The sequence below is a fragment of the Podarcis tiliguerta genome (assembly GCF_965153285.1).
Source record: "Podarcis tiliguerta genome assembly, chromosome: 5".
Lineage (NCBI taxonomy): Eukaryota > Metazoa > Chordata > Lepidosauria > Squamata > Lacertidae > Podarcis > Podarcis tiliguerta.
The window spans coordinates 20,715,533-20,963,719 of NC_139538.1; the positions used below are offsets into that span (position 1 = coordinate 20,715,533).

General features: G+C 42.4%; 3 protein-coding genes and 2 long non-coding RNA genes across 21 annotated transcripts; 1 reads left to right on the forward strand and 4 right to left on the reverse strand.

Annotated features, from left to right (window-relative positions):
- Window positions 1–87,320: 87,320 nt before the first annotated feature.
- Window positions 87,321–89,434, reverse strand: LOC310678739. The gene is made up of 2 exons (XR_014511918.1): window positions 88,175–89,434; window positions 87,321–88,035 (listed from the first exon to the last, which is right to left on the reverse strand). It is a non-coding gene; the product is annotated as an uncharacterized lncRNA (long non-coding RNA).
- Window positions 89,435–91,545: 2,111 nt separating this feature from the next.
- Window positions 91,546–106,639, reverse strand: LOC310678684 (lysosomal amino acid transporter 1 homolog). Of its 14 annotated transcripts, none has more exons than XM_083443010.1 (12): window positions 106,251–106,638; window positions 105,906–105,992; window positions 104,105–104,218; window positions 103,862–103,916; window positions 102,215–102,300; window positions 101,594–101,732; window positions 98,494–98,623; window positions 97,200–97,290; window positions 95,837–95,961; window positions 95,055–95,150; window positions 93,965–94,150; window positions 91,546–91,896 (listed from the first exon to the last, which is right to left on the reverse strand). In XM_083443010.1, the coding sequence occupies exons 5-12, from the start codon at window positions 102,279–102,281 to the stop codon at window positions 91,798–91,800; spliced, it is 933 nt and encodes a 310-aa protein (XP_083299136.1). In that variant the 5' UTR covers window positions 102,282–102,300; window positions 103,862–103,916; window positions 104,105–104,218; window positions 105,906–105,992; window positions 106,251–106,638; the 3' UTR covers window positions 91,546–91,797. The 14 variants fall into 14 exon arrangements, 13 of the variants coding, with proteins under 13 accessions (XP_083299136.1, XP_083299131.1, XP_083299141.1 ...); XM_083443005.1 differs by having other exon boundaries at window positions 104,097–104,218; XM_083443015.1 differs by having other exon boundaries at window positions 101,594–101,933; window positions 106,251–106,636.
- A 2,757-nt stretch (window positions 106,640–109,396) lies between these two features.
- VEPH1 (ventricular zone expressed PH domain containing 1) lies at window positions 109,397–233,625 on the forward strand. 4 transcript variants are annotated; one of them, XR_014511861.1, is made up of 15 exons: window positions 109,397–110,813; window positions 113,168–113,318; window positions 114,389–114,465; window positions 126,281–126,361; window positions 139,045–139,295; window positions 141,047–141,262; window positions 144,742–144,916; window positions 164,870–165,036; window positions 170,140–170,349; window positions 189,492–189,712; window positions 200,067–200,276; window positions 203,227–203,621; window positions 216,489–216,641; window positions 220,675–220,809; window positions 233,508–233,625. XR_014511861.1 is itself a non-coding variant. In XM_083442756.1 (15 exons), the coding sequence occupies exons 5-15, from the start codon at window positions 139,158–139,160 to the stop codon at window positions 222,117–222,119; spliced, it is 2,049 nt and encodes a 682-aa protein (XP_083298882.1). In that variant the 5' UTR covers window positions 109,397–110,813; window positions 113,168–113,318; window positions 114,389–114,465; window positions 126,281–126,361; window positions 139,045–139,157; the 3' UTR covers window positions 222,120–222,318. The 4 variants fall into 4 exon arrangements, 2 of the variants coding, with proteins under 2 accessions (XP_083298882.1, XP_083298883.1); XM_083442756.1 differs by lacking the exon at window positions 233,508–233,625 and adding an exon at window positions 222,078–222,318 and having other exon boundaries at window positions 216,489–216,628; XR_014511862.1 differs by lacking the exons at window positions 109,397–110,813; window positions 113,168–113,318; window positions 114,389–114,465 and adding exons at window positions 124,642–124,979; window positions 128,314–128,440.
- On the reverse strand, window positions 124,128–133,171 carry LOC310678748. The gene is made up of 3 exons (XR_014511930.1): window positions 133,143–133,171; window positions 132,780–133,008; window positions 124,128–124,421 (listed from the first exon to the last, which is right to left on the reverse strand). It is a non-coding gene; the product is annotated as an uncharacterized lncRNA (long non-coding RNA).
- PTX3 (pentraxin 3) lies at window positions 149,372–156,336 on the reverse strand. The gene is made up of 3 exons (XM_083442865.1): window positions 156,027–156,336; window positions 155,044–155,586; window positions 149,372–151,107 (listed from the first exon to the last, which is right to left on the reverse strand). The coding sequence occupies exons 1-3, from the start codon at window positions 156,157–156,159 to the stop codon at window positions 150,488–150,490; spliced, it is 1,296 nt and encodes a 431-aa protein (XP_083298991.1). The 5' UTR covers window positions 156,160–156,336; the 3' UTR covers window positions 149,372–150,487.
- Window positions 233,626–248,187: the final 14,562 nt, after the last annotated feature.

Here is a 248,187-nt window from a genome sequence, read left to right on the forward strand (position 1 = left end):
TCAGGTTGGATAATTAAAGTGGGTTTTAGTGCAAACCTGTCCCTGCCCCCAACTCAGACTGTTTGCAATAAGGAAAGTGACATGAAAATGGGCCAAAATAGACCGTAACATGGTCATCACAGACCTGGATGGAAACCCAAAGGCTACTTTGTCCCACCTCCTGCTGATACAGTAGACCCACTGCTGGAGCATACTTGAGAGTTTGCCCATCCGGCCTCTACTTAACCTCCCATGGAGGAGAGGCCACCATCAGCAATAGAGATGGATTTGGAGGCAGAATATCATTAAAAAGCTTGAGAAACTGCCTGCTAAGCCACTGAAGGTGAAATAGAGGTTGCCATTCCGGGCGAGCTGCCTATTGAGTATTCAGCCTGATTACTTGACACAAAGTTTGCGGGAAGGTTAGACAATGTGGCTATTTATCGAGCATTCATTCTGATTTGTTAGTGGGCAGGTTGTAAAGCATCGTGCCTGTTATGCCACCTAATAATAATAATAATAATAATAATAATAATAATAATTGATTATTTCTACCCTACCCATCTGGCTGGGTTTCCCCAGCTACGCTTGAGCTCCTGGGAGTAACGGTAGAATATAAATATAGTAATAACAACATGAATAGTTTTCTTCAACCTTGGGTCCAAAGGTATTGTTAGATTACAACTCCCATCATCCATAGACAGCTTTGCCAATGACAGTGCCGGCTCACCCACGAGGTGGATTGAGACAGCTGCCTCAGGTGGTGGAATCCCATGGGGCAGTACCCCTGCAGATGCTCTGCTTGGTGCTATCTCTGCTGCTGCTGGAGAAGCGAGGAGAATTGGTGGGGCGGCAGCAGGGAGCTGCAACTTCCCGTTTTGCCTCAGGTAGTGAAATGGGATGGGCTGCCCCTGGCCTGGCCAGTGGTCAGGGATGCTGGAAATTGACGTTCAATGGGATATGGGGACCCAAGGTTGAAAAATACTGTTCTGGATGATGGTCTCATTTTTATCTCAGCCTTCCTCTCAGAAGCTCAGGGCAGCAAAGCTTGAAACCAGAATGGAGCAGTAGTCTGCATGGCTCCAGCATGTTTCCTTCCTGGATACCAAAGAGGCTCAAATGAAAAGAAGTTGCTAAATTTTAACAGCCTATTAATGCAAAACGACCATTTATGTCCCAGCTGCATCCTTGAAAAACTGTCCCTTAAAGTTTGAAAGCTGTACAAAGTCCTTATACCTGTGCTGTCTGTTTCCTGAAACGAATGCCTTTAAAATGCTGCCATTTTTTATTTCTAAACCTTTCCTTGCTGTATGTTGTGCTGTACAGCAAGGAAAGGCAATAAACACTGCTAGCGGTGTTAGAACATAATTACTAATTTCCTAGTGGAAATTTGTGAGCGAGGACCAAGTATTTATTATGTCTCCTGAACAGATTTAAGAACTTGGAAATACTCAAGCACTAAATTCAGGAAGGGGAACAGAACAGGACATAATTCACTTTTTTTTTTTAAAAAAAAGGGAGAACTTGGCAGCCAGAGTTTTATTCACATTTTTTAAAATACTAGTCATTTTATTACAGAAATAAAATACCATGTTTATTCAAGGTCATGTAGAACAACAGCCTGTTGTTAATAAGCTATGCATTTCTCCTAATGAAAAATATGGAAAACATTATTTAGTCACATTGAATGTTAGGATTCAAGAGCAGGAGAAGAGCCCTGCTGGATCAAATCACAGACCCATGTTTGACTCAGGACTCCAGTACCACAAAGGACCATCTCTTCCCCATATGAACCTACCTGAGCCTGATGATCAAAACCAGAGGCCCTTCTTCATGTGCCTCTTTTGAGGGAGCTGCAGAAGGTGGCAATGAGAGAAGACATCATTTTAGTCATGCCTCCCCAACTGTGGAAAATGCCACCCCCCACCCCAGGAAATGTGCCTGGTGCAAACATTGCCAGCCTTTATGGACCAAAGACATTTCTGTTTACTAGGAACAGGTGAATCTGCCAATTTCAGATTCTCTCACTTTCTCACTTTTTCCAGACTACAGTTCTGCAGATTTTCACATTCCTTTGCGGTATTTTTTTTTTTAAGCCCTTGTGAAATTTCAACAGCTTTTTAGTGGCAATTGCTCCCTATGTACATGTTTTTAGATGCAATATTATACAGCTTTGCAAAGCATATTTCCCCTGTTATTTATATTTCCCTTAATATAGCGCCTTTTTGTATGTTATTTTCACTTATGCACTATTTTATTTATTTATTTCACAATAATTATACACCATTCGGTTGTAACAAAACCTCAAAGCAGTTTGCACACATCTTTATGCACATCTGTGACACACTTTACCTTAGCATATGCATTTTGCACTTGGACAGCAAAATTCAGAGACGTGCGCATCGCAAAGGACAGCTGCGTTTCAGAAAGAGTGAATTAGATAGATTTATGTTTAAATGCGCACTGAATCTAATTCCCCCCCTCCCTACTGTTTATTCAGGTCTCTGGATCTTAATTTAGATAGCAATGTGGAAAGATCTATGGCCTGTTTTTATGTCCATCAGTTAGAGGGGTGGGATTTGTCCTTTTAATTCTTCTTGATGAGCTTTAGCATTTCTCTGGTTTGTTTCCTGTTTATCCTACAGTATTTTGGAATTTGAATGGTTGATTAGTTGGGTTTCTAAATATGCTGCAAGTCACTCTTAGAGATGTTTTGTAAAAAAAAGCGAAGACCAATTATAATAAAAATCTAGTCTGTCATCCTGTTTCCCACCCGGCCAACCAGATGTTTCTGTTATTCCCCAGAAACTGGTGTTTAGAGGCATGTCTCTCATCCTAGAGGCAGTATTTAGCCATCACAACTAGTAGATAACTTTATCCTCTTTGAGTTTATCTAATGCCCTTTGAAAATTACCCCTTTGCAATTCCTCTTCACATGTTATTGCACAAAGGAGCAATATGGATACCAAGGGGTCGAGCGTTTAGGCCTGCCTCTGTGGTCTTGTGGCTTTCCTTAGCCTGTTATATGTTAGGAAAAATCCTGAAGCAGGAAGCTTTTTCTGTTTGTGGAGGTTTCCATCTCACCCCTGCAGGATTAGAGTTCCAAATCCCATTGGAAGCCTAGATGGACAGCACTTCAAATCGTGTGTAATAGTGGGAGGAGGACCTTAGATATTAGGATGGAGTTGCTGCAAGTTTGCCCCTGGTTTTTTTGCACATAAAATGTAGTATTAGATTTTGAATTTCTGCATGTGCAACCACATGGGCAGGCAAACAAAAAGGAATATTCACATTGGCCTACAACATCTCAGAGAGCCATTTGGCGCTTGCTCCTCAATAATAGGATTACCACTAGGGTGTAAAACATGGGCACTTGTCCAAGTCCAATTTGTTCCAATAGGTTTTGTGCCAGAGTCTTTCCTTAAAAAAATTGTACTAAGTGTATAGTTGATAATTCATCTCTCCTTAGATTTAGGAGGTAATTTAAGGTATTCCTATTTGAACTAGTTAATAGCAAACTGACACTGGTGTTGTTAAATTTAGATATAAAGTGTGATGATCTGATGCTTAACTAATTAAGGCAATGCCTTGAGTTAAATATTTTTTAGAAAGGCTAGTGGAAATGGATTTAGACAACAAATCCAACCTACGTCCCTTACAAAGCCAGATTCATAAAGTTTATTTCCTGTAACTAGGTAATAATCATATTATTAGGGCTGTAATCCTATACCCACTTTTGTAAACTTTATCGAGGTCAATGGGGGTTTCTTCTGAATAGGCATGTATAGGATTGTCCACAGAAAGCTCACTCTTTTTTCGAAGACTTATAAACCACTTTTCAAAACAATCTTCTTACAAAGTGGTTTACAACCCCTAAAAAAGATCAGTGCTATTTTCCTAGAAAAAGAGGTGCTGGAGCTCACCAGAATCACTTCCATTGTTCTTTAATCATGGCAGCTGACCACAAATGCTTCCATTGCTCTCTAATAATGGCAATGGCACCCACCTGAGAAGTGTCAGAACTGAGTTCTGGAGAGTTCCGTCCGATAAAAAGCCCCGCAGATAACAATCAATAAAACACGACAAGCTATTAATCAGAACACAGTAATATAAATAAGGGGATGCAGGGCCCTTCCAGAGCAAGGCATTATGGGTGGAGTTTCAGTAGAGTTTTGCATGAATCTACTATAAGAATATTTAGCTGACGCACGCTGCCATTTCAGATTGGACTTGTCTTTCCATTCACCTGGACACCTTCCTCCTTACAATTCCTGTGAAGTTCCCTAGTGGAGAGGAGATAAACATTTCAAGCACACATATTTATTAGTGCCCAGTGGATTGCAGACACACAAATTGTTTGTATAGCTGCATTAGCATGCTGTCTAATTCAGACCAGTCCGTGCAACGTTTGTGAAGGCTGTAATTAGAAGAGCATTGCTAAGTGCTGGCTAGAAAACAAAATAATCCTGGAATATATTGTTCTTGCCAAGGAAGAAAAGGCGGGAGGGTTATCTCAAGTGCTTTCTAAGACTGGGATATCATTTATTTTCCGTATTATTTCACATTCTGATGGGAGAGAGCCTGCTAACAGTTGAATATTATTGTTTGCAAATTAATGCTGTAAGGCTCTTTTTCAAAAAAAGTCAAAGCTGCACTACTTTGATTTCTTCTGAGGAAACTTTTTCCTAATGGTTTGCTACAGTGGTTAATCTTTTTCTTGGCCAATACCAAGTTTAAATCCAGTCCAAATGCCACTTCTCAGTCACAGCTGTAAAGGATTAAAAATGATTATACAGGCATTTGTCATCTTGCCTGATACATAAGTTCATGTCAACGTTATCTTCGGAACTGACATCCAGTTTCATCTTTGAGGTGAGAGAATAAACTGTTGACTAAATGGATTAGCTATAATGCAATTAGTGCCCTATTCACAAATGATTCTTTGAGTGCAAGGACTAAAACACAGGGGTAAGATGTGCATAGAAAAGGGGAAGAAAATGGAGGGAGTGGGGGTGGATGTACTATTCAGTATTTTGCATCCATTCTCTGCGGCACATAGGGAAACAGACTCAGCAAAGAAAGCTTTAATTCGGTAAGGTCGCAATAATGCCATGCAGTGCAAAAATAATTTCATCCAGCAGCTTCAAAGACTTCCGTTCAATACACAAGGGGCACAATCCACTAAGCACCTTTGGGGAAGGGGCTGTAGCTCAGCGGTAGAGACCCTGCCCTGCATGCAGAAAGCCCCAGGTTTGATCCCCAGGTTTGATCCCAGGCATCTCCTGGTTAGGGCTGGGAGAAAATGCTGACTGAAAAGCCCTGAGACCTGATGCCAAACAGTGTAGGTATATTGTCCACCCACCCAGCACCTTATATGGCCATAGCAGAGGCCGGCAAATATATTTGGTAAATATATGGTCATGTTAGGGGGTATACTTATTGGGGGTGCTGGGTGGGTGGACAATATACCTACATTAATCTTAATTGGACCATAAAGAAGGCTGATTGCTGATGCGGCAAGAGGAAAATGGTGGAAAGTCCTGAGTTCAAATCTACCTCAGCTCACAATGGACTCACTGTCTAGTCAAGCCACTGCCTCTCAGCCAAAGTCCACAGTCTCTGTGATTTGATGTCATCAATACTGGCCTGCTCTATAACTCCTAACCCTCCACAGCAGACTTGGGGATAGTGGAGTGGGTGCAAAGCCCCATTATGCAAGTGTAAGTCATTTCACTTGTGCAGTTACTTAGCTGAATGCTTAGTTCTGGCATTTGTGGTTTGCATCTGTTCCTTATGAGTAGATGTTGTTTTATTAATGAGCAAATAATTTGGAATAGCCTGCAAAAAGAGCAATCTTTCTCCATCTTCATGAAATTAAAGCAAAGCTTTAATGTCACAACAGTCCCAATATTAGGTGAATTCTTCCTTGTTCATTGGATTTCTGCTGAATTGGGAACTGGGAAACATGTTTTCTAAAGTGCAAAAAGATGATTTGTAAAATGAAGCAAACCTAAGAAGGAAAAGGAAAAAGACTGTACGGACAGGGATATTATTTTGCAAAGACAATGTAAACTCAGATTCATGAATGTCATCGCTGTGGTAAAAACTGGCACTCACAAAAGCCTTGTCCTTGGCAGGTTTGTAATAGAAAGGGAATACTTGCTGTCTGACTGAGCTACAGTATCTATTTAACTACCTCGCTGGTCTTGGCTCCCTGGAGAATCCAAGGGGAGAAATCTCCAAGAATTATTTTCCAAGTACTTAATTGTTCCAGCTTTACTAAGTCTTTCTTATCTCCTGACTCCTGACTGTGGAGAGGGGGAGAAGGAAAGTACTGTGAGAACTGAAAGAGGCAGACATAGCGCTCATGGTTAATTTTTAAGGTGAGACTAAACAGTTCCCTGCATTTACTTTCCTCTCCACCTTGCCAGATAACCACACAACTGACCAGCTTAGGTGCTATTGCTTCTCCTTTTATATAAGCAGATGCAAAAATGAGGACTAGAACGGAATACAATTTTTAGATTTGGGGAGTGCAGCCTAAAGCACATCATTTTGCATTTATATTAACTGAGGTGGTCAAAGGGGGGAGGGGGGGAAAGAAAAAACAACAACTGAGGTGATCAAAGCTTGCCATATTTCCATATCCCATACGGTTCTACTTTCTGCACCTGGTGCTACACCTCACCTCCTTTCAAGAGAGAATGTGTTGAAAATAATGGATGCAATGCTAAACTATGGTGGTTAAATATGGCATTAAACTATGGCTGAGTAGTTTCTGTAGCAGACTACTATTTTAAAGGCGCATTTGATCAGTTACTACAAATGACCTGATGACATCATTGCAATGCCACAGTGAGATTTGCCATCACTTTAAATTTGATATCTGAAAGTGGAGAGATAAACATGTCCTTTCTTTGAATCCAATGGGAGCAAAATCATTCCCATATGGAATCATTTGGAGAGAGGGGGAGATGAGGCTTTTGCTTGGTGGGAGATCTGTGATTATATGACAGTGATCCATGTCAATGAGGACCAAATGGGTGGTTTATGCTTAGGAAATGCTGTTTGTGTTTCTGATACGTATTTACTATAAGTAAATATTAAGTAATTCAATTCAGCTGACACGCTTATTAAGAACCGAAACCTTCTCGTTTTTCTCATGTTCCCCTATTAGCTTCCACAAGATGCATCAACATGGCGAGGCAGAATCAATGGTTCTGAAGATGTACATAGAGACAAGCCAACTCCATCTAGGTTTGTTATCAAGGATGCATTTTAGCAGAGGACCACCACAGCATCCTTTCCCAACCTGGTGCCCCCTCCAGATGTTTCAGACTACAAATCCTTTCTCACAAGCATTTAAACTGGACTCCCCCCCCCCCCCGATCACAGCAGCCACCAGGCAAAGGCAGCACAGTAAACACCCATTTCCGAGTCAGCCAAACTTCATGAAACAACACTTTGCAGTGAATAGCACTTTCAGGGATAAAAGTAGGCAGGAGGGAGTGACTTACAGAAGACAACCAGTGCTGGGCCTGAACTCGGATTGCGAGCATGTTTTGGACCAAGGCCCCTTAGCTCCTTTTTTCATCTAAAGTAAAAGTAGCAAGGTTCTGCAAGGCTTTTTTAAATATGTGACTAATGTAACATGTAACATTTGTTTTCTGCTGCTTCGCTTTTCCATACTTAGAGGAGCATAAAATTTAGAAAAAATAATGTGTGAGTGTATTGAGGGGAGGAGGTATTGTTGTGTGGTGAGTTCAGTGTTTTTAAATGCTATTGTTCAACCTATTCATTTCCTTCACAGCCAATGGAACTTGATAGTTCTATTTCTTTCATGGGTTTCAAATTGTAATATTTTACACTGTAAAAGTTTTATGTGGGATTGTCGTATTTAGCTTTCCCGTGTTTATTTCTTTTCTCCACACCAATGCACGTCAAAGCTTATGTCACGTAACTTGTAACAGCTGACTGGGATGGCAATCTATTCTTGAAGATACAAATATTCTAACAAAATGTTGATTGTCACAAACATTTCGAGCCAATCTGGGGAATCTGGTCAAAAAGCAGGAGACAAACCACACAAAGCAAATCAGTAAATTCTTTGAGCATGGATGACCCAACTTCCATGGCAAGAAAAACTGAATCCTGCAGGCTGCATTAACTATGCAAAATGAATAGATTTGTATAATTTGAATAATGTATTCTGCTTACTGTTTTGCATAAATTATTCTGCCAGGAAAAAGGTTCAGGAATTTTGCAGGGTACCAAAATTTTGTTCTCTGACCACTGACCACTGGCCTTGCCCACACACTGGCTGCCAAGCACATCTCCACAACCATCATAGCTGCGAAGCTTTGAAAGCTCTGATTTTTAGGAAGTGGAATTATACGGTAAATAATAAATACCACATTTCCTGGTGCTCACCCAGTCCTGCACTAGAGTCTTAATTAGGGTTTACGTGTGTTGTTGTAAATTCAATTAACCAGCCGTCCTAAATGTTTACTGAGATTAATGGCCTTGAACTTCCTGTTCCACAAATAGTCGGATAATGAATCCCACCAACAGCTGTGCCCTCTTTTAGTTTCCTCCTATCACCTCATCATTTTCATCTGCGCAGAGGAATTCCTGCATTTCCATGTGAGCTCTCTTCCTTGGCAGTCCCTTCCTGCTTCTGCTTAAGTCAAGGTAAAATGCAAGTCCTTCAGAAATGGACTCACTTCAGTAGTGTGCAGCCTTGGCTAATTTGACAGAGCTTCTGCATAAAACTTTGACTACTGTGGGACGGGCTTGCAAAACACCCGGGTGGCAACTTCCCACACTTTACCAATAAAGAGGAGCATCACAAAAAAGGAGGATGAAAACAGGAACAGATTTGCATAACATGTGCATGCCCTCATTTATTTATATAGGTGCATTTTAAAAAATGTTATAATTAAATAGAAATGCAATGCATCTCACCATAGTGAGGAAGACCATGACCAGGTATGCCTGCTCAATCTGCAGTTCAAATTCTAACTGTTCATAGGCGATTTCAAGTCCCCTGCTGCTCTCCCTTGTTATGGTCCTTAATCTTAATGCTGGATGTAGACAGCTGTCGAACAGAGGATGCCTTCAAATAGGTGTCTGTTCTCTGACACTGGTCAATGAACACCAATGATTGCTGAATTATAAAGCAGAAAGGCTCAAGGAAGCGAATGTAGAACCCATTGTGGTGGTCAAGATTGACTAATTTACAGTGCGATCCAAACCCAAGATCCACCAGGATGAAAGAGTTCAGATTTGGCAGATTTTGGTCTTTCCCAGCTGAGCTGGGCCTCAGTCCAGGCTATGTCAAAGTTTAATCCCCATGACCTGGTTGAGCTGGAAATATGCTGGCATAAGACCCTCACCCTGGTTCAGCCAGTGGAACTTACAGTATCTTAAATTCCCCCAAAGGGGTGTTGTGGGAGCAAGACAGAGCAAGAAGAAGTTTACAGGTATTCCAAATATCTGTCAACTTGGTCATGTGACCTAGCAACCAGGTCCTTTTGAAAGGAGTTTGGGTAGGGGTAACTTATGGTGGTGTAAATTGCTCCAGCTTTCTATAGTTAGGACTGCTCTGTAAGCTTTTGTTTGTTTGTTTAAGGCATTCATAAGCCACTCAATTACAGTGGTACCTCGGGTTAAGTACTTAATTCGTTCCGGAGGTCCGTTCTTAACCTGAAACTGTTCTTAACCTGAAGCACCACTTTAGCTAATGGGGCCTCCTGCTGCCGCCACGCCGCCAGAGCACGATTTCTGTTCTCATCCTGAAGCAAAGTTCTTAACCTGAAGCACTATTTCTGGGTTAGCAGAGTCTGTAACCTGAAGCATATGTAACCTGAAGCGTATGTAACCCGAGGTACCACTGTATTCACATTTCTAAGCAAGGCTCCTCTCTGCACATCTACCTCCATTCACAAATCTGGAACATACAAAAATGGTTCAGAGGCAAGGAGAGTGCTCAGATATGCAGAGATTTTGGAACTAAATTAATAATGAAAGGCTTCCCAGGGGAGAGAGACCAACATTTTGTGGAAGAATAATTTTGAGTTAGCTGTAGTTTGAAGCACTACTTCACATCAAATAGGGCAGCTGGAGTGTGAGCGTGTGAAACAGAGAAGACCAGATTCAGTGTATGGAACTGCAGAGCTAGATGGCTGAAACTCACTGAGCTAAGAGGAATTTGAGGACACAGTAGCTTTTAAAGCTGCTCTTTTCTTTGAAACATAGAAGGTCGTATGCATCCCATCATTACACAACTGTAGGCATTAACAGGAGCAACAGCGGAACGCAGAGAAGCTTTAAAAGAGCTTTTGAGGAAATTACCCCGACACAACCTGTGGTGAACTTCATTTATGCTTTTAAATACAGGCCAGCATTTTCTCTGCTTTATCTTCCTAATGTTCACTACGGCGTGCTCCCTATCTGCTTCTTCCAGCTTTGAAACAGAAGTAGCGGCCTTTCCCCCTGCCCTGGATCAACCAATGTCTCCGTTTGACAGAACAGTAGGGGGCAAAGATTGTAGACTGCTGTAGTTCAGGCCTTTTGAAAGACCTGATCCCCGAACATAGGCTGCTATTTTATTTTTACTTTTTAAAAATGAGATGCAGAAGTGGTGAAACAAGGTTTCAGCTACTGTGATACAAAAAGGAAAGAGGGGGGAGAAGCGTTTCAGTTGATTTCAAGAAGACCTGTTTTGCTTGCATGCTTGGAGACTGCTAAATGAGAAATTACTCTACTGGGTGTTGATAATAATAATAATAATAATAATAATAATAATAATAATAATTTATTATTTGTACCCCGCCCATCTGGCTGGGTTTCCCCAGCCACTCTGGGCGGCTTCCATAGAAACCAAAAATACACTAAAATATCACAGATTAAAAACTTCCCTGAACAGGGCTGCCTTAAGATGTCTTCTGAATGTCAGGTAGTTATTTATCGCTTTGACATCTGATGGGAGGGCGTTCCACAGGGCGGGCGCCACTACCGAGAAGGCCCTCTGCCTGGTTCCCTGTAGCTTTGCTTCTCGCAGTGAGGGAGCTGCCAGAAGGCCCTTGGCGCTGGACCTCATCGTCCGGGCAGAACAATGGGGGTGGAGACGCTCCTTCAGGTATACTGGAATATAGTAGAGATAGTAGAGAAAAGGAGCAAGAGGGGGGGGGAAGTTCTTTCTTTCTTTCTTTCTTTCTTTCTTTCTTTCTTTCTTTCTTTCTTTCTTTCTCTCTCCCCTGGTTGGATGCAACTGGATTTCTTTCTCTCCTTTTCCAACCTAACCCACCACAATATTTCAATTGACAGCCACCATCGTATAATTTTGCCATACTGTTTTCTCCACCTGCTAAAAACATTTTTCTTTGGGAGAACCTACCCAGGCACATGTCATTTTATTATGAACATTTGTGTTGTTGTTGTTTTAAAAAAATGTTTGTTTCTATCTATATTTCGATAATTTTATTACGATAGCCCCTTCGGTGGAATTTAGGGAGGGCTCAGTTGAAAGAGAAAAATGTCGGGTGGCTGTCTTGGAATCAAACTGGTAACTTTATAAGATTGGCACATATTAAACAGTAATCCACAAGGGCACGTATACAACCTGAAGCCATGATAACAAGTGTTCTAGACGTGGAAAACGGAATAGAGAATGAATCTTGGAGTAATCTGTGAGGCAAGTTTCCCTATAAAGCCATCTCAGCCAGCATCAAGGAAACCATGCTGAAGACAATGCAGAAATGCTGCTTACCTCCAGTTAAATTTTCAAATACACTTCACTTATGTGCTGGTGAGGTTGTGGGGAGAGAGGCATCTATAGGCACATGTGGTGATCATGCCGAAAGGTGGCAAATTTTTGGGAACAAGTGTTTTAATGAACTAAGTAAAATTACTTATCATGAAGTTTCCAGAGCTTGTGTTACCAAATATGTATTTAAATGTGATCAGGACTTGGTGGATGTCTCTTAGTGGCAGCACATATGCCTATAGTCACATTTTGGGAGGACTTAAAAGGTGTGAATTTGATCACTTGGTACTATAGAGTGTTGTGTTTTGTCTTTATGAGAAAATTGGCTCACAAATTAAGACTGCCAAGAAGAATATAGCACAAATATACATTTGCGGGAGAATGGTGGAGCTTTATTTCATTTAGGAATTCCACAGAAAACCAAAGACCAGTTCCAAAGGTTTGTGCTAACTTGCAGAACACTTAATAAGAACATGTTTTACAGACGTATATGTTATATGTTGTGGTGTATGTATGGGAACAGAGGTTTTCATAACGTATTTTGGGGGGTCTCCATGGAAATTATTTTTTTCTGGGGGTACGCAGGGATACACATACCCCTAAACATTTTGTGAATCTTTGTACTTTGTCCATTTACTGTATTTATTTCCCCCAATTTGAACTATAAAATTGTGATTTTCTTGAGTCAAAAATTAGAGTACCCCTAAGCACTTTCTTTTTAGAAAAAAGCACTCGTGTGTGTGTGTGTGTGTGTGTGTGTGTATACACACACACTGGTCCTTCCTGGCTATCACTCATGCCAAAGACCACCTCTTATCTGCGACTTTTAGGGTATTTTCAAGACCTATATTTCTGTTGTAAGATTATAGCCTGCTTTATCCCTTTCACTTTTAGAAATGCAAGGCAAATAAATATTCCTTCACTTTCAGACATCTGCTAGAGACTCAGTATGCCTCTACAACACAATACTTAAAAAAGTTTTTCATCCTGTCTGCTGATATGCTCTCACTAACACTTCTTCAGCTAGATGATAGTTTTGAAATTATTTCTGAAAAAAAGGATTAAATATTAAATTAAGTTTGGGGTCATTGCGCCATGCAGCACACTTACTTTCTAGCCACTCTGACCAGTATTTGGCTGTTGGACAAAACATCAACAGAGGGATGAAACCTCAGTGATGTATTGTTAACATAAAGCCAGCCAGCTGGACTAGCTACAGCAAACTTTTAATTTACTAGTTATACAATTCCACAGCTGTATTTTCATGGAAAGAATTGCTGTCTGGTTGAACGAGTGTGAAGGAGAGGATGTTAACAGGTTGGCTTGAGAGCTCAGGAGGCCCCCAAATATTTTTTTATAAATGGATGTGATATGGGAGGGGATGGCATTTCATTTAGAGAAGAGAAAGTAATCTTGGGATTTGAAACAACAATATTCAGAATATGAGGGGAGGGAGATACAGGATTTGTGGTAAAAGTGCCAGACCAAAAAGCAAGCTACCTCTCAGCAAAGTTCAAGTGCCATGTTTTGAGGTGAGGCTAGCGTTTTTAATCTTTTGGATGCTTTTGAATGAAAGTATTCTATGTCTTGAGTGAGAGATATTCTGACCAAAAGGAAGTGACTGGAGGAGAAAGAGGAGGTGGAGGTGGAAAACAGAGACATCATCTGCACTATGTATTTAAAGCAGTATCATACAGTGGTTTCATAGTTTGTTAAGGGTGCTGAGAGTTATTAGGAGATCAGTATTCCCCTCACAGGTCTACATTTCCAAGAGTTCCCTGGGAAAAGGGACTGACTCTTAAACCACTCTGGGAATTGTAGCTCTGTGAGGGGAATAGGCCTCTCCTAACAACTCTCAGCTAGGAAAAATGGAGGGCGCAAGGAGAAGGGGACAACAGAGGACGAGATGGTTGGACAGTGTTCTCGAAGCTACCAGCATGAGTTTGACCAAACTGCGGGAGGCAGTGGAAGACAGGAGTGCCTGGTGTGCTCTCGTCCATGGGGTCGTGAAGAGTCGGACATGACTAAACGACTAAACAACAACTCTCAGCACCCTGAACAAATCAAATCACTCTTCCCAGCATCCTTTGGGGAAGCCATGACTGTTTAAAATAACGATGCCACAAAAGACCTACGCTGCAAACAGTAAAGGGATGAGAAGCTGCCTGGAGATGGTGACTGAAGATTATCTGACCATAAGAATCCAAAGCCTTTAATAGGACTAAGTCAAATGTTGCAAAGTAACATGTGTTTTTGATTCCTCTGGAGCACTTTTTCAGTCTGGGCACCCATCAGAACAAGCAAAAATCTGGGCACGAAGGAAACTCCTGAAAAAAGAGTTCTGGAGAACCCAAACACTTCCTAGGAATGGAGGAGAGTCCCACCCCCCATTCTGCATTTCTAAGCTAACTGAGCTAAATCACACCTCCTCAACTAATACAACCATTGGAGCTTAATTATCCTCCACATTTTGCACCTCTCCACACACTTATCAGTTCAATCCCCCTCCAAAATAAGAGAACTCACTATACCAAAATATGTTAAAATTCATATTTTAAGATTACACATTGCACTCGGTTTGTACATACCACTAAGCCAAACCATTGCTTTATGTGAATGAGCCAATGTGTGGGTTCTTGGAGTGGTTGTGTCAGTCCTCCTTCAGTCCTGCTGCTGCTAACTGGGCTAACCTATGGTCTGGCTCAGCTTTACATCCAAACCCAAGTCTGAAGGTTGTCTGCTCCTCCTCCTACCATGACCGATAAACCAAGAATGCATCTTGGTCACAGTTTGGGGTGTGTGTGGAGAAGGACAAACCATGAGCCAGGTGCAAACTAGATCATAGAAAGGCATGCCTTAAGACAAAATATGGATTTTTGTGCAGAATTTTTTTGGGGAGGGGATTACAGTTTATTGGGATGAAATGAATTTATGAATGAACACATACATAATTGACACAGACCAGAAATAGGCTGATCCATTACTCCAGAAAATTTGGTCATTATTGTATGACATTTTGCTTGGTCCTAATAAAGCTATTTTCTTACTGTGCTTAAATGACTAGCTATAAATTTTGATAATAAGAGGACTCTATAGAAGCTTAAATATACAGAATTCATGGATGCAATCATACAAATTATTCAGGTTTTTTTCCCTATCACAACCAACTACTCAGAGTCTTTTATGCAAAATTCAACTCCTGCTCTAATGGAACAACTACTGCTTCTAATTAATATTTATTTAGCACTAACTCGTGAAACCTAAGTAATTTGGACAGGATGTAGTTGAAGAGAGGGGCAGGATTTGATAAAGGAGAAGCAGGAATGAAGAGAGGGAGGTTGTGGTATCTTACATTGTGAAAAATAAATGAGCTTGGCTTTCTTGGAAGTCACGGTAGAAGAAATAGGTTTTAAAAAGAGAAAGGTGGGAAACAAGAATGGGTGAATTTTGGGTTTTCTCAGTTTCTCCTCTTTTCCAGCCTTAAGGCCATGCTTCCATGTTTGCGTTAAAAAAACAACCCTTCACGATAATTTCTCAGCATTTTAGAAATAATATTTTGGTTTTGCTTCGTGTCATTTCCTCAAAACGATAAAACTGCAGATGACCACCAATTGATAGAAAATACAAACCTAAAATGCTTTATTTCCAAAAGGATAGAACGGAAACAGTGTGTGTGCGCGTGCAAAAGAAAGCAAAGAGTGTGTTTCTCGTTCCTGTCAAGAGTGAGAAGGCTCCTGAGGGAATAAGACAGGGCAAACCGTAAAGTTTGGAAAACAAACAGTAGCAGAGCATGGGTAAATCAAATGTATTGCAATAAAATAACTGGTAAAATAAACATGGATTTAAAGGAAACTAAAGCACACTGAAAATGATACTCAGTAGCACTTGTAAACAAAAATTTGACAGTTATTTTGGTATAAGTGAGGTTCCTACTCAAGTTCTGAGGAGGTAAAAGGAACTGTGTGCCAGTAGAAGCACATTGGTTCCTACAACAGCACATTGATGTGCAGGCAGGCTTTTTCTTCCCTTACCCCTCAGGCCTTCAGAACCATGTTCCCTGTTGCCACATCTTATCTTATGCAGGTGACAACACCAGGTTATGGTGAGGTCTCACTTGCTCTAGGTAGGGCAATTTTTTGTCCACATGTTGTTGTTTATAAACCTAAGAGATGAGCTAGGAGCTAATGGACTAATGTGTCTTAGTGTTACCAATGCATACCCTTTGAGAATTATGGAGGGAGGATATTTCTGCACATGCTCTGTGGAGAGCTAAAGTGTGGCGCGACCACCATTTTGGGCAGGGAGTCTATAGTTAGAAAGAAAGATGATTTGATCCTCACTGCATTTAGGAGCAGGTGGTAAGGCAAGAGGGATGCCTGGCTACCTCCTTTCTGTAATGCCACGAACTCCTACCACAAAGGTACCCAACGTGGTGCCCTCCAGATGCTTTTGGACTACAATTCCCATCATTCCTGGCCATTCACCAACTTAGATGGGGCAGATGGAAGCTGTAGTCTAGCAGTATGTGGAGGGCACCTTGTTGGCTGCCCCTGCCCTCAGAGAAGATCAGTATTGAGATTTATGTTACCAGTTTGAAAAGAGTTGTGGAGTTCCTCAAAGTTCTAAGTTTCTTGTCTGGCTATGTAATTTTAATTTATTTTTTTAAAGGGCCTGGAAGTTTCCATTTCCTTTATGGAGCTGTTGGCAGCCATTTTGAGAAGACAGCTTTGGAACTGCTGCCACAGAGAACTTTTGGAACCGACAGCGAGTCCAGCAAAAGAGATTCTGTGGCAACAGTCTGAGGCAGAAAACTTTATGAAGACTATAATCTAATATTTTATTTATTTATGATGACATTTCTGTAGAATCCATATATACACGTATGATCAAGACAGGATATTGCTTGATATATGAGCGTTACGTTTTGTTTGCCATTGCGCCAGTCCTTTGCTCTAGGTTCCTCAAGAGACCTTGAGTAAAGAAACTTGACTGAAAATACATAAAGACAGAGTAGAATTTTCAAAAGGTTACATCGGCGTACTAATACTTGGTCCTACACAGGGCAGCATCTTTTTGCTAGTTCTACTGTGGCTTTTCCATTATACTGTAAACATTGAAACCAGACCATTGTGTTAATTTGTGTCAGTTCCCTCCATGCATGCATCCATATTAATTTGGCTCCACTGACAAACGTCTGTGCTGCATTAAAGTTTAAATGCTATATACTGAAGCAAAACTGTCCCATTTGTGCATAATACTAATTGCTATAACAATTATGGCTTTGAGTTGGTTTTATCTTTGTTGAGCTTATGGATTGCTTATTTGCAAGCTTGTATTCCCTAAAGATCAGCCTAGAGAAGGAAAGCTTTTATCGGAAGATATTTTCGGTAATGCCAACAATTACAACTGAAATAACTTTTTTTTAAAAAGTAAAGATTTATTTCCTAAGTTTCTCCTGCTCTTGGGCGGAGAGAGGAATTATATATATATAGCTAACATCAGGGATGTGTATTATGTGTAATGAAAATATTCAACACATTTGAAACACTCTACTATTTATATAAGCCAGTAGGAAATAATACATTTGGTGTCATTCAGAAAACTCAAATTTCACAGTAAAGATGGAAGTGGGTCTGCAGAAGCTCAGTGCCTCTACTTGTATGACTGCATCTCCCTTAGCCAAGCTATGAAATGATTGTGATAATATTTACCTTCCCTGCAAGAGTGTTGTGTGGATTAAATTTAAGTGAGGTCAAAAATCCCACTTCAAAACATTGGAGGAAAGGAGTTTCTAAATACCAAATGTTGTAGTAAATTAATTCAATTTCCCTACACCTGCTTCCCTGTCTGGACAAGTGGTGATTTTTTTTTTTAAAAAGGAGAATTAAAATCCAGATGTGCAAAGAGGAGCAATGTATGAAAACTGAAGTAATAAGTATTGGTATGATGCTTTTGGAACGCATCCTGCACAAGTGTTATTTAAAAAGAAACGGGCTGCAGTGTAGCCTTGCACCGTTCCCATTCACTTTAATGGAGCTATTGTGCTCCATATATCATATATTTTCTCTCTCCCCTGTTCCAGTGACAGGGGGAGAAGGTGTTTGAGATGTAGGGCATACGTTGTTTCTGGCTATACATCACGCATTCACGGCCTGCTTCCTGGCTTCCCACAGGCACGGTTTGGCCTCTGTGAGAACAGGATGCCGGACTAGACGGGCCTTTGGTCTGATCCACCAGGGCTCTTCTTATGTACTTCATGAAATTACCGAAACCTTATGCAAATCCTTTCTTGACCTTGGGCAGATATGGATACACTGAGGCAAAAAGAGTCACAAATGTCATAGCTGCCACAGAGGCAAGATTCATGTCCTTATTGTGGGATTCCCATAGACATCTGGTTGGCCACTGTGTGGGCTAGATAGGCCTCTTTGTGGTTTTCTTACGTTTTGAAGAAATAAATGCTGGAAAGGAAGAAAAAACCTCTTGCCCTTTCTTATTGTATGTCCTACTGCATTCCTACCTCATATAGATTTGTTATGGTTTGGAAAGGACATTATCTGTAAATTTTTCAGTGGCTTCAGGGGTTAGATTATGTTGTCTTATCACTGCCGTCTACTTTGTTTAACTCCTTTTTTAAACTCCTTTGTTTAACTCCTTTTTCGTCATCTCTAAGATGCTACTGGACTGTGTGTGTGTGTGTGTGTGTGTGTGTGTGTATTCCTTTTTAATGATGACGGTGTCCTATACGGACATTGAGAAATCTCACGGGCCCAAATTTTTAATTTCATCTTTCAGTGTTTGTTGAATGTAAGCCTATGTTACATATGAAGCTGCATGACATTGGGCCAAACAATTTGTGCATGTGGTTGAGTATCGTTTCCCTGGACATTGATTGAACCTTTGATAGTGAGCATGAAAGAACACATTTTACCAATGTATGGGCCCTCTGCAATAGATGTTAAACGTTCACTACCTGAAATAAGTGAGAAGACATAACATACAGAATCTGCTTCGTGGACGACAGAGCATCCTGGGAAATTCATGTTGAGCATTCTGAAGTCTAGTTTTCTAAGGACAAGCAAATGATATACATCGCTTTATGACATTTTATATCTAATTCCTATAAACTCTGTGATTATAGAAGGAAGAAGTGACAGTTAAGTAGGAGGTGGGTGGGATTTATTTTCATATTATATACTTTACAGCACATTTTGTTCATAATAAATCCCACTAAACTGACCAGGAAAGAGTCTTGCGGATGATGAAGTGCCAATGGAGCTAGATGAAACAGATTATGTAGACTGAGTACTTTTTGAAACTATTGCTCATCCTTTGAATCAAGCCCAGAACATTTAATGAGGTCAAGAGAAACCCGCTGGTTAGGGATGCTGCTGCCAGTACTTCCTCATTCTTTCCTGTCTCTGACATCCATTAGCACCTCATAAATATAGGGAATGTATGAAAGGAGGATATGGGGCAATGGGATGCAGTCCTATTGCAGCAAAGCTGCAAATAAGTTGGCTTCTGCATCCCAAATCACCTTTGCCTGGAGGTACATTACTGCAGAGACCTCTCTTAATGGTTGCAGCCCAGTTACCCCTGAATTGATAATTTACTCTTGAGGGTTTAGATTGCATTCAAGGGTACAAGGCCCAAGAACTCCTGTTGATCAAATCGACCAAGAATACTTATACAGATTACCGTTGGGTGGCAAAAAAGTTAAAGGGAAGAGTGCAGCAATACAGTCTTTGGTAGATTTTCCTCACCTTGTTTGCATATTGCCATTATATTTCAGGCATGGTTGTGGTTATTGTTCTGGAAATAAAACTGGAGGGATTTCAGGGCCTATCGAACCTGTGTGTAGACAACATATTCCGGAATCAATGTAGACAAGTTATTGTCGTTGTCCCCCCCATGTAGCCACACACAATGTAGATCTACCACATATATTTTGCTCCTGAAAAGCGTTTCTTGATAAACTGGTTTAATTCCAAAAATAAAGACTTATTGTAGATTGCTTCTGCATTACCACTCAGTGGGTACTCATTTGAAAACAGATGTAAGTGGCAAGTATATCCACGATGGCGAGTATATCCACACTTGCCTAATTATGTCAGAATCGCTAGTTCCTTCTTCATTCACCTGAGGCATAGGCAGAGAGGAAAAGACATGGATAACAGAATCATTGCGAGGATATTCAATACGTATCAGGTAAGCACGCCCACCCTTGCAGACAGCAGGATCTACAGTGGTACCTCGGGTTACATATGCTTCAGGTTACAGACTCTGCTCACCCAGAAATAGTACCTTGGGTTAAGAACTTTGCTTCAGGATGAGAACAGAAATCGTGTTCCGGCGGTGTGGCAGCAGCAGGAGGCCCCATTAGCTAAAGTGGTGCTTCAGGTTAAGAACAGTTTCAGGTTAAGAACGGACCTCCGGAACGAATTAAGTACGTAACCAGAGGTACCACTGTATCACAAATCTAGAATGAAAGCAGTATGTAAAGAATAGACAAGAATGATTCTGGATTCGGGGTAAACCCCTACATTTTGTGCTACAAGTGGGCTGGTGTGTACCTAGCTGCAGTCAAATAAAGTTTAGTGGATCTAAAACATATGACAAATACTTTACACATTCTTCACTTTCCTCAGCGTTCAGGAATTCAGTATAGCGCTATGGCAATCATTCCATTAGTGCAAGCATTTCAGCTTACCAGACAGAACAATTCCCCCTCCTCCTGCTGTGTGCTGTTTTGAGGGTTTTTCCAACCCCACTAGTGTAAGCTTCCACTAGTGGGATTTGTTGAATCTGGCCCAAGGCATTTCATCCAATTTAGTTTTTGCACTTCAAAACTTCCTCCCTTCTGTACGTCCCCTAAATATGTTCCAGTGATTTTCCCAGATCTCTGGAACAGAACGGGGAGGGCATGGGGTACACATGGGGGAGGAGAGAGAAGGAAGTTTCATCGCACAAGTTTAAATCCTTGCATTGATGGGACATGTTAGCTGGATAGTAAAGGTAAAGGGACCCCTGACCATTAGGTCCAGTTGCGGACAACTCTGAGGTTGTGGTGCTCATCTCACTTTATTGGCAGAGGGAGCCGGCGTACAGCTTCCGGGTCATGTGGCCAGCATGACTAAGCCACTTCTGGCAAACCAGAGCAGCGCATGGAAATGCTGTTTACCTTCCCGCTGGAGCCATACCTATTTATCTACTTGCACTTTGACGTGCTTTCAAACTGCTAGGTTGGCAGGAGCAGGGGCCAAGCAATGGGAGCTCACCCCGTCACATGAATTCGAATTGCCGATCTTCTGATTGGCAAGTCCTAGGCTCTGTGGTTTAACCCACAGCGCCACCCGCGTTCCATATTACAAGGTATTTCTTATTCTTACAGTCTTGTGATGACTTACTTGGACATGTCACCAAACCATTGTAGATCTAAAATCACAGATGGAACTTTTATATTACCTTATGTTGCCCCAAATGACAACACTTTTCAACTAAGCCAGTTCTCATTCAGCTACCAGACATCAGTTACTGAGAAATTTATATGTGTGTGTGAACCAGCACTTCTTACAAGAACACACATTGTTGTGAGTTGGGGCTTAAACATAGAAACATGGCTTACTGAAGTGTGGATTAGTGTTACTTTATCATGGCCTACTAATAAGCTGAAATTAAATATATATCTAGCAATGTAGGGATCTTCCCAACACTTATGCAATACTGAGCTGAATGAAAGTGATAATGCTCTTTTAATGCAAATATAATAGAATATTCTGTTCTCCCCGTAGGTAAAGGAAGACAATGTTTGATATTTTCACAGCAGATAGAATTAAAGTAATCTTATTTATTTTCAGACAGGAGGGCCTTCCCCGCCCTGCAAAAAATGTATGAAGAGATAAAATTAAATGGTAATAAAGACTGTCATCCCTTAAGTACATTTTTATCAGACTCTTTGCTCGTTCTTTTTTTTACCGGTTTCTTGACACAACAGTGTTAAACTAAACACTTGCCAGATTATGATAATGCCCTGCATTTTTGTAGCTCTGCTATCTGATTTGAAAAGCTTCTTTCTGCCTTAATGCACTTGAAGTTGGTGCTTTTATAAAAACAGAATACAGTCTGGGGTTAATAAGCCTTCTTTGAACCGTTTAACGGTATCTTCACAGCACCCTATTGTTGAATATAAAAATATATTCACAGCACTGAAGGCTGATTTAATTAATTTGTCTAATTAACAAAAGGGAAATTAACGTTATTTCTTGGCTGTTCCATTGTTTAGCGTTAGCAGAAGCAAATGTCAGCTGCATTACATATGAGCTATGACTGCTGCTTCTCCAGAACATAAGGTTATCTCAGTGTTGTTTTAGTGGTACATGAAATTTGATGTCTCTGACAATTCCAGGCCAGCAGCCCATGTGATTCTATAATTACTTTTGCCACTTTCCTTTGGTGTAGTCATTCATTATGAAGCCGCGCTTATCTTGTCATACCTCCATGTCATTAGCAATGCTCTAATGCATTAGTGACCAAACGCAGGTTTCACGAGCAGTGATTAGAGCCACCATGCTGCCAGCCAAGTGAGTGATGCTTGAAATATCAGAATTGTTCTGCTAATTTCCATCAAAATAATAACAGCAAGATGTCAGCATAGAGAACTGATCTTGTTCAAGGAACGTGTCTGCAGACGGTATTGATATTGACATTGCAACGTCCCGCTTCTAGTACAGCTGAAATGAACAAATAGCCCATTGCTTTTTCTCTTCTACATATAACCTCACACCTTTATCTAAAAATAGTCTTACACAGCTGTGGATGCTATCTAATATAGAAGCTAAGATGACAATATAATTTCTTATAGTTTCCTTAGGTCAAGTGGGTTTTTAACTGAAAGTTACATGCCTCAGTGGAAAAATAAAACTATTTTCTTCATTCACACACCTGCTAGGTTGGTATTGTTATGTTGTCCAGGCACTGGTTTGAGGGCAACTGATGGAACAGCATTGTTGAATCTGAACAGGTGTAGGTTTAATGAGTGCTTGTATGTGAGAGATCACTCTGAGCAGTGATCTCTGGGTGGAAAACCACAGGGATCCCCATCTTACCAGCTGTCTAAAGGAACAATGGGATGCAACAAACAAACATTGTCGGCTGTTCCCCCAATCCAGTAATTGTTTATGGATTTGGGAGCTCTGATGTGTCACTGGAGATTATGAAGATGATGACACTGATAGTGGAACCTGTTAAGTGTACATGGTGTTATACATCCTTTCAATTAAAAAGAAGACAGGAGGAAATAGTTCCCCTGTTCATTTCAGTGGGGGGAACCTGATTCACAAATGCAAATCATCACCACCATTATCAAATTAAGGACTCCTATATTCATAATATTCTAATGTCATTTGTTGAAAGGAATCTAGGCTGCAACCCTACATATACACTTACCCGAGAGTAAGTCCCACTAAACGCACTGGGGCATTTATCTGAGCAGAAGTGTATAGACTGCACAGTTAGCAATGTAAGAGAAACTCTCTTAATATCCAGAGTCTTGATACATCATTGCATGTATTATTATTATTATTATTATTATTATTATTATTATTATTATTTAGAAGACATCTGAAGGCAGCCCTGTTTAGGGAAGCTTTTAATGTTTAATAGACTATTGCACCACATGTTCTAACTCAGGGGTAGGCAACCTAAGGCCCGGGGGCAAGATGCGGCCCAATCGCCTTCTCAATCCGGCCCATAGCTGTCAACTTTTCCCTTTTCTTGCGTGGAATCCTATTCGGAATAAAGGAATTTCCCAGACCACGGACGGTCTGGGAATCAGCATCCTTTTATTTAAAATGCATCTCTGGGTTATTTGTGGGGCATAGGAATTCATTCATTTCCCCCCCCCATATAGTCCGGCCCCCCACATGGTCTGAGGGACAGTGGACCAGCCCATGGCTGAAAAAGGTTGCTGACCCCTGTTCTAACCTCTCCCTGTACAAGAGTTGCTCTAACCCCTTGGTCATTTTGGTTGCGCTTTTCTGTATCTCCACCTCCCCAGTATGCACAAGAACTTCACACAGGATTTCAACGTGATTTCGTTTATTTATTTAAAGCATTTCCACCCCAGAGGGGCTTTCAAAGTGGCTTGGATAGGAGCATTAAAAAACTAGTCACCTGCTAGTGTATATATAATCCAAGAGATGACACAAAAGGAAAAAGCAATGAAGAGGGAAGAGGAAAACAAGAAAACATGCACATGTAAAATGCTAGACTAGGTGGGCCTTTGGTCTGATCTAATCAGACTCTTACATTTTCTGCTGGAAGCCACCTTAGCTGAAATGAGGCATTCAATCCAGAACTCCACATTTGTCCATTGCTCTCACTTTCACCTCTGAAACATCATCCAGCTTTGTACAGTTTCTGATGCAAGGCCTGAGAAGAGGCTTTCCCCCCACTCCTGTGTTCAGACCAGCATTACGGAAAGTAGAAAAGCCCTCAGCAGTCCTGCTTTCCTAATGTGCAACGTCAGCCTCCCATACAGAAGGAATAATTTAGGAATGGATTAACTTAACAGAAGATACACAAAGTTGCATAATTAAACAAACACAGAGTGCATAATTTATGCACCTAAATAAATGCTGCTGAATTGCATTCTTTTGTCCTTAATGCATTTCCCCTTATTGTTATAATAGAAATTCAGTTGATGTAGTACAATATGTGGATAATATAATTACATTGATACCTTTTATGGGGATGTGTTTTCATTTGTAAGCAATACATGAAAAACAGAGCAGAATCCACCTTCCATTATCTATATTTTATCTATACTCACAAATACCTGCACTTCCTTCCAAGAATCATATTTCCTGCTCCTCTACAGCTATCTCACCCTCTTCAGTCTCTATTTTCTTGCGGAAGGAAAAAGTTTGGGGTGAGATTATCCCACAGCTGTATTCTGTAGAGAGCCTATCACAGGGGTGGGGAACCTGTGGCCCTCCAGATGTTGTACTGCAACTCCCATCATCCCCAGTCAGCATGGCCAGTGATCAGGAATGATGGGAGTTGTGGTCCAAAGGCATCTAGGGGGCCAATTGCTCCTCATCCCTTGTTCCCTTCTCTCTGTCTCTTTCTACAGGCTGAACTGTTCAGCCTAGCCATTTTTGTCACTTGTAGGTGTTGAGGTGGAACTAGCTTTGGGGCTTATTCAAGTTTGTACGACTTGGTTTTCCTCCCCTTCACTTCCCTGGTCAGGTTGTGAGACTAAGCGTATTAGAAGACGCAGCAAAGAGTCCGACAGTCTCCCTACTAGTAAACAAATGCCATCTTGCTATCAGGCTCACATGAATGCTTACTCTGCATCCTATTTGTGTTTGTTTAAGGGGAAAACACTTCCGACAACAGCCCTTGTCCATAAACTACAGAACTGTTATGGATCGTGGCTCAAGTTGTGTGAATGCGGCTTCAAAAACTAGCAGTGGGAGCCCAGTCTTCACTGAAGGCAGTAAGCCAGCCGAGGAGGTCAGGACACACTATGTTTTATATGTTGTGAACTGCCCTGAGATCTTTGGATGAAAGGTGGTATATGAAGTAAATAAACAATATCAAGCTTCAGTGGCTCTGCAATAAGCATCAGCCTGGCAGCACTCATCAATGGGAGCAGAACAACCCAGTGGCCGAAATGCTATGGCAAGATCTGTTGGGATGAGCAGTTTAGGATGTCCCTCCCATCAGATGTCAAAGAGATAAACAACTACCTGACATTTAGAAGACATCTGGAGGCAGCCCTGTTCAGGGAAGTTTTTAATGTGTGATATTTTAATGTATCTTTGTTGGAAGCCGCCCAGAGTGGCTGGGGAAACCCAGCCAGATGGGTGGGGTACAAATAATAAATTATTATTATATTATTATTATGGGATGCACTGTTGTCTTTGTCCATGGAGTTTTCTTGGCAGGGGTACTGGAGTGGCTTGCCGGTTCCTGCTCCAGGTGGACCACGTTTGGTCCAAACTCTCCACTATGACCTGTTCATCTTGGGTGCCCTGCTCGGCATAGTTCATAGCTTCTCTGAGTTCTTCAAGCCCCTTCGCCACGGCAAGGCAGTGATCCATGAAGGGGTAACATGCCATGACACAACCTTGATGGCAGAAAGTGAGGAGGAATTAAAAAACCTTTTATTGAGGGTGAAAGAGGAGAGCACAAAATATGGTCTGAAGCTCAACATCAAAAAAACGAAGATCATGGCCACTGGTCCCATCACCTCCTGGCAAATAGAAGGGGAGGAAATGGAGGCAGTGAGAGATTTTACTTTCTTGGGCTCCATGATCACTGCAGATGGTGACAGCAGCCACAAAATTAAGAGACGCCTGCTTCTTGGGAGGAAAGCAATGGCAAACCTAGATAGCATTTTAAAAAGTAGAGACATTACCTTGCCAACAAAGGTCTGTATAGTAAAAGCTATGGTTTTCCCAGTAGTGATGTATGGAAGTGAGAGCTGGACCATAAAGAAGGCTGATCGCCGAAGAATTGACGCTTTTGAATTATGGTGCTGGAGGAGACTCTTGAGAGTCCCATGGACTGCAAGAAGATCAAACGCATCCATTCTTAAGGAAATCAGCCCTGAGTGCTCATTGGAAGGACATATCGTGAAGCTGAGGCTCCAATACTTTGGCCACCTCATGAGAAGAGAAGACTCACTGGAAAAGACCCTGATGTTGGGAAAGATGGAGGGCACAAGGAGAAGAGGACGACAGAGGACGAGATGGTTAGACAGTGTTCTCGAAGCTACAAACATGAATCTGACCAAACTGCGGGTGGCAGTGGAAGACAGAAGTGCCTGGCGTGCTCTGGTCCATGGGGTCACGAAGAGTCGGACACGACTGAACGACTAAACAACAACAACATGGGATGCACTGGTGGAGCCAGGCAGTTCTCGTCTCAGCCAGTGTTAAGTGTTAAGTTTCCAACCCTGGCTCATATGAAGATATGCCAGCGTTACTTGTTCACCCTGGCTCAGCCAGGCTCAGTTGGCTGAGCCAAGGCCTGCAAACATCCTCCCAAAGGGGTGCTCTGGGGGCATGGCGGAGGCAGGACCAGTAAGGTGTACTCATGCTAGATCCTAAATCTGTTCAGCTCTGTCCCATGATCTGGCAAAGAGGATCGTGTAAGTCAAACTCTATTTTAAAGGCTTGTTCTCTCTTTGGCAGGCTTGGGCAGACACAGCCAGCAGTAGCCTTGCTCCTGAATGGGGTTTGGCTCTGGCATAGTTGTACTGTTGTTGTTGTTGTGCTGTCTTAGCTTACACTAGCTTGCTTTGTGACAGCTTCTTGTGCGTAGAGTTGCTCCCTCTATGTACTGAAGTTCTTACCCTGGCCAAAAGGAGTATCGTGTATGTAGTTATCACTCAGGTCCATGTCAGTTACTTTAGGTGGGAAACCCTGGGTTGTTGTTGCTACAACGTTGACAGCCGGCTGCCTATAAAAGCAGGCCGGCTGAGCTGTTTGCTGTTCAGTTCTGTTCCAGCTTACAAATAAAGAGCTGCTTTGGAGAAATTGCTGCGTCGTCTGCTATGTCTACCCACTCTCTAACAGTTATGCGGGCTTAGCTTATACTAGCTTGCTTTGTGACAACTTCTTGTGCGTAGAGTTGCTCCCTCTATGTAGTGATGAGGAACACTGACAGTTTTTTAAAAAATGGCAGCCCCCAACAGTCTAGGAAACAAGGTACAGTAAACTATAACTCTTCCACTTCCCACAATCCAACACTTCACATGACCCACTCCTTAGCTGAGCCATCCTTCACTTGTGAAACTTCCTTTTTGGCTCTGTGCGGCAATTGGTACATTTCCAGGTACTAGCAAGAATGTAAATATGGTATGAATCAACTTTTTCCACATTTTCTTTTGCAGCCCTTTTATGAAGAACAGATTTTCCACAGAGGAAATTAAAAAGTACATAAAACTGAGAAACTGTGGTGTTGTTGAGAACTGCATCAACTTTCAGTGTCAATAACTGGCGGTTTGCACTGTAGTCAAATGGTCTTGCTCTTCAGCGCAAGCTTCTCTCTTTTCTTCTTCATTTAGCTTCAGTTTTATTTGAGAAGCAATTATCGTGGATCCCTGAAATAACTTTTCCCCAAAGAGATGTGTATCATTATGATGAAAATCTTTTATGTCGGTTCTTTAAATTGCGCTTCCTCGTAAAAACGGCTAAACATTGATTTAATAAATACACTTGATTTGTGTATATTGTTTAAATCAAAAAAAGGCACAGCAAAACTTTGGTTTCCTGTATGGACACTGTAAAGTTGTGGAAGGGGTTTTTTGTTTCTGTTAAATCTGCAGTCAGAAGGATCTTTTCATTTTAACATGACTCCCCCCCCCCCCCGCCTCCCCAACAACAACAACCAAAAGGAATACTTGCAATAGCATTTGGTTCATATTTCTTTCTTGGATGGCATTCTTTTGAGTGATTTCTAAAATAATCTTCTCTCTCAGTGCATCTGTAAACATCTGAAAAGATGATATTTGATTAAGGGCAATTGCTATGGACAGCTTGTGTGTGTGGGGGGGGAACCTACCCCACCCCCAAACTTCAGGCAAAATGGTTGTTGGATTGCTATCCAAATGTAAACCACATGGAGGCCAGATGTTGTAAATATGCATTCAGACAAACATCCATTGATAGTTTGGAATAGTAGATGCAGTTCCTCCAGTTAACGGCACTTTTCTACATGACATGCCCTTCTGATGTGCCTTTGTGTTTGCAATGCTGAAGCTAAGTATTTGTACATGTTACAGTTCCTTTCTTTTCTGCCCGGACACACCAGCAGCAGAACCTTTTTATCGTCAGCGTCTCAAGTGAATTTCTTAACAGCAGATGAGTAGGAATCCATCGACGTAGCATGTGTTTCGTTCTCTTTATTTCTCCCCCAGGACAGGCGGTTTCAGGTCAGCCCCCATTTCTAAGCCTGAAGCCATCCAGGGTGGGGATATATTATTCGCCTTGTTCTGAAGGGCAGCTTTTTCCTGCTGACGGTGGTGATCACATAAATACCTCCAGGCCAGTGTATCTGAGTCATCGGTGACTGACCTCACTGACAACCTGAAACCACAAAATGCAGCTTATGAAGCTCTTGCTAAAGCAGCCTCGCCAGATGGAAGCACAACAGCGTCAATAAACAAAAATGAGCACAGTCGTTCAGGCCCAAGCTTAAAATTTCCACAAGAGCATGAAACTAATTCCAAAGAATAATGGTGGCATAAACCTCCTTGAGGAATGTTCACAATGCTATTACCTGAAGCACTTTTCAATAAAACCCCGGGTACTTAATAGAGTTTGCTCTTCAGCGCTCTTTCATCTTTTAATCTGTAATAATAATGGCAAGGAACAATGAAGGATTTAAGAAGCAAATACGTTTTTGCACTATTTCATTGGCAGGCGAAGGCCACAGGGACTTTACGAGCTCTTTTCTTGCATGTTCTAAAATGTTAGAACTCCACAGGAACAAGGATCCCCACCCTAGATTCTTCTGAAACCTGTGTTAATTTAATTCCTGAAATGCCAAGCAGTTGGCTATCACCATTCAAAACAATGGTCAGAGAGCTATGTGCATGTATATTTACGGAATTTACTTTCGGTCCAGGGAACTGGTTGAAACATCGTTAAGAGAACATTATGTTTCACTGGAGACTGGATCTGGGCAAAAAATTATCTACCACTTGTTTGTACTGAGACCTCTAAGCTGTTTACAAGATCTATTGAAATGGTCAATAAAAATAGCTAAAAATAGTTTAAAAGGCTCTTACCTTCATTAGTACAAACGCCAGTTCAGCTGGAGGTGGGAGGCCTTTTAAGAATCGTAAAGGAGAAGGTCATTTTTAGGGTAGCTGTTTAGTGAAGACTTTCCCAACCTGGTTCCCTACAGATGGTACAGCTCCAGTCAGTCCCCATCAGCAGAGGTGGAATGGGCTGGAGTTGATTGGAGTTGTAATCCAAAATATTTGGAGGATCCACAAGCAGGATCTGGGTGCCACAAAGCTCTCCGCACTTGAGTCTCCCCAGAAACCGGGATTCAGAGGCACACTACCCAATATTAAGGAAGCAGTGGGCTTCAAAACACACTGCCACGCTGCTGTCAGGCAGCAGCAAGGCATGTCCAGCGTGAGGAATTCACTATTTATTGTCAAATGCACACTTACAAGTTAGGAAAATGCATGTCTGTGAGTCCCACGTCTCTCATGTGCTCCTATGAGAGAGGGCCAGTGTGGTGTAGTGGTTAAGAGTGGTAGACCCGTAATCTGGTGAACCGGGTTCGCTTCCCCACTCCTCCACATGCAGCTGCTGGGTGACCTTGGGCTAGTCACACATCTCTGAAGTCTCTCAGCCCCACTCACCTCACAGAGTGTTTATTGTGGGGGAGGAAGGGAAAGGAGAATGTTAGCTGCTTTGAAACTCCTTCGGGTAGTGATAAAGCGGGATATCAAATCCAAACTCTTCTTCTTCTTCTTCAGCATGACGGGAGATTGGAGTGATGAATCCCGGGTGATGCTGCGTTGCGGGGGAGGCACTGGCCTCAGCGTTCTCACCCAACAAGCCCTAGTTCACACACACACAGAGACCTTTACTGCCTGTTTTCCTGCTCCTAATCCCCACTTGAATTTGCATCTCCCCTCCAATGAAGACCCTCTGTGTGTGTTTGTGTGAGTTAACTCTGCCTCCTGAACCCCATTGGTGGAGGGGCAATGCTCTTGTGTCAGCATGGAAAGGGTTAAGCTCCTCCTTTTGTATTGCCCAACCTGTTACCTTCTTAACAACAGAAAAAGTCAATTGGAGTGTCCAAAAGCAATGATAGTTTTGGAAGCTTTCTTTCCCCGCCCCCCAATAATTATAATTATTTTTTTCCAAATATCTTAAGCACAATACAACTTAACAATATTATTCTCCTTTAAATCTATATCTTATCCGAATTAACTTCCCTCCACCCCTCTTCTGGCTTCTCCACATTGCTCTTAAGCATGTTTACTGTATATAAATTCTATAAATGTCTATAATTCCTTAATAAATTTTTGTATTATACTTTAAACATACAGTCCTTATTATATTACAGCATTACATCTTATGGTCTAACCAAATGTTTATAATAAACATTATGAGTTTTATTTCAGTCCTGTGAGTGTCTTTATTTATGTACAGTTTTCTCTAAGTACAGTGGTACCTCAGGTTAAGAACTTAATTCGTTCCGGAGGTCCGTTCTTAACCTGAAACTGTTCTTAACCTGAAGTACCACTTTAGCTAATGGGGCCTCCTGTTGCTGCCGCGCGATTTCTGTTCTCATCCTGAAGCAAAGTTCTTAACCCGAGGTACTATTTCTGGGTTAGCAGAGTCTGTAACCTGAAGCGTATGTAACCTGAAGCGTATGTAACCCGAGGTACCACCGTATACCATAAATTTGGACCATTCTTTTTGGAATTTCTCATCGTCCTGCTGTCGGATTCTTCCAGTTAGCCTTGCTATTTCTGCATACTCCAATACTTTCTGTTGCCATTCTTCAGTTGTTGGAATATCCTGTTGTTTCCATCTCTGTGCGAGCAGTAATCTTCCTGCTGTTGTGGCATACAGGAAGAATAGTTTTGGAAGCTTTCTCACTATTTTTTAAATGTTTTATTCATACTCAGTAAAAAGGTATTATGAAACCTTTGCTTCTGGTTTTTGTTTTTTGTAAGCACTCACTACACAGAGTTCCTTTTAACACCGTTACACATTTTAATGTATATTTTGACTCTAAGTAAGCTTCTTCTTTTTTTGTATACCACAGTCTTAGTAGCATGGCACTCTGCTATAAACTCCTTGCAAATGAGATGAGTTACGTGACAGTTAACATGTAAGCCTCATTATTGCATCATGCAATGCAAATTGCTAAACACGTTTTAAAAAAAAATTCTGCTGAGCCATATTTTAATGTCACTGTCTCATTAAATATTTGTTTCTTTGGCTCAATGAGCAGCAGAATCATAAAGTGCAGCGATAGCCAAGCTCTTAAGTGTTTCTGATGCCTAATGTACACCCTGATGTTGAAAAATAAAACCACAGACATTTAGAACTAATTATATGCAAGCTACGATAACAGATTTATGTTACAAGCATTGAACTATGATCCTGAGCTGTAATAACACGCTTAAGGGAGAAGGGGGGGGGGGGGGAATCTTAACAAGACAGATAGCTCAAGACTGTAAGAGAGAAAACAAGCTTTTGTTTTGAAATGGTCGTGGCTGTTTAGTTATTTATAAATAGCCTGAACTAGAAGAAAGGGCCGAGAATTAAAGATTGATTGGAGCCTCCTATGAAAACCTCTGCCTTCATTTAAATCTTCTCGCTGAGCTAAATCTTCAAAGGGAAAGCAAGATAGCGCTTTAAAAACAAGCAAATATATGTTGCCAGCATTGCTACATTGCTCCCCCCCTTTCTTTATTACTGCTTATAATGATGCAATTGGTTTAAAAGCGAGTTTGTGCCTTCATGGCAGCATTCACCGGCCCCATTCACCTCCATAAAGTTTGGACTACAACTCCCATCAGCCCCAGCAAGGTGCTGGTGGAAGCTGATTTATGGATACTTCCATACACCCTGGCTGTGAGGCTGACTGTGCTGGAGGCAGGGTAGGGGGTCTACTATGAAGCGAATGAAGCATAAACTTCAGGGCCCCTCATCCGAGAGGGGGGCTCAGAAGTGATTTAAGCTAACCTAGAATGGCATAAGAATTTTGAGTCTAGAACACCCCATCTGATTAATTTTTTGTTGCGCATAGCTCAACAATCCCAAAGCTTGAGAGTCGGTAACACAGATGTTATAAAGGTGGACTGTCGTGGTAACTATGAGATAGTCCAATGCAGCAATTTTAATCAAAATATGAGATGTAGTAGTTATTTAAAATAGATAGATAGATAGATAGATAGATAGATAGATAGATAGATAGATGATAGATAGATATAGATAGATAGATAGATGATAGATAGAGAGAGATCTGTTGTGGAACAACCCCACTGAAGAAAATAACAGTGGTTACTCAGACCTCGTTGCTGGCTGAGAAAGGGCCCCCATATAACAGTTCAAGCTTCAGGGCCCCCAAAATATAGCTCCACCACTGTTTGGAGGTCTAAGAAGCAATATAGCATGCAGTGTTTAGTGTGTGTCTAAATCCAGCATTCTTTACTGTGTCAGAAAACATTTGTCCTACCCCAAAGGAACTTGGGCTGCCCTAGACACTGGCCAGCTAAGGCTCCTTTGGCACATTCAGCCAAAGGTTGCAGGATTATGGACAGACAAATCTCTCTCTTTCCATTTTGTGTCTTTTTAAAACCCATAATTGCATTCTTTTGAGTTGACATTAACCTGCAATTAAAAAATAACACACTAACTGTTATGTACTGAAGTTCTCACCCTGGGCCAGCAGGGGGATACTGTAGATAGTTTTCACTCAGGTCCACATATGCAAATAAGGGATTGAAAGTGACGTTCAGTGATTGGATAGTTACAGAAAGTGGTTACTGTTGCGTTCTAGTGGAGCTCTATATAAGCAGACTGGCTGAACCCTTCAGTTCAGTTCAGTTCTGGCCTGTGAATAAACAAGAGCTGTTTGAAGAATCGTTGTGTCGTCTGATATGTTCACCCACAACATAACACTAACCACTACACCACATGAGCTCAGATGTGTTAGTGGACATGGCTACTGATTATAAGTGCATTGAGTGAGTGTTCTATGAAATAGAGTTTGATGTTTTCTGTATTGTATTCTTTATAGGTTTTGATGTTTTCTATGATGCATTCAATTTTTATTGTTTCACGTATTATTTTTTGCTTTTTCTTCGTAAACCACTTTGTGATCTTTTCTGATGAAAAGTGGTGTATAAATACTTAAAATAAATACACAAAATAAGTAGCAGCAGCAATAGCAATAGCACCAAAGAGAATTTCACAATTTGTAAGGCCCTCCTACATCCACACTACGAAGCTACAGGAAAGGGGGTGGGAGGAAAGGTTCTGCATTGAGTATTCAGAAAGCCTTTTGCTCTCAGTTAAGTAAATTAAACTAACTGATTAATCATTCTTTGGGAACAATCCAGTTAATGAATGCTAAGCTTAATAATTATTTCTGAACACAGTTATAACAGGCAGGATAATAAACAAAATGTGATTCTGTCTCCTTATTAATCTAACATGTAATTTACTAAGCACTTCCGCTGAAGCGTCATTGAAATGAGGAATTGGTTTTCGTATTGGTGGAAATCCCCTAAATTATTATTGTGCTTTCAGGAAGATGGACTTTGCAGATGGAGGGAAGTAGCTGGAATGATGAAGCTCACAGCATGGGAGTGTGACAGGGCAATAAGGGAGGATAAAGTTGAAAATGGGGGCCGAAGGAGATGGTACATGAAAAGCAGGATTGCATTTAACATATATGGGTTTTGAGGGTTAAATAGGAGCTGTAGGGGTGGAGGACTGATCTGGGTCCTGTTCATGGGTGCAAAGAGAGGGGCTTTAACTCTTTCCCCTCCCACTGGTTTCATCCTGAAAATTGCATTGAAGTTGTTGTTCGATTCAGGAGGAGACACTGGTATTGAGGCTGGTGCAGAATGGGTTTAGACAGCTGCTGAGTGGGATTTTTTGGGGGGGAGGGGGGAATCACCCTGAATTTGGAGTTCCTTTTTTCTCACTTACTTTGCTCTGAATTTGATGGTGGGATAGAGCTAAATCTGGCTGGTTGGTTTATTTGGTATTAAGTGCAGGCAGGTTTAGACAAGGGCCAGCACCCTGAGGTATGCTGGGTTGAAGGCACTGTACACACACACACACACACCCTGTTGTCAATTGAAAATAATAATAATAATAATAATAATAATAATAATAATAATAATGTTGTTTAGTCGTGTCCGACTCTTCGTGACCCCATGGAGCAGAGCACGCCAGGCACTCCTGTCTTCCACTGCCTTCTGCAGTTTGGTCAAACTCATGTTCGTAGCTTCGAGGACACTGTCCAACCATCTCGTCCTCTGTCGTCCCCTTCTCCTTGTGCCCAGCCACTCTGGGCAGCTTCCAATTGAATATTAAAAACAATACAGCATTAAAAACTTCCCTAAACAGGGTCGCCTTCAGTTGTCTTTTAAAAGTAAAATAGTTGTTTATTGCCTTGACATCTGCTGGGAGGGCGTTCCACAGGGCAGGCGCCACTACCGAGAAGGCCCTATGCCTGGTTCCCTGTAACCTCACTTCTCGCAGCGGGAGAACTGCCAGAAGGCCCTTGGCGCTGGACCTCAGTGTCTGGGCTGGATGATGGGGGTGGAGACGCTCCTTCAGGTATACAGGACCAAGGCCGTTTAGGGCTTTAAAGGTCAGCACCAACACTTTGAATTCTGCTTGGAAATGCACTAGGAGCCAATGAAGATCTTTCAGGACTGGTGTTATATGGTCTCGGCGGCCGCTCCCAGTCACCAGTCTAGCTACTTGGTGTGGTGCTCTTGGGAACTGGCGCATGCCACTTGCTGAACAGCAAGCGTAGCTGGCACCCGCCAGGTCATGCACCTATAACTTCCCTTTGTGGAAAGATGGTTTCACCATCCATCATCGTAGCTTCTGTAAGGAAGTTTCTCTGGGGCAGTTTTCCCCTCTACAAGAGGCACGGGATTTTCTGCCTGCTAGTCTAGGTTATGTCTGCTCACACTTTGCTTTGACAGAGATTTCCCGTGTTATACGTCAACAGACACAACCTTTAACCGTATCCATGTGTCGAATCTTCATTCCCAGTGTAGGACAAAGACATCCAACCCAGAGTCGGGGTCCCTCTTGTGTAAAATCACATGAGCTAAGAGGTAAGTTAGTTTTCCACCCGCCAATAAATACATTTTAGGCACCAACTTTTGCATGGGCTTCCTTTGGGTTCTCGTAGTGCAATACTGTAATTAGAAGAGGAAAAGGAGCCCCTTTGCCCAAAAGGCTTATAATTCACGTTAGACTCGCTAGTAACATTCACATAAATATTTCAGAGTACTTGTAATTCAGGGTCTTAAGCCTCTTTTACTTCTGTAAGGACAAACATGGGGCCATGAGTGGCTCCGGTGACATTACAATCCAACCCCTTTGTTGGAGAATATTAGCCGGAGCCCTGCTTAATTCATCCCGCTGTTTTCTTATCATCTCTGAATATATATTTAAAATAATTTTAAATTATTGATTAAAGGACAAAAAAGTCATACAGGGCCAGTAGCATAAGCAGGATTAAAGTGTCTTTAGCCACACTTGGGAATAAAATGTGGCAACCTCCTTTCTTTACTTCAAAAGGGGTGGGGGTGGACAGGGGATGGTTGATAAACTTCAAATATTTCAAACCTAATCCCATCGTTCTTTTTTTCATTTTTCTGAACAGACAGTGGGGAAACCACGTAACAGTCACATGCCTTATTTATGACCAGTTCCCCCCCAAAGTTGTACAATTAAAAGCCTTGTCAAAGTTTATAATTAGAACACAAAACCGTGGGATAAAGATACATGGAGCTGCTTGAGCTCATTCTTTGTAAATCTGAATTCTGGCTTAAGCATTTTCTCATATTCAAGAGTTGTGGTAGTTTAAATTCATTTACCCTCCTCCCCGGCTTTTTGCCTCCACAGCTTCTGCTGGGCACCAGCTAGAACCCAGACCATAATTATAATGCAAAACAGCATCTCTCAGTCTCATTAATGCATTGCAGACCTTAAGTTCCTTGAAGTTCTGAGGATTTTAAAATATTGATATTCATTAATAGAACGGCTTCCTGCGACATAAAGGCATATTATGGACTTGAACATGCTGGAAACAACTAAAAAAAAAAAAAATGCCATGTCAGAAGTGTTTACTGTTGTGAAAAATTGTACCATGTTAATATATGCCTGTTTCTTAAATTCTGTTAGCAGTTGTAAGGCAGTCAGATACCACCCATGGGATTGTGTGCCCTCATGAAACACAATTACAATGAGAATATCTCATTATCTCATTGGCTTTAGCTTACTGTTCTGTTACCATGGTTTCAAATACACAGAGGAGTCTGAAACTAAGAGTGCTGCTAACAAAGAACATATCCTTGTACAATGACATCAGATCATGTTAGACAGAATAGACTTAATTAAATACCCCCTGATGTAGGCCGAAAATATAGAAGTTGTGTATACTTTTCTTTAAAAGAGATGTGAATGTTATTAAATGCAGCTGGGAAACAAAAATATATAACCAACAACCTCCCCCCGCAAAAAATGTCCTGTAGTTGTTTAAAAATAAATTGTATAACAACCACTAAGCCACACTGATTAAGCGAATGCAGGGGGACGGGGGAGGGGAGGAGGCAATGGGATCAAATAAAATTAATGATATGCCTTCCCCTGATTAATGTCACACATTATGTATGAAATTTGGGACATATTTCTCCTGGTATTTAGCCACTGGGATTCAAAATGGGAGGTCAACCCCATGACAGATTCGCTGTGGTCCTGCCTCACACATCAAGACATGACTGGATATTGAAGATGTCCCCTACGAAAGAAGATGGTGTCCTTTTGTCTTTAAATATATCCATTAAGAAGAAGGAGTGTTTCTTCTCAGTGTTCAAGCTCCGGCTTAATATCTTATTGAAAACCAATTGAAATGAAAACAGTTCATGTAACAATGTGCTGGAATTTGGACCAGAACATGGGTAAAGAAAGGAAAACTGTGATAGTGGATGTATTTCATGCCTTTCTTGTTTTCAAGTGCACCCAGTTAACATGTAGGGTTAAGCATAGTGGCTGGGGCAACCCAGTCAGATGGGCGGCATATAAATAACAAGAAGAAGAAGAAGAAGAAGAAGAAGAAGAAGTCATCTAGTAGAAGAACATAGGAAGATGCCTAAATCCAAGCTGCACCATTGGTCCATCAAAATCGGTATAGTCTACACTGACTGGGGCTCTCCAATCATTTAATTTATACCAAGGAAATCTGTTTTAACTCACTTGCAGAAATGCTAATTTAAGGGGAGGGGATTTCTGGAGGCAAGGGAATGCATCCAGTCTTCATTGCACAGGTGGTTGCTAAGGCTTTGAATGACAATTTTAGGTTATATTTTAGCGATTAAGATTTAACTTACATATTTTTAACTGCTGCTATATCTGTATTGTCCCTGTTATACCCAACTGCAAATTCAAATGTATCACTCTGGTGTCTTATGACTTCCGTGATATTGTATGTGAGCTGGAACTGGTCTGTGACTGAAATTAATAAATTCACAGGTGGTTGGTGCCCATGGGACCTGGGAGGGAGGCCAACCTGGGAGGTGGGGCCAAAGCCCAGGACTGGTGGAGCCAAGCCAGGGCCAAGGGCGAACAAGCCAACATTGTCCCCCCTGTCTACTCTCCGCTGAGTTCTACAACAGTAAGATGGAGGGGAAATAAGCTGACAGGCAGTAACTGTTAAGATTCCCGCTCTGTGATTGCAGTCATAGGATTGTTGTTTATCACATGATGGTGTATGTTTTCATTCCACAGAGTGGAAAGTGACGGAGACAGGATGTTTTGTGTTACTGTGTTCCGTGAAGTGGCACTATTGTCCTTTGCTCTCTCTTTTTGCTGTCTGATACTAGAGAGAGAGGGAGCCATGTTGCAGTTCTCCATGTGTGTTTATATGTAAATAAAGTAGATTAGCCAAAATGCTGAGTTGCTGAGGTCTGTTACACAAGCTGTGAAGACTCTGCGGATCCCTAAGTGTGCCGGTGTCTGTTGGCATCGGTCGCTGTGATGTTCGGGCTGAAGAAAGCTTTTGAAGCTCCCGAACAAACGGCCAAGAGGGAGCGAACATGCCAGTCGGGCATGTGTCTCTGCCAGGGTCCTACTCGAGTGTAGGATGAGCTCCTGACAGTAACCCCCCCTCAAAGAGTGGTTACAAGCAAGAAGGCAGGCAGGTGAGGGCTAGCCGAGGGTGGTGGGGCAGTGCCCCACTTGCCCTAATGGTGGAGCCTCTACTGCTCCAGGGGGGCATAGACTGGACAAGTGGGATTGTCGAGATATCCACAATATCCACAATAGCAAGAGGACAGAGTTCTCCAGCATTCAGAATCTCTGGCATATCATAGCACACTAAAGAATGCATAATTCAGCCAAAGTTCTCGTGTGTTTTTGTTTCATTAAAAATTCCACAAATCATTTATTTACCCTGGAGGATATCAGGTGACATAATGTGACAATAATGACATCCCTTGTGGTGTTAATTGATTTTGTCCTGGTAGAGAGGGTAATTTGGCGTCCACCGCGGTTTCCAGATCATGGACTTACTGATTGTCTGCCTAGGTAGTATTACTGTTAATGAAGAGAAAACAGACTTTCCTCTTTAAAAGACAGTATGCTAATTATGACAGACAATAGCGAGCTAGAGGTCATTTATTATTTTTAAAGAGAGAGTTAATTATAAACGACTGGCACAGAAGTGCAAAATGACTGTAAATTAGTAAGTGCGATTCCAAGCTCATAAAAACCCAGTGTCACTTTTTATTAAAAAGAGAGCATTCATGAAATATTCTATCCACCTTAACATTTAAAAGTGTGAATAATTAACAACCTGAAGTTAACAATTGCCGGCTTGTAAAAGCTCTGATTAAAAGCAATGTTTATCATCCACCAAATGAACACAGCTCATTAGGTCAACATTTCCTAATTAATAGTCTTCTATTAAGGGGATAACATATTTTTAGTATCATGGGTTTTAAACATGTCGTTGTTGGTTGTTTATTAAACTTAATCTGCACAATAATTAAAAAATTGTCCCTAAGCTCAAATGGGTTTCCTAGCCTTGGAAAGCAATGAGAAAGGGAATGTGCGTCATTCTAGTTAATTTAGACTCATTAAAAAAGACATAAAAGTTGAGGGTTTTTGTTTTTTTAACACTCCTCCCCCCTACAGCACTGAAGTGTCAGTGAGGCAAGGCTTCAAATTGGTGACATAACAGTATTGATAAATAGGGTTTGGGATGAATGCAAACCTCTACCTCTCATGTGCAGAGGGAAAACTTCAAAAATAAAACTTCCAATATCATACTTTTATATAATCATCATCATCATTATCATCATCATCAATAAATAAATTTGTACCCTGCCCTCCCCGGTCAGAGCCAGGCTCAGGGCGGCTAACATCATAAACTAATACAGTATACAAAGAACATAAAAACAGGCAATCAATTAATTAAAATACACCTTAAAATTAGTTCAGAGCTAATTAAAATCTGGACAGATGGCAGTCCACAGGTAAATTGAGAGTGGTTAATATTCTCCAGGGCCAACTGTTACCACTGGTCTTATAAAGGACCTGTGGGCGGTCTCCTTAATGCTTGTTCTTATACAGAAAGAAAAGAATCAGACTGAACCCTGACCAAAGGCCTGACGGAATAGTTCTGTCTTGCAGGCCCTGTGGAAAGATGTCAAATCGTGCAGGGCCCTGGTCTCTTGTGAGAGAGTGTTCCACCAGGCCAGGGCCACGGCCAAAAAGGCCCTGGCTCTGGTCGAGGCCAGTCTAATCTCCCTGGGGCCTGGAATCTTCAGGGTGTTATTATTTACAGACCTTAAGGTCCTCTGTGGGGCATACCAGGAGAGGCGGTCCCATAGGTACGAGGGTCCTAGGCCATATATATGAATCTATCATGCAGCCACACTTGGAATACTGTGTACCGTTTTGGTCATTACACCTCAGAAAGCATTTAGAGTTGGAAAAGGTTCAGAAGAAGACATTCAAAATTAACAAGGGGTTGGAGCAACTCTCCTGTGAGGAAAAGTTACTGTTGGTGAAGAACATGATAAGTTGCTATTGGCAGTGGCATAGCGTGGGTTGTCGGCGCCTAGGGCCGTGTGGAAGAAGGATAGGAAGGAGGGAAATGGATGGAATACGCATGCACGTTCAACTGCCTAATGGTGTCTATGTCACCCAGGAGATCGCAGCTGTAGAGATAAGAAGTATCATTCTGTTCTCTGGAGAAGTTACTTCTTGGTTCTCATGGAGAAGATGTTTTCAACAGAGCACAGCGAAGGAAGCTGGCAGCTGTATTGAGGCAGCACCGGGTGTTGAAATTTTGCATCCCTAACCATTTGGGGTGACTGCCCCTGTGTCCACCCCCCACACTATGCCACTGGCTATGGTTGCCTTCTGGAGAGAAGTTGCAATTTTGACAAATATTGATGATTAGGCAACCTGAAAATCAGTTACATGTGAAACATTGTTGTTGTTTAGTCGTGTCCGACTCTTCGTGACCCCATGGACCAAGAGCACGCCAGGAACTCCTGTCTTTCACTGCCTCCCACAGTTTGGTCAAACTCATGTTAGTAGCTACATGTTGGACGCCTTCCAACCTGAGGGGCTCATCTTCCAGCGTCATAACTTCTATATGCCAGTTGTTTTTGTCCATTGAGTTTTCTTGACAGGGATACTGGAGTGGCTTGCCGGTTCCTGCTCCAGCTGGATCAAAACTCTCCACTATGACCTGTCCATCTTGGGTGGTCCTGCTCGGCATAGCTCATAGCTTCTCTGAGTTATTCAAGCCCCTTCGCCACGACAAGGCAGTGATCCACGAAGGAGTGAAACATAGGGGACATATCAAATGCTTTTTTAGGTAAAGGTAAAGGTACCCCTGAAGGGACGCGGGTGGCGCTGTGGGTTAAAGCCTCAGTGCCTAGGGCTTGCCGATCGAAAGGTCAGCGGTTCGAATCCCCGCGGCAGGGTGCGCTCCCGCTGTTCGGTCCCAGCGCCTGCCAACCTAGCAGTTCGAAAGCACCCCTGGGTGCAAGTAGATAAATAGGGACCGCTTACTAGCGGGAAGGTAAACGGCGTTTCCGTGTGTGGCTCTGGCTCGCCAGAGCAGCGATGTCACGCTGGCCACGTGACCCAGAAGTGTCTTCGGACAGCGCTGGCCCTTGGCCTCTTTGAGTGAGATGGGCGCACAACCCTAGAGTCTGGCAAGACTGGCCCGTACGGGCAGGGGTACCTTTACCTTTAAAGGTACCCCTGACCATTAGGTCCAGTCGTGGATGACTCTGGGGTTGCGTGCTCATCTCGCTCTATAGGCCAAGGGAGCTGGCGTTTGTCCACAGACAGTTTCCGAGTCATGTGGCCAGCATGACTAAGCCACTTCTGGTGAACCAGAGCAGCACACGGAAACACTGTTTACCTTCCCACCGGAGCAGTACCTATTTATCTACTTGCACTTTGACGTGCTTTCGAACTGCTGGGTGGGCAGGAGCTGGGACCGAGCAACGGGAGCTCACCCCGTTGTGGGGATTCAAACCACCGACCTTCTGATCGGCAAGCCCAAGAGGCTCAGTGGTTTACACCACAGCGCCACCCGCGTCCCAAATGCTTATTTAATCATGGACAAATGGTTCGTTCTCACAGCCATCTCCACTGACAACTTGGCTGCTGTGTTGTGCACCAGCTGCGGCTTCCAAGTGGTTTCCAAAAGCAGCATCACATGCTACAGCGTGTTGTGATAGCCTAATCTGGAGGACACCGGAGCACGGAGTACGGTGGCCAAGTCATCTGTGCCCAAATTGGGTTGGAGCTGCTGAACTGGCCAAAGCTGAAAATAGGAAGTGATAGCCACCGAAACTACCTGAGCCTCTCGTGACAATGTTGGATCTAGGAGCCCCAAGCCATATACCCACTCTGTTCCAGAGGAGTGCAATCCCTATAGAGTAAGCCACCTCTCTACCTCTTGAACCTGGGAGCTTGGAACGCTCTGTTAAATCAGTGAGTCTTACTTCTAAATATGTATTCCTCGTATCAAAAGTTAAGCCCATCAAAGGTAAGCATTTTCAAATGTTTTCTGTGTTTTCCAAGGTTTAATTTTATTTTAATTTTTTAAAAAGTATGGTTTTGCTTTTGTGTTGTTTGTCCACCTGGGCTCTTTGGGGAAAGAAGGCCAGGATAGAAATTTAATTCTTCAATCAATCAATCAATCAATCATCAATCAATATTTACATAAAATTCATTTTGCTTGCTAGAACATAGCTTCCCTCTTGTTTTAAAGAAGGAACGCTGAGGCTGGTTTTGCCGCGGCCTGTGGAGGCGTGGCTTGGCTTTAATGATATGCATGAATAATTTATCAGTGGAGTTTGTAAGGGATCATTTGCAATTTTAGGTGCACCATTTCCTTTTGAAGCTCCAGAATAACCCCCATTAATGTTAATGGGGACCGTGCTCACATTAAAAGGAGATGATACCCCTTAGGTGTTTAACATCTGACTTATTGAGGCCTTAAACTGCATTGCTGAATGTCATTTCTTTCATTTACCAAGATGGCTTTTTGTTATGCTGCCATTACATGAGTGAAAAAGCGAAAAAGAGAATATGGAAGAGAAGCAAATACCCAGTAAAGTAGCAGAAAAACTTGACTTAAATCTAGTCTTGGACTAAGAGGAAAACAGGTCAATTCCAAAGGGCTACAGCTGAGTACTAGAGAGCACATGCTATGCATCCAAATGGTTTCAATTTCTAGTGTCTGTAGGTAGGGCTGGGAAGGACCTCCTGGTGAGCTGCTGCCAGTCAGTGCCAACATTACTGAGCTAGATGGACCAATGGACTGACTTGCTGTAAGGCAGCTTCCTATATTCCAAATACCATAAGTAAAATGGGTCAGAGAGCCAGTTAGGCTCATGCAAGAGGCATCTGCCCAGTTTAGTTCTGATCTTTTGAAAACTTGCTTTCCTTCAAAAAGCTCATCCTTGCCACAGCTTCAGTTTCAAAAACAGTTTTCCACATGGCGTTTGGGGTTGGGGCCACGGCATAGAAAAACACACACACACACACACCCCAAAGCACCATACAGGGGAAAGTTACTATCAAAGCAATCATGTGAGCAAACACATCTCAGAGATGTGATTTAACATGTCTATAGGAAATAATATGATAGAACAAAGCTCTTTAAAAAGCTAAAAACATATACTCTGCACACAAAAACTACTCTCCCTGCAATTCAATGCATCATAGGTTGCAAAAACACCAAGCCACTTGGTACACACAATATAAGTTTTCTCTCTCTCTCTCTCTCTCTCTCTCTCTCACACACACACACACACAAACACACCTGTGGGAGATGTATGCAACCAAACATAGGTAAAGGTAAAGGGGCCCCTGACTATTAGGTCCAGTCATGACCGACTCTGGGATTGCGGCACTCATCTCGCTTTATTGGCTGAGGGAGCCGGCATACAGCTTCTGGGTCATGTGGCCAGCATGACTAAGCCACTTCTGAAGAACCAGAGCAGTGCACGGAAACGCTGTTTACCTTCCCGCTGGAGCGGTTCCTATTTATCTACTTGCACTTTGACGTGCTTTTGAACTGCTAGGTTGGCAGGAGCAGGGACCAAGCAACGGGAGCTCACTGCATCGCGGGGATTCAAACCGCCGACCTTCTGATTGGCAAGTCCTAGGCTCTGTGGTTTAACCCACAGCGCCACCCGCGTCCCAACATAACTGTGCATAATTGGCAGTGAGAAAGGGGTTAAGGATCACAGAGTTCTAAATTGCTAGAGAAGACTCAGATTAGACATGATCCCTCACCTCCAGGGGCTGGGGGGGGGGAGGGAAGAAATAAGAGTTGTTACCTGTTCCTTTCTCTCTCCTCATTGAACCATGTAACTGAACAGACATCTAACACTGGGGGTCGGGACACAGACCTTGTGTTTGAGACTAACTTCTGCATTTTGTAACCCAACATACCTTACCTGTGTTGTTTCTGATGTGGCATTGAATGATGCATGAGTTAGACCACTTATTCCTGTAAGTAAAGCATTTAAACTTACTTAAGGTTGTGGTCTATTGGGAGAGCACAATTGTAAGCGCTTAATACTGGGGCGTTTAAGGGTCTATCAACCTATATTTCCCGTGCTTTGTAAACACTGCGTATATTTCTGTTTTAAACTCTGCTGAGGTTTGTTTTTGTTTTTTGCTAGAGAGTGAGGCAGCCATTGTTCTTTTGCATTTCCCCACATATATGGGACTTCAGGATTAACTGGTATTCCCAGTTATTTCCCTACAACACCAACCCTTATAATGGGCTAGTGGTTGGAGAGAGAGAGAGAGAAAAGAGAGAATGAACACTGGTAATTCTTTTGGTGTTTCCTGCAAAAAGGAAATTATTTGTACTGAAAATGTTAGCAATTGCTTGACACCATCTGTTCTCTCATTTACAGAAGCTCGAGGAACAAGTAATTACAGCTAGTCTATTTGGGCCTCTCTTGAACTATCCAGTAATCACAAGGACCCGACAGTTTCCCCTCAACTAGTGCAACTTGGCAGCAGGGAGAGTCTCTGACTTTGTGAATTAGGATCTTCTGCAAACAAGAACAGGGACAATTCTGAAGAAATCTATAGGATGTTAAGCAAGAGCTTGATTAATTATGACACACATCAAATATTTCAAAAGGTACAAAGTCAAGACGATGTTGGGCTTTTGATGTAGACCTCACACAGATAAACGAGGATCAGTGCTGTTTTCAAAATCCTGAAGTTTGAAGCGCTCAGTGTCTGCCTTTCTCTGCTGAGCATAAGTTAGAGATGAATGGCTCTTTCTAAATGACACAATTTATAGTTTCATGAAATCTGTCTGCTGAAAAGCTATATTGTTTCATATAATCCCTATGCAGATTACAATTCAGTGTGCAATCACTGCATGCAAGGGGGGGGGGGTCAGAATCGCACCAGCTAACACCCCACCACCACCTCTATGCATTGATTGAATCTTCTGCAAAAAAATATCTTTTAATAAATTGGGCTTAAAGTTATCTGGAGCTGAGATGAGATTGCATTGTACTCATGGGGGCAAAGGCTCTGGCACTTATTGGTTGAACTAGAATAATGATGCAGAATGTTTGGTTGCTGAGGGATTAAAGAGTTTTGCAGTCCAATTTCTGTGAGGAAGGAGAAAGTTGTCAGTTTGGCTGGGCTGAAAACCTCACCCAGGAGCAGTTGGAGGACTGAAGGAGCTCCTAGGATACAAGGGAGCCTAAAGCAATAAAGATTATGGAAAGCTAAATTGGCATTAAACCAATATAAGCTGGTAATGTAAAATCAACCAGGCAGTGACTGTCTTAGAAATACACTGCATTTCCATCATAGACCACCTTATTGTTTGAGTGAATCCTCCCTCCACCAAGCCAATGGAATAGCCAAAGCATTTGAAAAGTTCCCCACTATTATTTAATGAATTATGTGGCTCTTTTTCTTATTAAATGCAAACCATAACCTATTACCTTGACTTATTCATGTATACCACAGAGAGCAATATGTGCAATGTGGCCAAGATAACCGTTTTGGGGTGGACTGACCGAGGCACATTCAATCTCCGAATCCTTAAAATCACTGCATTGCCTTAATGATAATGTTTGGAAGTGACAGAGGTGGCTGGGTGCCGAAGATATCCTGCAACGGAGCCGGGTAATTTTCTGCAGCACATCTGAGCATTAGGCATTCATCTCTGTAACTTTCTATGCTAGTCTCTACGTCCCTGGAAAAAGTGAAATGTATTCCTCCCGTGTTAATCATGCAAGAGGCAGAGTGGTCGGAATGCGCTGCACAATGAATTATGCATTTCAGCCCACCCGGGAGTCGATATTTACCATATCACACCGAAATCCATTATGTAGAACAAACATTCTATTTATACAACAAGCTGCAAAACTATTCAACTGACCAGCTGCAGGTTGGAAGACAAGGTAACGGTACATCCCAGCTTCTGCAAACGAGTGTTAGCTTGTGCCATAGTTTTCTCCGCGCATCTCATGCTTTGGTGTGGCTATTGCTAACAACAAAGGGCTGAGTTCTAATTACAGATGCAGGAACCCTGTTTTCTTGGGAAAGTGTGCCTAGGTGAAAGCAGCTGCCACCAGACCACATGGAAGAGCTTTCCTTTGCAGCATTAAAATAAATTGCCAGGACTTCATTAATGATTCTAGTACCAAAGTCCTTCTTCAATAATATTGATCACAATTACCATTGTTCTCATCAACACAGTGGAAACAAGATGGCTATTATATAGGGTATATTATTATTATTATTATTATTATTATTATTATTATTATTGGCACTTCTAGCAGACTAGCAACAGCAGGATGGTGGCTAACAGTGATTTTTAAACTGCCCATGATCTTTCACCACCAAAGCATCAACAGCATAATGTCTATTTGTTAATATACGCCTTCAAACTGACTAACAATGTGATTAGATTTAAACAAATTGCATATTGTCCAAACTTTAATATACCTGCATTTTTCAGACACTAATTAAATTTTAAGGTTCATCCTTCCCGATGCTGCCAAGGGCGTCAAAGTGAGGGGACAGGATTTGCTTTGTGTTCCTCTGTCCATTTCCAGCCTTTAATTTTTAATTTGCTGTTCATTTTCCCTTCCATTCAAAATAACGAGAGGGAGAGGTTTAGATTCACTGAGAAGCATGTCTAAATTTGGGGACCAGGAGAGCTTTGAACCAAGAAAATACTCCCTTTTGGACCCTACCAGTTTTGGATCTCTGACATCAGTTGGTCCAGGGCATCATCATCGGAGAGGAAGGCTCCAACATTAGGTTTCTCTCTCTCTTATGTCAGAGTTGTCTCTGAGGTCAGAGGTGTCATGTATGCATTATGAACCAAATATCTGTCCCATGGCCTTTTTAAGAAAAACAGCTATGACCCAGAAGGCCAGCTGGAAGACTTCCTCTAAGCCCTTACTTTTTGTTGTAGGCTTGGACTGGTTTCTTGTCCGCACACTTAGGCGGAAACATCCAGGCCATAGATGACACGCTTAGATAGACAGACAGATAGATCTAAAGCACACTCTGCAGGGCAACGGCAACAAAAATTCTCTAATGGCACCTTGGGGCTAATTTTATGAAGTGTGAAATCAATCAACATGGGGTAAATTGGCAACCGGGTGATGGACAAGTGGATAACACTGATTTAATAAATATGATCTCTGCCCTCTATACAAATGCCTATTAATGCTGATTTGGCTCTGTTCGCTTAAAGCAGGTGCATTCATGATGAAGACTGACAGCCGGGGCAAAATGGATGGAAACATTTGGAAAACAAATGCTGCTCTTGGCATCCTCACAAAACGTTAATTGGTTAACAAGCTGCAGCTAATGCAGTGATGATGGTGGGGATTTCTTTCCCGGCACTGATATGTTTTGCTCATGTACGTCTCGGCAGCAGTAGCAAGTTGAGGGGCTCATTTGCCTATGAGAGCAAATGCGGGTTTTCTTCTTTGAAGCAAGTTAATATTCTACATGATAATGAGCAGTCAGAGATGTATTCCATCCATGGGACATTTCACCACTCTAGTCTGTTACTTGGACCATAATTTAAGTTTTCACTTAGAATAATACTCCTTCTAGTGGGTGTTTTTTTACAAAAGCTCCAGAGAGACCTTTAAGTGAAATATCCTAATTTATATTCCTATTAAGGGAAAGTCTTCAATCTTCAAAAATTCAATAGCTTAGGGGAATATGTTTGAGATGTAATTTTTGTGGGTTTTTTTATTTTAAGAAAAGCACAGCTAAATGACAATTCCCACCTTGATTTTCAAACAGCTCTTGCTGCAAAGTAGATAACACCAACAGTGTGAATCAGTCCTAGACCTCGGAAGGCTTACACACCCATCGCACAACATCGTAGACTTGACTCACCAAAAAATCCCCATTGTAGCTCTACAGTGCCAGTGGTGGATACAGAGACTTTATACAGTAGGCACATGACAATGACAATGCAAAGTGATCTTGAATTTATTATCATATCCAAGCTGATGTTGAATGTGACTGCTATTTTAGGAAACTAATCCTGCAAGGTTTTCATTCCCACCGCTTCCGTGATTCTCATGAACACCTTTTGGGAGTAACAGGTTCCTATGTTAGCCGTCTTAGTCTGCTGTCACAAACCCAGTAAAAGGTCATGAAGACACTTTAAAGGCAAACACATGGTGGACTAGAGTGAGCTAGTCATCAGCTTATTAGCAATGATGGGGAAAAAGCCATTTACACTTCTTCAAGCTGGAGTGATGGGGTGGGTGGGTTTTCAAAATGCCACCTCACGCTGCCTAATAGTAAGAAGAGGTTGGGGACAGAACAAGGACTTCCACAGGGCTGGTTTTGCTGTCAGGTGTTAGGCTTGGCTGTTGGGGAACTCACAAAACACATAGACCAGTTTGGTTTTTACTGTATTATATGTCAAAAATTTTAAATAAAAGAATCCAAAATGCCTGTAGTGTGGTAAAAGATGCACACAATCGCATATGTTAGTGAAAATAACATACAAGCATAGGGAAAATACAAATATTAAAATATTAGGGAAAACATGTTTTGCAAAAATGTATTAGGCAGAATGGCATAGAAGCATGTGTATATTAGGAAAAAAATCACGCCATTATACTGATGAATCTGCATGAGGAGTTTTATTTATTTATTTAAATACATACATAGATAGATACATACATACATACTTTTTGGGGACCCCGCCCATCTGACTGGGCTGCTCTAACCATTGGACTTCCAACAGAAACAAACAAACAAATAAATTTGGAAGTGCAGAGAGCTGAACTTATGACTAGAAGAATGAGAAACTGAGTGAAACTGATCAATGTGGCCATCGCTAACTGGGAGTGACCAGAGATTATGGGAGGCCATGATGGTCTGGTTCCTTTGACAGCTGCCCAGGCCACCTATGCGCAGAGGGAGGCCATAGTGCAAATGAGCTTCTTGGAAAGGTGGCATCCCTGGAGAAAAAGCTGACTAGTGAAACCAGTCTGCCTCTTCTGTTTCCCCCATTTCCCACTGGTCATTAATTCTGTGGCAAGGAAAAGCAGAGAAGCTCTCATCTTTTCTCCATGTTATTTTTAGAATGACAAAAGAAAGCCGTATTGGAGAATCAAGACATCTACAGTACACCGTTTTGGTGAAAAGTATACCCAATATAATATAAATGTTAATGTGCTGTGCGCAGTGCATATTTGTGAAGGACCACCCTTCCTCCTTGCTTTAGAATTTCTTCCAATGAGATGGTAACTTATCTAAATTTAATCAGTATTGCTAACAGCATGGCACCCCATTAAACTTGTTTATAAACAGAGTAAAATATATATCAGAAGCTCATTAAAATGAAATTTTTAATAGTGCCTTCCTTTTATTTCATTTTTTTACTCTATTCCAGGGTTGTCTGAGGCTTCCTGAGGGAGATCATACGTGCATTCCATCGAGTGTGTCATCTGTAAAAAATTATAAATGTTCTCCCTCTTAATCTTTTGTTTGCAAAGCTCTGTGTGTGATTTGTCTTTTTCCTAATGATTACTAAGTGCTCAATACTTGCTTATTCAGGATGCTTATGTCAAACTAATTAGGTTTAAGTGAGAGGAAACCAGCTGATTAGAATGTTATTCTTTGCACTTGAACCAAGAAATGCTGTGTATATATACATAACAACATTTTTAAACACCCCGACCCCCTCAAAAAGCACTCTGCCTTGCTGGGAAGTCGGAGGTACCACAAACTCAGCAGGCAGAACAAACTGTGAAATGTATTTCTTTTATGCAGGATTTCAACTGACTATGTAAGGTCAGAACCTTTAAATCCACCAGGCCTTCTTATATAAGGCTTACCTCACCACACCTCCCTGATATCTTCAGAAGTGTGGAGCTCTTAGAAATAAGAAGTTGAAATAAGAATCTGAACTTAGTCTGTGTTCATTAGATGGCAGTCTGAGCAAGATCCAACTGCTAGGCCCCATTGCCATGCTTCAGAAGGTTAAGGTGGGAGGTGTCTGGGATGAAATTGGAGGAAAAGAAGAGCAGCGGCAAGAAATGCTGCCTGCATGATCCTGGTTCCAACTGGACACCACGCCTTTTCTGTTCAGGGTGATTTTATTTTAGTCTCCACCCCCATTGTTCTACTCGGACACTGAGGTCCAGTGCCGAGGGCCTTCTGGCGGTTCTCTCACTGCGAGAAGCCAAGTTACAGGGAGCCAGGCAGAGGGCCTTCTTGGTAGTGGCGCCCGCCGTGTGGAACACCCTCCCATCAGATGTCAAATAGAACAACAAGTACCAGACTTTTAGAAGACATCTGAAGGCAGCCCTGTTTAGGGAAGCTTTTGATGTTTGATGGACTACTGTATTTTAATGTTTTGTTGGAAGCCACCCAGAGTGGCTGGGGAGGCCCGGTCAAATGGGTGGGGTATAAGTAATAAATTATTATTATTAGTAGTAGTAGTAGTAGTAGTAGTAGTAGTAGTACTCTTTTCTCAGATGTTATGAGAGCTTCCTTGGGCTATAAAGTATAATGTAAGTATTCTAGAGAAACAAACAAAATTCATCAAAAACAGGGGCAGCCCAAGGCATTTTGGTCCCGGAGGCAAAACGCCCTGCTGCTGCTCCTATGAAGCCCCACCACACTGCCTGGCTGGAGAGGGGGGGAAATATCTTTTCCAGATCCTCTGCAGACTTTGGTCTTTCAAATTTCAGTGGCATCCTGTGTGAGACCAAAATTCAGCACCCCTCCTGCCTCTCGCCTTCTGTTCTGCTCAGTTCACTATGTCATATTTGCAGTCCCAGAACGCCCTAGACTCCAAACACTTGGGCACCAGACACAAAGCCATTTCCGAGCCTGTGGAGGAGGTGGGGTTGCGGGCATCACACCCACCCCACGTGCGCGGGGGCTGCCTCCAGCCCCCGTGAGATTGAGGGAATCCCGGCTGCGTCGTAAACCCAGCCAGCCAATCGGGTGGCTGGGGAGTAGGGGGGTGGCCTGCCCTATTTAGGGCTGGCGCGGCCTGGCTCGCCCTCTTTTCGCCAAGAAGGCCCTTAGATAGCTAAATCCCAGAACGCCCTAGACTCCAAAAATTTGGGCACCAGACACAACACATTACATGCAAAAGAAGCATGGAAAAAAATGTTACTCTTTGCCGCCCTCTGTTCACTCACTCACTCAAGACCTAGATTGCGCAGGTGGCTCATGGGCTGCATGAATATTGACTTGATATAAAATTCAAGTAAATGTCAGGTCAGCAAAAAACCACTTTGGTTACAAATTAGCAGCGAACCTGAATACAGACGCTTGCAACGCCTTGAACTATGGGCGCTGCTGAACTTCTCCACTGCTCCTCTGCTATGTCAAAAGCTGAAAAGAACTCCGGGTTTGGGGAGGCAGGTCTGATCCATAGTTGTGCTTTGCAATTCTAGTCTCTAACTCCTTAAAATGTCAGGGATAATTAGAGGAGAGAGAAAGCTTTTCGCTGCCATCAGTTTGACCACTGCATACTTCTGTTTAAATTTGGGCATTGCGTAGTGAAACAGAGACACAGATCAATTAAAGGTCATATCTCTTTTTCTAACATATCATGAACCTGGAGGCGTGTCCGATCTAAAGGATTGTATGCACTAGCAAGTTAGCGTACAATAATGTTTATTTAATACTTTACTTCAAGTGGGCTTTCTGCAGCCTACAAAGTAGTAGGATTCAGGTACGGAAATGGAGGCGCTGACATTAACCACAGGAATGGCCCAACGGAGGGAAGGGAAACCAGGAATTTACTGCTGAGCTTGCTGGCCAAAATCAGGCCACAGAACCAACAAAATGAATTATTTCTGCCTACAAGATGTAATTGATTTATAGACTTTTCTGTCATGAGATGTGGTGGTGGCCGGTCTCTTAGATGTCTTTAGAAGGGGAATAAACAAAATTCATAATTTATTTCATGGAATAATAGAGTAATAGAATTGTAGAGTTGGAAGCGACCCTGTGCAATGCAAGTTTCAACAATTTATATATACTGCTTTGCACCTAGTTATTAACTTATCTACAATAAGGTTACAAAAATGATACCGCAGGGATAAAAACAGTAAAAAGTAGCATTAAAATCAGAAAAATGCACTTAAAATGTCTGCCGAAATAAAATGGTCTTCACCAAGCATTTGAAATTCAACGAGCGTTGGGCCTCTCTGATCTCAGCTGTGAGGGAATTCCACAGAATTGGGCCCACAGTACTGAACACATAGCTTTTGGTGGGTATGAGCTATTTGTCTACGCAATCGGGAACCATGAACAGTGACATCCCCAAAGACCTCATTTATTGAGCAGGGATGTAAGGAATCAGGTGGCACTTAAGATCAGTAGTGTAGCATGGGGCGGTTGCTCTGGGGGCAAATTTGTCAGGGGTGCAAAATTTCAACACCCAATGCTGACTCAATACACCTGTGTGCGTCCATCGCTGGACTCCATGGAAAACAGCTTCTCTTTGCAAACCAGGAAGTAACATCTCCAGACAATTACAGTTGTGATCTCCTGGGTGACGTACACAGGTGACATTCAACTGTTAGGGCAGTTGAATGTGCATGCATACTCTGTCCATTTCCCCCCCTCCCACCCCCACCCTCCGTGTCGCCCCGGGTGCTAGTAATCTATGCTACGTCACTGCTTAAGATATTTATGTATGGCGTTTCTAGACCACAAATACACAAATTAAAAAAATAACAGTTAACACAGCATAGTAGTAGAAAAAGAAGATAAAATCAGCATAGCAAACCCACAGCAGCACTGAAAACCTTTACCAATTTTAACTTTTGTTTTGATTCTTTTTATTGAAATTATGCATTGTCCTTTTTATGAAAGCCGCCTTGGGAGGGTTTTTCCTGAAAAGGCAAGCTAGAAATATTGCACACACACTCTTTGTTTTTTCCCTGGTTCATTTCCCTCATAAGCCACATCAAAACCATGGATTAAAACCAGCAGCCCTAAGGGTTTTAAAAAGCGCTTTCTCCAACTGCTTCAGAAACCTGTATGATTTTGGTGATCCTTATTATCTGCCTTTGGACAGTAATTAGTTTGACTAGTAAATACTGGACTTGGTTTTCCCAGGTAATTATAACTTCAGAAAAAAGCTAACTGTGGAGGTTAATGCTATTTGAGTAACTGTGGGGTAAAAAAGACTAGAGGCTGTTTTATGCTTTGTAATTCTCTGCTAAGAGTGTCTGTGAAGTTCTCTCCTCTTCTGACAAAGATTTTTTGCTTTGTCTTATTCCATTGTGTGCCATTGATTCTTGCTATCATATATGCTACGTACAAGTGAAATTGTGGACTTCATATTGGCCTTTTGTTGCCTGAAGCTGATGTTCCTTAAAAAAAAGAAAAGAATAAACCAACCAACACTTCTTACTATATATCTGAGATGCTTGACCATTTATTCTACTGCCCAAATAGCTGAATTTGTTTGGCAGTGCTTTTACTCCGAACAAGACTAAGTCTGCTTATTTGGCATGCATGTGGTAGATAATACCTGCAACTGCATTTTCTCTAGCGCTATGTAATTTTACTCTATGCAAAACCCATTATCCCTTTTCTTTCAACTGGACACAGAGTGCATTACAGCTGGGAGGGAGGAATTCACTTCTGTGTTTCCTCGAGTCTGGCAAAGCGTGTCTTAAAACTTGTGAGTTCAGTTCCTTTATCTCTTTAGGCAATAAAGAAAAGCCAGGCTAGACAACAAGTGTAGAAATCTGAGGAACCAAGCAAGGGGGAAATTCAAACTGTTAGCATCATTGAAGGCAGCTGTGCTGCTTAAACACAAAGCAACTTGGAGGAGGAAATTGCGGCACTGAAGCCTCTGAAAAGAGCATTTGGAGTGATAGGAAAGTGAAGATGAAGTACCGTATTTTTCGCTCTATAAGACGCACCAGACCACAAGACGCACCTAGTTTTTGGAGGAGGAAAACAAGAAAAAAAATATTCTGAATCTCAGAAGCCGGAACAGCAAGAGGGATCGCTGCACAGTGAAAGCAGCAATCCCTCTCGCTGTTCTGGCTTCTGGGATAGCTGCGCAGCCTGCTTTTGCTCCATAAGACGCACACACATTTCCCCTTACTTTTTAGGAGGGAAAAAGTGAGTCTTATAGAGCAAAAAATACGGTATTATGCTGGAGACATGGAGCAGACAGCAGGTCCCACAGAGTCGTATGAAATGCCTTAAGAAAACAAATAATATATTTCATGCAAAAATTGCAACATTACATATACAATGCATATTCAGTGGCTGCTTCCGAACTCTTGGACTCCCATCCTCTGGATACTAGCTAAAGTTGGTACCCAAGCATCTTCCAAAAACACTGCGGAACCTTATTGTTTGCGTTATTTTTTGACAAGGATTAATCCCGGCAGAGACTGGGTAACATAATCATTTTTATTTATGTTGTTATTTGGTGTCTTTAAAATGCATTGGGTTCAACCTAGAATAGCCATAACAATGTCCAATTGATAGTATCTTTTGGGAGATTGCTCTAGTTACTGCCCATTTAGAGAGCATAAAATTTGGTCAGGCATAAAATCTATGTCAACAGTCCCATAGAAAGTGAAGTGCTGCCTTGAATTAGGCGTAAAATAATGTGACAAATCTACCTCTCTCCTAGGGTATATACTCACGATCATAGAATTGCAGAGATGGAAGGGAATCCATGGATCATCTAGTCCAACCCCCTGCAATGCAGGAATATCAGCTAAAGCATCCATGGCAGATGACCATCCAACCTCTGCTTAAAAACTTCCAGTGAAGAAGAGTCCACAACCTCCTTAGGTCTCCCCCAACCTGGTACCTTCCCAATATTTTGGACTACAATTCCCATCATCCCTGACCATTGTCCATGCTGCCTGGAACTGATGGGAACTATAGTCCACCAGGAAAGGCTACTCAAGATCATATAACACCACTAAAGTATCCTTTTAAACTAATGACCAGGACAGGAAAAGCACCCCACACCCAAGATGTTATTACCATTATGTTTGAAATCTCAGTATTTTACCTTTTAATCTCTCTCTCTCTCTCTCTCTCTCTCTGTGTGTGTGTGTGTGTGTGTGTGTGTGTGTTTATGTAAATCCTCTGAAATGCACACAGTTACTTAATGGTGCACTGAGATGCAGACTTGATATTGTTCAAGAGCTTGTTGGAAGAAATTTGGTGAAGAGGATTAATGGTTTTCCAGCTCAGTGTCAGTAGAAGGCTTTATTGCCCCTTGAGCCACAGCTGGAATTTTCAGATAAAGCCAGCACTGGTTTGACTCCGATTCCCATTGAAATCAACTAGATTTCCCCCTTTCCTTTAGAATGGAAAATGAAAAATATAGAGGATACTATGTGAAGCTTAATAAAACTCTGGGCTCAGTATGTGCATATGTGACCATGTAGATATATAACAATTAGGAAATAGGAAATTTTTCAACTCTACCAAAGGACTTCCAGGTTTGAAGAGACAAGAATTGCTAGCACAGCACAAATATATACAGTGGTACCTCGGGTTAAGAACTTAATTCGGTCTGGAGGTCTGTTCTTAACCTGAAACGGTTCTTAACCTGAAGCACTACTTTAGCTAATGGGGCCTCCTGCTGCAGCACGATTTCTGTTCTCATCCTGAAGCAAAGTTCTTAACCTGAGGTACTATTTCTGGGTTAGCGGAGTCTGTAACCTGAAGCGTATGTAACTCTAGGTACCACTGTATATATATTGTGCCTGAAATCTCCACCTACAACCAGAACAAGCAAAGATGACAGTACAGCACAGTCAAGAACAAGCTGCGATACTCTGTGTGATGGACAGCAGAGCCAGACTGGAGTCTGGTGATGCAGTCCCTCTGAAACTCCACCAGAATGCTGGAGCCTCTTGGTTATGGGCAACAGAGTCAACAAGCAAGGGGAAGAACAGCACTTTTGTCGGGCGGAGAATAAAAGGAGCAGTTTCAGAGGGAGGGGATTAGATAGGGTTAGGTTTTGGAGATAGGGCTAGATTTGAAGCGTAGGACTGGATTTGACTGAGGGAGAATTGGTTCTGAGTAAAGTTAAGCATACACATTGAGGAGACTATCCAAAGCGAGATGACAAAGCCTGACAGCTTGGCTAGGGAGACTGGGTTGAGGGTCTGGGGAAGGTATTGTCTGGGCACAGGAGGAATGGTGGAGACCAGCTCCCCATCCTGACCCTTTCATGGAGGAGGAAGAGGAAGACAGTATAGATTTGCAACAGGGGTTTGAGGGAGGTAGCAGCTCAAAGGCAGATGAGGGGGGAAGCTGGGAAATCATGAGACAGCCGGAACAACACCCGGCTGACATGTTGCCATTAGAAAGTATTTCAGACCCTCCGTCTCCCAGAACCCGGCGAGCCTTAAAAGTAGGAGGGCAAAGAGCTCAAAGACAGAGGCCATGTAGCAGCACCTGTAGAAGAGACGAATGAGGAAGTCGGAGAGACGGGATGTGTGTGGAGATTCACTCGGGACAACGCCATTATCCAAGAAGCTGGGTTCTATAGCCTCTCTCTGTAAAGACTGAAATAAAAAAGGACGGTAAGAAACTTTTCCTTGTCTTTAAACTTTCCTGAGCAACCAGCTGGGAGCTGCTGACAACATCCTGACAGATATACAGACAGGAGTGTTCTGGAAGGGCTGTGACGGAATTGCGAATATAGGCTACCTGGGCCTCAGTATAGCCAGGAGGGGAGAGTTCTTCTAGGTATAGAAGACTCCCAAACAAGTAACAAGGGGTGAGTCTGTTATACCATTTAGAAGACCTCAGGTGTGGGATTGCTAAGAGAGTGGGTAACTGAGGAGAAGTGCCCCTCGCTCATGAATCAAAGTATTCAGCTGTGAAGGAAGCCGTATGGTGTTGAAAGTTATTTGATAGTAACATCTAAGTGACAGAAACGGAGTTGAGCATTCTACCATCTATTCTAGAAACCTGAATATTCTAGAAGCCTGACACTCTAAATCATTAAGTTTTCCCTCACACAAGTCCCCCACTAGATAATCTGTGGTAAATTGTAGAAATTTGTGTAATTGGTGTACCGCGAGATGGGTGCACTATATTTAATTGGGGGCAGTTAGCGGGACTGGATCCGCCCCATTATTAGTTGGTGGTATTAAGTGGTGGGTCTGCTACTTTCTACTTCAATATCCCTTCCCCAAAGCGCTGTGTTTGAACAGCTCTTGTGAAACCATTCTGTGTGATTAGAAGCTAGGCCTGTCAGTCACAAAAGAGCTCCCTCCCCTTCATATTTATCTTTTGTGGAAAACTTGGGAACAAATGTTTCAAATGTCTGCAGTTTTTGCAAATCGTTCCAAATCGCTTTGGTCCGGCATGCTTCAGAGAAACTCCTACTTCAGCTGAGGCAATTCTCACATCTCTCCAGAGTTGCCTGCTTTTGGGGGGGATTCGTTCAAATTCAGACCCCTGCTTGTCAGCACACTTACCTTCCTCATGCAAATAGCATGTGAAGAAGCCTATAGCCTAAGGTGAGTTCTTCTTAGTCGAAAAGGCAAGCTACATTATTTAGTCCGGTGTTCTTTCAGAGGGTTGGCTCCTGGTTCATCAGATCTTTTGCGACGGGGTGGTGTTCTGAAGGGTAAAGGAAGCAGAAATCCCCCATGGTTCCTGTTCCCTCCACACCTCTGTCCCACCTGGAAGGGAGATATCACAACACCTGTGTCTGGGCGAGAAGCAGTTTCCAGATAAAAGGGTTTTTTAAACACCAGATGCTAAAATTCAACTCCAGGTAATTGGAGGAAAAGTAAGCATCACACGTGAACAGAATGTTTTACTCTTCTTACAACTTAATAGCAGTCTAGCACCATGAAGATGCTATACAAAATGAACAGTGAGTACATTCCAAGTCACTGCCCTGGCAGCTAAACCAAGCAATACTGGTTTATTGCAAGTTAAAATACAGAAGGGGAAGGGCTGTTTGGATATTATTTTTTTTGATACAACTCATGTTCAATATTTCTCTTTCATTGTATTAACAAAAAGGGATTTGTTTGTGATCTTTTGGCAAAAGATTGCATTGAACTTCTCAGTAGTTAAAATTTGCATGTACCTTTTTCTCCCTTTATGGTTGTCATTCTATTATTTTTAAAAGGCCATATTTAGAATGACAGGTCTTCAAAGCAGGAAGAGAAAGGGGGAAAAAAGTTGGTGTTTGGATCTATTCAATATTCGGTGACATTACTTACCTAATGCATACAAATCTAATTCATTTTTTTTGACTGATCCCATAATTACAAAATTTGTTTAAAGCTGTTATATTATCTCCTTATTTGACACAATATGGCATAATTTTGTTATAGTATTGAAAACCAAATAAGACAACTGCAGCTGGTAGCGTTTCAAAGAGATATTCCCTTTAAGATGAAATCAATCCCGTTTCAAGTTTATTCCCCTGCTTTATGATAGAGGCTCTAGGGGTGTATTTTGCTGAAAAATGTCTTTTTGATTTTTGAGAAATTCTTTAGATTAATATGCAGCTGTCATTGCAAGGCAAATCTAGATTTGCTTTTATGTGCTTCCTCTTTCCCCAGGCTGCAACTGGTGTCTACCTCTCTTGGAGAAGCAGTCCATTCATTTGCGACTGGGGCTCTTTCGAACAGGTCAGCAGCAAAGGATTCATCAACTCATATTCATTTGAAACGTGTCGCACAAGCCCATATTTACATTGACTGGATCCGCTGCTTTTGCTTACAAGGTTCAATATTAGTCCTTTAGTAGCTCATTTTCAATGCAACGTTATGCCTGGGCGGAAAGAGGGGGGAAATGCAAAGGGTGGTTTATCCTTTTATCCTTTTTTTTTTATTATTTCAGCATACCTTTTGAAAATGCATTTAACTTGCAGAACATATACGATAAACTTTCTAAGGGGATATGGTTGAGTAAATAAGGGCTGGCGGCTGTATGTGATGCTTACATTTTTATGCTTAACTACATTTCCTATAGTACCAAACCAGTTTATATATATATTTATATTGCTGTGTGCAACTCACTTCACCCAGCAGTGAAAACTTCCAAAGGCAGAGCGACCCGGGTTTGGTTTCCTTTAGAGAACACTCAAGACAGTTTTTATTGCATTAAAAAAATATGGACTCTGTTTACAGATACTAGCGGTGCCGCAAGGTCGTTTTAGACTCCTGATTTCATAGTCTTACTGGCTCCCCTCTTTAAATGGTAACCTGTGTAACTTCACTTACTTGAAAATGTGCCAATCCAGCCCTGCCATGTTTGGGAAAACTCCTGCTCATTTTGCTGAGTGGGACCCTGGAAAACTGCCCCAAAGTCACAGAATCACAGAATTGTAGAGGAATCATCATGAAAGGAATCATCTCGTCCAACCCGCTTCAGTGCAGGAATCTAGTCCAACCCAACATGGGGCTCGAACCCGCAACTAATGAGATTAAGAGTTTTATGCTCTACCAACAAAGCTGTCCCTGTGTTGGCAGCCCCAAACCCTACCCAATATTCTGCAAAAGCTGCTGTATCTGCCCTTACTCTCCCTATGTCTCTCACACGCTTTTAAGCATTCAGGTAGGTAGCCATGTTGGTCTGGCGCAGTCGAAATAAATAAATAAAATTAAAAAATGGTCCAGTAGCACCTTAGAGACCAACTAAATTTGTTCTGGGTATAAGCTTTCGTGTATCTGAGGAAGTTTGCATGCACACAAAAGCTTATACCCAGAACAAACTTAGTTGGTCTCTTAGGTGCTACTGGACATTTTATTTATTTATTTCGACACTTTTAAGCAGTCTCTCCCCACTTAGCTACAGAAGGGGTCGCTATGGATGCCCCTACTAATTGGCAGAATGAGCCATTCGCCTTAGGTTGCAGATACTTGGGCAAAGGACAGCAGCAGCCTCCTGGGTCTCTTCTGAGCTCCCCTGCCATTCCCCTCTGTTGCCTGTCTTGGGACCCGTAATCTGTCCTGCTGTTTCAGGTACAGGAGATGATGTCGTCCTGTCATCAATGTTGAACCTTCCAATCACATCAGGTTCTGTAGGTGGAATGAGGCACCATCTTGTCCTTTGCCTTAGATGGCAAAATGTCTTGGGCAGGCCCTGGGTGTCACCTTCTCTAAGTTCTGACGCGTATCTCATTCAAAACATGCAGATGAGATTCCCATCCGTTACCAGACACTGAGAAAATTGTAACCAACTTTGGCGATCACATAGGGTCCCCAGATGTTTCACCATCTATTGATCCCTGTGCCACCACTTTATTTCTTGCTGCCACCACCCAGGTCCTACCTGGTACAATACTGAGTCTAGTCAGGGTTAAATTGGAACATAAACTTTTGTTTATTTATTGCAGTTTAACAAGCGTGTGGTTTCATAAACGGTATCGGTCAATTACAATCACGGAGTGCCTATCCAGACCTATAATTTCCGCTACCTGCTCTCACTCATTAAACCACCTCTCAGATATTTACTTGTCTTCCTAGCCCCTAACTGTTCCTGACTCAGCTTATTTCGCAACACTAACTGAACTTACCCACAAACTCTATCCCAATACACTCCCACTCCAACCAACCACCCAACTCCCAACGAACTCCTCCCTTTGCCCCTCCCAGAGCTGGTTTTATAGTCCCTCTGACTCCACCCCCTGGGTCCTGATTGGGTAACCTTTTTAACTATTTCACCACCAGCACTCTCATATGTTAACGTCACGCCAACTATTCTGGGCTATTAGCAAGCAATCTCCCTAACAAAGGCCAACCACTTGCTGCAATGACGCCTATTTTTCTAGGAGGTCCAGGATACGTCTGATTCTACGAGGAGCCAGTTCTCTTTAAAAATAAAAATAAAAATGAGCATTCCAACTGAAAACATAAAAACTCAAATTCAATTTAAAAGCACTGAAGGAGGGGAGGCAGCTGCACAGATGGATACAGTTCCCAATGCATTCTGAGGAAATTCTTTATCAAGGGGGAAATGTTACGCTTCTTGACAAAAACTGCTTGGGACATTTCCCCTCTCTGTTGCAGCACACCTAACAGGAAACATGTGCAGCGGTTGTCCATGAGGAAGCTTGATTCCATATGCAGATCTTCTGAGTTGGATTGGGGTGAGGCTGTGTAAACTCCAACTGTGCATTCATAAGCTGCTGTTCTATGAGCTGCTATGGAATGTTTTAAGAAGCATAGACATTCTAAACGTATCTTTCGATACCTCAACACCTTTCTGTCATTGAACATGGTGTGATGAGAACAACAACAGAGTGCTCCTCTGAGGGTGAAGTCAAACCACTGTGCTAGCAGCGCCAAAGTGACCTACTCAAGGCGAAAACCTGGGCAGTGTGTAGGGAGCTCCTGGGCTGCCCAAATGACAAGTCCCACCTCTCGGCCTTGCTGATGTAGACGAGAGCAATACACTTGGCACCAGCGGGGCTGCAGGAGCTGCCAAAGGAAGGCGTACAAGGCACCATCCAACCGTCTTAGGGACTCCACTCTAGATTTGTGTAGGGTTTACCCATTAGACTTTTCTTCTCCCAAAGATATTCCGCAAAGCAGTAGAGGTTTAGGATCAGAGTCTTCATTCTAGATGGGACACCTTCCCAGGTTGATGAGACCCGTCTGCCCCTCACATCCCTCTTCAGCATATACAGAAAGTGCCTTCTTGATCATTGGACCCACTATTGATCCCATCCACTCAATCCACCGGAGCCTGTCTTTGTATGTGGGGGAAGTCTCTAATTCTCCAAGGGTTTGAGACCCATTGGTTACCCTCACCTGGTTTAGCCGGCCAGTCGAAGCTGTTTCCAGGGTGTGGCTGCTGTCACATGCTGACAGCTTCTGTGAGCCACAGGTGAGAGCTGGGTTCAGGATGGGGACCAAAGGTGGACAAACTACTCCAGAAGGAACATGACATGTCCCCTCACTAGAGGTACTACCCCTCCTCCAATGCCCCATACACCCCAGAATATTAGTAGACATAATAATATGCCATAAGTTTTCACAGACCAGAGTCCACTTCATCAGATGCATCGTGCATCTGTTGAAATGGATTATGGTTCCCAAATATTCTTGCCATTCTAAATTGGTTAGTTTTCAGGGTGCCTCATGACTAGTTGCTGCATCAGACTAGCATGACTACCCCACTGGAAATTGTTAGAAACCATTAATAAATACTGATTTCATTCATTCAGTGCATAGTCTGCCTCATTCAAACATCATGTGGCTGACCACATGTGAAAAGGTTGTATATATTATGCACCAATTACAAGATAAAAGTTTACAGATGTTAAAATTCCATACCATGTCATCTTATCACTAGCCAGGAAATCAATACCAAAAACAGTCTTACATTGCTTCTGAAAGAACCTCAACACTGGGCTTTGACATTATGAAGTATATAGTAAAACTCTTATTTGCTAATCTGGTACATCAGTTTTTCACAAAGCCTAGTCTACTATTTATAGCCAAGAAAGCTTTTGGAATGCTTCTAGATCCCAACATTGTTTCGCCAGAAATGTTTTTGTGTTGGCTGAATGATTGTATCGATTCTTCTGTCTTATAGCAGTATCCATCCAAATGATTTTAGTGGATCCAAAATGTCCACAGAGTCAAAAACCAGAGGATATATATGTGTAAACACAGAGCTCTTGGTGGCTCTTGGAATGTTTCATGCAAAAACAGTTTAACCAAACTTGACTCATTCACAGTGGCATACTGAGATTGTCCCCATCCTTCTGCCCTCAGAATAAATAGAAAGAACGAGGCCAGGCCAAGCCAGGGCCAAGTTTCCAATGACCAAGTTTGTGGAGATTTGCAAAGGCAAAAGTGTCCTATACATGTCTCCTCAGGAAAAAAACCACACGTCCCACTGAGTGGGACTTACTTCCAGGTAGCTTCCATTGCAATCTTACCATATCATTTTTTAAAAGAAAACAAAGCTTTCAGATAAATAAATTTACTGTGCAATAGAAGTTACACAATTAAATCGGGGGGGGGGGGGGTATAATAACATATTAAATAAAAAGTGTAGAATGTTAACACACTTTTGCAGTTAGATAATGAAAAATGAGAATGCTGTGAGTTGCTTCATGAATTATCCAAATAGGAGCCTGAAGGCATGGTGGATACAAGCCACAATAACTAAGCCTGTTGTCTCTGTGACCTGTGGATCATTTTCAGGAGAGCTTGAAGCTTAAAGAACATCACCCCCAGAATACTGGACTGGATCCCCATCACTGTATCACCTACCAACTGTATACAACGCGGCTGTCTCCATATGTATTGGCCATTGCATCTGAATTCACCCTGAATTCCGGAGGGTGATGCTCAGGCTGGACAAATTTGAGTTGTCCAAGTTTTTGCATCAGTCGATGATAAGGATGCTTCCTTCTTGCATTCACCAAAAACAAATATTCATGCACAACAGGAGCTTCACGGCTTGCGCAAGCTGCCTTATTTACTTTAATGATAGGAGCTCCTGAAACAATATTTATGAATATTTGCCTTTTTGATGATCCTATCATTTATGGTTTCTTCAGTTTGTGTACTTTTCTAGCTGCTTTGTGAGGATACTATCCTGAAAATCAGCATGCAAGTCTACTAAATAAAATAAATAAGTGAACAATTGTGCTGAGAAATCTTGACAAAAAAAGAGGTGTTTGTTGGTGCTGCCAAAAACATTCACTGAAATGAGTTAGTAGTTTTGGCTCAGCCTGGATAATAATAATAATGTAAAAATCACATTGTGTAATTAATTTAGCACAGACCGAACACATTACCAAAGTTACACAGCTCACATGACAATTGATAAATGTTACCCTTGGCACCGGTTCAGTATTTCTTTTTTGATAACGCTGCGCACGGAAGTTGGCCACTAACACATGGTTTGCATGAAGTCGAAGTCACATGCAAGTTGTACTTTCAATGCTGTACATTACTCCAGATTATATATTTGTCATGTTAGTTATTAAGCCAAGATGGATTACGGTGCCTTGCTTCTAACAAGCCGTTGCAAGACATTCCCCTGCACTCTATAGACCATGTTCTTGCAAGCTCAACTACATTGCTTTCCAATACTTCCTAATCACGCTATACAATATACGATGTAAAATGATTCCCATTTATATCATACAATAGATAGCAGTGTCGTTTAATTAATTTAAACTAAAGAGGAATGATCAGCATTCACTCACAAACCTTTCCTTTGGGATGGTACATGCGGGGAAAACCCCCCTCATTTTATACCGCAGGCGGAGAAAAGCAAGGCTTAGGAAGATAATTTTTGCCTGGGAGGAACAGAGACTGCTACCGTCTAAGTTGTTAGTATGGCGCTGTGCTTACTGATTTGAGGGAGGAGTCCTCAATATTTTTATACTAAGAATAGCCTCCCTTATTTTGCCCTTCCTGCTTCAACATGACATTGAGTGGCAAAGCCAGACGAGACCATATAAGACTGGTCCTATGGAGCCTGCCTTTGTTGCTGGTACACTGATGAGCCCATTCAAGATATTTACATGAACATGCAGATCTCTAAATGACTTGGGGCCCCGATATCTGAAGGAATACCTGCCTCTTTATTGGGGATGGGGAAAGAAATTCATTTAAGTTTTCATTTAAAGGCGAACCAACTTAATTCTTGCTTTACCAAACTATCCATGAACTGAAGCACAGCCAGCCTTTGAAATTCGCAGTTCTCTGAATTTTGCAGTTCTTCAGCCAGCTAACATGTACAAAAATGCATATGCTAAGATAAAATGCATATATTAGTGAAAATATTAAAACTGAGTTATGTTAGAAGAAATTGCTTTGCAAAAACATGTACATTAGGCAAAATTGCATGTGAATGTGTGTATATTAGGATAAATTAACTGGCGAATTTTCATGAGGACCTTTTTTTTTAACATTGCGGCAATGTGGATAATTGCACTTATGAGTGGAAAAAGGAGAAACTGAAAGAAACCAAAATGGATAGATTCACCCATCCCTACTCTCTATCACACATTAAGATCAGTGGAAGTGGTCCTTCTCATTGTTCTGCCATCCAGTGGCTCTCAAAGACTTGTTTGTTTAGTCGTTTAGTCGTGTCCGACACTTCGTGACCCCATGGACCAGAGCACGCCAGGCACTCCTGTCTTCCACTGCCTCCCGCAGTTTGGTCAAACTCATGCTGGTAGCTTCAAGAACACTGTCCAACCATCTCGTCCTCTGCCGTCCCCTTCTCCTTGTGCCCTCCATCTTTCCCAACATCAGGGTCTTTTCCAGGGAGTCTTCTCTTCTCATGAGGTGGCCAAAGTACTGGAGCCTCACCTTCAGGATCTGTCCTTCCAGTGAGCACTCAGGGCTGATTTCCTTAAGAATGGATAGGTTTGATCTTCTTGCAGTCCATGGGACTCTCAAGAGTCTCCTCCAGCACCATAATTCAAAAGCATCCATTCTTCGGCGCTCAGCCTTCTTTATGGTCCAGCTCTCACTTCCATACATCACTACTGGGAAAACCATAGCTTTAACTATACAGACCTTTGCTGGCAAGGTGATGTCTCTGCTTTTTACGATGCTGTCTCAAAGACTACGTTACAAATATAACTAAGGGTAATTCCTCCAATTGCTCATCATCTTCATCTTCAACTGAATATCATGCTATCTCTGATGAATGAGTGGCTTAATGAATGATGAAAACAAACTAGGTTACCCTACCTAATAAAGACTATTGGATAGTCCCTGGTTATGGTCTCAAGGTGCATGACAAAATTTAGCAATGTTTGGTTGTGGTCATTATTTGGATGGATGACTGCCTCAAAACCACATGTATGCTGCCTTGGGTTCCATGATGAAAGAAAGGCAGGGTAGAAATGTAAGAAAACAAGAGTGGCCAATGCATTCAAATGCAGTCTTCATAGATTAAATAATAAATAGCATAAGGAGGGAATTTAGGGAGACTAGGGCAACACTTCTCTTGCGCCTGTGTTTCAGACATATCAACATTCCTGAAGGAGGTGGAGGACTCATCAGTATTTCACAGGTTACCCCACCATCTGTAGTGAGGCTGTTCACAATCCATCATAACGTATTTTTACATTATTGTAATGCCCTACCAAAGGATGCTCACCTAGCCCTGATTATGCTATCCTTTAAGCACCATGTGGATACCCATTTTATTTTTGTCAAGGCCTTTTAGCTGCTGTGCTTAAAAAAAATCTTCCTAGCTTGTTTGTTAATGCTCTGCTGCTTTAATATCAATGATGGGCTGTTTTAAATTGATTGTTGTGTTGGCCACTCTGAGAACCCTTCAGGGCTGAAGAGCAGGGCACAGATTTGTAAACAAACAAACCAGCAAATATAAAATGCAACCATGACTAATTCCATTAAATACACGGGTGTTAAGGGACGGAGTTTCTCTTGAAGATTAGGCCTTTGAAGCATGTTGTGAAAGTACCTCCCACACTTTCCAGTCTGAAACTTAAAATGGTGCCCTTTGTTCATTTAATGGAAGGAATACATTCTATGTAAATGCCCAATATTTTCCCCCCAAAGGTCATATGCTTTCCCCATGAAACTGCATTCTCTGATAAATCTGCCTAATTTTATGGCTGAAGAACTATTGCAGAGATAATGCTTTAATTACAAACACTGTGTGTGTTTGTTTTTTTAAAACCCACCTCTGAAAAAAAGGTTCATTAGAAATGTTTATGGCACACTAAGCAACATAACACCAATCGCCTGGAGTAGGGTTGTATTTTAGCATTCTTGTCCCAGCAGATTCCATTTTTATATTATGGAAATTTCTGCAGACCTTAGGCCATGAGTATTGAACAATTTTCACCTTTTGTGGCTTCTCATTGACCTACAGTACAATATAGGGGGTTTTGAACATAAAAGAATAATTGACAACCCTTATATTACTCCGAGAGATTGCTTACCCATGTGGTAGGGGGAAAAACTTTTAAACTTACAGTTAATTAGGAGTATGTTATTGATGACAAACCTTTAGCGCATTAGAGAGAGGGCGGCAGACAGAAAGGGAGAGATTAAATTACTTTCTTTGTCAATTGTTATTTAGATCATTTCTCAACAATCGGTTCTTTGGTTTCTTATTCGTACCAAGGTTTCATTACAATGTTTATGCTCACCACAAATGTTATTGTTATAGTCAGGCCAATTATTTCTAAAGGCAATCTTACATGATAAAAGATGGGACAGCTCTGATCGAGTCATAGAGTAAACCCATTGCAACCAATGGGTAGAATCTGACGTCACGCTAAGATGGTCGTTCTGTCAGGGCAAGCTTTTCTTGCAGATATTCCCTCTCCTCCCAACCTCACCATGGTCTAGGACTTCTTCCAACCCTCTCCAGGAGATCTGGGGAGGACACGGGGATCATGTGGAGGAGCAAAAGGGAGAAAGTCTTGTTGGGTTACTTAGGGTTCATTACACTGGCTTCTGCTAGCACAACTTAGCTGAATCCAGCCCATTGCACTTAAGTTGGCCATGACTTAAGTCTGTTGATTACAGTGGGTCCATTGACTTAGTGCAGTATTTCTCCTGAGAAGGATATGCAATAATTCTGAGCTCCTTCACTCACTCATTCATTTCATGCAGATTGAAACCCAGGTCTGCAAGGACGGTAGCTTTTGCTCACTACTCTTCATTATATCAGATCTATCACATTAGCGGTGACTAACATTCCCTCCACCCCACAGCAGCTATTTTGAAGCAACCATGCAGTGGGATCCCCATAGCGAAGGATTGTCTGAAATGATCCATGATTCCGATAAATGATTAATGGTACAATACATTGCCATTGCATTCATTCTATGGAAGTGGAGCCTGACAAGGTAATTGTGGGTTCCTAAAAGAAGTGGGAATCTCTGAAGATCTTGTTCAACAATAGTCATCCCGCTCTAGGACCAGCACACACTGGCTACAGTCCCTCAAAGTACTTAATTTTGTCCACCATGTAAGGAGCATATGAACTCTTTTCATTGGAGACCCTTTCATATAAATATTGAAGAAGTCGTTGCACCGTGGGCAGGAAAAAACCAGTGTTTATGAGTGCTGTGAAATGAAAGGAACAGAGGTAACCAACCAGTGCGTCCAACTCTGGCACACTGCCATCAGGAATCAAATGTCATAAGTTGTGGCAGTGTGTTGCGAATGAGCCTCAAGTCAATTCCCAGCTATTCAGGAATGTCCTAAGCAGCTGCCAAAATGAACAATACAATGATATTTCTTAAGAACTTGGACCCAGTTTCTAGGACGTTCTTTCTCTTTCCTTGGAGACCTTCCTTTGGAACCAGAGTTGCTAGATGAAGTGGCTTTTCCTTGTAATGACTCTGAACACAATTGCAGTAGTGTAGGAATCGACGGAATGAGAATTGTTAACCCAACAGGCAATGAATTAACCAATCAAAGTGTGCCAGATAGCTCAGTTAGTAGAGCATGTTGGGTGTAAGATTCCTGCATTGCAGGGGGTTGGACTAAATGACCCTCATGGTCCCTTCCAAATCTACAGTTCTATGATTTTATGAAGTCGATAGTGAAGTCATTCTGATTTTTACCAGTTCATTGTAAGGGCTGTATCCAATATTCTTCATACTCAAAATAGACCCTTTGAAATTAGTGGACATGGATAACTTGGGTCCATTAGATTCAGTGGGTCTAACTCTCTTATTTCCTGTTGATGAAAATATACTCTTGAGTAAACATAGTCCAGGTACATGGGTGGCGCTGTGGGTTAAACCACTGAGCCTAGGACTTGCTGATCAGAAGATCGGTGGTTCGAATCCCCGCAACAGGGTGAGCTCCCGTTGTTTGGTCCCTGCTCCTGCCCACCTAGCCGTTTGAAAGCACGTCAAAGTGCAAGTAGATAAATAGGTACCGCTCTGGTGGGAAGGTAAACGCCGTTTCTGTGCACTGCTCTGGTTCGCCAGAAGTGGCTTAGTCATGCTGGCCACATGACCCGGAAGTTGTATGCCGGCTCCCTCGGCCAATAAAGCGAGATGAGTGCCGCAACCCCAGAGTCGGCCACAACTGGACCTAATGGTCAGGGGTCCCATTACCTTTACCTTTAAACATAGTCCAGTCAATATAACCACACATTTTCTTTTTACGTTAGTGTGTGTTGGAGATAGAGGAAATCCATGAGTCAAAAAGTTACCTCACACCCTTGAGTAAATAGCTTTTGAGTACTGCATTCAGTCAGCTAACAGTGTTTGTGATAAACATACCGGCTGGCATCTTATAACTGAAATTAAATTCCTTCATTGTGCTTTGTAGTCTGCTTTTATTCTCCCACCAAAATTTATAGTTTCTTCTCTATACTGTAAGTGCTATATTTGGAATACATTAGTGAGCTATTTCCGTCAGTCCAGGTTGTATGGTCTATCACATGGAAACGTTTGTTTTTCTTCCTTGGGAAGGATAATGCATATTGAAGGCCCCGGTTAGCCTCCTCCTCAGTAAATTAACTATGGAAAAATCTTTCAATGCACCCTTTCATTTATTTGTTGTATTTAAATTGAACCACACCACTTTCATTTGGTATAATAAAAGATCGTCATCAGTATTAACTGGGTTCGATATAAGTGGTTTGCCTCTCAAATGTATTATAGTTCATTTCATATTTAGTGATGTAGTAATAGCTTAAATTGTACATTGAGGTCAAGCGCTGGTATTGATCCTTTAAAATATAAATATTTCTATTAATTAGACATGGGCTTGGGCAACTTACCTGACCTTATCAGTTATTCTGATGTACTATTAGAAAACAAAACAGAAATAGCAAAACAACGAAAATTGGATATAACAGGAAAATAGGGTTGACCTTTACTAAATAAATTAGCAGTACATTAGCTTCTAGAATTAGCAGTGAATGAAAACTTTTAAGAATAAGGTAAAGAAAAACAAGAAAAAGAAGAGTGATAAACAATACAAAAGGAGAATTGTACTTTGCCCAGGATATAGCAGAATATTTTCAATTTTCAATTGTGATCCTGTCAAGGTTTCTTTTGAAATTCTAGTGAAGCTTAAAGGGTTCATTGGTAAGAGAAGCCATCATTAGCCCTCTGAGTGGAAGGTGCCAGTGCCCAGGGTGAGGGCAGGAGGGTTGGACCTCAAGTTCAACAGGAGGCCTCAGATTTAGACACTTGTGTTTTTTATTATTATTATTATTGGCATTTTGAAAGTTTTGCAACTTGGTTTTTAGATCAAATTATGGCATGCCCTCTCAGAGCTTAGAGCTACAAATTTAGGCAAATAATTAACGCCAGGAGGGCAGAGTTGGGTGGGCACACTTGGTATCAGGTGTGGGATGAGCTGGCAGATTAACTGTTTCCAGGCACAGTTATGACCAACACAACCCTATGTAGCTTGGATCCAGGCTATTTGAAGGACTGTATCTTCTCTATATGAGCCTGCCCATGTTTTGAGCTCTTCTGGGGAGGCTTTTCTCTCAGTCCCACCACCTTGACAGACACATGTGATGAGGACATGACAGAGGGCCTTCTTGGTGGCTGCTCCCACTTGTGGCACTCCCTTCCATCTGGGGTAGACTGGCTTCCTCTCTGCTTTTCTTTCGCCAGCAGGCAAATACTTCCTTGTTCCAATAGGACTTTGGCCACTAAATGGCTGTTGTGGCATTGGATGTAGGTCAAGTAATTAAACTTATTGGGTAATATCCCAGTAAGTCATTGGTTTCAAAGGGTTTACTCTGAGTAGGATTAATAATAATAATAATAATAATAATAATAATGATAATATAATTAATAATTTTTATTTATACCCCGCCCTCCCCAGCCAAGGCCGGGCTCAGAGCGGCTTACAAGCAATAATAAAAACAAGTTGAATGATTACAACTTAAAAACAAAATTAAAATACAACATTAAAATATTGAAACATTAAAATATTAAAATGTAGCCTCATCGCAGGAGGAGAAGGAAAGGAAAAAAGAAAGAGAGGGAGGGAATCAAATTGGCTCCAAGCCAAAGGCCAGGCAGAACAACTCTGTCTTACAGGCCCTGCAGAAAGAAATCAGATCCAGCAGGGCCCTGGTCTCATGAGGCAGAGCGTTCCACCAGGCCGGAGCCAGTGTTGAAAAGGCCCTGGCTCTGGTTGAGGCTAATCTAACTTCCTTAGGGCCCGGGACCACTAAGGTGTTGCTATTTATGGACCTTGAGGCTCTCCGTGGGGCATACCAGGAGAGGCGGTCCCGTAGGTACGAGGGTCCTAAGCTGTGAAGGGCTTTAAAGGTCAAAAGCAGCACCTTAAATCTGACCCTGTACTCTACTGGGAGCCAGTGCAGTTTGAAAAGCACTGGGTGAATATGCTCCCATGGCAGAGACCCCGTGAGGAGCCTCACTGCAGCATTCTGCACCCTCTGGAGTTTCTGGGACAGCTTCAAGGGCAGCCCCGCATAATCAAGCCTGGAGATGACCGTCGCATGGATCATCAGATATCAACTGTTATGTGCAGAGACGTACCCAGGAGGGTGGCCTTCTCAGTCATGGGTGCCTAACACAATCACTGCCTTCCCCAGAGTAGCTCACCTGCTGCCAACGCTTACAACTTTTCATTACCAGAAAATGACTTTTTAAAACTTGGGCAACCGTTCCAGCATGTTTTATACCTGATCTAAGTTGCGTTTGGATGGGTTATGCTAGATTTCAATGATTTTACTGGCAATATGGCCGCCGCTCTGAAGCTGCGCATCATTCTTTGTGAGTTGTTTTAGATAGGAAATTGTGCCTTCAATAACGCTTAGTGAAGGGGGGTTTCTAAATTTACCAGACCCAACAAAGTTCCTTTGTTGCACATTCCAGATTTATAAAATCTGCAGTCCTGAGGACTGAGGAGAGTGTGGAAGAGAAGGGGGAAGACGCTGTGCCAAAATGAAAAGGTCATATCGAAAATAATAGTGCCACTTAATCCAGGGTCATAAAAAACCTAGAAAGATGCTGTTGTCCTTCTGCAGTTAAAAGGATTAAATGCAATGAAGAGGTAGCTTGGCTACAGCCACTTGCCCACAGCACTAGATTATCTCTTTGTAGCATTTACACAACGCCGCCGCACTTGCCAATTGCCATGTGCTGTATTGATTGTGTAGCACTACCTGTGTTTGAGCTCTGTAAGAATGCAGCAGCCCAAATATAAATTCCATATGATATTCCTCCTGCCAGGGGATTTTTACCTTCGGGTTTGAAGGTGACAGGCCAAATCATGCTTTTTCTTGGAAACTCTCTTTTTTCCAGGCTTACTGGATCTTCTCTTCCTCAGACACCAGAAATCAAACTGTTCCACAAACCACCCAGGGTCACGTCTTACACCCTTCAATAGCGCAGAGCAAGAATAGAGGTCCTGTAATAAACCACAGAGGTATTAATTACCACAGCTTTATCAGAAGGAGCTATTAGTCCTTTGGTCTGGAACTCAAATACAGTGTTGTGTTATTTTAAGTTGCCATGCCATTCGCCCTCTGGGCTTATTCCCATGGCCAGGCCATTTGGCTCCTCATCTCCACACACAATGCTGTTTTGTTTGCTCAATGCAGGTGAGGGAAAGTTGTTGCCTCAGAGCCAATTGCAATTCAAAAACTGACCTCCTTGCATCTCAGCACGCTTCAACCCACCAAACTTAATCTGCATCTTCAGACCATTTCATTGTACTCGTTTTCCTTTTCTTTGGCCAAATTAAATGAGGTGAAATTGTCTTCCTTTTGAAAAAGGGAGGGAGGGGACGTTAAACAAGAACTTCCTGAGAAAGGCAGGCAGGCTTTTCATTCATTCATTTTTTAAAGTAAGGTTAATTTGATTAAGGGACACAAGTGGCACTGTGGGTTAAACCACAGAGCCTAGGACTTGCCAATCAGAAGGTCGGCGGTTCGAATCCCTGCGACGGGGTGAGCTCCTGTTGCTCGGTCCCTGCTCCTGCCAACCTAGCAGTTTGAAAGCATGAAGTGCAAGTAGATAAATAGGTATGGCTCCAGCGGGAAAGTAAACGGCATTTCCATGTGCTGCTCTGGTTTGCCAGAAGTGGCTTAGTCATGCTGGCCACATGACCCGGAAGCTGTACACCGGCTCCCTCGGCCAATAAAGCGAGATGAGCGCCGCAACTTCAGAGTCAGTCATGACTGGACCTAATGGTCAGGGGTCCCTTTACCTTTACTAATTTTATTTCCAGTGGGTACCTTTTTTCTGAGCCTTGGTAGACTGAGAAACTACATCAAGCAGTGAGGTATTCAGGGAACACGTCAGGGAGAAGGAGCAGGTCTTGCTCACTGGCCACACCTCCATGCTAACACACTTGCTGGCTACATACCCAAAGACCCTGGGTTGTTTGTTTCCAAAGGAGCACTGAGTGTGTGTCCCATCAGCACAAGGATTTCCAGTTGCACAATGCATTTCCGCCCCCACAGACCCCTAAATCTGTTGTAAGGGTTCCGCCAACCCTCTGGGGAGAGCGCAGAGGAAGGAGAGGCAGGAAAGTCCCATTGAGTAGGGAGAAATCCTGCCTCTGACAGCACAGATTGGTTGGATGCCCTGTGTACAGCATTATTGTGAAAGGGGCCTTCTATGCTCAGGCTCAAATTGCTGTGATGTATGTGAGTAGAGCTCCTCCATGCCATTGGGAATCTCAGCTAAGCAATGTTCCGGATTGGATAGCAAAGCTGAAGAGATGGGAGGAGGATTTCACATGAATGTTGAATGCGTGGCTAAAGGGGCATGGCCAACCAGAACAGCAGCAGCAGCAGTAGCAGAAACAACAACAACAACAATAATATTTTATTTACACCCTGCCCATCTGGCTGGGTTTCCCCAGCCACTCTGGGCGGCTCCCAACAGAATATTAAAAACACGATAAAACATCAAACATTAAAAACTTCCCTGAACAGGGTTGCCTTCAGATGTCTTCTAAAAGTCAGATACCGGTAGTTGTTTATTATCAAGGGCATGACAATTAGACACAATCCCACTAATCCCTCACACACTTACTGAATGTGGGTGGTGGTGGTTCTGTGCATATTTGTTTGTTTCATATCTGATTTTGGTTTTCTGATTTCTTGTTTTAACTTTTTAATACATTATTTATTGTATGGTTCTATGTACAGTTGTCTTGAACCACTGATATTTCCCTTATGAATGAGACTTTCCTATTCTCCTCAAAATAAGGGGAGGTTCTGTGGCTGGTTTTCTGCTTTTGTTTTGGGGCTCACTCCATGGAACAGGTAGCAGGTTTAGGACACATTTGACAACTGTGTACACACAGCCAAAAGAACCAAAAAGTTATCAGTGGTTGGAGGGTAGCAGCCATCAAGCAGAAACATATTCAGCCTAGCAGCGCAGAACAGGAGTGCTTGAAATTTCCAGTCCAGAAATGCACACGTACTGAGCCCTCTTCTCGTGGAGAGAAGCCCTGCCGTGGGGCCTAGCCCCAGCTTTTTCAAAGGCTTGAAGCAGCAGATAATCAATGTGAAAGTCCAAATTGCAACATCTTAAGCCATCATTTTTCCATGTAATGCCTCAGAAAAGTAAGGTAGGGTGGGAGGGAGGGAAGAGGAGGGAAGGGGGAAGAGAATGTTAAATGACAGAGAACCAGTTCAGCTCTCAAAGAATAAGTGTAGCCCCAAGTGAAAAACCTGACATAAATGCAACAAGATGGCAAAATAAACAAAGCCTGCTATTCTGAAGTTTCAGCGGTTATTCATCATTGTCAAGAGTTTCTTTACAGTATAACCATTACAGCAGTTCAGAAAACTGGCAGGTCATCTCAGATATTATTTCTATATCTTAAGGATATCCTTTTCAGGGATGTGGGTGGGGGAGAGAACCCAACAATCTAAGACCTGCACAAGGGGGGGGGGAGTATAGTATTCAACTATATCGTTTCTTTTACAGATGACTTTTAAAGATCAAAACACCTCTAATTATGGCAAGTGGGAAGAAGTAAAAGAAAAATACTGCGGTGCACATTGCTCCATCCTCTGGCTGCGAGGTCCCTGTCAGATATTTAACGTCTATATGAAGCCTTTGAGTGCAATCATTAGGGCTAAGTGTTTAATATCGTAGTCCCCATTTTATGGGACTCCAGTTGAGGTTAGGCAGGCTCCCTCCCTGTTGAACTTCCAGCACCTACTAAATACTGTGGTTTGGTTTTATAGTTTGAACTGATTTTTATTTTTTGTATTGCATCTTTCTGAGCTGCTTAGCTACCAGTTATTTAAATTAAAGACAAAGTCATGTTGCTCAGTGTCAGGAGCAGGTTTTTCCTGTACTTGAGTAAACTAATAGTAATAGTAATAATATATTGTTATTACTAATTGGGTTACAACATTTAACATCCCACACTGTGAAATACTGTTCCAGCAGTGATTTGGCAGCCACCGTCACTTTTGATTGTCAGATGCCTCTCAAAGACCTTTTTATGTAGTTAGTCCTATGCAACCACTGGGCATAGCCAGGGACCAGGGGGGAACTGACCCCCACATCAGGTAAATAAATAAAAATACTTGACTAAACGTAGAAACTGTAGAAAGATATTGACAGATTTTTCTGAGCACTTAGGTTCAAAAGAAAGTAATTTAAAACATTTCATTCCAAATCTGCTAGAGTCAGATGTTGATGACGGGTGGGTGTCCTGCCCACCCACCAGCATAAATCCTTTCTAAGTCCATGCATGCAACTGTTTAGTTTCCCTGCCCCCATCAGCCAGTCAAGTTAATGATCATTTTGTACTGGTTTTATGGTGTTTTTATCTTTCATGTTGTATTGTATGAGCTGGTGATGCAGAAATACTTTTTATAAATAAATAAATCAACAAAAGAAAAAATGCAATATTAAAATCAGTTAAAACGATGCTAGAATCAGTGAGATACCTAGTTAAAAATACACAATAAACTAGACCAAAAGAAAAATGAAGCAACAACAAAAAGGGCAATTTAGCAGAATATTTCAAGAGAGTAAGCAGGAACCACTCAACCTCAGATTGCCCCAAAAAGCTTTCTACTGAGAAACCACCCTAACTTTAGGAGTATCTGTAAATTTGGACTCATAGATACCTACTGTAAAATGTGGCTTAGCAATAGATCTAATAAACAAACTATAGTTTCATGATGTGATATTATATCTCATTCTGGATTTTATCAGCAGTGACTTAGTGTATCCTTGCATTGAAAGAACTTAGAAAGATAATGGAGGTATATTTGATTACTCTCACCTATGTACTAATACTGATAATAGGAACTTCCCTTATTATTTTGAGTTACTGATCCAGTGTTATTTCCCTTGTTGCAGAAATACTTCTAGCTGAGATCAATCATCTTGTTACTGGTGTACATTCCACAGATAGCTGCTTATAACGTACTATGTGAAAACTGGTAACAATTTCCAGTAGATTACCGACGCGATCATTTACACGACCAAGCTCTTATATTAAACAATGTACCTTGGACAAATTGGGTGCGCAACCCTAATGTAACCCTAATGCTGATTGAAACTATGATACTCCTCAATCTCCTTTGTGTAACAGTGTAGTATTAGTTGGGCTTGAACAGTTTGACACATCACTATAGAATAGTAAACATGGTCCTGTATCTAGCAATGCCTACCTTTCTAACTAAGTAACGACAGGAAAGGTAGCAATCTGGAAAGCTATGGGACTAGCTCTGTGTGTTCAGAATAGCTTTGGATGTGTAGGACTCTATAGGTCATAACCAGGCCAATCTGTTTCCGGGCACGATTTGAAGTACTGGTTATGACCTATAAAGTCCCACATGGCTTAGGTCCAAGCTATCTGAAACACCTTATTCCCTTGTACAAATCTGTCCAGGTTTTAAGATCTTTGGGGCCGTCACCTATACCCTCCAACATTTCTCCGATGAAAATAGGGACATCCCATTCCATAATAATAATGTTACTATTTATACCCCACCCCTCTGACTGGGTAGGCCCAGCCACTCTGGGAGGCTTCCAACATTATATTCGGGGGGGGGGGGGGACTGGTTACAAAAATATACACATTAGCCAAAACTGCATTTAAAAAATGTGTTTCTTCGGAGAAATTTGCACTAAAATGCTGATGAATTTTAATAAGGATTTTAAAAAATACCGCAGATTGCTGCAGTAATGTGGAAAACTGAATTTAAGATTGAAAAAAATGAGAAACTGAGAGAACTCAAACCGACAGATTCATGCACTGAAGAGCTAAGTATTCAAGAGTCCTCGTGCCCTTTCCTTTCCTTTATTTTAATTTTATACAATTGTTTATACAATGCTATATCATTTAAAAAAAAAATCAAAGCAATTTAGAATAATATCCATATAGAATAAAAACACATAAAAACCAAAATCAGGGACTATCAAATAACTATAATGGAAATATGTATTCTTAATTGCCTGCATAAGGCTGTAGTCGCACAGAAGCTATTTCTATTTCCCTTACTGTTAACTTGCATGTTATATTTGAGCAAGTTTAGTGCTTATTTCTGTGTTATTTGCAAGCAGATTGTTTTCCAGAAGCAAATAACATGGAAAGGAGCACTGAATTTGCAGTATATTCCATTATATTTCCAAAAATGGTTTTTACATCGTGTGAACGCTCCAATAGGCATCATGTGGAAATTAACAGTTAGGGAAACATCGAGAATGTGAAATAAACTGCCGTTTGAATGCAGTCTAAGCATGGTAGAATAGAAAAGCATTCTGCAGGCATTTAAAGGCTGAAACAGAAGGTGCCTCCTTCTACAATGAAGCAAAATCAGCTGAGAGAGAGAAGTCTGGAATTTCCTAAATGAAGCAATACTTCAAAGATCTAAGCTTTTAATGAAATAATGCTTGTGTGAGGGAAACCATAAACAGATATGGTTGTGGGGCTCTGATCCTGCAGTCAGTGACCATTGTTGACTCATTACCCACCACACAAATTAAAATTTAAAAAGATGAATCATGTGTCATAATATTTATACTCCTTCAGTTACTACACTCTAGTAATTAAACACATAAGGTGATCACATGTTATGGGCTGATCTGTGTGTCCACTTTGGTTCAAATGACTTATTCAACACCGTGCAGGAAAAACTAAATCACATTTCACCTAATGGTGTGAAAAGTTAATTATCAGTGTCAATTAGACACTCAAGTCACTGAGTAATTACACTGTAATTGACAAGGGTTAATTACTTCTATTGTAAATTAAACGATGTGTGTCTTTCTGAGGAACACTGTACAGGGAGTGCCTGAACTATTTGGTATGATCGATTTTGATTTTGTTGACTTTTTTCCACAGATTTTGAACTTTCAGTCTGTATCGGTTGACTGTGGCCAATCAGGTAGTCTGTTAAATGTGAACTGAGAGTTTCTACTCTACACACCTCAAGTAAGAAATGAAGAAACTGTTAAATCAGGCCCCCTTTTTTTGTTTGGTTGGGTATCTTATCATTATTTCAAAGGATGCAGATAATGAAACAGTGAGCCTTATTCAGTTGCTAACAGGAAAATGGCAACCTTTGTTGAGAATCTCCAGAAGATTGGCCTTCTTACCACTGTTGTCACATTGGGCATCTCACCTCTACAACCAATCAAAGATGTGGAGCAGTTTAATGGTGCCACAGAAGAATGTAAAATGAGTTTATTGGATCAAGCCTACCATCCTGTTCCCACAGTGGCTGACCGGATGCCCGTTGGAAGCCTGCAAGATGAACATAAGCACAACATGAGTCTGCCCATCTGTGATTCTCAGCAACTAGTATTCAGAGGCATAATGTCTCTGACAGTGGCTAGTAGACATTGGCAGCCTTGTCTTATGTGAATCTGTCTAATCCCCTTCATTATTCTGAAGATTCATTCATTTGTGTGCTTTTCTAAGTGGAAACAGTCCCTCCCCACCAGCGTGCTCACAAAGTTGACTGAGTGGCTTAAGGGACAAGGCCAGGCTCAACAAAGTGAAAACGACATTTTAAACATCAAGTCTATTTAAAAAAACAAAACAACAGCAAAAATGAAACACCCCATAACCGTACCACAAATAAGTAAGTGGTTCAAAAAGACATCCAAAGAATGGAGCGTTTTACAGGCCATCCCCTCCTCAATGCCCGTTTTTAAAGAGGTGCTGCAGAGTGGAGTGGACTGGGTGATGGTTTCTCTGGAGCTGTGCCCAGAAGGTAGAGGGATCTTCACAGGCACACCCTGGAATGCTGCTCCTCTCCATCAGAAGCATTGCAGCCAGATGCAGGCATGGGCAGGGATGGAGAGAGGCCTCTTGGTGGAGGTCATGTCAAGGGTAATGTCTATTTCCACCCTGGCTTGTTTATTGCATCCTGGGTGGTGGTGGTGGTGGTAGGACTTGTTACGATTATGTGATCAGCTGTGCACACAGCTAGTAGCGAATCCTCAAGGAGTGAATAATATCAGTCAATCGTTTTATATTAAGATGTGGCCAGCTGGAAAAAATATACCACAGGTAGGCATCAACTTCCCAATGTGTGTGGCACGGCACAGCTGACCTGGCCCAAGGGGAGGTAGAAAAATGTACCAAGGCAGGGAACAGAAAGAATAGTCTTCAAGGCATATGGGGTCCCTCTTGTTAATGCAGCTGGAGATTGATAGGCAGAATAGCTCCCCTCCCCTTTTCCAAACAGCTTTAAGCTCTTTATGGCCTGATATTTCATTTCAGAATCACAAGTGCTCCATCTAGTGGTTAATGGTTTTCTTTTGCAAACATCAGTCGGTCTTTGTATCTTAATAAAATGTTACGGCTTATGAACTTTCTGCAATTATAATTATTGAAATTGCAGGTTTGTGGGTTGTTGTTGTTTTTAAAAAAGAGTCAGTCTCAATTTGTGTGTGTGTGTGTACATATATATATATGCGCACTGAGGAGGAGGAATGCAGTTTAGCAGTTCCATGTTGGTGCTGCCACCAAAATTAAGACACCAAACTTCCTATCATGCTTGTTTCATTTGGCCAACAGAAGTTGTGTTTTATCCCAAGTATTGTCTAGCAGGTTTTAATGCAGCACCATCAATCCAAACAAGTAAGATGATGCCCAACTGGTGGTAATCTGAGAAGTCAGCTTGGAGTGTTTGTGTGTGTGTCAGTGAGACACTTCTGGAAACTAGGAGCTGGATCCCAAGCGTGCAGGAAAAACACTTCTGTTTGCACAGTTGCTTGCTGGTCTGTGTGCAGACTCATAGCTAGTTTGTCCATCTATTCCTCCCCTAAAACATATGGCTCAGGACCACAGTACCTCAAGGACCGCCTCTCCCCATAAGAACTGACCTGGGCCCTGAGATCATAATCTGAGGCCCTTCTTCATGTGCCTCCTCCACAAGAGGTCCAGAGCATAGCAACACAAGGATGGGCCTTCTCTGTGGTGGCCCCCTGTTGGTGAAATGCTCTCTCCAGAGAGGTTTGGCTGCCTCCTTCATTACATATCTTCAGGCACCAGACAAAAATGTTTTTCTGTAACCAGGCCTTTGGCTGATTAAACATTTTAGGTATTTTTAAATGTTTTTGTGAAAGGGAGGTTTATTGGTTTGTTATCGTTTTGTTTATATTTTTATATTGTGAACCACCCGGTGATGTTTGGGGGAAGGGTGGTATATAAATTTAATTAACAATAATATTAATAGATTCTGGCTTCAAGCTTGCCTCTCCCTTTGCCCTTCCTCATCTTGTTCCAAATGATCTCTTGCTGACAGTGATTCCCCAGCAGGGGACAAACCCTGACCTGGAAATTACTCTCTGATCATCTGATGCCTCTTGGATACCACCCTCTGTCAGCATCCTAGCCAATCAAATTTGTAAATCAGAATCACACATACTGTCATTATCAGTTCTCTGTAGACAGTTCTGTGGACAGACGGGATAATTTGCGGGATCTGCACTAACAAGGGTTTGGGATAGTCCTGGTTTATAGGTTGCAAAGGAATAATAAAGAGTATTCGATCCCTAGTCCTCTTGTCCAGAGGCATGTAAAGAGGAATTTACAAGCCTAGGACTGCATAGCCTCAATGTCAGTAACTCTAACCCCAGCAGACTCAAAATGATGACAGGCATCTAAGAAATAACTACCCAGGGAAATGGTGAGAAGCCAGAGACAGTCTAACCACAAAGTAGAGAGCTGAAAACTGTATGTATTGCAAACTTGGAAGTCAGATTCTGTGCTGATGCTCAAACAACACATCAGATGATTTCTGCAGAAGCAGTCAAACATATGGACAAAGATAGCGAAACTACGAGAGGCGTTTTCAGAACTTTATTTGCTTTCTAGGTGGGGAAGGGAACACACAAACAGAACATATGCAAACACTTCCATTCGAGAAGATCAACTGCAGGAAGAGAGGTAAACTTTCCGCAGAATGGGCAACCTGTTTGAAAAGGCAATTCAAAGTTGGATGCAAGAACTTTTCTGCAAACATATTCGAAATGACATCTGGTGGAAAGAGGAGCTTGAAAATCACAATGCTCAACTACATATGAGAAATCAACGTGCCGTGCACAAAACCAGCAATCTGCCCGCTGCAAGTGTCCTAATAGTGCTTGAAGTAGCTCTGGGATGGAACCGAAGTACCGTATTTTTCACTCTATAACACGCACCCGACCATAACACGCACATAGTTTTTAGAGGAGGAAAATCCGTAGGCATGCCAACCGTAGGCATTCCCTCCATAACACGCACAGACATTTCCCCTTACTTTCTAGGAGGAAAAAAGTGAGTGTTATGGTGCAAAAAATACGGTAATTTCTCCACTGGTATTAGTTGCCTGGGGAAATCTGTATATCGGCTAATCTTGCCCTTTTTCAGTGTAGTTCAGGCATAGGCAAGCTCTGGCCCTCCAGATGTTTGGGACTACAGTTCCCATCATCCCTGACCACTGGCCCTAGCTAGGGATGATGGGAATTCTAGTCTCAAACATCTGGAGGGCCGGAGTTTGCCTGTGCCTGGTGTAGTTCAAGGAAGCTTAGGCATAGTTTGACTGTCCACAGTGATAGGGTAAGGGCTGTCAATAAGTGGCAGAACACAAAGCATGAGGAAGGTCCCAGGTTCAGTTGCTGGCATCTACAGGTGAGGCTCAGAAAAATGTCTATTTGAAACCCGACGAACCCCTAACCAGGCAAAGGAGATAATACCAAACTAGATGGACCAACCATCTAGTAAGGCGTCTTATTTTCTATCTTAGGCACACCATGAAGATTTGCTCCTTTTCCCTTATGGGGTACCCAAGAGCCCGTATAGAGTCCTTAAGTAGGTTCCCTACTGGAAGGAGAAAATAACAGAGGCCAACCAGAGTATATTGAGAAGCAAAGCAGCTAGTAAGCCTGATCTTTATTAAACTGTTGCAACAGGGCCCTCACTCACCACACGCAGGAGGGAGGAGGAACCCAGAACAATGGTGTACAAGCCCTTATAGACTTTTGAAACTGCCCACCCTGTAGCTCAAGACCACCCCAAAAAACATCATACATACATCACAGAAGGAGGTGGTCTCCAACAGAAATCCTGCTTGTCATGATACCTGGTAATGGTCACTGATTGCTTTACCTGGGCAGCCATTCCGTTTGAGATGCTAAATACTTAGTTCCTGAATCCAGGCTCACCCTATTCATGCACAAATATGCCCTTAAGACAGGATTTGTGAGTAAAGAGACAATGGGGAAGCTTCCTCACTGCAGAGGAATATTTGAGGTCACTGAGAGACTGAAAGAGTCAAAATGGCTTCAGGGTTGCTCTCCCATACTATTTCAGACATGTGGTTTATATACTTATGTATGTGTTTACCTTGTACATTTATGAACATTTAATTTATATATATATAAGACCTTAGAATTCCTATAACACAACTAAGGTCCTTTTAACTGTATGGACACAGTGGTCAAGAGAACATCCTATATGGGCTATATGAGACTCATTTTCAATTGCTGGTTATTATTGGGTTTGCCTTTGATAGGAGGATGCATCTAGAATCATAGAGATGGGAGGTAGAGCCATCTAGTCTAGCTCTGAGCTTGATGACAGAGCTAGAGCAGATTCTGGTCCAGCCTCTGTCTGAAGACCCTCAACGAAGGAAAGGACACCAGCCCCCCAAAACATTTGTCAAACTGAACTTCCTGTTAAGAAGTTTCTTCTACTGTTTGGCTACTGTCTTGTACGTAAATGGCTCCGACACCCCCAGAAGACAAACAGATAGAAGTGTAGTAAATTTACTGACTAAGCTATGTTGCATTAAATACGTATTATCTGTTACACCACCTGATTCCTGAAGTGGTGTCAGAAAATATATTTCACCAGTTTGCTTCAAGCCTATTGATTACTGTTCAACTTTATTTTCTTAGTTTTGGTGTCATTTTTACTTAGCTTGGGGTTTCTTTCTCCTTCATAGTGTTATCCCAGCCAATCAGCAGTGTATATACAGTGGTACCTCAGGTTACATACGCTTCAGGTTACATACGCTTCAGGTTACAGACTCCGCTAACCCAGAAATATTACCTCGGGTTAAGAACTTTGCTTCAGGATGAGAACAGAAATCGTGCAGCGGCGGCGCAGCGGCAGCAGGAGGCCCCATTAGCTAAAGTGGTTCTTCAGGTTAAGAACAGTTTCAGGTTAAGAACGGACCTCCGGAACAAATTAAGTACTTAACCTGAGGTACCACTGTATATATATGATGACATCACGGTGCTATGTAGCCATTCAGATTTGGCTATGTGATGTCACTAACGACAAGTGAAGTTAATTGAGCAAGAAAGCAGATTGTCCATATGGAGGATCCAGAGACTTAGATGACTTGTTGTCGTCATTCTGTACAACGTTTTCATCTTTTAATGCAGCCCTTAAAATATTACTTAAAAAGTGGGGTGCTGTTTCATGCTGCTGAGAACATTTATGAAAAGTGAATCCTTCTCGCACTGTCCCTATTTAACTTTCCCACTGATGGTGCCCCAGATGTCTCATCATAGCATCTAGCTGGATTCAGATTAGAGGGCCATCAAACAGCACTCACTGTTGCTGAGATTTGCAGCGTCTCTTTCCATTCCCTGGACGCTAGAACTAGGATCATGTCAGAATATGGGCTAAACAGAAGGAAATTTGTTTGATGCCTTGCCTGTGGACTGCTGCAAGACTGCTTACAAATTTAGTAGACACTAAGAAATTGGTAAGCAACGTTAGAAAACGTCTACGTAGGGACCAGAGAGACTGTCTGACGAGTTCCTGTGAAAATAAATGATCTTGCAGTTATCATAAGCTCCTTATTAACAAAGTCCCGGGAGTACAAAAGAAGAGAAAAAAACACATGGCCTGTTACATTGGTAAGCCTGCTAAGTGAATAAGCAGCAAAAATTCTCACTGAACAGGCTGCTTACACTGATTTAGTTCAATTAGGTTCAGCAGGATTACACCAGTGCAAGGTGTTTGGGAATATCCCTGGGGGTGCACATCTTTACTGAACCAACTTGAAAGGTTCAGGTTAGACACAGCAATTTTGAAAGCATCCCTGAAAAGTTCATCTGCCAAAACTTCAACAAGCCTGCCTCAGTAGCGTACTGAGGTCTTTTCAATATGTCAGAGGCGAGATTTGCCGATAACCCAGAAAACCTACATTTTCCCGCTACTTTAAATGGAGATCTTGCCTTTTGTAAATCTAATGGAATGTGGAGGACCTTAAAATATTGATTTACTGACAGTTGTTGAAAAGAGCAAGCAAGAGATGAAAATCTGTTGTTTAGTTCCACTACTGGTTGCATTTTTTAAAATAAAAATGTTATTTCAGAAATTATGGGGGTGGGGGCCGAAAATGAAAGAAGAATCTTAAAACATCTGATTGTATGTGTATTTTCCTTTTGATATAACACCAGAGAGGGACAAACTATATGTTGTTTCCTCATGTTTCTAGCTGGAGGCATTGGCAAAGAGTTAATAGGCACTCCTCCCAAGGTCAGTCAAACACATTTTGCTACCTGCGATGGAACAGGAAATGGTGCCCACCTTCAAGCCCAGGTGCCTACTGAAATTAGCTTTTCCATCTGGCTGCCTCAACTGTTTTCCATCCAAGCAGGTCACTATAAGAACTGATGCATGAGCTTGCTTTCTTCCTCCGCCCTCCCCATCCTCCCCCCCCCCCGCTTGTGTCATGTCTTTTATAGTGGGGTAGGAGAGCTGAAAATAATGCCAATATACTTCACACCTGGCAACCCATGCACCCCTTTGGTTTCAGATAGTACATGGATAAGGTAAAGGGTCCAGTCGTGGCTGATTCTGGGGTTGCGGCGCTCATCTCGCTTTATTGGCCGAGGGAGCCGGCGTACAGCTTCCGGGTCATGTGGCCAGCATGACTAAGCCGATTCTGGCGAACCAGAGCAGCACACGGAAACGCCATTTACCTTCCTGCCAGAGCGGTACCTATTTATCTACTTGCACTTTGACGTGCTTTCGAACTGCTAGGTTGGCAGGAGCAGGGACCAAGCAACGGGAGCTCACCCCGTCGCGGGGATTTGAACCGCCGACCTTCGGATCGGCAAGTCCTAGGCTCTGTGGTTTAACCCACAGCACCACCCGCGTCCCAGTACATGGGTAGACAAGCCTGAAAAGCCCGGGACACAAATGTATGTACAGTGGTACCTCAGGTTAAGAACTTCATTCCTTCTGACGGTCTGTTCTTAACCTGAAACTGTTCTTAACCTGAGGTACCACTTTAGATAATGGGGCCTCCTGCTGCAGCCACGCTGCCGCACAATTTCTGTTGTCTCCCTAAAGTAAAGTTCTTATCCCGAGGGATTATTTCTGGGTTAGCGGAGTCTGTAACCTGAAGCGTATGTAACCTGAAGCGTCTGTAACCTGAGGTACCACTGTACCGTATTTTTTCCGTCTATAAGATGCCCCCATGTATAACACGCCCCCTATTTTTGGGGACTCCGATTTAAGAAAATGGGGGGTGATGGCCCCCATGTCTAAGATGCCCCCAAATTTTAGACATTATTTTTTAGGGAAAAACCCTAGTCTTATAGATGGGAAAATATGGTATATTTTGCTCTAGGCGGCTGCAAAATCGAGTTTACACTTCCAGAGTTAACACTAAATGTAGTAATGTAGTTAACACTACATTACTTCTGGTAAATGAGCCACCATAGCCGCTAGAGGGCCATGAAAATTTGTGTCCCAGGCTTTTTAGACTCGTCTACCCATGTACTATCTGAAACCAAAGGGTAAGGTAAAGGTAAAGGTAAAAGGTAAAGGACCCCTGGATGGTTAAGTCCAGTCAAAGGTGACTATGGGGTTGCGGTGTTCATCTCACTTTCAGGCCGAGGGAGCCGGTGTTTGTCCACAGACAGCTTTCCGGGTCATGTGGGCAGCATGACTAAATCGCTTCTGGCGCAACGGAACACCGTGACGGAATCCAGAGCGCACAGAAACACTGTTTACCTTCCCGCCACAGCAGTACCTATTTATCTACTTGCACTGGCATGCTTTCAAACTGCTAGGTTGGCAGGAGCTGGGACAGAGCAACAGAGGCTCACTCCATTGCGGGGATTTGAACCGCCAACCTTCCAATCGGCAAGCCCAAGAGGCGCAGTGGTTTACACCACAGCACCACCCGCGTCCCTTGAAACCAAAGGGTCTCATGCGTTGCCAGATGCGATTCCCCGCCCCCGGCCGCTCTCCTGCTGCACTGTCAGATTGTAAGCTTGGAGGCAAGGATCGTCTTACCACTGATCTTTGTAAGCCACTCAGGATGCTCCCCCCCCAACCAAAAGAGCAGGATAAAAAATAAAAAAACTGCAACAAACAAACAAATAACAATTGTGTCAATATTTTATTGCTGTTAGGTACCTGAACAGTGGGGTACAAAAAAACAATAATAGATAAAAACAGCAGCAGCTATCTTTAGTAGTAAACAGTAAAAAACCTGTTCAAGTCAGGGTGGTTGATGGTCCATGACCTGTTGGCGGGTTAGCATCCTTTAATGTTTGACAGGCAGGTCATACAGCTCACCTGTGTTAGTTTTCGGAGCAGAGGCCCAACAGCCTGAGCAATATCAACACAGCTGATTCATGTGGACCCAAGTATGCTAAGATCAGGGATCTGAAACATAAGATCCCTATGCATTCTTGGATCAAAATATGTGGGGTTCTTAATTTGCTGGAACCATGCTTGAAGATAGCATCTCTGGAGCAAGAATTTGTGCTCAAAATTATTATTCATGAACAATCTGCATCACCGTGAACGCTCCATGCAGATAGCTACAGTTACCTTTTCTTGTTCAACAGAAACTCAGCGTTACACTAAATGTCAAAAGAATTGGTTGGAAATACTCATGAACCAGAATTCATAGGCTTCGCACAACAGTCTTTTTTTTCTTTCTTTCCTAGTAATGAGGTCTCTTGCTTTAGAGTCAGTTTCAGATAATGGAATCTGATCCGTTCTAGGAATTTTGCCTGAAACCAGAGACTTAAAAATATCCCGGTGCCCGGCTGCCAGATTTCATGACAGTTATTATGCTTTTAGAAATCTACAAAAGAAAAATGAAATCCACAGGGAACACAAGTTTACTTTGACATTTGTCAACATTTGGTGGACCAGGAAAATTAACACAAGACCTAGCAATGTGATATGCCAAGTCATTATGGTACATCAGATGTAATAGTTACCAATTATCATAGCATCCCAGGTTCACCATGATACTGCAAGGAGCTGCCACGGGCTGCAGTGTAAATCCTGCATTATAAGGAAATTAAAAGCTAAATTAAAAGATGTCACCCCAAACCCTTGTTATCTGACTACATTGTTCCGCTCCCGCACCTCGTAGGCTCATTTCCAGATAAGAATAGTAATGAAATCCTATTATTAGGGCTTGTCTTTGTCATGCTCTAGTTCAGGGATCTCCCACGATGTTGTTGGGACTCCAGTTACCATCAGTCCCAGGCAGCATGGCCAATGGTGAGGAATGAAGGGAGGGGTATCTGCAGCATGGGATCATACGAAAAACCTGATACCAATAGTTTTTCTAAGATTCCTTCTTTCCACTCTCACCATGTTGCTCATAATGTGATAAAACTATATTGTGTCTCTCATACACACACACACACACACACACACACACACACACTCAAAACTGAGCCTCCACAATCCCTTTAGCTTTTCTTTATAAGGAAAGTACAGTCGTATCTTGGAAGTCAAACAGAATCTGTTCTGAAAGTCAGTTCAACTTCTAAAACATTTGGAAACCAAAGTGTGGCTTCTGATTGGTTGCAGGAAGCTCCTCCAGGCAATCAGAAGCTGTGGAAGCCCTATTGGACGTTCAGGTTCCAAAGAACGTTAGCAAACCGGAACACTCACTTCCAAGTTTGTGGCATTCTGAGTACCAAGGCGTTTGGGGTCTAAGGTACGCCTATATCCTAAAACCTCCAGCTTCTTCTCTTTGTCCTCTTCTGCATCTCCTTCTGCTCTGTGGAATGTGTCTTGAAATGGGGCAACTAAATCTGGACACTTCACACAACGGAAGTATGGAACTGAGACAATAGGAAGGTACCATCGTTCAATATACCCTAAGTCTGAAAGGATTTCTACAATACACTGAACATGGTTCTTAGTTGAATTGCCTGAGGCAAGTGGTCAGATCACAATCCATGTGGTTCTGTGAATAAATGCCCTAGAAGATCTGGTTCAAAAATTTAACCCACTACCTTAATTGGGTAGCCCAGATCAACCGAAACCAGGGCTTTTTTTTCAGCCGGAACTTGTGGAAACTCAGTACTAGCACCTCTCATTTGGGCACCATTGGCATTGTAAGAGATTAAGTGAGGTTTTCATGGTGAGTTCCGGCACCTCTTTTTCTAGAAAAATAGCAACGACCGAAACAACATCTGTCTCCAAGTTAGACTGTACTGTACTCCCCCACCCTAGAAAATCAGATACAGTGGTGCCCCGCAAGACGAATGCCTCGCAAGACGGAAAACCCGCTAGACGAAAGGGTTTTCCGTTTTGGAGGTGCTTCGCAAAACGAATTTGCTATGGTCTTGCTTCGCAAGACGAAAATGTCTTGCGAGTTCCTGCGATTTTTTTTCGCTCCCCACCCCCTTTTTCTAAGGCACTAAGCTGCTAATAGCCTTTTAGCAGCTAATCCGCTAATCCCTTAAGCCTTTAATAGCCGCGAATAGCCGCTAAACCGCTAATAGCGCTAATCCGCTAATGGGGTTGCTTCGCAAGACGAAAAAACCGCTAGACGAAGAGACTCGCGGAACGGATTCTTTTCGTCTTGCGAGGCACCACTGTAGTTTATTTACAGTTCTAGCTAGAAAATCCATATAAACTTTGGTGTTCCCGCCCCCCATACAGTGGAACAATTAACAAACATTGCACATAGTAAAATATGTATACAATAAACACGTGGACCTGATCCACAGATGCAGCACCCATGGAAAATGCAGCCCACTGGTGCTGTACCTGAAGTACAAGTGGAGAGGGATGTATATTTTAATAAATACTCTCTTTTGACTTAAAAACTGGACAGGGAAAGGAATATTCCAAGTTTTAAAATCCCATGAACCATGTGAGATGAAAAGATGTGCTCTGATGTCTTAGACTCACTTGGTTGCTACATGGGAATCATGGGATTCACAGGCAATAACTTTCTTGGTTGTTTGCAGGAAGAGTTGTTTCCTTTTTTGGCCTGTTTTTGGTGGGGTCGGGCTGTAGTTATTTTGTATATATGGAGAGGGGGATCTGAACATCCCAATTTTTTAATTTTATGAACTTTTGTTTGTCTGTTTCTTCATGTTCATATTTTTAATCAGGGCTAGGCATCAGATTGTGCCAGTTCTGCTGTACTGTGTCCTTAAGGTGGCCCATATTACAGTTTGAGAACCTTAGTATCCCAAATGGTAATGCTGGTGGACAACAAAAGAGGTTTAGATATGCTCTCAAGGCAAATCTTAAAAAATGCAGTATAAACACTGACAACTCGGAATCACTGGCCTGCGAGCGCTCCAATGCGAGAACAGCCTTAACCAAAGACATCATGGACTTTGAAGAAGCACAAACTCAGGACGAAAGGGAGAAGCGAGCAAAGAAGGTATGTTTGGCAAATCCTCACTGTGATCAACTCCCACCCAGAAACCTACGTTCCCACTGTGGAAGGATGTGCAGATCCAGAATTGGCCTCCACAGTCACTTACGGACACACTGTTAAGAACACATTCATGGAAGACAATCTTACTCAGCTATGAGTGATTGCTGAAGAAGGAGAAGGAGAAAGAGAAGGAGGAGAAGAAGGAGAGGTACAGTGGTACCTTGGGTTACATACGCTTCAGGTTACATACGCTTGAGGTTACAGACTCCGCTAACCCAGAAATAGTACCTTGGGTTAAGAACTTTGCTTCAGGATGAGAACAGGAATCGCGTGGCGGCAGTGGGAGGCCCCATTAGCTAAAGTGGTGCTTCAGGTTAAGAACAGTTTCAGGTTAAGAACGGACCTCTGGAACGAATTAAGTACGTAACCAGAGGTACCACTGTAATATGTTTTAGACTGAGAATGACTGGTACTCCATCAAGTTCTACACTGTGGGACCAAGAGCAAACCAGAGAAATTGTCATGGGCACACACCACAAACTATTCTATTTGCTGCAACAAAATGCTTCTTTCAGGTCAAATTTCAACAGGGAGCTTTGGGGAACCTGCGGTCTCCAAGGCACATTTGCATGTGCACTTGTGATGCCACATTGATAACTCTCGAACTACCACTTCTCCCAAAATTCTCAGAGTCGTAAGCATCTTAAATAATACAGGCTTTGTACTTGCTTTTCCAAGGAACAACTCAAGCATCTCTGTTGCTTTTAACACTCTCACTGTTTCTAGTTCCCTAAACAAGAACTGACGGCCTCGACAGCACAATGGACAACCACAATGACTAAAGCCAGGATATCACTAGAATCACACTGTCACATAGAAAAGAAATTCAGCTCTAGACTGTAGGAATGAACCAAGTAGTTAAAAAGTAAATGAAATATTTGCAACTATGGATTTAATATTGGGGGGGAAATAACTTTATTCCTGGGATGGACAATCCCCTTAAGAGTTAGCTCTTCTTGAAGTCCAGTAACTGAAGCTCAAACAATATCCTGGAACTTTAGCTTTGGTTTCCCCCCTCCTTTGTGATATGGTATCTGTCCAAGCCTAAGCACCTGGTAGTATGTTGAGTCTTTAATGAGCACCACCCCTTGCTTAAGAAAAGCCTCCCATACTTCAGAATGAAACGCTGCAAAAATATGGAGGTTAGGAATCTTCATTTATGAGCAGAGGTTCAACTTCCAAGGCCACCAAGCTGGGTCTTCTCTCCTTCCGCTTGCGATACAAAATAAACTGTGCGGTTATCTGGGTCTTGAAGTCAGGGAAATTATTAGTCACTTGAGACAGAAAGACAATTTATACAGCGATCGCTTTCGAGTTACGAGCAACAAAAGTGAATGTTTAAATTAAGCAGCCAGAAGGACATTAGAAGCGCCCTGAAAGGCCCATCTAGTCTAACATTCTGCTCCCACAGTAGACAACCAGATACAGAGTGGAAACCCACAAGCAAGACATGAGCACAGAAGAACTCTCCTGCTTATAAACCCCAGCAATCAACTGGTATTCGGAGGCAAACTGCCTCCGTTACTGGACAAAATATGGCCATGAGAATGGTAGCCACCAATATCCTTAATTTCCATGAATCTGACTAGCCCCCCTTTAAAGTCATCCTACTAACAGATGACCACAATTGGATATCATCCATCGTTAAGATTCAATTCAGACTTCACACAGGACACACAACAGAATAATCTGCGCAAATATTTGTGGCCAGGGAATTGTGTGCCATTTTGCTCATGGAGAACTTTGTGGCTAGTGATTTTCAAGTCCTTTTAAGTTCAGTGCCGTAAGACAACGTTAGAAAACGGGCAAGAAACACACCGCCATGGTCACGGAGGTCAGAAGCAGATTTTTGAGAGAAAAATCCTCCCAGTGTTATGTTTCCAGCTAAAGCCAAATAGACCCGGACATGGTTTTCACCGTTGGGGGAATAAAATGCTTTTTGTTCAAACTATGGCTAGAAGCCATACATTCCAGAAGGCTGCCAATAGGCAAAATGACCACAGCAGCAGGCAACACTATTTTTGTACTACAGTGGGAATTATGGACTGCTTCAAGCCTGTTAACTAGGATTCATTTCAATTAAAGTAAGAATTAAAAGAGAGGGGCCTATGGGACCTCAGTTCTTGCGCATTGTCACGATTTGTCTTGGTTCTCCCAGTGCTGTGCATATTCACAGAACGATGCACTAAGTGCATCACAGGGCACATGCAGCTTTTTCTACACCAATACTGAGTGGGATCCACCCCCTTTGGCACTTCTATTATTCTCTTGACAGGGCACACTTAAAGACAATATTGGCTGATCTGGCACAGCCATGTTATCAAGTCTGCTTTGACTTATCAAAAATGAAAACCTAGCCTCCCAACCATCTTTGGTTAATTAACCTTTTGGTAATTATGCTAGCAGTTTATTGTTAACCAGGGGATAGGAGAAGGGATGTGGGTGGTGCTGTGGTCTAAACCACAGAGCCTAGGGCTTGCCGATCGGAAGGTTGGCAGTTCGAATCCCCACGATGTAACCACAAAACTTTATGGTAGGTGTGCTACATGCTATATAAAATTGTATGTATTTTACAGCCGAATCCTATGCAATGGGACTTGGTGTGTATAAAGGGTAGCAGACGTAGGGCTCAATTGTATGCATGCTTACTCAGAAGTAAATCTCAACTGTGTTCAGTAGAGCTTATCTCCCAGGGAAGTGTGTACATAAAATTGCAGACTTAAACATTCTTCTTCCTTCTGACAGTTTTTCAAAGCCACACTTTCAAGTATAATCATACAATATATGGACAGATGGATGTGATAGACCTTTTTGAATCCCATATAACAACAAATACAGGCTGAACGCATTCAAAGAACGCATTCAACCGAGCAAACTGAACAAATGTGTGTGCTATAATATAACAGCTAAATAAATAAAAATATTAAAAAATTGTCCAGTAGCATCTTAGAGACCAACTAAGTTTGTTCTGGGTATAAGCTTTCGTGTGCATGCACACTTCTTCAGATACACGAAAGCTTATACCCAGAACAAACTTAGATGGTCTCTAAGGTGCTACTGGACAATTTTTAAATTCTTTTTATTTATTTTGACTGCATCAGACCAACACAGCTACCTACCTGAAGCTAAACTTGGTAAACTTGTGCCAACTGGGCAAGGATTTGATGGCAGGTACCCTACTGAATACTGTTTCCTTACTACAGCCCCGAAGGCCTTTTCACCTAAAAGCTATTACTTCATCATATGCCTGCAAAATGCTATTTACCAGGAGGCTGCAGTGATACTAGTCATTTTCATCCGAAAAGGATACAAAAATATCCAAAAACAAAACCCCAAAGCTCCCAATAAGCCAGGGGAGATGATGCCAGAAATAAAGATTTATAAGATGCTGTGTTGTAGGCATCTTTAAGACAATGCTTAGCCCATAGGTACAGTTTCCCATCATGGCTAAAGCAAAAAGCAGATAAGAGGTGCCTTCTGTGGATCTTCTTTGGAACTAAAAAATAAATGTAAAAGCAGTGTTATAGCAAAAGCACACATACTTTTTTCTTTTTCTTTACATGCATGACCAGAAATAAATTAGGAATCCTGTGATAACCATCTTGGCCTCCACATGTCTTTCTCATTGGCAACCTTTTAAGAGAAAGAAAGAAAGGAACACAGGAATAACTTTCTACTATTGGTTCATCTAGCTCAATACTGTCTATAGTGACTGGGATCAGCTCTCCGGGATTCCACAAAGGGATTCCCCCCAGCCCTACCAGGAGATGTCAGGAATTGAATCTAGAACCTTGGCATGCAAAACAGGCTTTCTACTACTAAATACTTTCCCAAATTTACAGGCCACTATAGATACAGCGGGTGGCGCTGTGGGTTAAACCACAGAGCCTAGAGCTTGCTGATCAGAAGGTTGGCGGTTCGAATCCCCGCGATGGGGTGAGCTCCCATTGCTCGGTCCCTGCTCCTGCCAACCTAGCAGTTCGAAAGCACATCAGAGTGCAAGTAGATAAATAGGTACCGCTCCAGCGGGAAGGTAAACGGCGTTTCCGTGTGCTGCTCTGGTTCGCCAGAAGCGGCTTAGTCATGCTGGCCACATGACCCAGAAGCTGTACGCTGGCTCCCTCGGCCAATAAAGCGAGATGAGCGCCGCAACTCCAGAGTCAGTCACGACTGGACCTAATGGTCAGGGGTCCCTTTACCTTTATAGACACAGCATCATAAACCTAATAGGCAACCTATTAAATCTTTGCCACCTTTAGTGGAATTATAGGAATTTATTCAAATTAGCCTCAAATGCTGAATGATCCAGTGCTCCCAATCTCTGCAGCTGACCCCAACTTGATCAATAAATGTTGCATGTGGCGTGCACTGTCTTTAGAAATAAGTAATAAAATACTTACATTTTTATACAGCTGGGGAATTCTAGATCCCAAATAAAAGAGACACGATATGTAGCCACACACAAATCCTGACATCTCAATCATGCCATGAGACTTCTGAAGATAACAAAACGCACACAGAGAGAGCGAAAAATAATAATTTCAAGACTGACAGAAGTTTAACACAAAAGGCAGCATTGCCTCCTAACCTATGCACAGCAGTCAATGCAATTAATTAAGAAATCATTTAAATAAATGGGGAAAAGTGGTATTAAACTGAGTCTGCTAGTTAGTATTGGGGTTTTAACTACTTGGAAATTTTATACCACACTACCATCAGTGTAGAGAAATCAGTGTAGGGAACTTGGAAATAGTTATACCACACTACCATCAGTGAAGGACGTGGGTGCGCTGTGGGTTAAACCACAGAGGCTAGGACTTGCCAGTCATAAGGTCGGCGGTTTGAATCCCCACGATGGGGTGAGCTCGGTCCCTGCTCCTGCCAACCTAGCAGTTTGAAAGCACATCAAGTGCAAGTAGATAAATAGGTACCACTCCGGCGGGAAGGTAAACGGCGTTTCCGTGCACTGCTCTGGTTCGCCAGAAGCAGCTTAGTCCTGCTGGCCACATGACCCGGAAGCTGTATGCCGGCTCCCTCGGCCAATAAAGCGAGATGAACGCTGCAACCCCAGAGTCGGTCACGATTGGACCTAATGGTCAGGGGTTCCTTTACCTTTACCTTACCATCAGTATCAAGAACAGCACAAACAAAGTAATAAAATAGAAATATTAAAAAGTTGTACCTCACTTGTTCCTGAAAGAGTATTCTGGACTTGGTTCCGCAGCAGTAACGGACCAGGTAAAATCAAACAGAGTATGATGCACATCAAGACCCAGATGACACAGCAGTTTTTCAAGTTTATGCCACCTTGAAAAGCAAATGAAAATCAGGGCCAACTAAGTACTTCATTATTGCTTTTAAAGAAATCTAACATTTGTTTGTGATATACAGAGACATAATATGTGATACCAATAGTTTCAGGCCAGCATCTGAACTGGTGGCAATAGCATGGTTTTGTTTTTTTTTAAAAAAAAAACCCTCTTCCTTTCAAATGCCAGCCCCTCCCTCAAAACTGCCTCCCAAGCTTGGGGCCCTCTGGAGTGGATCCCATAAAGCACAAAGGTTTGTCTACGAAAAGCAGCTCAGCGTTATTAGCAAATTCTACAAGTAACTTGTTCTGCTGCACAGGAATGTCTAAGGGTAACTTTATCATGGAACACAGATGAATGCAGGACAGTGCAATCCTATGTCATTCTGCTCTGAAGTAAGCCTTACTGAGTTCAATGGTATTTTACTCAGTGGGGGGGGGGGGGGTTTAGGATTGTAGCCTAAACCTGGGCATATTTTCTGGATTGATTTAGCAACCTGTTTACTATCCAATCATTATCCAGGATATCTATTTAAAATAAATGAGTCCCAAGCAGTGTGAGAAACTGACATATGAAAGCTAAATGGCACCTTAAACGTAGGTTATGGGAGCGACAACAGAATGTCCAGGCATGCTTTTTTATAACAAGACTACAAAGCTGAAAATGAATGAACTGCAGCTAAAATATTATGTTCATTTTTCACATGGTTTAGTCCTCATCTGAAGACTGCAAAAAATAAAGCCGTGCTTCCCCTGCCTGCCCCTCTAATATTCTTAAGAAGATCTCTTCTCCAGGCTTCCCCACAGAGTGGCTGGAAGCGAGGAGGCAGAAAAACGTTCCCCTTTCCTTCCACTGTGCAGTTTTAATCTGAAATCTTAGGCGCAGGACTGCACCCAGAGCTCAGAAACTGTTCACGCTAATGAAATTTCCTGTCACAAAACGCGCCTAGAACAATGGGAGTTTTGAATGCTGGTCCCAAGTTCTTCTTCCCTTGTTTGGTGCCAAGAGGAGAATGTGTGTGACTATCATAATTCAGGAATGCAACCTTTTCTAGAAGTAGGTGCATCCCAACTGCAAGAACATTTAGTGTTTAAGGCATCTCGAGTCTAAGCCATCTAGTGCAAGCATGCTATTTAAAAACACACCCAGGGTTAAAGCAGTTTCTAAGTGTTAAGAATTTGTTTTTAAAAGCAGCAGCAAATTACATCCAGCTGCAGTCTCCAATTACAGACTCACATTTTGTCGCCTTCTGATTTTTTAGCTTATAATAGGCAAACTGGGATATCATAATAATGTCCATGTTAACATAAAAGATGGCAGTGATTATCTGAAAAAGATGAAAAGAACAATGCATAATTTAGTGCAAAACATCCAAAGTAGGCAAAATAGCATCTTTACTTATATCCCATTTTTATCTTTTATGCAAATCAAGGTAACAGGCAATAAAAAAGAATTCCAAACTTCTGTTGTTTGTGGTCCTTTTCCACCTCTTTGGGGGGGGGGGGGATTAAGGCCAAAGGAAGGCTATGAAATGTGGAGCAAGGATTGACTATGTCACTATGTCCACATTGCTCCTTTCCTTCTGCGTATTCAGAAATCTATGGCAGACCTGGTGCCAACTTCCCAGCCTGTTGCAGCCAACCAGCCCCACTACACCATGTGGCCCAATCTCTTAATGGAGAGAGTGTGAGGTGAAGGGAGAGCAAAAACCTCTTATGCTGAAGAAGAGCGGAGGTGAGAAAAGTGGCAGGAAGCGAGGAACAAGGATAGGAGGCCAGGAGGTTGGAGAGTACTCTGTGGGTTGTAGAGAGAAAGGGAGGGTTGCTACAGAGATGAACTTCAAAGAGATCTGTGTGTGAGAAGTGAGACAAAGACAGAGATAAGAATATAAGAGGAGGCCTGCTGAACCAGGCCAAAGGCCCAGCAAACCCAGCATTTTGTTCTCTCATTGGCAACCGGATGGGAGTGAAGAGAGAAATAGAAGAGGGTACACAATGAGGCGTAAAGAGAAGAGGAAGGAAAGGTTAACAAAGGGGTTCATATATATCTGTGGTGGTGCAGGGAGAGAGGGAAGAGAGAGCGTGCTATGGAGTTCAAAGAGAGGGAGCATTAATAGAGCACTGGCTTAAAAGAAACACTGAGTGAAACAATTTTTTGGGGGGGTCTTTTTCATGGTTAATGACTCCTGTTGAGTTGGTAAAATTAAAAAAAACAACAGGCAAAATTGGCCTCAGGTCTCTACTAAGCCAGATACAGTCATACCTCAGGTTGAATGTGGTTCAGTTTGAGCGCTTTCGGGTTGCGCTCTGTGGCAACCCGGAAGTAATGGAGCGCGTTACTTCCAGGTTTCGCCACTCACGCATGCGCAGACGCTCAAAATGACGTCACACGCATGCGAGGAAGCAGCAAAACATGACACACGCAGATGCGCCGTTGCATCTTACGTTCCATTCAGGATGTGAACAGGGCTCCGGAATGGATCCTGTTCGCATCCCGTGGTACCACTGTATTTAAAACTTGGACTACTTACCTGTATTGGAAGTTGATTTGTCAAGTAGCACCCAATAAAACTGGTGAGGTCTCCAGCAATCCAGCATAGCAGAAAGCCCAATGAAAGTGCTTGATCCACTTTTCCATTCCGATAGGCAACATACAGTTGACTGGGAGAGAAAAAAAATAATCCAAAGGATGCGCTGCATTTTACACAAATAAAATCTAAAAATAAGTGCAAACTGCAGAAGATGTGAAGTGGGCAGCCCCCAAGGAAGCTCAAACCAAACATGTTCAAAACAGTTATAAGTGTTTATCATATTATGTTCTAATACTGCTCTGATTATTTCTGTGCTGCTGATCATTGTGAGTTCACTAGCTCAAGAAGTGTGGGGTTGGAAATTTTAATTAATAATACATAAAATGAATAGCACAGTAATAGTTCTTACACTTTGCTAATCAGCCCTAATGAAAAATACACAAACGTATTATACATACTAACAGCACAGAAATAAAGACAAGAAGGAGCTATGAGCAACAGCTTTTATAATGCTTCAGTTGTCACGCTCAGTAATCCTGAAAAAGTGCACATTCACACTTAAAAATGGCTAGGGTCACACAAAGCTTTCATAACAGACTTGAGAGCTTTATTCAAGTCTTTGAATTGTTAAACTGTTCATGGAGCTCATTACCAAAAGTGACCCATAAAAAAAAAATCCCATTCTACAAAAAGTGACATTTTTAATGACGACGCCCCTTTTGAGTAAAACCCAAGGGGCTCAAAGGCTTTGCAACACAGGTTTTATTCGGCACAAATTTCCAGACAGTTGGTTCAATAAGTTACAGGCTTCCCCAAGATAACAGACTTCAAAATGAATCCCACTTAACTTCAGCCATTTCCTCCCTGCTGGGAGAATTCCATGCTCTGTTCCTGCTATTGCCAACCTACATACTTGAAATGAATGCACAGAGACTAACCAGCAATTGAAAGAGAAGCAATAAGTGGTACAATGGGGGCAATCCAGGAAAAGAATCAATGGGAATTTTGCCATTGATCTCAAATGGGATATGGATTGCTTTGAACAATTTCAACGCTCTGTAGGTTAGAGAGAACATTGGCAGAAAGTAGAAGGAAGAATAGAGGAGCTGCAGTGCTAAGTATCTGCTCAGAAGTAAGGTCCAGTGATATCAATGGGCAAAACACATTCTTCTTCCCCTCTCTTTCTTGGTATGTGATAATGGCTGTATCCATTTTCACAATATTTCGCTGAGCAAAGTGCTTTACAAACCTCCCATTTTCCCTCCCAATAAACCTGTGGTGGTGGTCTCTGGTATTCCTGTTGTACACGTGAGGAATTGAGAAAGCGAATTCATCACTGAATAAAATCTTTTTTGAACCTAGTCTTCCAAACCCAAGACTCTATGCTTTATGCCCAAACTCCCATCAGTCCTGGCCAGCGTGGCGACTGTTCAGGGAGGACAGGAGTTGCAGTCCCAAACACCTGGAGGGCGTTTCCTACCCCTGGGTTACATCATGATACCAGGGGGAAAGTTGGTTGCTCTTTTCCAAGAGAAGACTATCACAGTAGGTGACTTAAAGCTCTTTTGTGACCTCTTCAGGTTCAACCAGCTAGATTGTTATACTTTGTTACTGCAAGTGATGTATGTACTGGGGAAACAAACTGCAGCACTACATTGTACAGTGGTGCCTCGCAAGACGAAAAGAATCCGTTCCGGGAGTCTTTTCGTCTTGCGGTTTTTTCGTCTTGCGAAGCAAGCCCATTGACGGAGTAGCGCTATTAGCGCTATTGACATTTTAAGGGCTAAAAACGGCTTTTTAAGGGGTGGGAGATTAGCGGTTTTGCTGCTAAAATGCTTTTAGCAGCTTAGCGCTTCAGGAAAAGGGGTTTTGGAGCAAAATAAAAATTCAAAATGTTTCGTCATTTTTCGTCTTGCGAAGCAAGCCCATAGGGAAATTCGTCTTGCGAAGCGCCTCTGCAGACGGAAAACCCTTTCGTCTTGCGGGTTTTCCATCTTGCGAGGCATTCGTCTTGCGGGGCACCACTGTATTTAAGTTCCTGCTGGAATCACAGGTGATGCAGAATTGCATACAGGTGCAGGCTGATGGAAAGGGGGAAGCAGCACTTCTTCCTCTGCACTCAATGGTTGCCAGAGAGGATGAAAGTTATACTCCAACAGCATCTTGAGGGCACCTGGTTCCAGAATACTATGTTACACACTCCTAGCTCTACTCTTTAGCCCCACCACATGTGGGTCAGTCTCCTTGCAGCCAGGGTGGGGAAAGCAACACAGGTGTGGCAGCTTGTCCTCTGAACCAAACAACAGAATGGACAGAATACTGCCTCGGCCCAGTATACCTGAAGGAGCGTCTCCACCTCCCATTGTTCAGCCCGGACACTGAAGTCCAGCTCCGAGGGCCTTCTGGCAAGTTCCCTCACTGTGAGATTACAGGGAACCAGGCAGAGGGCCTTCTCGCTAGTGGCACCCGCCCTGTGGAACGCCCTCCCATCAGATGCCAAGGAAATAAACAACTATCTGACTTTTAGAAGACATCTGAAGGCAGCCCTTTTTAGGGAAGTTTTTAATGTTTTATGTCTTTATTATTATTATTATTATTATTATTATTATTATTATTCTGTTGGGGTCCACCCAGAGGGGCTGGGGAAACCCAGCCAGATGGGTGGGGTATAAATAACAAATTGTTGTTGTTGTTCCTATTATTATTAGTTAATAATAATAATAATAATAATAATAATAATAATAATAATGTACTCTGCCCTCTCCATTTAAGTGTGTGAAATGCACACGTTTTAATGATGCAGAGATCAAAGGAGAAGGGGGTGACGTGTTCTTATTTGCTCCAAATAGCAAAGATTAGCGTAAGTCACCACAACAGTAGAGTGTAGCAAGCTAATTTGTCAACCATCAAATATTGCTTTAAACAGGAGAAACATGCTGCTCTGGCATATCCTATTTATTCGATGCAGATAGGGACAGAAATGCATCAAAGAATGAACCTAAAAAAAAGAGAGAGAGAGAGAGAGGCAGCTTCTGAGAAGAGCTTCAGGCAAGATTACTCATGTATGAATCTGAGAAGTACTTAAAGATTTTAAACTCACGGTAGTGCAGCAAACAGAAAGCAGACAATGGAGATCAGGCCTATGACAACACTCCAATACTCCCACGCATTCCCGACACACTCTTCCAGGAGATGCCAAATCCAGGGTGTTCCATTTAGGCACAATCTCCTCTCCGCGACTGGGGAGATATTAAAAGCATGTGGAGGCTGCTGAAGAGCCATCTATTCAAGTTGAGGGATATTATTTCAGAAGTTGGCTCAGTTCTGAACCCCATGCAAATCCATTTACCAGTTCTGAATATTCTCTCTTCCCCTTCAAAGCTCCCACATCCAGATGGATGATTGGGTACAACAATTTGTTTCCAACCTCACAGGAGGGCCTGCCAAATTCAAAGAAAATAAAATACATCCAGCATTCATACATCAATTTAAAAGACAAATCCAGCTAATTATTCTATTTGGACACATATGAAAGGCAAACTCCAAAGCAAGAAAGAAAATTTAAAATATAGATGTTAACCCACTCAGCATTTGAGTATTCTTATGCCAGTTGAAATGGGCCACTTTTCTATACTGGATCTCAGGGCGCAGTTTCTTAAGTGCCATTACTTTTCTATCATAAGACAGTCGGAGAACTGTAAAAACAGTAATATAGTTGTACCTGCTAAAGTGTCCACGACAGCAAAATTGTAATTTAACATTTCTCCACCTTTGAAAGCATTATACATTCATATATGGGATGTATTACTATAAATAAACAAACAACTGCATTAGAGTAACAGAAGGAAAAACAAGTGTTGAACTGTTTATAATGGTTTTCCTTAATATAATTTGCTACATTGCATATTGCGTAAATTCCATTTTATGTCATTACTTAACACTAATGACATGGGGGTGCATTGGGAGCTTCATATTTGCCTGGGTGCAGCAGTTTACTGATTGTATTTTTCATTTCCTTCCTTGCCCCCAAGACTTTTCATAAGCTAATAACAGAGGGATCAATCCATCTGGAAATTCTCCAGTACAAGCCCTGTTGAAGTAAACAGCAGCTACAATACTCTTGCATGGCTCATGGTCCAGTTGACTTGATACTGTTACCCTAGTTTTAAACGTTAAAATGGGAAGGCAATATTTGATGCAGTCAATGTGACTTGGATGGGGTTTGTAAACTTGTTTTGGAATGTTTCAGTTTCTTCTCATTTACAGCCTTCTTGTATATGTCTTCATGCTGTCTAAATAACGCTTTGATTAATTGTTTTTATTATTAAAACAATTAATCCTAAAGCAAAGAAAAAAAGAAAAAGAAAAATGGTAGAACATTTGTGATGTGAATATGTACTACAGAACAAAAGAAATTAAAACTAAGCACCATATTCTTATATTGTTTGTTAAGTAATACGGAATAACTGGCAGTGACTGATCCCATGCTTGCAACCACAGATATGGATACAAATCCCTCATCTGTGACCCAACTTTTTGCCAGACTAACTGTTAAGTACTGTATAGAGTGGTTCAAGGGCTTTAACGAGTAGAATTTATGCAGTTATCTGCATCCTATGTGACTAATTTGTACTGCAAATTAAAGCTAGGATTTTCATCTAAATCTCTAGAGTTCAAAAATTTATTTAATAAAATATGAAGGTGCTTTGGAAGGTAACAACAGTATGTCATGTTCCTGGTACTCTCTAAAATTCACGAAATACTATGGAGAAAAAATATTATTACAAAACTTTGGATACATTTGAGTCTTGTCTCTTAAGTGTAATAATTAGCACAAATAGAACCGTATTACTGGGTGGGAAAACAAAGGGGGGCTGCTGGTACAAGGCTGATTTGCAGCACAGTGTGTTTAGCAGAAGAGAAGGATATAGCATGGGACTACATCATTCTCTTGAGATTTTACAGCGTTAGCTAAGAATTACACACACCAATAGGCTAATCTCCAGTCCATGTCCTCCATGAGTTGATTGCGAAGTCTTGTGCAACAAACCCCCTTTCCCCATAAACCAGACTTTTTGCAATATGGAAAGTGATGGGGGGGGGAATGTACTGGAAATTGTGGGACAATGCTTGCTTTGACACAAAGTCATCTGCAAACAAATCAGAATGAATGCTTAATGAACAGGGCATATGGGAAAAGTGGAAGTTAGAAACCCTTACCGAGCTGCTACAAATTACCCATTTGATCTACCCTGACCTACCCAAGGTGCAGCAACCCCATTTTTAAATCTAAAGGTAACATAAAGTATCGTCCCATTTTACGTAAACAAAGATAGCTACATATTTCCTTGCTACTTGACTTTATTACCTTCGTTCCTTTGAAAGTTTCCACTCTGCCACACATTAAAGGCATTGGCAACAACCTATTAAGGAAAAAAAAAAAGCGCCACCAGACTGTATTATTTCCCTGGCTCTTTTCAAATTTGAAATGGAGACAAAGGAAAATCAAACTGTAAAAAAAATCCAAGATAACAACCATAAAACTAAAAGACTAATACACTGGGAAAAAAATCAATGCAATGCATTATTAAAGTAGAACTCACTTCATTACCTCGGGGCTTGCATGTCCCTGGGAGGCCTCTGTGGTAGCTCTAACAACACAACGTGGTACATGTTGGAGTATCAAACTAGCAGTTAATATTGTTGGGAATTAGCATCATGTGACCTGGAAGTGGGGGGGGGGGGAGAGAGCACATTCTGGTTTGTCAGGTGAATACCTTGATTACTTACTGAAAGTATAGCTAAATATCTACAGTCATCTTGGGTAACTTGCTTTTCATGTTTAACCTGACACATCAGGACGTTAACCAGCACCAGTTATTATAGGAAGCAAGCAGTTCAAAAGGAATCATACAGGTAAGCTGACAATCCTCAGGAGGCTGAAGGTCTGGCCTTTGGCCCCTTGCTGCACAACATCTCCTCTGGTGCATGTTATTCTGTTGTCTTTTGCTAGTTAACATTTATGCAACGCCAGCCATTGTCAAGCAGTATGCTTAGTATCAACTAAAAGCTTTCATAGAAAACCTGTCAGCTGGTCAAGACACTTAGATGCTTTTTGCCAAATCCTGCACTTCACCTACACAGGGTCAGCTTCAAGGGCTTATCAAGGAGGGTGGAAATTCAAGACTTCTCCCTTTAGCTTCAATGCTGTATCACTTTACCTGGCAGGAAACCACATTTAACAGAAAGGTGCTTCTGAACAAGCTTAGGATTCTGCTGTTAAGAACAATGTGCAGCTACACCAAAAACAGGCCAGAACTACCAAAATGCAAGGGGAGATAAGCATAGACAGGATCACTTATTGTATAGGAAGCATTCCTGCAGTGACATGGATGGTAAGTAAACACATAAAAAGGTAAAGGTACCCCTGCCCGTACGGGCCAGTCTTGACAGACTCTAGGGTTGTGCGCCCATCTCACTCAAGAGGCCGGGGGCCAGTGCTGTCCGGAGACACTTCCGGGTCACGTGGCCAGCGTGACATCGCTGCTCTGGCAAGCCAGAGCCGCACACGGAAACGCTGTTTACCTTCCCACTAGTAAGCGGTCCCTATTTATCTACTTGCACCCGGAGGTGCTTTCGAACTGCTAGGTTGGCAGGCGCTGGGACCGAACGACGGGAGCACACCCTGCCGTGGGGATTCGAACCGCTGACCTTTCGATAGGCAAGCCCTGGGCGCTGAGGCTTTTACCCACAGCGCCACCCACATAAACACATAGATAGCTCTTAAAACTTTGATGACACTGAGCGATAAGGATCATTCCACCACTTTTAAACTACTGTATTATTATTTTTTTACTGTGAATATAGTCCCCACCCCGTGCCTGAAATGGAACATTGGCAACAGGATTGTTGCTTTATTATTATTATTATTATTATTATTATTATTATTATTTACTTTTCAAAAGATGCTGGAAAGGGTACATCCAGTTTAAGAGAGGGATGAATGCATAGACTGGCATTTAGATGTCAATGGTGTTGTGTGGATGCTGCAATAAATAAATAAGAATGTATGAGTGTACCTATCCCACAATAAACACAAGGCACCCAGAGGTGCTGGGATTAAGAAATTATTGCCTTTGCTGGGTTTCCATTTTTCATCTATTCACTGGCCTACCAGAAAAAAGTTAACGTCAACCTTTTTGGATGAACAGTGAGTGGATTTTTTTTGGGGGGGGGATGCGCCTGCTTTCCCTTCTCCAAAGCTCCACGCATTCATTTGATCTTCTGAACAAGCACCCAGGAGGTCAGAAACAGGGGCAGCAGGTGTGAAGCCAACCCTCCCTTCTACACATATCCCCCACGGTAGGGCTGTGTGTGAACAGGAAGAGGAGTGGCTGCGGGAGACTCTTTACCTTTCGATCTGGTCCCGGGAAGATGCTAAACCCTTAACCCCAGCTGATTTGCGGGCGTTCACACGTTACATTCCACGAGGGCGCAGCCTGTGCGGAGACAAGATGTTGGAAAAAAAAATTTGTAAGTCAGTCAGTCAGTCAGTCAATCAATCAATCAATCCAAGCCGATGGAAGTTTCTGACAGTTGGCCCTAGACGCAACGGAGATTTCACCACAATGCCGTTTATTTTACACCCAGGAAGAGAACCGGGCTCCAGCTTTTGTGGAGAAAAATATATTTTAGAAACTCCATTAAGGATGAAACCCCTACCCCAACCCACCCCCCAGTATAGGAGAGGCACCCACCCCCGCGAGCCGAGAGAGAGAGAGAGATGGTCCCGGGCCGGGAAAGGCTTCGTCGCAATGGCCGAATCCGTTGCCTTTGAGCCGGGCTGAGACCGAGCGCGGCGAGGAGGGCCGGCAGCCCAGGCAGGCCTCTTCCTTCCTCTCCCTGCTGTCCAAGCCCGGAGCTGCGGGAGAGAAGCCGGAGATGGCGCCGGCTGGCCTGCAGCTCCCTCTGCTGACAGTTGGCCGCCTTCCCTGAGGGAAACCTCCGAGCAGGAGGAGGAGGAGAGGAAAGGCCGCGGGGGCTCCGAGGGAGGAGGCGGCCTAGGGCCCAGCTCGGGTCGGTCGTCGTGAGGGGCTTCCTTTGGAGTCCACAGGATTGCAAAGAACGGCTGTTGCTGTTGTTGTTGATGATGATGATGATAATAATAATAATAATAAGTTTATTATTATTCTAAATTATTATTATGAATTATTATATTATATTGTTATTGTTGTTGTTGTTTTGTTGTTTTTTTAAATTATTATTATCATTATTATTTCTCAGGAAAAATCTGAGGTGTGGAAATCTGGATGCTTGCCGCAACCTTGTCCAGTTGCTTCAATTCGCACCTGGACCCATTAGGATTTCTATTATGGTTCCACAATGGAAAATGCTTTCTGGTTCCACAACTGGTGTTAGCCACCCTGAGCCCGGCTCTGGCCGGGGAGGGCGGGGTATAAATAAAATTTATTATTATTATTATTATTAATGGCGCATGCTTTCTTTTCACACACACACCCTTCCACGCCTGCCAAAATTTCCCTCCCCTGTGCAATCACAAAAAATGGAAAGAGTTCATCTAATTTTGCACCATCTGGTCACACTTGGAGGGCGCAATTGTTTTGAACGTGGGTTACACTAAAATACCGGCCTGAGCGTGCTAGCCTACAAGCAGGGATCATCTCCACAAAGTCATCTCCCCTGAGTGGAGGGAAGTTACACAAGGCTAGGAAATGAAGTAAGGCTAGTGGTTCTCCCTTTACCACCTAAATCATCTTTAAGGGAACCCCCCCCCCATATTTTACATATTTACCATAGCTGTTTTGTATCTCTTCTACGTTGATCCTAATATATTTTGAATGCAATGTTTCAACACACACAGTTGTATTTGTGATCCATGTTTCCCACTAGGCACTCATAGAAAAGAAATCAAACAAGCATCTGCCAGCACAAAATTGGCACTGAATGCCAGATTACTCTTCTTGCAGAACGTGATACAGGAGTACCATGTTTTCAATAGTAAAGGAGGATTGGGGGGGGGGGGGAAATCTACAAAAACTTTCCATCCACGTTCATTGCAGGTATCCTGATTTCATTCCTGTTTATTTAGAACTGCATGTCTGAAAATTCAGTCGGACTTACTTCACTCGGACTTACCATGTGTTTAGGACTGAAACCTTGTAGATCTTGAGTTGTTGCTTACTTTCCTGCTGCTTATTTCACCAGCTATATAGCCGCACTGAAAAGAAGATTGCCTTGTAGCCCTGCAAACTAATATCTGAAAAGTTGATCTGAAAAAGCCACTTGGCAGGTTTAGCCATAAAGCCACATATCACTTACCGGCTAGCTTGAGAAAAAGATACTTTCTGTGGATTGGCCTCAGAGGAGTTCTCCTAACTATTTTTGATGACACTAGTTCTAGTAGTAACCTGAGTGAGTGAGGAAACCAATGTTCTCTGAGGTTAGCATAGGCTTTTCTGTTTCACCATGCATTGAGTTTTATAGTTCCTCAAACACTATATAACAGTCTGTATCACAATCCAAAATATTCATTAGCATCTTCTTCTAAAAATGGCTTTGATTGAACATCCAGTTGTCTATATATTTGTCTATACAGTTGTCTATCCAGTTGAGAGCCAGTGTGGTGTAGTGGTTAAGAGCGATAGACTCGTAATCTGGTGAACCGGGTTCGCGTCTCCGCTCCTCCACATGCAGCTGCTGGGTGACCTTGGGCTAGTCACACTTCTTTGAAGTCTCTCAGCCCCACTCACCTCACAGAGTGTTTGTTGTGGGGGAGGAAGGGAAAGGAGAATGTTAGCCGCTTTGAGACTCCTTCGGGTAGTGATAAAGCGGGATATCAAATCCAAACTCGTCTTCTTCTTCTTCTACATCTGCAAGCATTACACATCTTTTAAAATTAACATCAACATGTTAAATACATGTGCAAAGCTGCCTTCAGTTCTTATTAAAGAAATTCAATGCAACAGTACTACTATATATTACTTATTATGAATGAAGCAAGGCACCAGCTAATAAATAGCTTTACACTTACATACCACTGCCCTCTGCTGGACATCTGCTTTGTCAATACAATACACGTGATAAATTACATTTGCCATACACCGCTAATTGCCTCACCTGCAGTTTTCTCACTAATCTGTGTTCACTATGAGTTATTATAAAAGCCAGAGCAATGTTGGAGTAGCTCCAAATTTTTATTTTTAAAAAAGCTGCTGTGCCATAACAGTGACAAGTTTAAGATGCAATGGCTCCAGAATAGCCTTGTCAAAACTAAAAGACCCTCATGAAGAAGGGGATGCATGCAATAAGTACATACCCATATCCTGCAGTTCCAAGAGTCGCGATTTGGACCTTGCTTAATCTTGCACCTCTTACTGAAAACCTCTACCACTATCCCAAATCTGAAATGATGCCCAATTTTAAACTTTAAAATGTTGAAAGTTGTGAATGACTGACAGCAGATAGAGAATTTTGTCATTTTGATCTACTGTTGACAATTGTTTCATTGAAACAATTGGAATTGTACTCTGTAATAGGTTGCTGGTTCAGATAGACCTGGTTTCCTAAAGCTTTTATACAGCACAGTCAGAAATAAATCCCACTGAGTTCAATTATACTAATCCCCAGGTAAGTGTATACACTTAACTAGCTGAGCAAGATGACACTGTCTCCTTAGTTCATTCAGAATGCTCAATGTCTGTTTCCCCAAAGCCTGGTTTCTGAAACCACGTATCATAGTATATGATTTGATGTGAGTCACCCTACAAGTACTATAGAATTCATGGCTGAACGGAGCGGTGATTGGGGGGTAGGGGGCATGCCTGTTTGGGAATGGTAAATACACTGAAATAATGTATTAATAATGAAATAATGTACAGTATTAATTAAATGGTTTGCCAGGTGGGTGGATTTTCTGAAGAGTATGTTTCTGAATCAGGTCCTTAACCAGCTGCAAAGTTTCAGAAGACATTACTAAGAAGAAGCTTTCATGAGCTGAAACTTACTTCGTGGGCCACTTAATTTTCAGTTTTAAAACCAGTGAGCTGGCCACAGTTGTATTACAAGTAAGAATCACATGTGGACTATATAAAATGGATTGGGGGAAGGTGGTGACTGCCCCTAAATGGTATCTTGCAGTGCAAGTGTATGTATGCCTACTGAGAAGTAAGTTACATTGAATTTGGTGGCACTTACCCTTAGGTAAGTGGGTGGAGGATTACAGCTTTAGGGGAGACATCACCTTGCCAACAAAGGTCCATATAGTTAAAGCTATGGTTTTCCCAGTAGTGATGTATGGAAGTGAGAGCTGGACCATAAAGAAGGCTGATTTGATGCTTTTGAATTATGGTGCTGGAGGAGACTCTTGAGAGTCCCATGGACTGCAAGGAGATCAAACCTATCCATTCTGAAGGAAATCAGCCCTGAGTGCTCACTGGAAGGACAGATCCTGAAGCTGAGGCTCCAATACTTTGGCCACCTCATGAGAAGAGAAGACTCCCTGGAAAAGACCCTGATGTTGGGAAAGATGGAGGGCACAAGGAGAAGGGGACGACAGAGGACGAGATGGTTGGACAGTGTTCTTGAAGCTACCAGCATGAGTTTGACCAAACTGCGGGAAGCAGTGGAAGACAGAAGTGCCTGGTGTGCTCTGGTCCATGGGGTCACGAAGAGTCTGACACGACTAAACGACTAAACAACAACAACAAGTTAGTCTGGACATGAAGAGGCAGCTCCCCTGGGCAAGAGGTATGGAGGGGAGAGAGGGGATCAGGAATGGGTAACACCTTCCTCAGGGGTAACTGAGGTGGTGAGGTAGTTACCCCACACTGCCTGTTGTTGTTGTTAGCTTAAAGCGGCAATCTCTGAATCCCCTTATACCATTGGTTACTTCCACATTATGTCACAGCAAGTCCAGAAATCATGTATGTGCTGTATGAAAACTGCAAAAAACAACAACTCTGTTTTATAGAGAGAGGAGAATTACAAGAACTCTGTTGTCTGTCCTATTCTGCTGGAATGCAAAACACAACTGAAATTGGAAAAGCTCATTAGCAACCACTGTAAGGCAATGGATACTAATCTTACCTCTGAAAACTGCTTGGCAATTTAACACTCCAGCCTGAAATCCATTGTGTGGAAGGACATTCTATCAAAACCAATAACATTATTTCTACTTACTACATCAATATAATCCTCAACTTTGCCTTCCTACCTACTGTGGAGCTCTAGCAGTGATTAAATGTTGAACCACCTCAGTCTCTAGAAGAAGCAGCCAAACATTTGGGATCCAAAGTATAAAGGTGCTAAGGAAAATACAAAGTGTCTACTGGAATAATTTATTCAGCTGTCTCTAATTGTTGGGGTGCTTCTGTCCTATGAACAAACAGATGGCTTTTATCTATGTATCCAGCCAAACTCTTTTACTAATGCTAAGTCCCCTCATAAATAAAAATAAATTAGCATTTCAGATTTTATTAGGATGCTACGAGTTAAGAATCCTTTTGTAACATCTTTGAAATCAGGAGTTGCTATTGCTCCCAGTAAACCCAAAGTAAAAAGTTGCTTAAATTATCTTCCTTACTGCAGTAGTTCCCACAGTTTGTTTAGGGGATCCACCCATACAGTTTTGCTTCTCTTCTCTCTCCCCCCCCCCCCATGTTTAATAATAGAAGGGTTGTCTGATCTAAAGATAAGAAAGCATAAGAGGAGAGAGCAGGGGTCCTAGCATTGCCCATCACTAATGATCACCTGGACAGCAGACTGAGCAAGCCTGCGTTTACACCATACATTTAAAGCACACACACCAAAGAATATTGGGAACTGTACAGTACTTTGTTAAGGGTGCTGGGAACTGTAGCACTGGTGGGAGTAAACTACAGATCCCATGATTTTGTGATGAATCAGAACAGAAGCTGACTACCAGGCAGACACAGTTGATCAAATTCAAATATGGTAGCACGATAGTTAACCAAGGCGCTTCACATAGTGTCCATGATACTAAGGAATTCTGTAAGCTTATGGTCTGAAAGATTAGCATGGCATTTTTGAAATGAATTATCAAAAGCTTGGGGGACGTGTTTTGTTCTGGTTTAATTACTGCCCAGTCAATTGCTTACTGTTGTCTTTGGCAGTGAAGCAGATTTGCTTGGCACTGTTAAATTTCCTGATTACTTGTTCAAACCTCATCTGTGTTGTCTGGAAAGCACATGCCCTACTATTTGCCACTCACACAATTACTCAAGAAGCTAGAGTTGTGAATGAAATAGTTTTTTTCATAACTGAAAATTGTTGGGGTTCCCCCCCCCCCCCATTCATTCACTGGAAATCTGGATACTAACAAAATTTTTAAAGTACATGAGCTACTGGAAATGGCTTCCAGTTTTCTTGTGCCTCTGCAGTTGGTAAATTTATAGAGTAAATGGATATAGTAAATGGATTTTAAACTGCAGGGAAGGATGGGGAAAGGAAAGGGAATCAGAAAAGGCCCTGAATTGCTAGTGGGCATAGAGAGAGGAGGCACTGTCAATGGCGTCACGAGGCAGATGGAAAACATGAGCAGTCCTCTAAACAACATCTGCATGATGGACCCAAAGCCATCCTTAAGGACCTGACCCAGGTCCAGAAGTGAGCTCAACAAAGTTATTCAAAAATAGAGGCCAACCTAGGTTTTTACCAGGCCCATTAGACCCAGACAGCCTTTAATTACAATGAGCTTTTAGGGAAACTGCATAGAAGCATCCATGGAATGGGTGCAGAGTAATGTGGAACGACAGCTCCAAATTCAGAAACTCATCAACTGGCCAAGGTTCATCCTGAGCTCCAAATAAACCAGTGTTCTACATGGCAGCTATTTTCATTCATTCTATTTGAATGAAGTCATGTTATTTTTTGTAATGTGAGTTACATTTAATAAATACGAAAAGTGGGATACAACATTATGGAGATGATTTGGTTCACCTGCCATGCAATAGCCAAATGAATAATACATAATTCTGAAATTATGAGCTTCTTGCAACTTTGATGTATTTTTTAAACAGACAAAATGTGAATACTGTTGCAATTCTTTGTATGCTGATAGCTAAACTGATAGTTCCCCCAAGCCAGTTCCTCAAGCCCCTAGTACATGGGTGGTGTCATTTGGGCCACATGAGCAACACTGCTCACAGCCTGAACATCAGAAACAAAGGGCATGGTGTGTGCATACAGAGATATGGAGAGAAGGGTGAACGATGCTGTTACAAATTGACACCAGAAGTAATGCAATAAATAATTGTGGGTACACCCATACCATGCATTTAAAGCACATGCCTCCCCCTGCCGCCATGAATCCTGGGAATTGTAGTTTGCTGAGGGTTCTTCAAACTGTCAGTTGTAGTTTGCTGAGGGTTCTTCAAACAATTCCCTGGATGTTTGAGTGGAAGCCATATGCATTAAATGTATGGCATGGATGTAACCAGTCACATATAACCAGCATGCTTGAGAGTGATTAATGAATGAAGGGGTCAATGCCATAGAGTAAGCTGTCTTGTCAGGTTTAGCCCATGTCATTTCCCCTTGCATTGGGAGAAAATAGGCTACCAAGCCTTTTGTTGTATTCGGTCTACATGTGAATTCAGTGCTTGAGGAGGTCTTTAACAAGTCTCTTTTGTTTCAGAAAATAATGGCATATGGAACTTACATTTTTGTATACCAATAGTTTAGGAACTTTTCCCACTTTGAAACCAAGTGGCAATGTTTTAATGCCTGTGCAACTTTTTTTGGCTGCTGTATGAAAGAGCTCATGAACCGAACCTTTGAAGAATTTTGTAAGTAAACCATTTTATAACTTAGCAAGCATGTGGTCTAACTGTGTGCTAGGGAAGTGAGATATTTAAGAGTTCATTGGAAAGGGCACACTGTCAGGTTTTACAGCCTATATGTCTATATTTTTCTATGCTGCATGTTTTGCTATGTTAAGTCTTTATACTGGGGTTCTCTCACCAAAGAGTACTTGCCCAAAACTTGGGTCTTGGCTTCCAAGGATTTCCAACACATTTTGCTACACATATTCTTATGAAAATAAGATTCAGAAAAAAGGGTAAAAGATCCAACCAATCGAGTTGGCAAAGGAAGCTGAATGGTATATACTTACCTATAAAGGGCAATAATAGTTTGTGTCATATATAAAAAAATGTAGTGACACAAACGTGTTTTAATGAATACTTAACAGCTAAAATGTTGTCTGCTGACATGATTGGAAAAGGGGCACATAACATATTATAGTTACCATCATCTCAGCTATTCTGTAGTTCTAAGTTTTTTTTATTATTGTGGGCCCTAAGTAGTTGTGTCAAAATCTAAACCTCTCCAGGGTATCAGTGGTCAACTGTTGTAATACAACAGGCAGAAGTTACTGCACTGGTCTATTGGGTAAGCAAGGCTAAGGGCCAAACTCCCAGCATCTACAGCAAACTTGGTCAATCCTTGCTGGTGGTGGTATTCCATATTACTAAACCCCTCTGTGCCTGAAGCTGGTTTCAAGACCTGTGCATGTACTGCCCCAGGTAGCCCACCAAGACAAGTCTAACTTCAGACCATGAAGCTCCCAATTCAGTCTGCTTCCACCCAAGCTGAGCACTTTATGCAAGACACCAGAGTAGACAATGGAAGGTCTAGGTCTTGAACCAACATATTCAACCAATAAAGTTTTTTTTCTTCTTAACATTAGGGCCCAGCTTTCTCTTGTATTTTTTAAAAAATATATTCTCAAAATCATCCTATTTTTAATTGAGGCTATTTTTTAATGCACCGTAATTCTTTTCTTATCAAGTGACTCTAAAAAGAGCACTGCCAAATCAAACCAACAGTCCATTTCATCCAATACCCTTTCCTACAGATGCTAACCAGATGTCACCAAGAAGCCCACAAGCAGAGCTTGGAAGGCAACAATATAAGGACCGGGGGGAAGAAAAGGTATTTGTGGCTACTGGTTGACCTGGATTTTGGAACATCGTTCCAGTGGTGGAGCTTCATGCTCTGGTACCGGGGGGGGGGGGGGAGGCACAGTGGTGTAGCGTGGGTTGTCAGCACCCGGGGCAAGGCAAGTAATTTGCGCCCCCTAGAGTGAGTGAGCCAGGTAGGGGCAGAGAGCTGCGAGTGCGAGCACCCCCCCCCCAGATGTTGCGCCCGGTGCGCCCGGCCCCCCCTGCACCCCCACGCTACGCCACTGGGGGGGCGGAGAGCAGGCGGGGGCGGGCGCACGTCCTGGGGCCGTGGCGGGTTGGGGGTCAGCCACAATGGCACCCCACCGGGAATGCGCTGCCGGGGGTGGTGCGTTCCCCCCGCACTCCTCTTCCTCCGCCAGTGCATCATTCCTGTGATGTAGCGAACTAATTGTATCCATGATATTTGCCAGGGGAAGCCCTGAACACGATGAGAGGGTGATTGCGTGTCCTATAGTGACTTCCAGGGCACTGCACCATGTTTTTGATCTACAATAAAGGTTTGTGATGAGTTTGCACATTTCAAAAGTAAGATTAAACTTGGCTAGAGTACCATTTATCTTTTAAAGTGTTAATCTGATTTATCCCCATTTTGCGATCTCTCTCCCTAATGTACTTGACAGCAAAATTCAATCGTTTTTACTACTGAGCTGGGCTGAAAGGCCAGTGCTCAATTTTCTGCTTCTCAATTTTTATGCAATGTGTATGCTTGGGCACTTGATAAATTCAAACCTTGGGGACAGCGCTACCAAGTTATATTGTGAACGCAAAGGACTATCTGTTGACTTATATAATAGAGATTATTGGTTTAAATTTTTTAACCTTATGAGAAAAAAAATTGATCCTCCACAATATATTGTAGAAGTTTAGTGAGTCTTTTTTCTGTTCAGGTGCTTACTAGAAGTTGTGTATCATTTTAAAATAATGGTCTCTTTCTTGGGAGATAATATTGAACTAACTTGGGTTTTTTTATTGAATAGCAGAGTAATGAGACACAGGATAAAGATAGCATGGGAGGACTGTAATAACCAGTATGGCCAGGATCCAGAGATCTTCTGCCATTTCCAGTAGCCAGTCATTTGCTGCTTGTTCCACTGCCTCACTAATTTTAAGTAAAAGCTCAGGGTTTCCCCACCTTACTACCTGATCATGTGATTAAGAGACTTGTAAAATATTTTCATATTTGATTAATTTTGATAGGGACTGGAGAGCTGGAACTTTGTGAATGCAACCTAGATTTCTGATCCAGCATATCTAAAATGTCTCAGTTAACAACATCAAAAATCAGCAAGTGGTGGCAATTCATGATCAGTGTACTAAAACAGTAAGCCTGGAGTAAGGTATTCTCATGCTAATCTGGTTTTCCAGTGGTCGGGGTGCAGGTAGAACTGGAGTGAGGAAAGATGTAAAAACTCCATAAAAGGCCACTCAGTGAAGTCACAATGCTTTTAGCTAAACGTTTGGTGAATCATAAATCATAGGTATCATAGTTCATAGCCTTGTGATCTGACTTTGATTTTTGCCATGGCAGCAACATAAAGAAACCTTCTTGAGATTCCTACTGCCTAAAACAATGATTACAACTAAGATGTATTTTTATGGACTTTTAATCCTCCCGTCATGTTTAATGCACATGTTCTCCACATTTGAACTATTTCATTATTAGAAATTACAGATATTCTTGAATTTAGGAGGCTTGCAAAAATCATTGCATCCTTAACACTATTATTTTAGTTGTTGGTCCTCAAGATCTACATTGTTACATGGGGGTTCTTCCAAGGCAAATTTCAACAGTCAATCTGAAAAGGTCCAGCACTGAAAAAATAAATCAAAATTAAATTCTGAAATGGTATCACATCCTTAATTTTACAAATCAGCTCTGTTATTACAAGTGGATCAGGACAATTCCTCTGACTTCTGAGTCCCACGTGGTGGGCCACGATCTTTATATACAAGACTACAGACAGATGAAGAAAAGTATTGTTTGCCCATGTTCCAATCCCATATCCCCTTTTTCGTAATAATATGTAAGAAGCTGCCACATATCAGATCTATGTCTCAGTCTATTTGCTCATCTAGCCCAGTGTTGTCTAACAGGCAAATGCTTTCTAGAATCTTTCCCATAACTTATAATGCCTGGGACCTCTTGCATGCAGAATCGGTGTTCTATGCTGAGCCTCTCTCCCAAATAGTTTGGAGACCTTTTTTTGGCATTCAAAGTGCAGTATCTGAATAAGAAATAATCAGGCATACAGCAGAAGTACCTTCCTCTTAAAGTTGAATTAAACTGTACTGCTTACCTTAGTCATACTTGGGACGTATTTGTTCAAGGCAGGTGGTCTTCAGTGCAACTCCTGAAGCTTTTAAAATATATTAAGAAAAGTATGCAACATTTTGCCAGCTGAACTGGTCAGGTACTCCAGTAGTGGAGTACGTATCTCAAATGGCACGTCCCACCATGCCTCATACTTCAGTGAGTTCAAAGCATCACCTAGGAGCTCAGCAGCTCAGTAATGCTCTTCAATTAGCACAGAGTGCTCCAGAGTTCATCAAGTATGCAACTCAATTAGCAAAGCTCCCTGGATTGGTAACAATAGTGACATGAAATGCAGTTCTCCAGGCCAATAAAATATGCAGCTCAATTAGCAATCCATGCAGGTTGAAAATTAAAATATGTAACTTGATCTTCCAACTAGAAGATGGATGACTAGTTAAATTTTCAGCATATCCATTAACAACAGTTGTCGTGTTTGTATGATGGGGATGAGAAATACCGACCGTGATACTTGCTCAGTTTTACCATTCCTTTGCTGATCTGTGTGCCCCTGGCTTACTGAGAATTGATCTACACTTTGCATGGAATCAGGTGGTAGAATTCTGGATAGTACCACTTCAAATTGCAGGTGGGGAATTATATTTTAAAAGTATAGCTTTGAATTGTGCTTTTCTGTTTTATTTATGGTTATTGTACATAGGTGTGTTACAGTCCATTTCGAACCTCTTTGTGCAAAGGCAGCGGCTAACATAATCAACCAATATATACCATGGATTTTTTTTTTTAACTTGTCAGAGATTATTCATGTTAATTTACTATGAGCAGGGAACATAGGAAGCTGCCTTATACGGACCATTGGTCTATTTAGCTCACTGTTGATTGGCAGTAGCTCTCCAGAGTTTCAGACAGAAGCCTTTCTCAGTCCTACTTGCAAATGTCAGGGTTTGAACCTGGGACCTTCTGCATGGAAAAGAGATGCTCCACCATAGGCATGCACAAAACATTTCATTAGGGTGTGCATCCAGGGGATTTTTATTTTTTATTTTGCAAACATTTATTGAATGTTCATGCTCAATACTAAATGACACTATTTTCAATTCATCAAACAAACTAAATAAATTAAAACTTTTAAAACTAACAACTAAACTAAGAAACTTAAAAAACGAGATACAAAATACCATTTGTTGCTGCAGTGATAATCATAGAATCATAGAGTTGGAAGAGACCACAAGGGCCATCGAGTCCAACCCCCTGCCAAGCAGGAAACACCATCAGAGCACTCCTGACATATGGTTGTCAAGCCTCTGTTTAAAGACCTCCAAAGAAGGAGACTCCACCACACTCCCTGGCAGCAAATTCCAATGTCGAACAGCTCTTACTGTCCGGAAGTTCTTCCTAATGTTTAGGTGGAATCTTCTTTCTTGTAGTTTGGATCCATTGCTCCATGTCCGCTTCTCTGGAGCAGCAGAAAACAACCTTTCTCCCTCCTCTATGTGACATCCTTTTATATATTTGAACATGGCTATCATATCACCCCTCAACCTCCTCTTCTCCAGGCTAAACATGCCCAGCTCCCTTAGCCGTTCCTCAGAAGGCATCGTTTCCAGGCCTTTGACCATTTTGGTTGCCCTCCTCTGGACACGTTCCAGTTTGTCAGTGTCCTTCTTGAACTGTGGTGCCCAGAACTGGACACAGTACTCCAGGTGAGGTCTGACAGAGCAGAATACAGTGGCACTATTACTTCCCTTGATCTAGATGCTATACTCCTATTGATGCAGCCCAGAATTGCATTGGCTTTTTTAGCTGCCGTGTCACACTGTTGGCTCATGTCAAGTTTGTGGTCAACCAAGACTCCTAGATCCTTTTCACATGTACTGCTCTCAAGCCAGGGGTCACCCATCTTGTATTTGTGCCTCTCATTTTTTTTTGCCCAAGTGCAATACTTTACATTTCTCCCTGTTAAAATTCATCTTGTTTGTTTTGGCCCAGTTCTCTAATCTGTCAAGGTCGTTTTGAAGTGTGATCCTGTCCTCTGGGGTGTTAGCCACCCCTCCCAGTTTGGTGTCATCTGCAAATTTGATCAGGATGCCCTTGAGTCCATCATCCAAGTCGTTGATAAAGATGTTGAATAAGACCGGGCCCAAGACAGAACCCTGTGGCACCCCACTAGTCACTCTTCTCCAGGATGAAGAGGAACCATTGATGAGCACCCTTTGGGTTCGGTCAGTCAGCCAGTTACAAATCCACTGAGTGGTAGCGTAGTCAAGACTGCATTTTACCAGCTTCTTTACAAGAATATCATGGGGCACCTTGTCTAATCAGGCATATGCAAAGAAATAGTCAATTTTCATGATCTTTATCTTTAACCAGAAAATGAGCTGACCGAGATTGACCAAAGCAGATGAAGGTTTCTTCATCTTCCTGTCCTAGAGAGTCTCCACAATAGGTGGTGAGCTTGGTGGGTGGTGGAAGAAGAAGGGAGAGACAGGGTCATGAGACAGAAACAGATGTAGGCAGAAGAAAAAGACTGGAATGGATTTGCAGTGTCTGTCTGTGTCTGCCTTTAGAAGTAGTGGTGGGGTGATTGGCACTGGAGGAGTCCCTCCTCCTCCATTGCTGCTGCCATTGGAGCCAGTCACCCTACTTCCAGATACAGAAACAGGCAGGCACTGCAGATCCATTCGGGATCCATCCCAGTGTTTTTATTCTGCCAGTATCTCTGTCTGCTTGCTTTCTTCCCTACTCACTGCAGCTGAGCAAGCCAGGTGTCTAAAAGTAGCTGTCAACCGTCCCTTATTTGGTGGGAAACTCCCTTATCCCAGCGCTGTTTCCCGTCACTTACTGATGATGTCCCTTAAATTTCCCGGGTTTCAAAGGAAGCAGCTGCTCTCCCCCCCTCCCTGCCGACCAGGGAGGAGGGAGGCTTCAACTGTGTTGCTTGGCTGCGTTGCTCACCCAATAAGGAGTTTAAGAATGACTGGGGGGGTGGAGCTTGCATGCCTTGTGCTGATCAAATTGGCCTCGTTGCCTGGGGACTCGCCTCTGCTCAGCACTTCCCAGCAGAGAGGTGATGGTGGTTTTCCTTGCTGCATCCTCTTTGCTGGGTTGCTGCGCTGTGGGAACCACCGCTTGAGGCTTCGTTTGGCTGCTGGCTGGGCTTTCTGCCTTTGGCTCAGAGGGGCTCAGAAGTTGAACATACCTGTGCTTGGAATCGGATGGATACGTCATCAACGGCCCACTCATCCTTGCTGGGAAAAGGTCTGTCTGGAGCGGGGGCACATGGTGGGGGAAAAGGAAAGGAGCTGGTTCTGTACAATGGTGGGCGGCGATCTCGTGGGAGGTGGGGCTTTTGGATTTGTTTTGGAGACTTCTTCGATTGACTGTTAAGGGGGAAAGGAAAGGAGCTGGTTGACTAAAATACCTTATTTTGGCTGCTCGTACCTTATTTTCAAATCTGTAAGCTATATGTCTAATGCATACTCACCCCTTTCCACGATCCCCAAACAGACCTGTTCAGAGAGCAAACCTGGCACATCTGGTGCACATACCTGTATGCTCCACCACATCACCTGCAGTCTGAAATGGTGCAGTTTGGATTCACACCACAACTATACATAATGTGGACAACAGTAAATTTTGAATTAAAAAAATGACTCAGTTGAGGAATGGAGGAATGTGGTTGTACAAGAAGGCTTGGAACTTCATCTTGGAACTTCAAAACTTACTATTAGAAATCATCCCTCTGACTCTCACAATTTCAGAACATTGTTTAGTCCCCTGTATCTTGCTGAATTGACATTCTGTATGATTTAGAGACTTGCCCTTTAGAATTCAGGGTCCGGGAATATCTTGACGTATGGAAGCCCATGTCAGCAGTGCCGTTTTTGCCGTTTCCCCATAAAAATAGCTCAAAAACAATATGTTTCAGTGTTTTTGGTAAATTTCCTACTTTGTTAATGGGCTACATCTCAAATAAAAATCAACTTGAGGTAACCCTTTTAAGATTTGGCTAGGCTATAATCAGTGCTTTTTTCTGGGAGGACGCAGGTGTACGCATACCCCTAAACATTTTGTGAACTTAAGTTTGGTGAGCCGGCACCAGCGCAGCACACGGAAATGCCGTTTACCTTCCCGCTATAAAGCGGTACCTATTTATCTACTTGCACTTAGGGGTGCTTTCGAACTGCTAGGTGGGCAGGAGCTGGGACCGAAAGACGGGAGCTCACTCCGCTGCGGGGATTCGAACCACTGACCATGCGATCGGCAAGCCCTAGGCGCTGAGGTTTTACCCACAGCGCCACCCGCGTCCCATATTTCTTTGTTTGGTTTGGCCCTAATGCAAAGAGACCCAGTCCTGGTCTTGCTGTGTGTTATCTTATAATCTTGTATCTGATGGCATGCATCAATGTATGGTATTTTTTTTCTTTCTTTCAAGATTATATGTTTCCAGTATGATTTCCTACTTATATGAAATCAACATAGCTGATTTTTAAAATTAAAATATTCAATTGATAGACCATAATGGTTAATTATTTACAAGCAAGTTTCAGTTTAAAATGATATTGTAACTGTCAGCATTATCATTATTAAAATTAAAATGCATTCTTTGAGAAGTAGTTAACATACCTCATTTAGGTTAAGAGTCATGAATACTAAAACGTTTTTCTCCCTATCAGTACATAATTACATCTAGGTAAAATAGTTTCTCTATTTCAGCCCTAGGACAGTAAATGCAACACTGCAACTCTCTATAGAACAAATAGAGTTGCAAGTGTTTGATAATTTTCCTTGCTCTTTTCTGCACCTTTTCCAATTTTGTGGTATCCTTTCTGAGATTATCAATTATTTTAATTATTTGCCTTAGCCATAAGCAACTGCAAATCCACCATAAAACAAATATGCGGGTGTTTTATTTCTAATATTCCAAAACCACATTAGCTAATACTCCTAGCATAACTAATTTATGAGTCCTATCCAACCAGGTTATAAAGAAAAACTTTCTCAATATCACCGTCTCAGCAGCATTTGGAGTGAATTTAAAATTGCATTCATGTACACAGATTGTTCCCCTTTTCTTGCTAGCTAGTCAGGCAAAGGATGCAGCAGACCAAGTAATTATCATAATTTGCTTGCTAGCAAGCATTCTCATTCCTGAACAGGGGAACAAAAGAGACACTGTGCAAAAATGGGGCCAAGAGGCTGTTTCTATATTTAGCATAAATGGATAAGGTAGCGTCCAGCCAAGTTAAGCATTTTTAAGTCCTGTTGATGTCAAGTGGATTGTTGAGCATATGCTTATATATCTGATTGGTTCATGCTGTAAACTTCAGTCTAAGAGCCAAACTCAACATGACACAACATTGTGTGAATGCAGCTAACACACACACACACACACACACACACACACACACACACTTCTTCTTTGGTGATCACTCATAGCCAAGTAAGATTTTCTTCCATGGACACGTTTTAACAGTGAGTCTGTAAGTGACTATGGAGACCAATTCTGGATCCACACATCCTTCCACAGTGGGGACATAGGTTTCCGGGCAGGAGTTGATCACAGTGAGGGTTTGCCAAGCGTGCCTTCCTCTTAGCGTGTTTCTCCCTTTTGTCCTGAGTTCGAGAGTCTTCAAAGCCCATGACACCTTGGTAGAGGCTGTTCTCCAATTGGAGTGCTCACAGGCCAGTGTTTCCCAGTTGTTGGTGTTTATACTACATTTTTTAAGATTTGCCTTGAGAGAGTCTTTGAACCTCCTTTGTTGACCACCAGCGTTACACTTACCATTTTTAAGTTCGGAATAGAGTAGTTGCTTTGGAAGACGATAATCAGGCATTCGCACAACATGACCAGTCCAGTGAAGCTGATGTTGAAGACTCATTGCTTCACTCTTTCATGCAAAGGGGAAGCACCCTTGGCACTGCAAGGGGTGGGGAGGAAAAGGTTTATAATCCCTCCCACTTCACCTTGCAGAGAATGAAAATGGCCTCTACCAACAATGCTGCTATTTGAATTCAGAGGGAAAGGTTTTTCCCCTGGCGCTTCTTTCATATCCAGAACCAAAACATCCTTGAAACAAAGGAAATCTCTCATACCTGCACACCTTGATTGTATCCACCTGCTGTTGGTATTGTGTTTGATGGCTACAGGCTACTTACGACATTGATTAATATTATTTTATTGCATTTATACCCACTTTTTCCTCCAAGGAGCTCAAGGTGGCACACATGCTTTCCTCCTGCCCTCTTCCTTTAATCTCCACACCAACCCTGTGAGATGGACTAGGCTATGGGACAATGACTGGCTCAAGCATCATGGACAAGCAGGGACTTGAACCCTGATCTCCCAGGTCCTAGTCTGACACAGTAACCACACTGGCTAGGAATCACCTAGTAGGAAACCACCTGGTAGGAATCAGAAAGTGAAACGGACAGGACCTGTGTTAATGAGCAGACATGGCAGGGGAAATCAGGAGACTCAAATGAGGGCTCAGCTCCAGGATTTGTGCGCCAGGGAACCCCTTCTGATCTCATGTGTGAATTTTCACATAGTGCCTTTGAGTTTCTTGGGTGTCTCGGGCAAAATGAGAACAGGGCCACTGGATCTTTTGCCAAATGAAAAAAAAACTGACTCTGCCTTATAATACGTTGACCATGAAGATAAAAGACTCTCCGGAAGGGTGATGTGACGCACTATTTAATAGGGATCCGCCATTATGGGACAGACCGAGTTGCAAAGCTAAATAGTCATGGGGAAGGCGAGCCCTTAATTTGCTATCATATTTGTACTTCAAGTCCGATTTGGCAAATCTCCCCTGAAAGACTAATGTTTGATGCAACCTGTCTGAGAAAATTAATGAGCAAACGCCTAGATTTTATTTCTTCGGAACTGAGAAAAGATGGCGTCTGCCACCAGAGAAGGACTTTTGGATTGATTCAACATAAACACCAGCGTGTGAGGACATATTGCAAACAACAGACTTATCAGCTGCAAAAAAAAAAAAAAAAAAAAAAGGAGAGTCATACAAACTTCACACAGAAGCATATTACTGCTCACTTCAACTCACCTGTGGAAACAACTCAGAGGCCATGAAGGAAGGAAGGATAACAACAGGAAGACTTAAAGAAGGAACTATTGGAAACTCAAGGCAGTAGAAACATCAGATGATTGGAACCCCACTGAGCTTGAAGCATGGGAAGCCCCAACAAAATTTATAATTTGGCAGAATATTTGGACTATATGAGATGTATTTGTATAATTTGGAATATGCAATGTGATCTGATTGGATTGTTAAAATGGAAAACTTAATAAAAATTATTATTAAAAATATATATATATATAATATGTCAACCATTGTCCGCACTTGGAGATGCCATTGACTGAACCTGGGACCTGCTTGTAAGAGAAATGCTGTACTGCTTCAGCTATTGCCCTTCCCATAAATGCATCTGACAGTTGCTCAAGCTGGCTGCCCTCAGAAGCCAGTCCCATTAGGGCTATATAGGTCATGCCAACACAGTCTGTCAGATCCAGGGATCCAGCATTTGCATAAATCCATATAACACTTTAAGTTTTAAATTGGGGGTTTGGTGCAATGCCAGGTACTGTTTTTGAAAGGCTCTCCACAATCCTTCTTTAGCCTCTTGTATTCCTAAAAAGAGAGAGAAAGAGAGAGAGAGAAAGTTCAGTCTCCTAACTTTTCTTTCCCTGATAAGAGGCCCTACGACTTCTATTAACTTCTAAAAAATGCTCTTTGCTACGTTGAGCAGTTTATTCATTAACTGAATAGAGAAGCACTCATCTCCTCTTTCAGGGAGAAAAACAAAACAAAGAACCCCAACCCTGTACTATTAGAACCGTAATGATTCAAAGGCGCAAATCTACTCCTGTTGCCTTTTCCACTCCGGCCACTTAAGTTTTGTAACCAATTAATCTGGTTTTGGAGTGGCGGAGTTTGGGGAGAGAAACAGAGGGAAGATATTTGTTTGCTTGATTCCACATGACAACTCCAGGGTAACTGAATAGACGGTACGGTTGGTTTGACAGGGCAGAACATTCAGCCAGAAGCTTCACATACCAGAGGCAGGGGGTTGGCAGGGGCACTCTGACAGTTGTAATGGATTTTATCAGAATTTCTCCAAAGGCTTGACTGTTTTCTCTTCAATTATTAATGCTTTGCAGAGGGGTTGCTTGCCCCTCTTTCTGCGAGGTAATGAATAACTATTAACTTAAACCAATATGCATTCCGATTAGTTTTTTCACTGATGAATAATGAATTGTTTGCAGGGATGGGAGGGGGGGGGACAGAGCCTCAGATTTCTGCAAGTCAAAACACCAAAGCTGATTTCTGAGGGAGCATAAAACGCAACCTTAGAAGTTGTGGCGGATTGGGAAACGACACGGCTATTGCTACAGATGTTTGTGTGCGAACTCGCATTGACGTTGCTCTTTAATATGTGGGCTGGCTATGGCGTGAATTGGGTTCAGATGCTACTGGAAGAGGAGGCAGGCTCTGTTTAGACCGCAATGTTTCACTGCGTACATATTTAGATGGATTCTTTTCACCTTTCTTAATTTCACTTCAGTTCTCCAGGACAATGCATTTTCTCTCTTGCTGCCTTCGTTTACAAAATGCTGTATTGTGGCAGCCTTAATTTGGGGGCAAGTTCAGTTTAGGAGAACAAAAATATCATTGTTTCATTGCAGAGTTTCTTTAATAGATGTCTAGTTGCCAGTCACTGAGGCAGACCCCAAGAGCATTGAGGAAACGCTATGTAGTTGCACTCACAATGGATTCTGAGGGTCCCAGTCAACTGATTGTGATATTTTGAACTGAGCTTTTTCTGAGTTTAGGCTTCTCTGGGATGCTTTATTCTGTCTGTCTCCAGTTTAAACCAAGTTTTGCTATAAGTTTGTAATGTGTCTAGAACTGTTTTGGATCACCTAAGTACTAATACTTATTAATACTAATACTTCATAAATATTATGAAAATAAATAATAACTAACAACAACATGTTATGCATGCTTACTCAGAGGTAAGTTTCACTGTGTTCAAAGGGGCTTACTCCCAGATTGTATGTGGAATTGTATTTTGGTTTCTCATTTTTCCAATTTTAAGTTCATTTCTCCATATTTTGATATCAGTTTCCAATTTTTTTAAAATTCTTATGAAATGTAAGCAGAGTTATAGTGCACATTTTCCCCAAGATATGCATTTTTGTATGGATTTTTGCCCAATATAATGTTTTTTGCATATGAATTTCCCCCAACATAATGCATTTTTGTATATTATTTTTCACTAATATATTATTTTTATGCACACTTTACCCTAGTATATGTCTCTTGGTACATATTACTTGGCTGGAGAACCACACTGCAAAATTTGGAGAAGTGTGATTTTCAAAGGATGGCTATATTTCGGTTTACAAATTTGTTTAGGAATGTATGAATTAGGTTGGTTCACCTTTAAATGTGAATTGAATTGAATTTCTCCCCATCCACACTTCCAGGTCAGTGAATACAAGACTGCATACTAACAGCGCAATACAGCATGAATTAAGCCCCTTAAATTCAGTGGGGCTTACTCCCAGGTAAGTGTTTCTAGGGTTATATCCTTATTTACTTATGTTTTATCAACCCTGCACCTCTTAACCTTCAACTCTTTATAGAAACATTAATTTGGGATTGAATATTCAATGCAGATGTATTGCAAAGTACTAGAGAGTATTGCAGAAGTATTGCAAAGTACACTGTGCTATTCCTTCATCTTCTGCAAATGTATTGTATTCATCTTCTGCAAATGTATTGCTCAGTTGTCACTAAACAGCTCAGAAGGATACATGAGGGTCTCAAATACTGTAGCAAATGTTAGCTACATTTGTTTCAGCATTTCAGGCAATAGTCTTCAAAGAACTGTTGTCCTGTAATAACCTGATTGTGGGCATTTATGTTGGTCTACTAAATTCGGAAGGACATATTGCCTGTACCTGATCCCAGGTGTTGGCCATGTTTCTAATCTAATGGTTAAAAGGGGGCAGGGTTTGCTTCTGATTCTGGCTGAAGAATCACCTCACAAATAAAAATATACAGTGGTACCTCGCAAGACGAATGCCTCGCAAGACGAAAAACTTGCAAGACGAAAGAGTTTTTTGTTTTTTGAGTTGCTTCACAAGACGAATTTCCCTATGGGCTTGCTTCGCAAGACAAAAACGTCTTGCGCCTTTTTCTTAAAACTGTCAATGCATTCCTATGGGAAACCGTCAATGCATTTCCTATGGGAAACCGTGCTTCACAAGACGAAAAATTCACAAGACGAAAAACTCGCAGAACGAATTAATTTCGTCTTGCGAGGCACCACTGTATAATATATTCACAGCCTTTAAAATGTAGGTTTACAGTGGTACCTCACGTTACATACGCTTCAGGTTACATACGCTTCAGGTTACACACTCCACTAAGCCAGAAATAGTGCTTCAAGTTAAGAACTTTGCTTCAGGATAAGAACAGAAATCGGGCTCCGGCGGCGCGACGGCAGCAGGAGGCCCCATTAGCTAAAATGGTGTTTCAGGTTAAGAACAGTTTCAGGTTAAGAACGGACCTCTGGAATGAATTAAGAACTTAACCTGAGGTACCACTGTATTTTAATTTAACAAAGTGGAGTGGATTTTATGACCTCCTTTTGTCAAGGAAGGAAGACTACATCCTCATGCTAAGTATTATACAGACTAAAGGCAATCCTAAAGCGATATCCACCAGGTTAGGGTCTAGCAGGTCTCCAGCTGAGCATATCTACTTCTTAGCCTGGCTTAGCTGGGACACAGCTGGCTGAACCAAGCCTGGTGGTTCTTAAGCTGATATAAGTACTGAAAAGCAGGCATTCTGGGGGTGTTGTAGAGTGGGACAGGAGGAAGTTTTAGGCTGGATCCTAAGTTTCTCCAGCATTGTCACATGATGTGGCATAAATTAATCCAGCAAAAAGGGGGCTGTAACAAACTATTTTGGGTGGCGCTGTGGGTTAAACCACAGAGCCTAGGACTTCCCGATCAGAAGGTCAGCGGTTCGAATCCCCGCAACAGGGTGAGCTCCCGTTGTTTGGTCCCAGCTGCTGTCAACCTAGCAGTTTGAAAGCACGTCAAAGTGCAAGTAGATAAATAGGTACCGCTCCAGCGGGAAGGTAAACAGCGTTTCCGTGCGCTGCTCTGGTTCGCCAGAAGCGGCTTAGTCATGCTGGCCACATGACCCGGAAGCTGTACGCCGACTCCCTCAGCCAATAAAGCGAGATGAGCGCCGCAACCCCAGAGTTGGTCATGACTGGATCTAATGGTCAGGGGTCCCTTTACCTTAACAAACCATTTTACAGCTTCTGCTGGGATTTTGGCCAGCTCAGCTAGTAGTAGCCCTGTCCCTGAACAGAGTTTGGATCAAGCATACTTTGTGTCATCTTAATGTAAACCATCATAATTTATGCTGGCTTCCATATTTAGGATTGCTCCCTAAGCATCTACATCTGTTTGATTTGTTTTTTCTTTCTATAATTGATTAGGGTTCAAAAACTGGAATGTAGAACTGGAGGCTTTCGCTGGGCTAGGTCAGTCCTTCTATTCCTCTGAAGTCAAACTATCTACCTATGAGGTATCACCAGAAATTGATGCTGGGTAATTTGGATACAGGTAGGCCTACAGAGAGCCAGTGTGGTGTAGTGGTTAAGAGCAGTAGTCACGTAATCTGGGGAACCGGGTTCGCGTCTCTGCTCCTCCACATGCAGCTGCTGGGTGACCTTGGGCCAGTCACACTTCTATGAAGTCTCTCAGCCCCACTCACCTCACAGAGTGTTTGTTGTGGGGTATGAAGGGAAAGGAGAATGTTAGCCGCTTTGAGACTCCTTAAAAGGGAGTGAAAGGCGGGATATCAAATCCAAACTCTTCTTCTTCTTCTTCTACCAACCAGGAAATATGTTAGTGGCCCAACCAGTAAAACTGTATTTTATCATGTCAACCATACTGGTGTCTGTCGAGGAGGTAAAGTCTATATTTTTCTACACTGTGCCTCAGACCTGTTGAGTTCCAGCTGTTCTGCCCATCCCTGATGCTGGACACCAGTATTTTGAAAAATCTTTTTTTAAAAAATCTTATTTATTGTATTTAAATATTTTTACATCAGTATTCTGCCCAGATTGACCTTCAGGGCACCTTTTAATCATCAAAAAGTTTAAAACATCATTAAAAACAAACATAAGATTAAAAAAAACACAGTCACTAATTTTTTTAATCCCCTAAAATTAAAGCTATCAAAAGATTTCACAGGAGAGGAATAAAACCCCAGACTAGCAGAGATCTGGTGAAGCAAAGGTGTGTGTGTGGTTTTGTTTTTGTTTTTTTAAAATTCATTTTTAAAAAACCATGAAGAAAGGGGTCCATCTGGCTGCCTCGGAGTTGTGGGCACAACAAACGACAAGATCCTGTCTTGCACTCCAGCAGCCAGATGAGCCTCTGAACATAACAGGATGCGAAGCAAGGCATTCTGAATGACTGCAATGTTTGGACAGGTTCATATGAGAGAAGGCAGCCTTTCAAGCTGGCCACACCAGAAGTATGATAAAATGTACGCTGAGATTTAAAGAAACTCTTGCATATTTCCAACTTTTCTTTTCCTACCAGCGCTGCAGCAGAATGGGTCTAGAATATAATATAATAAGTCAGATTTCTGGTCCATCTAGCCCAGCCTTTCTTAACCTTGGGTCCCCAGATTTGTTGGACTACAACTCCCATCATCCCTAGCTAGCAGGAGGAGTGGTCAGGGATGATGGGATTTGTAGTCCAACAACTTCTGGGTACCCAAGGTTGAGAAAGGCTGATTTAGCTCAGCTTCTACTGGCAGCAGCTCTCTGGAGTTTCAGATGGGACATTCCTGGTTGCTCTACCTGGAGATGCCAGGGACTGAACCTGGAGCCTCAGGCTTGCAAAACACATACTCTACCACTGTAGATCTTTGGGTCTTGCCCATCTACAGGAACATAAGCTCTAACAGCAATAAAAGACATGTATATACCCCCACATTAGACTCTACTATAAGAAAACCATCTTTATAATAACTTTCCCTCTGTAATAAATCTCCCCCTTTCAATGTGGTAAGGAATCTTTTAAGTTAGCAATGTGAATTCCATGGAAATTTGTAGCTGAAAATGACAGCATGTGTATAGAGAACCATATAGATGAACACTAATTCTTGGGACAGCTTCATTCACTATAAGCAGTATAAAGAGCTGAATTTACAAGTGCAAAGTATAAAACATATGCAGAACAACTTGCACTGAATCACTTCCCTGAATACTTTGGTTGCAGCTGGCATCTTTGTTTGCTTACGTGAGTTTACATGCCGTCTATGGCCTGGTTAGTCAAAATGAAGGGCAGGAGCCCATTGTGACAGAAGGAAACCGAGAGACATGTCAGAAACAATGGCTGTTTTGTAGGAAGTGTCTCAATGTATGTGTCTGATCCCATGGGAACTGCAGTAGACCATACATGCTTTGTGGAAGTAAGATGCTCTCTTTCAAGATATTGTTAATCCTTTCCTTTCACTGGAAACATATTTGTGAATGTTGTTGAAAAGTTGCCTGGGAGATTCTATGAATTCTACAATAAATATAAAACAACTTATGTTGCTCTGGAAGGATGCAAAGGATGGCAAACATGTTATGGCCAAAGATAGTCAAGAGGAAAAAAATTATTATTACTATTATATAGTTATTTATTTATGCCCCACCTTTTCTCCTGACAGGACTTTAATATTATCCAGAATGAGAAAATGAACACTTGGTACTCAAAAGTTACAATTTGCCACATGTCTGATGAAGGTTTTGGATTGAAACCAGTCTAGTTTCATTGATTTTAAACTGGTTTTAAGCATAAACCTTGCTAGCCAGAATGCCTGCATCATTTCATTAAAATCAATGCAAACATGGCGTTTAAGTTGAACCAAGTCAGGTCTGGGTTGCGTTTCATATTTAAGGTTGGGTTAGAGAATTTGTGATTAATAAATTGTGTAGAATGTAGATTCACACATCTGTTTTCAGCATCAGAGCAAACAGGCCATCAGGTGAGACATTATTGTGTTGGGTTTCATCCCACTGTCTGGAAGCTACTTTCCCCACAGTCAGTTTAGGTAGCCCCGCCATCCTTGGGCAAAACATTCCCTGCAAACATATTGATGACATGTTACTTTTAAAGGCATGGACATAATCTATCAGAATGTAAAAGCTAGTTTTAAATGTGTGTTGTTGAAACCTCCGCACAGTTTGCCTCAGCTCATATACCAGCTGTGATCTAAGCTGGAAGGAGAGAGCCTGGGCCACAATTAGCCCATGCTCCGGTAACCTCCTGTTTAGACTAATGTAATGTGTGGTGGGTGGATGGGGCTGCCTTTAAAAGTGGTCTGGAACAGTTAGCTCACACTAATAGGGCAAGGTTATTAAGTGGTACTGGTCCCTTTGACCATTTATGTCTGTCCTTGTCAGCTGCCCTTGCTCCCCATTCATTTGTGGGCCTAATTTAAAGTACCAAAAAGTATCCAAAATACCCTCTTCTCCCATATGTAAGTACCTGCACAATAAGATCTTTTTTGCAGAAGGTTGAGAAGCAAGACATAAAATGAAAGAAAATTTAGTTAGTTGTCCAATTGGACAAACAGGCCAAACCCTACGCCAAAGGATAAATGGACATAAATCTGACATCAGGAATCACAAGACAGAGAAAGCAGTAGGAGAACACTTCCGTCTCCCAGGACATTCTATACAAGATCTCAAAGTAGCAAAAGAATTTCAGAAATAGACTGGAAAGAGAAGTTGCTGAATTGCAACTTATTACCAAACTTAAAACCATGGAGAGACCTGGTCTGAATAGAGACACTGGATTCTTATCTCATTATACACGATAAAGCTATTTTTAGCTATCTCACCCCTTGCTTTTTCCTGTAAGACCAATTGCAGTCCTTAACAGTCATCAATAGGTTTACCACACCTATCAGCCAATCACCCATTCCCACCACCCTTCTGAATAATACCCCTCCCCACCCTCTCACTATATACAAGGGTCTGGTGACTTCTGTTTCAGTGTATCTGAGGAAGTGTGCATGCACACGAAAGCTCACACCAATGACAAACTTAGCTGGTCTCTAAGATGCTACTGGAAGGAATTTTTTTATTTTGTTTCAACTACGGCAGACCAACATGGCTACCTACCTGTAAATAAAATGAAAGGTTGAAGGAAGTGAATGTTTGCTGCTTAACGTGAAGAAAACTAAGGAGAGCAGGGAGGGAACTTCTACAAATATGTAGAAGTTGCCTTCAAAACATGTAACAATTATTCTCTTGTTCGGTTAGCATGAGGAAGAAGGTTTTATTTTTCTGGAAGAAAATATTAGGAGGAAAAAACAAAGCTTGAGGGAAAAACCTTTGACTGAAACATGTTACACCTAAAAGGGCAAGTCTCATTTATAACTTCCTTAAATGACTGCTTGAGCCAAATGCATTTTTCTTAGAATTGTTCCTGTTTCCTTAAAGCGAAGGGGCAAAAAATGTAAGCCGGCAAGTTTGCTTTGTGCTATAAATCACTTAATCTAGTTCTATTCAGGCTCTAGTGATAAGAGGTAAATGATACAAGGCTTATATAGGCCCCAGAGGCAGGCGCTACACCTTATATTGTGTCATATATACCTAATAAACACATTGCAAAATACATCTGGGATGAATTCTCCCCCCCCCCAAAAAAACCCTCCTTCAGGGAAGAACTAGAGCTTAGCAGTAGAGCACATGCAAAGGTCCCAGATTCATTCCTGGGCATCTCTAGTTGAAAAGATGAAGAAAGGCCGCTGCCCAAGACTCAATAAAACCATTGTCTGGATGGATCAATGGTTGACTAAGACAGCTTTCCATGTTTTTAAAGAAACACTATCTTGTGGTACGGGCTGCGCCTCACTGTAATATGATAATCAAAAGCTGTGGATTCCACTCACCAGCCTCCTATTGGGCTGGGAACTCTGTGACCCTCCAGATGTTGTTGGATTATAATTCCCATCATCCCTGAACATTGACCATGCTGGCCGGGGTTGGTGGGAGTGAAGCAACATCTGGAGAGCCGCTGGTTCCCTATCCTCCGACAAAATAACAGTGGGTCAAGATGAGAAACACCAATTTTGGCAGCGGTTGCTGACGCTTCATTTCACTTCCATCTTGTGTTTATTCCTGGAATGTATAAAGAAACGAGAGGCTGAAATGAATTCGGGAATTGTAATACTGGGGCTGTATAACACATTATGATTTTTCCAAAAAAGTGTGCTCCCTGTTGTTGATATTGTCGCCTGAGGTGGTTGCCGCACCTTGAGTCATGGGTAGGCCAGCTTTGTTATATTGGCTTCAGAAGAGCTCTGTTGCTATGGCTACTGCAGTCCTGAGAACTGAGGGCACTGATAATACTCTTGTTAAAATCTGCACAGAACTACAGTTCCCAAGATTCCCTGGTTTCGAGGAAATGACAAACCAATTGAACTCTCTCTGTGTGTAGAGGCTTCATGAGTTGCATTGCTATGACATGTTCATGTTCAAGAGCACAAATATGTTGGGGTTGGGGGTATTACATATCATGAACTGACCCAAGAGGGATGCAGGCAGCTCCTTCAGGCCCTTTTTGTATTCATGAGCTGTTTTATTCTTTGGAGAAGTGATGGCTTCTCCACAGAAGTTTCATTCATTTGCTCTCTTTCAAAGAACAAAAAATATTGCAAGCCCACTGGGGTCTCTTCCCAGGAGAGGATAGTTTTCCACCAACAGAGAGCTCTCTTTTATCCACTGGAAACAACAGGCACTCAAGTCGAACAGGCTTTTTCGGCTTTTGTCCCAATAATAGAGGCTTTCATTCACAGTTAAGGCTGCTCTGCTTTTAGGTCCTTTCTGGTCACCTGACGAAGCCCTTGGTAACTTTTTAAGGCTGCTTTAGGCTGCATTCCTCAAATTCTTTATTCGTGGCCCTGTAATTAACAGCTTCAGGTTCACTGCGTTAACAGTAGATTCCATAACTTTCCACTTGTTGTGCCCTTGGATGCCGGACTGTTGCAACAAACAGGCAAAGCTGCACATCAACTCTGATTCTCAAAATACGCAACTTTGCTGCTGCAAAAAAAAGAGAGAGAGAGAAACCAAAAAGCCCTACCTGTGGATGCTGTTCTGGAGTCATGTTCAGGTAAAGCATTGTATATGCTTCCTTTGTAAAAGGGTTCCTTTCTAAAGTAAAATCAGAAATGCTGAAAAGGCACCTCTATTTTGAACCTGTTTTCTCATACCACAGTACTTTTGTTGATTTCAAGTGTTCTATCATTTAGGCTACTGAATCAGACAGAGAACCTGACTTGTCAGTGCAGTTTTGATTTACCCCCTGCCTCGTGTTTTATTGCTAGGCTGTGTTTGTTAATTACCAAGATGTATACTCATTTATGGATAACTCTGTAATATTAGTTTTTAAAAGGGCAAGAGAAAAGGATGACAGGTGTCCATTTCATGGCAGGAAAAATAATACACGAACTGGATGTTTTTATAGAGGCATTTCCTGCCACTATACTTTATTGTGTTCTACACAATTTTTTTTTTAATTGTATTGACATGAATGGTATTAAATCAGTGTCATTGGGACTAATGGAAGGAGGTGGTTCAGTACAAACTACTTTACTCTTCCAGCTTTGCAGTTAAAGGTCAAACTGACATTTTAGGTGAGATACGATTTGAATGTTTTTCGCAGGAAGAGTCAGGAAAAGACACTGTGCACCTTTTGAGCTTAGAGCCGCTGTGACTACATTTTGTACCAGGACTGAAAGGTACTGACAGTGAAATGTGTGCTGGAGGTGACCTCTTCCTACTGCATGCCTAGCGGAATTATATAAATGGGAAGCTGGCTTCCATTCCATAATGTGGCCTATCATATATATATATATATATATATATATATATATATATATATATATATCAGTATATACACAAGACTGGATTGCAATGGACAGGGAAGTGAGTGTGCAAAGCAAGGTAGCATTTTAAAAGTTTAGCTTATACTTCCATGTGCAGTGTTGCCAAGAACTGAAAAGGGGCTGCTTTTCTTTAGCAGGGTAAAGAGAAGTATCATAGTGAAGTAAGAAGTTGGATTGCATTTAGGATATTCACACAGCCCTGTAGTAAGAGTATCACTCAGAAAGAATAACAATCACAAGGGTGAACAGGCAAACTTGCTTTTTTGCTTTGGGTGTCAATTAGCCCATGAGATTAGTGACATGAGATTTTTATTTTATTTTATTAGGTCCACCAGTTCATTAGTGGGCACATGCCAAATTCAAAAATTAGAGAGTGCTATTGCTTGTGCCTTGAAGTGGTTATCTCTCTACTCTATTAAGGCAGACAGCCGCAGACTTTTGCAAATTGTAAGCAGGATTGTAAGCCTGACTTTATACCACTGGCACTGTTGGGTGTGTGTCCAGTGTACAATGTGCTAACACGAGTTCTGAGATGTGCTGAATTCATGTTTATATTTATCATTACAGTATATCGCACCAATCCTCCAAGGAGCTCAAGGTGGCACCTGTGGTTCTCTCCTTGTTTATTATGTTCACAACAACCCTGGGAGGTAAATTGGTCTGAGATACTGTGAGTGGCCTAAGAGCATCCAGTGAGTTTCATGGCTCAGTAGGGTTTTGAACCCTTCTCTCCCACATTCTAATCCAACAATCTAACCACTGCGCTACACTGGCTCTTCTTCATACATCACAGCTGAGAGCTCAGGAGCGGCCCTGAACTCAATCTGGAAGTTTGTGGGGCGGCTGTCAGATCACTTTCGTGCTGTGCTCATATGGTAAAGGTGTTTGTGTGAACCGATGCTCCCATCAGGCTACTGTACTTTAGGCTACTGTAACTCCCATGGCAGTCGTGTGCAAACCTTGCCATGATGTATAAACCAGCTATTTGTTTAGAGCAAAACTCTGCTGAAAAGAGTTGCATTTGCCTCTAATTCTAATTATACACTGAAGAGATCCAGTTGCAGGAAGCCTGATGGCACACCATCTGTTATTATTTCAGGTATGAAGCCAGAAAAGCAAAAACCAATAGGTTCTTTTATATATATTATATAGGTGGGTTTTTTGCTGAATGCAAAATATTGAGGCTTCTTTTTTTTCTAAGTCCTGTTTTATTTTTTAAAAATATCCTCATGATGACAGATTGCTAGCAGTTGACAAGTTGACTGAACCCAGATCCTGCAGGTTTATGTGGCTACCCTTGACATTTGTTTTCTTAAAAAAATGTGCTATACATATTGCACAGACCTGGCCAAGTGAGTTTTTACAGGAGGTTGTTGTTTGCACCATGGCCTGTACAACTGCTATAATTGCACAGCCATCAGTGACGTACGCGCGCGCGTGTGTGTGTGACCCTACTACTTGGCTGTTGCTGGCAAGTAAGGTAAAAGGTAAAGGGACCCCTGACCATTAGGTCCAGTCGTGACCGACTCTGGGGTTGCGGCGCTCATCTCGCTTTATTGGCTGAGGGAGCCGGCGTACAGCTTCTGGGTCACGTGGCCAGCATGACTAAGCTGCTTCTGGCGAACCAGAGCAGTGCACGGAAACGCCGTTTACCTTCCCGCCAGAGCAGTACCTATTCATCTACATGCACTTTGAGGTGCTTTCAAACTGCTGGGTTGGCAGGAGCAGGGACCGAGCAACAGGAGCTCACCCCGTCGTGGGGATTCGAACCGTGACCTTCTGATTGGCAAGTCCTAGGCTCTGTGATTTAACCCACAGCGCCACCCACGAACTTGGCAAGTAAGGTGCCTCTGCCCTAATGAAATGGCATGACTTAGCTGCAAAAGACAAGGGTTAGATTGGGGTTGCAAGATGCAGACTCTGCATCCAAAGAGTAGCTAGGAGGGTCCATTGTGGGCTCCTGCTGTGTGCATCTGCAGAGAAAGTCTGGATAAATAGCTCCAACAACATATTCTATCATGGCAGAGGAGTAACATGGGGGTGCTGGCAGGGGCACATTCCTCCCGACGCCCTGCCATGTCGTGAGCTGTTGCGCTTATCACGGCGCCCTGCAGCCTGAGAGGCATGTGAGAAGGATGCAACTGGGCAGGGCACAAAACAGTTCTGTGCTCACAGGGTGCCATGAGCTGTTGCGTCCTTCTCACCTGCCCCCCATCTGGTAGAGGAGGACGCAACAGGCTTGAGGAGGACACAACAGGAATGTGCCCTGCCATCCCTGCTCTGTTTTTGCAAAGTGATGCTGGGCTTGCAGGGTGCCGTGAATGCGCCTCTCAAAGTAGGGCAGCATCTTCTGAGTCGGGCGGCTGTTCTCTCCACCGTGCAGCCGGATGCAGCTTGGCCCTGCTTAGTTCCTACAGGCGCATGCATGCCTCTTGTGCCCGCAGGGAATGCTCCACCACTGTACTATGGAACAAACTAGAGGGAGGACAAATAAATGCCAAGAGAGGAGAGTGCTTTCACCAATGAAAGAAAAGTGCTCCATTCTGCTCTGTTCTATCAAAATACATGGGGACGTTAGCTCAAAAGCCTTGCAGTAAGATGCTAACACATGGCTCCAGCCCAAAATAATGGGAATTCCAAATTTTATTTTCCATTGAAATGTATGAAGAGATAATACGACCTCATAAGGAATCAAAAGCCTGGCCTTTCTGACTTGTATTGGCCTTCCGTAGTCTTTCGCAGCCCTTCTGCCAGGGTTCCATTTAACTTGAGGTGCTGGAGAGTGAACTGCGACCTCAGTGCAAAACATCTGCTGGGCCATTGAGCAGTCGCCCCTTCCTCTGGTGCTTGTGCGTGTGGGTTCCATTGTACAACAGAACTCATGCATGAACCCATTGAATAGGGGGGTATCAATTTAAAGCATAAGGAGTCTATAGTTGATTTGTCCCTCACCTTTCTAACAGATATGCATTGCACAAAGTGGCTCCCATCAGTTAAAACCGCAAAACAAAAATATTACAACAGTGCAAAAATCACAACATAACAGTCACAAATTAAGAATATGTGGATAGCAGCGAATTTGACAAGGGCAGCGACAGCAGATGAAATGCACTTTCTCACGAAAACCAACTCAGCCTGACGAACTAAAGGTCTACTTGTGATCACTTTGCATAGCATAGAATATGGTTCCCCCCTCTGCTCCCCCAAGTATAAGTTTTCATTTTAAGTATCGTAAGTTTCCATCCCTTCTTACTGGAGGCAGGGTGGGAGGGAGCTTAATAATGCCTAGAAAATATTTGCTGCAAATGTTTCTGAGAAGCACATGTGGTTTTGCCTTTTAGGGTCAAAGGAGTATTCCTGTTGTCTTCCCATTCACTAGTATATTTCCTCACCATTGGCATCTTCTTTGTTCTTTAATGCTCTATATATTTTCTCTAATGCTTCCATCATCAGCATATAATTCCTGTTGAAATCAATATAGTTTGGGGCAGATCTTCCTATTCCATTATTTATCTTCGCCAAAACACATCTACCAATTTCATAACCTGGTTAGATGGGTGGGGAATATTTATTTATTTTATATCCTGCCTTTCTCCCAGTGCAGGACCCAAGGCAGCTCATTACATGAATAAAAAACAGATTCTGCTTTAAGGAAAAAAAAGGCCAATAAATTGTTTTTATTTATTTAAATGTATTTAATTGTTTTTAATAAGTTACCATATATAGTTGAGTACATTTCACTTCTGCACTGAAATGCTTAAAAATTTAATATAGTACTGTGTTAAATATTAAATACTGTAAAAAGGTAAAGGGACCCCCGACCATTAGGTCCAGTCGCAGACGACTCTGGGGTTGCGGTGCTCATCTCGCTTTACTGGCCGAGGGAGCTGGCATACAGCTTCCGGGTCATGTGGCCAGCATGACTAAGCCGCTTCTGGCGAACCAGAGAAGCTCACGGAAACACCGTTTACCTTCCTGCTGGAGCGGTACCTATTTATCTACTTGCACTTTGATGTGCTTTCGAACTGCTAGGTTGGCAGGAGCTGGGACTGAGCAACGGGAGCTCACCCTGGGATTCTAACCGCCGACCTTCTGATTGGCAAGCCCTAGGCTCTGTGGTTTAACCCGCGTCCCTATTAAATACTGTATAACTGTATTAAAAATTAATATAGTACTCGTGTCTTTGTGGTTATGTCCATGATTATTTCTTTTTTAAAAAAATTTTTAGAGAGCCAAGCATTCTTGTTAATCTATTTCTTCTTCTCAGATTATAGCAGAAGAGGTCCAAAAATATGTGAAAAAGAATCCTATGTATGGGAGAGGGGCGTGTTCTTGATGATGGATTATTGACTGAAGCACGTTCTGGCTGAACAATCAACTATGCACCATCTCTTCGGACTCGTTTTGGGACAAAAGGATCTTTCCCGTGCAGGCGACCTCTTCTCCTTAGACGATTCTGAAATAGAAGGATGTCTCTCAGAAGCTCTCGAGCAAATAAAAACTATTAGTTCATGTCCAGTAAGTAATGCATTTAATGCCCCTTCTTTGAGTGTGAGATGGAATGTATAATAATGGGTCAGAGAACGTGAGCATCTCAAAAGAGCTGAAGAATGTGAGGGTACAATCACACACAGAGAGTGAATGCAGAATTTCACCCTCAGTTTACCATAGGTAAAATGGGAACGAGCTTTACATGATTATTGTGAGAATAAATTTCCAGTCATCCACTGCCTGAAATGGGAGAAGGGGGTGGGGAGCAAGATACAGTGGTACCCCGCAAGACGAATGCCTCAGAAGACGAAAAACTCGCTAGACGAAAGGGTTTTTCGTTTTCTGAGGTGCTTCGCAAGACGGATTTTCCTAAGGGCTTGCTTCGCTAGACGAAACAGCCCTGCCTCTCATGTCATGGCGACGGTCACTGCACGCACGCACGCTCGCTTCCCCGCTCCTCCGGCTCCCTCCCACCTTCCGGCTGACGGCTCCTCCGGCTCCCTCCCACCTTCTGGCTGACAGTTAGTTCCTCGCGCCACTGCCCACCCCCCTCGCGGCTCCCCTCAGAGAGCCATTGCCGCCAGCAGCCAGCATTGCAGCCAGAGTCGCGCTCCTGAGCCCCGCCGCCCTCCAGCAGCCGCGTCGCACGGTGGCCACAAGGCGCGGGTGAGTCTGAGGTACCGCCTGCAGCAGCTGTCCTGCTTCTCCCCGCCCCTCCCCGCTGTTGTTAGTGTTTAAATGCAGTGGTGTTTCGCAAGACGAAAAAACTCGCACAACGAAAAAACTCACGGAACGAATTAATTTCGTCTTGCGAGGCACCACTGTAGTTTTTATAGTAGGGTGAGGGTTTCAAAATGGGCCAACCTCAATTATGTCCACCTGAAAGAAGTCCATTTTTAGCAAGGTGGGGAAGGGGGAAATAGGTTTTGTTTTGTTTTCATTTTGCACATGCTCCCCACATTGCACCAACTCTTAGTTTTTAACATTTGAAAACCATTTCATAAAAAGATTTTCCTAAAAAAAAATCAAAAGTCTAAAAGTTAATTCCCACTAGAGGGCATCAGTGATACATATTTTTCGTAGTACACACACTTTCATATGATTTCCAAATTCAGGTAATTCAGTTAAGATGAATGAAGCCTTAGAAAATTACAGATATCATCATTATTCTCCAAAATTCCCCCAAAGAAAAATCACGGAGATGGACAGAAAGGAATGAATAAAAGGAGTAGGATAGAGAACCTTTTCCTTTCAAAGGATGGAATAAGAATTTGAGCCTTTTCCGCTGGGGGGCGGGGGGGGGAGAGAGAAAGAAAGATTGGGAAGGAACCTGAGAGGGGCTGATAATAAGTGCACATCAACACCAGCACATGAGGTCATCCCTTCAAATTGATTGGCAGCAGGATCAGAGGAAAGTAGTACCATCCACAGTGTGTCACCAATTTATAGCGCTCGTCTACACTTCTGCATGTCCAGTACTGAGAAAGCAAGGGTCCAAGCAGTTTCCCATTTGTCCCATGCTTTCTAGGTTTGGGTCGGTGTGGTTTTGCTTTTGCCACACTGCTTTCCCTCAGAAAACACACACTTTAGAGCTGGATCGGAGTAAGTGTCAATCAGGAGAAAACTTGCTTGTAGAGCAGGGACATAAATAAAATTGAAAGTTCTGTCTAAAGCTATAGATTGGTATGGTGTATGGGAGAGATTTAACCTCCTTGGTTCATTCTGATGACACTTGAGTAGCGTACCTAAGCCTCACAAACTGTTTTGCCCTCAATCAGGACTACCAAACGAATGACAACGACCAGGCAGTTGTGGAGATCTGTATCACACGAATCACAACCGCCATCAGGGAAACAGAATCCATAGAGAAACATGGGAAAGCCCTTGTTGCACTCTGGGAATCTTGCTTAGAGCACAATCTGAAACCTTCGGGGAAAGATGAAGATACACCACATGCAAAGATTGCTTCTGATATTATGAGCTGCATTTTGCAGGTGAGAGTGTTATAGCAAAGCACATTGTCCTTGGCAATGATCAATGCTTTTTTCACAAACAACCAGCTTTTGGTTGACTGGAATACTGCCCTAGACTTGATTCGGAACCTCCCCATACTCACAGGCTTTCTCAGGTACCGTATTGCTCTGAAAATAAGCTGCACACAAATATAAGCCGCACCTTTAAAATTGGAGGGAGTAAAGGGAAAAAAAGACAATACCCCCCTTCCCCTTTCTTCACGGCGGCTTTGGTGAGGCTTGGGAGCAGCGGGTGGGCTGCACGCCATTGTCCCATGCTTCCAGGCTGCTTCCTGGGGGACGGAGACGTGCTGCTTTGCTGGCAGTCTTCCCTCTTCATTTTGACATCTGGGGGAGGCTTGGGAGTTGTGGGCGGGTGCTGCGCTGTTGTCCTGCTCCCCTCCTGTTTCAGCAGCAATATCATAAGGTTGCGATTGCGAATATAAGCTACACTTTAACTTTTCCAGATCGGAAAGTGTGGCTTATATTCGGCCCAATACGGCAACTCTTCCTCTCTCACACAGCCCAGCTCACCTTTTGGGTTATCTTCAGGCATTCAGGGACGAGGGTGGCGCTGTGGTTTAAACCACAGAGCCTAGGACTTGCCGATCGGAAGGTTGGCGGTTCAAATCCCCGCGACAGGGTGAGCTCCTGTTGTTAGTCCCAGCTCCTGCCAACCTAGCAGTTCGAAAGCACATCAAAGTGCAAGTAGATAAATAGGTACCGCTCTGGCAGGAAGGTAAACAGCGTTTCCATGTGCTGCTCTGGTTCGCCAGAAGCGGCTTAGTCATGCTGGCCACATGACCCGGAAGCTGTCTTTGGACAAACACCGGCTCCCTCAGCCTATGGAGTGATATGAGTGCGCAACCCCAGAGTCGTCCACGACTGGACCTAACAGTCAGGGGTACCTTTACCTTTACCTTTTACCAGGCATTCAGTGGTGAATGTGTCTCATCACATTGCCTTATCAGTGCATATATATCCTGTATTTTGCTGTGAATTGTTTGGTGCATTGTTTTTAAAACCAGCTTCACACCAGCTGAAGTCCTTAAGCCATTCCTAAGCCATCTCCAGCCAAAATGCGTACAACTTCACAAAGGGTAAAGACATCCCTGTATGTCAATGCCTCCCTGTGCGTACCCAAACTGAAGTGTATCAGATACTAATTACTATGTTGATGTGAACAGCTGGCGCGGGGGGGGGGGGGGGGCAGCGCTGTGAAACACACCTGAAAAAACCAACAAGTTTGCTGTGCTCTAACTTGGTCATGTGAATACACCCTTGTTTTCAGTCTTAATTCTTAATCCTGCCATTACTGACTGCAAACTTTCAACAGCACTAAAATGTTTCTTGCTATCTAACCTTGGCTCCCATTCAGGACTAACCTCAAAGATTTGTCTTGCTTTAAAAATCATATTAATCTGTTTTGACTCTTGGTTGTTTTCATCCAAAAGGTCGAGAACATGATATTGGAGAGGGAGAGAAAGGGCTCCTAGACCTGGTTTCCCATCAGTGCGGTGGCAAATTAAAACTCTCTGTATGCCCAGTTCTCTCTGTTTCAGCTTCAGAATTCTAGGACCAGGTCCAAATAAACATTTTATGCAATGGAAGTTGAAAAAATTATGCTGGATCCAAGTCAGGTGTTGATTTCCAGAAATATAACTCTTTAATAAACAGAACAAGCTCCCATTGTTTCCACTTCGCTTGTTATTGTAACGCTGTCAAAACAAAGGGCCTTGTTGCCTGGAATATATTAATTGCCTTAAAATCAGTTGTACTTGTAATCAAGACGCAAACAAGGGGCATGTGATCAAAAGCCTCCCACTGAATTTGATGCTCCTTAGGCTGCAATCTCCTAAGTAAGTTATTCCCATTACAGTATTTTTATACAAAGAAGTACATCTGAGAGAGACAAAGAGAGAAATGCTATCAGTTGCCGTTTAGACCAGAAAGTCCAGAGATTGTACAAGTTGCCTGAGAAATCCAAGCTATTGGGAAAGGGATTGCAAAGTGCAATTGCCTCTTTGTGTTGGTGCAAAAACAAAACAAACCGTAGCTCATTGTAGAGCACATACGTGGCCTGCAGAAGTTCCCAGGTGTAATCGTAGCACAGTGATTACACAAGGTGTAATTGTAGCACCTTGGGCCTAGAGACCAAATGCAGCCCATCAGTCCTCTCTGTCTGTGTTATGTACTGAAGTTCTCACCCTGGGCCAGCAGGGGGATACTGTAGATAGTTCAGGTCCACATATGCAAATAAGGGATCGAGAGTGACGTTTAGTGATTGGATAGTTACAGAAAATGGTTACTGTTGCGTTCTAGTGGAGCTCTATATAAGCAGGCTGGCTGAACTCTTCAGTTCAGTTCTGTTCTGGCCTGTGAATAAACAAGAGCTGTTTGAAGAATCACTGTGTCGTCTGATATGTTCACCCACTACTTAACAGTCTGGCCCTCAGGATTCTTCCCAGGCCACATTCCTCACTTCTTCCCATCACCCTTGAGTGCTTTTGCCTGGCTGCAACATGCTCAATAATGCCACTTCTTTGCTTGGATGGAGGGCAGAGAGGGGTGAGTGAGTGTGTGCAGGAACTAGGCTTAGTAACATTCACTTTTGTGGCTTCACTTTTGCACCTGGCCCCTTGCACCCCTGACATGTGGCCTTTGGAACATTGGCTCACCACCCCTAGCATCTCAAATTAAAAGGATCAATTGGCCAGTGACTGGGGGAAAACCCCACCTGAGATCTTGGAGAGCCACTGCCAGTCTGTGGACAATACTAGTCTATCTGGGCAAATAGTATGACATGGTATAATGCAGCTTTCCACATCGCTAGGATCCAGCTCTCAAGTTATGTGCATCTGTGCATGGTCCGCATTGATGGTCCCACATCGTCTGAAACATTGTAAGGAATCTCAGGGCACATCTTTTAGGCCATAGTGGACAGTGGGGTGGATGGTAGTGCTCACCTGGCCCCCAGTTGCTCCCCTTGCTGCTGCATACTGATGCGAGTAGAAAAAAGTCAGCAGTGAGGTTGGCTCAGTGCAAACCAACGGAGCCAGTCCAGCACTCCTGCTGGTCTGTTTGCATTGCACCAGCCTCACTGCCACCTTGACCTTCTATGTTCTACTATGCAGCAGTGACACTTGCAAGCGGAGGTTGGATGAGTCCCACCCCCCCCCCCGCTCCCCCTGCTGCTGCTCTCAGGTCAAAACATTGCAGCTTTGCCTTGAAAAACCATTCCTTCAGTTTTTACATAGACGGACCATTGCTGCTTTTCTACAATAGCGTGTAAAAACTTGTGATAATTTTCACAGCTAATATTAAAAGGAGAGTCCAAGAGAATCCCAAGATGGTGCTAAAAGGAACATGGTCCATGGTCTTAGCTGATGGACCCAAGCAGATTCTGGTTCAATGACTTGTAATGAATGTTGCTTTTTTGGTGCTTCTGTTTTCCTCAACAGAATTATAACCGTCCTCCCATCATGGCATTGGCTGTCCCCGTCGCAGTCAAGTTTCTGCAGAGGGGTAACAAAGAACTGTGCAGGAACATGTCGAGTTATCTCTCCCTTGCTGCAATTAGCAAAGCAGACCTGCTGGCCGAGCACACAGAAACCATTGTAAAAAGTGTCCTGCAAGGTAAGAAATAACAGAATTGCTCTATTCTGATTTGCCTATTTGGTCCTGTAAGGTTTTCTATACACGTGCTGTGTTTTTTAAAAAATAGATAAATAAAATCTAAAGTTTTACAGTCAGGATAGTTTCAGACACAGCAATCTGAATGCGTGCCTTAGATTTCGTGTTCATGCGCTCATGTTCAGGGGACTCTATGTGATTATGGGGCCATGTTCTTGGCCCTACTGCCCCCAAAATGTGCAGATTCCTGGCTCAGTCCTTGATGCAGATTGAGTTCGGACTTCAGGAGTGGGTTAGACAGTGTATGTGAGATTGGAGCAAAAACAAACTCTCACTTCCCTGTCAATGTGTGGGCCCCTTCAGGGTGAGTAATGTAACATAATGGGTAATGGTGTGTGTGTGTGTGTGCATGGGCATAGCCAGGATCTTTCTAAGGGGGGCAGGCCTTTCATGGGGGGGGGGAGAAGCTCAGTTTGCTTTGCATTTTTATTGATTTTGGGGGGCAGCTGCCCTCCTGCCCCCCCGGCTATGCCTGTGTGTGTGTGTGTGTGCGCGCGCGCAGCCTTCCACTACATAGTGTCTTCCAGATGTGTTGGACTACAACTAATAAATCCCTGGGCATAATGGACAATGGTCAGGGAAGGCTGCGTTATGGAATCAGAGAATTAAAGAGTTGGAAGGAACTCCAGATGTTATCTTGTCTGGCCCCCTCCATGCCTGCAAATCATCCCTTCCACTCAAAACAGATAGCGACTTTCTACATAGTTCAGAATCTCACACCAGGGAGTGTCTGCAAGAGGATTCAAGCAGGCATTCCAGAGGTTCTTGATTGGTTTCTATAGCTGCAAAGCACCCATAAAGGCATTGACGGAATTGGTGAAACCTGACAACAATAGCAAACATTTTCTTTTCTTTTTTTAATTTGGGCATAATTCTGCTGAGTAGAATTACCACCTCTTTTTAAAAAATGAACACAATCCTACCCCCTTACCAAGGAGTAAGTCCCATTGAATACGTCTTTATGAGTAGACACTGGTAAGATTGCAGTGGGTGGGAAGTGGGATACTCCTCCATGATATGCACACACACATCCCACCAGCACTTGTTTTCTGGGGGCACTTAAGGGTATGCAATACCAGCACCTTGCCCGCCCCGCCCCCAATGTTTAAAGGTGACAACTTCATGGTGAGTCCTGGCATCTTTCTTTCTATTAAAAAAAAAAGAAGCACTGCACCCCACCACATCAGGCATGCTGGGTCAACCCCAGGAAATCGTTCCACTGTATACACCTGGAATTCACCACTCAAACAATTTTGGAGTCAGAGTGAAACTAGTCTTAGGGTAAACGCATCAAAATGCAGCATTTTCAGAAGAAACCAATGGATTGTGCATAATTGTGGATAACGTCAAGTGTACTTGAGTTCAAAGAACAGAGGTGGCAATGCGCTGAAGCCAGAGTAAACTGCCCTGAGACCTCCGGGTATAGGGCGGTATATAAATTCAATTATTATTATTATTAATAATAATAATAATAATAATAATGGGTATTGTGTACATACCCTGAGTGTGTGTGTAAAAACTAGGCTGCTGTTTACTCCTGTGTCTACCACTTTCATGCCATTCCTTGCTTGCTATGGGTCATTTTTTAATAAATTACGTGCAACAATGACTCTATCATTAACTTAAATATAGTTAAGAGTTCTTCGTAGTATTTAACTTATATCCCATATATTTTCTTTCTTCTTTTCATTTCCATCATTCGACCAGTAGGTGTTGCTCTGGATATCTAAGATGAAATTGCAAGGAATGTTTAGTTTTGTAGAGATGCTGTAGGAACTAAGAAATAAGCAGGCTGCCTTCTGTTGTTATTATTATTTGTAAGAAAGCGGGAGAATTTGAAAAATATATATACATGAATGAGCAGACACTCTAATCCATAGACAGCCTATGTGCATGCAAAAATGTGCTTCTGTGCACATGTTCCTAACTTGTCTGCATTTTTGTGTATGCAGTTGGATGCTAGGTGCAAGATTCCAGCTGTGGGGTGTGTGTGCATAGAGCTGCTATATCTATGATAGTGTTGGCCAGCTGTTTGGGACCTGGACAGTTGAGACTGGGTTCAGATTCCCCTACTTTGGCTATCTCTCCCAGTCATACTTTGAAATCACAGAATCACAGAATTGTAGAGTTGGAAGGGACCATGAGGGTCATCTAGTTGAAGCCCCTGCAATGCAGGAATTCTTTTGCCCAACATGGGATTTGAACCCACAACCCTGGGATTAAGAGTCTCATGCTCTACTGACTGACCTATCCCAGAATTGAATTTAGGACCTTCTATATGCAAAGCCTGTTGTCTTTGTCCATGGAGTTTTCTTGGCAAGGATACTGGAGTGGCTTGCCGGTTCCTGCTCCAGGTGGATCACGTTTGGTCAAAACTCTCCACTATGACCTGTTCATCTTGGGTGGCCCTGCACGGCATAGTTCATAGCTTCCCATGGACTGTAAGAAGATCAAACCTATCCATTCTTAAGGAAATCAGCCCTGAGTGCTCACTGGAAGGACAGATCCTGAAGCTGAGGCTCCAATACTTTGGCCACCTCATGAGAAGAGAAGACTCCCTGGAAAAGACCCTAATGCTGGGAAAGATTGAGGGCACAAGGAGAAGGGGACAACAGAGGATGAGATGGTTGGATAGTGTTCTCGAAGCTACCAGCATGAGTTTGATCAAACTGCGGGAGGCAGTGGAAGACAGGAGTGCCTGCCGTGCTCTGGTCCATGGGGTCACGAAGAGTCGGACACGACTAAACAACTAAACAAAATATGCAAAGCAGATGCTCAACCACTAAGCTAAAATCTTTCCTTTAAAAGTACCCAAGAGCTTTTCAGTTTCTTTAGTGCAATTAACTGGGATTAAAACTTCATGTTTTACTAGCACAGCTGTTTAAAGGACTGGACTTTAAGGGGCTTGGTATAAGTACATCTGTGGTTCCCTTGTTGCCCTTGAGCTGATGTAATCAGCAATTGCAGCATTCTGCACTAACTGCAGCTTCTGGCTCAAGCGCAAGGGAAGCCCCACGTAGAGCGCATTGCAGTGATCCAGTCGTGAAGTAACCAACGTGTTAACTACTGTGGCCAGGCTTTCCCTTGCACTGGCAGCTGTTGACACAAAGGTGGTATTAAGCTATCTATAATCTGCTATACCACCACAATTTCTCCTTCTGATGGTGCAGAAGTTTAAAGTGATTCTGGCCGGCTAGCTCACTGGAGTCCATTAACATGCTCCCTTTTAGGATAATTCCCTATCATGGTACAATCAGAGACCTCACCCCTGCTGTCTTCTGTTCCTTCTTTCCCCATCTTGGTGCCCTCTGGATGTTTTGTAGAACATCTCCTATCAGCCCCAGCCAGCATGGCCAGGGATAATGGGATCAGTAGTCCAATACTTCTGGAGAGCATGAGGTTGGAGAAGGCTGTTCTAGTTCCCATACAGTAGCTTTTGAAGTTCTCATAGAGCAGGTTTTGCTGGAATGACCAAAGATCTAGTACAGGCCTTGATTTCATCTGGCTTAGTTTAGCTCAGTTTTATTTGGACAGCGGCCATTGAGTATTACTCACTTCTCAGGCCCCTGAATATGAACTCTTATGTGAGATTATTCTGTTTGCAGAGAAGTATACAGTCGTACCTTGGTTCTCAAAGTTAATCAGTTCCGGAAGTCCGTTCCAAAACCAAAGTGTTCCAAAACCAAGGCACGCTGTCCCATAGAAAGTAATGCAAAATGGATTAATCCATTCCAGACTTTTAAAAACAACCCCTAAAACAGCAATTTAACATGAATTTTACTATCTAAGAGACCATTGATCCATAAAATGAAAGCAATAATCAATGTACTAAACTATAAAATAAATAAGACAGTATTGTAGATGATAAAAACAAAAATCTTACCTGCACTGATGATCATTGTTTGGATGGGGAGGGGGCTTTTATCCATTTCCACAGTCACACAGTCAATCAATCAGTCAATCAGTCAATCAATCAATCAATCAATCAGTAGCTGAACTGGGTTCTACACAGTCACAAAAACAAATTAACCGAAAAAGCCTCAAAAACAAAATAGCAAAATAAAGACCAAAAACAAAAGTGCCAAACTTAATCCATTCTGGAAGTCCATTTGACTTCTGAAATGTTTGAAAACTGAGGCACAGCTTCTGATTGGTACAGGCGCCCCGGAAACAATAGCTGACAGCTGCATTGGACATTCAGCTTCTGAAAAACGTTCGAAAACCAGAACTCTTACTTCCAGGTTTTCAGCGTTTGGGAACCAAGGCGTTTGAGAACCAAGGCACCACTGTACATAGATTGTGTAGACAAGAAAGACAAGAGGAAAGAGACATGCCATTCCAAAGCTGTGCTTGCTTTGGCAATTCAGACCTCTTGAATAAAACTATGAGAAATACCAGTCTGATAAAGCATTTTTATTTACAGTACAATTTTATAAAAAATAATTTCAATAATGTTAGTACAAAATCAATTTACAATATAGTACAGCTGTATCCATTCCAAACAAGAAAATTACAATTATCTGAATGCTAGGTTGGTTTCCAGTATAAATAATATCTTGGACACGGCACTAGCTTTATTAAGGTGTACATATCAGTTGCAACAAAAAACAAAACAAAACAACAAACGTTACTTCAATACTCTTATATGGTACATCTGTAAAATTCACATTGCTAATATAAAATCTACAAATGGGGGATATCCAGAAGACAGCATATTAGCTCTGCAGAAAAAGAGCTCCAGCCATTTGTTTGCATATATTTACTTAAGGAAAGTTATTGAGCCAAAATCTGTCCTTGGATTATCATGAATGACACCTATTTGCTATGAGTGAGAACAGCTTCTGCATAAAGGACTGTTATTCCAATATAATTATTGAATAGGTTTGCAAACTACTTTTGATTATGTTTTAACTTTTGCTTGCTGAAACAACATTTCATCCACACCTCACTTTATTGCTGCATGCTTACAGTACTAACTCGTCATGAGATATATTTAAGAGCACATAGTATGGCTGCCATATGGAGGCCATTTTAAATTGTTCCTCGTGGCAGCTGTTTCTGTGCCCCAGAGAATGAGGTTCCTTGTGGTGAGAAGGCCTCCCACTGACTTAGTAACTACTTGTTCTAGCAGCAGATAATGTCTGCTATCTTCTAACCATCTCTCAGTGCTACTCATCCACTTACCCTCCCTCTGGCACAACTTTTTTCCTTCTTGGACTCAGAACAACAGAGGAGAGTGGGAAAATATTAGAGTGATGTAGTTGTAGTTGCTACAGTCACTTGGAGGCTTTTTGCCATGCTGAGCCTTATCCAAGGGTTCCCGTGTGGACTAGGCTGAAGTGGCACCTCATGAATTAAGCATTCCCACCCCCACCCCCATATCACTGCTTGTCTATTGAGTTATAAAGCAACTTCCCTGTGGAAGCTCTTTTGTATGACCAGTTCCTTAAACATTCAGGCTTCCTAGATTTTCTGCATTTGATGTCTTTACATGGACTTTTGAAGGGCATCTGTTCAGGGCCCAAAAACATACTGAGCTCCTCCATGAGGCAGAAGCTCTGTAACCCCCCACCCAACTAAGTTGCCACGAATGTTACAAGCCTCTTCTCCAGCTTGTCTTGTTATCTCTTTGCCGCTGAGGACTCTGTTCCAAATATTAAAGCCAGTTATTTTCCCAGAGAAAGCTAAAGATTCATCGAGACTGCCTCCATCACAGCAGCGATTCTTTTCTTGGCCAATCTTCAAAACCCCACCATCTGGAATGATGTGGTTCTCAGCAATTTCTGTGGAGGCAGCCACCACCTTCCCGTTTACCCACAGTGAAATACTTCCATTAACTGTGCTCCAAATGCCACAAAGGTGAATCCACCGTCCAGAAGAGACGACATGTTGGGCGATGACCTTGTTGTTGTCATTGCTTACAGCAAGAACAGCTGAATCATTGCTCAGATACAACTGAATTTCATGGGGATTTATCTTTGTTCCATAGGAGAATACAATAGTTTTGTCTAGAATTTCCGTCACTTTAACCCATGTGCAGACAGTGAAGGAGTAGAGCACCATTGTGGAAGTTGGGTGAACACTCACATATATCTTTTTGGAGCGCATTGGGAATAAAAGGGCCATCTCACAACCTGCAAAAATAACGGAATGATGTTATCATCAACCAGTTAAGTTACAACCAAAGTAATTATAAGAGTGCCATTCCTTAGGGAACCAAAATGGCACCATCCATACATCTCCATATCTACGACCTTGAATGACCTGGAATGCAACCCCAATGCAAACTGGGGGTTGCTTGTATGAAGTTTTTTTTAAAAAAGGACATATATTCCACCACTGAATTTGGGGGATTTTAAAAATGGATTTTCACCAAAATTCCAGTTTGAAAGTTTTAGTTTTCCAAAACTAAGGTTCTTCTGAAAGCCCACAATAGAAGGAAGCAAGATTTTAGGACAGTCAGTGGAAGATGGAAAAGATTTATTGCAGTTGTGGATTGTGTTCTTGACATTTTGATCAGTGCATCTTTTTTTAAACGAGTGTCCATAAAACCTTTATAGGATCAGCACATCATTAGATGCTTTGTTTAGGGCACTTTTATTGTATGTTATTTCCTGTTTGGGATTACTTGCATTACACCAAATAAACAGTAGTATTACACAGAAAGAGTGTAATACCTCAAAAACCATGTAGAAATGGCACCTTGCAAACATCACCTTGCAATGTTGAAAGTAGTCCTCAAGAACTGCATGTTATTTGATGGGATAGAAGTGACCAAAGAACAAATTCAAAACAAAATGAGGGCTATTCTGGCCCCAACTATTCAAGCACTGATGGCCAAACTTGGCCCTCCAGCTGTTTTTGGACTACAACTCCCATCATCCCTAGCTAACAGGACCAGTGGCCAGGAATGATGGGAATTGTAGTCCCCAAAAGCTGGAGGGCCAAGTTTGGCCATCAGTGTATTATGGGACTGGTGGTGGTCAATCATAGAAGTGCTCTAATAAAGAGATCACAGGATTTTTTTGGAGGGGACATATTATTGTATGAGCAATGAACTATGTATGAGCAATGGACATTTGTATGTCAAGTTCCTAGAGCTAAAATGCATCTTGAAATCACAGCTGTAATAACTGGGGCAGTCACGTGCTTTTGGCTTTGAGTGTGTTAACAACCTTTTGACCACTGAGAAGTGGGGCATTAGGACATGATTCTGTGGGGACTCTTCTTCACAGAGAACAGAGCTGTGTGAAGAGACATGGCTTTTTAATTAGCAGGATTTCTGGCTTTATTATCAAGGGGTAGCCAAAATTAAAACCAGCTTCATAAGACACCAGCAACAGTGTGATCAGAAAAACCCCTTAAGAGTCAACCTGGCAGGAATCCACGATACACAAGAAATCAAAACCAGTTGTTGAAAACTCTTTTAGAAAAGATTTCCAGAGGGATCTGTGGGGTATTTCAAAAATACACTCTTCTTGTTCTTAATCATATTACGACTTTCCTTCCTCCTCCTATCAAAACATATGGAACGAAATTCTGTCTGTAGTCAGTCTGTTGTGAATTAAGAGCAGGTCCTGTGAATTCGGCTGAGTTATTCTGGACTTCACACTGACTTCATCAGTTGGGCAAAAATGCAGAAAGGAATCCAGCCAAAGTTAAGAGTTTTTATGTCCCGTTAATTTCTATGGGCTTGAAGCCAGGACTGCACATTGCAGCTGACATGCGGCTGCTGTAGAAAACAGAAATCCCGAATCTCCCCCTCCTCCTCCTTTCTCCTCTATAATGTCTAATAATGTGAAACATGTGTGACATCATTGCATTGTGAGTTCCCCCACCTCTCAAGCAGCAGCCAATGAAGTGGAGTGGGAGGAACTTTGCAAGGTGATGTTGCGTCATATATTTTGCATTACCAAATGTTACAAAGGAGAAGGGAAGGGGGAGATACAGGATCGCCCTTAAAAAAGCAGGCACACATCAGCCACGCCATTTAGTTCCGGCGTAACTTTCCCATTGAAGTCCACAAGCGTTAAATGTTCTTACCTTTGGTTGGATCATACCTGTATGATTGTTACTCTTAAGTATAGTGAAAATGAGTGGTTTCACCTTTATTTCACAGCTGCAAAGGTTTGCAAAAGAAATGTTAGTCCGATGCCCCCATCTTTAAGCAACTCAGAATGTTGATCCAGGGAAAAGTGAGCTGTTAATATCCATTTGTTAGCTCACCTGTTAAAATAATCAAAGGGCCAGTAAGAATTTCTTAGAGGTCCTTGGGAATTGCTCTGTTCAAAGCAGAAACTGGTGCATGCAAAAATGCATTTTAACCACTATATTTTAATTTGGCCTTATATTTTGAAAGTCAGTGTGCACCAGTCTGTGCTACAGGGTACTTTCCCTGCACCCCACCCCTCCACCAAAATGCGCTCTCTCTCTCTCTCTCTCTCTCTCTCTCTCATAAATTAAAAAACAAACAAACACTTTTTCCTTATAGTCTTTTGTTTCTTGAATTTAAGAAGTTGACTGTAGTTCTTGCAAACTTTCTCTTGAATGTGCAGGAGTCCATTCTCAGACTGCTGCTTTCTATCAATGAGTATAAAAGGAATATCTGTGCAGTGAGATTTTACCTATTTCGACTAATGAATGCACAACCACATGGTATGGGTTTATTCAGCCATCTGTTTGCTTTTCGGTCCCACTGTAGTCAAATAAAACAAAAGAAACTTTTATGTTTCAGTTTCACAGGCAACTGATGCTTTGGAGGCCAGTGATTGGCACTGCCAACCAAAATCTGCAGTTGGCATCATTTACCCCACAGAGCTGCAGGCACCCTTGAACTGTGGTAAATGCTGGTTTTGTGTGGCTAGTTCTAAATGCAGGAGCCATCCTCTCTATATTAACTTAGTATTATAAGTTTCTTGATTTTTCCTTTAGTGGAATATTTCCTTGATTACTTCAGGAATTGATATTCATCTAGGTATTGCCTTAAAAATCCTCGTTGGGTTGTAAATAGGAGCAGAGAAGGATAAGTTCAAAAACTATTTCATGAAAATGGTTATTCTATTCATCGTAACATGAGTCACGACATGCATAATGGTGACTTCTGCCGGAGCACTTGAATGGTGCTGGTATTTCAAAGAAAAGTTGCAGGGGAATTTTTGTGATGGATCGCTATGCAGTTGGGCTGCACAGGGTGAAAGCTATTCTGCCTTCCCGAACCCCTATGGAGAATCTGTTTATGCCCTGAAGCATGAGAATTGATGAATAGTGTGTTGACATAATCAGTGAGCTCACAGGGTCAAGTTTTGTTCATAAATAGCCTCTGAGGAATGCTGCGAAGGAGGCAGCAGGTAGGTTGCTGGGAAGAGGAAGGAAAAGAAGGGACCGAAATGGAATAGAATAAGAGGGTTTTTTTGTGGATTATTGTTCTTATTCTTGCAAACACGAGGGGAAGTCTGTAGCTGGAAGCCAGGAGTCAAGAAGACATTAAGGCCTTGGAAATGTGAAAGCTGTAGACCAGTACAGTGGTACCTCGGGTTAAGTACTTAATTCGTTCCGGAGGTCCGTTCTTAACCTGAAACTGTTCTTAACCTGAAGCACCACTTTAGTTAATGGGGCCTCCTGCTGCTGCCGTGCTGACGGAGATCGATTTCTGTTCTTATCCTGAAGCAAAGTTCTTAACCTGAAGCACTATTTCTGGGTTAGAGGAGTGTGTAACTTGAAGCGTATGTAACCCAAGGTACCACTGTCAGGAGTCTTTCTGTTGGTCAAATATAGGAAACGATGTTGCCTTTGGCACCATCCAGTATTATGCTAGCTATAGTCTCCTTGTTAGGTATCCTGTAAATGGGTTTTATGCTGTGTGTTCATGTTCTTTGGCTGCCATATTGTACAATCTGGGCATCTGCTAAACACAGTCTGCTCCCACACAATATGCCTTCATCTCAGGCTTCACAACAATGCTTCCCCTTGTATAATCAAAGCATGGATTGGCGCTATTTAACAAGAGTTGCTTAAACACAGTTGTTTGGGAACGGATGTGAAACTTATTAACTAACAATAGTTTAACTTACCAAATGGCAACAAGCGCTGTGTGGTCCTTTTCTGGGCTTCTTTCAGTTCAGCTTTGGTTTCCTGCAGTTCTTGCCATAGTGAATTCAGGATGGAACCGCCCCCACTTGCCATGTCTCTGGATTGGTCTCTCTGCAGAAAGCCCCTCTGCTGCGCATCCACCTCGGCTCCCCTCTGCCAAGTGTGCTCAATGTGACCCAGCCTGCTGGACATGTTTTGGCTCAGCTGCAGAATCTCTTTGAGGATCTTCCCTTCCGCAGATACATGAGGCACCCCGGGAAAGTCCTCCGTTTGCCTGCTGCTTTTTGCCAGCATCTGGCCCATTTGGCTCACGATTTGGGAGGCAGCTTTCTCTGTGGAAGTGGTGCACGTGCCAGCCAAGGTCTGCACTAACTGGAGCATCTCCCCTCTCACCGCTTCCAGCTCCACCTTAAGGATTTCATCGAGGGAGTGGAGCAGCATATTCTCTTTCATCTGGGAGTTCTCAAGCATGATGAAGAGTTTGTCCCATTCTGTGTGTTCTCGCTGGCAGTCGCACGAAATACCTAGAGCAGAATAAACACAGCGGCTGTTAAATCTATGTTTCTGTGCTGTGGGTTATTTTTTCCCTTGAGCAAAGTTGTCTTTGAAATAAGTCTTTTGGAGCACACTGTTTTGGGTGTGCTTCAAAACGTCCCACTGCTTTCTTCCCCCAGAAGACAAGGGTATGACTTGTTCAAATAGTGCTGGTGGTGTTATGTGGCCAACCTTAGCATTGTAAAAGGGAACTAGAGAAAAGAACACAGGCGTCTGCCTTCTTTTACCTATAAAGGTCTTGTAATCACCATGCTTCTTCTTCTTCTTCTTTTTTTTTTTTGTTAGCTGGCTACAGCTTTTACAACAGTGAAAGCATAAGAAACATGAACTCTGAATGTTCTTTCCTTCGATGGCTACAGAAACAGCTAGCTTGCAAGACTGAGACGAAATAGGCAAAAGAACTACTTACTTTCTTCCGTTGCAGGAATTACACTTTCAACTTCATTGTCAAAATTGAAGAAAAAAAGGTCATCGTACTCATCCTGGGTCTGACTAGATGAGGGAGACCAGAGAGCAAAAAACAGGATCACAAAGGAAAGCATTTCTTTCAGTTAGGATTCCCCAGCTGTTTCCTTGAAAGTCTCAGCGTGCTCCTGAATGAAAAAGTCTCTAATAAGAAACCGAGCAGAGATGATTCTAAGAGAGGGAGTTGCAGAAAGCCCTTAAATAATACTCTGAGAGTGCCTGAACCTGAATGAATGAGTAATGCTAGTGCTAGTGCTGTAATCGGAGTGCTTCTGGTTATTATTAATTTTTTTTTTTTTTGGATGGGAGTTGTGGGGAGGAGAAGGGGGGTGGGAGGTTGCACAATCCTGAACCTTAAAAGTTTGAAATGTGGCTGGATTACCTAGCAGTGTAAAGGGAGAAATCATGGGGAAAACTCCTATTATGAATTGCAAGGCTCCTTGGAGACTAGTTTTTCTTGAAAAAATATTCTGAAGCATGAAAAGCCAAGAAAACAATTAAATTGTGAATTTGCTGAAATGAAGAGAGACTGGAATTTCAAGCTATGGTTCGAAAACATTTTAGAGGACATTCCAAGTTACAATCCTTTTAAAAAAGAAGATTTTGCATAACTTTGAAGTTTCTCAAATTGAAGTGTACTGGGTTGTTGTTTTTTTTAATGCAGTAATTTAAATAGATCTTAATAATAATAATAATCAGTGATACATTGGGTTGGACTAAGACCCCTTTTTCTATATGAAATTGCAGCTGCTCACTTGTATAGAAGATAATAATAATAATAATAATAATAATAATACTTACACCCCACCTAACTGACTGGGTTTTCCCAGCAATGATCACCAGTTGAACATATTCTACATCCCCCTAAGAATGGCAATCAACTGTCCATCATAGGATCATGAAATCATAGAATTCTAGAGTTGGAAAGGATCCTGACGACCATCTCATCCAACCCCCTGCAATGCAAGAATATGCTGCTATTCTATACAGGGATCAAATCTTCAACCTTGGTGTTATCAGCCCATGTTCTAACCAACTGAGCTATCTAGGCTCCCAAATCATGGATAAATTGGGAACTAGGATGGGCTGCTGCTAACAAAGTGCCAGGCGCTGGATTTATTCCTCTCCTCACCACCCTTGCCAGCAGCATTCATTTCTGCATGCTGATCTTCCTTGAGAAGACTTGCTCAAGGAAGCCTTGACATCTACCCACAGAGATGCCTTGCTGGATCTAGACAGTAGTCTGCAGGTGGCTTTAGATTATAACCCTGATTTTGCTGACACTCAGAACAACCCTGCAAGATGGATCACAGGGCTTCCTAGTTTGCAGACGGAATGCTTAGGCTCTAAGATGTCCCTTGTTCAACCCTCAATCTATGTACCTGGTTAAGCTGGAATTTGGGGAACAGAAATTCAAAATGTATGATCAAAGTGAACATTCAATCCACTATACTAGAACTATTCAAGGAGGGGTGCCTTCTCTAGAGACTGAAACTGTCTGTGACAGCTTCCAATTTATAATTAGTCACCTGTATGATATATTAGTCTACTGAACTTTAAAAGAACCCATGTCCATTCTGTGAGAATCAGGATATCCCTGCTAGAAAGCAGTGGCAGACTTTGGGGCTCTCAAATTTCATAAGCGCCCTGCACGGCACTATAATTTGGCACCCCTGCAACCTCTTGAGCTCCATTCTAGAGCGTTGTTTTAGCTGCCCCTGCAGTGTGACACCCAGTGTGACCGGTTGCACTACCCTAAAGCCACTTCTGCAAAAAGGTGCACAGTCTCAGATGTGGGCGTACTTATGGAAAGACTTAAGTGGGAATTAATGACCCATTGTCCTTAATGACTCATACCACTGAGGCTGGAGAACTAGATGTGAGAGGAGTTGTGTGGTTTACGCACATGCAAAATACAGACCCAAGCTGCCACCCGCCCTCTCTCAGTAATGTTCAATAAAATAAAATATGCAAAACGATACTACTGTGCTGAAGATTTTCCTGCCCCTGCAGGCGCAACCACCAATGAAGAAGAGGCGAGGGGGGGAGCTTGCAGTATAGTGATGACAAGTTACGAGTTTAGTAGACATTACTGGAAGGCAGAGAGAGGATCAGAAGATACGAGGCTGCTGTTTTTGAGTCGTTGCATGGCTTCTAGCCTGCGTAGCTTTGGCTCAGCGTACATTATTACAGGCCCATGTAAATACAGCCATTCCCCAACTATGCAGAGCTGTGCCATTTAACTAACATACGAATTGGCCTCCAGATCTGCCAGTCAGGGTTTTCAAATGTGGAAATGTTCATTGATTTCCTGCTACTTTGTTCTTTATGAATATGTTCTTTATGGCATAAAGAATATGTTCTTTATGGCTGTGGTTTCGGTGTATCTGTAAGCTGCGTTTGTGGAATAGGGGAATACAATTTAAGTAGCATATTGATCAGTTGGATCATGTGCAGAGGAGAGCAACCCAGATGACCAAGGGTCTGGAAACCGAGCCTTATGAAGAACGGTTGAGGGAGTTGGGTATGTTTAGCCTGGAGGAGAGGGGACTGAGAGCAGATATAATAGCTATCTCCAAGTGTCTAAAGGGCTGTCACATGGAAGATGGAGCAAGCTGGTTTTCTCCTACTCCAGAGTCTAGGACCTGAACCAATGGCTTCAAGTTACAATAAATGAGATTCCGACTAAACATCAGGAAGATCTTCCTGACAGCAAGAGCTGTTCGACAGTGGAACAGACTGCCACGAGAGGTGGTGGACTTTCCTTCATTGGAGGTTTTTAAGCAGAGGTTGGATGGCCGTCAGTCATGGATGATCTAGTTGAGATTCCTGCATTGCAGGGGGTTGGACTGGATGACCCTCAGTTTCCCTTCCCACTCTACAACTCTGTAATCATCATCACAGGATAGATGCTTCCTACTGAGTGGGAATGTTTTGTTCTCTAGTAAAAATACATGGGTTATAACCGTTAGCTCTACTCGGAACAGACCCATTGAAATGAATGGACTTAAGTTAGTGATGTCCAGTATTTTCAGTGGGCTTGCACCGATTAAAAACAACACTGGATATGAATCCATGAGTGAAATATATATGCTCCTTGTTTCACTTTTGAATTGTGCAAAGAGAAGAGGAACATAATGCAAAGTTCTGAGAGAGATAGAAATCTAAAGTGAGAAGCTGCCTCAAAGTACTCTCGTTCACCTGTTAGAAGAGCCATAGGATTAAAGGGTAGCTTGTTGTTGTTGTTTAGTTGTTTAGTCGTGTCTAACTCTTCGTGACCCCATGGACCAGAGCACGCCAGGCACTCCTGTCTTCCACTGCCTCCCGCAGTTTGGTCAAACTCATGCTGGTAGCTTCGAGAAGGGTAACTAGGGGCTCTCAATCGCAGGAAAGAGCCTCCACGTTTACAGCATGGTCTCCCTTCAGACCTTCGCTCAACACATGGAGATCGGAGAGCGGGATGCAGAACTGGGCAGTCGTGTGCAGTGTTGGGCGTGGAGCCATCAGCACAACTCTTTAATTATCTGGCGTCCCTTCACATGGATAACATATGAAACAGGCTCCAAAAGACCTAGCAGTTCCCTGTAGGTATCTAGCCATTTCTGTTACAAAACTGAGTTCTTTCCAACTGTGGCCTCATGTTTTCATAATTCATGAACATGATATGGGCGACTGCTTTGCCAGAACCTTTATCAATGTCGATCATCTATGCTGTGACTGATAAACATCTTGCCAGAATACACAGTAGTGGTAGTATGTCGGGTCAACAACAGGGCATGATTTGGTCATCTGAAAGTACTTTGTACATAGCAGCATCAAGAGAAAGCTTCCAAAAGATGGGCTAGGGGAGCAAGAGAGGCTTCCTTTTAATGTTCATAATTCATGCCAAACAGTTCCCCCCCTGGAAGAATCCATTGGCCAACTTTTCCCTCACACCTTTTAATTCACAAGGACTCAACTGCATTCCAAGGTTTACATCTGAAGGCACCTCTGGATTTAAGAATGAACATCTGCTCACATCCTTTTTCAAAAAAGAAGAAGTCAATTTGGAAATCCCAGGTTCATGCTCCCTTCTTTTCTATTAGTAGTAAGTATGAAATATATCATTAGCTCCAAATCACTATGGAGGCTTAACAAACATGGGTGAGTAATGATGATGTCAGGCTTTTTATCCCAGAGAGGCCCTCTGGAATTATTCTAGTATTGTGAAGAAAAATTAGATACCTAATTTGGATAGTTAAAACAGGAGTGGACTGGTTCATGGAGGCCTGATAAGTTAAGGCATAGGGCTCTTTCATTAAAACACAAAACCCAGTAGGAGTGTTGGTTCTCACTGGGAGCTTACTTAATGGGAGGCATCCTTCATCTGGTCCAGTCACTGCGTTGGCAATAGTGACTGACTTGCTGTGAAGCGGAAAAAAGTTGTGCGATAGCCATCAGGCCTATGAGGAAATCCTTCCTGATCTGCTGCTGACTCAGACATTCCTAGACTTAAAAGACTGATGATGCTGTTCGTTTCCCCATGGGGGCATGGATCCAAAGTGGAAGAGGACAAGGGTGAGAAGTTACTCGTCATGCAGTGCAAGTTTCTTCAGAATGATGCAGTGTGCACAATTTTGTTTGTAACAGATGATTGATGTAGGGTGTACGCGAAATATCTAAAGCAGGCATTTGAATCATAGTTAGGAACATAAGAAAAAGCCCGGTTGAAACACACCAAAGTCTGGTCCAGCATCCTGTTTCTAATGGTGGCCACCAGCTAGAGTTTTCCAGGAATCTAGCAAGCAAAGCATGAAGGCAATCTCCTTCCTCCACTATTTGGCACCTGACAACTGGCATTCATGGCTATCTTGGCTGTGAGTTCTGGGAGATCTGCTCCCTGCTTTTCTGGCCTTTTCCTTCTTGGCCATGGAGGGTGTGGCCCTGATTGACTCCAACTACACAAGCCAAGGCTGTTGAAGAGGCCAGATATCATCTTTGTTTTCTCTTAGTGGAGACCCAGGTCATCAAACCTGAGCTTCCACAGCTCAGAGGTAATACCACCATGAACTGGTATTGGCAGGATTGGCAGCAACAGCAGCAAATATGTTCTACACTTATGACAGTGTATTATTCTCTTGCTAACTATGTTGTTTTAAATGTGCATTTCATATTTGATTTCCTTTAGTAACATGTTCTTTTTAAATGTTTAAGATAATTTGGTTAACTTTGCTGCATTAAATATGCATTCCATAGTTGACCTTTGTAATGTTTAGTTTTGAAATCTTTAAGGTAGTACTTTGTTGTTGTTGTTGTTTAGTCGTTCAGTCGTGTCCGACTCTTCGTGACCCCATGGACCAGAGCACGCCAGGCACTTCTGTCTTCCACTACCACCCGCAGTTTGGTCAGATTCATGTTTGTAGCTTCGAGAACACTGTCTAACCATCTCGTCCTCTGTCGTCCTCTTCTCCTTGTGCCCTCCATCTTTCCCAACATCAGGGTCTTTTCCAGTGAGTCTTCTCTTCTCATGAGGTGGCCAAAGTATTGGAGCCTCAGCTTCACGATCTGTCCTTCCAGTGAGCACTCAGGGCTGATTTCCTTAAGAATGGATGCGTTTGATCTTCTTGCAGTCCATGGGACTCTCAAGAGTCTCCTCCAGCACCATAATTCAAAAGCGTCAATTCTTCGGCGATCAGCCTTTTTTATGGTCCAGCTCTCACTTCCATACATCACTACTGGGAAAACCATAGCTTTTACTATACGGACCTTTGTTGGCAAGAGGTAATACTTTAGTTTCCTGTTAATTGTGTTGGTTTGAATGTATACTTTATATTTTACTTTCTTCATTAATGTTTTACTCTGGATTGTTTTATTTGATGCTTTAATGTAGGTTGTTAACCGCTTTGAGATTTTTCTTTTTTAAAAAATAAATCAGTAAATGAATGAAAACAACAATGACAACAACAACTGCCTCTGAATGTGGAGGTACTACTTAGATACCCTTCTCAATGTGTTATATTTAATTCTAATCATCTGGTGAATGAGCTGTGTTAGGTTCTTAGGAACAGATACCATCTTGAAGAAACACATTCTTGAGTTGCTGGTCACCATTGACCCCAAAATGAACATAGGGTGTAATTCACCATTATGCTATTATGATTGGTCTGTCAGTGCAAGCATTTCTGGTTGTCAGATGAAATGATCTTCTGCCTCCTCCAAGAGCTTCATGACCCCCAAGAGCTAATATGGGAGAGAAGCTGGGGGGGGCATTGTGCTAGTGGGACTTGATATGCTGGCTCCTGCTGGTGCAACTGTTTCAGGGATGCCCAAACATTTTTCAAAGAGAACCAGATTTGATGAAGTGAACATGTGTGAGTTGTTGAGCTTCTTTTAGGATTGAAGTTGTTCAGCTTTTTTTTTTATTTTTCACCCCGAAACAGACTTTGGACATGCCTGGTTTAGTTGAATCTGTCCCGTGGAATCCATGTCCCTTTGCTAATAGGGCTAGAAAAAGTGGGGAGGGGGGGCGGTACTCTGCTAATGCACCCCATCAGTGCAGGATTTCTGCTTGTGCAAATAGACTTTTTCCCTTCTCTTCCCCCTGCACGTCTCCTTGCCCTCCCAAAATCTGCTCCAGAGGGTTGAGGGAGCCCCTAGAATAGATTTAAGAGAGGGAGAAGAGAGGGGAAATATTTTGTTATGCAAGCAGAAATCCCTGCATTAGCACCACATTGGTTGCCTTAGCACTACATTGAATTCTACCCTATGATTCTAAACTTATGCCAGCAACGTATGTCGCTGTGTTTCATGCACAAAAAGCTGCTTAAGATAAGAACAAGACACATGATGAGGGACAAATCTGCCACTTGTAACTGCCTGCTGGGGTGCTGCTGTTATTTAAACTTATTTTTAGGAAGGCGCTGCAGCTTGCCATTACCAGTGGCAGGCTTGAAGAACACATCATTCCCCATTGAGATATTGTGGTTTAGTATCTGTTTAATGAGAAATTGAAGTGTCTGCCATGGGTCCCAGGCACAGAGCCTCATGGTGCAATTCTTTGCATGCTTACTCAGAAGTCCCGTTGAGTTTGGTGAGGCTTACACCCAAATAAGTGGGTATAGGATTGCAGCCTCAGTGAAGCAGGGGTTTCATTCAAAACCCAAAGCAGGCTTCTTGACCTGTTCCCCGTGTGTCCCAGGCCATATTCCAGAAAAACAGCTGATGGAGAAGACATGCTACCAGCATTTGACATTAACATCTAAGCAATGCAAAACATTGAAAAGGCACTTTAGGCATCTCTTGCAATAGCACCTTAGTTGAAAAGGTTTTCAACTAATAGCATTAGGACTGAGGCAGGCACAAACATTTCATTGAAGGAGGGATAGTCAGGATCTGATTCCATGTCAGTTCTTTAGATGTTTCCAAAAAAACATTTGAAGATTTTCCATTTAAATTATGTACATTTTACATGTGTTCTTTCCCTGAAATACAAAGTTACGTATTCTTCTCACTGCATTTCCCCCTCAAATACACATTTCTCCCTTAAAACACACATTTGGGTGTGTTGTTTTTTTGAACCAAAACTGCTTTACAAACTTTGGAAAAGTGTTCAGTCCAACCGATAGCTTCAATACGCATGTAAATTTGGGAGCAGTGAATTAGGTCAGTTTGTTTTAAAATGCAAACCAAATAAATTTCTCCTTCATCCATAAAGCTAACTCTGATTTGGTCCTGCCTTACAGTATAGACTTTTAGGACAGTTGCGATTTAATTGTTGGAGATGTCGAACTATACATATGGCATTCCAGATGTTGGTAATTACAGGGTGAAGGAATGTCCTAACAGCTGATGTTTCTACTAAACAGTCTGAAACTCTGCTATCATGCAACTGATGAGTGACCTGGTTGTCTTCCACATTAAGAGAGTGAGCAAATTTAAATGAAAGAAAGCATAGGAGATCGGCATACACATTTTTTTTGCTGGAAAGTGAATCCATAGGGGCTTTCAGTATGTTTAGAAGATTTAGAGAGTGAAACCATGTAATATAGTGATAGGCAGATGTTTCCCATATGCTGTCAGCATGGAACTTCAATCACTCCAGGCCCAGCTTGTACAATGTTTCATGTTATAGATTTCTCTGTGAAGCCTGGCTTCAAATTAAATTGTGCACGCACATCTTCAAACACACTCTTCAAAACTGTGTGTGAGAATATATTTTTTTCTGTCCTGGTTGTTCTCTTTCATTTTCCATGCTTGAGCAACTCACTAGTCCCCAGAAATTGCATCCTAACTGGTTGTATTTCAGTTTACCTTTTTGCTAATTTTATACTTTTAAAAACCATATATTGTTTCCAGACCTCCTTTTAATTTGGTTTTCTTAAAAAAAAAAAAAGAATCCAACAAATGGGGAGGGGGTAGCTAAAATGCATTGGCTTGTCTTACTTTTCATGCTTGTTTAGCAGTAACCTTTGCAGTGGTTTAGTGCTCAATTAAATATCGATACATTTTTTTGAAAATCTAAGCAGCTTGCTTTATGCACAAGGCCATGTTGCCTCGCTTAGCCGCATTCCACATTAGATAATGTTTTGATTTCTTGATGCAATATGTATTTTCCTTTTGTTGTGCCATATGTTTCGACACAAACACCAGTTTTCACAAATCTCCTCCCCAGAAATCATGGGTAATAAAATGCCAATTCCATTATTACTTTATCTCTTCGCTTTGAGAGATGTTATGAAGGGAGAGACTTGCTGGCAAGATAGACCATGCTGGCTCTCTCTTATTCTTCCATTCTCGTTTTCTCGACAGGGAACGCAATGTTGCTACGCGTATTACCCTGCTTGTATGAAAAGCAATCGCAGCCAATCAACAGCCACCTGAAGGATCTGGTATCGCTGATGTCTCATCTGGAGCAGCCTGAACAGCAGCACCTTTTACGGCTTTTGCTTATAGTTGCAAAGAAAAAACAACCAGAGGTAACACTTATTAATTCATATTTTTCCACCTTAGTGCAGGTGGCTGTTCATTCAAGGGAGTCTGTAATTTAAATACCTTTTCAGCACAATCAAGTTTCCCATGTTATTAGGACCTCCTCCAGAGAAGCAGGCACAAATATTGTGTTTGCCCGTCCAATGTATTTCCTTGCAAGTAGTGCCCCTTGAACCCTAAACTTTCATTTAGACCTTGCTGAGTTCACAAAGCATGTTCTCCAATAAATGAGAGCACGTGTTGCGGTGTGGGCCACTGGGCCAGTCCTCTTGTTGCCAGGCTGGTTAATAGTTATTGCCTGGCATTTGTGATTGGATAACCGGGTTGCTGGGGCAAATTGTATGTTGCAAATTGGGTGGGTGGGACCATAGTCTTTAAATATTGGTGCACTCTGGTTTCTCTTTCTCTTTGCAGAGTGCATCGGATCACCCGCCCACCCGCCCTCTTTTCCGGTTGACCTTGCTTTGCCTGTCATGGGGTCATCTGCCTTGGCGCAGGGGCCTAGTAGGAATTTTGCCATTTGGTGATTGGCTGTGCCATTTGGTTTTTGCCTACTACTCAGCAATTCGTCACAACTTGTAAGGTTGCGGTTAGGCATTGGTTATAATATGCTGGTGGTGGAGGGGTCTGAACAGGCGGTGCCTGCCCCTCCTATTGCGCTGAAGGGAATTCCGTTAAAGGAATCCTGGGGCTTGCCATGATTTCATCCAATCCCTGTCATGGGACCAGGGCCGCCCAATCCCTGTCATGGGAATCCTTGTCATAGGACCGGGCCGGCAAGGTTTCGGGGAGCTGCTGGGGAGAGCGGCGTGGGTCCGACGCTTAGCTCAGATGACCCCCCCAGTTTGACTTTCTCTTCTACTGGCTACCGATCGGACCTCGGGATGTCAGTTCTGTCCCAGGTGGGGGGACAGATAGTCATAACCAATGTCTAAACAACCACTCACTGATTTTGTATTTTAATAAAGTTGTGGCCAAAATAGTGCCCAAAAACCAAAACTAAATTACGTGTTATGTGTGAAGTTATTTGAGGGGTGGCCTGGGGACCCACACGCGCAAACAGTTTAGAGATTAGGCACAAAGAGGGGGAAGCAGGAAAATGCATTCTCTCTGGTGGAATTGCAGCCTGCTGCACACACCGTGTGACTATGCCCTCACACTGCGAGTGCTGGAATTTGCACACTGGCGTAAACCCTCCCTCTCTCCAGGACTTCACTCTGGTGTGGTAAATATTAGGTGATGCTGCATTTACTCAGCCTGTTTGCTGCTTGTACTTAACTGTCCAGCTGTAACACTTATTTTGCGCACCTGAGACTATGCACACAAATGTAAACAGATGGCCTTAGAAAGGAGTTCGTGAACTTACAGCCCTGCAGATGTTGCTGGACTACCGTTCCAGCCATCCCTGACCATTGAGCATGCTGGCTGGGGCTGATGGGAGTCGGGGTCCCACAACATCTGGAGCACCACAGGTTTCCCAGCCCTGACTTAAAGGTAAAGGTACCCCTGCCCGTACGGGCCAGTCTTGATAGACTCTAGGGTTGTGCGCCCATCTCACTCAAGAGGCCGGGGGCCAGCGCTGTCCGGAGACACTTCCGGGTCACGTGGCCAGCGTGACATTGCTGCTCTGGCGAGCCAGAGTCGCACACGGAAACGCCATTTACCTTCCCACTAGTAAGTGGTCCCTATTTATCTACTTGCCCCCGGAGGTGCTTTCGAACTGCTAGGTTGGCGGGCGCTGGGACCAAACAACGGGAGCGCACCCCGCCGCGGGAATTCGAACCGCCGACCTTTTGAGCGGCAAGCCCTAGGCACTGAGGCTTTAACCCACAGCGCCACCCGCGTCCCAGCCCTGACTTAGAAGGGTATAAATCATGGGTAGGCAAACTAAGGCCCAGGGGTCGGATCCGGACCAATCGCCTTCTAAATCTGGCCCGTGGACAGTCTGGGAATCAGCATGTTTTTACATGAGTAGAATGTGTGCTTTTATTTAAAATTCATATTTCCCCCTACACACCAAATATAATCCGGCCCCCCACAAGGTCTGAGGGACAGTTGACCGGCCCCCTGCTGGAAAAGTTTGCTAACCCCTGGTATAAATGGATCCTTGCCCTGGTGGCAGAGTTGGCCATAAAGCCATTTCTTGCTTTGAAGCTGCATAAGCCCTTGAAAAATTGAAGCAGTAAAAGCTCTTTTTTGCTTTATTAATCTGAGTGTGTATATATATAACATATTTATTTATGCAGAAGTTTAACTAAATTTAGATGCATTTGCATAACCTCAAACAACCACATATATTTACATATGTTTACGACAATACTAATTGCATCTTTATAATGACCATCTGCAGCATCCTGCACTGAGTCGGAGGTAGACTGTATAATTCTACAAAAATAAAGGCTTTCCATTCATTTAGTTCTTGCAAGGTGATGAATTGCAGCAAGAATGAATTTGCAGAAGAGAGTTGGGTAAAAGTTCAATGAATTCTACCAAATAAACTGTCACAGGTTTCCAAAATGTTATTGGCCTGATGAGTGATGTTGTCACAATCAGTGTTAATGGAGAATTGAGCCAATTAGGTCCTTCAGTGGATCAGAAGAGATTTAATGGGATGTGCGTAAAAGTATCAGAATGATCGAGATTGCCTTTGTTGCCTTCCAATTTGAGGAGAAAAGGGGCATAAGGGAGTAAGCATGCCTGTCATAATCAAGCCATCTTCTGATTAAAGCTTCTTAATATTTTAAGAATTCCTTACTCATTTATTGTAGGTCAATCTGCAAAGATAAAGGTGTTTTTAAAAGGCTTCAGTAGTTTTTAGAACCAGATTACAGTGAAAATTTGCCCGAATTTGAAGAAGCAAAAAACACACACAACAGAAACATTGAATGTTTCAGATATGGTTCACAAGGATGTTTATGAGATGTAGGCATTATAACAAACTTCAAGGATACCTAGTTTGTAGAGTATAAATTTCAGCAGTCTTTGTAAAAATAAAAAAAAACTTGCAACAGCCAGGAATTTAATATCCACCTTTCAGTACGTACAAGCAGACCTTCTCAAAATATATAGTTGCAGAGGAAATATAACTCCTCCTATAAAAGAGACTTTCCAGCCTGATGAGGCCCATTTTAGCCTTTGTTTGGATCTAGGTCATGTGACACCTTTTCAACATAATCTCCATTCTCTTGTTAATGTCTCTTTGCGACACTACGGGGACTCTTTGGGATCTGCTCTGTAAAAATGTCATCTGACATTTCAAAAAAACAAAACAAAAATCCACATCAAGCAATTTAAAATTTGAAGCAGCTGTATGGTATAGCATATAAGGAGCTGGACTTGGACAAGGGAGGTCTAGATTCATTCAGAAGCTAATTGGAACTTTAGGCACCTTACCATATTTTAGCCTAGCCTACTTCTCAGGGCTGTTGTGAGGATGGAATCAAACAGATACCACTATCTTTCAGGATCTAGCAACAAAGGTCTTTTAAGAAAAAAGGAAGATGTTCAGACCTTTGATTTTGCAGAACTCTTACATAAAAAACCATGTTAATACATACAAGAATTGTGGGATGTGAAATACAAGAGCAGTCAAGTACAACATTCCTAGAGTGAACATGTTTATACATGGGGAGGAATGTTTGTCCAGCCAGCAGGTAAACTTCCTGTTTCCTTCTGGGCTGGGGCAGACTTCCTCTGCATGAGACTAGAGGTGGGCGTGGCCTCACCTGTGCAGGTAACGACAAAAGCACAGGGCAGGGCAGCCATCTCTCTCTCTTTGACTACATGCATCGAAGAAGCAACATCTGCTTAGCCAAAGATGCTCTCGTGGCTTCCCAAGACACGACAGAGGGACTGTCTTCTTATGAGATAGTTTCCAGGTATATGTTACCTTTCTAAGCTAAGTCTGCCTTCTGGCTTCTGATTGTGAACAGAATCTGAGTAAACTCTTTTTATACTTTTATAGAAGACTGTGTCGTATCTTATCTTTTATGAGGGAATAAGGGGAAAATACCAGAACAGTTATTATAGAGGCTTTAGCGAGCCTGAGCAAACGCATCCGCTGTGAATTTAAAAAGGGGGATGTTACTCTGCTAAATTGTGAACTTGTTAACACAAGTTGGAAAGGCTATAATCAAACAATATATCCTCTCCTGCATCCCTGAACATTCCCACAAGAATAGTTCCATCAAGGCATTCCAATTTTCCATACTTTGATTACATTTCTTGGGCCATCAGATGCTGCCCTTTTATTGCAAGTATAGCCTGGTTTGCACTATCGTTCTTGGCTTCAAATAATACGGTTTATTAAGACAGGAGCAAGTACTGGGCACTCTCCTCCTTCCTCCATTATACGTCTTTTCCTGATTGGTTAATGAGCAGTCCAGAGCAATACATAACAGAGAGCTCTATCTTATTCCAAGCCAGGTTCTTTGTGTTGATCCCAGAGTGCAACAGGAGGAAGGGAGAAGGCAGGGCAGCTTGACTGGTGCTGATGCTTTTCCCAGATTCATATGCCATGATTTATGGAGCCTCAAATGATTGTCCAAGCCAGGCAATTGTGTCCTGTTTTGATAGTTGTTACAGTGGTATGATGCTTATTTCTCATATTGCCAAGGTTCTTAGTCCTTGCCGTTGTGAATCTGTGTCCTTTCATTGCGGCATATGGACTGACACTGATTTAAGCCAGCACAGAGTCTGGCTCCTTAATTTCATTCTTTGCTCTAGGCATCAGACCTAGGTTTTTAAGGATTCCTTGGGGACCATGGGATTTTCTGTTATTCCTTCATTTACTGTGTCATCGGATAATTCCAACTTCTTTTAAATCAATAAAACTTCATACTAGTCTAAGGGGAGAAACTTGAGAATTTTCTATGTTTTTCTTCTTCTTCTTTTAAACACACCAAAGGATTTCCTTAATTATGAAATGCTACATCTATGAATGTATAACCTCAGGCAGCAGCCTACTCCATATGCCTTGTGCTGAGCTGAACTTGCAATGACTTCTTGGATAATTCTCTATAAAGAGAATAATACGCAGAAGGTTTTTGCAAAATTAACATTTCTATTTCCTTCTGCCTCTTTCTTTTTAGGTGCTCAAAGAATGTATCCCTACTCTCACTGGTCACCTAAGAGATCCCCATCATAATGACCTCATCCTAAATATACTGATAGAAATATCGGACTATGAACCAGAAGTATTGACCAACTTGCTTCCAATACTGAAGGAGATTGGGGAGAGTTTCCCAAGTCTGATTGGACAAACTGCAAAGATCTATGGAGCGGTTGGACATGTTGATGAGGTATGGAAACCGTTATGTGCCAGGAATAAATTTTCATAAGCTTATTACCTATAGTGTTACTGGCCAGCAGTCAAAACTTAAGGGTAAATCTATCGCCAGCTACCAGGAGAATATGGGAACTGAGAGCAAAGGCAAACTGAGTAGTGTCTACTTTGAACATATTTTAAGGAATAGTCCTCTGGCCTTCTTAATGATGGGCTGGGGGGTAGTTTGATGCGATCTACTTAATAAAGCCTCTCTGGAGGAACGCAGTGGACCAAAAACCTCAGTGGAATACATTTTCATGAGTTTCTCCTGAGACAGAATTCTGGGGTCATGGGCTGTTTCTGTTCAGTAACTATTTTGGGGTGGAATTCAGTCACATACCAGCGAATTCAGGTTGCACAGTGAAAGTTGATTGGAAGCCATAGCTGTCAACTTTCAGATTTGAAAATTAGGGATCAGCAGCCTCGAAAATAATGGATCAGCAGCCTCACCTGTCCCAGGGACAGTCTATGCGATACCTAACAATCCGGGATAGCAGTGGGAAATGGCGCTGGAATAAGGGAATTTCCCACAAAAAAAAGGGAAGGTTGACAGCTATGCTGGAGGTGTGGCTCTCTCCACTGCCTGAAAAAGAGCTACTTCTCAGCAACATCGGAGGCTCCCTGTATTCTTCTGCCCCCCCCTTCCAATGGCAGCCCCCTGACAGTATGTTTCCATTCCACATCAGTATATGAGAAGTTCACTGTTGTTGTGGATAAGAAATCATATTATGGGAGTCCCCCCCCCCCCCTTACAGTCTGTATCAGAGCAGATTACATTAGTTTACCTTCTGCCCTCTGACAGCAAAATGCTGTGTTGCACATTCATGTGTTGTTCTCTTGAGCATTCTAATCAAGGCACTTCAGGAAGCAGTTCTGACCCAGAGCCGACCTGCACCAAGGGAAGTGTAGAATGCTTATTGCCATACCGTGCTTTTCCTTCCACGGGTCATGTCTGAGCCACAAACAATGTTTTATGTAACACACTCAGGGGATCTATATGGTGAATGTGTGCATCTATCCTCTAACCACATGTCATGTCTGACTGTATAAAAATACCTTCCGTTCCTACAGTTTAGCTGTTAGACCATTTAATCTGCTCCAGCACTACTCTGTCTTCCACTTAAGACAGCTGACTGTTGCAAGCATCCCTCTCTGGATATTCAAAATAAAATCCCTCTGTTGATACTGTATAGTGTTTGATAGCTGATGGCACTTTTCCAGTGGACTTGTGTGACAGATAACAACTCTAAGCCCACTTGTATTTTTGGGTTATATCCTGCCTATCTGTGTAGGGACTATAGGAAACAATTGTGCAGGTGCAAGCGCAAATTGGGTCTCGCAAAAGACATCTACATGTTGGGATACTGCCAGGGAGACAGAGTCCATCATGACCCCACGTCGTCTCCGTTGCGATCCATCGACCTCCCGTAGACACCCAGTATCATTCAATTAGCGACACGAGCTTCCAGAAATAGCTTGCCACATTCCAGAGCTGGTGCACGCTCTTATCAGCAGAATTCACACAGCGAAAGATGCACGCAGGAGAGCATTATTTACAAGTTTATTCAGCGTTGGTCAGAACAAAGAAAACATGACTGCCTGCGTTGATGTCTCAGGCACACAGAGAGAAACGAAAGCAATAGACAAAACATAAACTTCCTGTGAATAGGAAATACGCAGACTCTGTGACTCACAGAGCCTGCTCCCTTTTAAGGTGGAACGGAAATATCCTAACACTACAGTGGTACCTCGGGTTAAGTACTTAATTCGTTTTGGAGGTCCGTTCTTAACCTGAAACTGTTCTTCACCTGAAGCACCACTTTAGCTAATGGGGCCTCCTGCTGCCGCCTCACTGCCGGAGCACGATTTCTGTCTCATCCTGAAGCAAAGTTCTTAACCCGAGGTACTATTTCTAGGTTAGCGGAGTCTGTAACCTGAAGCGTATGTAACCTGAAGCGTAGGTAACCCGAGGTACCACTGTCTTGGCTCAGGTTCTGCAGGCTTCTGACCAGGCTCAGCATGAGCCAGAAACACGGCCCAACCTCTCATGCAGTGCTAGTTCAGTCCCAGACTCAGAAGAATCCACAAAGGTGTATTTCTGGTATATCAATTAATATAAAAGGCTGCTGAATATCAATATTATTGGGCTTGGGGGGGGGGACTTCCAGTACAAGTAACTGCTGTTTAAATGCTTAAGGAACTAGTACTATTCACATACAGCAAAATAAGACATGTGGGTAGTCTAGCCAGGAAAAGTACAAATGTGGTATAGTATATTAATTTCTGAATAAACTGTTATCAATGCATTGTATGTTAGAAGTACACTCTAAGCCTGAGCCCTTGAGAAGGGAAAGAATGAACTGCATATTAAATACTTTGTAGTATTTATACCACAAACCTTCATTGTACTTAAGAAGGAAGAACTGTCCTTTGGTGAATTGTGCAGGGTCTTGTGGGTAACTGGAAGTTTTAAACAAATAACATTCTGGTATTAATTTTCTGAAATTACGAAGGCTTTCTCATGACATGTGGTCTTATTTGCTCTGAAGATGTTACACCTATCTCATAGACGTTATGATACACCATGCTTTTAATGAGATTTTTTTGAATGATTCCTGTGGCTAGATATATTACAGTGCAGTCCTAACAATGTCCACTCAGGAGTAAGTCCAGTCGAATTCAGTGGGACGTACTCCCAGGTAAGTGTGGCTCCAATTGCAGCCTCAGTGCACAGTGTGCCTCACAGCAGTTAAAGAGTCTGTTGAGCTGAAAGCTTCATACTGTGGCATTACAATAGCCTTGGATAAACGACTGATTTGTAGCTCTGTGACTACGCTTGATTATAGCCAGAAAATGACTGGAATGTAGTAAAGATAAACATTTTAAGAAACATAAAAACAGTGCCTACATTACAGCAACCAGAATAGTTTATTCTGTGTTCTGAACTTTCCAGATCTTCTTAGCATTAGTTTCACTGATTTCTTACCTATCCACCCGGCCCCAAATCACTAGAAATGATGGCAACTCACACAAGAAACTGGCTTTGTCTGTAACATCATGAAACAAACCTTTCCCCAATTTTTGCTGATGTCCCTTGCCAGCTACCATAAATTAATAGGTCTGAGCTCTTCCCCCACCCCCGCAACACAACAGTTTTTCTTGTTTTATGGATGAAACTAAAGGCAGTGTTTTCTTTTAGCTCTGAGATTGTACTTACACCCAAAACCACTGGAATAAACAATCTACCCATGAGATCTGTGTGCCTGGTGCGTACATCTGTGTGTACCAGAACCCAATGAGTGAATTTTGAGAACCACAGGACATATTAAGTATTTTGGTAGGAAGTTATACAGTACATTCAAATTTCTAGAAATAAATGAAAATCCAATCATTTCCTCTAGTAGTAAAGCAGGTGTGGCCCTGTGCCAGGCAGGAAAAAGGGTTGTAAATTAAATAATAGCCCTGCGCATGACTACTGCCCTTTAAGTTGCACAAAATGTAGAGAGAAGTTGCACATCATATGAGGGAGGGAAGGAAGGAAAATTGAGGAGTGGAAACTAACTTGCTTGAGCCCCTAATAGTGATGAATATCTTTCAACACAAAGCCACACACACACACACACACACACACTTCAGGGTGCTATAAGCATTTAAGTGCTCTGGCCCCTTTGATGCTCAAAAAGTCATTGGAGGGGAGATTAATTAGTTGTAGAGGGAAAGCATGTCTTCCCATCCTAATTACCGTAATAGTTCTAAAACACTGCTTAAATTCTAAGCTGGTACCTTGTGTTACGGACGGGATCCGTTCCAGAGGCCCATCCATAACATGAAATGCCCACAACTCGAAGCGCTGCATATGCATCATCATCATCATCATCATCATCATCATCATCATAATTTATTATTTGTACCCCGCCCATCTGGCTGGGTTTCCCCAGCCACTCTGGGCGGCTTCCAACAAAGATGAAAAATACACTAAAATGTCACATATTAAAAACTTCCCTGAACAGGGCTGCCTTCAGATGTCTTCTGAATGTCAGGTAGTTGTTTATCGCTTTGACATCTGATGGGAGGGCGTTCCACAGGGCGGGCGCCACTACCAAGAAGGCCCTCTGCCTGGTTCCCTGTAACTTGGCCTCTTGCAGTGAGGGAACCGCCAGAAGGCCCTCGGAGCTGGACCTCAGTGTCCGGGCAGAATGATGGAGGTGCACAGCATGATTTGGTCTTTTGCACATGCGCTATTTAGCGCTTCTGCGTGTGCGTGAGCGGCGAAACCTGGAAGTAACCCATTCCAGTACTTCCAGGTTGCCGTGGGACGTAACGCAAAAAGACACAACATAAAGAGGATGCAACACGCGGTATGACTGTATGAGCAGAGCCCCTAACAGCTGCCACGGAGGGATTGAAATGGGCCTGGGAGATGTCCAACATCAGGTATATCCAGCTATTGTGCTAGTCTGTTGACCACCAGCTTTCCCTGAACCTCAACAGTGAGACTACAGATTTCCCAGTTGGTTACCCCCTACCTCCCATGATGATTACCTGGGCCCATAACTTATACATTGGTAAGGCAAACCACAATCTACGGAAGACTGCATGTTGCAAGGCTCAGGACAGATTTTTAAAGAAAAATCTTCATGCAGCACATAGCTATGGAACTCGCTTCCCACAGGAGGCAGAGATGGCTGCCAACTTTGATGGCTTTAAAAGAAGATTAGACAAATTCCTGGAGGAGAAGGCTATCAACAGCTACAAACCATGATGTGTGCAGTTTTTTCATGGTACCGGAACTCACCATGAATGCCTTTCTTGTTCTCTTGCAATGGCAATGGCTGAGAGGTGCTGGAACTGAGTTCTGGGTAAAAAAAAGCCCTGGTAATAATAATAATATAGCATGAAACAAACGTGCAGCTTCATGAAAAATTTGTAAGGTTTATTATTTTTTATGAAGCACCTCAACCTTCAAGAGGCACTGCTTTTAAGAATGGTAGTGGAGAGCCCAGAATTTATTTTTTAAATATTTCCTATGAAATTAACTGCAAAAAGATTGTGACTAGAATTCCCTACTTCTTTCTCCGCTGACTCTTCTCTTCTTGTTTTATGATCTGATACCTTTGAAACATGACCTTTTATTATTATTATTGCGATTTTGACCTAGAAGTATTGTGGGACAATATTGTTTCTCTTTATACCTATCTTGCTTCACCCCATAATATTTCCTGGGTATCCTGTAGAATGGACTGTGATACTTTGTTCTGCAGATTGTCATGGGGTGGCTTGCTGACAGCACCTTCAAGTAATAAATCTTACTTTATGAGAATGTAGCCATTGGCAAGACTAGAAGACAGATTGTAAGCTCCCTGATAAATGACCTGCCTTCAGACTTGAAGGCCCACTTCTGATGGCTGAACCAAGGGAGACCCTCGAGTAATTCAGTGTCACTTTATCAAGTTATTGCGCGTTGTATTAAGCATTGTCTCTGGTACAGCAAGAGATAACCAGTGTAATAGGAGCACATAAAAAATAAGAAACTTAATGAAGAAAATGTGTCCTTGTGACACAGCTTTTGATGGAGGCGTCTTTCTATGAGTTTGCCATTTAAACTGCGAGGCCACGATCCAACACATAGTTAAGTGTGCCTAGGGACATGGAAATCAATGGGCTTAAGCGTCCTTAGCTCCATGTTTGATTGTGCCTGGAGACTTTCACAATTCACTTCCCTCAAGGGCTGGAATGTGATTCTATTTTCCTAGTTTAGTCTCTACTCCAGTTTAATTGGGGGAATGCTAGGAATGTGGTTTTTTCTGTATCGCTGAAAACCTACAGGGCCCCTGGTCTTATAACAATGGCCATTTCTCATCTAATCTTGTTTAAAGAAAAAGAAAATTTATCCTATAATGTGTTGGGTGTGTGTGGCTGATTTCCTTCCCTTCCCTCCCCCAGCACGTGAACTGTTTTAGAAGCTCCAACAATTCCATGTCTTCAGTATTTCTAAAAATGTTGCTTGGAACCAATTGCAGATTTCCAAGTGAACCCGAAGTCCTATTTTAGTGTGCCAATTGAGTGTTAACTTTATATCTGCTTTCCTGTTTCCTTGAATAGCCTGTGTGGTCTTCTCTTAAAGCATTTACTTGAGATAGCTATGTATCCTGTTTACATATCCCATTTAAATTTCCTTTATAAACTACTGTAATTTATCATTTGTTTTTAACTTTTGCCCTGGCTAATTAATATTCTAATTGGTATTCTTAAGGAGAGGGTATCAGTACAGCCCATCGCAGTTTTCTCAGTAAAGAGGATATAGATTCCCCTGGCATGATATGAGACAAAAAGGGTGAGTTTGGAAGTCTATTACACTTCGTCTCAGACATATTGGGAGGATATATAGGGCTAAGTGACTCTCTCTCTCTCTCTTTGTACACTTCAAAGGCTGTGTGGAATGTGGTCAGAAACAGCTTGGATGACCTGGGCACTAGGCATACACAGCCTCACAACTTTAAGTATTTGCTCTGGGGACTGTGCTTGCTTTGTCTGCAGCACATTGCTTCCCAAATTCATTTTCACTGTTTTTGAACTACTTAACAGAAGTTGATGTTGTCTGCATACCTTAAGCTCCTGAAAAACTGGAAATGTGATAGCTATCAATATATGTTTACATGTTTTTTTTCTATGTTACGACATTAGTTGCCTTTTTCTTGTTCTACAAAGAATGTACAGTGGTACCTTGGTTCTCAAACTTAATCTGTTCTGGAAGTCCGTTCCAAAGCCAAAGCGTTCCAAAACCAAGGCGTGCTTTCCCATAGAAAGTAATGCAAAACGGATTAATCTGTTCCAGGTTTTTAAAAACAACTCCTAAATCAGCAATTTAACATGAATTTTACTATCTAACGAGACCATTGATCCATAAAATGAAAGCAATTATCAACGTACTGTACTATAAAAAAAATAAGACAGTATTGTAGATGATAAAAATGAAAATTTATTTTTTCCCTTCCCTGCACTGATGATAGTCATTGTTTGGATGGGGGGCTTTTATCCACTTCCGTGGTCATACAATCAATCAATGAGTAGCAGAACTGGGTTAAACACAGTCACAAATATTAATCAAAAAAGCTTCAAAAACAAAAACGCAAAATAAATAGCAAAAATAAAAGCACCAAACTTAATCAGTTCCAGAAGTCTGTTTGACTTCCAAAATGTTCGAAAACCAAGGCGCAGCTTCTGATTGGTGAAGAACCCGGAAACAATAGCCGACAGCAGCATCAGACGTTTGGCTTCCAAATATCATTCAATAACCGGAGTTTGAGAACCAAAGCGTTTGAGAACCAAGCTATATATCTACCCTCTAGAGCCGGAATAGAGAATCTATGACTCTCCTTATGTTGTTGGACTACAACTTGTACCTGTAGAATGAAGGTTTGGTGGTGCCATTGCAGTGCTTAGTTCACTAACGGATTGAAAGTCTGTATGGGTTTGAGCTTAGAAAAAAAAATTCTTAAAAAGAACTAGTTAAAGGATTCATCCACACGTGCATTTTGCACCATGCTTTTTAGGCACAGGTCTGTACTTTCCCGGTCCATGCCCAAGCATGGTTCCCTCTGCCCCTGTTGTTTCCCTAGGAAAACCTGCTCTTTTACTCTGAGTTGAAACTAATGACAATTCTGGTTTTCAGTTCAAGCTCATCATTGGGGGGGGGGGACCCTTCAGATTTCAGAAAGTTGCAAGCTGCTGTGCTGAAGTCTAGGGTCCTAAATGAAATCAGAGACCACACCCATAATTGTATTTCTACAACTGAAAAGACTTACCCTGTTTAATTTGTGTCGTCAGCCATGGAGCTGTTCAGACACAAGGAAGAAGAAGAAGAAGAAGAAGAAGAAGAAGAAGAAGAAGAAGAAGAAGAAGAAGAAGAGTTTGGATTTGATATCCCGCCTTTCACTCCCTTTAAGGAGTCTCAAAGCGGCTAACATTCTCCTTTTCCCTTCCTCCCCCACAACAAACACTCTGTGAGGTGAGTGGGGCTGAGAGACTTCAGAGAAGCATGACTAGCCCAAGGTCACCCAGCAGCTGCATGTAGAGGAGCGGAGACGCGAACCCGGTTCCCCAGATTACAAGACTACCGCTCTCAACCATTACACCACACTGGCTCCATTACACCACAAGGCATCTTTTACTTGTTCCTGTACCAATACTTTCCACTGCAAGCTGCTCCAGTCAGAAGAGAGTGAATTTCTTTAGCAGGGAAGATACAGGAAATGCCTCACATTCCTTCCTTCTGATTGCTTTGCAACAGTGATTAAGTGACTATGTGACATTAGCACCAGCAGTGTCTCCATATATGCTAATAAGCCTTGGATTGTTACCTCCATGTTCAGCTTTATCATTTTTTATATAACTTTTTGGTTATAACTGCTTTATAACTTTCTGGGTGAAAGCTAAGGGGAGAAGGATGGTGGGTAGGGAATGTACAGGAAGATGAACTATTATTTTTCTAACCCCCCCCCCCCCAATTTACCTTTATTTCACCCAGAAATTAGGGAAACTATTTTCAGGTGTAGTTCAGAGATTTTTGAACTTCATTCAGTTTCACTCAGCTGAGCTACTTTTCTCCCAGACACCAGTTTAAGCTACACATGTCACTTCCAAAAGCCCCATTGTGAAAGATACTTAAAACATATACCCAGTGTCTCACCAGTCATATACTCCAGCATAAAATGACCTGGTGGTGATGTGAAATGTCTCTCATGATTTGTAATGGAGTTTTGCACTGTCACCACAAACAGTAGCTTAGATCCAGAGAAGTACAAGCACAGCAACACTTGCTCAATATGGTCCCATCCATACCTATAGCTCTTTGTGCTCCCTGAGAAACTATTCCTGGGCTTGGGGTACTGTCTGGAACAGCATAGAATGTGATGCTGGGTTGCAGTTGAAGCAGAAAATTGGAGCCACCTTGGCTAATAATTCTCTTAATTCATGCCAAGGACATTCTGGATTGAAACCAATATATTGAGAGAGCGGCTCTTCATAAGACAGTATTAATATGCTGCCCTTGAAAATCAAAACAATATTTATGAGCCATCTAATAAAATTATTCCTTCGCTAACAATATACACTATTCTTTATTCCGCAATGGCTTCTGTTCATTGCAGGAAGTAGATGCAATAAGATGTAGGGTAATTTTTTAAATGCATTTGTTCCCACGTCTGATGAATAGTTAGTGGTTTTGTCTCATTGCTCAAAGTAAGTTCTGTGTACAGAGTACAGAATCTGTGTCCCAAGACATTGAGCTGCTTACGTCATGCAGGATACTATTTCTAATCCAGTAAATACAGTACTTTGTTTGGTTACTGTCCCGTCATGATTATTTCCCAGTCTTGAGTCCTAGCCAAGGACTGAGTCTGGCTCCATCTACATCTTAGGCAGGCCCTTTAACTGGGTATGTCTGACAGTCCATGGGCTGATTGTCAGCATCCCTGGGCCATTCCCCTCTGTTTGCTTCCCTCCTGAGTAAGGAGAGAGAGTTGGGAGAGTTTGGAACAAAATCTTCAGCACCTTAATAAGTTGTTTGTTGTTTTCTCTGGTGCTGCAGCCTCTTCTGATTGTAGGAAAGTGCTCATAAGTGGAGGGAAAGGCAGAGAACCTGTATCCTCCCTTGGGAGATAAGGTAAGAGGACAGGACACTGGAATACCAAACTGAAAGGTGTACCTGGGAGGAGGAAAACACACCATGTGGTTCAGTCCCACTCTACTTCCAACAGCGTATATGCACAGTCATTATATCCACAAAGCCAGTTAACATGGAAAAGTTGTGGGCAGGAACAGTGAGTGCATTTCAGCTTGCTCTCCTAGAGTTGATGCTGCGTGCAATTTGAATGGCAGAAAAAGACTTGTGTGTCCTATAAGGCGATCTGAAATGTAAGCTGCAGATGTCATTCAGTGGAAAGACTCCCATTTTATCCCTTTGGAGTTGCTGAGCTCTACATTGCCTGTGCCTAGACCTTATACCTGCGGTGGGCAAAATGATATTTCCTCCTAATGTATCTGCTTAAATGTTTAGTCGCTGACATTGCATTCTGTTACCATGCTGAATTCTCTTAAGTAGTTTTGACATGCAGACTTAGTAAGGTGTTTGGTTACAGCCTGGCTGTGACATTAGGAGTAAGGCTTACTTGAAGGGATGGCACAGATGGGGCATTTTCATCACTAGGTCCAGTTTCAGTGACATCCGGAAGACCTTTCACGAGATATTTAAAAATATTTATGGAACTGACAAGGGGAAAAACAGCAATGGGGAGCTTGCCAGCACAAGTTCCGTATCTATCATCCTCACACTTTGAAAAATAAAAAGGTGTAAGTAATATCACTTTATAACTGGATCCTAATGACTAACTGGTTAATATTTGAGTTATGAATGCTTAACTGTGGCAAAGATAGTTGGTCCTTGCCTTTGTCTTGCACCTTTATTTGTTGAAATTTGCTGATTTTGAAGTTTTGAATTGTCTGGGCCAGTAGTTAACTATTCTGATTGGGCTGCTTTTAAACTATAAGGAGGGTGCTTCTTTCAGCTTTGACTCATTACTATGTAATCTGAAATTTGCATGAGATGTATTGAGTATTGACATTCCATCACTTCCAAAGCCTTATCCAAAAATTCTAGTGGTCATGGTCAAATACACACATCTTTCATGTTGTGCTTACATGAATTAGTGAGGTCTGCATTCCTTTTAAATCATAACTGTTTTATGAAAAAAACACCTTCATTCTTGAAAGCAAAAATTGGATTCATCAGAAACAAATCATGTCTACTCTCACAATTCTTTAACTCTTTCGTGCCTCACCATCTACATAAATTGCATTCTCAGAATTAATGTCACATTTGGTTTGTTCTTAAGAGGTGCCCTCATTCAGTTGACAGAGACTGGAGACACAACTTATGACCCATCTCTGCAAAGGACTTACCTCTCAAAGTGAATGTAATGTAATGTGAATGGAATGTAATAATGGAGGGATACAATCTATTTCAGAGAAACAGACCAGACAGGAAAGGAGGAGGAGTGGCATTATATGTCAGGGATGTGTATACCTGTGAAGAGATCCAAGATTTAGAACCTCAAAGCCAAAGTGAGAGCATTTGGGTCAAAATTAAGGGAGAGAAGAATAACAGTGACCTCATTGTGGGAGTTTACTATAGATCCCCAAGCCAAACAGAGGACATAGATGATGCCTTCCTGGAACAGATGGCCAAGCATGCAAAAGGAAGGGAGATAGTAGTAATGGGGGACTTCAATTACCCGGATATTTGTTGGATGTCAAACTCAGCCAAGAGCATAAGGTCAAACAGATTCCTCACTGGCCTTGCAGACAACTTCATTGTCCAGAAAGTGGGAGAAGCAACAAGAGGAACAGCCATTTTAGATCTGGTCCTAACCAATGCTGATGACCTGGTTAGTGAGGTAGAAGTGGAAGGATCATTAGGCGCGAGTGATCATGCTCTTCTGAAGTTTACTATACAGCGGAAAGGAGCAGCCAAGCATACTAGGACTCAATTTCTTGACTTTAAGAAAGCCGACTTCAAAAAACTTAGGGAAGTGCTGGGTGAGATCCCATGGACAGTAATACTAAAAGGAAAGGGAGTTCATGATGGCTGGGAGTTTGTTAAGAGGGAGATAGTAAAAGCACAACTTCAGGCAATACCAATGAGACGGAAGCATGGAAGGTGCCTAAAGAAGCCAGGGTGGCTATCTAAAGAACTTCTAACTGAGTTAAGATTAAAAAAGGATGTGTACAAAAAATGGAAAAGGGGGGAAACCACCAAAGAGGAATTCAGACAAATAGCCAGCACATGTAGACACAAAGTCAGAAAAGCTAAGGCACAGAATGAACTCAGGCTTGCTAGAGAGGTTAAAAGCAACAAAAAAGGCTTTTATGGGTATGTTCGTAGCAAAAGGAAGAACAAAGAAACAGTGGGGTCACTCAGAGGAGAAGATGGAGAAATGCAAACAGGGGACACAGAAAGGGCTGAACTCCTCAATGCAGTCTTCTCCGATAAAGAAAACAATGCCCGACCTGAAGAATTTGGAGCAAATGATTCAGCAGAGAAAACACAGCCCAGAATAACTAAGGAGATAGTACAAGAATACTTGGCTAGTTTAGATGTATTCAAGTCTCCAGGGCCAGATGAACTGCATCCAAGAGTATTAAAAGAACTGGCAGATGTGATCTCAGAACCACTGGCAGTCATCTTTGAGAATTCCTGGAGAACAGGCGAAGTCCCAGCAGACTGGAGGAGGGCAAATGTTGTCCCTATTTTCAAAAAGGGGAAAAGAGAGGACCCAAATAATTACCGCCCAGTCAGTCTGACATCAATACCAGGGAAGATTCTGGAGCAGATCATTAAGCAAACAGTCTGTGAGCACCTAGAAAGGAATGCTGTGATCACCAATAGTCAGCATGGATTTCTGAAAAATAAGTCATGTCAGACTAACCTGATCTCGTTTTATGACAGAATTACAAGCCTGGTAGATGAAGGGAACGCAGTGGATGTAGCCTACCTTGATTTCAGCAAGGCATTTGACAAGGTGCCCCATGATATTCTTGTAAAGAAGCTGGTAAAATGCGGTCTTGACTATGCTACCACTCAGTGGATTTGTAACTGGCTGACTGACCGAACCCAAAGGGTGCTCATCAATGGTTCCTCTTCATCCTGGAGAAGAGTGACTAGTGGGGTGCCACAGGGTTCTGTCTTGGGCCCGGTCTTATTCAACATCTTTATCAACGACTTGGAGGATGGACTCAAGGGCATCCTGATCAAATTTGCAGATGACACCAAACTGGGAGGGGTGGCTAACACCACAGAGGACAGGATCACACTTCAAAACGACCTTGACAGATTAGAGAACTGGGCCAAAACAAACAAGATGAACTTTAACAGGGAGAAATGTAAAGTATTGCACTTGGGCAAAAAAAAATGAGAGGCACAAATACAAGATGGGTGACACCTGGCTTGAGAGCAGTACATGTGAAAAGGATCTAGGAGTCTTGGTTGACCACAAACTTGACATGAGCCAACAGTGTGACGCGGTAGCTAAAAAAGCCAATGCAATTCTGGGCTGCATCAACAGGAGTATAGCATCTAGATCAAGGGAAGTAATAGTGCCACTGTATTCTGCTCTGGTCAGACCTCACCTGGAGTACTGTGTCCAGTTCTGGGCACCACAGTTCAAGAAGGACACTGACAAACTGGAACGTGTCCAGAGGAGGGCAACCAAAATGGTCAAAGGCCTGGAAATGATGCCTTATGAGGAACGGCTAAGGGAGCTGGGCATGTTTAGCCTGGAGAAGAGGAGGTTAAGGGGTGATATGATAGCCATGTTCAAATATATGAAGGGATGTCACATGGAGGAGGGAGAAAGGTTGTTTTCTGCTGCTCCAGAGAAGCGGACACGGAGCAATGGATCCAAACTACAAGAAAGAAGATTCCACCTAAACATTAGGAAGAACTTCCTGACAGTAAGAGCTGTTCGACAGTGGAATTTGCTGCCAAGGAGTGTGGTGGAGTCTCCTTCTTTGGAGGTCTTTAAGCAGAGGCTTGACAACCATATGTCAGGAGTGCTCTGATGGTGTTTCCTGCTTGGCAGGGGGTTGGACTCGATGGCCCTTGTGGTCTCTTCCAACTCTATGATTCTATGATTCTATGATTCTATGAATCCTACTCTGGTTTGGGGGAGGTAATATGGGAAAGGGGGTGGCCCTCATTCTTAGCCCATCTCCCAAAGATACAAGACAAATGAGTTGGGGTCTACTGCAAGAAGCCTTACCTGGGAAATGGTAAGCTCAAGGGGAAGAGGCTGGTCATATATCAGTTTTGGCAACCTCCAAACAACTCTGATGTAGTGGCTGACCGAGGCACAGCAGGGGGAGGATGCTAAAGCACAATTTGTTGTTTCTTGTTTACAATTGCAAAATGATATAATGCATACTGCAGTGTGACTGCGAGTGGCACATGTAAGTGCATCTGGCCCCTTTACTTAAAGCAAATAATTTACATTGGACAAAACTGGAATGGGAACATATGCTTTAAGCAATAAATCCACTGCTCAGAATTAGGAAACAACTGCAGAATGAAATTCTTCTACCAGTTTTCACACATGGGTTAGGGAAATGTATTGATCTTAAAAATGATGTACAATTTGTTCCTCTCTTTATCCTCTGCAGTTTCAAATCTTGGATTTCATAGGCAATTCTTCCTCCCAGATTAAAAAAAAGATGGTGCTGGTATTTCTTTTCCCCCTACCCTTTAAATTTTTATATAGCTTTTAATGACTTAAGATTAGATAGAGATATTTTTTAATGAAATAAATCCAAACCACTTTTTATCTTTTCAAAAATCCACTAAATTTGTGGTTTTTTGTTGTTGTTTATTATTCATTTGAAAATGGACTGGAAATTAATCAAACAGAAACACAGCTGGCACTATAAAAGCTGAAGTTGTTCTGCAAAACAAATAATTAGCATACCCATTAAAAATAATAAGCATGATTATTTAGTTATAAGCATTGCATGAGAACAAAAGGGCAAAAGACGTCACTTTTTTATTGCAGTGTCCAGTTGAGAAATACAAGCAATAAAATAGTTTCTACCCACATAGACACCCCACTGACCTTTTCCTTATCTTTGCGTTCAGTCCAGTGATTCATCTTGCTTGGAGAGTCTGTGTCTGAAATCCTTCCCCCAAATTGTCTGCGTTTTTTCTTAAAATTACTACAATTTTGTTCATACATCACCCTGCCTGTTACAAGTAATGATTTAAGGCAGGTTTAAGGCAAGTAGCATTGGTTTGCTGCTGCTTCCTTGCTTATAGGAAGAAGATAACTGTAACATGATAATGATGGTGATTTCAAAGTGTCCCCACTGCATTCAGACCAAAAACATTGATTCTTCCCCATGGTTGAGCTCTGCTGAAAAAAGCGCCCCCCCCCAATTCTGCGCAGAAGATGGCTGTGCACAGTACTGATTGGCTAGTCCCTGGGACGTCACTGAGAACCTCTCCCCAAATAAGTGCTCACCTGGGGCTCTGGGTGGGTGGCATTTGCTGCATGGCATGGCTGCACTGGGTCCATGGAAGCCGCCATCTTCCGGCATGGCCAGAGGAGGGAATGGACACCTGGCTCCACCTACCTCTGGCCACAAATGGCCTTTCAGGTATGGACGGACAGTGCCCACAAGGCCAATCAGGACGGGGCTCGGGGGCTGCACCCAACCTGCTCCTGGCCTATTTAAGGGGGTGGCCAGGTGCAAGCCGCCCTCTTGGCTCCTTGCTGCTGGATTTCTTCTGATTTCTTCTTGCAGAAGAGTACAGCCTTGAGGTAAGGCCTCTTTGCCTGTCTGTTAAAGTAAAAGTAAAGGGACCCCTGACCCTTAGGTCCAGTCGTGGCCGACTCTGGGGTTGCGGTGCTCATCTCGCTTTATTGGCTGAGGGAGCCGGTGTACAGCTTCCGGGTCATGTGGCCAGCATGACTAAGCCGCTTCTGGCGAACCAGAGCAGTGCACGGAAACGCCGTTTACCTTCCCGCCAGAGCGGTACCTGTTTATCTACTTGCACTCTGACGTACTTTCGAACTGCTAGGTTGGCAGAATCAGGGACCGAGCAATGGGAGCTCACCCCGTCACGGGGATTTGAACCGCCGACCTTCTGATCGGCAAGTCCTAGGCTCTGTGGTTTAAAGCACACTGCCACCCGCGTCCCTTCGGACCAAAGCAACAGTCTGGTGAACAGTGGGTTGAAACAAGTCATTTAAAACATACTTGGCTGTCTCCCACCCACCCCTTTACCTGTAGCTATGATGTGCATTATGCAATAAGATGCCCCCTCCCCCTTCACAAATTCACTGCCCCATTTTGCTGTCACAACCCCTGCTGGCCCTAGCTCCCATTGTCTATGCATTGGGTTGGAGGGTCTGAAGCATGAAGTTTCCGCTAAACACATGGACCCCTCCATTTGGAGCCCTGCACCATCAGGAGAGAATGTTCTTGTGCTCCTACTAGAGGGTTTCCCACAGGTATCTGGGGGGCCACTATGAGTACAGGATGCTGGACTAGATGGACCATTGGCCTGACCCAGCAGGGATCTTCCTACCGTATATACTTGAGTATAAGCCGACTTTTTCAGCACACTTTTTATGCTGAAACAGCCCCCCTCGGCTTATACTCAAGTGAGACGGGTGGCGGCGGCGGAGGGTTGAGTGGCCCGAAAGGAGCTCTTTCTTGCTGCTGGTCCTGTCGCCGCCGCCGCCACCACTAGGTTTGTGGTGTGGTGAACCGGCTTATTAAAATAGGTAAAGGGACCCGAACCGCCTTATACTCGAGTCAATAAGTTTTCCCAGTTTTTTTGTGCTAAAATTAGGTGCCTCGGCTTATATTCGGGTCAGCTTATATATGGTGTGTTCTTCCAAGTTAGTCATGACTCGCTGTTGAATTTGGTTGATCTTGTAGGAACCTCTAGCCACTGTCGGAGGAAGACGGGGGCAGGGGGAGCGCAGTGACCCCGGCACCACGATCCCAGTGGGGGTGCTATCATGTCTGCCCCCCCCCCGTGCTGGGCAGCACGCCCCTGTGGGTGCGCGCCACGCCCCCACCTGCATGAAGCTCCGCCACTGCCTCTAGCAAAGATCTTACAATGCAATGTCTGTTGAATAAATTCTCCAAAGTTGAATTCAACCCTTTATCATGCCCAATAGCGGCGATAACTTTACCAAGATAAATCTAGAGTCACTCCACATTTGTCTTCTGCTGTTTCCTTATATTTTTTCATGCAGCAAAATAAAATAGCTTAAGCGGTTGCAACACTTTATATGAACATCATTCCCCTGTCAACAAATGTAATTGTATACCATAAAAATAGAAAATCTGCTTCCCATAAGGAACATAAGCCTACCCACTCAAAAACCAAACCGACAATAACAATGGTAACTAAAATGCAAGCGTTATTTTTACAAGAGACTTCTGATCTTGGTCTTGCTAAAGATTATTGCTTTTAAGTCGATGAGAATTTTTTTATAGACTTTTTGTGTGCATGTGTGTGCATATTAATTCCATATCCTATAATGGTACAGTTCATTATTCCTTGACAATTCCTTCTAGATGCATAGCAGAATTTCAGCACTTCTGGATTTCTGCCAGCTAGATCAAAGTAGGAAACGGCTGGATGATGCTTCCTGGCCCTCTTGAGTTTACTGCAGATATTATCTGGGAAACAGAACTGTTCTTTAAATATTACTTAAGGTCTTGTTTATGTCTTGATCTCTCTGACCCTAAAGAAAAAGTGAAGAGATGGGTAGTATAACATCATGACTTTCCAAATATATCAGCTACCTTTTAAATGCAAACTTTCTATTTGTTGAGCCCACTTCTTGAGATCTATATTCTATGTTCTCTCTGCTGTTTCTGAGTTGTACTCATACTTCAATATGCCTACTTCCTAATGAGATTCATTTTCAGGGTTCTGATCTGAAAGACTGTTGGGGTTGTCAAACTTTTTATAGTAGCTTCTTCTGGCCATAGTTCATTTATTCTCCACATGTGTTATTGTTTTTATCAAAAAGCTGGCTGCCCCAACTGTCTATGAGTTCAAAACACTGGAGTTGACTCCCATTAGGAAGTAGGTGGGCCGTTTTTCACACCTTCATGAAACCCCCTGGAACAAATCACTATCTATATATCAGCAGCTGTTCCTGTATTTCCTGATTGGGAAAACAGCCGCTGCATGACAAAATTGACAGTTCCCCATGTTTCCATTTGAGTAAAAGAAAATATGCTAGGAGATCCACCTACAGATCTCCTGTGTAACATGTAGCTTGGCCCTGTGTCTGCTTCTTGCTAGGTTTTCATGGCTGATACTGGAGAGGAAATCTAAGCCACAATCCTATGTATACTGTTTGGGAGTAAGGCCCATTCTGGGAATGACATCTGAGTAAACGGCGTTTCCGTGCGCTGCTCTGGTTCACCAGAAGCAGCTTAGTCATGCTGGCCAATACCCTTTACCTTTAAACAAGCATAGCAGACCCTCCAAGTGTCCCTATTTTCCAGGGACGTCCCTGATTTAGAGAAGCCATCCCGGTTTCTGATTTGACCCTGGAATGTCCCTCTTTTCCTTAGGATGGATCTACAGTGGTACCTCGGGTTAAGTACTTAATTCGTTCCGGAGGTCCGTACTTAACCTGAAACTGTTCTTAACCTGAAGCACCACTTTAGCTAATGGGGGCTCTTGTTGCCGCTGTGCCGCTGGAGCACGATTTCTGTTCTCATCCTAAAGCAAAGTTCTTAACCTGAAGCACTATTTCTGGGTTAGCGGAGTCTGTAACCTGAAGCGTATGTAACCTGAAGCATATGTAACCTGAGGTACCACTGTATTTTCATTGGAGAAATGTTGGAGGGTATGGCGTTAATCAATCTCCAAGGCAATCCTGTATAGGGAAGGGTTTTTTAATTGTTTAAAGTTTTATTGTTTTTATATATGTTGGAAGCTACCCACAGTGGCTGGGGCAACCCAGTAGGATGTGTGGAGTATAATTAGTAAAATTATCATTATGGAATGGGACGTCCCCATTTTCATCGGAGAAATGTTTGAGGGTATGGCATAGACTGCCCATCTTTTCTTCTACAGATGTTGCACTTGTGGCAGTTCCTACTGATCCAGATCGGCCTGTTCACCCATTGGAATCGTATCCCTTTCTTCTTGGCCTCTTCCAATTTTACTAAGCTAGAAGAGCACTACAACCTCATTCCCTAATTAGGATTTATAGTTGCCAAGCACTTTCCTCATTTATTTACCCTGTGTACAATATACAAGACACTAGAGCATTTGAAAGGGGTCAGTGCTCCCCCTTCTATCTTTATACACATTTTGCTTGAGTTATTTAAACAAAGACTTTCATTAAGTCTGTGTAACATGTTTATCCCAGCTGTACTTGAGATTTTTATTTTTCACGCAAATGCTCAAGTGGTTTGAATTCCTCCCCCACAAGTGTTCTGTGGATTTTATTTTTCTGGTAAAGTAGTCGCAAGATTTGAAACTAGCAGCGTTCACTTTATAAAACCATCTTTTTCTCCATTGAATAGGAAAGAGCCAGGATCTGCCTGATCTACTTGGTTAATCAGCTGGCCAACATGGAGCATTCATTTCACCATATTCTTCTGTTGGAGATCAAGCACATCACAGACACCTTCTCCAATATCCTGGGTATCCAGAGCAGAGACATTTATCGTATGAGCAACAGTTTCACAGCCATAGCAAAACTTCTCATCCAACAGCTGGAAAACGACGCCACCGCTGAGAGCAGGTAAGCCCAGTTCTTTTGTTCGTTTATATAGATAGGTGACATAGCACATTAATGAATATGTGTGGCATCTTAGATGTGCTATTGTCACATTTAGTATATCAGTTGAAAAGGATTTAACCATCAGATGCCTTTCTTTTTAAAAAGATTTTATTTATAATTTTTCAGGGGAAAAATACAATTAATCAAACATTTTCCAATAAACATTCAATTAAAAAAATGACTTCCCTTCTCCCCTTCCGTGGTTTTGTCATGGTTATCTTTTACTGCTGCGTATTATAGTTAATCAACACCTTCTTTTCTCAACTTTATTCTCAAGTTAACTTTTACTGCTGAACTTACGCCACACCTGCTAACCTACTAACATGTTTAAAGTATATATATTTTTTAATAATCTACAGACATTTTCCAATCCTCCTTGAAGGCTGTCTCATTTTGTTCTCTAATTTACTAGTCAAACTTGCTGATTCTACATATTCCATCAATTTCAACTGCCACTCCCCTTTCATGGGTACTCCCTCCTCCCGTGGTTTTGGGGCATATAATATTCTCGCTGCTGCAGTCACATACACAAACAAATTCTTTTGACTCTTTGGTGCATCTGGTCCAATTATCCCTAGAAGAAAAGATTCTGGTATTTTGGGGAGAGCCCTCTTAAATATTTTTTTTTATCTCATTATGTATCATCTCCTAATATCCCTTAGCTACTCTACAAGTCCACTACATATGATAAAATGTACCTGAGACACATTTCTTAAAGGATGGTGTTTTCTTATCAGCTGTGGTCTGATGACTGATCATGTAGATCAGTTATTGGAGGATTTTATAATTGTTGAAGTTTCAGGAGGAGGCTCTTTAAATCCTGGAGACCCTAAATATGTGCTGCCAGCTCATATGTGAGTTCTGTAGGACAGCATAAATATTTGAAAACAGCTTGTCATGCCATAGTGTGCAGGTGTAAGACTTCCTGAAACCACACTGTCCCTCACTGTATACATTTCCATTGAGCATTGAATACATGAAAGAGATTCCAATGGCCAGTGAAGAGCTTATCTTGCAAGCGGTAGAAGAGATGCAAATAAATCTCATATCAGCCAGCTTATTAAGGTACCTGAGAAGGGAAAGGGGGGGAAAGTCTGTTTTCTGGGAAGTATTTGAAAATGTGACTCCATTATTTAGCAGTATGGTTAATTACTTTGAGGGACTTTGGCTCACATACTACAGAAAGAACGGATAATTTTTAAAAATAGCAAGGATATACCACAGGCATTTTCCCATTCAGCCGCTCTCACACAAATACTCCAAACTTCTTTGTCAACTGTAGAGTTCACAAAGCAATTTGGGTGCTTAGCAGAGGAAGCTATGGAAAACTACAGAACAACTCTGGCGTGCACTGAAATGTTTACCTCATACACCTTTAGATTATACCCAAAGTTAATAGTAATATACCTATATAGTGTTCCAAGTATTTCATCTAACTTATCTCTTTAATCCTTAGAGTAGCCCTCTTTAAATTATTGCCATATCAGTAACCAAAGGATGAGAAAACGGAAACTTGAATAATGCCACCTAGCAAATTTATGGCAGAGCCATTCTCTTAGCCACTATGCTATACCAGCTTTTTGGTGCTACATGTAAGAAATTTGCCCATTTCATGCTTCGAAGGGAATGAAACATTTCATGCTTCGAAGGGAATACAGCTAGTACCCAAATAGTCAGATTCTCTTTCTTGCTTCACACATCGTTCATTGTTTCTTTGTGTCAACCGCTTTGAGGGTTTTGGTTTTTGGGTTTGTTTTGGTTTTTTACAGTCAAGTGATGTGTACATTTTATGAAATAAGATAAATAAATAAATAACTGGCAACTATAAATTCATAGTTTGAGATTGCAGGAGATGTTTAAGGAAACAGATAAAATAGTATTGGTTGGTTGGATCCAGTTCTTCATGAATGGAGTAGCCCTAGCACAATGGGACTTTCCCTTCCCATGTACCCCTAAACACTGCTTGAGGAGGGGCCCCCACCCCTCTGGAGCAGATTATAAGGGGGCTGCAGGGGAGAGGATAAAATGAGGAAGTGCAAGTGAAAATCTGATGTGTTGGACACAACCCTATAACTGTATTGATATAGCTACACGCTACCCTTTTTAAAATAGCAGATGTTTTTCAAGTCTGCTTTCTTAATAAACCCAATAAACATTAGCTAAGGCTGAATATTGGATTATAAAAGTTTTAGAAAAGCCTATTGTAACTGCTACAAGCATAACAATGAGCACCAGTCTTCCTGTCTCACATCTAATACCTTAAAATCCCAGCAAACATCTCATTTCACTTTCCACTGGGGTATATTTTCATTAATGTGATATACCCAGCTGTTTTTCAAATAGCTGTCTATTAGCTCTACGCCACTCAGCTTCATAAACACTTTGCTGTACTTGCTTCCCAAAGCAAGTTTTAAATGTTTTCATATGCTCAGCTCTTTAAATGGTTACATTTTATTGAACTTCTAATAAGTCCTGTTCCTTCCACTCGATGCAAATAGCCATTTTAAGTGCAAGCATACAAAAAACACACAACCCATGTTAAATACAATTTTCAAAGCCTTCCTTAAAAATGTTAGTGTGTCCAAATGAAAAAGAAAACAGCACAAACTATGGGCACAAACCTGTGAGAATTAAACTCTATTGATTCCAATGGGAGTGCCCTTAACTTCAGCAAAATCATTGGATTTCAAGTGTGCTCAACTTTGACTGGCATGTGCCTAATATTTTAAAAGCATTCACTCTTACAATAAAATAGCACAAAACCTGTAAGGATAGAGATATGTAATTATTTTATTTCATCTATCCCTAGTGTGCTCATCAATGAGTGAGTGTCGTATTAAGTAAAGCAAGACCAACTCCTCTGTGCAAACACAGTTCGCCTCAAACCTGGTGTGATAATATACCATATTTTTTGCTCTATAAGACACACCAGACCACAAGACACACCTAGTTTTTGGAGGAGGAAAACAAGAAAAAAAATATTCTGAATCCCAGAAGCCAGAACAGCAAGAGGGATCGCTGCGCAGTGAAAGCAGCAATCCCTCTTGCTGTTCTGGCTTCTGGGATAGCTGCATTCGCTCCATAAGACACACACGCATTTCCCCTTACTTTTTAGTGAATTTAGTGAGACGGCCGTGTGTGTGTGTGTGTGTGTGTGTGTAATGACCAGAGTTGCAAGGCAATGCAATCCATGAATTTCCCAGTCTCCCTCAGCTTCCCATGGAAGATAACTTACAGGTCTCACTAAATTCAATAAGAATGTGTGCCAATCATCTTCATTAAAACATGCCAGGACTTTATTAATCTGCCCTGAAGAACTGCAATAGGACAAGTGGTATTTGTATATTTAATTTTTTTTGCATTATATTGTTACTAACTCACAGGACCACCACTGTTTAGGATTCCAGCCAGTTAGACAGACAGCCTGCTAGGCTTTCCTCCAGGTTAGTATAAGCTGTTACATAAAGAGCACCTTGTTGGCTTATATTGGGGGAAGAACTTACATTTCTACCTGAACATTGCAGATTCTCTCCCTGGCCTTCTTCCCACCCCACCCCAAATCTTCAGGGAAAAGTGTGAACCTGGTTTTGGGAGTTTGGGACAAGTATTGTTTTACACCAGCGTTGTTCTGTTTTTTCTCAGAGCTATGATTTATTATTTCAGAGGTAAGAACAGGATTTGGTCTTCAAGGGCAAGGATCCAAAACAGGATCTGTTAGGGACCTCTAAAACAATCTCCTCTTGTTGAGGGTAAATCTCTCGTCTTATGAAACTGGTTTGCTCACAGGATTGATGACAGGACATGACAAATCCTTTTACTTCAAGGCAGCTGTCTTGTGTGCTGTCAAAAGCTGAAGCAACAGAAAGTTATACGTAAAATGAGTTGGTGTTTCCTGCTGGAGTTGTGTTTGCAACATGCACAAAGCCAGTTCAGCGCCAATAGGTCTCAGCTCTTTAACAAGAAGGTTGATTCCATTTGTTACTATTTCCCGCCTGTTACTTCACTTTTTACAAATATTCAGCTTAACACTCCTTGGCTTCAATCCGTCGTCTGTCATCTGATAGGTGTAGTTTATGCTTGTGCTTCAGATACGTCCCTCCAGTTGAAGTCACTGGTATGTGAACTGGAATAATGGCTGTCTCCCAGGTTGTCATTTTAAACCATTAGAGATGGTGTAAGGTAGTTTGAAGTAGAACGTGGGATGAAGAAACTCAGTGCTGCAGAGTTGGACTGGGTGCACACAGAAGAAGAAGAAGAAGAAGAAGAAGAAGAAGAAGAAGAAGAAGAAGAAGAAGAAGAAGAGTTTGGATTTGATATCCCGCCTTTCACTCCCCTTCAGGAGTCTCAAAGCGGCTAACATTCTCCTTTCCCTTCCTCCCCCACAACAAACACTCTGTGAGGTGAGTGGGGCTGAGAGACTTCAAAGAAGTGTGACTGGCCCAAGGTCACCCAGCAGCTGCATGTGGAGGAGCAGAGACGCGAACCCGGTTCCCTAGATTACATGACTACCGCTCTTAACCACTACACCACACTGGCTCTCTGCTGTTCTTTCCTGAAAGAAATGGTGGTGATAGGAAAATGGCAACACTTAGGTCAGTACTGCCTTCGAGTTGATATGGCTCTTTAGAAATCTGCTGCTCATCTCTACCTCTAGTTTTCTCTAGATTTATAAATTTTCACTGTACCATTCTATACAGAAACCTGTGTGTAAATCCTAATGACCAGGAGTCAGCAAGGTTTATCTTGCCTGGCTGGATCAGTCCCTTGGAGATCCATCCGCGGGCTGGATTGCGGGCACGCATGAGTGTGCGTGCCTGCGATTTTCGCCATCTGCATGTGCACAGATGCAATTTTCAGCATGTGTGCAGATGTGATTTTGGACGCCGCAGAATTGAGTTCCTGCACTGTGCTGTGCCAGTTTAGCCCAGCGCGGGAGTGGGCAGCTTGGTTCTGGGGTGGCTCATGGGCCGGTCAAATGACCTCCACGGGCCGCTTCTGGCCCATGGGCCTTAGGTTGCCGACCCCTGCTGATGACTGTACACATGCTCAAAAGTTGACACTTGTCATGCTTACTCAGTATGCACCATATAGTGAAAGGGACACAGGTGGCGCTGTGGTCTAAACCACTGAGCCTTTTGGGCTTGCCGATCAGAAGGTTGACGGTTCGAATCCCTGCAGCTGAGTGAGCTCCCGTTGCTCTGTCCCATCTCCTGCCAACCTAGCAGTTCAAAAGAATGCCAGTTCAAGTAGATAAATAGGTACCGCTGCAGCAGGAAGGTACGGTAAATGGTGTTTCCATGAGCTCTGGTCTCTGTCACGGTGTTCCATTGCACCAGAAGTTTAGTCATGCTGGCCACATGACCCGGAAAGCTGTCTGTGGACAAACACTGGCTCCCTTGGCCTGAAAGTGAGATGAGTGCCACAAACCCATAGTTCCCTTTGATTGGAGTCCTTTACCTTTTTACCTATATAGTGAAGCTCACAGATCCGCAACGGTTGTACAGCCTGAACCCATTTCTTACATGGAAAAGCATTCCACCTCATAATTATTCAGTGTTTGAAGTAGCCCTGACTCTGAGGTCAGATGCAAATATCAAAGCTGATTTTGAATTAACAATGTAATTTGAAAATTTGTGTGTCGACAATAATTCATTCCTTCAGGAAACTTGCAGTTATTGTACTTATAGGGAAGTGACTTTTCATGCAGTACTTGTTGGCCTGAATCCTTTGACATGGGGAATTTTGCATATATCTGATGTAATTAAAACCATGTGTTAATGAAAACCATGCAGTATTAGAATGCTCCGGCCCCCTGCTGATCCCAAAGATTCAGGTCATTCAAATGTGAATGAAGAATTTTAATACATAGTGATTTCATCTTAGAAATCAACCATGGTCAACTTAACAACAAACAGAAAATGCAGATCTACCGAAACCTCCCAACCACAATTCTTGAGAATAACAAGGCATGAAATTTTCATTGTATCCTTTTTTTTGTTTTGTTTATTTTTCTTAATAGCCGGATGAACTGAATTCCTTTTCATTGTAAGCGAGGCTTGATCTGCCATATCTGATTTGGCTCTTGCAGCCCTTACACCTTTTATTTTCACTGCCATTCGTCCATTTTAAGACAGCACTTTGCCAAGATAAGCAATGTTGAAAGTGCATGATGATATTGATGTGGTCTTTGGAAATGATCCAGTGTAGGCTATTTTTTCCCTAGGGCCATGCATCTTGATTATGACCATTTGCTCTTAGGAAGGTTCATATCAGGGCTCACCAAGCAACTTTTCACCATTGCTCAAAGCTTTTTCAGAACCACTAAAATCACTGTAAGTAGAGATCCTCCTATAGAATTTATTTTAGTGCAAGTCCTTTAGGTAGAGCAGAATGCTAATCACTTTGGGCTAGATAGCTTTATGCAGGTTGCCCCTGAGCTCCTACTTCTTCCTATTGGCTGCAGGGAGATTTTAATACTGGCGAACCTCTCAATCTTGCTGTAAATATTGCTGAGATAATGTATGAAAGGAACTTAGAACAGTTTCTGGGCATAGTGGGAAAGTTTATGAAATATCTTCCAAATGTCAAAATTCTTGGGCTATGATGATTTACTTAGAGTAGACCTGCTGAAGTTAATAAGCCTAGCTAAGTTAGCTCCATTGATTTCAGTGGTCTACTCTGAGAGAAAGTTAGCTGAATACCACCCTAGAGTTTGGGCAGAACATCTTGGGGTGAAATCTATTCACAATTTTCACCAGTAATTAGTTTTATTGCTGACTCTTTTCCTAGAAGAGGCAAGAGAGGATGAGACATATCTCACAGTTGTACGTAGTATGAAGGCTATAAGTGAAGCATTTCATGCTTGTTCCATTAGTCTTACTTTCCAGCAAACAGTTTGCCTGGAAAACCACATTGTTCTGGAGGTCAGCCTGGACGTAAACAGGCAGAATACAATGTTGTACCCCCTGAAGAGGATCTCCGGGGACAAGATTTTTGGGGCTGGCTTTGGCGAGGCAGCACAGAATCCTCTATTCTGAGAATTCCACTTGTGTGATATTAGCTAACTAGAGGAGTCTTAAGCCAAGTTAGATACTTTATAGATTGCTAAGCCATAGTAAACAATGTACATGCAAATGTAGAACAAAATGTCCCCTTAAAAACAAAAGACTGTTACAAACATTTCTTTCTATGACCTGACATTGATGCAGACTCTTATGCTGCCTTGACCACATTTTACATATTACATTTAGTGAATTTTCTTTTTTTTTAATATAATCTTTATAATTTATAATTAAACATACTTTTACATCTTATTTAATTTTTTTACTTCCATCAATCCTGTCTGAAAATTGTCCAGTCTAATCTCTCAGTATGCATTTCTTATCTTCCCTATTACATTTCAAACTCATAACCAATATCTCTATCTTTTTCTACTTTGTAACACTTCTTATATTTCTCCTTACAAAACTTCTTGTACTAGTGTAATTTGTTGATTACAGTTGCTCTTCAAATAATTCATATACTTCTTCCAATCTTCTGTAAATCTCTGGTCCCGCAAGTTTCGAATCCTTCCTGTCATTTTGTCCAATTCTGCATAGTCCATTAATTTCATCTGCCATTCTTCTTTCGTCAGAATTTCTTCTTGTTTCCATTTCTGGGTAACAATACTCTTGCTGCAGTTGTTGCATATAAAAACAATTTAACATCTTGCCTATTAATGTCCTGACCTATAATACCAAGTAAAAAGTGAATTTTCAATCAGATCTCCATACAGTTCATGAGTAGAATGAGGATCTAATAGTAGGAACTCAGAAACATTTATGCAATTCATTGTCACAAGATGTAGTGATGAGTTTAAACCCTTCTCAGGTGGTTCCAGAGGGACTGCAAGTATTCAGAGGATGTGCATACAGGAGAAAGTAACACCCCCCACATGTCTCTACCCTAGTATGCGTATGTGAATGCACATCTTCAAATTGCCTATACATGTACACTCAAATGCACATAGGCATCTCTCCCTGTTCCTTCTGAGGCTCTATACCCTAACTTACCCCTAACTTCGAGCCATTGGTCAACCCCACCACAAAACATCCATAAGCTCTCCCTTTTCCAATCTTGGACCCCTATATAGAGTCAAAGAGAATACAATATGGCTAGCACAGCTGTATCTCCTATCCTTTTAAGGCAGGTATGGGGAACTGGATCCAATTGGGGGTAGATTCAGGAGTTACCCAACTTCAGCAGGTCACTTTGACAGGTGTGTGAGGGCAGACACCTGTCAATGATGCCAGGAGATACCACTTCAAAGAAGGAGCACACTTAGGGTCCACTCCCAATTCTTCCTTCCTTTTTTGCAGCCCTGGCTTTAATGCAAGCCGAGCCTACGAAGGAAGGAAGGAAGGATCAGGAACACACCTTTCCAGCTGTAATTTGGTTCTTTTTGAATGTAATGCCTTTTTCTGCGTTGGAGATTCAAGGGAAGCAAAACTACTAGATATGCAGCGGTCTTTTTCAGCTCAGGGAAAGAGTCTTACAGGGACACACCAGCTAGTTCCAAGCTGCTACTATATCCAGTGCTATTTTTCTGGGAAAAATAAGTGCCGGAACTCACCATAAATGCCTCCTTTGTTCTCTTTAATGACAATGGTGCCCACCTGAGGAGTGCCAAAACTGAGTTCCTGCTGGAAAAAAGCCCTGACTTATATTGATGTTGGTGAGCCTCTAGCAAACTGTTTGCAGATGCCTGTTTCGAAACTGACTGTGGGATTTATGGTCTGACAGTGTGGTCTTTTATCTGTGTACTATGATGCTTTTATTGCATTTTATTGGGGTAAATTAGATTTTTATTGTAATGCAAGTTTTTGTTTTGAATATGATTTATGATTGGAAACCATTCCATGGATTGTTTTTTGTCCAGGAACAAGGTGCAACGTGTGTGTGTGTGTGTGTGTGTGTGTGCAGCTATGTTTCCTTGCCACAGTGCACCGGGACAACATTGCTTCCAGGCACTCTGGGGGAAAGAAAATGCCAGCACACAGACCATTGAAGGGAGAAAACGCCTCTCTTGTTTCTGCCACCACTGGAAGACTCCATCTTTGTTCTTTGCAACCACCTTCCCCACTCCACATTGTGTGCGCCCTGCAGTCTGTCTGTAGGGCACTACAAAGATTGTTTAAATTATTATTTTGATGTATATATAGGAATACGTGTCACCTATGTGTACACACACACACAAACACACACACACACACATTTAGATACATTGACAGCAAATTAGTTGCAGGTGTCTAAAGGCTGCTCGTTATATATAGCACTTTTACTAATCTGTTCTAAATTGCATTTCAGAATACTTGCCTTAGAGATGTCCAGCTGGTATTCAAGATCATATCACTGGGAATTCTTCCTCTAGCTCTTTGCTTAGACATCCAAATTTATTTCTCATCTATTGTTCTCTTAGTAATATATTCAGCAGTAGCCCTTGAGGCAGTTTGCACAATACGGACATAGCCACACTGCACCCACTTGGAGGCCTCTACACAAGGTGATGATGCCATTGATTCAAGCAGGGGCAAGCCAGTCTAGGCATCCTCACAGCTTATAGCTGGTGATGTCAAAAGTCCCCTGCTCTTGAGCGCCAGTGTGGTGTAGTGGTTAAGAGCGGTGGACTCATAATCTGGTGAACCAGATTCGCGTCTCCGCTCCTCCACATGCAGCTGCTGGGTGACCTTGGGCTAGTCACACTTCTTTGAAGTCTCTCAGCCCCACTCACCTCACAGAGTGTTTGTTGTGGGGGAGGAAGGTAAAGGAGAATGTTAGCTGCTTTGAGACTCCTTCGGGTAGTGATAAAGCGGGATATCAAATCCAAACTACTCCTCCTCCTCCTCTTCTTCTTCTTCTTCTTCTTCTTCTTCTTCTTCTCACTGATTGTAATATATTTCCACAGAGCGAAATGTTTGAAATTATCTTGTAAAAGTTGCCTCTAAAGTCAATTTAGTCAACTCCTTATGACAGATATATGATACAGCCTTTTATTTATTTTGGCACCTTTTTACACCACTCTTTGACCAAATATGACATATGGGAAGGAGCTGTGAGGTAAGACCGACAGTAGAGAATTATATAGCACAAGTCAGAAAGGTGTAGGCCTGGACTAAATGGGAATGATGATCCCTCAAAAGAACCTGGCCACAGATGCACTTGGAATAAATGCTGGCATATATATGGACCCTTAGAGATACATATATATTTTTTATTTCTACCACCTGCAAAATAGGACGATGTTTCTGTTAACCCCCCAGTTTTTCACTTCTCCTAGGGTAGAAGATGTTGCTGAAACAGAATCTCCTTCTCAGCTGGATGACTTAAAATCCACTATGAATGGGAATGAAGACGATGAAAAGCTTCAGGTTAAAAAACAAGCTTTTGAAGAGAAAATAAACATTGACAGCAGTACTCCTGGCTCTGTACGCCGGTATAGTCTTGGCCAGGTTTCTAAAGAAGAAAGGAAGGACATGAGGTTTAACAGGTATGCTTCAGTGCAGTGTGTCAGCGGTTTTGCATGCCGATTGGTTTTCCCATACATAATTTTTTTAAAAAACAAAAAAACAAATGTTAAAGTGAACAGGCAAGTTACATAGTACCTGTGGGCATCAGACATTTAATTGTATCCAGACATCTTGTCAATAACTCTAAGAGCTGGTTAAGATCTCTGAGTTATTTGTTTAACCTACCTTGCGCTCCAGAGTGCAGGGGGAGGTGCAAAGGAACACTGGATTTGAAAAAGTTCAGGCAAAAATGAAGATCGCTTTCCGTAAGTATAGTTGGCGAAATTCTTTTGGCAATTTTGACACCTTAAAAGCAGGTTTATAAGCACTGTCAACGAGTGAAAAGTATGCAGACATACATAAATATATAGTCAAAGCAGATCCAGAGAAAACGAAAGGTACAAATGCAGCAAACAATTGGTTAGAATTAATATGGCATAATGCAAAATTAATAAAGACAAAGCATTAAAAGAGATTGTATCACATATGTAAAGCATTAGGGATAACAACAGCAAAAGAAACCCACCCCCAAACAAGAAAGTCCTATCTAGGGCAGTATTTCTTTGTAAATAATGTTAATCTTCAGGTTTTTAAGATGTTGAATTAAACAATAGCACAAGCCAGGTCTTGCGCTAACTGTTACCTAGACTGGGCACTGATCAAGGGCTGTAGGAGCTCAGAAGGGCCCTTCACCAGCCCAACAAAGCTGTGCCACCCTGCCGCCTCCTCACTGGGCCCCTCGGTCATTTTCATGGTGGGACAGCTGTTTCTGAACGGGAGTCAAGCTTGGCTCACATCTGCAGTGGCTCCCCACCATTTTCATTTACCAAAAATGCAATGCCCCAGCCCATCAGAGCTATGAAATCTATGGGTTTCATAGATCTTTGTACTAGAGCGTTGCATTTCCTGGTAAATTAAAATGGCAGGCAGCAAGCATGGGTGGGAGCTGAGCTTAGCTCCTGTTCAGAAGCGGTACTTCTGCCAGGGGCCCAGTTGCTACAGTGGGGGCAGTGGGGGGTAGGGTGGGGGAGAGATTTGGTTGCGTTGGGTGGTGTGTGTGTTTGGGGGGGGGGGCCCTCTGAAGTCTGGTGCCCACTCTGGAACAAGCTACCATGTAATCCTCCAGTAGCAAGATTTCTTAAAACAATTTCGGATAAATAATCCTGTTAAGAATTTTCGAGTAGAGATGCCAGCTGTCCCAGTTCTGAAATCCTAACGCCATCATGAACTGAGCCAGGTGCCCCTCTAATTTCAGCTCAGATTGGGGTGACTTGGTGGCAGATCTCTGTCAATGCCAACCTTTCCTACTGCTAACTTTTCTTCCACTACCACCCTTTTCCATACAGTCCCAGACCAACCAAAAACCCTTTTATGGCAATTGTAATCATATAGAGGGGTGGAGCAGGTCTGTGCCATCTGGCTACACTTCTGCCATCACATCACCTACCATCCACACATTAAGGAAACAATGGTAAAGGTGAGCCTGGGGTATATGTATGTAGCTCTCGATGTGAGATGGAATACTGCACAATCAAGGCTCCCGATCACATGGCAACACATCCCCCCCTGATGCACAAATGCTGGGAATCAGAGTCAGCATGGCACTTGACGGCCAGGCCAGAACTAGTGGCACAGGCCCATTCTCTCCTCCACCTAATTACAATAACATAGGGCTGAATACCCCAAAAGGACTCAAGTTGCAAGTGGGCGGGGGCAGAAGTGGCAGATATAAGACTGGCAAAAGCCATCCACTCATTTGATAATAGAAGACTTCACCGAGTGGCAAGGAGGGAACAGCTTTTGTCCTTGTTGAAACTTGGATAGTTTTCTGTGTTAATCTCAAAGGCAGAAGAGCGTAAGTTTACGCTGAAATTCCGATAAAGCAGTGCACTTACATCCCAGACCCATTCTTACGAATTTGCTTGGCACGCAAGGTGCAGCTGACAACATCAGTTGAAACTTTTTAAAAAGATTAACTTTTCAGTAGAGGTCGCAGATGTTTTCAGCGGGAGAAGATGAATCATCTATGAGGTTTGCTCATTTCTCAAGGACAAAACTGTATATTTCCTTAATTATTGGAAAGAAGGCTAATGAACAAAAATACTTGCAGTAGATATGGCCATTTTGAATGGTTATTTCTCCTGTGCAGCGTGTTTAATTTTTTCATTCATTTATGTTGTGTATACTCTGAGTCACTGTACTGATATTCGGATTTGAATGTGTATTATTAGATGAGGTGTTGGCCACATTGAGATGATCAGCAAAGATCAGCAGTGAGCCTCCAGCTTTTATGTTCCCTCCTTACCTCTCTCCTTCCTTCACAATCAAACTTTTTGTTAGCAGCAAATAATAGCTTGCCATTTAACCTGACAACTGTAACAGGTTTGAACAAACCAGAATCCCAGACCATCATCCCAGACCGGTTTGAGGAAATCAGCTTCGGTTTATGCAAAGCAACTATAGTAAAGGACCCCTGACCATTAGGTCCAGTCGTGGCTGACTCTGGGGTTGTGGCGCTCATCTCGCTTTATTGGTCGAGGGAGCCGGCGTACAGGTCATGTGGCCAGCATGACTAAGCCGCTTCTGGCGAACCAGAGCAGTGCATGGAAACGCCGTTTCGCTTCCCGCTGGAGCGGTACCTATTTATCTACTTGCACTTTGACGTGCTTTTGAACTGCTAGGTTGGCAGGAGCAGGGACCAAGCAATGGGAGCTCACCCCATTGTGGGTATTCGAACCGCCGACCTGATTGGCAAGTCCTAGGCTCTGTGGTTTAACCCACAGCGCCACCCACGTCCCTATAAAGCAACTATAGTTTGGTGCTAATTATGGTTTGGTGCTAATTAAGGTTCTTATACCCCCCCCCCCATGCACCACAGTCCATTTTGCCTTTTCCCCAAGCCATTTGTTCCTGCCTTTGTTTACACTGCAGGTCCAAAAGTCTAGCTTTGCATGCTGTCCGTTTGAGGAGTGTTCATTCTGACAATGGACAAGAGATGGAGAATGGAGATGTTACAGCCGGCATCTCTTTCACAGATATCTATCTCAGCCAAGAAGCCGACAAATTGCCTTCCAGTGCAGACACTGAAGAGTCGCAGCTGGAACAGTCTTCACTTTCGCACCCAGGTATCAAACGTACAGAACCAGAGAATCTGCCAGAACCCGTTAAAGAAAACTGCCATGAAGGGAGCCCGAAGACAATACAGAATCCTGCCGAGTATCAAGATAAGCTTTACTTTCACTTAAAGGAAAATCTCTCTAAAGTGAAAGCATATGTCACGGAGATGGGGAAGAAAATTCCTCTCCCAGATGAGTGTGTTATTGAAGGTAAGAGGCCTGACCCTTTGAAATGATGGGAGCATTTTAGAAAATACTTTAGGACCCTCTTTTAAGCTGTCAACCAGCCTCCTCTAAGCATGAGTTCTTTTCACTAGCTGAAACGTGTTTCTGCATAACAGCATTGTTTTAAGAGGCACTGCCTTGAGATTCCTTCTTGCCTCTGCATTGTAAGAGAGCCAGTGTGGTGTAGTGGTTCAGAGCGGTAGACTCGTAATCTGGGGAACCGGGTTCGCGTCTCTGCTCCTTCACATGCAGCTGCTGGGTGACATTGGGCCAGTCACACTTCTCTGAAGTCTCTCAGCCCCACTCACCTCACAGAGTGTTTGTTGTGGGGGAGGAAGGGAAAGGAGAATGTTAGCCGCTTTGAGACTCCTTAAAGGGAGTGAAAGGCGGGATATCAAATCCAAACTCCTCCTCCTCCTCCTCCTCTTCTTCTTCTTCTTCTTCTTCTTCTTCTTTGCTTCATTGTGCTTTATCCCATAAAGGACCTGCTAGCACGCTGCCCTTGCATGCTTGCTGTGTGCTTCCGCTAACAAGTCCTATATGTGCCTAGGACTCTTTTTCATGTGTTGCATCTAACTAGCTTATGCTCAGAGTAGTAGCCCACTGCAATGAATTAGTCATGAACTCAATGAACTAAGGTCCAAGTATTACGGCTAGTGTATAAAGCCCTAAAAGGTTTAGGACCAGGTTACCTGAAAGACCACCTTGTCTCTTTTACACTGGCTGGATCACCATGATCACCTGCAGAGATAATCTTCTGAGGCCCTCCTTCATGTGCCTCCTCCTCGAGAGGTCAGGAAGGTGGCAACACGAGAGCAGGCCTTCTCTGCATTGTCTCCCCATCTGTGGAATGCTCTCCCCAGGGAAATTTGCCTGGCGCCTTCATTACACACCTTTAGGCGCCATGCAAAAATGTTCCTTTTTAACCAGGCCTTTGGCTGACCTAATCAACATCCTATACCCTTTAAAATGTGGCTCTTTTGAGGGGGGTGTTATTGGATTATTGCTTTTATTTTGCTTTTATATATTGTGATCTTTTCTTGTGAACTGCCCTGAGACCTCCAGGTATAGGGCAGTATATAAATTCAATGAACGAATGAATGAATGAATGAATGAATGAATGAGAAGCCCTCCTAATTTCCCCACAGTTGTATCTTATTGGGTTCATTTCAATGTGAACCAAAGCTTTTAGCATGGTGACTCCAGTAATTAAACTGTGCCATTATTGTAGAATTCTCTTTTACTGTTGTAATTTCCTGAGAATTCCTTAAGTAAGATTATTGAGGTAAAATTCCCAGAGTAAGACACGTTGTTAGATTGAGGTGACTGATACTCCATACATGCACAGCCATGCCTTCATGTCCATTGCACGTGGAACACTTAGCTAATATTTCCAAAACTCCATAAACTGCTTGTTCTGAAATTTGGCTGCAGTCTGAACTTCTTTAATTTCTGCAATTGGTACATCAAGAGCTAGACTCTTCTTCATCCCACCCATTTCTTAAGAAACTGTTCACAAGTTCCTGATACAAATAATACACAGCTGTATGGTGTTGCATTAGCCAAACTGGAATTTGCTGCAATTTTATTAATATTATATGTAAGGAGTATAGTGAATACACAATCTGTGTCAAACTACACATGACTAACAATTTGTTGCAACATGACTGTACTGCAATATACAAGGTATAAGTATGAAGAGTTCTCAGAACTGCCACTTCAGTTGTGTCAGAACTTCTATATACCTTTAAAATGAAACATTATTTCTGTGATTAGTGTTCTCGGGAGAACACTAATGGAGGGAGAAAGGTTGTTTTCTGCTGCTCCAGAGAAGCGGACACGGAGCAATGGATCCAAACTACAAGAAAGAAGATTCCACCTAAACATTAGGAAGAACTTCCTGACAGTAAGAGCTGTTCGACAGTGGAATTTGCTGCCAAGGAGTGTGGTGGAGTCTCCTTCTTTGGAGGTCTTTAAGCAGAGGCTTGACAACCATATGTCAGGAGTGCTCTGATGGTGTTTCTTGCTTGGCAGGGGGTTAGACTCGATGGCCCTTGTGGTCTCTTCCAACTCTATGATTCTATGATTCTATGATCTATCATTTTGAAAAGCAAAATAATCCCACTCAAAAATACATATTCAGGGTGCTCTCTAGGTAGGCAGAAGTATATTTGTTTGCACACATGCACATAAAAACAGAAAGTGACACCATGTTGAATGGGGGGGGGGCAAGGGAGCAGGAGGCATAGAAATGTGTTAAATGGATGCACATACCTGAACTTCCAGTAAGACCCTTGGAATTTTGGGACTGTGCGTGAGAAAGTGAGAGCCATGATGACTTAAGGATTTTCATGACAATCCCGGTATTTTCAGGGCATTTAGAGGGTTGGGTATACTTTGGGTAAACACACTTGGGATTCGGGTGAGTGTTGTTTACTGGTGCAGCTTTGAGCAGTTAGTCAACAAATCAGTGAGAATTTGTATAGAAATGCCTTTAAGATTTAATGAAACCTACAGCTGAGAAACCAGTTTAGTTCCTTGTTCTATATTTCTTTAGGGAAACTTTCAAAGACCTAGGAGAACCCAGAGTGCAGGAAACTTGTTCCACTGGTAGCTTTTCTTATACAATGATTTAGCAATGGTGTGATATAGTCCCTGCTATTGTGTCCTCACTTGGCAAGAAAGGGAAAGGATTGTGATTCACATAAAGCTGCAGTTTGCCATAGTTAAACTAGGGGCTTATCCACACTTTTGCCCCACTCAGGTTGGAACATGGTTCTGATTGCAGGTTGCAGGTTCAATCCCCATATGGGACAGCTGCATATTCCTGCATTGCAGGGGGTTGGACTAGATGATCCTCAGGGTCCCTTACAACTCTAAAATTCTATGGTTCTTTCCAGGCACAGGTCCATGTCCAAGTGCCCTCTTTTTTGCCCCAGAGTTTCCCCCTCAAAACCCCGCTCTTTAAAGCTGAATTGGAGCAAACAGCTATTCAGGTTTTCTGTGGATTGTTGTTTGCTCCGATTCAGCTTTAAAGAGCGGGTTTTCGTGGGGCAAGCTTCAGGGGAAAACAGTGGGGCCGTCAGACACAGAGCTTTAAAGTGCAGACTGTGCCTGAAAAGTGTGGTGGAAAGGTAAGTGTGGAGAAGCCCTAGCTGTTACGGTTTTTATAACTATGTATCCCACTTTACAGAGGATAACACTCTATTTGAAGGGTTGCCTGCGGACAACCCACAATTTGAAGAACTCCTCTATTTGAAGAGTTGTCCCATCCAGTTCTTAAAGTACAGACCCAGAAGAAGGGATGGAAGCAGGGGACTTGAAGTTGCCCCTCAGCAGTTACCTCCTGAGCAGCAAGCACACAGCTCACTTGGTCAAGTCAACTCAACTCACCAGCCCCACTGTGGAGGGATGCACAGCCTTTCTAGTTAATTATACAGCAGTTAATTATTCCAAATTTGCATCAACACATATAAATTAGTGTGTGCAAGTTTTATGTACTTCAGCACCCTATTTTGATCTCTTTTCGGTGATACACTTCTTTGTTGGCAGGCCTTATGAGGCCATCCTCATGATCGGACTTGCCGATCAGAAGGTCAGCGGTTCGAATCCCCACGACGGGGTGAGCGCCCATTGTTCAGTCCCTGCTCCTGCCCACCTAGCAGTTTGAAAGCACGTCAAAGTGGAAGTAGATAAATAGGTACCGCTCTGGTGGGAAGGTAAACAGCGTTTCTGTGCGATGCTCTGGTTCTTCAGAAGCGGCACATGACCCGGAAGCTGTACGCCGGCTCCCTCGGCCAATAAAGCGAGATGAGCACCGCAACCCCAGAGTCGGTCACGACTGGACCTAATGGTCAGGGGTCCCTTTACCTTTACCTTTATGCAGCCACCCTAAGAGTAACTCTCCCACCTCCTGTTCCCGGAAAGGACTTTGCTTGAGTTGGGTAGCAATTTTGAAGTGAATGGCTATTTAGTTAGTTTAGAAGTGCCCTTTGCTTGGCTAGAAATGTTATCTTTTGTTGTGAAAATCAAACCCCATGACAACCTGGCACAGGTTCATATTTATGTCTATGAGGCTGCAATCCTATACATGCTTAGCTAGGAGTAAGTCCCAGGGCACTCAGTAAACAGAAGTAGTTCTACGATTGGGCTGCATAACTTGGAGCTCAAGTTTAGTGCTTAGGTATTTCAGAGGGGGAAGAAACAAGATCCAAACCATAAGAAAAATTGATCTGTTAAATTTAATAAAGAACCTGCTTTACATCTTGTTTAATTCCATCCAAGATCACTTATTTAATATTTATATATGAAATAGCTTCTAGATCCGATGCACTGACAACCACAATATTTCATCTTTCTTCCTTACTTTCAAAAAATTACCATCTTTTCCACCTGTTTCTCTTTTAATTTAAAAACAAAACAAGGAGGGGTAGTTTTCATCAGCTTATATTTCTCCAGATGTCTTGCGATCTTCCTTCTTATCTGCATTTCAGGAATTTTGCTTACTACAAAGCTAGGCTTACTGGTTTATAATTTCCTGGAGGACCAGTTCGTTTATTAAATCTAGTTGGACTTTGTTGGCTGGGATTTCCAGCTGGTTCTATTTCTGTGTATATCTAGTAGAACAGGATATTTTTCTTTTTCCTGTTTGATCTTACAGAAATTGATTACTTTGGCATATTTTGAGATCATTCCCAGGTTGCCCGCACACATGAGATCAATGCAGTCAATATTGTGACCTTATGATCAACAGCATGTAAGACAGGACACAAGTGGGAAATGTATTGCTAAAGTCACAGCTAATTTTAAGCAGTGGCCTTAGATGTCCACCTATTATCTGATTGACATTAGCCTGTTTTTATGGGCTTTACACATAAAAGATTCTGCCCTAAGAGCCTTCTATTGAGCTAGTATGATAGCAAAGATAGCTTCATTCAGACATTTGGTTCTGACCACACGAAGGATCCTGTATGTTGTCTAGCCTCATCCTCATGACAACAGCACAATTGCCAGCCAGGCCACTGGCTGACACATGAATTATGTTAGCCTGAATGGGTGCTTCTGTGCATGTAGGGTTTCAAACATGTAAATAAGAGCCCTAGTCAAACAGGGTTCCTGACTGTGTCAGAAACCCTATTCTCATACAAGACTATTATTGCATGGGCTGGGAGACGTGACCGGCATATTTGCGATTGTCATGAGAGCTAGCCCCACACATTCCAAAAAGATGTTTCATTTGTTCGGTACCCACAGATACTGATTGCCTGAATAGGGCTTTGGGGGTTTTCCTTGGAGCTGGTTCCCACTTCCAGCTGACACTTGAACATAGGAATGAAAACTTTTAGAAAGCCCTACAACTGAAGTGACCAGCTGAAATGAAATTCCCATCAGTGTCCATGATAGCTCGCATTCCGTCCCATAAATCATCATATTATATTTCAATGCTGCATAGTTTTCATAAGTAGTTTTGATGAGTTATTGTGCATTTTATGTTAGATTGGGGGAAAGCAAATTGGTACGACAGTTGTAAAGTTTTGTCTTAAGCTCTGCATTGGCTTTTTTTCTGTAGGATATAAACTTAAACAGCAAATATTTGATGGAGTGTATGACAGAATTCCCCTTGATAACTAGGGCAAGACTGCCCTTGGTCTGAATTTGGTTGGTGTTATGTTTTATGCTGTGCTGTGAGATAATTAGTACCATATGATGGGATAGATGGGAAAGATCACTGCTCCCCTGCAGTGCTTGCTTCTGGAACCTTTTGATAAATTTAAGCATGGCATGAGCCAAAGCATGATTGAGAACACATGGGCTTCTGCTAGCTCAATGCAACCACAAACTTGCAGAGACGCAGAGCAGCATTTCTGAAAATCAGTTGTGTTTTCACTATGCCAAAAATAAAAAATTAGCTGGCCTCTTATTATTTAAATCTGATGTTAAGCTCCAGACCCAAAAGTACTGTTCCCATACTGTGAAAAGTTCACATGCCAACACTCAAACTGGTTCTTCTATGTAGGCTGCCTTTACCAATTGCACTTTAGTACCCATGGCAGCACAGCCAGTATTATAAGAAGGGCACTAATCTGCTGCTCAGAAATAGAATTAAGGACCTTCTCCCATTTTCATGACTAGGAGGGGGCATTATTTAGCCAGATGTCACAGCTCTGCATGGCCTTACCTTTTCCAGTGGGTGCAGATAGCAGCTTCAGTGGATAATTTTCAGAGGGCGAGGAAGTGCAATGTGGGGAAGAGTTAAACCTTCTTCCCCTGATGCCACAGTCCTGACTGGGGCTCTTCTCAATAGCTGCTTTCTGTAAAAGAAATATAGGTTGATAATTCCTATCATGGAACACCCACATCACCTAAAATGTTTGCTTTAATTGCTAGGGAAATCTTACTTCAGAGCTAGAAACTCCTTGGGAAGGGAGCAGAGGTTCTGTTTCTGTGAGGTGGTTTGGAATGGATCAGAAGTGGAGTAGGTGTGGGTGGGTGTGTAGTAAACACCGATGTAAGCAGTTTCCCCATCAGCTGAATCTTTATGCCGCTGCCAAACAGGCACCGTAAGTTGCTTGCTGTTGGCCATTTTTATTAAACTCTAAGCTACTGTGAAACGAACTAAAGGGCTGGTTTCAGCATTACACTTTACACCTATTACTGCCTTTTTCCTGTGATATACTCTGAATCCTGAAGTATATCTGCATATCCTTGTTTGGACTGTTCATATGGACACATAGAGAGAATAAATCCTCATGATCATACATGTCCCAGGTGATTATTTTCATGTTTTATGAATTTATTCCTTTATATGGAAATTTCCGTCTTGCCCTTCAAGAAGCTATGGACATTTTTCTCTGCAAGTTTTGCCTTCTCAGGCAGTTACACTCGGATGGACATTGCCTTCTTGCACTACTGATTACCACCTAGATTAGCATTCTTCTTCTTCTTCTTTTTCTTCTTCTTCTTCTGCTGCTGCTGCTTCTTGGGCATTTTGGGTTGTTATGCAGTGTTTTAAAGCTGTTCTAAAGACTGGTGTTATGCTCCTGAAAATTGTGGATTTAGAATTAATCAGTTTGCCATGTGCACAGAAACTCTTAAGTACAGTGGTACCATGGTTCTTGAACTAAATCTATTCCGGGAGTCCGTTCGACTCCTGAAACCATTGGAAAACCAAGGCGCGGCTTCTGATTGGCTGCAGAAGCTTCCTGCACTCAATTGGAAGCCGTATCAGATGTTCAGCTTCTGGAAAACGTTCGCAAACCCGAACACTTACTTCTGGGTTTGCAGTGTTCTGGAGCCGATTTGTTCAACAACTAAGCTGTTCGAGAACCAAGGTACCACCGTATGCCCAAACATGTGAGTGGGCTTTGACCAGCAAGCAAGGCAGTGAGCTGAAAGCTCTTTTTGTGCCAGGAAACCCCAAGTGGACCCGGTGTGAAAAGGGCTTTTAAGGGCTGCCCACCTTGCCTGGGACTTGGCTTGCACAATTTCAACCAGCGTATGGTTGAAAATGCACAAGTCAAATAAGGGATTGCAGTAGCTGTATTGCACCTTTATTTCTCCAAGAAGATGAATGCAGATGAAATGAGGGCCCTCTTCCCATCCTAACAGGGACGCATCTAAGCCTTAACAATGGTAGTGGCACTTCATACTGTTGGACCATTCCCTGGTCTCTGATTGCGAGTCTTCCATCCCAAAGAAGGGCCAAGGCTTAGATCTGATGCAAGAGAAGTGGATAGCTAAATGCCAGCAATGACATAAGGAGCAAGCAGCAGTCTGAGCAAGGGGAAATATCCAGGCTGTTACTTTAAATTCATCCATTCAGCCATTTTCCTGTAGCTTTAGAGCTCTGCCTTTTCTCTTTTGTCTTTCATGGAATGCATTTTCTAACCTTCCTTTGTTAACCTGCAAAGGTCAAATGTGTTCACAATAACCGAATAATCGTCTTGCGTACTGCCACAAGGAAAACACAGAAAGGGATACTATGTAAGGTCACCATATGTTGTTGATTTAAAGAAATTCCCCATATTTCACAGCGTGATGGGTCTCTTTTATTGTGCAGAGATTTCCTACTGCTTAGGGTATGGCTTGTGATAAATGCTTATCGCAATGCCTGCAGCTTTTATTATTTATTACGTCCCACCGATTTCCAAAGGTAGTTTCCATACTGTATATCAGTAATCTGTAATAATAGCCAATATCATGTTTACAAGTGTCTGTGGGTCTGTCTCCTCCCCTTGTACTGCTTTGCCAGCATGGGAAGTTTGGAGATCCCCACAATTCCTTTTTCTTCAGCAATTTGGTATCACCGGCGATCTTGCCGGCGATCAGTGCCTACCCCAAACGCTGGGTCATTAACAAACAAGTGGAAAAGCACAGGTTCCAAATACGCTAATCTCAGTTCTATTTGCATACAGCTACTGTTCTCTTTCCACTGTTTGTTGATCATTTTTCTGGGACGAGATTAAATTCATACAGCCCAATAAAAAGGTTGTTATTGTTTAGTCGTTTAGTCGTGTCCTACTTTTCGTGACCCCGTGGACCAGAGCACACCAGGCACTCCTGTCTTCCACTACCTCCCGCAGTTTGGTCAAATAAAATAAAAAGGTACATAACAGTTAAGGACATTAAAGCTGTATGCATACCATACGAGAGCCAGTGTGGTGTGGTGGTTAAGAGCGGTAGACTTGTAATCTGGGGAACCGGGTTCGCGTCTCCGCTCTTCCACATGCAGCTGCTGGGTGACCTTGGGCCAGTCACACTGAAGTCTCTCAGCCCCACTCACCTCACAGAGTGTTTGCTGTGGGGGAGGAAGGGAAAGGAGAATGTTAGCCGCTTTGAGACTCCTGAAAGGGAGTGAAAGGCGGGATATCAAATCCAAACTCCTCCTCTCCTTCTCCTTCTTCTTCTTAAAGCACACAGCTTCCCCTGAAGAATTCTTTGAACTGTCATTTATGCCTGACAGAGCTATAATTCCCAGCACCTTACAGTTCCCACTGCTTATGTCTATGGCCTTCAATTCTTGACCACTTCAGAAAGCATATTTTGGTCATTCAGAGCCTTTGGTGAAGAGGCATAGTATAATCACTTGCATTTGCAGATGACAGCCATCTTCCTCAATGCCTAATTTAGCTTGGGACATTCATAAAGACGAGTCAGCCGAGATGTTACTCGAAAAAAGTGAAAGCTGATGAATATGAATGGATGAAATAGTTCTCATCCTGCCTCATTGTTATGAGCTTCAACACCAGTAAGTCCCAAGCCAGCATCGTCAGCAGACCATGTTGATGGAAACCCAGCCAGATAGGCAGGGTGTAAATAATAAATTAATTTTTTTTTAAAAAAAGCTGTTGTTCAACAACATCTGGAGGACCTCAGTTTCCCCATTCATCACCTGGGGGATCACATGCTTGAATATCCCTCCTTACTATATCCCTGAACATGCAAAGCTTAGCACATGAGGGGCAAAAATTCTAGAAAACAAATTAGGTAAGCTAGTTTTAGGTACAGGGACCCCTGACCATTAGGTCTAGTCGTGACCGACTCTGGGGTTGCGGCGCTCATCTCGCTTTATTGGCCGAGGGAGCCGGCGTACAGGTCATGTGGCTAGCATGACTAAGCTGTTTCTGGAAAACCAGAGCAGCGCACGGAAACACCGTTTACCTTCCTGCTGGAGCGGTACCTATTTATCTACTTGCACTTTGACGTGCTTTTGAACTGCCAGGTTGGCAGGAGCAGGGACTAAGCAACAGGAGCTCACCCCGTCGCGGGGATTCGAACCACCGACCTTCTGATCGGCAAGTCCTAGGCTCTGTGGTTTAATCCACAGTATTAGACTGTTGTTAAAAGAAGACAAGATTCTGGGATTCACTGGAGCTTTCAAGAATGTAAAGAATTAAATGGTCATTTAATCTGCACTGATTCTATCTATCATCTATCATCTATCTATCTATCTATCATCTATCTAATTTTACTTTATTCCCTTACTTTTTCCAGCCATATATGCAGCTCCATCTTGAATAGATTGTTGACTTTACTGCTTCAAAACAGCATCAAATGAAGTTTAATACAAGCTATGGTTGGCATCTCCTGTCTAACTTTTAAGTGGTAGAGGAAAGTCTGGGAAACTATTACATTTTGTGGGCCTTAATCATATACATATTTGGTTATCTTGCGGGTAGCTGTTCCTATGTGAGCTTCTTAAGTCTCAAAGTCACTGATAGAAATAATAGAATCCAGAGTGGCGAAAGCATTAGAGAATAATCGAGAACGGCTTTGGACCTCATGGAATGTCGGAGAACAGGAAGGACAACTTTCCCAAGAGTCTAGAAAATGTTCTACTTCAGACAATATAGAGAATTCCAGGAATTCCAGGGGGGAAAGAAAAAAAAGGATGAATTTTATCCGTCCTCTCCCATTCAGCAGTGTCCAAAGCTGCTCAAACTTGATACGTTTTGGGGGGGGGGGTCAAACTGGTATATGTGATTTTAAACATCTCATTCGGAAGCTATCATTTTTTAAACAACAACAACAACAACAATAATAATAATAGTAGGTGAGGCGCAATTTTCATCAGGACCACAATATGCAGAAAGGGGAGACTTAACCCTTTCACAACCCACCATGGTCCCAACAAAAATCACTCTCACCAGTCACCACACTGCTATCACAGACCCCGGTATGTGTGTGTGCTCCCATTGGCACCAGTGGGAGCTTTTTCTCTGGGACTAATGCCATTTTTGAGGGATGGTTTTCAGCGGTAAGTAGGCTGCGGCAAAAAGCATTAAACCTCAGCTTCCTGTGTGCTTAGGTCATTGTGATCTACCCACTATTTAATATGCTAATAAAAAAAAACACTGATGGTCTTTCTCCACATATTCCATGCTAAACACACTGTGGCTCAGTTTTTGTAGCACACTATCTTCTACTATTTATTGGTGGGGTGGTCTGCTCCAGAGTCAGGAATGGGGAACGGACAGACAGGACTGAACAAAGGGATAGCTCTACCCAATCTACTGTAATTTAACATGGTGTCTGAACACAGCCACACAGACCCATGTGGATCTCCCTTTGATACTGTGGTGACGATGAGTTCGTCCTTGCATTTTTTTATTATTATTTTGGAAGAAAATTACTTCTGAATATAGTAGATGTGAGTTAAAAGATAGCTATAAGAGACTGCCAAATGTATGTTTCATTTGTTTGTTTGTTTTTTAAATGAAATGAAATTTGCAGATTCTGGCTTGTGGTTTCTGTTTTGTTTCATGTGAATGAACGTTGTGTTTGGGCTAGTGCCACAAAATAGATGCCACATAAATACGTTTCTTCTGTGTCTCACTGTGGTTCTGTTCAAGGACAAAATGGAAGATTCTTCTTCAATTAACAATTACTAAAAATAAAAAAAGACCACGATGACAGCTGCATGTTTTAAAGTAAAGCTACAAATTATGTTTAAACTGGAGGATGTGTTTTAGGTCTCAAAGAGCCTATTAGTTAACATAAATTAAGAAGCTTTTTAATCATGGAACCCACTGATTAAACAATAACCAACAGTGAACAGTGGTTAACCAAGTATACTTTAGTAAGCAAGATTGTGAATTCAAACTGAATACAGATTTATTTATTTATTTAAGAAAGCATCAGGTGGTTAAGAGTCACACTTGTCGAAGAAGCGAGTGTGTCGTGTACAACTCATTTGAATGTTAAGGGGTCTAGGCATATAAATATAAGGCATGAGATAAACAAAAAAACAGATCTATACTGTAATTTACAGTATAGACAGTACAGTCTATTTACAGTATAGTACTGTACAGTAATTTACAGTATAGTATAGTATAGTATAGTATAGTATAGTATAGTATAGTATAGTATGGTACAGTACAGTAGTACCTTGGGTTACAGATGCTTCAGGTTACATACACTTCAGGTGACAGACTCCTCTAACCTCAAAGAGTACCTCGGGTTAAGAACTTTGCTTCAGGATGAGAACAGAAATCGCGTGGCGGTGGCGCAGCAGCAGCGAGAGGCCCCATTAGCTAAAGTGGTGCTTCAGGTTAAGAACAGTTTCAGGTTAAGAACAGACCTCCGGAACAAATTAAGTACTTAACCCAAGGTACCACTGTACTTAAAATATGCCTACCATTGGACTTAATACTCGTTGTAGCAGCAGAAGATAAAAGAATCTGGCAGTCTCCTCCTCCTATTGTAGTATCCTTGCCAGGCAATTGTTCAGGTCTTCAGTACTGCCAATGTGATGGTTTGCCACCTAAGACGTTCTGCAAACACTATTCTGAGGAGACAGCTGAGCATACGTTGGCTTGACCATTTGGGCCAAAGTGACAGCACACTGAGAGATCTATCTGTTTCTTCATGACCTCAAAAATTTAGATGCACTTAAGAAAACACAGACTGAGAGAGAAACTGCTGGTGTTTATTATGAAGTAAAAAGACTTTTTAGCTTGTATGCAACCATGAAGTGGTACGTCCAAACAGTGGCTTGCATCCAGAGTTCCATGTAGACAGGAACATGGCTTTCTTATTTATTATCCATAAGACGGACTTGTCCTTGGCTGCATGGTCATCTTCTAACATGCAAATGAAATTTCATAGTAAAGAATGAAAAGTATGTGTGTGCAGGGCTCAGAATCACATCCATAATGTTTGTTATGGATTTGTTAAGTTTGTTGGCGGATGTTACCTTACCACACCCCTCCGTAGGGATGAATTTTATAACATGCCATAACACCACAGTACTAGGTATCAGCGAAGAGTGCAAGCCTTAAGTGTAAAATAATCATGCTTAGGTTTCCATTAAATAACAACAGCTGGCGCTAATGACATGTATTTCCTCCCCAGATACCGTCAGAAGTTGTGTAGCAAAGTTGTTCTTCAGCTGTCCCCTGAAAGGACATTACTGCCTGTACAGTAAATCCAGTTTTACTCTCATCAGTCAACAGCCTCAGCTTTGGATCCACATCATGTTTCTCTTTCAGCAGGTGTGTGCAATATGTACGTATCAACAGTGGCACTTTTATCATTTAAAGGTTCCCCCCACCCCCAATTAAAGTCTAAATTATTATCTCTTTGGAGATGCTGTTGACCCTTATCACTGTTGTTGTGAGGTGAGTACAGTGGTGCCCCGCAAGATGAATGCCTCGCAAGACGGAAAACCCGCTAGACGAAAGGGTTTTCCGTTTTGGAGGTGCTTCGCAGAACGAATTTCCTATGGGCTTGCTTCGCAAGACGAAAATGTCTTGCGAGTTCCTGCAATTTTTCCCCGCTCCCCACCCCCTTTTTCTAAGGCACTAAGCTACTAATAGCCTTTTAGCAGCTAATCCGCTAATCCCTTAAGCCTTTAATAGCCGCTAATAGCCGCTAAAATGCTAATAGCGCTAATCCGCTAATGGGGTTGCTTCGCAAGACGAAAAAACTGCTAGACGAAGAGACTCGCGGAACGGATTCTTTTCGTCTTGCGAGGCACCACTGTATTATTATTCTGGGTTTGCATTTACTGGGGCCCTGATACTAACCGGGGTCATTGCTAACTATGCTTTCCTTGTAAGGCAGAATTTGGAAAGGGCTTGCAAATTGGGGTTTTGCAAGGAACTTTGGTCCTTGTATTAACCACAGTTGGCATTGGTCTAGCATGAAACCATTAATACCAACAGGGCAATGGATGGGGCATTGCACCAGAAATGGGGGCAGGTTATTGATTTGCAATCTACATTTTTCAGGGAACCAGTGTTATGTCTACCTCAGACTTCCAGGATTGTCGTTATTGTGATTTTCCGTCTGCTAATAATGCTGTTTAACATGCCTTTAGCTTTAACTGTACTATATGCTGCTTCTGGTGGTTTGGGTTTTTATTTTATTTTAATTATTTTGCAACATTTTACTCGATTTTGCAATCATGCTGGAAAGGGATAAAGACCGACTAAATTGCTTTTGCATGCAAGTTGTAATAATATGGAAAATGTGGCCCATTTCAAACAATGTTAATGTTCTTGACGGATTTTCTTTTTACCATGTGATGATTCCAGCTCTCATATTTTGACTCCTATCTACACAATAGTCTAAATACAGTATGGATAACAGACAGTACAAATGAAAAGCAAAACACAGCTCAGTATCAGTATCCCATTCCCACAGAAGGGAAAGGCAGTGTGCAGGAAGAGAGCCGGTCTGCGCATTAGTCCAGGAATCCCAACCCAATTTTAGTGCTGTCAAATTTCATTTTATTCTTACATATCCTAATTCAAAGACAAATAATCAAAACACAAAGGCACCAGAGGAAGGAGGTAGAGTTGTCCTCCCCCCCCCCACTGCAGATCACAATATTCCTCTGAAGCATATATATATATATATATATATATATATATATATATATATATAGTGATTTTAAAATACATTGCATTTCGTCAATTTATAATGTGGTGATATACATACCCACTCCGATGCAAGGTCTGTTAAGTTCAATAGTACTTAATTCCCAGCAAGGGAAATATGTAAACTCCACTGAACCCATTGGGACTTACTTCTGAGTACAGGATTGTGCCGTAAATCTTCAATATAGCAAAGAGAATATCGTACAATCTTGCTTTGAATCTCTTCCACTCACCCATACGAACAAATTTATTTGCCTCTCTGCCACTGAAATTGCACCCCTATAAAGATGTCTTCTCTGACGTGGGGCTGTCCTCACACAATAATGACCGCTCCCCACCTCAAATGGGGGGTTGCTTTTTGTGTGGTTGTGTGCAGCCCCTCAATCCTACACGATCCCCGGCAATTCAGCCCGGCTTCGCTGGATACCTGGAGGTTCCCGCCTAACCTCAGACAGTTAATCAATCCCAGTTGGGGGGGGGGGTGTTGCCAGGGGAGTTGACCAGGTAGGGTTAGGACCTCCCTGCACACACAATAGAGGGTGGAACTTACCTGGGAGTCAGTTCCAGAGCTTCTCCCACCCTGCCCTCCCTCAGTTTACGCCTTTCTTTTGCAGGTTAACCTCTTCTTTACAGGGATGCAGGAGCTGCTACGGTCATTGATGGTTGCTGTTGAAGGACCAGGAACGAATTTCCCTGCATTGGAAGGTTTTGCCTTCCCCGTAGCAAAATGTCACAACTTTGGCGGTTTCAGGCCTTGGGCTGAATCCTTTAGTCTATCTTCCCTAAATTGGGGGGGGGGGCATGAAGCAATGACCCAGGCCCCCCCTGCGGCGGCGATCCCAGGGTTCCCCGTTAAAGGGGTTGTGTGGAAGGGAGTCACTGGCCATACGCCGTTAGGTTGTCAGTGCTCTCCCCTGCGTTGCGGCAAAATGGGTGGCAGACTCTCTGCTCAAACATACATTTTCCAGAGCCAGCCCAATCCCCACACAGTTTGGATAACCCTGGTGTTCCCCAGATCTCCGGACGGGGGCTGGGAGAGATAAACGCCCAATGCCAAAGCCAAGGTCTCCCTACATCTGAAAGTTTAATAAACTTGTGGCCAATTTTAATCCCATAACAGGTTGTCATGAGTCATTATTCCTCTTGGGGGTTGCCTGGGGTCGGGGGGGTCTCTGCCTGGCCACGCAAAGTTATAGCTGGCATTTATTTACGTTGTGCTGTGTTTAATAACATGACCTGTTCACCAGGTAGCTGAATCTAGAAAGCATGGGGCACAGAAACTGAAAGCTTCTTTTCCTCTTGGAAGCTCTTCACAGCCTTCTCCTTCCTCCTTAATTACCCCTGCCCGTCACTACTGTTGACACTCCTGTCAATCACAAATTGACACTCCTGCCATTCACAAATCCTGCTATTGAGCTGTGGCACGACTATTATGCTTGGCCAAAGCTGAAGAAACAGGACTAGCATGAATCCCAAGAGCACCAATCAGCAGGTAGCTTAAAACCCATTGGAACATTTCCATTTGCATTTATGTACTATGGCAATGATTCAGCAAAACTTTCAAGTCGCACGCTTCCTTTGAGTGTCTCATCTATTTACAGTTAACCGGAGGCTAAAAACTGAATGTTTATTTAGATAATTGTGTGCACTCTGTCAAAGGTCCCACAGAAGCAGTCTCTGAGACATCAGAAAATATATTTCTTGCCCCAGGCAGATTTTAGAAGCCAAGGGTAGGAGAAACTTGTGGTATCGGTGTTAAGGATATGGAACTACATCAGTAGAGAAACTGAAGTAAGGGCTGAAGCATCTGAGTGAATCTGAACAGAATAGAGAATTAATTGAATCAAATAAAGGAAATAAAGAATATTAAAAGGAAGTGTATATTGGAGGAGCTAATGGAGAAAGAATGTTGAATGGGGGGGGGGGGCGGAATGCAAGGAGCAAAGACACCATTGATGAATGAAGCTACTATACTCCAGCAAGTTCACTGAAGAATAAGGTTAAAACCTGGTCTTGGGGAAAATAATAAGGTGAAATAGTTAAATACAGATGAAAATCAGCACTGAAGAAAACATGATAACAGATGGGTGTAAGCCATGTATCAACAATATTGAATTTAGAAGATTGAAGGTAAACACAGTGGAAAAGAAAACATTTTTTTAAAAAAAATGGGTTAATAATTGCACTGCAGTCGCTGTGCCACATTGGTTTCCCTTTATTTTGTAACCTCCTGGGAGTTATAATTTTTATCTTTTTTAAAATGACAGGGCATAACAGTATCACCCTGTTGCTTTCAGTTACAGTCTGGTTTCAGATTCAGGTTTTATGTCCTGTATAGTGTAGGTCGCTTGAATCAATTCTAATGTGTTGAGGACAGGGTTGCCGTGCCTGCCTGTACCTCAGCTTCCTTAGCCTAAGCCTCAGAAAGACATGAGAAGGGGAAAAGTTAAATTATCCATTGTCCCACTGCTCTCTCCCTGATACAGAAATTATTAGGATTGTTTCTTTTGCTATCGACTCTGAGAGTTTTGGGAAGTCACCAAATAATTAACTGGGTTGCATGTCAGAACTTTACTAACCTGTATTTTGTATTAATTGTCAGATTGTGGGGGGAAACACTGTTCATGACACTTTCTTCTTTCAATATTGCCCAGCAGAGCTTGTTCCCAGAAGCTTTGTCCATGCAAAATAATTCTGTACAAGCCTTGAAAGCATTGTGGGAGAAAACCCAGCTGAAGGGAACACACAGCTTTGAAACTGCAATGGTTCAGTCTACATTTCCACACCAAAAGGTATTTCTCTTTCCTCCCCACCCCCAGTGAGCATTCATGAGGGTATGATGTGCATATTACTATATGATAGATCAGTGCAGTAGCCACCAAATCTGGACAGAGAGATCAAATCAATGCTGCTCCTCAGGATCATAGTGAAATTTTAGTGGACCATTGGCTGTGGAGTTTATATGCGAATGCTAGAAGCCTCTGAGACAAGATGGGCTTCTTGAAGCACTGAATTCAAGTACTCCGAAGCTGAGAATTCATGGTTGTAAATAAGAGCGTGGATATAATCAAAACTGAGGAAATCAACTGAGGGGAGAATCAATTGGATGCTGTTATCCCTAGATATGAACTCGCTAGAAAGGACAGAGAAGTACTGGGAGTGGTGTGGCGAAGCATGTTAAGAGGGTATAAAATCCAGATAAAGTAGAAAACTTGAAGGGACATAGCATACATTTCGTTGCACATCTTCGCAAATATAAAACTGGGAACATGAAGGTGTTACTTTTAACCGCACCACATAGGAGAGGGCACAGTCTCTTTCTCTGCTTCATGGGTAGCAAATCTTGCATGTGGACATTTTTATTTTTATTTTTTTGTCATTTAGTGCAAATGTATTATTCCCCTTAACCTCCTAGACACACCGTTATTTTGATCACCTTTTGGAGACTGAAAAGGAGGGAAAGCATATGGGTTTGTCCAGAATGATAAAGGCTATCCTTTTGTGAAGTACACTTGTCTTGGTCATTTGTCTGACTAACCTAATGTACCGTAATGAACTTTTGCAAATATGTACTTTTATATAGACACATATATGTGAGCTTGCATGCAGAGCTTGTCTCTGTTGGGATGCGTCCGGGGAGACAGGGGCATTTGGCAGGCCCCCAGCTGGCTCTATCCACTGGCCAGCAGCCGGGCAAACTCTGGTTCCCGAAACAGCATTAATCAGCAACTCGAGCCTCCGAAACGTTCAGAAGCTGAGCACGCTCTTACCAGCAGCGTGAATAAATCTTCACAACGGAAGTGGTGGACAGAGACATGTATAAGCATTATTTACAGGCGTTTATTCAGCATAGTTCAGGAACAAAGGAAAATACATGTCTGCTTCCCTTCGTGTCCAAGAAAAAAAAAAAGCAATATAGCAAAAGCAATATACAAAATGGAAGTTCCCAGCAAGCCTGTGCTGGAAGTAAAAAGGCATGTGACACACAACAGTCATGCCTGTTCCTTTTAAGGTGGGATGGAACTATATCCTAACGGTCTCCTTTTTTATTTTTGCACAGTCTCTTGTTTTTAAATGCTGTTCAGAGGTAAGTTGCCTTTGATCATTTAGCCTTCATGGCTAAAACCAATCCATAGGCCCATCCTCCATGACTGGGGCATAGTGGCAGAGGACATTAGAACATAAGAAGAGCCTAGTGGATCAGGCCAGTGGCCCATTTGATCCAGCATCCTGTTCTCACCAAGATGCCTATGGGAAGCCTGCAAACAGAATCTGAGCTCAGCAGCATGCTGAGAGCAACTGCCATCAGAACTATACTGCCTCTGACAGTGGAGATGGAACATAGTTGTTATGTACTGAAGTTCTCACCCTGGGCCAGCAGGGGGATACTGTAGATAGTTTTCACTCAGGTCCACATATGCAAATAAGGGATTGAAAGTGACATTCAGTGATTGGATAGTTACAGAAAATGGTTACTGTTGCGTTCTAGTGGAGCTCTATATAAGCAGGCTGGCTGAACCCTTTAGTTCAGTTTTGTTCTGGCCTGTGAATAAACAAGAGCTGTTTGAAGAATCGCTATGTCATCTGATATGTTCACCCACAACTTAACAATAGTCATATCTTCTATGAATTCATCCAAGTTGGTGGCCCTATTTTTGGCAGAGCGAATCCCATAGTTTTACTGTTTGAAGAAGTACATTCTTTTGTCTGTTCTGAGTCTTCCAGCATTCAGCTTAGTTTGATATCCCCAAGTTCTCAAGGACTGCCTCTCCCCATATGAACCAAACCGGACCATGTGACCATCATATGAAGCCCTTCTTCCTGTGCTCCCTCCACAAGAGGTCCAGGGGGTGGCAACACAAGAACAGGCCTTTTATGCTGTGGCTCCCCATTTGTGGAATGCTCTCCCCAGGGAGGCTCGCCTGGCGCCTTCATTACATATCTTTAGGCGCTAGGCAAAGTGTTCCTCTATAACCAGCCTTTAGCTAGTTAAACCTTCTATGACCTTTTAAATGTGGGAGGGTTTTTTGGTTCGTTTTGTTATATATTTTGTTTTCTCATTTTGTATTTATCTGTTGTGAACCACCCTGTTTTCTTCAGATGATGGGCAGTATACAAATTTGAATAATAATAATAATTCTATTAATAATAATAAAGTGGGAGGAGGAGGACTTTTCTCCGTCCACTATCCATGCCATGAATACTTTTATACACTTCTATTGTATTGCTTAAACCAAGTTTAATATGTTTCTGAACTTGTCATTGCTTGCATTGATGTCCTCTGTGCAGTTTTTTGAAAGGTCGTTGAGTTTTGTCCCTAATCCCTTGCACATGCAATTGATATCTGGATGGAAAATGAAAATGCTACTTGGCTTTTGCTCTTATTTACAAAAAAAGAGAGAATAGCTGCCTTTTGCAAATTCACATAATTGTGGGCTATGGCACTGACTCTGCAGGGGTAATGATTTGTGCATGCTCTGTCCTGTCAGCCTTTGCCCTTTAAAAATATCCCTGCTTCAAAGCAATTGCAATTTCAAAGATGGCAAAGAATTCTGTTTCAAAGCAAAGCAAAAGATTTCTGGTCAAAGCTATTAGCCTTTAATTGAGGTTCACGCAAGTGACCAGCATGGATTTTTTAAAAAATGTATTTGAAGTAAGTCTTAACTACCTACAATTTTCTTTTAAAAATAGAAAAAACTGCACACAAACACACACACATATGCACAACCCTAACTTAAAATTGCATAATTGAAGTCAAAGAGGAGAGATGCTTTTCTAAAATTTTCACTGACAGAAAAGATCCAGAAAACATGAAGACCAGAAAACAGCAACTTTTGTCTGAATGAGGCTAAACTGCTATAGGATTGACCATCACATTCAAAAAAAATAATTTAAGTCCTTCCAATGTCCCCAAAAATTGAACAAAAATGATGTAAGTAAAAAAAATATTTTTTTTACAAACAAGAGACTCACTTTGTGTCCAGAGCTGCTTACTTACACAAAAACGCAGTGAAATAAAAAGCAAACAGCAAAACTGCTCAAGGAACAAGCATACTCCTAATGCCATGTTGGGACATTTTTGAAGCAATCCTCACTCCTCCAATCCTCACTTTCCAGCTGTCCTGGAAAGGCCTCATGACAAGAGATGGGAGTAGACGCATTTGACGTGGAACTGAATTTAAAGCAATCAGATCAAGTCACATGTTTTCTCTGCTTAGAAAAAGTTTGGGTGGGGTTTCCTTTGAGGAGAAGTATAAAATAGGACAAGGTAATAATGTGTGGCTTTGAGTTTTTGAGGGGGGGTAAAAAATAATCCTTTGTATTCTTATTGAGAGGACTGAAGTATCTTTGGAAATCTTATTATTTTTGCTGCTAAACATTTGACTGAGTTCCATGAGTTAGTAGTAGTAGAAGCTGCTGCTACCAGGCCTAAGACAAGGGTGTAGTATTTGTCGTAGGATGTGGGTGGCGCTGTGGTCTAAATCACTGAGCCTCTTGGGCCTGCCAACCAGAAGGTCAGCGGTTCAAATCCCCATGAGGGAGTGAGCTCCCGTTGCTCTGTCCCAGCTCCTGCCCACCTAGCCATTCGAAAGCATACCAGTTCAAGTAGATAAATAGGTACCGCTGCGGCAGGAAGGTAAATGGCGTTTCCATGGGCTCTGGCTTCCATCACGGTGTCCTGTTTCAGTCTAGTCCTGCTGGCCACGTGACCTGGAAAGCTGTCTGTGGACAAACGCCGGCTCCCTCGGCGTAAAAGTGAGATGGGCGCCAGAACCCCGTAGTCGCCTTTGGCTGGACATAAGCGTCCAGGGGTCCTTTACCTTTTTTAACCTCTACTAGCCTACAAAGCCTTGAATGGCTTGGGACTTGAAGTGCTTACCTTCCCCAGTATCAGCCATCTCAGGACCTACCATCAGCAGTGGAAGCTCTGTTGGTGGAGTGAGTGCTGCCTGGTTGGCACTGACCTGTGGCAGAGCTTCCTCAGTGGCATTTCCCTGTTTGTGGAAATCATCCCTGGTGAGTTGTCTTCCCCTCTCTCTTGATTATTAGCATCCAGGAGGAACTAAAAAACTTTCCTATTCACCCATGCATTTAATGAGTAAATCTAGGAATCTGAAGGATGCTGTTCTCTGGAACCTTGCAAGTACTAGTTGTGAACCTGCTGCCATTTACATTTTAAAAAATATGTTCTTTATTGTTTTTATTTTCGTACTTCGTTGTTTTCCATCCTGGGCTCCTTTGGGAGGAAGGGTGGGACAGAAGTCTAATAAATAAAATAGTAGTACCGTAGTTTTATCATAATTTTAAAATCTATCCTGCCCTTCCTTCAAAAAGCATCCATTTCTACTCTACTCCTTCATTTTATCCTGCAAAGTAGGTTAGACTGAGAGATAATGAGCTGACCATGGTCACCCAGTAAACTTTATATCTGAGCAAAAATTTGACCAAGGATTTTCCTTCTCCTAGTTTAATATCATGCTAATATGCTAAGGCTTGTTTAGCATTCACCACCCTGGGTCTTAACCCTGTGAGGGGTTGTATCTGAGCATAGGACATTGGGAAAGAAGCTTCTTCACTTTTTCCCTGCTGCTTTCAGCTCAAAATCACACACATCCCAGTGATGCTTTGATCTGCTAGATCTTCCCTTTAACTTTGGGTAAAGTATAGATAGCAAAACAGGATGGGGAGAGGGATTTGGAGCTGGAAAGTGACAAGTGGAAAGGTCTCACAGTCTTCCCTTCCTTACTCCCCGATCCACAGTCTACCCAAGCTCATTTTGGCTTTTAAACAATGCAGAAAGTTGAGGGTGGCACTCTGCGTAATGTGTAGTTTGAGCTTTAGAGACACAGCACTTGACTGAGGGAACCACCAAGAGAGAGGTAAGTGCTTAGGAAAGTGAAATCCGTCTTGGCCAGAATTCTAATACATCATGCAAAATTCCCCAAATACATTGAACATGCAGCAACAGCAAGTGCTATTGCTCTCAAATGTATTAGTTGCATAATCATATTACGGGCAGAACAAGGGGTCATAAGAAAGATGAACAAGCTTGTCCTGTTGCTCACGTTCTGTAAAAAATATGTGCCGAGTCTCCTTATCGCTACAGCCGTCTCGTATTTGCAGAACTGGAGCATGCTAATCCCTCATAGAAAACTTTGGAAGCTCCTTCCAGCTCCTCTGTTTGCCAGCTGAGCTTCTGAAGGGTGGGCTTTGCGTCTTTTTAAAAAAATAATTCATGGCTATTTTGTCTTACTGGGAATTCCCTGATGCTGAGGAAGCATGGGGAAGCCTATCACAAGCTGGCTATCGCTGAAAGTGGTTGCATATCTTCATCCTACGAAAGACGAGCCAAAACTAGAGCCAAAAGTCAGAGCCAAAGTAGAGCTGAAAGCAGAAAACTTCTCGGTTTCAATGCAGTTCAGCTTCAATTATGTACAAAGCTGGGGACACAGAGGATGTTTTAGGAAACAGAGTGCTGGAAGGGAGTGCTGACCCTCACCTCTCACTCTGCCTCCTTCCAGTTGGAGTCATTTCCAGTAATTTCCAGCAGTGAGACTATCAGGGCAGGACTTTGGGGCAGAAGTCTGGGCCTGTAAGCAGCAGAATGACCAGGAGGGCATTCCATCCTAATCAGGTTCATTGCTTTCACTGTGACTTACTTCCAAGTAAGGAAGTCTGGGATTGCAGCCTTAGTCCTATTGATTTCTACAGTGTTCCACAGCATAGCTGTCAACTTTTCCCTTTTCTTGCGAGGAATCCTGTTTGCTATCATAGATAGATAGATAGATAGATAGATAGATAGATAGATAGATAGATAGATAGATGATAGATAGATAGATAGATGATAGATAGATATAGATATAGATATAGATATATAGGTTTTTAGCTTACAAAATTATAAAACATACCTCACAGTTTATCACAGATACATTCTTATTTGGACTTCTATCAGCACCTCTGATAATCCTCCGTCTTAATCACTTTTTATGCCTTTCTTAACTTAATATTGCCATTAAATCTTTTAACATATCATCTCTCTTTTTCCATTTTTACAATATTTCTAATATTACTCCTCACAGAACTTCTTGCAAACCTACAAACATTGCCTGACCATCACAAATACTTTTCAAATAGTCCGTAAATTTACTCCAGTCTTCGGTAAACTTCTGGTCTCGCTGGTTTCGGATCCTTCCTGTTAGTTTGTCCAATTCCACATAGTCCATTAATTTCATCCTCCATTCTTCCAGCGAGGAATCCTATTTGGAATAAGGGAATTTCCCTTTTAAAAAAGGGAACAGTCGACAGCTTTGTTGCACAGGCTTAAGAGCCAGAGTATTGACTTAAATTTTTTGTGCTTTGTAGGGTAAATAACTAGGCCCAGAGAGTCTCAGGTGTGATGAGATGCAATTTTCATGTAAGCTCTGCAAGAGAACATCTGGACTACATCAAAGATTTTGCAAAGATTAGATCTGTACCTATGTGCTTCTGATATGAATCTGATCTCCCCCACTCCCTGTGGTTTGTACAGCGTTTGCCGTCAGTCTGCAGGGATGCATGAATATGTGCACTGCAGGTATGGAGACAATCATGCAGACAGTGAGGCATGTGCAGTCTGCATGCCAGTGTTAATGCTGTCAGCATGAAGTTCTTCAGTCCCACACCATTCCTGCTTCTAGGGTTACCAATTTCTGCTGCTCCTCATAATGCTGTAGAAACACACTGCTGTTTACGAAGGATATTGGCAAGCTAGAACGTGTGCAGAGCATGATGACTGAGGTGACGAAGGGTCTGGAAACCAAGCCTTACCAGGAACGGTTGAGAGAGCGGAGTATGCTTAGCCCGGGGAAGAGAAGAATGAGAAGTGATATAATAGTCATCTTCAAACACCGGAAAAGCTGTTACATGGAAGACGGAGCAAGCTTGCTCCAGAGTGTAGGACCTAAACCAGTGGATTCAAATTACAAGAGGGGAAATTCTGAATATACATTAGGAAGAGCTTTCTGGTGATAAGAGCTGTTTGACAGTGGAAACCTCAGAAGGTGATGGACTCTCCTCCATTGGAGGTTTTTAAACAGAAGTTGGATGGTCGTATGTCAGGGATTCTTTAGCTGTGATTCCTGCATTTCAGAGAATTGAACTAGAATGACCCTTAGGACCCCTTCCAATTCTACAACTCTATGGAATTGAGAAGACACCAAGTACTAGATACATCTTACCAGTCCACGTAGCCAGACTGGGAACTTGGACTTTCAACAAATTCCTCACCAAAGACTCCCAAGTACCGTACATTTCTGTCTATAAGACGCCCGCATGTATAAGATGTCCTCTATTTTGGGGGACTAATTTAAGAAAATGGGATATGGCACAGAGTTGTTGAGCTATTTTTTGCGGAGTATTGCCCAGAGTTGTCGAGCACTACCCTATGCACTACCCATGTATAAGACAACCCCCACTTTTTAGCACAATTTTTAAAGGAAAAAACATAGTCTTATACACGGAAAAGTACGGTAAGCTTAGTATTCATGGGATCAAATGACATGTCTTCTTACAGATGAGTAACTGTTTAAAGAACAAGACGTACAGAGCAGGTATCATTTGATATTTCTCACAGAGGAGGAACCTGTAGGTACACTCAAGAATTTCAGTTGAGACTGATGCTTTTAAACTTATTTTAACATCTTGGCTGTGATTCCTGGAAGACCTGCTTCCTGCCTTGCAGGCCGTTTTCCACCTGGGAGAAGGGGTTGAAAATAAAACGGCCGATATACTAATGGGCATTGTACAAATCTATAGTTTGCACTTGGAACACTGTGTACAATCCTAGTCACCATACCTCAAAAAGAGTATTATAGAAAAGGTTCAATTATAACATCTTAGGCTTTTTAGCTTAGAAAGAAAACATGGTTGGGGTATATAAAGTTATGCATGGTGTAGAGAAAGTAGATGGGGGGAAGTTTTTCTTCCTCTCATATAATACTAGAATGTGGGATCATCCAATGAAGCTGAATGTTGGAAGATTCAGAACAGGAAAAATGAATTACAGTCATACCTTGGATCCTGAACGCCCTGGAACTCAGACATTTTGGCTCCCGAATGCTGCAAACCCAGAAGTGATTTTTCCAGTTTGCAAACGTTCTTTTGGAACCCAAACGCCCAACGGGCCTTCTGCGGCTTCTGATTGGCTGAAGGAGCTTGGTTTTTGAACGTTTTGGAAGTCAAAAGGACTTCCGGAACGGATTCCGTTTGACTTCCAAGGTACGACTGTACTTCTTTATTCAGCACACAGTTGAAGTATGAAATGCACGACCACAAATTGTAGTGATTCCCACTAACTTAAAGGTAAAGGGACCCCTGACCATTAGGTCCAGTCATGGCTGACTCTGGGGTTGCGACACTCATCTCGCTTTATTGGCCGAGGGAGCTGGCGTACAGCTTCCGGGTCCTGTGGCCAGCATGACTAAGCCGCTTCTGGCGAACCAGAGCAGCACACGGAAACGCCGTTTACCTTCCCGCCAGAGCGGTACCTATTTATCTACTTGCACTTTGATGTGCTTTCGAACTGCTAGGTTGGCAGGAGCTGGGACCGAGCAACGGGAGCTCACCCCGTCGCGGGGATTCGAACCGACGACCTTCTGATTGGCAAGTCCTAGGCTCTGTGGTTTAACCCACAGCGCCACCCGTGCCCCTACCCACTAACTTAGGTGGCTTTAAAAGTGGATTAGACAAATCCATGGTTACTAGTTATGATTGCTGTGTACCACTGCCAATGTCAGAGACCATATGCCTCTAAATGCCAGCTGTTGCAAATTACAAGTGGGAAGAGTTCTGTGGGGCTCAGGTCTTGCTTGTGGGCATCTGAGAGTCATCTGGTTGACCACTGTAAGTACAAGATGCTGGGCTAGATGGGCCTTTAGTTTGATCCAGGTCTCTTCTCAAGTTTTTATGACATGAATTATTTGTTCTCCATTGCCTTCAGTTGTGGAATGTCAATTTTGCAGCTCAAGCAAGGTCTTCCGGGGGGGAAGACCTTTTAATGGAAAATGGAACATGAAAAGGCAAATTGATAAACAGCAAAGAAAACTTGCGAATGGTGTTTTATTAAATCTGTGCTTTTTGTCTTTTTATTTTAATTTACAACTAGTCCGTCCTATCATAATAAAGCATGTCAACTTCACTACTCTGTTACATTTCATCAGAGACAGCCAGATGTTTTATATCAGTCAGAGAAATTTAGAATGCCGGGCAGTCTGGTTAAAGAAACTTCTCTTTGCTGGGGATTTTTTTTTTTTTTAAGGCTTCATTTTACCCTAGCCAATTGAAATAGCATTTTTAAACATTTGTCACAACTACTCAGGAGGTAGGGAAGACCTTATCCATCCTGTCTATCAGTTATTTGGCATAGTTCCCTCAACCTGGATGCATGCCAGCTTTTGCTGTAGCTTTCAAAATGCACATGGATGCTCTGAAGGGATTTTAAAAATGGATCGTGCTTTGTACCAAAGACTAGTGAGGATGAAGCTTTGCATTGCCCATCACTTGATGCCCAAGTCGGCATAATGCTAAACCGTGATTTGTTAAACTATGGTTTGTTAAACCATGACTTTTACTATCCCACCTACGTGGAATGCTGTTTCCCTGATGGAAATCTCCTCCCAATGTGTGCAAGAAAAAGCAGTGCATTAGATGGACATTTCTGTTATTAGGATTTTGTGAGGAAAGAGTTAGGCACCTCTGCCAAATCCAAACTGGAGGATCATGCAACTGCTTTGTCAGCCAAAGAGAAACATATTTGGAAAGCCAATCATGGATTTCCCACAGCACATCTACCTTGGTCCGGAATAATTTGTTGAAACAAGAATGGCCGAAAGGCACATGGTTCTACTGAGGCTAAGCAGGCCTAGTCCTGTAAGCTGCTCAGTTAGGAGACTGCTGGGGAACCATGTGTAAGCTTCCTTGAGCTCCTTGGAGGAAGAATCAGGGATCGGTGTGATTAAGAGGCAGCATGGGGGAAACTGGGTTCAGATTGCCTTCCACTCATGAAGCTTTCTGGTTGACCTTGGGCCAGTCACCATTGCTTGGCTTCACCTAACCTGAAGGAAAAAGACAGGTTCAGCCAAGGTTTGAGAGGACCACCTACCTCCTAGGATTGTTGTGAGCATTAAATGGACACAGAGAAACATACATGCTATCCTGAGCACAACCCACCTGTCAATTAAAAGGAGCAAAAATGACGTCTAGGGAGGCTGGCAAGAAACATGAGCTGAGGCACAGCCCCTAGTATAAAATACAGGGATGAAATTCAATTTATCATATTGTCAATCATAGACAACAAGTGTTTTATTATGCAGTTACCTGACAATAATAGCCTGTTATTCTTAAGCTGAAATCCTATGCAACACTTTCTTGGGAATAAGTCCCATCAAACCCAATGAAATTTACTTCTGAGTAAATACATGCACAGGTGATGTATTAACTTAGATATATTTTTTAAAATTGCTGGTGCTAAATTCTGGTGAGAGGTTCTTCTCCCACCCCCCTTCCCCCACCCCTTTCTCTTTACTTCCACTCATGTAAATTTGAAGTTTACACAATCAGCAAATTTCTCTGGCAGAAGAACATACCCCAGTGACTTCAGTGAAAGGGTTTATGACTTGTATAATTGTAACAGACTGCAGAATATGGCCAAATCAGTGCATATGGGTTAAACAGTCTTTTTTTTAAAAAAAAGAAATTAGCTAGCAAAGAATGTTGTGTTGTACTCTTCAGTATGCACATACCGCAGAAAATATTTTTATAACGTAGTTCAAATATTCTGGTAAGTAAAATGTTTCCAGATGTATTTATTTCCTAACAGATTTCCGGTCAATTGCTTCATGGATATTTATGAAAGTACATAGGCTATGTTACTTTTTAAACAAACACGGCAACCTCCTTGCGATTCATTTAGAAATCATTTGTGTTAGCTCATGCTGTCATTTGCGAAGGAAATCTTACTCTGTGTCCTTTAAGGCATCAACAAAATCTAGGTAAAAGTTCCCCTAAAGGGGGAAGAAGAGAAAACTTTGAACAAGTTTCTTGTGGGAGATAAAATGGCATTTCTGCTTTGTCATCAAGCTAAAAGATCTTGTTCTAATAAAATTCAGCCTGTTACAAGAAAGGAATTTCCGACTAAACATTCGGAAAAAAATTCTGACAGTAAGAGCTGTTCGACAGTGGAACAGTCTCCCTTGGTGGGTTGTGGACTTTCCTTCCTTGGAGGTTTCTAAGCAGAGGTTGGATGGTCATCTGTCATGGATGCTTTAGCTAAGATTCCTGCATTGCAGGGGATTGGACTAGATGACACTGGGTCCTTCCAACTGATTCTATGAATTTAGCTTCAAAATAATTAGTTTTTCTGGGTTAGTTTTAGGGCATCCTAAAGGACATGTGTTCCCCTTCATGGATCACTGCTTTGCCGTGGCGAAGGGGCTTGAAGGTCTGTTTGGATAAAGCTATGGTTTTCCCAGTAGTGATGTATGGAAGTGAGAGCTGGACCATAAAGAAGGCTGATCGCCGAAGAATTGATGCTTTTGAATTATGGTGCTGGAGGAGACTCTTGAGAGTCCCATGGACTGCAAGAAGATCAAACCTATCCATTCTGAAGGAAATCAGCCCTGAGTGCTCACTGGAAGGAGAGATCGTCAAGCTGAGGCTCCAAGACTTTGGCCACCTCATGAGAAGAGAAGACTCCCTGGAAAAGACTCTGATGTTGGGAAAGATTGAGGGAACAAGGAGAAGGGGACGACAGAGGACGAGATGGTTGGACAGTGTTCTCGAGGCTACTAGCATGAGTTTGACCAAACTGCGGGAGGCAGTGGAAGACAGGAGTGCCTGGCGTGCTCTGGTCCATGGGGTCACGAAGAGTCGGACAGGACTAAACGACTAAACAACAACAAAGGACGCATGTTCCTCACTAGATGCCAGATAGCCCAGCAAACAACAGCATGGATCTTCTGCAATCTACAATGACACCTTCACTTTAGCCTGTCATTAGTACAAATGTGAAGACCATTCAGTGTGGACTACTCTGCAACACTGAGGATCTCTAAAATAATCACTGTGGGGCAGGGCTGAGAAGCCATTTTCGGTTGGAAGGCCACAGGAGAATCACTTTCCAGGCTATCAGACATAGTGCTTGGTCTGCACTCTGTACAGCTTTTAAAAATTTCATTAGTCAATCACCAAAACGTTGACTGGAGTAGTTACAGAACAGCACACAGCGTAATTGCTATATTATACGAGACTGAGGGCTTGAATCCATTGCTTATAAACTTTTACTTTCAGTTCCCATTGCTTATAAACTTTTACTTTCAGTTCCCATTGCTAGAAGTACTTAACCTTATTACTTTTTATTTTGCAGGTAATAAATTGCACATCAGTCAAGTCTGTTCCTAACAGGGTTGGTGTCTCTCCCCCCCCCCCCCAATTTTCTTTTTTGTAACTTGCCTAGGATCTGGACCATGTGCGGATACATCTGGAAGAAGTGAGGTTCTTTGATTTATTTGGTTACAGCGAGGAAGCAGGGGCTTGGCAGTGCTTCATGTGTAATAACCCCGAAAAAGCAACAGGTAACGAGTTTTTCCTGTAGTAGTGAGATACACAAGTAATAATGTTCAGAATCTGACAGTGCTGAGGGCTGCTCTGTGCAGACGATATGAATTAGGCGACCAAACCATTAATGTCTGTAATGAACGTGTACAAATGGAGAGTCACTTACAGCTGCAATCCCAAAACACATTTACAAAGAGGCGATCTCCTTGAATTCAAGAGGACTTTCTCCCAAGGACAGCTGCTTAGAATTCTACTGAGTCTTGCATCTCAGCTGAATGTTTTGGTGGAAATTCACCAGATCAGGAAGCCAGTACTTCTTAATTCAAAGGGCAAACCACAAATCTGTGTGCCACATCATCAAGGTGCTCAAGCATTAATTTACATGGGGAGAATTGTGGTAAAGAGAACCCCAGCATTGATATACACAAATATAATGCAATTCTTTATCTCTCTATAGCAGGGATGGGGAACCTTTGGCCCTGCAGATATTGCTGGAAGTCATGGGCTAAATTACTGGAGGATTTAACTAGTGTGCATATGCAAGTGTACCTATCCAAGTTTCATGTGTCCATTTAAAAATATTTAAGCTAATGAAACCATTCCCAGCAAAGCCATAATAATGATTTTTTTATACGTAATTTTCTAAACCTGTTGGCTGACTTCCCAATGGTAAACGATGAGCTGTAATTCCTATAATGACTTGGCTTGCTTTATTACTGATTTCTGCTTCTTTGGGGTGTGGCTCAGTTAAATGGACTTACACCAATTATTCTTTTGGGCCAGCATGTTTGCACAAAAACCATTTCATGGTTTGGGACAGATGGAGATATGAGGGGGAAAACAGATGCCAATTAAAATGAGTTGCCATCTGAAGATGTGACACTACTGAAATCATACAGCAGGGTGGAAACAGCTGGCAATTAGGGAGTTTGGACAACTTTCTAATGCTGACTGTTGGCTATTACACAGAGTTGAAGACTTTCTAAATTTTCACTAACATCATCAGAGAGTTTTGCATTTGTGTGAAGTGCTTTTCATTGTATTTTACCCAACTCGGTTTAGCACAAGTCATAATTAATTTTCCAGCATTTTTCAAAGAAAACTGGGTTCATTTTATTCAGCAGCACATCTGCTGAAGGGTATGATCTAGACAGAGTCATTGCTCGATTAAGCAGTTTTTCTATGCAATCCCTGGACAAAATAAATTAAGACTGAAATCCTAAGCACATCTACAGGGAAGCATGTTCCAGTGAAACTAATAGAACTTGAGTAAATAATAAGTTGCTTACTTCCAAGAAATTAATTAGGGGTTTGAAAGGTTTTCCTGCCCAATCCTGAGAGTTTAACTTACAATAATTTAAACTGAGGACATCTAAATTACCAGTTAAAATCTAAATACAAACTAGGGCTGCTAAAACCCAGTTTACCTTCAGTCACCAAATTTCATCCCATTCCAGGGAAAGGAAACATAATTGTTATGAGATACAAGACAACCCACGAAGAACAGCTGTTTAGGTGCCTGTGTATTGCAAACTTGCAAATGGCCAGGATCCAACAAATAATTAAATGAAGGGCATTTTTACTTATACTTCTCAAAGAGTGGACCCAATTCCACATCGCAGACTACTTTTACAACTGTTGGACATTTTAAGAACAGGGGACCTGCATAGAATATTATAGAATCATACTTTCTGGACACAGGCAGTAGGCAATCATGGGGGAGGGCAGTGATCAGGTTTAGGGGCATCATTTTGTCATGCTTACCCCATCTCCTAAACAAAGCATAGCCACAAAAAATAAGCGTTCCTGTTTTTAGTGTCTAATGTAAGTCTAGAAGTTCCATCTCTGGACAATGAGGTGAGTTATTTCCATGGGCTCATCAGTTATGTCATCAATGGAAGTTTACAGGTGCTTGTTGGTCTTTCTTTGGTTTTCAAGCTTTTCTGTACAATATATATAAATTGTAAACTTATGTACTTCTGTATATCTGGGGATAATAGAAACCAGCAACTTATTCTTGCACAGTCCCATTTCTTTTCCAAACTAATAGGCACTCTACCATGCAAGTTGTTCAAAGGAAAGAATTCCACTAAGCCAGGACAAGCTCCATCCATGGATCTAGGTAGCTGTTTGGGCCCCAGTTCCTTTTTCTGGCTGATCTTACAGTCCCAAGTGAAGTATAGGGCAAATCCAAAATGTTGCTGTTTTCATATGGGATTCAATCTCATAGTGACAAATTGAGGTTGGGCAATTAAAGTTGATTTGCCACCCTTCCATAACAAACCTGCTTCTCCCCCAAAAAACCGAACCTTTTAGCAATAAGGGAAGTGGTGGGAAAATGCACTAGAGAGTATTGTATTGGACAATAGGCAAATCTCTTTTCAATCCCGCCATTGTAGAATGTAGAAACTATGACTGAGACAAAATGGCTTCCTTTGTTTTGCAAGTGTCAAAAAGCACCTTTCTGTTTCTGTTATTTTCAGTGCTTCATGATAATACTGTTCAACATTCATTTGGTTTCGATGCTGTTCTTCTCAGCACCATTTCTGTTCTTCTTAGCCTTCACTAACTATGGCAGGAACATGTTGTTGGACTTCGATTAGGTCCAGCCACCATCTAGCAGCTCAGGGATGATAAGAATGATATTACAGCAAGTTCTGGAAAGTGGCAAATTCCCAATTCCTGGTTCATGGCTTAATTTGCTCACAGCTATGCCAGCTGATGTACTTTTGACAGTGCTGTGCCAACACTTTGCCCAATATGTCACCACAAAAAAGTTGTAAGTAAAATCAATTAATTAAACAGCCGTGTGGACAAATGAAGTCAAGTGCAGGAAAAGAAGAATGGAATTGGGAATTGAAGAGTTGTCACTACAGAAACAAAAGTGTGCTAGTCAGCAACGAAACAAATCAGATGTTCCATTTGGTGGGTCCTCTTTCAGCCATCTCTCAGGCTGCATCAAATGCAAATTTTGAAATCAGAAAATATTTTTGCGGGCCTAATATTAACTCTTGGGGGAGTAACAAATTACTTTGATTAATAAATTTGGTTGCATGTGCAACTGCAGCTAAATCAATGAGGAATCTAAAGGTCGTTAAAAGCCTGCATTCGTAATTTTTCAGTAGACTCCTAACATATTGAATTTCCTAAATGGAATGCTATGTCTGCTTTTGATAGTTCTTAAGGAAAATTGTTCAGCTCAAAAGACATAAAATGTCTGTTTAAAAGACTTAAATGTATGGTTTTGCCAGTTCCTGTCTCTCTTAGTTATTATTTAAAAGTAGCCACTTTCAAGGAGATATATATATATATATATATATATATATATATATATATATATATATCTCCAAACACTCCAGTGTGGAACATATTGAATCAAAATGTTTGACATTAGAAACCTCACTATATTGGGGGCTTTCTTTGCTCATTTCCTGCTGTCATAGCAAAAAAATGAAATGGGTTTATTTTTTGAGTAGTCATCTGCCAGATGGGGAGCATATTATTTTACAGGCAGCTGGACTCCTCACCCTGGAAATACATGTTAGAGACTACTGATATCCATTAGACCCTTTGTCTTCAGCTGATGGGTCGTGACCCACCCTAAGGTGGGTCACACCCAGTGACACTGCAGCCATTTGTGTTGTTTGTTTAAGTTTTCTTAAAAGAAGGAAAAAGCAAAAAAGCAAAGGAAATAAGAAAGGAGGAGGATAGGAGAAATGCAGACTGCAGACTGTGGGGAGTCGGACATGTATATAATCAAAACTAAATGTTTGGTCCTATGTTACGAACTGGGATTGAATGTGAGTTCTGGGTTTTAAAAGGGATTTCTGCACTAAAATCCGACCAGAGACATACCATGTGCAGCTCTGTCCATGCCTCACCCCTTAGCCATTTGCTCCCTCATAGTAGTTATTTTATTTCTTTATTTTAGCGCATTTCTATCCCATGTTTTCCTCCAAGGAGCTCAATGTGGTGTATGTGGTTTACCCACTGGTCCTTTAATCCCTGCATCTTGTTTCGTGCCTGTGTTGTGTTTTGCTACCAGCCAAGTCTATCACCTCTGAGTGTTCCCGATTTCCAGCTTTCCAAATATACATTTAAAAAAATATTATTTATTAAAAAATATTTGTGCACCACTATTCATAAAAAAACTGTTTACGACAGATGTGCATAAAACCATACAGTAAAAACGATATATATATAAAAAACCAGAAATCAGATTTGATGAAAAGATGTATTCTGTAGGCCTGACAGAATAGAAGAGCTTTCAGCAGGCATTTAAAAGTTGTCCCCAAAGGTGCCTGCTGAATCTCTATTGGCAGATTGAAGACACCAAAGACTTGGTTCCTTGTTGTCGTCAGATGAACCTCGGCAGCTGAGGGAACAGTGCTCCTGCAGGTGATCAAGTGGGATGTAAAAGTTCAGGTGGTCCCTAAGGTTCCCTGGGCTTAGGTTGCTCAGGACTTTGTAAATTAATGCAAGGACCTTGAACCAGTGCTTTATGTACTGCAAGGCTAAATGACTTCTGACCTGTAGGCATAACTAGGCCAGGCTGTTTCAACCAAGCCATGCCCTCCTGCCCCACATTTAATCTCATAAATTTTGTCAAGTGTGGATCCAGGTAAAGATGGAGTTTGGAAAACGGAGCTTTGTTGGCCCTGCCGATCAGCTGATCGGTGGTCCCTACAAAGCCCCTTGCACAGCCCTTACCAAGTGCTGTCAGCTGATATTCAGCCCCTGGAAAATGCTATGCTCAGCACTTACCTTGTACTGAATATCAGCTGATCACCAGCATCTGGGAAGCACACTTCGCTGCCCATTCTTCTTGAGTGCAAACCATGTGAACAAAAGCGGGACACGTGTTATCATTGTGATGACAGATGATTGAAAGTTGGTTGCCCAATCAGATGATTGAAAGATGATTGAAAGTTGCCCACGTGTCAGACTTGGCCTGCGGGGGTATATGGAGATAATGGTCTGGCCAGTGGGGTGCCCAGCCTGAGAAGTATGGTTTAGGAGACAGCTGTAGATGACTGAATGATGAGTTTGCACATGTATTCATCATCCAGTGAACACATCCTCAAATCCCAGAGGCAGAGCTTTCCCATCAGCTCATTTAAGTTGAATACTTTCCAATGGAAGGAACCAGAATATTCAGCTGAAGACATCATGCAATGTACTTTGGCGCTTGAGGCAGAAAAGCCCACAAACACCTCTCTCCCTGTCAGTAGAAGGACAACCATCAAATGATTAACAATTTTGCAAACCTTTCGTCAGACTTCAAAACAGCTCCCCGAGTCATCTCCTCACTCTTCCTAATGGATGGACCAGCCATGAGTTAGGACGGATCAGATATGCATGTACCAAGCTGGGAAAAAGAAACCCTTAAGAGTCCAGATGATCAATGTCAGTGTGGTTCATAATTCTCCCATCTGCCCTGGTCCCTGTGGGCAGCAGATGGGTATTATCTGGAGGAGCTGCTCCAGGAAAAGTGCAAACAGGGCCTGATTCGTATAAGGGTAAAGGGAAAGGGACCCCTCACCATTAGGTCCAGTCGTGGCCGACTCTGGGGTTGCAGCGCTCATCTCGCTTTATTGGCCGAGGGAGCCGGCGTACAGCTTCCGGGTTATGTGGCCAGCATGACTAAGCCACTTCTGGTGAACCAGAGCAGCGCACGGAAACGTGGTTAACCTTTCCGCTGGAGTGGTACCTATTTATCTACTTGCACTTTGACGTGCTTTCGAACTGCTAGGTGGGCAGGAGCAGGGACTGAGCAATGGGAGCTCACCCCGTCGCGGGGATTCGAACCACTGACCTTCTGATCGGCAAGTCCTAGGCTCTGTGGTTTAACCCACAGCGCCACCCGTGCCCCTTTCATATAAGGGTAGAATTACACATTGTGAGACATGTCTTCACACTGTCATCATCCTTTCACTGCCCGTCAGTTATGGTGGAATGAGGAAAACCACAACCTCATGGCATCAGAGCACAGGCTTACATCAAGAAGAGCTCAGCTTGTTCAGGCCAATGGCCCATCTAGTCCAGCACTCTGTTCTCACAGTGGCCAACCAGATGCCTATGCAAAGTCCCCAAGCAGGACCTGAGTGCAATGGCACACTCCCTGCTTGCGATTCCCAGCAAATAGTATTCAGAGGCACACTGCCCCCAATGGAGGAGGGGGGAAATGTAACACGGAGATTCCATTTTGGGTGGAACCCCATGTTTTTCATAAACGTGTAGTTTTGCTCCAAACAGCTTTTCTTACAGGCAATTAAAAGGCAACACATTTTTAACTAGAGAGTTTAAAAAACAAACCTACTCATGAAATCTCTGTGTGGATTTTTAAATGATTATTCGGAACTAAAATAGCACAAGGCACAGAAAGGGTGGGATGTTGTATCCAAGACCATAAAGTAGTGGTTCTCAGACTTTATTCTCTGGGTCACACTTTCAAAATAAAAAATTGCTCAAGCCAATTTTGTTGTTGATAAGGTAAAAAATACATTGGTAAATGCAACTAGACTTGTCCTTAGTATCACTTTGAAAAGATACCTATCCATATTCTGTAAATAAAGAAATTGATACCATACCATACTGAAATGTTTAAATGTTTCTTTGTCCTTCAGTCTTCCTGCCAGTGTGGCGTACCACACCCTTTGAGAACCACTGCCATAAAGCCAACAGGCAATACAATGGCTCCTTAAAATATTATTTTGGGGTTTCTTTTTTCATATGTACCGTATTTTTCGCTCTATAACATGCACCAGACCATAACACGCAGGTAGTTTTTAGAGGAGGAAAACAAGAAAAAAAATATTCTAAACGAAATAGTGGATATATGATTTTTGTGGTTCATGCTGTGGCCACAGACATGTGATCTGACAGTGAGTTTGGAGTAGCCCAGTGCAAAAATCCTGAGGATCCATGTGGATCCATGCTTTGTAACCACGGAGGAGGGAAGGAAGGGGAACCATGGATCCTCTGCTCACGACTGCAGCAGATCCCCCCCCCCCCGCCACCCGCAGGCATTTGCTCTATAACACGCACAGACATTTCCCCTTACTTTCTAGGAGGAAAAAAGTGAGTGTTATGGTGCAAAAAATACGGTACTTTCAGCTGGTCACTATTTTCAGGCAAAATTCAATCACATAACCAGTACCTTCGCACAATTAAAGTTGGCTTGGCACATTTGCACAACAAGTAACACCCCTCCTCCAATCAGATTTTTGTGGTAAGTAAAGTCATGGGGAAATGTGCTGGAAAGTTGACTATCACCAACTTCATTTGACCTGGCCATAATGCTCGACCACTGACATCATCTAACCTCTCCACAAACTTTGTACATATGAATCAGGATGAATGCTCAGTAAGCAGATGATCTGGAAGGGACCCATATCTCATCCATTTGATACGTGTAGAGAACAGAAAATGACTCATGGAGCATTTTCCTCCAGCACTCTTGCTTTCAAACGCAGCCCCCAGTTATATCCACCTCGCAATGGGATCAAAGCGCAGCCAGCCAAGGACTTCTTCTCATCACTGCTAACTCTCCCTTCCAGTAAATCCACTGATGCCATCCTCATTTGCACAAACTCACAAGAGAATAATTTGCTTTAATGAAACTCTGATGATTTATGGTAGCTGTGTCAGGAATTTCAAGACTTGTTTCAGGACATTTTGTACCCTTGACAATAACTTCAGCTGGCAAAGTTGGAAATTCCAGACTCCTTTCTCAGTGTTTGTTGCATTTTTGAGTGGGTAGAAAGGTTCTTCCATTGTGTTTGGAAAGATACACTTCTTGTATTTAGTGAATTGCTGTGCCTTACAAATATTAAGTTTTCTTCTAACTCATTCTATAAGGCTGTTGTGGTGGGGTCAGTCTTGGAAATGAAGATCTCGTTCTTCATGAACTATTTTAACATGACTAATATACCATATATGCATATCCCTGTACATCCTGAAAATTTTCCAGGGTCTAGCAGTTTGTGCCAGAGATCAACTGAGTTGGTTTTGTAATTAGGGACTGAGTAGTTCCAATGAGAGTCACTGCCCTCATTGGTGATGGATATACTGTGCACCATTTTTCTGCAGTTGCTTCATACACCGATTTCTAGAGATAACTCAAGGAGACTTTAGACTAAAGTGGAAAGCCTATGGCTCTCCAGATGTTAATGGACAACAACTCCCATCATCGCTAAGCTGCCATAGTCTCATTGCTGAGCAGCAGCATGCAGAGCTCAGGAGAGTGGGAGGTCAGCCAACCAGAAGAGTCTCTGAATTATACTTGCCTGGAGGTAGAGTCAGCATCCAAAGTCAGGTCCAGTCCTAGGGTCCACCAAACAGCAAGCCGCATGGTCAGATGGTCCAAGGTCAGGTAATCTGATGATCATGCGGTCAATGGTCAAGACAAGCAGGAAGTGGCAAGGCAGGGTCAGGAACTACAAATGTTACCAACATCTGACTGCTTCTGGAAGCTATGCTTAAGAAGGCTAAAGCCAGCTGGTTCTCATCAGTGCCTTCTCCTCTGTATCCTTGAAGGCTGATCAGCTGCAGGTGGAGTCAATCCGCCTTCTCCCCCTTCAGGCTGCTGTTCAACAGGCGAAGCTGACTCCTGTCCCGTGGCATAAGCATTGACTATGCTGGCTAGGGGTAATGGGAGTTGAAGTCCAACAGCATCTGGTGGGCCATACAGTCCACACACCCCTTTAAGGTTGTGTAGTCCTCATTGATGTTAATAAGATTGAAGCAATATACAGTGGTACCTCTGGTTACATATTTAATTCGTTCCGGAGGTCCGTTCTTAACCTGAAACTGTTCTTAACCTGAAGCACCACTTTAGCTAATGGGGCCTCCCGCCGCCGCTGCACAATTTCTGTTCTCATCCTGAAGTTCTTAACCCGAGGTACTATTTCTGGGTTAGCGGAGTCTGTAATCTGAAGCATATGTAACCTGAAGCATATATAACCCGAGGTACCACTGTATATATATATCGTGTTTTAATTGCAATCCTAAAGTTTCCTAAAGGCGCCAAAGACCATTCCATAGAATGCCCTAGCTTGACAGTGTTTTATTTTCTGGACCCAGGGGTCAGCAAACTTTTTCAACTGGGGGCTGGTTCACTGTCCCTCAGACCTTGTGGGGGGCAGACTATATGGGGGGGAATGAACAAATTTCCATGCCCCACAAATAACCCAGAGATGCATTTTAAATAAAAGGACACATTTTACTCATGTAAAAAGACGCTGACCATCCACAAGCTGGATTTAGAAGGTGATTGGGCTGGATCCGGCCCCCAGGCCTTAGTTTGCCTACCCATGGTCTGGACCCTGGAACCCCAGAGGTGTATTTAAGGAAGCAAAATGAACCAGACTGAGTGAAAGAACTGAGATTTGGGTCTTCAGGTCTTCCAGCCAATCAGGTCCTTTTCTAGCATACTTCATTCTCTTCCCCCCTGTGCTTGTGCATCTGTACCCAGCCACCAGTTAGCCTGATGTTACAGAAAGTTGGCTGATATTATAACAGCCCAATATTTCAACATCAGCCTTTCTCCATTAACAGCTTAAATCACTTTACTACCTAGGAAATACTGTGGAGGGGCTAACTACACATGATGTGCAAATGTGTTTCTTAGAAATTCAGTGCTGTTTTAATTTATTTTCTTGTCTTTTCTTTAGCAAAGTAGATTTATGGGGATTGAGAGTAGATTCAATCAGACTTGCTCTCAGTTAAGTGTGTATAGAATTGCATCTTTAGACTGTTTTTGCACACGTAGTCCTATATTTTTTCTCACATTGGCTTATAAAGCATTCCCTTTAGAGAGTCATGTTGTGGAAATTAGTAGCAGAAATACACATGTATTTTATACCCCCGGGTGAGGGAGCTTGGGCCTGGGGGTTGAATACTGCCATCGAGGCCTCTCTATGGTTTTTAAAATGTGTTTGTAGGAGAGGGGTTACTAGTTTGTATTTGTATTTGTTTTATTTTGTATTCTCACTTTGTATTTTTATGTTGCGAACTGCCCTGGGATCTTTGGGTGAAGGTTAGTTGTCACTTTACTGTTGGGTTATGAACCTAACTCTTGATAAAAGCATTTGTATGCGGGTAGGAGAATCGTGTTTAACTTTCCTTTTCAGCCAACATTTTTCACATTGTTGAGGGATTCTCAATGAAGTCGTATGTTGCGAGAAGCGTTTATTTCCCAGTTAGGCAAATATTTAAACATTTACTTCCTTGAATCCTCTCTGCATAAACACGAGCTTTCTGAATATCTGTATGGAAATTTCAGGATAGATGCAAATAGCACACATCTTCCATGCACTGTGGAAGAAGTGAAGGCTGGTGGGGGGAAATGGTGATCATACAGTAGGTTTCTGGGAGGTGTAGAATCATAGAATCATAGAGTTGGAAGAGACCACAAGGGCCATCGAGTCCAACCCCCTGCCAAGCAGGAAACACCATCAGAGCACTCCTGACATATGGTTGTCAAGCCTCTGCTTAAAGACCTCCAAAGAAGGAGACTCCACCACACTCCTTGGCAGCAAATTCCACTGTCGAACAGCTCTTACTGTCAGGAAGTTCTTCCTAATGTTTAGGTGGAATCTTCTTTCTTGTAGTTTGGATCCATTGCTCCGTGTCCGCTTCTCTGGAGCAGCAGAAAACAACCTTTGTCCCTCCTCTATGTGACATCCTTTTATATATTTGAACATGGCTATCATATCCCCCCTTAACCTCCTCTTCTCCAGGCTAAACATGCCCAGCTCCCTTAGCCTTTCCTCATAAGGCATCGTTTCCAGGCCTTTGACCATTTTGGTTGCCCTCCTCTGGACACGTTCCAGTTTGTCAGTGTCCTTCTTGAACTGTGGTGCCCAGAACTGGACACAGTACTCCAGGTGAGGTCTGACCAGAGCAGAATACAGTGGCACTATAACTTCCCTTGATCTAGATGCTATACTCCTATTGATGCAGCCCAGAATTGCATTGGCTTTTTTAGCTGCCGCGTCACACTGTTGGCTCATGTCAAGTTTGTGGTCAACCAAGACTCCTAGATCCTTTTCACATGTACTGCTCTCAAGCCAGGTGTCACCCATCTTGTATTTGTGCCTCTCATTTTTTTTGCCCAAGTGCAATACTTTACATTTCTCCCTATTAAAATTCATCTTGTTTGTTTTGGCCCAGTTCTCTAATCTGTCAAGGTCATTTTGAAGTGTGATCCTGTCCTCTGGGGTGTTAGCCACCCCTCCCAGTTTGGTGTCATCTGCAAATTTGATCAGGATGCCCTTGAGTTCATCATCCAAGTCGTTGATAAAGATGTTGAATAAGACCGGGCCCAAGACAGAACCCTGTGGCACCCCACTAGTCACTCTTCTCCAGGATGAAGAGGAACCATTGATGAGCACCCTTTGGGTCCGGTCAGTCAGCCAGTTACAAATCCACTGAGTGGTAGCATAGTCAAGACCGCATTTTACCAGCTTCTTTACAAGAATATCATGGGGCACCTTGTCAAATGCCTTGCTGAAATCAAGGTAGACTACATCCACTGCGTTCCCTTCATCTACCAGGCTTGTAATTCTGTCAAAAAACGAGATCAGGTTAGTCTGACATGACTTATTTTTCAGAAATCCATGCTGACTATTGGTGATCACAGCATTCCTTTCTAGGTGCTCACAGACTGTTTGCTTAATGATCTGCTCCAGAATCTTCCCTGGTATTGATGTCAGACTGACTGGGCGGTAATTATTTGGGTCCTCTCTTTTCCCCTTTTTGAAAATAGGGACAACATTTGCCCTCCTCCAGTCTGCTGGGACTTCGCCTGTTCTCCAGGAATTCTCAAAGATGATTGCCAGTGGTTCTGAGATCACATCTGCCAGTTCTTTTAATACTCTTGGATGCAGTTCATCTGGCCCTGGAGACTTGAATACATCTAAACTAGCCAAGTATTCTTGTACTATCTCCTTAGTTATTCTGGGCTGTGTTTTCTCTACTGAATCATTTGCTCCAAATTCTTCAGGTCGGGCATTGTTTTCTTTATCGGAGAAGACTGAGGCAAAGAAGGCATTGAGGAGTTCAGCCCTTTCTGTGTCCCCTGTTTGCATTTCACCATCTTCTCCTCTGAGTGACCCCACTGTTTCTTTGTTCCTCCTTTTGCTACAAACATACCCATAAAAGCCTTTTTTGTTGCTTTTAACCTCTCTAGCAAGCCTGAGTTCATTCTGTGCTTTAGCTTTTCTGACTTTGTGTCTACACGTGCTGGCTATTTGTTTGAATTCCTCTTTGATGGTTTCCCCCCTTTTCCATTTTTTGTACACATCCTTTTTTAATCTTAACTCAGTTAGAAGTTCTTTAGATAGCCACCCTGGCTTCTTTAGGCACCTTCCATGTTTCCGTCTCATTGGTATTGCCTGAAGTTGTGCTTTTACTATCTCCCTCTTAACAAACTCCCAGCCATCATGAACTCCCTTTCCTTTTAGTATTACTGTCCATGGGATCTCACCCAGCACTTCCCTAAGTTTTATGAAGTCGGCTTTCTTAAAGTCAAGAAATTGAGTCCTAGTATGCTTGGCTGCTCCTTTCCGTTGTATAGTAAACTTCAGAAGAGCATGATCACTTGCGCCTAATGATCCTTCCACTTCTACCCCATTAACCATGTCATCAGCATTGGTTAGGACCAGATCTAAAATGGCTGTTCCTCTTGTTGCTTCTCCCACTTTCTGGACAATGAAGTTGTCTGCAAGGCCAGTGAGGAATCTGTTTGACCTTATGCTCTTGGCTGAGTTTGACATCCAACAAATATCCAGGTAATTGAAGTCCCCCATTACTACTATCTCCCTTCCTTTTGCATGCTTGGCCATCTGTTCCAGGAAGGCATCATCTATGTCCTCCGTTTGGCTTGGGGATCTATAGTAAACTCCCACAATGAGGTCACTGTTATTCTTCTCTCCCTTAATTTTGACCCAAATGCTCTCACTTTGGCTTTGAGGTTCTAAATCTTGGATCTCTTCACAGGTATACACATCCCTGACATATAACGCCACTCCTCCTCCTTTCTTGTCTGGTCTGTTTCTCTGAAATAGATTGTAGCCCTCCATTTTTACATTCCAATCGTGGGACTTATCCCACCAGGTTTCAGTGATGCCTATTATGTCATATTTAGTTTGCTGTACCAAGAGCTCAAGCTCATCTTGTTTATTTCCCATGCTTTGTGCATTAGTGTACAGACATTGAAGTCCATTAGTCATTCCCCCGTGTCTCTTATTTAAGGATTTTTTCCTCCCACCACTAGGTCTGCTTGCTGTTTGCTCCATTTGGTCTATGACATTTGGATGATCATCTTCATCAATTGATAGACTCCTACCTTCAGGAGCACTGTCTCCCTCCCCCACATTAGTCAGTTTAAAGCCCTCCTGATGAGGTTTCTGAGTTTTTTGGCAAAAACATTCCTCCCAACCGTTGTGAGGTACAGCCCATCGCTTGCCAGAAGTCCATCTTCAAGAAACTGCAGTCCGTGATCTAAGAATCCAAACCGTTCCTGTTTACACCATTTGCGAAGCCAGCTGTTTACTTCCACTATTTTCCCCTCTCTCCCTGGGCCACGTCGTTCAACTGGGAGGACAGATGAGATGACGATTTGTGCATTTAATTGTTTCAATTTCCTGCCCAGAGCCTCGTAGTCTCTTTTGATCTTCTGGAGGCTATTGCTTGCAGTGTCATTGGTTCCCACATGAACCAAGAGGAAGGGGTATTTGTCAGTGGGTTTTATGATTCCTGGCAGTCGTTCAGTTACATCTTGTGCAGCAGATCGACAGTAATTTCTTATTTCCAGTGACTTAGCAACCGCAAGAAGGCTGCCGTTCTAATGAGCACCTAGTGCCAAACTAAACGCAGCACTAACAGCACAATCCTATACATATCTACCCCAAAGTAAATCCCCAAGAATATTCATTCCACGTATGTAGGTGTAGGAGTGCAGTCTTAATGCAACAAAATCCCAAACTGGGATGCTGACTAGGACATAGCCTATGCGCGCCATTTGTGTTTTCATGTGCAAATTTCACAAAAATGGGTTGGTCTGGGCATGTTCCAATGAGAAACGTTGTTAATTGATGCAGGATGCTTCAAACAAATGGTTGGAAACCTCAAATTCCATACTCACTTTTACATCTGGTCCCTTAATTTTTTCTTCACATAACAGATATGTGACAGGGAAGGGAGAAATCAAGAGCACGACCATTGCTCATGGAGAAATTACCCTTTCTTCCCTGCCATTTCCCTTATTAAAATGCCCCCAAACTGCTGTTAGCCTGTTAGGAGATATATTTCCTTTGGTGCTGATGGAATATTAAGGGAACACTCTCAAAACCTAGAGTTGTAGCCAGAGTAGCATTAAGTAACTTGTTCCTTCAGCGCAAGAATCTACACTTGTGCAACAGAACTCCCCCCCCACACACACACCAGCAAATGAGATTGCGACGTCTGTTTTGTGAATTGTTTGGTGTGCATGACTTTGAATTCTTAGGCTTCATCCCAGCCTAGTTAGCCCAAATGAATATTTTGCTTGATGCACGTGCCCACAAGTCTTTAGC

Coding starts and splice junctions, on each gene's coding strand:
- VEPH1 (XM_083442756.1), top strand. CDS start 139,158: ATGCACCATCTCTTCGGACTCGTTTTGGGACAAAAGGATCTTTCCCGT. Junction 165,037..170,139: donor CAAAGAAAAAACAACCAGAG/GTAACACTTATT, acceptor CTTTCTTTTTAG/GTGCTCAAAGAATGTATCCC. Junction 216,629..220,674: donor TCATGTTTCTCTTTCAGCAG/GTGTGTGCAATA, acceptor ATTGCCCAGCAG/AGCTTGTTCCCAGAAGCTTT.
- PTX3 (XM_083442865.1), bottom strand. CDS start 156,159: ATGCTTTCCTTTGTGATCCTGTTTTTTGCTCTCTGGTCTCCCTCATCT. Junction 155,587..156,026: donor AATTCCTGCAACGGAAGAAA/GTAAGTAGTTCT, acceptor ATTCTGCTCTAG/GTATTTCGTGCGACTGCCAG. Junction 151,108..155,043: donor ACAGCGCTTGTTGCCATTTG/GTAAGTTAAACT, acceptor TTATTTTTGCAG/GTTGTGAGATGGCCCTTTTA.
- LOC310678684 (XM_083443012.1), bottom strand. CDS start 102,281: ATGTATAATGCTTTCAAAGGTGGAGAAATGTTAAATTACAATTTTGCT. Junction 98,624..101,593: donor TTTCTGTTTGCTGCACTACC/GTGAGTTTAAAA, acceptor TTTCTCTCCCAG/TCAACTGTATGTTGCCTATC. Junction 94,151..95,054: donor TTCCCCAGCTGTATAAAAAT/GTAAGTATTTTA, acceptor TTTATTTTTTAG/TTCCAAAGAAGATCCACAGA.